The sequence below is a fragment of the Oncorhynchus masou genome, chromosome 6 (genome assembly GCF_036934945.1).
Source record: "Oncorhynchus masou masou isolate Uvic2021 chromosome 6, UVic_Omas_1.1, whole genome shotgun sequence".
Classification (NCBI taxonomy): Eukaryota; Metazoa; Chordata; class Actinopteri; order Salmoniformes; family Salmonidae; genus Oncorhynchus; species Oncorhynchus masou.
Genome location: NC_088217.1, coordinates 33,371,036 through 33,619,500, shown reverse-complemented (window position 1 = coordinate 33,619,500; position 248,465 = coordinate 33,371,036). Strand labels below are relative to the sequence as shown.

At 43.4% G+C, this 248,465-nt stretch overlaps 9 protein-coding genes, 2 long non-coding RNA genes and 1 pseudogene across 21 annotated transcripts; 5 read left to right on the top strand and 7 right to left on the bottom strand.

Annotated features, from left to right (window-relative positions):
- Window positions 1-25,026: 25,026 nt before the first annotated feature.
- On the bottom strand, window positions 25,027-32,106 carry apof (apolipoprotein F). Its single transcript, XM_064968460.1, has 2 exons — window positions 31,993-32,106; window positions 25,027-26,837 (listed from the first exon to the last, which is right to left on the bottom strand). The coding sequence occupies exon 2, from the start codon at window positions 26,788-26,790 to the stop codon at window positions 25,468-25,470; it is 1,323 nt and encodes a 440-aa protein (XP_064824532.1). The 5' UTR covers window positions 26,791-26,837; window positions 31,993-32,106; the 3' UTR covers window positions 25,027-25,467.
- Window positions 32,107-40,547: 8,441 nt separating this feature from the next.
- Window positions 40,548-49,366, top strand: LOC135541941 (uncharacterized). Of its 7 annotated transcripts, none has more exons than XM_064968454.1 (7): window positions 40,548-40,751; window positions 47,687-47,831; window positions 47,989-48,196; window positions 48,312-48,338; window positions 48,427-48,480; window positions 48,672-48,751; window positions 49,015-49,366. In XM_064968454.1, exons 2-7 carry the CDS (start codon window positions 47,724-47,726, stop codon window positions 49,135-49,137), a joined length of 600 nt encoding a protein of 199 aa, XP_064824526.1. In that variant the 5' UTR covers window positions 40,548-40,751; window positions 47,687-47,723; the 3' UTR covers window positions 49,138-49,366. The 7 variants fall into 7 exon arrangements, with proteins under 7 accessions (XP_064824526.1, XP_064824525.1, XP_064824529.1 ...); XM_064968453.1 differs by having other exon boundaries at window positions 48,312-48,347; XM_064968457.1 differs by having other exon boundaries at window positions 40,553-40,751; window positions 47,989-48,088.
- A 264-nt stretch (window positions 49,367-49,630) lies between these two features.
- LOC135541942 (uncharacterized) lies at window positions 49,631-60,215 on the bottom strand. The gene is made up of 2 exons (XR_010456014.1): window positions 59,728-60,215; window positions 49,631-53,364 (listed from the first exon to the last, which is right to left on the bottom strand). It is a non-coding gene; the product is annotated as an uncharacterized LOC135541942 (long non-coding RNA).
- Window positions 60,216-60,985: 770 nt separating this feature from the next.
- On the bottom strand, window positions 60,986-82,384 carry LOC135541940 (protein OS-9-like). Of its 2 annotated transcripts, XM_064968450.1 has the most exons (15): window positions 82,176-82,382; window positions 81,572-81,754; window positions 80,994-81,057; window positions 80,650-80,726; window positions 68,556-68,654; window positions 68,177-68,378; window positions 66,601-66,738; window positions 66,378-66,478; window positions 66,242-66,296; window positions 66,036-66,127; window positions 65,726-65,917; window positions 65,319-65,526; window positions 64,780-64,947; window positions 64,027-64,136; window positions 60,986-63,224 (listed from the first exon to the last, which is right to left on the bottom strand). In XM_064968450.1, exons 1-15 carry the CDS (start codon window positions 82,323-82,325, stop codon window positions 63,084-63,086), a joined length of 1,980 nt encoding a protein of 659 aa, XP_064824522.1. In that variant the 5' UTR covers window positions 82,326-82,382; the 3' UTR covers window positions 60,986-63,083. The 2 variants fall into 2 exon arrangements, with proteins under 2 accessions (XP_064824522.1, XP_064824523.1); XM_064968451.1 differs by lacking the exon at window positions 64,780-64,947 and having other exon boundaries at window positions 82,176-82,384.
- A 4,009-nt stretch (window positions 82,385-86,393) lies between these two features.
- Window positions 86,394-108,224, top strand: LOC135541938 (beta-1,4 N-acetylgalactosaminyltransferase 1-like). Of its 4 annotated transcripts, none has more exons than XM_064968446.1 (12): window positions 86,394-86,652; window positions 97,908-98,000; window positions 98,288-98,510; window positions 98,654-98,830; window positions 99,145-99,251; window positions 101,323-101,360; window positions 101,472-101,652; window positions 101,791-101,883; window positions 101,997-102,184; window positions 102,406-102,546; window positions 105,359-105,596; window positions 106,120-108,224. In XM_064968446.1, exons 3-12 carry the CDS (start codon window positions 98,296-98,298, stop codon window positions 106,335-106,337), a joined length of 1,596 nt encoding a protein of 531 aa, XP_064824518.1. In that variant the 5' UTR covers window positions 86,394-86,652; window positions 97,908-98,000; window positions 98,288-98,295; the 3' UTR covers window positions 106,338-108,224. The 4 variants fall into 4 exon arrangements, with proteins under 4 accessions (XP_064824518.1, XP_064824519.1, XP_064824520.1 ...); XM_064968447.1 differs by having other exon boundaries at window positions 98,241-98,510; XM_064968448.1 differs by lacking the exon at window positions 86,394-86,652 and adding an exon at window positions 91,306-91,356.
- Window positions 102,453-103,289, bottom strand: LOC135541939 (uncharacterized). Its single transcript, XR_010456013.1, has 3 exons — window positions 103,065-103,289; window positions 102,717-102,771; window positions 102,453-102,543 (listed from the first exon to the last, which is right to left on the bottom strand). It is a non-coding gene; the product is annotated as an uncharacterized LOC135541939 (long non-coding RNA).
- Window positions 108,225-119,336: 11,112 nt separating the features above from the next.
- LOC135541568 (transcription factor Sp5-like) lies at window positions 119,337-124,109 on the top strand (annotated as a pseudogene).
- A 3,073-nt stretch (window positions 124,110-127,182) lies between these two features.
- On the bottom strand, window positions 127,183-172,033 carry LOC135541937 (rho guanine nucleotide exchange factor 25-like). The gene is made up of 16 exons (XM_064968445.1): window positions 171,607-172,033; window positions 144,075-144,415; window positions 143,776-143,877; window positions 139,683-139,810; window positions 139,238-139,304; window positions 138,906-139,009; window positions 138,477-138,546; window positions 137,403-137,492; window positions 136,853-136,945; window positions 132,785-132,835; window positions 132,492-132,569; window positions 132,045-132,236; window positions 131,776-131,956; window positions 130,716-130,918; window positions 130,367-130,498; window positions 127,183-128,445 (listed from the first exon to the last, which is right to left on the bottom strand). The coding sequence occupies exons 1-16, from the start codon at window positions 171,698-171,700 to the stop codon at window positions 128,329-128,331; spliced, it is 2,043 nt and encodes a 680-aa protein (XP_064824517.1). The 5' UTR covers window positions 171,701-172,033; the 3' UTR covers window positions 127,183-128,328.
- An 11,026-nt stretch (window positions 172,034-183,059) lies between these two features.
- On the top strand, window positions 183,060-188,098 carry LOC135541566 (photoreceptor ankyrin repeat protein-like). Its single transcript, XM_064967871.1, has 4 exons — window positions 183,060-183,326; window positions 183,557-183,686; window positions 186,209-186,349; window positions 187,272-188,098. The coding sequence occupies exons 1-4, from the start codon at window positions 183,060-183,062 to the stop codon at window positions 188,096-188,098; spliced, it is 1,365 nt and encodes a 454-aa protein (XP_064823943.1).
- Window positions 188,099-192,028: 3,930 nt separating this feature from the next.
- Window positions 192,029-223,337, top strand: LOC135541935 (activin receptor type-1B-like). The gene is made up of 9 exons (XM_064968442.1): window positions 192,029-192,189; window positions 213,606-213,851; window positions 215,301-215,567; window positions 215,787-216,017; window positions 216,168-216,335; window positions 216,771-216,927; window positions 217,082-217,206; window positions 218,176-218,306; window positions 218,683-223,337. Exons 1-9 carry the CDS (start codon window positions 192,102-192,104, stop codon window positions 218,806-218,808), a joined length of 1,539 nt encoding a protein of 512 aa, XP_064824514.1. The 5' UTR covers window positions 192,029-192,101; the 3' UTR covers window positions 218,809-223,337.
- A 665-nt stretch (window positions 223,338-224,002) lies between these two features.
- LOC135541936 (5'-AMP-activated protein kinase subunit gamma-1-like) lies at window positions 224,003-230,226 on the bottom strand. Its single transcript, XM_064968443.1, has 13 exons — window positions 229,939-230,226; window positions 228,584-228,635; window positions 228,200-228,300; window positions 228,016-228,097; window positions 227,836-227,894; window positions 227,579-227,624; window positions 227,427-227,481; window positions 227,170-227,296; window positions 226,732-226,897; window positions 226,584-226,621; window positions 225,971-226,117; window positions 225,668-225,773; window positions 224,003-225,484 (listed from the first exon to the last, which is right to left on the bottom strand). The coding sequence occupies exons 1-12, from the start codon at window positions 229,945-229,947 to the stop codon at window positions 225,669-225,671; spliced, it is 987 nt and encodes a 328-aa protein (XP_064824515.1). The 5' UTR covers window positions 229,948-230,226; the 3' UTR covers window positions 224,003-225,484; window position 225,668.
- A 3,279-nt stretch (window positions 230,227-233,505) lies between these two features.
- LOC135541934 (GTP-binding protein Rheb-like) lies at window positions 233,506-238,698 on the bottom strand. Its single transcript, XM_064968441.1, has 8 exons — window positions 238,308-238,698; window positions 237,741-237,812; window positions 237,458-237,525; window positions 237,153-237,235; window positions 236,952-237,008; window positions 236,790-236,837; window positions 236,465-236,546; window positions 233,506-236,354 (listed from the first exon to the last, which is right to left on the bottom strand). Exons 1-8 carry the CDS (start codon window positions 238,357-238,359, stop codon window positions 236,262-236,264), a joined length of 555 nt encoding a protein of 184 aa, XP_064824513.1. The 5' UTR covers window positions 238,360-238,698; the 3' UTR covers window positions 233,506-236,261.
- Between the last annotated feature and the right edge of the window lie 9,767 nt (window positions 238,699-248,465).

The following is a 248,465-nucleotide window of genomic DNA, read 5'->3' as shown; positions in this document are numbered from 1 at the left end:
GGATAGGGACAGGTTTCTGCTCTGGCTTCTCATGAGTCTCTTTAAACGGGGGCTGTGGGAAGCGAGGCAGAACATGGTGAAGACAGGGAGAGATTGGGGGGTGGAAGGGATAGTGAGGAGGGTGGAAGGAGATTTGAGGGGGAGGATGAAGAGGGAGGAGAGGAAGTGGGGGCAGCATGCTGCTCGGAAGAGGTGGAAGGGGGGTTTAGGGCTGGGTGTTATTTAGATTTGTAAGGGGATAGATTAGGGACGGGGAGATAGGGAAAGGTAGTTTGTAGGGTGACTGGGAGGGAAGATGCTCCCCTGAGGTTTTGTTTGGGGTTGTTGTTTAGTTATATTAAAATACCATTATTGGAGTATGTATGAAAATTATGAGTTGTAAAGAATGAATGGTATTGAAGGTAATAAATTATTTTTTATAAAAAAAATAAAAAATAAGACAGTTTAGGTTTTCACGGTAAGTTTATTGGTTTGTATTGTTCATGTTTATCTTTTATTAAACATGTATTGAAATAACCACGCTGCATTTTGGTCCGCCTCTCCTTCGACGGAAGAAACCAGAGAAACCTTATGTGTTAAGGTTATGTTCACCTCCACTCTCTCTGTGTAGTACTTCCCAAAGCCCTCCACTTTGGGCGTGTCAGGGTAGAGGAAGAGGTTTTTTCTGGGATCTTCTCTGCCTCCAGCATCTGGAAGTTTCTGATCTCATGGAAGGGGATCTGGCCAAGGTCCACTTTGGTGAAGGGCTGCACCGAGTGCACGTCAGGCTCACCTGGAGAGGGAAGAGAGGATGAGAAGGAGAATAGATTAGATAATGAGGTAGTAGAGCAGGGATCATCAACTAGATGCAGCCAGAGGATGATGTTTTCTTGAGTGGATTATCAGGGGGCCAGAACATAATTACAATAAGGGGAGCTTTGCTATTCTCACAAGGTTTTGTATAACCGATATACACTGGGTTTTGTATACTGATATACACTGAACAGGTTCGAAATAACCTGTGGTAATGTGCACTACCGTAAATAAATTAAATTTAATCATGAGAGGCACACCCGCCCGAGATTAAGACGGGATATTAAATAGGTACTGGGGGATAGGACGGTGATCTTGTACAAATACTGGGTGTGGGGAGACAGCAAGGGAATGCGCAAGATAACTGGATTGGTCATTTGAATAGTGGCAGTATTGATCATCGTTCCGATTCAACTAATACTACTGAAATATCCAAGTACGGAGGAGAGGGAACCTAAATCTAAAGAAATGAGATAAAAGCCATATCTATAGACTGGAAAGTTCCATGCGAGAGGGAAGTCTAACAATTAGTGGTGTGAGATAACGATTATTAGCGTTCTTTAAAAGCCCTCTGACACAACCGGAAAATAAGATATTAACTAGGGATTTACAAACCCTGGGCTTATAGTTGTAAGGTAAGACCTAATATCTGATTCAAAAGTCAAAGCTATTGATAAGATTTCCATAAAAGAGACACACACATAGTCAGACAGAAAAGTAACGGTAAATTGCTAAGTCGTAGAAAGACACGCACATATAATTTAAATTTAATAAAGGCATAGATAAGTGATTAAATACCATAGCTAAGTAACGGTAAGGATGTTTAGAAATTCCTCAGAAGTGTCGGAAACTAGCGGGAGATTACCATTATAGGAGAACAAAGAGAATGGAAGGGAGGCGTCCAAAATCTGACTCAGACAAAGAACCTGAATGGAAGCTGATATTACGAATATAGCCAGGAAGGGTTTTAAATTAGGACGATTTTCTGGGAATTCCCGATGTCGAAGTTTTGCGACTACGGACAATTATAATAATATAATTATTGGCGGGGAAACACAATCATGGTCGCCCGCTTCGCGTTCCTAGGAAACTATGCAGTTTTATTTTTTTTACATGTTATTTCTTACATTAGTACCCCAGGTCATCTTAGGTTTCATTACATACAGTCGAGAAGAACGACTGAATATAAGATCAGCGTCAACTCACCATCAGTACGACCAAGAATATAACTTTCGCGAAGCGGATCCTGTGTTCTGCCTTTCACCCAGGACAACGGAATGGATCCCAGCCGGCGACCCAAAAAAACGACTCCGTAAAAGAGGGAAACGAGGCGGTCTTCTGGTCAGACTCCGGAGACGGGCACATCGTGCACCACTCCCTAGCATTCTTCTCACCAATGTCCAGTCTCTTGACAACAAGGTTGATGAAATCCGAGCAAGGGTAGCATTCCAGAGGGACATCAGAGACTGTAACGTTCTTTGCTTCACGGAAACATGGCTCACTGGAGAGACGTTATCGGAGTCGGTGCAGCCAGCGGGTTTCTCCACGCATCGCGCCGACAGAAACAAACATCTTTCTGGTAAGAAGAGGGGCGGGGGCGTATGCCTTATGGCTAACGAGACGTGGTGTGATCACAGAAACATACAGGAACTCAAATCCTTCTGTTCACCTGATTTAGAATTACTCACAATCAAATGTCGACCGCATTATCTACCAAGAGAATTCTCTTCGATTATAATCACAGCCGTATATATTCCCCCCCAAGCAGACACATCGATGGCTCTGAACGAACTTTATTTGACTCTTTGCAAACTGGAATCCATACATCCTGAGGCTGCATTCATTGTAGCTGGGGATTTTAACACGGCTAATCTGAAAACAAGACTCCCTAAATTCTATCAGCATATCGATTGCGCAACCAGGGCTGGCAAAACCTTGGATCATTGTTATTCTAACTTCCGTGACGCATATAAGGCCCTGCCCCACCCTCCTTTCGGAAAAGCTGACCACGACTCCATTTTGCTGATCCCTGCCTACAGACAGAAACTAAAACAAGAAGCTCCCACGCTGAGGTCTGTCCAACGCTGGTCCGACCAAGCTGATTCCACACTCCAAGACTGCTTCCATCACATGGACTGGGATATGTTTCGTATTGCATCAGACAACAACATTGACGAATACGCTGATTCGGTGTGCGAGTTCATTAGAACGTGCGTTGAAGATGTCGTTCCCATAGCAACGATTAAAACATTCCCAAACCAGAAACCGTGGATTGATGGCAGCATTTGCGTGAAACTGAAAGCGCGAACCACTGCTTTTAATCAGGGCAAGGTGACTGGTAACATGACCGAATACAAACAGTGCAGCTATTCCCTCTGCAAGGCTATCAAACAAGCTAAGCATCAGTATAGAGACAAAGTAGAATCTCAATTCAACTGCTCAGACACAAGAGGTATGTGGCAGGGTCTACAGTCAATCACGGACTACAAAAAGAAAACCAGCCCAGTCACGGACCAGGATGTCTTGCTCCCAGGCAGACTAAATAACTTTTTTTGCCCGCTTTGAGGACAACAAAGTGCCACTGACACGGCCTGCAACGAAAACATGCGGACTCTCCTTCACTGCAGCCGAGGTGAGTAAAACATTTAAACGTGTTAACCCTCGCAAGGCTGCAGGCCCAGACGGCATCCCCAGCCGCGCCCTCAGAGCATGCGCAGACCAGCTGGCTGGTGTGTTTAAGGACATATTCAATCAATCCCTATCTCAGTCTGCTGTTCCCACATGCTTCAAGAGAGCCACCATTGTTCCTGTTCCCAAGAAGGCTAAGGAAACTGAGCTAAACGACTACCGCCCCGTAGCACTCACTTCCGTCATCATGAAGTGCTTTGAGAGACTAGTCAAGGACCATATCACCTCCACCCTACCTGACACCCTAGACCCACTCCAATTTGCTTACCGCCCAAATAGGTCCACAGATGATGCAATCTCAACCACACTGCACACTGGCCTAACCCATCTGGACAAGAGGAATACCTATGTGAGAATGCTGTTCATCGACTACAGCTCGGCATTTAACACCATAGTACCCTCCAAACTCGTCATCAAGCTCGAGACCCTGGGACTCGACCCCGCCCTGTGCAACTGGGTACTGGACTTCCTGACGGGCCGCCCCCAGGTGTTGAGGGTAGGCAACAACATCTCCACCCCGCTGATCCTCAACACTGGGGCCCCACAAGGGTGCGTTCTGAGCCCTCTCCTGTACTCCCTGTTCACCCACGACTGCGTGGCCACGCACGCCTCCAACTCAATCATCAAGTTTGCGGACGACACAACAGTGGTAGGCTTGATTACCAACAACGACGAGACGGCCTACAGGGAGGAGTTGAGGGCCCTCGGAGTGTGGTGTCAGGAAAATAACCTCACACTCAACGTCAACAAAACTAAGGAGATGATTGTGGACTTCAGGAAACAGCAGAGGGAACACCCCCCTATCCACATCAATGGAACAGTAGTGGAGAGGGTAGTAAGTTTTAAGTTCCTCGGCATACAATTCACAGACAAACTGAATTGGTCCACTCACACAGACAGCATCGTGAAGAAGGCGCAGCAGCGCCTCTTCAACCTCAGGAGGCTGAAGAAATTCGGCTTGTCACCAAAAGCACTCGCAAACTTCTACAGATAAACAATCGAGAGCATCCTGGCGGGCTGTATCACCACCTGGTACGGCAACTGCTCCGCCCACAACCGTGAGGCTCTCCAGAGGGTAGTGAGGTCTGCACAATGCATCACCGGGGGCAAACTACCTGCCCTCCAGGACACCTACACCACCCGATGTTACAGGAAGGCCATAAAGATCATCAAGGACATCAACCACCCGAGCCACTGCCTGTTCACCCCGCTATCATCCAGAAGGCGAGGTCAGTACAGGTGCATCAAAGCTGGGACCGAGAGACTGAAAAACAGCTTCTATCTCAAGGCCATCAGACTGTTAAACAGCAACCACTAACATTGAGTGGCTGCTGCCAACACACTGACTTAACTCCAGCCACTTTAATAATGGGAATTGATGGGAAATGATGTAAAATATATCACTAGCCACTTTAAACAATTCTACCTCATATAATGTTTACATACCCTACATTATTCATCTCATATGTATACATATATACTGTACTCTATATCATCTACTGCATCCTTATGTAATACATGTATCACTAGCCACTTTAACTATGCCACTTTTTTCACATACTCATCTCATATGTATATACTGTACTCGATACCATCTACTGTATCTTGCCTATGCTGATCTGTACCATCACTCATTCATATATCTTTATGTACATATTCTTTATCCCCTTACACTTGTGTATAAGACAGTAGTTTTGGAATTGTTAGTTAGATTACTTGTTGGTTATTACTGCATTGTCGGAACTAGAAGCACAAGCATTTCGCTACACTCGCATTAACATCTGCTAACCATGTGTATGTGTATGTATGTGTATGTGTATGTGTATGTGTATGTATGTATCAAATTTGATTTGATATGATTTATAGCGGAACACCAAGGTACAGTATTTCAGCTTTGAAACCGATAGACTAAAATTGATTTTAGATTGTAATTCACCTATTTGCATGTTTTGCCCAAAAAATACAGTCGCCAGTGTTAGTATAAAATATGAACTGAAACGTTAAAATCTGTTTAAGATAGAAAAAAGAAAGACGAAAAAAACCAAGATACTCTGCCCTCCGCTCCCACAGCGGGAAAAGGTGGTGAGGTGGGGATGGCTCAGAGGAGAGTGCAATTGCCGCTCCGTGCTGAGCCTCCCCCAGCTTATGATCTGGGAGTGGATGGTGTGAGTCCAGAGGGGCAGAAAGGCACAGAGAGAGAGCAGGAGCTGATTAGGGCAATATTGAGGAAGGTGCAGACGGAAAGAGCATTGGAAGAGACTCAGAGAAGGAGGAAAATAGGTCGGGGAGGGAAAAATATCAGACACCTTCACCGAATCAGAACCGATCGGGACTACTCAGAAAACCCTCTGATTTAGGAGGAAAAAATAGACCAAGGCATAGGAGAGATTCCCAGTATTATAGCAGGGAAGAAGATAGTGTAGAGAGAGAAGAGCAGTTTCCCCTGATAGAGCTACCCAACCCCCAAGCTGGGATAGAGGGCAACGAACCCACTGTTCGTTCGGGTTTATCGACCCTGGACACAGAGGGACGTAGAACAGGCAGTAGAAGGAATTCCACACCCCAAAACAGGCTAAACACAGGGGAGGTAGAAAGAGCAGTTAGAACCATAGTGGGAAATGATTGGTTTGCTGTGCGCGGAGCCTGGTTGCCAACGGGGAATAATGGGGACATTATACAGTGGAGCGCGGGACTTGGGGAGCCATTTAGAGCAAAAATTACAGAACTCTGCGCTAACCTAACTGAACATTACCACCGACACGCCAACTTCTCTAAGGTAACTGAATGTAGACAGGGAGAAAATGAGACAGTCAGTCAGTACCTAGAACGTTTAAAAGATGTATTTAATGCCAACAGTGGTACGCCAGAACCAGCCCCCGGGGGGGATCAAAATAATCCCTATCATCAGCAACTAAAAATAGCCTTATTAACTGGAATGCTCGTTGAAATCAGCGAGGAGATGAAAAAGAACTTAGTGGGTTGGGCAGACTGAAAAAAGGAAAAAAGATGTGGATGATATCCTGTTGTCTAACTCCTCACAGGAGGCCTGTAAAGAGGACACTCTTGCTCTGTTCCTCTTCTTAGCTGACCAAGGTCACAAAGTTAATAAGGGGAAGTTACAGCTCTGGCAGAAACAAGTTCGCTATTTAGGACACACCATAACTCAGGAAGGGAGGACTCTCAATTCAACAAGGAAAACAGCCATTCTCGAAGCACCCAAACTATTGAACAAAAAACAGATGATGAGTTTCTTGGGAATGATTACCTATTGTAGAGCATGGGTCCCACACTTTGCATTGCACACAGGGGATTAGTAAATTGATCTATGGTAAGGCTATGACAGCTAAAGACAAAATAGTATGGACAAAAGTGGCGGAGGAACACTTTGTGGCTATTAAACAGCTATTGATATCTGACACTGTTCTGGCATTCCCTAGGTATGACCGTGAATTCACACAGACTGTGGATTGCAGGGAGGGGTTCATGACATCAGTGTTGACCCAGAGACATGGAGGGAAGAATAAGCCAGTGGCCTATTATTCCTCCCGTCTTGATGCGGTGGCACAAGCAATGCCCCTGTGTTTGCAGTCAGTGGTGGCTGCAGCACGGGCTGTGGAGGACTCTGCCTCTGTAGTACTATACCATGATTTGACATTGAGGGTCCCACATGCCGTCTCAATGTTGTTATTGGAACATAAAATGGCGTACATGTCACCAGCAAGACATTTGTCTTGTATGATTATTCTGTTGAATATGCCAAACCTAACAATTGAGCGTTGTACCACTTTGAACCTCTCCACTCTAATTCCTATAGCCACAGATGGGAGCCCCCATGATTTGAGCCAGGTCTAACTGATCTGCCTTTGCCAGATGCAGAAATAACTATGTTCGTTGATGGGTCTTCTAGGAAGAACCCAGATGGCTCAAATGCTATGGGTTATGCAGTAGTGACTCTCACTAAGGTGCTGGAAGCTGAAGCGTTACCAAAGAATTACTCTGCTCAACAAGCTGAAATTGTGGCCCTTACCAGGGCTTGTATATTAGGAAAGGGTAAATGCATTAGGATACATACAGATAGTGCTAAAGCCTTTAACACTGTTCATGTATTCGCAGCACCGTGGAGAAACAGGGGCATGATAACCACAGCAGGTAAACCCATTACTCACGCGCAACTAATCTTGAATTTACTAGAGGCAATTCTACTACAAAAAAAAAATTGCCATTTGTAAATGCGAGGCACATACTAAGGACATGGACAGCGTCAGTATTGGGAATAGACGGGCAGATGAGGAAGCGAAGAGAGCGGGGGGGAAACCACACTCACACATAGACTCACACTTAAATGAGGAAGTTTATATCAACACCGAAATACTGAGGGAAAGTCCGCTTGGAGCCCCCATTAAGGAAATGACTAAATGGGTCAAAAAGGGAGCCGTAGATAGAGGAGGTATTTGGCACAAAGGGGATCTACCGATTTTACCAAAGTCACTGTTAAAATATGCTGCTATATTGTCACATGGGCAAAGCCATGTATCAACAGGGGGTATGGTAGGGTTATTTAAACAACACTTTGTAGCATATGGAATAACTAACTATTTTAAAAACTTTTGCTCACGGTGCACTAAATGTAATTTGAGAGTCAGGAAAGATGCTAAAAACTAGCAGCTGATACGTTAGGTAGGCATCACAAGATTTGTGGTGTTTGTTTGGATTGAATTAGGCTATGGGAGAGAGAAACTGGATGTCTGAATCGTAAAACATCGTGGTAATGGATTCCGATGGTTGTGATTGTTTGATTTAACTTAGTTAAGCATTTGTTCTGGTGTGTTTAAGTAGGATTCTTCATATCGGGACGGATGGAAGTTATCTAAAATATGTGAGTTGAAGGAGCCAAGGGGAAAATACGTTTACATTTTTTTAAAATATCTGGTATTAAATTACGGATTTCTAACACTGAGAAATGTACGACATTTGCGGCAGAGGGAAAAAGTAATACGTTGGATAATAATGTTATTGGGTTAATTGCATGTTCATTTAAGTAATCATATACATTGACGTTGTTTAAAACTTATGATTAATGATTTGAGTTAAAGGGGAATTATCATTAGGTTTGGCTTATAGTTCACGTTTGAGTTTCTGAATCGATATAGTGTAAATGAATACTAACTAAGTGTTTTGTGTTTTCTCCGGGAAAATGGATATTTCACTGGCTCTATCTGGAATGTTTCTAGGGACTATACTCTTGGGGAGAGTGAGTGAAATTGAGGCCATAAACTACCACATTGGAGGGGGCCTGGAGGAGGTGTTTCGTTTCAGTACAAGGGTATTAAAGGTATTTAAGCGGCACTCACCACATGGGATTTTAATGAGTTCTTATTTTCTGAGTTTTCATTACACACGCAAATTCTTTTGATAAAGGAATGTTCTGGGAACATGGAAATACAAAAATGTTGGAACTAGTTGATTATTGTTTGCAAGTTGTTTCATATAGTGAAAAATACTGCTTTGAAGGTTTTTGTATGACCTATGACCTTCTGATGACTTTCCGTTGTGGCTTGATCACCCGCATTGGAAAGCCATTTGGATAATGAAATTTATGGTCATTTGTGATCCACAAGCCACCTGGGAGACACACCAAACATGTGGAAGAAGGTGCTCTGGTCAGATGAAACCAAAATTGAACTTTTTGGCAACAATGCAAAATGTTATGTTTGGCATAAAAGCAACACAGCTCATCACCCTGAACACACCATACCCACTGTCAAACATGGTGGTGGCAGCATCATGGTTTGGGCCTGCTTTTCTTCAGCAGGGACAGGGAAGATGGTTAAAATTGATGGGAAGATGGATGGAGCCAAATACAGGACCATTCTGGAAGAAAACCTGATGGAGTCTGCAAAAGACCTGAGACTGGGACGGAGATTTGTCTTCCAACAAGACAATGATCCAAAACATAAAGCAAAATCTACAATGGAATGGTTCAAAAATAACCATATCCAGGTGTTAGAATGGCCAAGTCAAAGTCCAGACCTGAATCCAATCGAGAATCTGTGGAAAGAACTGAAAACTGCTGTTCACAAATGCTCTCCATCCAACCTCACTGAGCTCGAGCTGTTTTGCAAGGAGGAATGGGAAACAATTTCAGTCTCTCGATGTGCAAAACTGATAGAGACATACCCCAAGCGACTTACAGCTGTAATCGCAGCAAAAGGTGGCGCTACAAAGTATTAACTTAAGGGGGCTGAATAATTTAGCACGCCCAATTTTTCAGTTTTTGATTTGTTAAAGAAGTTTGAAATATCCAATAAATGTCATTCCACTTCATGATTGTGTCCCACTTGTTGTTGATTCTTCACAAAAAAATACAGTTTTATATCTTTATGTTTGAAGCCCAAAATGTGGCAAAAGGTCGCAAAGTTCAAGGGGGCCGAATACTTTCGCAAGGCACTGTAAATAGCACAGATACTACTTAAACTAGATAAGCCACTAGACAGAGAATTGATACAGGATTGGGATGAATGGATGCCCAAGAGAGAATTGGACATACATGATAATGTCAGAAAATAAGGATAATTTACTAATCCTACCTAAGTCATTATTTAGGGTATATAAGGTTGATACCTGGGCAGAGCCAGGTATCAAAAAGGGGGGTGGGTAAGTTAGTGGCCTATTGGATAAGAAACTAATAATAACAAATAAATAAAAATATTTTTTAGCTATCAGATAAAACATATGAGAAACTGTTTGTTAACCAAGCCTGTATGTCCAGGATTTTATGCATTACAGATGAACTACAGGTGAAGTCACTTAATCCAGTCCCAGAGGCTTGTTGGGGGGACCATACCAAGGACTCCTGGTGACAGCTAGCTGAAAGAGCTACCCGGATTCATATCGCACGGCAGGAGGGTAAAACACTCTGACACTGTCGAACAATAACAGAGTTTGAGAGGAGAACTGGAATTAACAGAATTCTGGGGGCCATCTCTCGAATGAAAAATACCTTACCTGTCCTTTCCTCACTGTTGTTGTTCATAGAAGTGAAGATGTGTCTGGCTCTTGCTAAGTGATGTGTTCTCGGGGAGAGGGTGGGGCTTCACATGGAAGCTGTTCGTCTGAGCTGTCTTATCGTGGGTGACATATTCCTGATACAGCACATCCTACATGAGTATGCGGAGAGTGGTAATTTGACCCATGGTTTAGACGATGAGGATTTTGTTACAAAATAAGCATAAGAGATCCCTAGTTCTGGGTAGACAGGAAGTTAGAGTAGAGGTTGGGAAGGATCTCTCAATGGAGTTTTATGTAGACCAAAATGGAGTCTAACTACATAGCAGTCTAGGACTCTGAGCCATTATGGCATATATCGGTGCAGGTTCCCATATTGATTGTGGACACAGATCATAGCTCATTTGGAGAGAGAGGGCTATATGAATCCACTCACCCAGTATGGAAGGAGGTGGAGTATAGTGAAGGTGAGAGTTTTTGATTGTAATCCGGAGAGAGGGATGCATTGCATAAAGATACGCCTAACCATTTAAAACAATAATGAAGGAGAATCTAGGGTTGTGGTATGATGGATATGACCAGTTCTTGGTCGACACCCTAGTACTGTTCTGGGTAGAGGAGTTTAGGCCGGTATGGTAAAGCTGTTCACGAAAGCGGGAATGCCAGATAATGACAGTTGTATTGATTTGCACTATTTAAATCCCCAGGTTCCTCCCTTCACAGTGACCGGAGGAGATTATTACCGTTTTGCCCGGTACAGTACTCTTGGGAAATGATGTCAGGGCGAGGTTTTACCGACAGATTGGACAGGATTATGCTCCATTGTAATGCCTTTCACACTCATTCAACACCAAGACATGAAGTATAGCCAAATGGGAGAAAAGAGCTATTCCATCCGGGTCTCTTATTGACTAAGTATACTGTACATTGATAACATTGGGGTTCCAAGGGGGGTGCCAGATGAGTCAAAGCAAGAAATCAGATCCTAGCAGGATTAGAGTTAAGCATTTCCGGGGGGTCTACTCTCAATAAGAACGTGGACTGGATTAATTATATTTATGATAATCAACAGCGCTTTAACAAGTATACCAGAGATGCTATTAAAGGTTTTGCAGAACAGACTGAAGCAACCAGCTGGATGGCTTGGCAGAATAGAATTTCATTAGATATGTTAATGGCTGAAAAGACAGAAGTATGCGTGATTATCGGGACCATGTTTGGGCTTACATCCCAAATAACACAGCTCCGGACGAATCAGTGCCCGAAGCCTCAGCTGGTTTGACCACCCTGGCTCACGGTTTGGCAGAAAACTCTGGGGTGGATACTTCCCTGACTAATTGGGTTTGATAGTACATTTGGAAAATGGAAAAATGTTATGATCACTGTGTTATGGGCTACATTCACCTGTGTGACTGTTTTAGTTTTAGGGGGCTAGTTCCCTGTGTATGAGGCCTTATTTCCAGGAGAAATCGATGACAATAGATGGTGTGGTATGGGCCGATTCCAGGTTCTGACCCGTGGAGGACTGAATGCATGTCTACAGAACAAGTGGATGAATCTGGATCTTTTATTTGTGGGGAATTTATATTTGATGAGACCAGTTTTGATGTTTAGGGAGGCTAGGTTGTATCCCATCTCAATATTAGAGTGTTTTTTGTAACAAAAATCCTGATAAGAAGAGTTATGATTCTGATGTAGGCTGAGAAACAGTTATGGCGAATGCAAGTGTTGGGATAAGTTTAGGTGATGTTTTGATGACAAGAAATATCTCTAATAAAAATAGAAATGGGCTTTTCAATATTACAATATAACTACAATGTGTGTTTGAATGTATAATATTTAATCAAAGGGTGGATATGTTAAGGGAATTTTTATCAATGATGACTAATTATGTATACATTTCAATCAGGACTGACTAGTCCAAATGCTATTATGTACTGTACATATATTAATTTTCTCTCTTGCTCCCATTCCCAATTGTATATAATATAGTCAGGAGTTTAGAACAGTGCCTTGGTACAAATGAATGAACTATCTCCAGATGGCAGGGACGGACTATCTCTAGACTGTCTAGAATGCTATCTACACTGATGTATTGACCTTGGCTACAGGCGAGGAGGGAAGGCTCGAGAACTATAGGGCCTCTCTACCGGTGTCATGAGGAGATAGATCATTTAGAAAACGCTGACGTCATTTTCAGTTTATAACCTGTGGAAAAATGTGTATATACCAGTACTCTCTTGAATTAAACGCTGTAACCTGACTTTTAAGACTGGTCTCGATCTATTTCATGCAAAAATGATAAACTTACAACGTATTATGAAATAGAGTGTGAATTTGGTTTTGGCTACAAAACATATAGGAATTTAAAATGCCTCTATCAGAAGCCCAGACAGATATAACATTTGACTAAAACAATGTCAAACCTTGCTGACATTTAAATATGATCACATATCCCTCCCTAATATGCGTGGGAATACTTTGGAACCAAATATCCCAAATGAAAATATTATTTGGAGTTGATTTGCTGTTTTTGCAGTATTTCATGTCACCCCCCCCCCCCCAATGTAAAACAAAAAATATAAATATTTTTAAAGGAACTAAGTCCGGCATGAATGGCAAAAATGTATAGAATTGCAAGAAAATTCTTTAAAACAGCAACATTTTCTTTGCACCCCATGACAAAGTATGAGGGGTGCTGGAAGGGGAACCCCTCTAGAGGATATGCACATCACCAAAAGTATGTGAACATTTCATTTGAAAAATCACTGGCATTCATTTGGAGTTGGTCCCCCTTTGCTGCTATAACAGCCTCCATTATTCTGGGAAGGCTTTCCACTATACATTAGAACATTGCTGCAGGGACTTGACTGACTCGCAGTTGGAGTTCCAATTCATTCCAAAGGTGTTCAATGGGGTTGAGGTCAGGGCTCTGTGCAGGCCAGTCAAGTTCTTCCAAACTGATCTCAACAAACCATTTCTGTACGGACATCACTTTGTGCCCGAGTGCATTGTCATGCTAAAGCAGAAAAGGGCCTTCCCCAAAATGTTGCACAAAGTTAGAAGCACAGAATCGTCTAGAGTGTCATTGTATGCTGTAGGGTTAAGATTTCCCTTCACTGGAGTGAAGGGGGCTAGCCCGAACCATGAAAAACAGCCCCAGACCATTCCTCCTCCACCAAACTTTCTCTTGGCATCCGCAAAACCCAGATTTGTCCGTCGAACTGCCAGATGGTGAAGTGTGATTCATCACTCCAGAGAACGCGTTTCCACTGCTCCAGAGTCCAATGGTGGTGAAATGTACACCAGTCCAGCCAACACAATGGCATTGTGCATGGTGATGTTAGGCTTGTGTGCTGCTGCTCGGCCATGGAAACCCATTCCACGATGCTCCCGACTAACAGTTATCGTGCTGATGTTGCTTCCAGAGGCAGTTAGGAAGTCAGTAGTGAATGTTGCTACTGAGGAAAAAAATAAAGTAATTTTGAGCTTGTATGGGCTACCACTTCGCAGCTGATCCGTTGTTGTTCCTAGACATCTTCACTTCACAATAACAGCATTTACAATTGCCCAGGGCAGCTCTAGCAGAGCAGAAATTTTACGAACTGACTTGTTGGAAAGGTGGCGACCTATGACGCTCCCATGTTGAAATTCACTGAGCTCTTCAGTAAGGCCATTCAACTGCCAATGTTTGTCTATGGATATTGCATGGCTGTGTGCTCGATTTTATACACCTGTCAGCAGCGGGTGTGGCTGAATAGCCGAATCCTCTAATTTGAATGGGTGTCCAAATACTTTTGTATATACAGTAGGGCTGTCCCAGATTTAAAAAGAAAAAAATCTTAGTAGATTGAAAGTCATCTGTTCTTTCGACCAATCAATTGGTTGAAAAAAAATGTAAACGTGTATTTTTCCATATATAGACACACCCCATGTCTTAATGAAATCAACTATATGCATTGAGCTTGTCTGACGCTTTAAGCTTACGGTTTGATGAAATAAGAGAACTGTCTCAAGAGGGCTCCAGAGATCTAGATAACCAGAAGAAAAAAAACTTAACCTGACCCAACTCTTCTCCTCCCGCTCTTCGCAGATTCTGCCATTACTCTCCTGAAGTTGCCGGTAATAGGCAAAGAGTCGGCAACCTTTCTCACGTTGAATGCCAATTTATCTTACCATTTCTACCGATCTGCGTGCCAGTTATGGTTTTCATATGCACATTTTCGTGAAACAGTTTAATTTATAATGACGTCTTCATATCTCAAAATACATGTGGTTAAACAACATTCGATCCAAATCTAAAGGAAAATGATACAAACCTAAAAATGTACTTCTATTGCCATTACCAACTATGTAAAAAATAGCCTACATAAAGCTAACAAATTAAAATGTTGTAGCCTGCAGGTATAAAATAACCTGATAAAAATGAATATCCTTTAAATCACATTGGTTAGACATGGCCTGTCTACAACGAACGTGAAACATTGTATCAACTATCAACTTGGGTCTGGCCCTAAGCTTGTACTAGCACACTTGCAACATTGTATAAAGTATTCTGGGGCCTCAGAGTTTCCAGCACCAGTGAGCTTGGGACAGACACAGCTGTAGGCTATTTGGACAAGAGAAAAGAATCAGCACTTGACTTGGGAAGGAGCTTACCGGAGCTGAGTACCAGAACTTCAAATGTTCTACTGCTTGAGCTTCTGTTCCTCTTGTAAAACATTAGCTCAAAAAGTATTGGGTAGCTCCTGCACCTAAATATAAAAAAGTGTCAGCACCCAAAATGAGTACCAGAACCTATTTCAGTCCAAGTTAAGCACTGATGATAAGTAATCAGGTCGGCCTACTTTATGACGTATCCACTGGCTCAGAGCATTTTTCCCTTTCACACTGAGTGGTTATCAAAAGGGAGAGAGATGGAAATATTTTTCAAATACATTGAGAAACTTGTCATTCTCAATGGATGTAAAAACAGACTTTGTTTGCTTGTGAAGGTAAGGTGAAGAAAACATTACTTTGAGAAGCTCAACAGGTCATTAGTGGTGGTGCGTTAAGCAAATCAGGAATACTATCAGATCCCCAAATGGGCACATTTATACATTATACATTTGCATGCAGGCCAGGTAGCCTATAGGCCTACTTATATGTACAATCAGGCCAGGTATCCTATATGCCTACTTCTATGTACAGTGGGGCAAAAAAGTATTTAGTCAGCCACCAATTGTGCAAGTTCTCCCACTAAAAAGATGAGAGAGACCTGTAATTTTCATCATAGGTACACTTCAACTATGACAGACAAAATGAGAAGAAAAAAATCCAGAAAATCACATTGTAGGATTTTTTATGAATTTATTTGCAAATTATGGTGGAAAATAAGCATTTAGTCACCAACAAATAAGCAAGATTTCTGGCTCTCACAGACGTGTAAATTCTTATTTAAGAGGCTCCTCTGTCCTCTACTCGTTAATGGCACCTGTTTGAACTTTTTGTCAGTATAAAAGACACCTGTCCACAACCTCAAACAGTCACACTCCAAACTCCACTATGGCCAAGACCAAAGAGCTGTCAAAGGACACCAGAAAGACCCCATCATAGCACTGAGATGGCACTTGTGAAGGTGGTAAATTACATTTTAATGGCATCGGACCGAGGCTCTGCATCTGTCCCCGTGCTCCTAGACCTTAGTGCTGCTTTTGATACCATCGATCACCACATTCTTTTGGAGAGATTGGAAACCCAAATTGGTCTACACGGACAAGTTCTGGCATGGTTTTGATCTTATCTGTCGGAAAGATATCAGTTTGTCTCTGTGAATGGTTTGTCCTCTGACAAATAAACTGTAAATTTCGGTGTTCCTCAAGGTTCCGTTTTAGGACCACTATTGTTTTCACTATATATTTTACCTCTTGGGGATGTAATTCGAAAACATAATGTTTACTTTCACTGCTATGCGGATGACACACAGCTGTACATTTCAATGAAACATGGTGAAGCCCCAAAATTGCCCTTGCTAGAAGCATGTGTTTCAGACATAAGGAAGTGGATGGCTGCAAACGTTCTACTTTTAAACTCGGACAAAACAGATATGCTTGTTCTAGGTCCCAAGAAACAAAGATATCTTCTGTTGAATCTTACAATTAATCTTAATGGTTGTACAGTCGTCTCAAATAAAACTGTGAAGGTCCTCGGAGTTACTCTGGACCCTGATCTCTCTTTTGAAGAACATATCAAGACCATTTCAAGGACAGCTTTTTTCCATCTACCTAACATTGCAAATATCAGAAACTTTCTGTCCAAAAATGATGCAGAAAAATTAATCCATGCTTTTGTCACTTCTAGGTTAGACTACTGCAATGCTCTACTTTCCGGCTACCCGGATAAAGCACTAAATAAACTTCAGTTAGTGCTAAATACGGCTGCTAGAATCCTGACTAGAACCAAAAAATGTGATCATATTACTCCAGTGCTAGCCTCCCTACACTGGCTTCCTGTCAAAGCAAGGGCTGATTTCAAGGTTTTACTGCTAACCTACAAAGCATTACATGGGCTTGCTCCTACCTATCTCTCTCATTTGGTCCTGCCGTACATACCTACACGTACGCTACGGTCACAAGACGCAGGCCTCCTAATTGTCCCTAGAATTTCTAAGCAAACAGCTGGAGGCAGGGCTTTCTCCTATAGAGCTCCATTTTTATGGAACGGTCTGCCTACCCATGTCAGAGACGCAAACTCGGTCTCAACCTTTAAGTCTTTACTGAAGACTCATCTCTTCAGTGGGTCATATGATTGAGTGTAGTCTGGCCCAGGAGTGGGAAGGTGAACGGAAAGGCTCTGGAGCAACAAACCGCCCTTGCTGTCTCTGCCTGGCCGGTTCCCCTCTTTCCACTGGGATTCTCTGCCTCTAACCCTATTACAGGCGCTGAGTCACTGGCTTACTGGGGCTCTCTCATGCCGTCCCTGGAGGGGGTGCGTCACCTGAGTGGGTTGATTCACTGATGTGGTCATCCTGTTTGGGTTGGCGCCCCCCCTTGGGTTGTACCATGGCGGAGATCTTTGTGGGCTATACTCAGCCTTGTCTCAGGATGGTAAGTTGGTGGTTGAAGATATCCCTCTAGTGGTGTGGGGGCTGTGCTTTGGCAAAGTGGGTGGGGTTATATCCTTCCTGTTTGGCCCTGTCCGGGGGTGTCCTCAGATGGGGCCACAGTGTCTCCTGACCCCTCCTGTCTCAGCCTCCAGTATTTATGCTGCAGTAGTTTATGTGTCGGGGGGCTAGGGTCAGCTTGTTATATCTGGAGTACTTCTCCTGTCCTATTCGGTGTCCTGTGTGAATCTAAGTGTGCGTTCTCTAATTCTCTCCTTCTCTCTTTCTTTCTCTCTCTCGGAGGACCTGAGCCCTAGGACCATGCCCCAGGACTACCTGACATGATGACTCCTTGCTGTCCCCAGTCCACCTGGCCGTGCTGCTGCTCCAGTTTCAACTTCCACCTGACCGTGCTACTGCTCCAGTTTCAACTGTTCTGCCTTATTATTATTCAACCATGCTGGTCATTTATGAACATTTGAACATCTTGGCCATGTTCTGTTATAATCTCCATCCGGCACAGCCAGAAGAGGACTGGCCACCCCACATAGCCTGGTTGCTCTCTAGGTTTCTTCCTAGGTTTTGGCCTTTCTAGGGAGTTTTGCCTTGCCACCGTGCTTTACACATGCATTGCTTGCTGTTTTGGGTTTTAGGCTGGGTTTCTGTACAGCACTTTGAGATATCAGCTGATGTACGAAGGGCTATATAAATAAATTTGATTTGACCAGAAACAAAATTGTAGACCTGCACCAGGCTGGGAAGACTGAATCTGCAATAGGTAAGCAGCTTAGTTTGAAAAAATAAACTGTGGGAGCAATTATTAGGAAATGGAAGACATACAAGACCACTGATAATCTCCCTCGATCTGGGGCTCCACGCAAGATCTCACCCTGTGGGGTCAAAATGATCACAAGAATGGTGAGCAAAAATCCCTGAACCACACGGGGGGAACCTAGTGAATGACCTGCAGAAAGCTGGGACCAAAGTAACAAAGCCTACCATCAGTAACCCACTACGCCACCAGGGACTCAAATCCTGCAGTGCCAGACGTGTCCCCTGCTTAATTAAGCCAGTACATGTCCAGGCCTGTCTGAAGTTTGCTAGAGAGCATTTGGATGATCCAGAAGAATATTGGGAGAATGTCATGTGGTGAGATGAAACCAAAATATAACTTTTTGGTAAAAACTCAACTCGTCGTGTTTGGAGGACAAAGAATTCTGAGTTGCATCCAAAGAACACCATACCTACTGTGAAGCATGGGGGTGGAAACATCATGCTTTGGGGCTGTTTTTATGCAAAGGGACCAGGACGACTGATCCGTGTAAAGGAAAGAATGAATGGGACCATGTATCGTGAGATTTTGAGTGAAAACCTCCTTCCATCAGCAAGGGCATTGAAGATGAAACGTGGCTGGGTCTTTCAGCATGACAATGATCCCAAACACACCGCCCGGGCAAAGAAGAAGTGGCTTCGTAAGAAGCATTTCAAGGTCCTGGAGTGGCCTAGCCAGTCTCTAGATCTCAACCCCATAGAAAATCTTTGGAGGGAGTTGAAAGTCTGTGTTGCCCAGCCACAGTCCCAAAACATCGCTGCTCTAGAGGAGATCTGCAAGGAGGAATGGGCCAAAATACCAGCAACAGTGTGTGAAAACCTTGTGAAGACTTACAGAAAACGTTTGACACACACACGTATACCAACACAAACACACCTACGTACATATTACAGCGCCCCGGTGCAATAAAATGCAAATGAATTACTTAAAAATCATACAATGTGATTTTCTGGATTTTTGTTTCAGATTCCGTCTCTCACATTTGAAGTGTACCTATGATAAACATTACAGACCTCTACGTGCTTTGTAAGTAGGAAAACCTGCAAAATCGGCAGTGTATCAAATACTTGTTCTCCCCACTGTATCTACCTCAATTAACTTGAAGTATGTCTCCAAGATGGCATAGCAGTCAGACGTCTTTTGTCCTCGTCTTGTCATTTTCCGTATATATATATATATTTACAACTTTCTTCGCTTACCTTTTTATATAATTTTTTTATTTTCCATAAACTCAACTTCAGAATACTCTCCTGCAACCCACCTCACCAATTTCTAAAAAAAATAAAAGTATTATTTACCTCAAATCTGTTATCCTCCATAGAAGCAAACCAGAAGCTAGCCTGAAGCTAACAAGAAGCTAATCAGAAACTAGCCAGAAGCTAGTTAGCTTCTTTACTGGCTAATTGTTAGTATTCAGCTCACCATGGTTTGTGGTCATCAGCTGTCCTTTAGCTCGAAAATCTATCGCCAGTTTTGTACGGCTCGGACTGGAACATACCAGACCTATTTTTCTCTCCATGTCCCCGGATTTCAACCGCAAGCTCTGGACATTTATACCTGGATCTCACAGCTAGCTAGCTGCTATCCGTGTGACTATCGGCTTACGTCGATCCCGGAGCAAACATAAATTATTCCGGAGCTAGCCAGCTGAAGAGTTCCATCTGCCACTCCTGAGCTACAATCACCTATCCAGACCCGTTTTACTGTCAATGCGGAGCCCCACCGGGTCTTCACAACTCGACAACCGACCTTATCTGCCCGAGGGAGTTATCCAGCTGGCTCCTTCGTCGCGATGTTACCTGAACGCCCATCTGTGGTCCGCTAATTGTTAGCTGTCTTATCGGCTGCTATCTGAATAGATCTATCGGACAACTTTTTTTTTCTTGGGCCTCTATAACTATATCTATTTTTATTTTTTTGCAAATTGATTGATCCCCTCTACCACACGGAACCCCACTAATCCTACTGATTGAAACGCACCAAGTGGCTAAAAACAGACCTCAAACCTATGCTAGCTTGCTACCGATGGCCCGGCTAGCTGTCTGAATCGCCGTGACCCCAACCAACCTCACTACTCACTGGACCCTTTTGATCACTTGACTAAGCATGCCTCTCCTTAATGTCAATATGCCTTGTCCATTGCTGTTCTGGTTAGTGTTTATTAGCTTATTTCACTGTAGAGCCTCTAGTCCTGCTCACTATACCTTATCCAACCTATTAGTGCCACCACCCACACATGCGATGACATCTCCTGGTTTCAATGATGTTTCTAGAGACAATATCTCTCTCATTATCACTCAATAACTTGGTTTACCTCCACTGTATTCACATCCTACCATACCTTTGTCTGTCCATTATACCTTGAAGCTATTTCATCGCCCCCAGAAACCTCCTTTTACTCTCTGTTCCAGACGTTCTAGACGGCCAATTCTCATTGCTTTTAGCCGTACCCTTATCCTACTCCTCTTCTTTTCCTCTGGTGATGTAGAGGTGAATCCAGGCCCTGCAGTGCCTAGCTCCACTCCTTTTCCCCAGGTGCTCTCTTTTGATGACTTCTGTAACCGTAATAGCCTTGGTTTCATGTATGTTTTAACATTAGAAGCCTCCTCCCTAAGATTGTTTTATTCACTGCTTTAGCACACTCTGCCAACCCGGATGTTCTAGCTGTGTCAGAATCCAGAAATTTTCATCCCTAACTACAACATTTTTAGACAAGATAGAACTGCCAAAGGGGGCGGTATTGCAATCTACTGCAAAGATAGCCTGCAGAGTTCTGTCCTATTATCCAGGTCTGTACCCAAACAATTTGAACTTCTACTTTTAAAAACCCAACGTCTCTCAACATTGCTGCCTGCTATAGACCAACCTCTGCCCCCAGCTGTGCTCTGGACACCATATGTGAACTGATTGCCCCCCATCTATCTTCAGAGCTCGTGCTGCTAGGCGACCTAAACTGGAACATGCTTAACGCCCCAGCCATCCTACAATCTAAGCTTGATGCCTTCAATCTCACACAAATTATCAATGAACCTACCAGGTACCTCCCCAAAGCTGTAAACACGGGCACCCTCATAGATATCATCCTTACCAACTTGCCCTCTAAATACACCTCTGCTGTCTTCAACCAAGATCTCAGCATCACTGCCTCATTGCCTGCATCCGTAATGGGTCAGCTGTCAAACGACCTCCACTCATCACCGTCAAACGCTCCCTGAAACACTTCAGTGAGCAGGCCTCTCAAATCGACCTGGCCGGGGTATCCTGGAAGGATATTGATCTCAGCCCATCAGGAGAGGATGCCTGGTTATTTTTTTAAATGCCTTCCTAACCATCTTAAATAAGCATGCCCAATTTAAAAAATGTAGAACCAGGAACAGATATAGCCCTTGGTTCTCCCCAGACCTGACTGCCTTTAACTAACACAAAAACATCCTATGGTCGTTCTGCATTAGCATCGAACAGCCCTCGTGATATGCAGCTTTTCAGGGAAGCTAGAAACCATTATACACAGGCAGTTAGAAAAGCCAAGGCGAGCTTTTTCAAGCAGAAATTTGCTTCCTGCAACACTAACTCAAAAAAAGTTCTGAGACACTGTAAAGTCCATGGAGAATAAGAACACCTCCTCCCAGCTGCCCACTGCACTGAAGATAGGAAACACTGTCACCACTGATATATCCACTATAATTGAGAATTTCAATAAGCATTCTTCTACGGCTGGCCATGCTTTCCACCTGGCTATCCCAACCCAGGTCAACAGCACTGCACCCCCCACAGCAACTCGCCCAAGCCTTCCCCATTTCTCCTTCTCCGAAATCCAGTCAGCTGCTGTTCTGAAAGAGCTGCAAAATCTGGACCCCTACAAATCAGCCGGACTAGACAATCTGGACCCTTTCTTTCTAAAATGATTTTCCGAAATTGTTGCCACCCCTATTACTAGCCTGTTCAACCTCTCTTTCGTGTCGTCTAAGATTCCCAAAGAATGGAAAGCAGCTGCGGTCATCCCCCTCTTCAAAGGGGGGACACTCTTGACCCAAACTGCTACAGACCTATATCTATCCTACCCTGCCTTTCTAAGGTCTTCGAAAGCCAAGTCAACAAACAGATTACCGACCATTTCGAATCTCACCATACCCTCTCTGCTTTGCAATCTGGTTTCAGAGCTGGTCATGGGTGCACCTTAGTCACGCTCAAGGTCCTAAACGATATCTTAACCGCCATTGATAAGAAACATTACTGTGCAGCCGTATTCATTGATCTGGCCAAGGCTTTCGACTCTGTCAATCACCACATCCTTATTGGCAGAATCGACAGCTTTGGTTTCTCAAATGATTGCCTCGCCTGGTTCACCAACTACTTCTCTGATAGAGTTCAGTGTGTCAAATCAGAGGGTCTGTTGTCCGGACCTCTGGCCGTTTCTATGGGGGTGCCACAGGGTTCAATTCTTGGACCGACTCTCTTCTCTGTATACACCAATGATGTCGCTCTTGCTGCTGGTGAGTGTCTGATCCACCTCTACGCAGACTACACCATTCTGTATACGTCTGGCCCTTCTTTGGACACTGTGTTAACAACCCTCCAGGCAAGCTTCAATGCCATACAACTCTCCTTCCGTGGCCTCCAATTGCTCTTAAATACAAGTAAAACTAAATGCGTGCTCTTCAACAGATCGTTGCCTGCACCTGCCCGCCTGTCCAACATCACTACTCTGGACGGGTCTGACTTAGAATACATGGACAACTACAAATACCTAGGTGTCTGGTTAGACTGTAAACGCTCCTTCCTGACCCACATCAAACATCTCCAATCCAAAGTTAAATCTAGAATTGGCTTCCTATTTCTCAAGAAAGTATCCTTCACTCATACTGCCAAACATACCCTTGTAAAACTGGCCATCCTACCAATCCTCGACTTCGGCGATGTCATTTACAAAATAGCCTCCAATACCCTACTCAACAAATTGGATGCAGTCTATCACAGTGCCATCCGTTTTGTCATCAAAGCCCCATATACTACCCACCATTGTGACCTGTAATCTCTCGTTGGCTGGCCCTCGCTTCATATTCGTCACCAAACCCACCGGCTCCATGTCATCTACAAGACCCTGCTAGGTAAAGTCCCCCCTTATCCCAGCTCGCTGGTCACCATAGCATCACCCACCTGTAGCACGCGCTCCAGCAGGTATATCTCTCTGGTCACCCCCAAAACCAATTCTTTATTTGGCTGCCTCTCCTTCCAGTTCTCTACTGCCAATGACTGGAACGAACTACAAAAATCTCTGAAACTGGAAACACGTATCTCCCTCACTAGCTTTAAGCACCAGCTGTCAGAGCAGCTCACAGATTACTGCACCTGTACATAGCCCACCTATAATTTAGCCCAAAAAACTACCTCTTTCCCTACTGTATTTATTTAATTGATTTATTTTGCTCCTTTGCACCCCATAATTTTTATTTCTATTTTGCACATTCTTTCAGTGTAAATCTACCATTCCAGTGTTTTACTTGCTATATTGTATTTACTTTGCCACCATGGCCTTTTTTTGCCTTTACCTCCCTTATCTCACCTCATTTGCTCACATCGTATATAGACTTGTTTCTACTGTATTATTGACTGTAAGTTTGTTTTACTCCATGGCTAACTCTGTGTTGTTGTATGTGTCGAACTGCTTTGCTTTATCTTGGCCAGGTCACAATTGTAAATGAGAACTTGTTCTCAACTTGCCTACCTGGTTAAATAAAGGTGAAATAAAATAAAAAATAAAATAAAAACTGGTACCCCTGCTCATCGACTCGGTACTGGTGCCCCATGTTTATAGCCAAGTTAACATTACTCATTGTGTATTTATTCCTCATGTTATCATTTAAAAATATACATATTTTTATTTTCTCTCTGCATTGTTGGGAAACACAAAATGTATAATTTGACCAATATTTGGGAGGAGGTCATCATTTCATGTAGTCTGTAATGGAAGAAACCACATGGAAAAGGAGGTCCAATTTAGGTCCAAAAAACTGATTTTCACCAAGTCTAAACCAAAGTAGATAATTTTGAGATTGTTCTATACATCAGTTGGGGTCTTTATAAACTTCAATATGAGGTCCTAAACTTAGCTTAAAAGTGCATCCTTGTAGCTGTGTGGGCAAATATAATGTAGTCTACATGTTTGCCTTGGGGTAAGTGGAGACAATGGTTAAGCTAATGGCAAGTTGAGCAAGTTTTCTTCTCAGACATAATGCAAGGTATTATTGCTGGGAGATGAGGTAACATTGTGCCAAGATACCTTTTTTTGGACAAGCTATGTTTAAAAAACTTTCATTTTTCCATGTATTCTGATTATTTCCAGGGATACACAACATCCTGAAATATATGTACATATCTTTGTTAGAAAGAATACTATATTTCTCTTGACTGATGCAGAATGTAAAAAATGTCTCAACTTACCCCCTCTCCCCTACCTGTGTTTTGTCCAATCAATTTGCAGTGAAAAAACACATTAAAAGGCTCTGGAAAAGTGCTGTGAATTCCTTTGCAATGACTAAGCTAAAAGTTTATATTCAATCAGTCATGACTCATTCTTACCTGATATAATGATGAAGTTATGGATTTGGTCAAAGAAGACACTCAAAAGTAGTCGTAAAAAAAACAACTAGCTAGAATGATAATTTAATCAATCAATGATTTTTTTTCAAGGGCAGTTGCACACTTTCATGCCAATGAAAAGTTGCTTATAAATCAATGAGTTTACATTTTTACAAATAGCCAGCTTGAATTTTGCTCCATCTGTTTCCAGAGGAGGCAGAACAACAACACATCAACTGATTAGTAGTACCGTTACAATAGTCCCTGCACTTGAAGTATCAGAGGTGGAAATTGAGTCTGACCTGACCAATAATGCTGAAGGAGGAGAGGAGGGGTTTGGGTTGAGAGGATGGGGTGGAGGAGAGGTCAAGGTGGTCTAAGAGGGTTGACTCAGGGGTTCCCTGAGACCACTTCCTGGTCGCCACATCTCTTTATGATGCCATTGGCTGAAGCAAAATCATATCTGACTACCTACCAGGCTACTGGCTGTTTACTGTATGGTAATGACTCCCTCCTCCCAACTGTACTCATTAACTATTAGGTCCTCATGCTGTTTCATGGAGGACAGCAGGTACTTGATCCCAGCCTTCACCCCCGTCTTCATGCCTGCCCCGGCAACGTAGCCCGCTACACCCACTGTTCCCCCAGTGACGGCCATAAGAGCGTCTGTGCCCAGGTCGACGGCGCTGAGGATGGCTCTCTCCTTGGCCATCTCGGAGCAGTTGACAGAGGTGTAGTAGACGGCCGTGCCCAAGTTGTAAAGAGTGCTGACGACAGGGATCCACTCCACCACGTTGTACACCCGCTCCTCCTTCTTGTTGACGCAGTTCCGCTGGGGGCTGCGCCGCGCCCGCCCCGCCCGCCGCCCTGAGGCGACAGGTGACTTCTCCTCCTGCACCTGGCACTGTCGAATCCAGCATTCTGAGTCAGAGTCCTCAGAAGGCACCACACGGCTGCCTGGCTTCAGAACTGCCTGGTACTGCCCTCTGTTACGGGACACACCCGCACACATGGACCCTTGGCTCTCACAGGCCCTTATCGCCTCCTCCAGCCCCCCTGTGGCTCCCTCCATCGCATCCCCTAACAGCAGGGTCCCATTCACCCTGGTCCAGCCCTGACACTGCTCTTGCTTCCCCTTTCCAGAGGACCCCTGTCCCCTATGGCCCTCCCCAGCCCTGGCCAGCTGCTGGATGTTGAACATCACTGCCTGGAGGTGGCGCTCTGCTTGGACCTTCCCCACATGTGAGGCAGGGGGTGTTGTGGCTCTGGGATGGGGTGCTCCACTCGCCATCAGACTCTCCACCTCAATGAGGAGCTCCTCAGTGTCCTCCACCCCCAGCAGGTTGTACAGCCTGAGCACCAGGGTCTGGGCCTCCCGGGGACAGCCTGCCACCACCAGCACAGGCACGAGGGAGAGGCCCAGGAGCTCCCGGGGCAACAGGGCGGAGGAGGGGTCCTGCAGGGTGGAGGCAGACAGCAACTCCTCACAGCTGGTGTTGGCCTGGATGAGGATTCTGCCCTGCAGCTTGGCCTTGAGCGTGGTGACGACACGCTGAGCAGACTGTGCCCTGGCCTCATCCTGCACCACCCACTCTTCAGGGGCCGCACTCTCCGCTGCACCTAATGGAAGACCAAGCTGGGTCTGGGACCCAAGGAGCAACTGCTTCCCCTTTTTGATAGTGTCCCCCTCCCCTAAGACAGAGGTCTTGAAGGCCGGAGTGTTCTTCAGAGCAGGGGGAGTTGGTGTCCTACACAGAGCCTGTTCAATCAGCAGTAGTTGGATCGAAAACAGCCACTTCATTTTAGGATGCATAATTTTGCCTGTGAGAGTTCTATTCCAGTCCAGCAGCACACAGGAATCTGGGGAAGACATTGAGGAACACAGTCAGTCAAAATCAATGTTTTTTTAAATAGCACGTTTGCATAAACTTCAACTCAATATTTGTTATTTGTCGAAACCAATGATTCGCTTTGGCTTATGAAGGGGCAAACACTCCAACTGGCTTTTTGCCAACTCTAGCTCTCTAACACGAGCTCTCCAACTCTAGCACTCCAACTCTAGCTCTCCAACTCCAACTCTAGCTCTCCAACTCTAAATCTCTAACTCTAGCTCTCTAGCTCTCCAACTCTAGCTCTCCAACTCTAGCTCTCTAACTCTAGCTCTCTAACTCTAGCTCTCTAACTCTAGCTCTCTAACTCTAGCTCTCTAACTCTAGCTCTCTAACTCGAGCTCCCCAACTCTAGCTCTCTAACTATAGCTCTCTAACTCTAGCTCTATAACTCTAGCTCTAGCTCTCCAACTCTAGCTCTCCAACTCTAGCTCTCTAACATGAGCTCTCGAACTCTAGCTCTCAAACTCTAGCTCTCTAACTCTAGCTCTATAACTCTAGCTCTATAACTCTAGCTCTAGCTCTCCAACTCTAGCTCTCCAACTCTAGCTCTCTAACATGAGCTCTCGAACTCTAGCTCTCAAACTCTAGCTCTCTAACTCTAGCTCTCTAACTCTAGCTCTCTAACTCTAGCTCTCTAACTCTAACTCTAGAGCTCCAACTCTAGCTCTCCAACTCCAGCTCTCTAACCCTAGCTCTCCAACTCTAGCTCTCTAACTCTAGCTCTCTAACTCGAGCTCTCTAACTCGAGCTCCCCAACTCTAGCTCTCTAACTATAGCTCTCTAACTCTAGCTCTAGAACTCCAACTCTAGCTCTCCAACTCTAGCTCTCTGACTCTAGCTCTAGCTCTCCAACTCTAGCTCTCTAACTCTAGCTCTCTAACTCTAGCTCTCTAACTCTAGCTCTCTAACTCTAGCTCTCTAACTCTAGCTCTCCAACTCTAACTCTCACTCTCCAACTCTAGCGCTCCAACTCTAGCGCTCCAAATCTAGCTCTCGAACTCTAGCTCTCGAACTCGAGCTCTCTAACTCGAGCTCTCTAACTCGAGCTCTCTAACTCGAGCTCTCTAACTCGAGCTCTCTAACTCTAGCTCTCTAACTCGAGCTCTCTAACTCAAGCTCTCTAACTCTAGCTCTCCAACTCTAGCTCTCCAACTCTAGCTCCAACTCTAGCTCTCTAACCCTAGCTCTCCAACTCTAGCTCTCTAACTCTAGCTCTCTAACTCTAGCTCTCTAACTCTAGCTCCCCAACTCTAGCTCCCCAACTCAGGCTCCCCAACTCAGGCTCCCTAACTCTAGCTCTCTAACTCTTGCTCTCTAACTCTTGCTCTCTAACTCTAGCTCTCCAACTCTAACTCTCGCTCTCCAACTCTCGCTCTCCAACTCTAGCTCTCCAAGTCTAGCTCTCGAACTCTAGCTCTCTAACTCTAGCTCTCCAACTCTAGCTCTCCAACTCTAGCTCTCCAACACTAGCTCTCCAACTCTAGCTCTCTAACTCTAGCTCTCTAACTCTAGCTCTCTAACTCGAGCTCCCCAACTCTAGCTCTCCAACACTAGCTCTCCAACTCTAGCTCTCTAACTCTAGCTCTCTAACTCTAGCTCTCTAACTCTAGCTCTCCAACTCTAGCTCTCCAACTCTAGCTCTCTAACTCTAGCTCTCTAACTCTAGCTCTCTAACTCTAGCTCCCCAACTCAGGCTCCCCAACTCTAGCTCTCTAACTCTTGCTCTCTAACTCTAGCTCTCCAACTCTAACTCTCGCTCTCCAACTCTCGCTCTCCAACTCTAGCTCTCCAACTCTAGCTCTCCAACTCTAGCTCTCCAACTCTAGCTCTCTAACTCTAGCTCTCTAACTCGAGCTCCCCAACTCGAGCTCCCCAACTCTAGCTCTCTAACTCTCTAACTCTAGCTCTCTAACTCTAGCTCTCTAACTCTAGCTCTCTAACTCTAGCTCTCTAACTCTAGCTCTCTAACTCTAGCTCTAGCTCTCTAACTCTAGCTCTCTAACTCTAGCTCTCTAACTCTAGCTCTCTAGCTCTCCAACTCTAGCTCTCTAACTCTAGCTCTCTAACTCTAGCTCTCTAACTCTAGCTCTCTAACTCTAGCTCTCTAACTCTAGCTCTAGCTCTCTAACTCTAGCTCTCTAACTCTAGCTCTCTAACTCTAGCTCTCTAGCTCTCCAACTCTAGCTCTCTAACTCTAGCTCTCTAACTCTAGCTCTAGCTCTCTAACTCTAGCTCTCTAGCTCTCCAACTCTAGCTCTCTAACTCTAGCTCTCTAACTCAGGCTCCCAACTCTAGCTCTCCAACTCTAGCTCTCCAACTCTAGCTCTCTAACTCTAGCTCTCTAACTCTAGCTCTCTAACTCTAGCTCTCTAACTCTAGCTCCCCAACTCTAGCTCCCCAACTCAGGCTCCCCAACTCAGGCTCCCCAACTCTAGCTCTCTAACTCTTGCTCTCTAACTCTTGCTCTCTAACTCTAGCTCTCCAACTCTAACTCTCGCTCTCCAACTCTCCAACTCTCTAGCTCTCCAACTCTAGCTCTCCAACTCCAACTCTAGCTCTCTAACTCTAGCTCTCTAACTCTAGCTCTCCAACTCTAGCTCTCCAACTCTAGCTCTCCAACTCTAGCTCTCTAACTCTAGCTCTCTAACTCGAGCTCCCCAACTCTAGCTCTCCAACTCTAACTCTCGCTCTCCAACTCTCGCTCTCCAACTCTCGCTCTCCAACTCTCGCTCTCCAACTCTCTCCAACTCTAGCTCTCCAACTCTAGCTCTCCAACTCTAGCTCTCCAACTCTAGCTCTCCAACTCTAGCTCTCCAACTCTAGCTCTCCAACTCTAGCTCTCTAACTCTAGCTCCCCAACTCTCTAACTCTCCAAGCTCTCCAACTCTAGCTCTCCAACTCTAAGCTCTCCAACTCTAGCTCTCCAACTCTAGCTCTCCAACTCTAGCTCTCTAACTCTCTCTCAACTCTAGGCTCCCAACTCAGGCTCCCCAACTCTAGCTCTAACTCTTGCTCTCTAACTCTTGCTCTCTAACTCTAGCTCTCCAACTCTAACTCTCGCTCTCCAACTCTCGCTCTCCAACTCTAGCTCTCCAACTCTAGCTCTCCAACTCTAGCTCTCCAACTCTAGCTCTCTAACTCTAGCTCTCCAACTCTAACTCTAGCTAGCTCTAACTCTAGCTCCCCAACTCAGGCTCCCCAACTCTAGCTCTCTAACTCTTGCTCTCTAACTCTACGCTCTGCTAGCTCTAACTCTAGCTCTCCAACTCTAGCTCTAACTCTCGCTCTCCAACTCTAGCTCTCCAACTCTCGCTCTCTAACTCTAGCTCCAACTCTAGCTCTCCAACTCTAGCTCTCCAACTCTCTAGCTCTCCAACTCTAGCTCTCTAACTCTAGCTCCAACTCTAGCTCTCCAACTCTAGCTCTCCAAACTCTCGCTCTCTCCAACTCTCACTAGCTCCAACTCAGGCTCCCCAACTCTAGCTCTCAACTCTAACTCTCTCTAACTCTAGCTCTCCAACTCAACTCTCGCTCTCCAACTCTCGCTCTCCAACTCTAGCTCTCCAACTCTAGCTCTCCAACTCTAGCTCTCCAACTCTAGCTCTCCAACTCTAGCTCCCCAACTCTCCAACTCTAGCTCTCCAACTCTAACTCTCGCTCTCCAACTCTCGCTCTCCAACTCTCGCTCTCCAACTCTAGCTCTCCAACTCTAGCTCTCCAACTCTAGCTCTCCAACTCTAGCTCTCCAACTCGAGCTCTCCAACTCTAGCTCTCTAACTCTAGCTCTCTAACTCTAGCTCTCTAACTCTAGCTCTAGCTCTCTAACTCTAGCTCTCCAACTCTAGCTCTCCAACTCTAGCTCTCCAACTCTAGCTCTCCAACTCTAGCTCTCTAACTCTAGCTCTCTAACTCTAGCTCTCTAACTCTAGCTCTAGCTCTCTAACTCTCGCTCTCTAACTCTAGCTCCCCAACTCTAGCTCTCCAACTCTAGCTCTCTAACTCTAGCTCTCCAACTCTAGCTCTCCAACTCTAGCTCTCTAACTCTAGCTCTCTAACTCTAGCTCTCTAACTCTAGCTCTCTAACTCTAGCTCTCCAACTCTAGCTCTCCAACTCTAGCTCTCCAACTCTAGCTCTCCAACTCTAGCTCTCTAACTCTAGCTCTCTAACTCTAGCTCTCCAACTCTAGCTCTCCAACTCTAGCTCTCCAACTCTAGCTCTCCAACTCTAGCTCTCCAACTCTAGCTCTCTAAGCCCTCTTTGCTGCTGCATTATGTCCCTCAAAACAATACGACAATGTGCTTTCCTGAACATCATGCTGTCTATCTCAGGTGTTCTCAAAGTTGGGTCCACGGGGGTAGAGTATTTACATTTTCTAAAATGAATATTACTAACAACAAAATATTAAATACATTTTGTCCAAGGGATCCGTGGAATAAGTTTAGAAGGTTCAATACAGTAGAATACAAGGTCATGTTTTTTTATTACATAAATGCAGTGTAATTTAAGGTTTAAACCTGCTATGTTTTCTCTCTGTCTTATTGCATGGTAAATGTGTAGAATTGCAGGATATTAACTATACAGCTGCAACAACAAAACAATTATCCAATGCCAAGAGGCAGATCTTTTAAATGTTCCATACAAGGGCCTTTTACTTGGTTCGTCTGACCATACAGTGCCGAAGTTGTATATATATATATTTCTCACTCGCGTTGTATTCTGATTATGAGGGGGTCCCTGATGAATTTGCTATCACAAAAGGGGTCCCGGCCATAAAAAGTTTAAGAACCTCTGGTATATCTAAAGCAGATAGTATGCCTCTTCACTTTTATTTGACTTTTGTTTTTCATAAATGTCTCATATTATTTTAGAATATAATAGGTTGTCTGTCTTCATCAGACGGATGTGAGTTTTGATGTGGAGAAGAACAAAGTATTTCATAGTCCAAAGATAATGTTCCAATAATTTATCAAAGTTGGCTTTGAAGTAGAAAAGGGCATTTTTACCACCCTCGATGTTCCCCATTATCTAACTATAATGTAATTTACTCACGCACAACTGACATTAAAAAAAACACATTTAATATTTGAATATGCATCTTAATAAACAGTTGTTCAACACTTACCTCAAACCTCCGTCCAAATCCCTAGTGTGTGATTCTCCGAGTCAGGTTACTTCACTATTTAACACAGCTTTTGCCCAAACTATGACACCCCTCAGCCCTCCCTCTCTCTTACCCACTTTCTCTGCCTCTCTCTTTTTCTGAGTTGGCCTCATTGCTCAACAGTTAGGACAAGGATGGAATATTGATTCACGTGGAGAGGGTCCATGTTTTCTAAAGCCTCTTTGTTTGTTTGCCCCTGCGTTCTTTCTCTCTGTCTCTCTCTCTCTCTGTTTGACCCAGATACTTGGCAGCAATCTTACCTCGTGACCTGGGCGGATTTTTCATTCTGGTCAAGAAGCGGGAGAGATGAAGATCATCCTGTGTGAAGACTTCATCAATCCCACCCATCGTTAGTCCTACAAAATGAAACTAGGCTGACTCAATGAGCCAGACATCACTCCCCTCCTTATTTTAAGTTTTACTGCCAAAAATACTCCACCACAATGGCACCACCCCAGAACATACCCCTCTCAACACACTAGACACTCCAACACTTCATTACGAACAAGAACAAGAACCCTTCGTGTTGAAGTCTAAGGGAAAATACACCTCCTTTTTCTCCAGAGGGCCTATTCACTTAGTCTTCCTCTCTATAGAAAGAGGATAAAACCCCATGACTTTGGCACTGGGAGCTTTCAGCAGAGTATAGTTCTGCCCTGAGGAGGCCATCAGCATACAGTATGTGAACTGTGGGTACTCCCTCTCTCACTCTTGTCTAAGCCCTGTTGTGTCAGCCGTGGTACATCCCATTCCCTCCTCTTATGCTGTTTTATAAGACAACTGAACAATGTATTCCAGACTGAATGAATGACCATCCTGATGTTTCAGTAATCAAAAGATTGGAAAAGTCTTTGGTCAAATGAAACGAGTTCTTTGAAGTACATTTTTGTTTTTTCTGTATATTACATTCTTTATGCAATGATGGGTGTAACAGCAGCATGAACATGTATATAACAGCTTGTTTAGAGATGACAATAAATTAAGTCAGAAAGTAGATGAGTACATTTTTGCTCCTGTTCTCTCTGCTTACAGGATGACCAATCTGCTGCTGTGTGATACGCTCTGGTAGTGATGAAACTACCGGACAGTTCCCTTCACTTCAGATCTGTGTTTTGTTATTTCTTTCTCGCTCTCGTTCTCGCTCTAGTTCTCTCTCTCTCTTTCTCTCTCTCATATGCCAAAGTGCTCTTTTCATTCTTCCCCAGACCCGTGAGAGTACCCACACATCTTTCCCTCTAAGTGAGTGGGGTCTTGTTCACTTTTCAAACGTGGGGCCAAAGGCTAGCCCTGGCCAACAAAAGGCCACAGTGACCCAAAACAAACAGCCACACAGAGGAGGTGGGGAAGTTCGGGTTCACCCAAGCTTCCAAAACGACTTACTATTGGCCAGATGAGTGGATAAGTCTATGTCATTCACTGCTTCGACCCAACATGTTCTCTACAGTTGATAGGCGCTAGAGGGTACTGTTTTACCATAATGGGGTTGTTAAGTTGGAACGGATTTGCTGGGAAGAGCGGGACCTGTTCATGGAGCCAAGCCTCCAACTGGGATCTGGCCCTAGAGCATAGTGGGGTGTCTCGCACATCCTGCTACACTGCAGCTGAGACAATACACACCCCCTCCACTTGTCTTGGGACTCATGAAAGAGGGTCATTTTTATAATTTAATGTTCCATCCTTATTGCAGTTTGCAGGAATCCTCCAAGGGCTAATCAAAGCACCAATGAAAAATCAAGCACAACCGATATGCAATGCTCAGCTGCTCAGTCTTAATGACTTCCCAGGGGTAGTGTTCCGAGAGTATGCTCTGGGTGACTCCCAAATGGCACCCTAGTCCCTATTTATAGTGTACAACTTTTGACTACAGTAGTGGTTAAAAGTAGTGCAAACCACTGTTAAAAGTAGAGGCAACCACTGTGAAATAGTTGATACGATTGGATATCACCCCATGTCAAATAAAATGAAATTGGATGGGCCTCTGGAGGGGTGCAGTGGTCTAAGCCACTGCATCAGTGCTAGCTGTGCCACTAGAGATTCTGGGTACGTGTTCAGGCTCTGTTGCAGCCGGCCAGGACCGGGAGACCCATGGAGCGGCGCACAATTGGCCCAGTGTCGCCTGGGTTAGGGGAGGGTTTGACCGGCAGGGATGTCCTTCTCCCATCGTGCAATAACGACTCCTGTGGTGGGCCGGGCGCAGTGTACTCTGACACGGTTGCTAGGTGCAGTGTTTCCTCCGACACATTGGTGCGGCTGGCTTCCGGGTGAAGTGGGCATTGTGTCAAGAAGCAGTGCGGCTTGGTTGAGTTGTGTTTTGGAGGACGCACTGCTCTCGACCTTCGCCTCTCCCGAGTCTGTACGGGAGTTGCAGCGATGAGACAAGACTGAAACTACCAATTGGATACCATGAAATTGGGGAGAAAAAACGGGGTAAAAAAATTATGAAAAATTACAAAAATGGAATTTGATTTGTTAAATGCTTTGTATACAACAGGTGTAGACTAACAGTACAATGCTGACCTATGGACCCTTCCAAAAAATGTAGAGAGAAAAAAAATGGAAAAAAATAATAACACAATGAATAAATACACAAAGAGTAATGATAACTTGGCTATATACACTAGGCACCAATACCGAGTCAATGTGCAGGGCTAAGAGGTCATTTAGGCAGATAGGTAGGGATAAAGTGACTAGGCAACAGGACAGATAACAAACAGTAGCAGCAGCACGTGATGAGTCATAAGAGTTAGTGCAAAGGGGGTCAATGCAACTAGTCCAGGTAGTTATTTGGTTACCTACACAGAACAAAAATATAAACACAACTTAGAAAGAGTTGGTTCCATGTTTCATGAGCTGAAATAAAATATCCCAGAAATGTTCCTTCACCCCAAATGCTGATTTCTCTCAAATTTGTTTACATCCTTGTTGTTGAGCATTTCTCCTTTGCCAAGATAATCCATCCATCTAACAGGTGTGGCATATCAAAAAGCTGATCAAACAGCAGGATCATTACACAGGTGCATTCTAAGGCCACTCTAAAATGTGCAGTTTTGCCACATAACACAATGCTGCAGATGTCTCAAGTTTTGAGGGAGCCTGCAATTAGCATTCTGACTGCAGGAAAGTCCACCAGAGCTGTTGCCAGAGAATTGAACGATCATTTCTCTACCCTAAGCCACCTCCAACGTCATTTCTGATAATTTGGCATTGGGTCCAACCGGCCTCACAACTGCAGACCACGTGTATGGCGTCACGTGGGCCAGCGGTTTGCTGATGTCGATTCCATGAACAAAGTCCCCCATGTGGTGGTGGGATTATGGTATGGGCAGGCATTAGCTATGGACAATGAACACAATTGCACTTTATCGTTGGCAATTTAAATGCAGAGATCCCGTGGAGAGATCCTGAGGCCCATCCTGAGGCCCATGTTTCAGCATGATAATGCACAGCCCCATGTCGCAAGGATCTGTACACAATTCCTGGAAGCTGAAAATGTCCTAGTTCTTCCATGGCCAGCATACAAACCAGACATGTCCCCCATTGAGCATATTTGGAATGCTCTGGATCGACGTGTACGACAGCGTGTTCCAGTTTCCACCTATATCCAGTAACTTCGCACAGCCATTGAAGAGGAATGGGACAATATTCCACAGGCCACAAACAACAGCCTGATCAACTCTATGCGAAGGAGATTTGCCGTGCTGAATGAGGCAAATGGTGGTCACACCAGATAGTGACTGGTTTTCTGATCTACGCCCCCCAAATTATTTTTTAAGGTATCTGTGACCAAAAGATGCATATCTGTATTCCCACTCATGTGAAATCCATAGATTAGGGCCTAGATTTCCTTTTAGGAACTGAACTGAACTCTTTGTTCAGTATATTTAATTGTCTTATGGCTTGGGGGTAGAAGCTGTTCAGGGTGCCTCGGTAGCACTTGCCGGGCGGTAGCAGAGAGAACAGTCTGGACTCTTTTACCATTTTTAGGGGCTTCCTCTGACACCACCTAGTATAGAGATAAGCTGGGCCGTATGCACTACCCTCTGTAGTGCCTTGCGGTCCGATGCCAAGCAGTTGCCTTACCAAACGGTGATGCAGCCAGTCAAGATGCTCTTAATCGTGCAGCTGTAGATCCTTTTAAGGATCCGAGGGCCCATGCAAAATCTTTTCAGCCTCTTGAGGGGGAAAAGGCATTGTCGTGTGTTGGTGTGTGGACCATGTTAATTCTTTAGGGATTTGGACATCAAGGAACTTGAAGCTTGTGACCCGAGAGTATATGTGATGACAGTAATTATTCCAGACTAGTTTTGTAGTGATGTAAAAATCACTTGAAAAGTCAAAAGAGCTGTAAATCAGATCGTGTGGAGGTGGGGGTGTTTTTCCAATCAGTCTCAGATCATGTGGTGACACAATAACACTGTCAAAGTGATCTTGAACACTGGTTTGAAAACAGTCACAAGTAAAGAAAGCATCAAAATGAAAGATAGAAGAAAGAGTGATGAAGAGAAAGAACGAGGGAAAGGTGATCTGTCTGAAAGCACTTTTTCTCAGAGGTGTTAATGGAGACATGATCTAAAGTGAGATATACAGTATTTATTCTCACAATTTGACACTGATGGAACACACACAGACACAATACATAACATTCTAAAAATGTAATACACACATACAGATAGACAGAATATTGTGAACAAACACACACACATACCGGCACACACACAAAAGACATGCAACCAACAATATGCGCTTTTCAACAGAACAGTGAGATATACTGTGCATCGGTCTAATAACAAGATGCATTACTGCCCTTTCCTATGCAAATACTGGCTCACATCACACACATATGCACACACAAGGGACAGGCAGTGTGAAAGTGAATGATTTCCACTGTGTAGACGGGTTAGATTCCCTTAGGGCAACATTCAACACACAGCGCTGAGAAAACACTCTTATTCCAGATTGGACAGTTGCAGCTGCTTGTTACACTCTTATTATAAAGACATGCTCTGGGACTTTGGCAACTACTAAGTATTTATGTGTACATAATCTATGATAACCTATGAGCAGAATTACTGTGTTACCTCAATTAGCCACGAAAGTGACGTTTTTTCTGGAAGCTGTGCTGCGCCATTTTCCCTACATTTTGCCCCACAAGGACCAGTCCCCTAGCGATTCCCACCAGTATCAGTTACTCTCCAACCCTCATCACCCAATAAATACAAACACTCATAAAGTAATAAACCAAGGCTTGGGAACTGATTGAAGGTGACACAGTGTTTGAGGAATTGTGTCTTTGTAGTGATTTAACATTGATAATTTGAAAAAGAAAAATACATAATTGGTTCAAGAACAGGGAAGTAAAAAATAAAGTGATTTGGGAGCTGTTCAATGAAAGGTGGTTCAATAATACTGCGAGTGGGGTCAGCATGTTCTCTCATCCAATGTGTGCTTGTGGGTGAGTATGCATGTGTGTGCACGTTTGTGCGTATGTGAGTGTTTGTGAGAAACTTAATGATGGCATCCGTTGGGTTTATATTTCTGCAATGGAGAGACGCTAACACACTTGTTCATTTTGATATTATTACAACCCTGTTACTCTGTCATAACGCTTGATTTAAACCCAGGCATAATCTATGTTATGAACAGAGTATGATTACGTTAGTGAGGGAAGACAGCAGGGCGGTTATGGATGACAGTTGTCAGTTGTGGTAGAAAGGAGGTGAGAGTGGACTGGTCATCAATCCTGTTGTTGTGTGGGAGTTTTTCTGCTCCCTGTTACGTCTGTCACCCTGGTGACGATCTGGAAGCAGCATCATGTCCTCAGGAAACACAAAACAAAGGAAACATGATCTTTCTCTCTCTGTCTCAAAGGACAACACAAACACATAAACACACACCAAGTGCCACTGAGAAGTGAACATCTAGTACTAAGCCATATATTGGCATTCTATTCATGGACAATGTAGTCATGAATAGAATTGTAATAGAATTGTCATTGTAATCAGAAGAACATACTGGCTCCTTGGAGCAACTTTTCTCTAACTACAGTTCATATTGTCTCCATGGGTAACCTTGAGCGAACCATGAGTCATCACTCACTACAATACAGGACAGAATACATGAGGTTTGTTTCCCCTCTGTCTCTACCCGAGTAGAAGTCATCCAGGCATTATTTCCAGCTGCCTGTAAAGTAATAAAACTCTTAGCAAAAAATGATGTGCTTATGGTCTGAGTAACTGTTACATAAATAGAAGATTTAATAGACTTGTACTGTGCTGTTTTGTCTGGCTCAGAATTGGAAATAGAAAGGCAACACTGTACTTTATCATGCAGGTAGTCTGTCTACATGGGTTGAAGTTAGCCTGTTTAGGTATTTTCATCCAACATTTCAATGAAACCACTGATAAGTAACATTGAACAAAATGTGTCAATAGGAGCCTCCGTTCCCAATGACTCATCTGCAGTGGTGAAAAGTACATAGATGTCATTTTAGGTGAAAATTCAAATAAATGGTTTGATCCATACTTTAAAGTATTACTTACTTCATTTTTTGGGGTATCTGTAATTTACTTTAGTATTTACATTTTTGACAACTTTTACTTCATTACATTCCTAAATAAAATAATGTACTTTTTACTCTATACAATTTCCCTGACACCCAAAAGTACTCGTTACATTTTGAATGCTTTGCAGGACAGAAAAGGATCCAATTCAGACACGTATCAAGAGAACAACGCTAGTAATCTGTACTGCCTCTGATCTGGAAGACTCACTAAACACAAATGCTTCATTTGTAAATGATGTCTGAGTGTCAGAGTGTGCCCCATATTTTTTTTTTTTTAAATCGTGCAGTCTGGTTTTCTTAATATACGGAATTTATGGTTATTCATACTTTTACTTTTGACTTTGACTTTTGTATATTTTAGCAATTACATTTAATTTTGATACCCCAAATCAGGGGTGCAACTTTCACTGGGGACAGGGGTGACAAATTGCCCCCCCCCCACACACACACACATTGAAATGTGTTACAAAACAAGGCAACAGTGGGCTTTAGGACAGTGCGGATGCCTCCGAGCAGTCGGTTAGGCTGTTTGGAGTTTTTATAATAATAATTATTGTTATGTCCCCCCAAATTATAAAACCAATGTTGCGCCCCTGTTTAAAACCAACTACTTTTAGACTTTTACCCAAGTAGTATTTTGCTGGGTGACCTTCACTTTAACATGAGTCATTTTCTATTAAGGTATCTTTACTTTTACTCAAGTATGACAATTGGGTACTTTTTCCAGCACAAGTAATTACAATTATATTCAATGAAAATTCAATGCCCCAACCCCCTTGTCCAAGATATCTGCCACATGTAGAGACTGATACATCTCCATGAGTCAGCACCAGAAGCACAGACACAGATGGAGATGCAAACACCCACAAGACACCCCCCCCAACACACACACGCACAGATTCATCAAACCTTTTTGTGATATGTGATAAAGTGAATAAAGGTTACAAAAGAATTTCCGCAGTCACAATGCTATAGAAAGCATTTAGAATGGCGAGCTGCTCCAGCATGCTCAATGCAGAGGACAGTTAGATACTCACTGTATAGAGACTAATGGTGCCACACTCAATGGTTCAATCATCCACCCTCAATGGTCTAATTAAAAGTTGTTCCTTCTGTCTCGGGATTGTAGGAGGCTACAGTCATGACTGCCCCCATCTTTCAATCATCTTCTCATTTCCCTGGAAATGTCAGGGCCACCCAACTACTGACAGATTTTCACTTTTTTGGCACAAATCAGACAAAGAAAGTTGAAAAGATTGAACATTTTGTTTGATCAAGCTGAGATAGCATCTTATTAAAAACGGTGACCTCAAACCCACACTACCTCTCCCTATTATCTGAACACAATAAGAAAGTTACATTGTGAAACAGCCATTTTACGCAGAGAGCTTGTAAAGGCCCTAATTTGACCTCATGAATAATGTAAATGATTCATCCACTGACCTTGACATAATTGGAATGAAGTATGGGTACAAAAGACACATTTACTCAGAGGTATGCAATTTATTGAGAGGATAATACAGTATGCATAAAATGTAGTTTAGGTTGACAGCATCTGTCTCTTGCCACATACAGTTGTCTACTGTAAATGCAATGACTTGGAACTGTTAGAATGCCCCTAAACCACTGCATTACCAGTGTGATGGAAACAATTCATTGGGATTGGGAAATGGTATTGCAATTCTCTACTTCTCGAGTTATCTGTTAGTTATTCATACAGTAGCCTACCTTTGTGGTAAAAGGTCATGAGTATTGCAATATCCTTTGGTTATAATCAAATGTTATGCACCTGTTACTATGTATGATGAGAGCAAGAGAGATAAAGAAAGAAAGAGATGAGAGAGAGATAGTGAGGGAGAGAGATGGTGTGAGAGAGGGAGAGAGAGAGAGAGATGGTGAGAAAGAGAGATGGTGAGAGAGAGATGGTTAGAGAGCGAGAGGGAGAGAGAGAGGGAGAGAGATGGGGTAGCTGGTTGAACCCTGATTGGAGCATGTGTGCTCTGCTGTACCTATAATAATCAGGCAGATATTGGGAGAGATCATTTGTGGTGGAATTTCTACAGGACATTTCCTTTTCATTGTAGAACATAGGAGGGCTATACGGAAAAAGAAGCATCAGGTTCTCTCTGTCATCGACATAAGAACAAATATCAATAAGGTAATCATTTTTGTATTGTTAATGCATGCATCCTTGGGGAGAAAACATGTTTTAGTTTTAAAGTAATCCATTTTTTACTGTTTTGTATTATTTATTTTATCATAAAAAAAGTGTAAAATTCTTAGCTAAACTGACTTGTCAAAAGATAGACATTATTCCTTGTAGTCTGATGTCTTTTTAGTTAAAAAAGTCTACAGGTAACTCTCAAAGCTATAGCATATTCAGTGCCTTGCAAAAGCATTTTCAGATGCTTTTCTTCACACGTTATTGTGTTACAAAGTGGGATTAACATTGATTTAATTGTAATTTGTTGTCAACAATCTACACAAAATAACCTTTAATGTGAAAGTGGAAGAACAAAATATATTTTATTTTAAAGATGAATACAAATTAAATAACTGAAATATTGTTGTTGCATAAGTATTCAACTCATCAAGTCAATACATGTTAGAAACATCGTTGGCGTCATTTACAGCTGGGATTCTTCTTGGGCAAGTCTATATCAGCTTTGAACACCTGGATTGTGCAATTTTTGCCCATTATTATTATTTCAAAATTCTTTCTAGAAGCTCTGTCAAGATGCTGGTGATAATGACTAGACAGCCATTTTTTGACAGCCAGTCTTACAAAAGATTTTTAAGCAGATTTAAGTCAAAACGGTAACTCAGGAACATTCACTGTCTTCTTGGCAAGCGCCTCCATTGTAGATTTGACTTTGCGTTGTATGTTATTGTCCTGCTGAAACGTGAATTCCTCTCCCAGTGTCTGGTGTAAAGCAGACTGAAGCAGGTTTTCCTCTAGGATTTTTCCTGTGCTCAGCTCCATCCAGTTCAATTTTATCCTGAAAACCCCACCAGTTTTTTCCAATGTCAAGCATACCCATACCATGATGCAGCCACCACCATGCTAGAAAATACAGAGGCAGTTACTCAGTGATGTGTTGTGTTGGATTTGCTCCAAACATACAGTACCGGTCAAACGTTTGGACACACCTACTCATTCAAGGGTTTTTCTTTATTTTGTACTATTTTCTACAATGTAAAATAATAGTGAAGACATCAAAACTATGAAATAACATGTCGAATCCTGTAGTAACCAAAAAATAGTTAAACAAGTCAAAATATATGTTATATTTGAGATTCTTCAAAATAGCCACCCTTTGCCTTGATGACAGCTTTGCACACTCTTGGCATTCTCTCAACCAGGTTCATGAGGTAGTCACCTGGAATGCATTTCAATTAACAGGTGTGCCTTCTTAAAAGTTAATTTGTGGAATTTATTTCCTTCTTAATGCCTTTGAGGCAAGGTAGGGGTGGTATACAGAAAATATCCCTATTTGTTATCATCGCTTCGAGGCAAGCAATAGTGAAGCATGCATGAGAGCATCAGCTGTTCCAGACGATTGTGTGATCACACTCTCAGTAGCTGATGTGAATAAGATTAACCAGGACGTTTACTTTAAGCATGCGCTGACCAACTGACAGATGTGTCTCCACTAACATTTTCAACCAGTCCCTGACGGAGTCTGTAATACTAACACGTTTCAAGCAGACCACCATAGTCTCTGTGCCCAAGAACACCAAGGTACATTTACATTTACATTTAAGTCATTTAGCAGACGCTCTTGCCTAAATGACTACCGACCCGTAGCACTCACATCTGTAGCAAAGAAGTGCTTTAAAAGGCTGGTCATGGCTCACATCAACACCATCCCCCCAGAAACCCTGGACCAATTCCAATTTGCATATCTCTATTGCACTCCACACTGTTCTTTCCCACCTGGACAAAAGGAACACCTTCGTGAAAATGCTATTCATTGACTACAACTCAGAATTTAACACCATAGTAACCTCAAAACTAAGGACTCTGGGACTAAACACCTCTCTCTGCAACTGAATCCTGGACTTCCTGACGGGCCATCCCCAGGTGGTAAGGGTAGCTAACAACACATCTGCCACGCTGATCCTCAACACAGGGGCCCCTCAGGAGGCGTGCTCAGTCCCTCCAGTACTCCATGTTCACCCATGACTGCATGGCCATGCACGACTCCAACACCATCATTAAGTTTGCCGACGACACAACAATGGTAGGCCTGATCAATGATGAGACTATAGGGAGGAGGTTAGAGACCTGAGGTTAGAGACCTGTCAGACCTGTCAGTGTGGTACCATGATAACAACCTCACCCTCAATGAGATCAAGACAAAGGAGATGATTCGGGACTACAGAAAAATGAGGACCGAGTACGCCCCCATTCTCATCAACGGGGTTGTAGTGGAGGACGTTGAGAGCTTAAAGTTTCTTGATGTACACATCATCAACAAACGAAAATGGTCCAAACACACCAAGACAGTTGTGAAGAGGGCATGACAATACCTATTCCCCCTTAGGAGGAGATTTGGCATGGTCCTCATATCCTCAAAAGGTTCTACAGCTGCACCATCGAGAGCATCCTGACTGGTTGCATCACCGCCTGGTATGGCAACTGCTCGACCTCCGACCGCAAGACAGTACAGAGGGTAGTGCTTACGGCCCAGTACATCACTGGGACAAAATTCCTGCCACCAGGACCTCTATACCAGGTGGTGTCAGAGGAAGGCCCAAATAATTGCTAAGGACTCCAGCCACTCTAGTCATAGACTATTCTCTCTGCTACATCACGGCAAGCGGTCCTGGAGCGCCAAGTCTAGGTCCAAAAGGCTTCTTGCGTCAAGCAATCCCATATCCGGGAGTGTAATCATAGCCTCAAGCTCATTAGCATAACGCAACGTTAACTATTCGTGAAAATCGCAAATTAAATGAAAGAAATATATTCACTCACAAGCTTAGCCTTCTGTTAACCTCTTGAACCTCTGGGGGCAGTATTTCATTTTTGGATGAAAAACAATCCCGTTTTAAACAAGCTATTTTGTCACGAAAAGATGCTCGACTATGCATATAATTGACAGCTTTGGATAGAAAACACTCTGACGTTTCCAAAACTGCAAAGATATTGTCTGTGAGTACCCCAGAACTAATGCTACAGGCGAAACCAAGATTAAATTTCATACAGGAAGTGAGCCAGATTTTGGAGGCGCTGTGTTCCAATGTCTCCTTATATGGCTGTGATTGCGCAAGGAATGAGCCTACACTTTCTGTCGTTTCCCCAAGGTGTTTGCAGCATTGTGACATATTTGTAGGCAAATCATTGGAAAATTGACCATAAGAGTCTACATTTACCAGGTGTCCGCTCGGTGTCCTCCGTCGAAACTATTGCGTAATCTCCAGGTGCATGCACGTTTCCATTTGATTCAGAAGAGAAAGTCAACTGCCCCAAATGATTTCTCATCGAAAGATGTGAAAAACAACTTGAGGATTGATACTAAACAACGTTTGCCATGTTTCTGTCGATGTTATGGAGTTAATTTGGAAAAAAGTTTGCGTTGTAATGACTGAATTTTCGTTTTTTTTTTTCTTAGCCAAACGTGATGAACAAAACGGAACGATTTATCCTACACAAATAATCTTTTTGGAAAAACTGAACATTTGCTATCTAACTGAGAGTCTCCTCATTGAAAACATCCAAATTTCTTCAAAGGTAAATGATTTTATTTGAATGCTTTTCTTGTTTTTGTGAAAATGTTGCCTGCTGAATGCTAGGCTTAATGCTATGCTAGCACAAATGCTTGTGTAGCTATGGTTGAAAAGCATTTTTTGAAAATCTGGCGGATCCTAGCTGGCTGGCGGCTCTGGCGGCTCCTGGCTAGCTGGCGGTTCTGGCGGCTCCTGGCTGGCTGACGGCTCTGGCGGCTCCTGGCTGATTGGCGGATCCATGGCTAACGGCTCTGGCAGATCCTGGCTGGCTGACGGCTCTGGCAGATCCTGGCTGGCAGCTCTGGCGGATCCTGGCTGGCGGTTCTGGCGGCTCCTGGCTGGCTGGCGGCTTTGGCGGATCCTGGCTGGCTGGCGGCTCTGGCGGCTCCTGGCTGGCTGGCGGTTCTGGCGGCTCCTGGCTGGCTGGCGGCTCTGGCGGATCCTGGCTGGCTGACGGCTCTGGCAGGCTCTGGCGGATCCTGGCTGGCGGCTCTGGCAGATCCTGGCTGGCTGGCGGCGTTGGCAGATTCTGGCTGGCTGGCGGCTCTGGCGGCTCCTGGCTGGCTGGCGGCTCCTGGCTGGCTGAGATTTCTGGCGGCTCCTGGCTGGGTGAAGGCTCTGGCGGATCCTGGCTGGCTGACGGCTCTGGCAGATCCTGGCTGGCGGCTCTGGCGGATCCTGGCTGGCGGTTCTGGCGGCTCCTGGCTGGCTGACGGCTCTGGCGGCTCCATGCTCACTGATGGCTCTGGCGGATCCTGGCTGGCAGCTCTGGCGGATCCTGGCTGGCTGGCGGCTCTGGCGGATCCTGGCTGGCTGGCGGTTCTGGCGGCTCCTGGCTGGCGGCTCTGGCGGCTCCTGGCTGGCTGAGGTTTCTGGCGGCTCCTGGCTGGGTGAAGGCTCTGGCGGATCCTGGCTGGCTGACGGCTCTGGCAGATCCTGGCTGGCTGACGGCTCTGGCGGATCCTGGCTGGCTGGCGGCTTTGGCAGATTCTGGCTGGCTGGCGGCTCTGGCGGCTCCTGGCTGGCTGGCGGCTCTGGTGGCTCCTGGCTGGCTGAGATTTCTGGCGGCTCCTGGCTGGGTGAAGGCTCTGGCGGATCCTGGCTGGCTGACGGCTCTGGCGGATCCTGGCTGGCGGCTCTGGCGGATCCTGGCTGGCGGTTCTGGCGGCTCCTGGCTGGCTGACGGCTCTGGCGGCTCCATGCTCACTGATGGCTCTGGCGGATCCTGGCTGGCGGCTCTGGCGGATCCTGGCTGGCTGGCGGCTCTGGCGGATCCTGGCTGGCTGGCGGTTCTGGCGGCTCCTGGCTGGCTGGCGGTTCTGGCGGCTCCTGGCTGGCTAACGGCTCTGGCGGCTCCTGGCTGACTGGCGGCTCCATGTCCACTGATGGCTCTGGCGGATCCATGCCGACTGGCGGCTCCTGGCTGGCTGGTGGTTCTGGCGGCTCCTGGCTGGTTGATGGCTCTGGCGGCTCCTGGCTGACTGGCGGCTCTGGCGGCTCCATGCTCACTGACGGCTCTGGCGGCTCCATGCTAGACTGGCGGCTCTGGACAGGCGGGAGACTCTGGCGGCTCTGGACAGGCGGGAGACTCTAGCGGCTCTGGACAGGCGGGAGACTCTAGCAGCTCTGGACAGGCAGTCCCCCGCACCAGGCTGTCTCTCCGTCCTTTGGCTACAGGTGCTCCCGCCTGTCCAGCGCTGCTAGTGCCTTCCGTCTCTCCAGAGCTGCTAGAGTCTCCCGTCTGTCCAGAGCTGCTAGGGTCTCCCGCTTGTCCAGAGCGGAAGGCGCTAGCAGCGCTGGACCGGCGGGAGCACCTGTGGCAAAAGGACGGAGAGACAGCCTGGTGCGGGGGGCTGCCACCGGAAGGCTGGTGAGAGGTGGCACTGGATGGACCGGACCGTGAAGGCGTACTGGCTATCTTTAGAGCAGGGCTGGCACCATTCGCTCTGGCTGGATCTTCACACTAGCACGGTAGATGTGGGGAGCTGGGATGTAGCGCAAAGGGCTAAGCATGCGTACTGGGGACACCGTGCGACCAGTACAACGCCTGCCACGGTTAGCACGGCTAGGAGCACTGTAGCGCTGAGCTGGCACATTTTACTCATGGGGCGGCAGGGTAGCATAGTGGTTAGAGCGTTGGACAAGTAACCGAAAGGTTACAAGTTCAAATCCCCGAGGTGACAAAGTACAAATCTGTCGTTCTGCCCCTGAACAGGCAGTTAACCCACTGTTCCTAGGCCATCATTGAAAATAAGAATTTGTTCTTAACCTCTAGCGTCGAGCAATCCCGTATCCGGGAGCGTAATCATAGCCTCAAGCTCATTAGCATAATGCAACGTTAACTATTCATGAAAATCGCAAATGAAATGAAATGAATATATTGGCTCACAAGCTTAGCCTTTTGTTAACAACACTGTCATCTCAGATTTTCAAAATATGCTTTTCAACCATAGCTACACAAGCATTTGTGTAAGAGTATTGATAGCTAGCATAGCATTAAGCCTAGCATTCAGCAGGCAACATTTTCACAAAAACAAGAAAAGCATTCAAATAAAATCATTCACCTTTGATGAACTTTGGATGTTTTCAATGAGGAGACTCTCAGTTAGATAGCAAATGTTCAGTTTTTCCAAAAATATTATTTGTGTAGGAAAAATCGCTCCGTTTTCTTCATCACGTTTGCCTTAGAAAACCCCCCGAAAATTCAGTCATTATAACGCCAAACTTTTTTCCATAATATCGACAGAGACATGGCAAACGTTGTTTAGAATCAGTCCTCAAGGTGTTTTTCACATATCTATTCGATGATAAATCATTCGTGGCCGTTGCCTTTCTTCTCTGAACCAAATGAAAAGTGGACGCAGCTGGAGATTGCTCAATAATTTCGACGTAGGACACCAAGCGGACACCTGGTAAATGTAGTCTCTTATGCTCAATCTTCCAATGATATGCCTACAAATACGTCACAATGCTGCAGACAACTTGGGGAAATGACAGAAAGTGTAGGCTCATTCACAGCCATGTAAGGAGACATTGGAACACAGCGCATTCAAAATCTGAGGCATTTCCTGTATGAAATTTCATCTTGGTTTCGCCTGTAGCATTAGTTCTGTGGCACTCACAGATAATATCTTTGCAGTTTTGGAAACGTCAGAGTGTTTTCTTTCCAAAGCTGTCAATTATATGCATAGTTGAGCATCTTTTCTTGACAAAATATCTTGTTTAAAACGGGAACATTTTTTTATCCAAAAATTAAAAGAGCGCCCCCTATATCGAAGAAGTTAACCGACTTGCCTAGTTAAATAAAGGTAAAAAATACCCTGTTTCTCATGGTTGGCATGGCTGTCTTTTCTCCTGACTTAGTTTGCAGAGAACACTATCCCACCTGGACAGCATAGTGATGATGAGACACGGCTGTGCGCAGGCCATATTGACTTTCTTGGTTATCCTCATCTCATGTCCCATGGAGTCAGACTGTGAAGAGGACTCCTACAACTCAATACTGCAGGTAGACACTGTTCTAGTATTTAAATTACATTTCTAAGAATAAGGTTTTGCCGTCTTCTCATATTGGGTCTTGTAGCCGTAGGTCTTTGTATCTCACAAATTAAAAAAACATTTCAAAACTAAGTAAATTTATTGATACAAACTCTCTGCTTTCCCAGGACAGCCCATATTACCTCAGCAGTGATTTAACTCATTTTAAGAGGTACAGGGACATTCACGACGACAGCTTTGTGGGTCTGATGGGCAGGAGGAGTGCAGGTGAGAGTCTGGGACTCCGGGGTCCTAAAGAACCTTTGTTTGCCATCACTGGTAGCCGGTTCTTCAATATGGATGGCCGCGTGCATTATGGATTTATGCAGATACACAGTAGGTTTATCGAAGGCAGCTTGTCTGTGACTAATGCATCTGAAGACAAATTCAGTAAAATGCAGCATTTAGATTGTGGTAACAACATACAGTAATATGCAATCATTATTTTCAGGTGTAAATGAGCTACCATCACAAAGAAGTAAGATCAGTAAGTCAAATCTTATCCAACACCTTGGATACACTATGTAATGATAAAGTTTTTAAAGAACCAGACTTTTTTTCTGTAGGGGACATGGATGATGTCTTTGTGGGCCTCCTGGGTCGCAGGAGCTCTGGGTCAGGTGAGTAACTAGCTATGATATGCTACACAGATCTATTGATGGGTAGAGGGAAAACAAATCCTGGAGACAGTCTGCCCTCCAGTGGCACTTTCTGGAATTCCTAAATGCCAAAGTAGATTATGGCTAAAGAATGCTGGGTAACGTGTTTACTAACTAAGCCTGTTTAACTTGTTGATCTGTGCTGTTGATAGCCATCCCTCAGCCCTGGAGGGAGGAGGTATACCCACAGCCAAGAGGAGGCATTCTCATCAAGAAAGGGAGACTGAGGCAAGTAGGTCTTTACATGAAATGACCAATCAGTACAAAAACAACACTCCAAAGTCATGTGATTGAGACCCATATCGGTTAGAGACCATTATGGTCTAATATGGAGTGAGTTGAATCTTCATATTAAATGATTAAACAATCACTAAAAGAAAGCAACTAAGATTGTACTAGTTATCAGCCCTGTGCTAGTTCTTAGTGGTGCTCTGTCATCTTTCTAGATCTGACCAATGAGTTGAGCTACGTTTTTCTTGTTCCATCTCTGCTCAGATTCGTACCCGGTGTATAGGGTCCCGCGTCGTCCCTTTCATCCTACCAAACACAGCACAGCAGACTGCACTACGCCAGACTGTATACACATCATTCATCCGGAGTTACCTTATTTTCCACTAAGAAACCATTCTTGCTGTGATACCACTATTTTTTACTTTTTGTCACCACTATAAGAGAATGAATGAATATCTGTAACACACATAAAGTATTGCAAATGAATAATGTTATTTTTGTATTGAACATTGTTTCTATGTTATGTTAGACATGGTCGTAGTACATTAGGTATGTTATACCATATGAAGGGCTTTGTTGAACATGATAATATACCAACCAATCTTTGGTAACCATGGAGCTCCTCGGTCTCTGAGATGATTGTTCAGTCAATAAAATCAGTCTAATTCAGCCCATCTGGGTGGGGAGAGATAAGAAATACACAGCTGAGTAAACTCACACCTTTGAGAACATACTGTAAAGTATGGTTTTATCCCCCTATAATAATAATAATAATAATAATAATAAAAAAATGGGTATATAACCATATATGACCCTAAAACTTAACTACCCCTCCCCTCAATCCCATTCAAAACAGAAGAAAGCACAATTGACCCAAAGGTAAAAGTAAAATGTCTTTCTTTAATATGCTGGTTAAAGCACTTTTCATTAAATTGATTACATTTAACTCTAACTCTTCTTAAACATACATATACATAAATAAAACAGAGTCCTGTACACTGTTCCCTTTGACAAGAATGTAAACTACACAGAACCAAAATATAGAACGCAACATTTAAAGTGTTGGTCCCATGTTTCATGAGCTGAAATAAAAGATCCCAGAAATGTTCCATATGCACAAAAAGCTTCCTTCTCTCCAATTTTGTGAACAAATTTGTTTACATCCGTGTTAGTGAGCATTTCTCCTTTGCCAAGATAATCCATCCACCCGACAGGTGTGGCATATCAAGAAGCTGATTAAACAGTATGATCATTACACAGAGCTGCTAAAATGTGCAGTTTTGTCACAACACAATGCCACATATGTCTCACGTTTTGAGGGAGCAGGAAGTTGGCATGCTGACTGCAGGAATGTCCACCAGAGCTGTTGCCAGAGAATTGAATGTTCATTAGTCTACCTTAAGCCACCTCCAACGTCGTTTTTGAGAATTTGGTAGTATGTCAAACTGGCCTCACAACTACAGACCACGTGTAACCATACCAGCCCAAGATCTCCAAATCCAGCATCACCTGAAGGATCGTCAGACCAGCCAACCGGACAGCTGAAGAAACTGAGGAGTATTTCTATCTGTAATAAAACTCTGTGTATGTAGAAGCACCACAATCCCTGACAATCCTCCATATACAGTGCCCTCGGGAAAGTATTCAGACCCCTTAACTTTTTCCACATTTTGTTAAAGCCTTATTCTAAAATTGATTTTTTTTAAAGAAATTATCCACAGCAATCCACACACACAATACCCCATAATGGCAAGGTGAAAAAAGGTTTGACATTTTTGCTAATTTATTATTAAAAAATAGAAATACCTATACAGAAGTACTCATACCCTCCGCTATGAGACTCTAAATTGAGCTCAGGAGCATCCTGTTTCCATTGATCACCCTTAAGATGTTTCTACAACTTGGAGTCCACCTGTGGTAAATTCAATTGATTGGACATGATTTGGAAAGGCACACACCTGTCTATATAGAAGACCCCACAGTTGACAGCGCATGTCAGAGCAAAAGCCAAGCCATGAGGTTGAAGGAATTGTCCGTAGAGGTCAGAAACAGAATTGCGTTGAGGCACAGAGCTGGGGAAAGGTACCAAAACATTTCTGCAGCATTGATGGACCCCAAGAACACAGTGGTCTCCATCATTCTTAAATTAAGAAGTCTGGATCCACCAAGACTCTTTCTAGAGCTGACCGCCCGGCCAAACTGAGCAATCGGAGAAGGGTCTCGGTCACTCTGACAGAGCTCCTCTGTGGAGATGGGAGAACCTTTAGGAAGGACAACCATCTCTGCAGCACTCCACCAATCAGGCCTTTATGGTAGAGTGGCCAGACGGAAGCCACTCCTCAGTAAAAGGCAGATGACAGCCAGCTTGGAGTATGCCAAATGGCACCAAAAGACTCTTAGACCATGAGAAACAAGAGATTCTCTGGTCTGATGAAACCAGAATTGAACTATTTGGCCTCAATGCCAAGCGTCACATCTGGAGGAAACATGGCACCATCCCTAAGTTGAAGCATGGGGGTGCAGCATCAGACTGTGGGGATGTTTTTCAGCTGTGCAGCAACACTCCCCATCCAACCTGACAGAGCTTGAGAAGATCTGCAAAGAAGAAATGGGAGAAACTCCCCAAATACAGGTGTGCCAAGCTTGTAACGTCATCCCCGAGAAGACTCGATGCTGTAATTGCTGCCAAAAGTGCTTCAAAGTACTGAGTAAAGGGTCTGAATACTTACTGTGATTTTTGCTAATTTATTACAAATTTTAAAAAACATATCTAAAAAACAGTTTTTGCTTTGTCATTATGGGATAGTGTGTGCAGATTGATGAGGAAAAAAACTAAATGTGAAAAAAGTTAATGGGTCTGAATACTTTCTGAAGGCACTGTATTCTGAACAAAAATATAAATGCAACAATTTCACTGATTTTATGGCATTACAGTTCTTATAAGGAAATCAGTTCATTTAAATAAATGAATTAGGCCCTAATCTATGGATTTCACATGACAGGGCAGGGGCACAGCCATGGGAGAGCAAGGCCCAGACAATCAGAATGAGTTCTCCCACACAGGGGAAATTATTACAGATAGAAATACAAATTTCTTTCATCAGCTGTCCGGGGGGCTGGTCTCAGACGATTCCGCAGGTGAAGAAGCCAGATGTTGAGGTCCTGGGCGGGTGTGGTTACAAGTGTTCTGTGGTTGTGAAACCGGTTGGACGTACTGCCAAGGTGCACTTGTGTAATTATCATGCTGTTTAATCAACTTTTTGATATGCCACACCTATCAAGTGGATGAATCACCTTAGCAAAGGAAAAATGTTCACTAACAGGGATGTAAACACATTTTAGAGAAATAAGCTTTTTGTGCGTATGGAACATTTATTTAAGCTCATGTAAGATGGGACCAACACTTTACATGTTGCGTTTACATTTTGGTTCAGTATAAATAAAACAAATGAACGAAATATTACCTAATCCAACAGAGATAGCTGAATTGATCATGCACAGGTAGGTTCAAGCGACATGTCCAAAAGGCATCTCTACCTCCCAACATAAGGCCTTCCTATTGGCCGAGATCTGTGGAATGTATAAACAATGAGATATCTCCTCTCTGAAAAGATCATTCTTAGACTTGTCACAGTGCAGTGTCAAAATGTGCAGCTGACGGGGCTTACAATCATGATTTACAAGGCACAAGCTACTGGGTCTGATAGAGAATAGGGAAAGCCAGGTCTGCTAGGATTCCTCTTTCTCCCTCCAAAAGGAGTGGGGGGGGGGGGAATCAGTGAGGCTGAAAGAACTGCTGTTTTTTTCCCACGTCTAATTACAGATACTCTTTTCACCCGTCTCTACAGGTATTAATGCAGATCTAAGACCAGGCTTGGTTTTCAACCCCAAGTAGCTTAGGTTTTGACTAGGGTATGCGAAGCTAATCCAAAAATCAGCCAGTAAATCATCCAATAATTATTTCATGCGTCTTAAGAAAGTGGTTAAGGAACTGAGATAATTAAAACAACATGGATTAAAACTGGTATGAGCTAACATTCATGTTAAATATAAAACAAGGACTAAAAAGGGATGGGGTTGCTGCAGTGACAACCCAACCAACTTACAGCCAAAAGGCCAATCTTGCAATCACAGCAGAAATTCTTTGCAGATCCTTCACAACAGAACACTTATTTGGAGGCACCACAGTTTGCACCGTCTCTTCACTTTTGTGCGGGTGATTTGCACAGATGTGTAAAACATGCACGCTCAAATGGCAAGCATACGCACACACACACACACATGGCTGCTACTGCTAGTCATCCTGAGCAGCAGCAGGTGGGTTCTTCTCCCCTGCAGCAGCAGGAGGCATCACTTCCTGTTTCCTGTCTGTCCTGGACGCACCCGCCGCCCTCGCCAGCGGCACCCTTCGGGATTGCTGGCTGCTCTTTGGAGTACGTGTGTCCCCCCTCTGACCTGTCCCACACCTCCATCTTGTAGCCCAGTGGGGCCGGGGGCTGGTAGCGGTACCTGTAGTCAAAGGCACACAGGTGGTAGGTGTAGTACTCCAGCAGGTACCTGAGGGACGCGTCCACATAGTGGGAAGACAGAGAGGTCCGAGCAGCAATTCACACCCTATGGTACAAAACACCAGGATTAGAGCCAGGACGGGGGAAGGGATGGGTACAGACAGTGAGGGCAGACCAAGGCCTTTGATCTGTTTAGCATTACATAACATATTGGACACGAGACAATGTACTAGTAAAGTTATAGTAGTTCTAATGTAATTTTGTCAGCAAGTCAAAAAGTTGATTACCCACTATTACATTGGAACACAATCAGTCCTTTGTCCTTCCCTCTTTTCTTTCAACCTGTCTCAGTACTGCCTGGGATCAATAAGGGCATCTCCTGATATTCTATACCAAAGACCATGTAGCACAATCCTATAGCAACCACATACTGTAGTCACACTTTCCACACAGTTAGATCCCACTGACAATGAATAGCCTACACATGGTCAAATCAATATATCCAAGGAATAACTGACTGCTTTTTATACCATATCAAAGCATGAGCTGCTTCATATGTGTATAGGATAAAGCCAAGGTGAAAGAAATTGGGCCAAAAGGTTTTACCCTCTCATTGGCCACATTGGCATAGCGGCATCACTTGTAGAACTGGTTTAAATAGGAGAGCAATTATTAACACCTGGTGTTATCTTGGGCATTCAGAAAATGGTCCATGACACCTTGGTCTATTGATCGGTCTGGTAATTATGATTTTTTTTTGCCAGGTACCCCACGATATGGTATTATCACGATACTTGGGTGTCGATACGATATGTATTGCAATTTGATACTCTGATTTTATTGTCAATGATCCAAACATATTGCTCACTTAGTGTTTCAAAAATCTGCCAACTTTCCCAAAAATGTTGCAACCGTATATAGGGGAATCTCAGTTGGCTTTGCTCACCTCCGTCCTCATCTCTACTCTCCTCTTTTTGAAAATCAAACTTGGAAACAAATGCGCTTGTATGAAATGAGACTCTCCTCTACTTGTGCGTCATATAAGCAAATTACATTTACAGGGGTAATTTCCCCACATAAGTGTAAAAAGATAAAAACGAATTAAGTTAATTGTGCAAGACATTTAATAAATAGAAGGATAATTAGCATATGGTTTTTAAATGTGTGCATGCTTTGCTCCTTCAAGAAAACAGCTGATTTAAAAAGGGGGTGTGGATGATTTATTGCACTTGATAATTCAGCGTTCATTACTGATCAGTGTGTACCCAGGTCCTATTATCCATCCGTCTGGACCCAGGTCCTATTATCCATCCGTCTGGACCCAGGTCCTATTATCCATCCGTCTGGACCCAGGTCCTATTATCCATCAGTCTAAACTGGTCCTACTCCAACACTGCAGAGGTACAGACCCCATTGTTCTAAATAACATGGATAACACATGCCTTTTTATAACTTTTATAGCATATAAGAGTATATGGAAATATCGCCTAAGGGCACACTATTGCTTAGAAGATCATTAGGCTACTGTTAATCACAACGCTGCACTCTGTATGAAGAATAAAAGATAAATACACTATTTAATTTCACTCCAGGAAAGAAGACTGCTAATCTAAGAGGATTTATAGGCTTACAAATGTACATTGCTACTGTTAATCTGTACCTGGTATATGGTACCGAGTCATGATAAAGCACATAAATACCCTAAGCCCTCTGAGCAGAACACGGTTTACAATTCACCAGGGAGAAAAGAAACCTGAGCCTCTAAAAATGTATTCTATCAAAGATGTTCACAATGTGGTTCCTAGAAGACTGCACAAACAGAAAATAGGCCTATACAGTAGTAAACTTTATTTATTTATTTATTTTTTCACCCTTATTTAAACAGGTAGGCTAGTTGAGAACAAGTTCTCATTTACAACTGCGACCTGGCCAAGATAAAGCATAGCAGTGTGAACAGACAACAGAGTTACACATGGAGTAAACAATAAACAAGTCAAGAGCACAGAAACAAAAATAGAGTCTATATACATTGCGTGCAAAAGGCATGAGGAGGTAGGCGAATAATTACAATTTAGCAGATTAACACTGGAGTGATAAATGATCAGATGGTCATGTGCATGTAGAGATACTGGTGTGCAAAAGAGCAGAAAAGTAAATAGATAACAGTATGGGGATGAGGTAAATTGGGTGGGCTATTTACCGATGGACTATGTACAGCTGCAGCGATCGGTTAGCTGCTCAGATAGCAGATGTTTAAAGTTGGTGAGGGAGATAAAAGTCTCCAATTTCAACGATTTTTGCAATTCATTCCAGTCACAGGCAGCAGAGAACTGGAAGGAAAGGCAGCCAAATGAGGTGTTGGCTTTAGGGATGATCAGTGAGATACACCTGCTGGAGCACGTGCTACGGGTGGGTGTTGCCATCGTGACCAGTGAACTGAGATAAGGCGGAACATTACCTAGCATGGACTTGTAGATGACCTGGAACCAGTGGGTCTGGTGACGAATATGTAGCGAGAGCCAGCCGACTAGAGCATACAGGTCGTAGTGGTGGGTGGTATAAGGTGCTTTAGTAACAAAACGGATGGCACTGTGATAAACTGCATCCAGTTTGCTGAGTAGAGTCTTGGAAGCTATTTTGTAGATGACGTCACCGAAGTCGAGGATCGGTAGGATAGTCAGTTTTACCAGGGTAAGTTTGGCGGCGTGAGTGAAGGAGGCTTTGTTGCGAAATAGAAAGCCGACTCTAGATTGGAGATGTTTGATATGAGTCTGGAAGGAGAGTTTACAGTCTAGCCAGACACCTAGGTACTTATAGATGTCCACATATTCTAGGTCGGAACCATCCAGGGTGGTGATGCTAGTCGGGCGTGCGGGTGCAGGCAGCGATCGGTTGAAAAGCATGCATTTGGTTTTACTAGCGTTTAAGAGCAGTTGGAGGCCACGGAAGGAGTGTTGTATGGCATTGAAGCTCGTTTGGAGGTTAGATAGCACAGTGTCCAAGGAAGGGCCAGAAGTAAACAGAATGGTGTCGTCTGCGTAGAGGTGGATCAGGGAATCGCCCGCAGCAAGAGCATCATCATTGATATATACAGAGAAAAGAGTCGGCCCGAAAATTGAACCCTGTGGAGACTGCCAGAGGACCGGGCAACGTGCCCTCCGATTTGACACACTGAACTGTCTGCAAAGTAGTTGGTGAACCAGGCAAGGCAATCATTAGAAAAACTGAGGCTACCGAAACTGCCGATAAGAATATGGTGATTGACAGAGTCGAAAGCCTTGGCCAGGTCGATGAAGACGGCTACACAGTACTGTCTTTTATCAATGGCGGTTATGATATCGTTTAGTACCTTGAGCGTGGCTGAGGTGCACCCGTGACCGGCTCAGAAACCAGATTGCACAGCGGAGAAGTTACGGTGGGATTCGAGATGGTCAGTGATCTGTTTGTTGACTTGGCTTTCAAAGACCTTAGATAGACCTATATCCATCCTGCCCTGCCTAACAGTTTGGGTCTAGGGTGTCTCCCCCTTTGAAGAGGGGGATGACCGCTCCAGCTTTCCAATCCTTGTGGATCTCAGACGATATGAAAGAGAGGTTGAACAGGCTGGTAATAGGGGTTGTGACAATGGCGGCGGATAGTTTCAGAAATAGAGGGTCCAGATTGTCCAGCCCAGCTGATTTGTACGGGTCCAGGTTTTGTAGCTCTTTCAGGGGGGGGCTGTTGGCTGAGGTTGGAGTAGCCAGGAGGAAGGCATGGCCAGCCGTTGAGAAATGCTTGTTGAAGTTTTCGATAATCATGGATTTAAAAATCGGTGGTGGCCATGTTACCTAGCCTCAGTGCAGTGGGCAGCTGGGAGGAGGTGCTCTTGTTCTCCATGGACTTTACAATGTACCAGAACTTTTGGGGGTTAGAGCTACAAGCAAATTTCTGCTTGAAAAAGCTGGCCTTTGCTTTCCTGACTGACTGCGTGTATTGGTTCCTGACTTCCCTGAACAGTTGCATATCGCGGGGACTATTCGATGGTATTGCAGTCCACCACAGGATGTTTTTGTGCTGGTCGAGGGCAGCCAAGTCTGGAGCTAACTGGTGCTAGCTTCGTGGCAGTGGCCAATCAGTAGCATTGGTAATCCAGTGCCAAGGTCCAGAGTATACAGCAAGGATCCGGTGGAGTATTGGGCTCTTGCCGTGTATGAGTGGGGTTCGGATGAACAGCTGAGTAGGCCGGGAGGTGGGCCTCAGGGATAGCTCTGGTACTGGATGCCACGGTGAGTGCTAGCTAGCTGCAGGCTGTGAGCTAGCTAGCTGCAGGCTGTGAGCTATCTCGCTAGCTGTGAAGATCAGAAGTAGTGGTCCAGGGATTACGGCAGGAATCCAGCTTTGTTGTGGAGAGACAGTCAGATACTGGTAGACTAGCGAGTATTATCCAGGCTAAAAACAGGGCTGGTATCTGTGCAGAAGGTAAAAGCCGCTAGCAGTGGCTAACAATGACTAAATAGCTTGTAGCTAATTAGCTTCTGGAGGTTCTTGAATGTGTTCTAAAATTGAAAATTATAGCGATTCCGTATCACATTGGGTGAGGCAGGTTACCGGAAGGTATAATCGAATTAAAGATCGAAAATAAATTGAAATATATCTACAAAAAAATATGGAAAATACAAAGGTACACGAGAGGAACAAACAAACACGTCTTCATTGCTACGCCATCTTGGTTGGTGATAATGGTGATCATATATCTCCTTCAACCCAAACCTATCCCCCTTTAGAACACAGGTTGCTTTCGTGGACTGATTTATCAGATAACCAGGAACTACCATCTGCTTCTCCACCTCAAGAAACATTCAAGCATGAAAACGTCTGAAATAAAAACGGGTGTGATGATCACATCCATTATCAAGATAGGGCTGCTTGGTATATAGACTAGGAAGATGAAATCACATGCTTTGCTTAACATATAACAAGTTGCTAAGCACATAAGAAAGTGCATGAGTAATGACTCTTTAAATGGATTTCTATTTGAGATCTCAGGCATAAATGTATGTACCGGCTAGAGGTCAACCGACTATGATTTTTCAACGCCAATACCGATTATTGGAGAACCAAAAAAGGTCGATACCGATTAAATCGGTCGATTTTATTAAAACTGTATCGGCGTCTATTTTTTTCCAATAATAAATATATATAAAAATGACAATTACAACAATACTGAATGAACAATGAACACTTATTCTAACTTAATATAATACATAAATAAAATATATTTAGTCTCAAATAAATAATGAAACATGCTCAATTTGGTTTAAATGCAAAAAGTGTTGGAGAAGAAAGTAAAAGTGCAATATGTGCCATGTAAAAAAAGCTAACATTTAACTTCCTTGCTCAGAACATATGAAAGCTGGTGGGTCAATATTCCCAGTTAAGAAGTTTCAGGTTAGGGCACAGTGGTTAAGGGTGATGTACTGCAGCGCCAGCTGCGCCACCAGAGAGTCTGGGTTCGGGAGGTCCATGGGGCGACGCACAATTGGCCTAGCGTCGTCCGGGTTAGGGAGGGTTTGGCCGGTAGGGAAATCCTTGTCTCATCGCGCAGTGCGCGCTAACCAAGGTTGCTAGGTGCACGGTGTTTCCTCCGACACATTGGTGCGGTTGGCTTCCGGGTTGGATGGCGCTGTGTTAAGAAGGGTTGTGTATCGGAGGACGCATGATTTTCAACCTTCATCTCTCCCGAGCCCGTTTTGCCAGCCTAATATCGGGAGTTGATAGGCTTTAATAAATCATAAACAGCGCTGTGATTCAAGCATTGCTAAGAGCTTCTGGCAAACGCAGTTTGAATGAAATGTTTACGAGCCTGCAGGCAGCAGCCTAACACCGCTCAGTCAGACTGCTCTATCAAATCATAGACTTAATTATAATAAACACAGCAATATGAGCCGTTGGTCATTAATATGGTAAAATCTGGAAACTATAATTTCGAAAACAAAACGTTTATTATTTCAGTGAAATACTGAACCATTCCGTATTTTATCGAATGGGTGGCAACCCTGAGTCTAAATATTGCTGTTACATTGCACAACGTTCTATGTTATGTCATAATTATGTACAATTCTGGAAAATTAGTTCGCAACGAGCCAGGCAGCCCAAACTGTTGAATATACCCCGACTCTGCGAGCAATGTACACAAGAGAAGTGACACAATGTCCCTAGTTAATATTGCCTGCTAACATGAATTTATTTTAATCAAACTTTGAAACACAAAATGTGATGATATCCAAGGAATACTTTTGAATACTTTTGCAAGGCACTGTAGCTAAACATACAGTACATGGCTGAACTAACGTTAACTAAGTGTGGCAGGGTCAGACTGTTGGCTGGAAACAAATTACTTTGTAGGCCCTGCAACAACAACAAAAAACTATCAAAATCTCTGGTTGAGATATCAAAAGGGAACTGGGTAATCAGGCTAGCTCGCACTTACCATTACTTGAATTCCATTGCGGAAAAGTCACTATTTGATCCAGTTGAAGCGTCGGAAAACTGTGGCGCGTGTTGGACTAAGATTAACTATAATTTAGACATTTGCTCACGAGTTAAACACAATTTCGTCAAAACAAATACGAAATTCCACTTGGCGTTAAACTAGTGAGAGAAGTGAAGTATTTTCTTCTCTTTCCTTTGAGTATTCTTCAGCTTGCTGAATAGCTATGTTGTCGCTAGCCGCCTCATCTCACATCAATTTTAGACAGCCAGTTGACGTTAGCATTGATGAGTAATGAGACATCAATTCCAATTGTCAGCCTAAAACAATACCGATTATCCGGTGTCTTTCACTGGTGCGTAAAGTCCGTTCATTTATTACTGTCAATCGGAAATTGAACTACTTTAGCCACAGGTTAAACTTTGATGTTAAAAGCCTCTTCATGGGTGGGTGGGCTGCACAACGAGGTACTGGAAACTTCAACATCAAGGGTGTATTCATTACGGAACCCGTTTAAGAACCAAACAGAAGCAAAGAGAGCAAAACTAGTTTCTATTGGACAAATTCGGGTAGCTCCCTCCCCCTTTCGTTTGCTTCCGTTTAAGAAACGTTTTGCAACAGAATAGGCGGAATAAATACACTCCAGTTTCTGATAATATAAATTATATTATAATGTACAGGCCCACAAAATGTATCGGAATCCATTGATTGGTTAATCCTTTGCGGTTTCTTGCCTTTAGTCCCCGCCCTCTATTTCTATTCGACACGCAACAGGCACAACCATCATTGAGTAGCACCAGAGCATTGTACAGTCATTGACGTAAGGCAAACGTTTTAACCAAGTAGCTACTGTACTAGAAAATATGATCCTTATGATAAAAGCTTCATTACTTCAAAAACATGTTGATGAAAGTGTGAGGGTGTTATGGGGTTGTTAACAGAAAAAGCAGTCGTTTCCTTCATATAGGCCAATCGCCTAAAAAATTGAAACCACAAATTCCTCAAAATATCAATAATCACTGTGGCATTTCTTGCCCATGTTATTTTAATGGTCTTTATTTTAAATCAGTTAGGTATGAGTATGCAGATTTTACAAGGCAGCTCAAAATTACTTTTAGGGAGGGTGTCCATCTAGTGTAGTGTAATAACTTACAATGTATCAACATTGGATCTGTTTGACCTCTTCACCCTATAATATCTCTCAGGGAAGTGTGCTTATAATGGTTTTAACTTCATATAAAAATGATCCCCTCACATGTTCAAGCCAAACCATTTTATATATTTTGATGAGCTGCAATTACATGATCACGACATGCAGGTAATATCAAAATAAACTCTGAACAAATTATATTAATTTGGAGACAGGTCAAAAAAAGCATTAAACATGGCAATTTAGCTAGCAATTGCTAGCTAATTTGTCCAATTTAGCTAGCTTGCTGTTCCTAGCTAATTTGTCCTGGGATATAAACATTGAGTTGTTATTTTACCTGAAATGCACAAGATCCTCTACCTTGACAATTAATTCACTCATAAAACGATCAACCAAACCGTTTCTAGTCATCTCTCCACCTTCCAGGCCTTTTCCTTCTCTTGACTTTATGAGATTGGCAACTTTAATAAATTAGGTGCATTACCGCCACTGACCTCGTTCGTCTTTCAGTCCCTGCTGGGTACCTGCTTCTCACAACCAATGAGGAGATGGGAGAAGCAGGACTTGCAGCGCGATCTGCATCAGAAATAGAACTGACTTCTATTTTAGCCCTTGGCAAAGCAGATGCGTGTTGGCGCAATAATTGAATAACAGATTTCTAAATGTAGGAGGGTGTCCATTTCTCTCACTAGATGAGCTCCAATACTTATTTCAGAGAAATTACATTTGAGTATCCTTTGGTTCTAAATGCCATTAGAGCTAAATATCATCTAACTTCAAATAACGGTTTTGAACATTCAAATTTTATAAATGTCAAGTTTCCAGAAACATCTCATCTTTTAAAATACTACAAAATCCATATGAAGTATGATTGCTTCAACAAGCATGTCAATTCCACAATGACAAAATTAACTTGGTATTGTAATTAAAGAGGAAAAGCTATACTAAATGACACTTGTTCTGATTTAAATAGTTCAAAACTGTGGTTCAACCTCTAAACCACAACAACATTAGTCTGAGTACCAGCCTCTTAAGCTAACATTCCACCCCTTGTCATTGTCAAAGAGAAAGAGTTTAATATGTGCTGGATTTATAGCGGAGTTGCTCATTGGCTGCCAGAATTAACATATTTTCCTTGACAACATGTGGAGCATCAGAAATAGAACGATAATTTATAAACAAAGTTTTTTTTAAAACATTTAGCTGTTCGCAAGTTGAATTAAGACATTTTGTGGATGGAATTGCAGTATTATTTAGTTTGAGAATTTAGACGTGTGCTACTGTAGAAACTTTCACAGATTGCTTTTTTTTTTTGTCCAGATGAAACCAGCAACCGGATACCAACATGTTCTGTGGAGAAAAAAAGTGACAAGAATTCCGATCGAATCAGGATCTGCTTGAGCTCATTAACAATAGAATGTTCATTGAAGATAGCAGAAAGGCCAGCCTCTTTGGCACATGACATGGAGTACAGAGAGTGGAGACACTGGTACCCAGCCTACAACAGCATGTGTCGCAATCTTTTTCAGGATTCTGAACCTGCATTCTTTAAACATTGCAGAACAAAACAAAATAAAAGATAAATTGAACAAAACACTCCTTTTGCAAACATATTGTATTCATCCAGTTGTGAAGCCAAGTGTAAATACCAGGTCAATTCCCCCAGTGCATCACTCATTGAAGTGATTTAATCAGTGTAGAGCAGCAAACAAATACAGAGGAGTAATTATAAGCACTGCTATGTGGATACAGGAGAGGGTATCATAGTTCTGTAGAAATGCAAAGTTCAACATCATATACAGTCCAAGAAAGAGACATTTTCACATGTGCAAATTGTCCAGTCCCATGGTGTTTTTCACCCTCCTCTGATTCCAACTGATAGCAATCAACATTGAAATAATGCTTTTTCAGCCATCACATTGGCCTCTCACTAGAGAGAGAAAAAAAACCTGACACTATTACACTACCACAGCTGAGACAATTGGATTGGTTTGTGCAAGGTACATAAGTGCCTGATACGGACACAACACATTTCTGAGTGTGGAAACAGGTGTGTCTGTGGACACTGGTTTTACCAATGGGGCCCCAGGGGAGGCTGAGACTTGACAGTGAGTTCAGAGCTCTGACAGGGGAGAGGGACACTCCTTGTCTCCTAGCCTCCACAGGTGCTTGGTTCCCACGATGCGAGGAAACGTCTCCCCAGAGCTCATAACTCCACATCGTCCGAGTCCGGTGCAGTACTGGTGGACTGGGCCTCTTCCTGTCCCTCTCCCCATACAAATCTGTAGTTGTTTTCCAACTCCTGCTGTCTCTTTTGCTCCTTGTAAACCTCTTCTGTTCCCCCTGTCTGAGAGAAATACAGGGAAGAGCAAAAATAATAGCTCATATATTACTTAGACTTCTTCCAAAATGTTAAACTGCTTCCCTCTCCATCAATTGCTTATATTGGTTGAGAGCAGTCGTTGAATCAAATAGAGAAAATGTCCTTACAGAGCTTTTTCAACACATATCAAAACCTTTTTCTAGACGGAAGAGGAAACTCTAGTGTTTTTTAACTCCATAATATCGACAGAAACATGGCAAACGTTGTTTAGAATCAATCCTCAAGGTGTTTTTCACATATCTATTCGATGATAAATCATTCGTGGCAGTTGCCTTTCTCCTCTGAACCAAATGAAAAGTGGACGCAGCTGGAGATTGCGCAATAATTTCGACGGAGGACACCAAGCGGACACCTGGTAAATGTAGTCTCTTATGGTCAATCTTCCAATGATATGCCTACAAATACATCACAATGCTGCAGACACCTTGGGGAAACGAAAGAAAGTGTAGGCTCATTCCTGGCGCATTCACAGCCATATAAGGAGACATTGGAACACAGCACATTTAAAATCTGGGGCATTTCCTGTCTGAAATTTCATCTTGGTTTCGCCTGTATCATTAGTTGTGTGGCACTCACAGACAATATCTTTGCAGTTTTGGAAACGTCGGAGTGTTTTCTTTCCAAAGCTGTCAATTATATGCATAGTCGAGCATCTTTTTGTGACAAAATATCTTGTTTAAAACGGGAACGTTTTTCATCCAAAAATGAAATACTGCCCCCAGAGTTTCAAGAGGTTAAAAGGTTGATTTTTTAAAATTGCAATTACCAGTAGGTTGATGAGCAGCTCTCTGAAGGACTTGGTATCTTCTTCAGTCAACCACTGGTCCCCAGCCTCCTCAGCTGTCCTTCGTGTTATAATCTTCACCTCAATTTTACCTTAAAAAAATCATTTTTCAACTTTACAATACTAACAAGCGTTTCACATAGACCAAAGCGCGTGCGCACGCACACACACTAGAATATATATCTCTGCACAAACATGAATGTCAGCCAGCAACCCTATTGAAAAGCTTCTGACACAATACCACACAAAATGAGAATAGATCATAGAAACGAGACATGGAAACCACACAAGAGACAGATGAAAATGGATGAGACAGTGTGACTGTTGCATCTACACCTCTTAAAAATATATTTCATGCTATATACAAATCATTAAAATCCAGGCGGAAAATATTTACACAAGAAGCAACCTAGTATCACAGTCAACTCCAGCCTAAAATCAGATAAGCCTATTTTGAAATGTTAATATGACAAGCACACCCAGAAGCTTCCTCAGATAATATGTTCACACATTAACTTTGCCACACACCAGAGATCTGAAGGGAATTTAAAAACCCATTTCAACAGATACGAGATCATGCAAAGCATAGCTCTGTTTTGCCAGTGACCCCCTTCTATTTTTGGAACCTGACCTAAATAGCCCAAATTAGATGAGAAGAGTGACATGATCATACGCTAAAGATATCAGGAGGAAAAGAGAGACAGGCCGTGTGTTTTTGGGCACTCCCCTTCCTACCTTCGGCCTTCAGTCCCGCCTTCTCTAGCTGTTCTTTAACCACGTCCTTAATGTGCTGCCACTGGGGGTCACCTTCGCCCATCTCCTGAACTTTGACCTCCCCATCAGGACTGCTGCCTGTCTTATACTTAGTAACTCTGATCTTAACAAGGTCGTCAGCCGCTTGGTCTGGGGTGACGAGACAAAAGAGGGACAAACAACAGAGGTCACCTCCCAACAAGTAAAAGTAGGGCAACAGGATGTAGGAGTTAAAGCCAGCAATGTGGGTGGGATCGCTCAAGAGTTTTCAATTCACTACCGGTATTCTATGATTCCCTTTCTCTATATATGGGACTGTAAGTATACTGATATAGCCTACTCCCATTTTACTCTCTCCTGAGCATTGAACAGCGAATCTCCTAAAGGGTACTGAACATGATGGAACAAGAAATTATGACAGTCATCTACATAGAAATGAATATACACGGAATGTAGATGTATGATCTATGAACACAGAGCCAGGCCTAGAGGGTGGAGGTCCAGGCAGAGAGCCCAGTTACCTGGCTGTCGAGGGGCCAGGCTGGGACTGCCCCTGGCTGGGTCGTTGGCCCTCTGGCCTCCCTCTGTCTGGGGCTCTGCCTCTGTGTCCCTGGCCTCTTTGTCCTCCAGGCGGTCCAGCAGCTTGTCCAGAGTAGCCTCCAGGGTCTGGGTTGCCTGAGTGCGGTCAAACTCCCCCTTCAGACCCTCGGTCTCCAGTTCTTGCTGAGCCTAGACCAAAAAAAGAGAAACCCCACGAAGCAACATTATCAATCAAAATATTAACATGTTGACAAAATAATAGTCATTTAGATGTCCATCTACCTCACGTTTGGCCAATAATGTGGTTGAGCACTCAATAACCTGTTCTATTACAGAGACCCATTTACAGCCTGTACATTTGTCTAGCATCTCTAGTGTCTGTTCGCACCTCGTCTATGATGTTGTCAAACTCCTTTTGCATTTCCCCTTTCATTTCCTCAATGTTGGCAGAAGGCACTGAGATGTCAGCTATCTCCTCCTCAAACTCCTGCAGCAAGAGATGCTCTTCTTCCTCCCCCTCCTCATCCCTCTCCTCCTTTTGGAGTTCCTCTCGTTCTTGTTTGGCTTCATTTTCTGCTTTCTAAGAAAGAACTCAGAATTAACCATATTGAAATTAAATGCACAAAAATGTCACTGAATTATGAATACACTGTTATGGGTAAAAGTAAACTGTGCCATGGCCTAAAGGCAGCACTAACCTTTCTGTTGCTCTCTTTGAGATGCTGCACAAATTTCATCAGGTCTGCAGGGTCAGTGATGATCTTGAAGTTAAATTGTTCATCTCCAAAGGCTATGAGGAATAAAAAAAAACTCCAGATGGATATTAACCAAAAGGAAAATACTTGAAAGCATCAGAAGTGATATTGCAGTGAAAAAATAAAGAAATTCCAGTTTAATATATTACCATCCTCTGTGACCTCATTGTCTGTGAGCTGATTATCATAGGCATCCTCTCCAGCCTGTGAAACCAAAACACTGTTGGTGCCATCTTGTGGAAGACTAAGGCATACGTTCAAAGATATGACGATCACTGACTGTACCTGATACTCTGAAGTGGTGTCAGTTGCTGTGGTACTCCCTGGCTTTGTCACTCCCTCCCAGAAATCAGAATCCTCGGGCTCTTCAGAGGTCAGAACTGCATCTGGTCCAAGAGGAATGAATCAAGAGGACAGATTTTTCTCAATATGATGCTTTCATTATAAAATCCTGCAAGCAAGCTGTCCAATAAATTAAGTACTTTGATTAAGCAAACGGGATTTGTACCTTTTGTGTCTGACCCCAGGACATCTGGGTCATCAGTTGGCGTCGCTGAGTCCTCGTCTGTCCCCTCGTCACCAGCCAACATCTCATCAAGAGTCTTCAGCTCCTCTGAGATCTGCTCCACTTTACGTTTCGTATCCGCTGAAAATGAAAGACAGAGCGAGAAGCAGAGTTACATTATTCATTAGGGCTTGTGAAATCAGGAAAGTAGCAATTAAAATATTTAGCCTGGCTCCATATCACAGTACATAGTGGTTCATCCTTTAAAAAGTTGCATCATACTGCAGCACACCTTGTGGGCTGCTGCAGAATTCTATGGCACGTTATGCGATTGTCCGACATTTTTACCATTAATGCTAGTTAGACCACCAGAAGGAATCTTTGAGAAGCATTTGATAGTAATGCCAATATTGAAGACTAAAGAATTGTACAACCTTTTTGTAAGAACATGTATATGGGATTGATTTTAAGAAATGTAGCTTAATTAATTGAATATTATGGAGTTACTATTGGAAGAAAAACTAAACCCTTAGGGTTTCCGTTAATGCCATTTTTTCTGTTCCATCCTGTATAACGTGATGGTCGGGAGAAGGCTTCAGTACTAAGAGCATAAGAGGATTGGAGGATTCTAAATTAATATCTAAGAGGCATTTTTCATTAGGGCAAATCTGATCTGTGAGAATATCTAAATGGGCTCTCATATCATTCAAAACTAATTCATAATAAATCGCTTTGTTTAAAAATTAACGATATTTTGGAGATTATTTTGTTTTCATTTAACCTAGTGAGCGAGAAAAGGCCATTCTTAAAAATGGGGTGAGACATTCTCACTAATTTGGAAATAAAGTTTGTTATTTAGACTGGTTTATTTCTGTTTTTAGAGGGAGAGAAACCAAAAGCCGCCTCATGGGTCTCCCGGTGGCGGCTGGCACAGGTATCAAAGCAGCATCTGTAGTAATGCAGTTTTCACTGCGATGCAGTGTCTTAGACCGTTGCACCACAAAGTTTAACGCTGATCAATTGCCATGCACAAAGTACCAAAATACAGAGGTGTTGGTAAAGGTATATTGTCCTGCTAATAGCCCATAATGGGCTATTATAATACTGTACATGGTGTCTAGGTTAGGATAACCAAAACATTTCTTTATTAAAAGACTATCAGAAAGAATGTTGGTACTTATTTTGATCCAAAGCCATGAATGAGTGAGTCACTCAGCTTTATGTAGGTGCCGGGGATAAATGACTTAGAAATGACTGCCTAAAAGGTCAGCATCCCGGAGTCGCCTCTTCACTGTTGACGTTGAGACTGGTGTTTTGTGGCTACAATTTAATGAAGCTGCCAGTTGTTGACGTGAGGACTCAGTTTCAATTTGGTTTATGTCACCCATTGAATTGTCAGTTAGAGACACAGTAGCGCCTTGGGACCCAAAAGGATAATCAGTGCTCCAACTCCCCATTGCGCTGGTCTAGAGCAATGTAGTGATACAGGGTACCACAGCATAATCGCAAAACATTTAGTTGAGCAACCACTGTATAGGGCAAGCACCCTCCCAAAGGCCCCCAGCCCCTGTTGACTCACAGACTTGGGCCTTGACATAGTCCATGTACTGCTGGGTGCTGAGGGCTGGCTGGCACACAATGCCCTGGGGCTTGGCGGTGTAGGGCGGGCGCAGGAAGGGGTGCTGGCAGGTGCGGGTGGTGTGGACCGTCAGCACGTAGCGGCACGACTGGGGCTCATCCACACGGGCCACGTAGTCCCCCGAGCCCTCCTCACACACAAACTGGACGACACAGACCAGAGCAAATCAGGGGCCAGAAGTCATGGATTGTCAAGGAGCCACACCAGTCATATCTAATGTGTTTGGAGTTTTACAATATTTATTAAATACAATACAAAACACAGGTGGTCCTTACTGATGTTTATTGCAATATTAAGACCCCATCGCATAGGCTCTCACCCTGACTTCAGTCTCCCTGGGGTTCCCGTTCAGGTCACACTTGGAGCCATTGACATAGCTCTGACTGTGGTAGCGCTTCAGTCTGTGTTGCTTGGAGGCCTGGGCACCAGGGAGGAAGAGAAAGATATTATTATCAATGCATACACCATGGATATTCTACTGTATCATCAAATTGCATAGACCATTACATCAAATTTAAACACTTGCCCCCAATGCCCCCCTTTCATGATAGACGTGTTAATATTGCACCATAAATTGTGCCTTCCTGTATTATACTTACAATGTTTATTATATTCTACTGAGCCATTTACTTTATGCTTGTAATCTAAACTTTTATTATTGTTGTTGAATTGTCCAGAAGGAACCTGCCAGTAAGAATTTTGTTGGACAGTGTATCCTGTACATACAACTTGAAACCACGGGAGGGTATCAGGGGAGGGAGTCACTTCTGCTGTAGCAATCAAGTAAACAGCCTCACACGTGGTTCTTTCCCTCATATCATCAACCTGAACAAGGTACATGCTGTGTTCCAAAACCAACAAGCAGGCCGTACCTGCCAAGCACTCATTCTAACCCTAATGCAACTATAGTAAAATGGGTGAAAAACAAAGTAGGATACAAATCTAAACAGCTTGAGATTTTCCTGTACATTCTCTCTCAATTGGCTTATACAACATGCTTTTTGCATGTTTTCCAGCAAGTATACATGAAAAACTGTCCTTTGTATGAGCAGAGTTAAACACATTCTTAATCAAATAAACTTTATTTGTTAAAATGCGCCGAATACAACATGTGTAGACCTTACCGTGAAATGCTTATTACAAGCCCTTAACCAAAAGTGCAGTTGAAGATAAGAGTTACGAAAAAAAAAAATAACTAAAAGTAACACAAAATAACGAGGCTATATACAGTGAGTACCGGTATTGAATCAGTGTGGGGGTAGAGGTAATTTGTTCATGTAGGTAGGTTGAAGTGACTATGTATAGATAATAAACAGCGAGTAGCAACAGTGTAAAAAAATTACCATACCAGGCAGTGATGCAACTGGGCAGGATGCTCTCGATGGTGCAGCTGTAGAACTTTGAGGATCTGGGAACCCCTGCTAAATCTTTTCAGTCTACTGAGGGGGAACAGGTGTTGTGCAATCTTCATGACTGTCTTGGTGTGTTTGGACCATGATAGTTCATTGGGGATTTGGACACCAAGGAACTTGAAACTCTCGACCCGCTCCACTATAGCCCCATTGATGTAAATGGGGACCTGTTCGGCCCGCCTTTTCCCATAGTCCACGATCAGCTCATTTGTCTTGCTCACATTGAGGGAGAGGTTGTTGTCCTGGTACCACACTGCCAGGTCTCGGACCTACTCGCTATAGGGGTCTCCTCGTTGTCGGTGATCTTGGGTTGAGCCGTGGCGGAGATCTTTGTGGGCTATACTCTGCCTTGTCTCAGGATGGTAAGTTGAAGATATCCCTCTAGTGGTGTGGGGGTGCTTCAGCCTCCAGAATTTATGCTGCAGTAGTTTGTGTCTGGGGGCTAGGGTCAGTTTGTTATATCTGGAGTACTTCTCCTGTCCTATCCGGTGTTCTGTGTGAATTTAAGTATGCTCTCTCTAATTCTCTCTCTCTCTCTCGGAGGACCTGAGCCCTAGGACCATGCCTCAGGACTACCTGACATGATGACTCCTTGCTGTCCCCAGTCCACCTGGCCGTGCTGCTGCTCCAGTTTCAACTGTTCTGCCTGTGATTATTATTATTTGACCATGCTGGTCATTTATGAACATTTGAACATCTTGGCCATGTTCTGTTATAATCTCCACCCGGCACAGCCAGAAGAGGACTGGCCACCCCACGTAGCTTGGTTCCTCTCTAGGTTTCTTCCTAGGTTTTGGCCTTTCTAGGGAGTTTTTCCTAGCCAGCGTGCTTCTACACCTGCATTGCTTGCTGTTTGGGGTTTTAGGCTGAGTTTCTGTACAGCACTTTGAGATATCAGCTGATGTACAAAGGGCTATATAAATAAATTAAATTTGATTTGATTTGATCAGGCCTACCACTTGTGTCATCAGAAAACTTGATGGTGTTGGAGTTGTGTTTAGCCTCGCAGTTGCGGGTGAAAAGAGTACAGGAGGGGACTAAGCACACACCCTTGAGGCGCCCCAGTTTTGAGGATCTGCATAGCAGACGTGTTGTTGCCTACCCTTCCCACCTGGGGGCGGCCCTTCAGGAAGTCCAGGATCCAATTGCAGAGGGAGGTGTTAAGTCCCAGGGTCCTTAGCTTAGTGGGTACTATGGTGTTGAACACTCAACTGTAGTCAATGAACAGCATTCTCACATAGGTGTTCCCTTTTGTCCAGGTGGGAAAGGGCAGTGTGGTGTGCGATTGAGATTGTGTCATCTGTGGATCTGTTGGAGCGGTATGCGAATTGGAGTGGGTCTAGGATATCCAGGATGGATGCTGTTGTGAGCCATGACCAGCTTTTCAAAGCACTCCATGCCTACCGACGTGACAGGTTAAAGGAAATATTCATAGCCTGTTGTACATTAAAAAGTATTAGTAAATTCATAGTATGTGAGGATCTTAAAACATCTAAGGTTAAAAAGATGCATTCAGTATTAGTTGATAGAGATTGATAACATTCATACAATTGTGTTAAAGTTCAAATCTGTCAAAGTGTACGAATTGTGAGAGTAATGTGTAAACGTTATATTGATTACTTTATTTTGTAGTGCCTAACAGTGTTAACCTGTGATCTACGAAATGCTCTTAATCTATGAGCCGGAGATCGATTGCTCTGGTCTCCATCCATATTCCTGGGGAAAATCGCGGTCTTTTCTCATTACACTAAACGTTGAATTGAGAATACAACACCGTATCACTCTTGTGATTATTTCTCCCCTGTTTTCAGGGGCGTAACATTTTTGGAGGCTCCGCTGAGATTGCTGCTCAGATGTCCAGTTTCCACACCCTGGTCGCTGAATTCCGAGCCAGCTAAATCTCCACATAACTCAGGCAGGCTGCAGTGAGGAAAGTGTTGCTGTTCGATGGAAGCTGGAAGTTAGTGGTTAAGTACGTGTCAACTGAGGCCATTGATCGACCATCAGAGACAGTAAAGACCATCTAATTCAGAGTCAACTCCTGCACAGTAAAAGTTCCTCCTGTTCTGTCAACATGACAAGCGCCTTGGAAGAACTACAGGAAGAGGTAGTAGGAGAATTGCACACCCTGACTAAAGGCAAATTACTAGAGATATGTGATTTCCTTGAAATATCAGGCGAACAGAGAAGAGATGTTAAAGATAAATCCCGCATATCATTAATGACTCGCATTATGATGTTCCTTGGAAGAGAGGAAGTCGCAGAGTTAGAAGATGGCGGCATGTCAGAATTGTTGCTACTTAAAGACAAAATGACAGAGATGATCAGTGGCAGAGATAACAAAACAGGGCAAATTGACCATGATATCGAACCAGCCGGAACACATCACAGAATAGAGGAACTGAGAACTGTAACCCCACAACAAGGGGTGGGAACTGAGCAGATTACTGCAGCCAAAGCCAGTGATTCTCTGCGTCAGCCCCAACACCATGCCAATCTTCAGGGGAGCGTGCCGCTTTCACCCAATGCACAGCCCAGCTCATACTGGCGCAAAGAGTTTAAAATTTCTGGTCAGATAGGTGAACCGGGCCAGAAAGAAAAACTGATTTTTTCCAGCCTTGCCCATCAGATTGAAAATGGACTTAACAGAGGCTATCCTGAGGTAGAAATAGTAGACGCAGTAGTCAGGGCTATTTCTCCAGGCTCACAGCTACGCAGCTACTTGGAAGGTAAACCCCAGCTAACTCTTCCCACACTTAGATGTATCCTGCGTTCCCACTTCCAAGAGAAGAGTGCAACAGAGCTTTACAAACAGCTAGCTTCAGAAGCACAGCATAGCAAGGAGACCCCTCAAAGCTTCCTGATGCGCGTTTTAGATTTGAGGCAAAAAGTACTGTTTGCATCCCAGGAGTCAGAATCAGGGCTTAAGTATGACCCTGCTCTAGTCCAGAGCATGTGTTTTCACACAGTCCTTACGGGTCACCAGAGTGACAGAATCAGGATAGACATGCAGCCTCTCTTACTAGAGAGCGAAACATCAGATGAGGTTTTACTAGAGAAGCTGAACATTGCTTGCGCTAATGAAATAGAAAGACGAAACAAAAAGCGGTTTAATGCCCCACAGCCTGCTACAACTGTAAGTGTAGTCCAGTTAGAAGAGGCGCCATCTGCAAAGTGTCCTGTGAAGGAAGCCAAAGCTAAGATACCCGCAGAACTGTTAAGAGTTAGCTGAACTTAAGACAGGCATAGCTTCTCTAAAAGGTCTCAGTGCAGAGATTGCTCAGATTAAGGAGACATTACAGCAGCCTGTTTCAGTCACCGCCTTGTGCCTATGCCCCACCCCCAGTTAGGAGGCCAGATAGGGACCCCCAGCCACCTGTTTCCCAGCAGCAGTATTACAGCAACTACAGTCGGTCCCAAGCACTTGACCTTGCGCAGCATCAATATGCACCTAACCGGTATACCAACCACTCTGCTCAAGCTCCAAGGAGGTGTTTTGTCTGCCAGCAGGCCAGAACAGATGCACGCTGCACACACTGCCTCCGATGTGGGAGTGGAGAACATTTTCAAGCTGGGTGTAAAATCCGGGGAGCCAGACCATCAAGGGAGGCCCCTTTAAACGGAAACGGGTTACTGCTGAGGGACGAGTGTTAACCGTAGCTACCAAAAAGTCCCAGAAATGTGCAAATTGTGCCAAAGAAGATTCATTTGAGAACCTGAAACAATGTTCATCATGTAAAGAGACACTGTACTGTTCCAAAGTATGTCAACACCAACATTGGACTAAACATAAGGAAAAATGCACTCACCTGAAAATTGACTCTACCAGTGAAAGGTTTTCCTGCACAGAGGAAAATGCCCACTCCTTACCATCCCTAGCTCAAGGTTACCACCCCCGTAAGGTCACCTCGCTAGTCGGCAGACAGTGCCTTATTGAGTGTTACCTGAATCGCCACCACCTCCAAGCTCTATGGGATACAGGCTCTCAGGTATCGGTCATTGATGAACGATGGAAAGAGGAATCTCTCCCGAACGCAAGGCTGAGAGATGTTTCAGAAATCCTGGACTCACCTGATGATCTAAGGTTGACTGCAGCAAATGGGACTGAAATGCCGTACCTGGGATGGATTGAAACAACTTTTCGGCTAGCCTCTGAAACTGACCAAACAAAGGAACTGATCATCCCGGTGCTGGTAATGAAAGGCTGTCACCTATCCCATTCCATCATAGGTTTCAATGTTATCGAGCACATACTGACAATGACCGAAAAGACTAAACGATACAGTACAGTAAAAACAGCTTTCCCAAGCCTCAAAAGAAACAAGGTGAGAGCTTTTATACAGGCTGTTAGCGCAGAACAGACAGATGAATACGCAGTGAAAACCAAGAAAGAGAAGGTTGCTGTACCAAAACACAGTAGCATTCAGATTGAGTGCCGTGTAGCTTCCCAGCCTTTCAAAGATGACATGACAATGCTTTTCCAGCCAGACCTGAACCCGCAGTGGCCAGACGACCTTGAGTTCTTTGACACACTAGTCAAAGTCAGGAAAGGTGTTTTTCCAGTTATCCTGCTTGATGTCTCTAACCCCACTGACCACGACATTGCCCTGCTAGGACGCACAATAATCGGTACAGTACAAACCATTATGACTGTGTTACCTGCCCAAGTCTTTGAAAAAAACTTTCACCTCAGCCACAGTGAATCACACCAGCGTTCAAACCCCATGTACTGCTACTGAAGAGTGGGATCCACCAGTAGGTTTAACTCACCTAACCGAAGAGCAGAGAGAGGTTGTTAGGCAAATGCTTAGAGAAGAGTGTCACTCCTTCTCCAGATCAGACAATGACATTGGCTGCATTGAACGGTTGAAAATGACTATTTCTCTAAAGGACTCTGAACCAATAAAGCGCACATACATGTCAGTGCCCAGGCCACTGTATCAGGAGATGAAGGGTTACATTTATGACCTCATAGTCCAGGGCTGGGTTAGGAAGTCAAACTCTTCATATTCTTCACCTGTCGTGTGCGTTCGTAAGAAGGACGGGACCCTCCGGTTGTGTATAGATTACAGAGATCTGAACAGAAAGACACATCCCGACCGCCAGCCAATCCCTCGGGTCCAAGACAGCATTCCTTATCTGGACGACACGCTAGTTTTCAGTAAAACATTCAACAGCCATGTGAATGATGTGCGAAAAGTTTTGCAGCGTCTCAGAGTGTATGGCATTAAACTCAAGCCAAGTAAGTGTGATCTCTTTAAACCCCAGGTCTGTTATTTGGGCAGAATAGTGTCTGCAGAGGGCAGCCGAGTTGACCCAGCCGATTTTGAAGCAGTAAGAGCATTGAAAGAAATCAGACCAGAGACTGTGGGCCAGCTCAGAAAAATGCTTGGTTTACTCACTTACTACAGACAGTACATCAAAGACTTTTCTAGGAGTGCCAGCTGCCTGTATGACCTCCTGAAAGCAGATTCAGAGAAATTACCTGACCACCACAGAAAACAAAAACAAAGAACGTAAGTCATGTGGTGCCCTCAAACAAGCCAATCCTGTGGACTGACCAGCATCAACAGGCACTTGAACAGCTGATTGAGTGTTTGCTTCACCCACCAGTTTTAGGTTTCCCTGATTTCACTCAGCCATTTGTTGTACACACTGATGAGTCACACCAAGGCTTGGGAGCAGTTCTTTATCAAAAGCAAGAGGGGAAGCTTAGGGTCATTGCTTATGGCTCTCGAACCTTAACAGCAGCTGAGAAGAACTATCACTACCACTCGAGCAAGCTAGAATTTCTAGCTCTAAAATGGGCAATCACTGATAAGTTCCATGACTATTTGTACTATGCTCCGACCTTCACTGTATACAGCGATAACAACCCGCTCTGCTACATTCTGTCTACTGCAAAACTGAACGCAACCACTTCCAGGTGGGTTGCAGACCTGGCCGATTTCCCCTTTACAATAAAGTACAGGCCAGGCACCGAGAACGGTGATGCAGATGCTTTGTCAAGGATGCCACTGGATGTAGAGTCACTGATGAGAGAATGTTCTGAGGAGCTTCCACCAGACACCATCGCCGCCACGATACAAGCAGTTGAGGTACAGAAAGAGGCTGGTGTACTTTGGTCATTTTCAGCTGCATCTATGTCAGTATCAGCTGAAGGTGAGACAACCACTGCAACAACCAGCTCCATCCCAAAAGATGGGATAAGAGAAGCACAAGAATCTGATCCGGTCATCAGTCCTGTGCTCAATTTCAAACTGTCGGGTTCCAAACCGCCAGTTAAAGAGCAAAAGAAATTCAGTCCAAAGACAAAATGCCTATTCAGAGAATGGGACAAATTGACAATAGACAGTGATGGCATTCTGTACAGAATCACTACAGCCCGCAAGCAGTTAGTTCTACCAGAGCAGTACAAAGGTAAAGTGATGGAAGAGTTGCACAATAACATGGGACACCAAGGTACTGACCGCACTGTATCACTAGTAAGTGACCGCTTCTTCTGGCCATATATGCAATCTGACATCGAGCACTATGTGACTAAAATTTGTAGCTGTGTCAAGCAGAAAAAGCCAGCCCATGCAACAAGAGCTCCTCTGACAAACATTGTGACAACACAGCCATTTGAACTGGTATGTATTGACTTCCTTCATCTCGACAGATGCAAAGGGGGATATGAGTACATCCTCGTGATTGTTGATCATTTTACACGTTTCACTCAAGCCTACGCCACCACATCAAAGTCAGGTAAAACTGCTGCAAATCTCATCTTCAATGACTTTGCCCTGAAGTTTGGGTTCCCGTCCCGCATCCACCATGACCAAGGGGGAGAATTTGAAAATCAGTTGTTCCATCAGTTAAAGAAACTCAGTGGCATGGCTGGGTCCAGGACAACACCCTATCACCCGATGGGAAACGGTCAAGCGGAACGCATGAACAGAACATTGTTGCAAATGTTAAAGACACTAACTGAGACACAAAAGGCTAATTGGAAGGAGTCTCTGAACAAACTGGTTTATGCCTATAACTGCACCCGTTGCGAAGTGACTGGCTATTCACCATTTTATCTTCTGTTTGGGAGATCACCCAGGCTTCCAGTTGATATGCTCTTTGGATTGTGCACAGAGGCAGGTTCCAGTACCCAGCGAGACTACGTGGAGAACTGGAAACGAGGGATGGAAGAAGCATACGCCATTGCAAATGAAAATGCTCAGAAAGCAACTGAAAGAAGTAAGAAGTACTATGACACTAAAGTTAGGAGTTCAGTGCTACAGCCTGGCGAGCGAGTTCTGATTAAAAACCTGACACCAAGAGGAGGACCAGGAAAACTCCGTAACTATTGGGAAGATACAATTCACACAGTGGTGAGACAAATGGGTTCAGACCTGCCGATTTATGAATTGAGACCAGAAAAGGGTAGGGGACGCTCCAGGGTCCTGCACAGAAACCTGCTCATGTCCTGTGACCACTTACCTTTTGAGACACAACCAAAAATGACCAAAGTGGACAAAAGTCAGAAAACGAGGAGACACCAGCCTGCATCACAGCCTCTAGATTCTGATGAAGACAGTGGGGATGAATATGACCTTCATCATGAGCCGCTACAGGTTCCCACATCTCCTACAGTACCTGAGGAGAGGAATGCTGAACCAGCGAGAGAGTAGGAACACAGACCCCCAACAGTGAAACAGACAGTTGCAGTGCCAGTCCCTGATACGCTAACAGCACAGCCTCTTGTTGAAAAGCGGCTGGAGGAGACAACAACAGTTAAAGACCTGCCTGCTGAGGGGATTAACTTGCCTGCTGAAAATTTGCCTGATGATCGTCCACCAAGTGCCTTTCCTTCATATACTGATGCTGCTGAACCAGCCTACCAGCTGCCACAAAGAGAGACACCCTCCAAGACGTATCACCTATGATCAGCTTGGTATCCCTTCCTGCTACAGTATCCAGCCACAGTTGTTCCCTGTCTACTCTGCACCAGGACTGGTTCCATGGCTGCCATCACTACAGCAATGTTACTTTCAGCCACCTTACATGTATGGGTTTCAGCAAACATGAGGCTACAGAGTTGACATGTTTGACCATGGACTACTGTCTGATTTCACAGACTGTCAAAAGAGACCATTTGCAGACTATGCATATAGATCATTAAAATTGATGGACTGTTGATCAATAGTATGAGGAAATACTGCTTATGTTATATAGCTGGTCAACAGATATGGACTGTGAATATAACTTGTTAGTTATATTTGAACTGTGACCCTTGACCTCTGCTCAAGTACTACCTTACAGAAGAGGATTTTCTAGGTCCAGTGCATACGGACTGTTGAAGAAGACAATGTTGGTAATGTTGGGACAACATTTATTTTGTCAGGGAGAGTGTAACAGGTTAAAGGAAATATTCATAGCCTGTTGTACATTAAAAAGTATTAGTAAATTCATAGTATGTGAGGATCTTAAAACATCTAAGGTTAAAAAGATGCATTCAGTATTAGTTGATAGAGATTGATAACATTCATATAATTGTGTTAAAGTTCAAATCTGTCAAAGTGTACGAATTGTGAGAGTAATGTGTAAACGTTATATTGATTACTTTATTTTGTAGTGCCTAACAGTGTTAACCTGTGATCTACGAAATGCTCTTAATCTATGAGCCGGAGATCGATTGCTCTGGTCTCCACCCATATTCCTGGGGAAAATCGCGGTCTTTTCTCATTACACTAAACGTTGAATTGAGAATACAACACCGTATCACTCTCGTGATTATTTCTCCCCTGTTTTCAGGTACTTTATTGATGATAAAAATAGTCATTTAAATGTTATAACTCGCTAACATGTCAAGAGTGTTTAAGGTGTGTCTTAGTAACGTCTTGAGGAAGTTAGAAAAGAGTAATATTAGCCCTGCTCGGTTGAAGTGAAGAATAGCATCGTACTGAGAGTAGCTGTCATCTTATGTCGATTGTGAATGAACATGTGCGTTGTTAATAAGATATTTTGCTGTGTTATTTGTATAATGGGTTTTCTGTTGTTTTGTAATGTGTTAGTTTTGTGAAATGTTTACACTAAACGTTGAATTGAGAATACAACACCGTATCACTCTCGTGATTATTTCTCCCCTGTTTTCAGGGGCGTAACAAGTGCTACGGGGCGGTAATCATTTAGGCTGGTTACCTTCACTTCCTTGGGCACAGGAACTATGGTGGTCTGCTTGAAACATGTAGATATTACAGACTCAGTCAGGAAGAGGTTGAAAATGTCCGTTTAGACACTTTCCAGTTGGTCCGCGCATGCTTTGAGTACACGTCCTGGTAATCCTGTTCCCGCTGCATTGTTAATGTTGACCTGTTTAAAGGTCTCACATCGGTGACCAAGAGCGTTATCACACAGTTGTCCAGAACAGCTGGTGCTCTCGTGCATGCTTCAGTATTGCTTGCCTCGAAGCAAGCATAAAAGGCATTTAGCTCATCTGGTCGGCTCGCGACACTGGGCAGCTCACGTCTGGGTTTCCCTTTGTAGTCCATAATAGTTTTCAAGCCCTGCCACATCCGACAAGCGTCAGAACTGATGTAGTAGGATTCAATCTTAATCCTGTATTGATGCTTTGCTTTTTTAATGGTTCATCTGTGGGCATTGCGGGATTTCTTATAAGGGTCCAGATTAGTGTAACGCTCCTTGAAAGCGGCAGCTCTAGCCTTTAGCTCAATGTGGATGTTGCCTGTAATCCATGGCTTCTGGTTGGGTTATCTACGTACAGTCACTGTGGGGACAACGTTGTTGATGCACTTATTGATGAAGCCGATGACTGATGTGGTACACTCCTCAACGCCATTTGATGAATCACGGAACATATTCCAGTCTGTGCCAGCAAAACAGTCTGCGTCATCTGACCACTTCCGTATTGAGCAAGTCACTAGTACTTCCTTCTTTAGTTTTTGCTTGTAAGCAGGAATCAGGAGCATAGAATTATGGTCAGATTTGCCAAATGGAGGGCGGGGGAAGAGCTTTATATGCATCACTGTGTGTGGAGTAAAGGTGGTCTAGAGTCCTCTTTCCCTCTGGTTGCACATGTGAAATGTTGGTAGAAATGAGGTAAAACGGATGTAAGTTCGCCTGCATTAAAGTCCCCAGCCACTAGGGGCGCCACTTCTGGATGAGCATTTGTCTTGTTTGCTTATGGCCTCATACAGCTGGTTGAGTGCGGTCTTAGTGTCAACATCGTGGTGGTAAATAGAAAGCTAAGAATAATATAGATGAGAACTCTAGGTAGATAGTGTAGTCTACAGCTTATCATAAGGTACTCTACCTCAGGCGAGCAATACCTAGAGACTTCTTTAATATTAGACATCGCGCACCAGCTGTTATTGACAAATAGACACACACCCCCGCCCCTCGTCTTACCAGACGTAGCTTCTCTGTCCTGCTGGTGTATGGAAAATAACGGCAGCTCTATATTATCCGTGTAGTCATTCAGCCATGACTCGGTGAAACATAAGATATTACAGCTAATGTCCCATTGGTTGTATAATCGTGATCGTAGGTCATCTATTTTATTTTCCAATGACTGCCATCTGTTCTATTGGCCAACGTGCAATGGGAGTTTACTCACTGGCCTACGAATTATGAGAAGGAAACCCGGCCTCCACCCTTTTTTTTCACGCTAATGACGGGGATTTGAGCCCGTTCCCGAGAAAGCAGTATATCCTTCGCGTCGGACTCGTTAAAGAAAAAAATATTCTTCCAGTTCGAGGTGAGTAATTGCTGTTCTGATGTCGAGAAGTTATTTTCGGTCATAAGAGACAGTAGCAGCTACATTATGTACAAAATAAGTTTAAAAAGTGAAATGCAAAAAAAAAAATTACAAATAGCAAAGTTGGTTAGGAGGATGTAAAACGTCAGTCATCCCCTCCAGCGCCACAAAGTAACACCACAAAGTATGACAAAATGCTTTAAGGGTAGAGAGGAGAGGGGCTGCATGCAACAGAGGATTAAACCAGTTACCTTGGCTGTTTCATTGTTCCAGTCAAACTCTGAATCATAGTACCCCAGGAAGAGAACATCCCCTTTGATGTCTGTGTCTGTGGAGAAATAAAAAGACTATCATTAGAGGCAAGGCCTAAATCTAAATAGACAAAGCACCATCAGGGAAACCATGTGATGCAGTAGCACTTGACAGACAGGTCAACACTACGCAGGTCAACACCAGAGAAGTAAATAACAACGTGTAACAAGAGGATCCAAAATAAACATGGTGAAAGTGTAAACAGTGAGTACAAACAAGATGATCCAGCTGTTGCTACTTGTGTTAACTTTTGGCAAACACCGTGGTTGAAAATAAGTCTTACCCTCAAGGTGGTACTGTCTAATGTGTTGTCCATAGCAGAACTCATATGTCCACCAGTCTTTTGTCTGCAGTTATAGAGAATGACAACATTTCAGTTGCTATGACATTTCATATTCATGTTGGACAGTGACCTTACAATACCATAAGAATAGCAAATAGCCTAGGCTGCCTTATATGGAGAAGTTGATTTCTTATGTGCATATGTAGTCTGTCCAACTCAAGGTCCGATAGATTACAAGTTCAATAATCCAAGTGACTTCATCCATATACAGTAAGAGAGGTAGCTTATTGTAAAAAAATTGGATGGTTAGGTTATGCAAACTGACCAAATCAGATAAGCACGATAGGTATTTAACTGTCAATACAAGTTGCACAACTCATTGCAAGCATCCAACCTGGGCCAACTAAACTTATTCTCTTCCATTTAATTAAAAGCGTCACTTTACACCAGAACTATTGCAGACAGTTATAAAGTGGCCAGGGGAGAAAACTGTTTAGACATTGATGCAATATGAAGCACTGTTGTCTCTAGGCAGTGGTATAGTATTCCTCCCCTTAGTCTTCTTGTGTGTGTCTGACCTTCACTAGGCAGGGGGCAGTGTGCATGGGCTTGAGCAGGTCTGGGATGCTTGGTCCGGTGTAGCCTTGGGAGTCAGGCTCAGAGGCTCGGTCCTGGTGAAACCTCACTGCCTGGGCTGGAAGGCGACATTCATACATCTGCTTGTATTTGCTGGACACCAGCATGACTTCTTCTGTCTTAGCCTGTATTGTAGAAAACATGAGATAACGCTAGATAAAACAGACTCTATTACATAGCTAGTTAACGAGATAGCTAGCTAGGCAAGTATGATATCTGACATCTGCTGTCAACTTGAAACTGCGTTTTCTAAACGATAGCTACATATTAGTAGGTAGCAACAGTTAGCACAATGTATCGGTCTGTGCATAACGGTAACGTCCGCATTGTTGACTGGGGCGCTAGCTAGCAGCACTATAACGTTACTTCATCTAATTAGATAGCTAGTGCATTATCATTTCATTCAAATATCACGACTAAGGTTAGCAAGCCATTAGCCATCTGACTCCACTAGCAATCTACAGTAACGTTAGCTAACTGGGCAGAATCTCTGAGACCATGCATGCTAGCTAACGTAAACTATAAATTCTTAATTTCACGTCTCACCTGCCCCATAATGACAGGATCGGGAAGAATCTGGATCCCATATTTCACCTCGTTTAATTCCTCTAGATTCAAGAAAGCCAAGACGGATAGCTGACATGTCAAAAAGAAAACGTACAATCCCCTCAACCACCTAACCACGGAAGCAGCCATGATAGCTAGTTTCTGATTCTCTTTCTTCTATGGTATAAAAGCTAGCTAGCTACATCTGTCAAGTCTTGTTGCTGTTTATTTCTGCTATGGAACGTCATGGATTGGACGACAAGGACATCAAATACCACATAATACGGTATTATACATGTCAATCAAAGCCACTACGTTGTCCTATTGGATAATTGTCAAACATATCCAGAATCCCTCGTTTTGGACACGACTGTTTCCTCGATTGGTCGAATAAGTATGTATAGGCGTGGCTCATACATCATTGGGTCAGTTCGTTTTACATGGCCCGGTTCCCCGGGTAGTTTAGATTTCATTTAACCCTTGTTAACCCTTGTGTGGTGTTTGGGTCTGTGGGACCAATTTTCAATGTTTACTCAAATAAAAACTATACAATTAATAATTTTTTCAACCTGAGATTCATTGGCCTTGGCTCATTTTCTGTGAAGAACATGTAAAATAACACATTTTCATTGAGTGCACACTGTGTACACTCCTACACATTTATAAAGCACATATTTGGTAATCAGGTCCACTGGACCCGAGGGTAATAAAAGTGTGGAAAAGTGTATGTGTAGGTCAAAACAAGTAAAAATGAAACAAAAAGGTTTGCTGTGTGCCTTCACTGTGTCACCCTCCTCCCTGGGCCTGCTGTTTCAAAATAACACCAAGAACCTGTCTGTCTGTCTCCCTGCCTATCTGCATGACTTCAGCTTTTCTCACACTCTTTACCCTTTGTAGTGTGTGAAACTACACAATGTATTGCGGGAACCTGCACAATGTTATTACAATACATTATTTCGATACATTATTTTGATACATTGTAAAAATATACCCCAGCCAGGTGCAAAGACAGACAAGCTAGCGGCAATCAGGTCAGTGTGGGACAAGTTGGTGGACTGCCTTCCACTGTTTCACAACCCTGGACCCAAAGTTATTGTTGATAAGCAGCTTATGCCATTTAGGGGCTGCTGCCCCTTTAGGCAGTACATACCGTCTAAACCCGCAAAATATGGAATCAAGTTCTGGGCTGACTGTGATGCTGCTTTATCATATGTGTGGAACTTGCAAGTGTATACGGAGAAGCCAGATTGAGGAGCCCCTGAGAAGAACCAAGGGATGCGGGTTGTCCTGGACGTGACACAGGGTCTCTGTGGCCACATCAAATGCAATAACTTTTTCACTTCGCACAAGCTGGGACTGGAGCTCCTCAAGAGGAACCCGACGATGGTAGGAATAGTACGAAAAAACATGCCAGAGCTCCCTCCTCAGCTGTTGAATACATGGAACAGGCCTATCAATTCCTCTAAGTTTGTGTTCACAGCTGACACGTCCCTAGTGTCCAACGTGCCAAAGAAAGGCAAAAATGAAGCTGCATAGGGATGGGAGAATCTATGGCCAGGAATCTCAAAAAACAGAGATCATAGTGGATTGCAATGCCACAAAAGGAGGGGTGAACAATTTAGACAAGCTGGTGTCTAGCTACAGCTGCAAAATAAGAACCCTATGCTGGTACCCCATCCGCCCAACCCACAGAACCAACAACTCCAATACAGGAAGTAAGTGTGAGTGAGGTTGTTGCATGTGTGTGTGTCTGACTCTCCTACCTTTGTCACGTTCTGACTTTAGTTCTTTTGTTATGTCTTTGTTTTATGTTGGTCAGGGCGAGAGTGGGGGGGGGGGAGGGGTTGTCTTTGTTCGTTTTTCTATGTTGTGTTTTGCATTTGGCCTGGTATGGTTCTCAATCAGAGAAAGGTGTCGTTACTTGTTTTCTGTCTTTGTGTATGTCACCAGACAGGACTGTTTCATTTTGTGTCATTCACTTTGTTATTTTTGTTTTAGTGTGTTTAATAAATTCATCATGAACACGTACCACGCTGCGCATTGGTCCTCCAATCCTTGCTACTCCTCCTCAGAAGAGGAGGAAGATGAGCGTTACAGAATCACCCACCAACCAAGGACCAAGCAGCGTGGTAATGGGTAGCGGCAGAAATCTCAAGACTCCTGGACATGGGAGGAGATTTTGAATGGAGAAGGACCCTGGGCACAGGCTGGGGAATATCGCCGCCCCAAGGCAGAGCTGGAGGCAGCGAAAGCTGAGCAGCGGTGGTATATATATTTTGACTTGTTTAATTAACACTTTTTTGGTTACTACATCATTCCATATGTGTTATTTCATAGTTTTGATGTCTTCACTATTATTCTACAATGTAGAAAATTGTTTTAAAAAATAAAGAAAAACCCTTTAATGAGTAGGTGTGTCCAAAAGTTTGACTGGTACTGTAGGTGAGTGAGTGAGATGTTTGTAAAATTCCTTTCTAGATTGCAGCCGGTAGCAACAAGAAAAAGCGTTGCGATGTGTGTGAACCCAAGAACAGGAAGACACAGTACACATGCATCAACTGCAAGAAATACATGTGCAACACACACACAGTAAAACTCTGTTCCTCATGTGGTGTGTAGAACGGCCTTCATTTGTGTTCAACAGGGCTCATTTATCATTTCCATTAAATACTGTATGTAAAATGTGTCCTTCTAATTTGTTCAGTTCAAAGCAATAAACATCAGTAGCGATGAAAACCTTGTTTTATTTATATTTGTTCAAGATAAATATGATTTATTCCACCCATGTCTTGATTATAATATATTTTTGTTTACAAAAATCCCTTTTACAAAAAAACATTCTTGTGCTTTTATTGATAAATGTGATCTAGCAGAGGTAAATGGAAAATGTTAACCATGTATGCTGTCTATATTGCTTGTAATTGAAGTCAACATCTAAGTATTAACAATTTTTTACATGCATTGTTATGGCCGTATTGTTTTATAAATCCAATAATATTGTGGGTCCTTCAGACCCTAGAACATTGGATGAATAACAAAAAGATGAACACCTGCTCCCAAGTGGTGCAGCGGTCTAAGGAACTGCATCTCAGTGCTTAAGACATCACTACAGACACCCTGGTTAGATTCCAGGCTGTTTCACAATCGGCCATGATTCGGAGTCCCATAGGGAAGTGCACAATTGGCCCAGTGTTGTCTGGGTTTGGCTGGTGTAGGCCATCATTGCAAATAATAATTTGTCCTTAACTGACTTGCCTAGTTAAATAAAATGTAATAAAAAACAAGTGTTAAGGACCATTGGAACGGTCTAAATGAATAACCTCGGGGAACCAGGGGATGTTAAACGAATTCGCCCAGTGATACCCACCCATTTTATGGCATGCTATAAAAAGTTTCCGTACGGTTTGTATTTGTGTTCTAGTGTTTAGTCAAAATGCAATGCAACTGAAGCGCACACTCCCGTAATGGATTTTAAAGCATTGAATTGCAAGCAAATAATTGGCTGGAGCGAGGTACCAACATTCAAAATCCATGCTAGAAAGTGTGCAAATAAACAATTTGGGAAAGGGTGCGGAATTGGGCTGCTCAGCCTCCCTTTCTCTCTCTCTCTCTGTCTCTTTCTCTCTCTCAATTCGTCTTGTTGCTGCCAGTTGTACAATTTATTGTCAAAGTACACAAAAAACATTATTCATTTCTCTGTTTGTCTGTCTCTCTCTCGTTTTTTTCTTTCTCGCTGCATGAACACACCTTCGTGGCATGAGAGACCACTGGAATTATTCTACCGCTGCCATAAATGTAGCAATAACTGTAGTGGAGCTGGGCAGAGACCCTGCAGTCACAGCTTGAGTGCACTGCACCATCACTTGTGCAATAAAGGTCCAGATTTCTTGGCAGATGATGTAGGTTAGTGCGACACACCTCGATCAGACCGACAGTGCCATTGCGTCAATGCTGTGTAAGAAACTCTGCAGTCAAACTTTTTTACTGAATATGTATGCAACAAAAGTTCAACATTCACTTTTTCCTACTATGCATACAATTTGATGCATATTGTTGCAAAATTGAAAATGAATGTACTTCTGATCCAAAACGCAATGATGCTGGTCTGATCGAGACTAGTCTATTGCTTTGCAGTACATTTTATAATGATATTCTTCCGTTGGATATGCCTTTGCATGAACCTTCATGCAATTAAATTCGATGAATGCATTCTGCTGCGATTCCAACGACTGGCCGCTCGTGGCATCGCTCTTGCGTCTGTTTTATGAGTCTTGGCGGAACAGCCTGGCGTGGGCGCACAGCACTGTGCTGCATGCAGGGGGATGAAGCATATCATCTATCGGAATTAAAACAGTGCTACTGGCGGATTCACATAAATGGAATGTAACCAGATTTTTAACAACATTATTTTACGCATGCATTATAAGTATATTGGTGGCAATTTCAAAAGGACAATCTGATTGGTGGAGACGTTAAGGTACGATTTATTTTGAGGTTATAATATTCATGAAAGGCCTATGATTTTCTTATGATGGATTATTATTGAGAATTTTATCAGTTGCATTCCCATTTAACTTGAAACAGTCATGCAAATAGATAATTGTTTCAAAGCATTTATGCACATTATATGCGAATTAGAGGCTTTGATTCAGATTAGGATATATCCTAATTATATCTTGTTAAATATCATTAGAGGCGTCGAGTGTACACACTTTTACGAGTGTATTGCTGCCATATGTAATTTGTATTGAGAAAATATACATTATAATAAACAATTATACCTGTATCATTTGTCTACGTGCACCAACCGCACCCGGTCAATTCAGAGGCCTCTGAGAAAGGCTGAATCATAAATCTAAATTCTGTCCAGCGACGTGCTTTGACCTGAAATTGGTCCAGATTTGATTAGATCTGAATGACAACATAGTGCGTTTTTCCTAGTTTGTGCAATGGATTGCATCAAAGGAAGAATAACGGAGCGCAAGGATGAGATGCTCACAGATAAGCCTGTCGATGACTGCAGTAAATACATTCAAAATTGTTACGGGTCCTGGAAAGGCAAAATAATCATTACACACATTAGTCGGGAGGGACACAGACAGCGCTACTAGACATGGCGCTGGCAAGGATACACGCTACAGCCAACTCACATTTTTTCATCCAAGTCTTTGATTCTGTATATTCCATCGACTATTATAGCCGACCTGTTCTTGCGTTTGCATGTAAACGTTTTTTTTTTTTTAGACAGCAGTGGCTTCTTCCGTGGTGTCCTCCCATGAACACCATTCTTGTTTGGTGTTTTACGTATCGTAGACTCGTCAACAGAGATGTTAGCATGTTCCAGAGATTTATGTGAATCCTTAGCTGACACTCTAGGACTCTTCTTAATGAGCATTCTGCACTGTGCTCTTGCAGTCATCTTTGCAGTACACTGTGAATGCTTAAATTATGTATTCAATATAGACAAGAAAAAATACAATCATTTGTGTGTTATTAGTGTAAGCAACCTGTGTTTGTCTATTGTTGTGACTTAGATGAAGATCAGATCAAATTTTATGACCAATTTATGCAGATATCTAGGTAATTCCAAAGGGTTCACATACTTTTTCTTGCCACTGTATGTACATGAAGGAAGGGTGAAGTGACTAGGCATCAGGATAGATAATAATAAGAGTAGAATAAAGTACAGACTAGCAGCAACAAATGATGAGTGTAAAAGTGTCAGAAATAGATGTGACCGATGTGAAATGGCTAGCTAGTTAGCGGTTTCAATCGGGTGAGGTAACTCGCTCTGAGACTTGAAGTAGTTGTTCCCCTTGCTCTGCTTCGTGGGTGACTGTTGTCTGTATGCAGAGGGTCCCTGGTTTGAGCCCGGCGAGTGGACGGATAAAAGCTATACTGTTAAATAGAGGTGCTGGATGTCTGGGAGCTCGGTCCCAGTGCTGGATGTCTGGGAGCTCGGCACCACCCTCTGTAGCACTTTGCGGTCAAGGGTGGTGCATTTGCCATACCAAGCGGTGATGCAGCCAGTCAATATGTTCTCGATGGTGCAGCTGTAGAACTTTAGAGGATCCGAGGGCCAATGCCAAATCTTTTTGAGGGGGAGGAGGTTCTGCCGTGCCCTCTTCAAGACTGTGCTGGTGTGTGTGGACCATGTTCAGTCCTTAGTGATGTGGATGGGAGCACAGAGCTTCCTTCAGGTGCTTGAACCCCGCTTCGGTCTCGTCCCGTCCATTTCACTGTTTTCGGGAGGCAGGCCCTGGTTAGAACGGTAAGGGGGGATGCTATAGCCGCAAAGTTAGGGATAAACCGGCTGTAGTATCCTGCCAATCCCCGGAAGGACTGGGGCGTGTAATGGGCCAGTCACGTACCGCATGGACCTTCCTCTCTTGGGGCTTGACGTTCCCCCGTCCGAACAAATACCCCAGGTACTCCACCTTCCGAGCATTAGCTTGCATTTCTTGCAGTTTGCTGTCAACCCAGCTTGCATGAGTGAGTCCAGCACTCCCAGTTTTGGCACCAACACCATGCGCTGTGGGACTCTTCAATGACTCCCATCCTCAGCATAGCCTTCACTTCCTGCTTCACGGCCTTCATTCGGGCCTCAGGGATCAAGTTTGGCCTCTTTTGTACCGTATCCCTGGTGCCGGGTGCGAACATGGTGTTCAATGATGGTCGTGTGGCCCGGCTTTTCGGCGAAAACCTGCTGTATTCCGAGCAAATGGCGCCAACAGAGATGGTTGCCTCACTTCAAGTCCTTAGGAAACTATGCAGTATTTTTTTTAATGTATTATTTATTACATAGTTACCCCAGGAAAACTGAAGTCTTATTACATACAGCCGGAAAGAACTATTGGATATAAGAGCAATGTCAACTTACCAACATTAGGACCAGGAACATGACTTTCCCGAAGCGGATCCCCTGTTTGGACCACCACCCAGGACAATGGATCTAATCCCAGAAGCCGACCCAAAACAACGGCGTCGCAGAAGGGACAGACGGAGAGGCCTCCTGGTCAGGATTCATAGACGTGCACATTGCCCACCACCCCTGAGTATACTACTCGCCAATGTCCAGTCTCTTAACAACAAGGTAGATGAAATTAGAGCAAGGGTTGCCTTCCAGAGAGACAACAGAGATTGTAACATTCTCTGTTTCACGAAAACATGGCTCTCTCGGGATATGTTGTCAGAATCGGTTCAGCCACCGGGCTTCTCCATGCATCGCGCCAACAGAGATAAACACCTCTCTGGGAAGAGGAAGGGCGAGTGTATGCTTCATGATTAACGACTCATGGTGTAATCATAACAACATACAGGAACTCAAGTCCTTCTACTCACCTGTCCTAGAATTACTTACAATCAAATGCCGGCCATATTACCTCCCAAGAGAATTCTCGTCAGCTATTTTTATGGATGTGTGCATTCCTCTCAAGCAGACACAACGACGGCCCTCAAGGAACTTCGCTGGACTCTATGTAAACTGGAAACCATATATCCTGAGGCAACATTTATTGTAGTTGGGGATTTTAACAAAGCAAATTTAAGAACAAGGCTACCTAAATTCTATCAGCATATTGATTGCAGTACTCTCAGAGGTAATACACTCGATCACTGCTACTCTAACTTCCGCGATGCATACAAAGCCCTCTCCCACCCTCCCTTCAGCAAATCCGACCATGACGCCATCTTGCTTGACTGTCTTATAGGCAGAAACTCAAACAGGATGAACCAGTGACTAGAACCATGCAATGCTGGTCTGACAAATTGGAATCCACGCTTCAAAATTGTTTTGATCACGCGGATTGGGATATGTTCCAGTCAGCCTCAGAGAACAACATTGATCTATACGCTGACTCTGTGAGTGAGTTTATAAGGAAGTGCATTAGAGATGTTGTACCCACTGTGAATATTAAAACCTGCCCTAACCAGAAACCGTGGATGGATGGCGACATTCGCGCAAAATTGACAGTGCGAACCACTGCATTTAACCATGGAAAGAGGTCTGGGAATATGGCTGAATATAAACAGTATAGTTATTCGCTCCGCAAGGAAATCAAAGAAGCGAAATGTCGGTACAGGGACAAAGTGGAGTTGCAATTCAACTGCTCAGACACGAGACTATGTGGCAGGCTCTACAGGAAATCACAGACTGCAAAAAGAAAACCAGCCATGTCACGGACACCGACGTCACGCTTCCAGCCAAACTAAACACCTTTGCCCGCTTTGAGGATGATACAGTGCCACCGTTGCGGCCCACTAACAAGTACTGCACACCGACCCTCTCCTTCTCCATGGCCGACTAGAGTAAAAAAAAAAAATCATAAATAATGTGTTAACCCTTGCAAGGCTGCTGGCCCAGAGCATGCGCAGACCAGCTGGCTGGTGTGTTTACGGACATATATTTTTTTATTTTTTATTTAAACTTCATTTAACCAGGAAGGCTAGTTGAGAAAAAGTTCTCATTTACAACTGCGACCTGGCCAAGATAAAGCATAGCAGTGTGAACAGACAGCAACACAGAGTTACATATTCAATCGCTCCCTATACCAGTCTATTGTCCCCACATGCTTCAAGATGGCCACCATTGTTCCTGTACCCAAGAAGGCAAAGATAACTGAACCAAATGACTATCACCCCGTAGCACTCAGTTCTGTCATCATGAAGTGCTTTGACAAACTAGTCAAGGATCACCTCCGCCTTACCTGCCACCCTAGACCCACTTCAGTTTGCATACTGCCCCAACAGGTCCACAGATGATGCAATCGCCATCACACTGCACACTATCCCATCTGGACAAGAGGAATACCTATGTAAGAATGCTGTTCATTGACTACAGCTCAGCATTCAACACCATAGAACCCTCCAAGCTCATCATGAAGCTTGAGGCCCAGGGTCTCAACGCCGCCCTGTGCAATTGGGTCCTGGACTTCCTGATGGGCTGCCCCCAGGTGGTGAAGGTAGGAAACAACATCTCCACTTCACTGATCCTCAACACTGGGGCCCCACAAGGGTGCGTGCTCAGCCCCCTCCTGTACTCCTTGTTCACCCATGACTGCATGGCCATGCACGCCTCCAACTCAATCATCAAGTTTGCAGACGACACTACATTAGTGGGCTTGATTAACAACAATGACAGGACAGCCTACATGGAGGAGATGAGGACACTTATGTACATAAGGTATTTATGATTTATATTGTTAATAAATGAGCAAACATTTCTAAAAACCTATTTTCGCTTTGTCGTTATGGGGTATTTTGTGTAGATTAATCAGGAAAAAATGTAATTTAATAAATATTTAGAATAACGCTGTAATGTAATAAAATGTGGGAAAAGTCAAGGGGTCCGAATACTTTCTGAATGCACTGTATCTGTAAGTTTGTTTGATGCTGGCTATCTAATATAGATTGATATATGTTTGAAAAATGTTAGAGAAATAATTAGTACCCAACCCAAGTGACATGCATGAATGTTTAGGGCACTAATACCTTTGTATTTTACCCCAATTTCAATATTGTCTCATCGCTGTAACTCCCCAATGGGCTTGGGAGGCGGAGGTCAAGTTATGCGTCCCCCCGAAACATGATCCGCCAAAACACACTTCTTAACACCCGCCCGCGTAACCCGGTAGCCAACCGCACCAATGTGTCAGAGGAAACACCGTTCAACTGACGACCGTTCAACTGATGCCTGCCGGTGCCCGACGCTGGGCCAATTGTATGCCGCCCTATGGGACTCCGGATCACAGCTGGTTGTGATACAGCCCGGGATCAAACCCGGATCTGTAGTGACGCCATTAGCACTGCGATGCAGCGCCTTAGACCGCTGTGCCACTCCAGAGGCCACTAAAACCTTTAATAGTCTTAATTAAAATGTCCATCCCTTTTGAAAACGGGAGTTGCTTGGACACAAGCATTAGGTTCTACACAGTGGGAACTCTTGCAGGTCGCACCCTCTCCCTACCCCATATACACATTCTCCCTACCCAATATACACTCTCTCCCTACCCCATATACACACTCTCCCTACCCCATATACACACTCTTCCTACCCCCTACACATACTCTCCCTACCCCCTATACACACTCTCCTTACCCCCTATACACACTCTTCCTACCCCCTACACATACTCTCCCTACCCCATATACACACTCTCCTTACCCCCTATACACACTCTTCCTGTCCCCTACACATACTCTCCCTACCCCCTATACACACTCTCCTTACCCCCTATACACACTCTTCCTGTCCCCTACACATACTCTCCCTACCCCATATACACACTCTCCTGACCCCCTATACACACTCTTCCTAACCCCTTACACATACTCTCCCTACCCCATATACACACTCTCCTGACCCCTAGACATACTCTCCCTACCCCATATACACACTCTCCTGACCCCCTATACACACTCACTCTACCCCATATGCACACTCTCCTGACCCCCTATACACACTCTCCCTACCCCATATACACACTCTCCTGACCCCCTATACACACTCACCCTATCCCCTACATACACTCCAACCAAATGAATCAGTACAGCTATAGTCTGAAGGGAAATCAGTGTCCTTGTCACACCCTTTTTATTCTCTATTTTGGTTTGACTAGGGTGGGCGTTCTATGTTCTTTTTTTCTTTTTTTTTGTATTTCTGTGTTTTTGGCCAGGTATGGTTCTCAATCAGGGACAGCTGTCTGTCATTGTCTCTGATTGAGAACCATACTAAGGCAGCCTGTTTTCCCACTATGGGTTGTGGGAAGTTGTTTTCTTTGTCTGTTTCACCATGCAGAACTGTTTCGATTTTCATTGTTTCACTTTGGTTATTTTGTATTCAGTGTTCAGTTATATTTTATTAAAATGGACACTTACCACACTGCGTTTTGGTCCGATCTTTCATACTCCTCATCAGATGAAGAAGATCGCTACAGTCCTCTATGATAATGATCACATAAATAAATGACCAGTAGGTGGCTGGTTACTGTATATGACATCATTGGTCTCCATGTCAAAACATTGTTGTGGCTTTCATAAAGTAAAAATCTTGAACTAATATCTGACAAATGTAATTGTCAATGAAATGCACCTGACTTATTTATCTGCAACGAAAGTGCACAAATAGGTTTGAACTGTTTTTAATTTTGATAGACTATATCTATTTTGGGGGATTTTACTATGCTTAATGCAAGGGGTCAGGCTACTTACCTTACAGTCCTTACGTATATAATAAGTAAGACGGTACCACAAAGTAGGAATATTTGCATGTCCTTTGTTTGAATGTGAACGGTGCAACGTTGTACTATTGTTTATGGGCTTAAGGTCAGGGCTTTGTGATGGCCACTCCAATACCTTGGCTTTGTTGACCTTAAGCCATTTTGCCACAACTTTTGAACTATGCTTGGGGTCATTGTCCATTTGGAAGACCCATTTGCGACCAAGCTTTAATTTCCTGACTGATGTATTGAGATGTTGCTTCAATATATCCACATAATTATTCTACGTCATGATGCCATCTATTTTGGGAAGTGCACCAGTCCCTCCTGCAGCAAAGCACCCCCACAACATGATGCTGCCACCCCCGTGCTTCACGGTTGGGATGGTGTTCTTCGACTTGCAAGCCTCCACCTTTTTCCTCCAAACATAACAATGGTCATTATGGCCAAACAGTTCTATTTTTGTTTCATCAGACCAGAGGACATTTCACCCAAAAGTACAATATTTGTCCCCATGTGCAGTTGCAAAGCGTACTCTGGCTTTTTTTTATGGCGGTTTTGGAGCAGTGGCTTCTTCCTTGCTGAGTGGCTTTTCAGGTTATGTCGATAGACTGTGGATATAGATACTTGTGTACCTGTTTCCTCCAGCATCTTCACAAGGTCCTTTGCCCTTGTTCTGGGATTGATTTGGACTTTTCACACCAAAGTACGTTCATCTCTAGGAGACAGAACGCGTCTTCTTACTGAGCGATATGACAGCTGTGGGGTCCCATAGTGTTTATACTATTGTTTGTACAGATGAATGTGGTACCTTCAGGTGTTTGGAAATTGCTCCCAAGGATGAACCAGATTTTTTTTCTGTTGTCTTGTCTGATTTCTTTTGATTTTCCCATGATGTCAAGCAAAGAGGCACTAAGTTTGAAGGTTGGCCTTGAAATACATCCACGGGTACACCTTCAATGGACTCAAATGATGTCAGTTAGCCTATCAGAAGTTTCTAAAGCCATGACATAATTTTCTGGAATTTTCCAAGCTGTTTAAAGGCACAGTCAACTTAGTGTATGTAAACTTCTGACCCACTGGAATTGTGATACAGTGAATTATAAGTGAAATAGTCTGTCTGTAAATAATTGTTGGAAAAAATGACTTGTGTCATGGACAAAGTAGATGTCGTGTCCGACTTGCCAAAACTATAGTATGTTAACAAGAAATTTGTGGAGTGGTTGAAAAACGGGTTTTAATGACTCCAACCTAACTGTATGTAAACTTCCGACTTCAACTGTACCTGCATTTACACAGGCAGCCGAATTCTGATATTTTTTCACTAATTGGTGTTTTAATCAATCACATCAGATCTTTTCACGTCAGATCTTTTTCAGAACTGATCTGATTGGTCAAAATATAAATTAGTGAAAAGATCATCAAAATTGATCCGCCTCTGTAAAAGCAGCCACTTGTAGGTGGTATAAATCGGATGTCAAAAGATCAAATCCATGTGTTTTTTTTCTTTCTGTTTATACATTAGGTAAAATATCAGACAGGTATCAGATATGCAAATAAGGCTGTGTTTAAACAGGCAGTCCAATTCTGATCTTTTGCCCAATGATTGGCAAAATAATTTTATCTGATTGGTCGAAAGACCAATTAGTGGCAAAAAGCTCAGAATTGGGCTGCCTGTGTAAGTAAACACAGCCAAATTTGCAAAAGATCTGAATTCGGCTCCCTGTGTAAACATAGCCTCCAATGGGGCAAAAAAGTATTTAGTCAGCCACCAATTGTGCAAGTTCTCCCACTTAAAAATATGAGAGAGGCTTGTCATTTTCATCATAGGTACACTTCAACTGTAACAGACACAATGATAATTTTGTTTCCAGAAAATCACATTGTACGATTTTTAATGAATTTATTTGCAAATTATGGTGGAAAATAAGTATTTGGTCAATAACAAACGTTTATCTCAATACTTTGTTACATACCCTTTGTTGGCAATGACAGAGGTCAAACGTTTTCTGTAAGTCTTCACAAGGTTTTCACACACTGATGCTGGTATTTTGGCCCATTCCTCCATGCAGATCTCCTCTAGAGCAGTGATGTTTTGGGGCTGTTGCTGGGCAACACGGCCTTTCAACTCCCTCCAAAGATTTTCTATGGGGTTGAGATCTGGAGACTGGCTAGGCCACTCCAGGACCTTGAAATGCTTCTTACGAATCCACTCCTTCGTTGCCCAGGCGGTCTGTTTGGGATCATTGTCATGCTGAAAGACCCAGCCACGTTTCATCTTCAATGCCCTTGCTGATGGAAGGAGGTTTTCACTCAAAATCTCACGATACATGGCCCCATTCATTCTTTCCTTTACACAGATCAGTCGTCCTGGTCCCTTTGCAGGAAAACAGCCCCAAAGCATGATGTTTCCACCCCCATGCTTCACATTAGGTATGGTGTTCTTTGGATGCAACTCAGCATTCTTTGTCCTCCAAACACGACGAGTTGAGTTTTTACCAAAAAGTTATATTTTGGTTTCATTTGACCACATGACATTCTCCCAATATTCTTCTGGATCATCCAAATGTTCTCTAGCAAACTTCAGATGGGCCTGCACATGTACTGGCTTAAGCAGGGGGACACGTCTGGCACTGCAGGATTTGAGTTTTATGTACACTCACCTCTACCCACACACTCACACATATTACACTGACACTCCCAACACACATATGCTCACAAACACAAAACACACACACCCACACATAGACCCACTTCGACATTTAAAATACGCTGCTACTCTGTTTATTATATACCATGATTGCCTAGTCACTTTTACCCCTACCAACATGTACATACTTTATTACCTCAACTACCTCATACCCCTGTACATTGACTCGGTACTGGTACTCCTTGTATATAGCCTCATTATTGTTTTTGTGTTACAAGAGAGAGAGAGAGAGAGAGAGAGAGAGAGAGAAAGAAAGAAAGAAAGAAAGAACAAACCATTAACACATGCACTTCTGTGTCTCCACCAAATGTTCTCTGTTGTCTGGCTGTATGTCTATGGACACACTGTACCAGTCAAATATTTGGACACGCCTACTCATTCAAGGGTTTTTGACTATTTTCTACATTGTATAGTAATAGGGCAGACATCAAAACTATGAAATAACACATATGGAATCGTGTAGTCACCAAAAAAGTGTTAAACAAATCAAAATAGTTTTTAGATTTTAGATTCTTCAAAGTTGCCACCCTTTGCCTTGTTGACAGCTTTGCACACTCTTGGCATTCTCTAAACCAGCTTCATGAGGTAGTCACCTGGAATGCATTTCAATGAACAGGTGTGCCTTGTTAAAAGTTAACTTCTTAATGCGTTTGAGCCATTCAGTTGGGTTGTGACAAGGTAGGGGTGGTATACAGAACATAGCCCTATTTGGTAAAAGACCAAGTCCATATTATGGCAAGAACAGCTGAAATAAGCAAATAAAAATGACAGTCCATCATTACTTTAAGACATGAACAGCAGTCAATGCAGAAAATTTCAAGAACTTTGTTTCTGGTGTCCTTTGACAGCTCTTTGGTCTTGGCCATAGTGGAGTTTGGAGTGTGACTGTTTGAGGTTGTGGACAGGTGTCTTTTATACTGATAACAAGTTCAAACAGGTGCCATTAATACAGGTAACGAGTGGAGGACAGAGAGCCTCTTAAAGAAGAAGTTACATGTCTGTGATAGACAGAAATCTTGCTTGTTTGTAGGTGACCAAATACTTTGCAAATAATTTCATAAAAAATCCTACAATGTGATTTTCTGGATTCTTTTTCTCATTTTGTCCGTCATAGTTGAAGTGTACCTATGATGAAAATTACAGGCCTCTCTCATCTTTGTAAGTGAACTTGCACAATTGGTGGCTGACTAAATACTTTGTTGCCCCACTGTATATTTCATAATCAGTTGGTGAACTATTGTGGGTGTGTCTCTGCAGCTGTAAACTATGAATTCTGCTTCAGTGATAGTCATTGAGACCCCTGAATTCACTGCAATTGTGTCAGAAGTGGAATGTCGCTACAGTAGATGCATATTCCAAAGGAAGGGGATAGATTACTGAACTTGCTACAACCTTGAGTGATCTCTCGTGTGTGCTTTAAAACTGAGTCAATAGAATTGTTTGAATATCTTAACAATGGCAATTATCATGAAACAAATCACCAACCAGACAAGTTTGTTATCTCCCTTGGCTCTCATTGTTGTACTTAAATAGAGCCTTCTTTCCCGCTAGACTCTGCTCAGCATTTATCTGCTGTTAACACAACCATCATCACTACCATTCATTTAACAACTCCATCATAAAAGGCCATTATATCTGCTAAAAATCCTTACCTTTGCTGTACCTGCATGTCGCAGTTTCCTCCCCTCTAGATCTATTATTTTTTACAAACATTCATATTTTTCACTTGCCCGTTAATACCTTGCTCTTGGAAATTACTTCAGGTATCCTACTGAATAAACATAACTTATGTGTTATTATTTACAGATGGGGAAAGTCCTTAGCTGTTCATTATGGGATTTTGGGGGATCCAATGGCCGACAGGAGATGCCTTCTCTCTGAGTGGATACAGGCAGTAGGGTATGATTCCAGCTGTCTTTTACTGTAATGGATGCCAGACATGTTTTTTTCTGTTGCATAACAAATTCAAGTTGTTTAGAAAGTGTTAAATCAGATTTCATGTGATACTGTAAGCTGCCATTTACTGTAGCTGAAGATAACCGAATCATGGAAGCGTTCAATTCATCCAGAAATTGGCCTAATCTTGTCACCTCAGATATGGTCACATAATGTTGGACTTTTTCTTCGCCACCCAAGCAGGTGGTGACCGCAGCACCTCTCCTGTTTGTCCTTGTGTGCTGTGACAGTTTTTAGGATGCGTTCCTTAAGGAAGACAGTGTTGTTGGCCATCGTGGCATCTGTGGTGTTGGTGATGGCCCTCCTCCATTCTTGGCCCACCCGGGCCTACACCACCGTGGATGTCTGGCAGAGACCAGGGCCTGCAGTAGAGAGGCACCTGGAGGAGAGGTTCCCAGAACCAGACCACAGATCTGCCAACATCCCCTATCGCGTGAAGGAGAGTGTTGCAGGGTCAGTATTTGATATAAGAGCTTTTGAAATTATTCATTTTTTTCTCTCTTTGATATTCTGATTCAATAAGCTGATGATGTGGTGGAAATCATGTTTTGTCATTTGATTGATGAAGTCCTATCATCCCTTTCGTCTGTCTCCAGTCTGTTGGCACGTAACGGGTGTGTGTGTGAAGGTGAGAGTGGGGGCATGAACCTGCCCTTTGCCCAGCTGCTGTTCCCCCGGGTGTCGGCCCACCCCCTGCACACTGCATTTGAGGTTTCTGAGCTGGAAGAGATGAAGCAACGAAGGGCCAAGGAGTACCAGGGCTTCCAGATGAGGTGAGAGCAAAGGACTGTACACCAGCACAAAACTGAAAAGGAAGGACTTCCCATATATCATCATAGGTAGTCCGTACCCTAGGGGAAGTTGCTGTGTTTGTCATTTCACGTGACTAAATACCAAGCTTTGAAATTCTTAGGTTTAGGTTAAACTTGCTGTAGGTCTTTTGAAGAAACGAGATGATGTCATTGGGTTAGGCTCAACATTACCCAGTTTTTTAAACATATAGGCCAAATAGGGTTCACAAGGCTTTAGTCGAGCTGTAATAGCTTTGAGTGCTGATTATTAAACTGGTGTGTATCTGCCCCTCCAGGTCTCAGTCTCCTGCAGATATGCTCATCGTGGCCGAGGCCCACAATCCTCTGCAGTACCCAACACAGGGGGTGGAAGTACGACCACTCAAAACCATCCTCATCCCAGGTCTGACCCATAACAGAGATTCGTTTAATTCTACCTTGACATACATTGCATTCGGAAAGTATTCAGACCCCTTGACCTTTTCCACATTTTGTTACGTTACAGCCTTATTCTAAATTGGATTAAATAAATACAAATCTAATCAATCTACACACAATACCTCATAATGACAAAGCAAAAACAGGTTTTTAGAAAAAAAAAAAAACAGAATGCTCTGTCGGGTTGGATGGGGAGCTTCGCTGCACAGCTATTTTCAGGTCTCTCCAGAGATGTTTGATTGTGTTCAAGTCCAGGTTCTGGCTGGGCTACTCAAGGACATTCAGAGACTTGTCCCGAAGCCACACCTGCGTTGTCTTGGCTCTGTGCTTATGGTCGTTGTTCTGTTGGAAAGTGAATCGTCACTCCAGTCTGAGATCCTGAGCACTCTGGAGCAGGTTTTCATCAAGGATCTCTCTGTGCTTTGCTCTGTTCATCTTTCCCTCAATCCTGACTAGTCTCCCAGTCCCTGCTGCTGAAAATCATCCCCACAGCATGATGCTGCCACCACCAGGATGGTGACAGGTTTCCTCCAGATTTAACACTTGGAATTAAAGCCAAAGAATTCAATCTTAGTTTCATCAGACCAGAGAATCTTGTTTCTCATGGTCTGAGAGTCTTTAGGTTTCTTTTGGCAAACTCCATGTGGGCTGTCATGTGCGTTATACTGAGGAGTGGCTTCCGTTTGGCCACTACCATAAGACCTGATTGGTGGAGTGCTGCAGAGATGGTTGTCCTTCTGGAAGGTTCTCCCATCTCTGGGGCTCTGTCAGAGTGACCATCGGGTTCTTGGTCACGTCCCGATGCTCAGTTTGGCCGGGCGGCCAACTCTAGGAAGAGTCTTGGTGGTTCCAAACCTATTCCATTTAAGAATGAGGGAGCCCACTGTGTTCTTGGGGACCTTCAATGCTGCAGAAATGTTTTGGTACCCTTCCCCAGATCTGTGCCTCGACACAATCCTGTCTAGGAGCTCTACGAATATTTCCTTCGACCTCATGGCTTGGTCTTTGCTCTGATATGAACGGTCAACTGTGGGACCTTATATAGTCAGGTGTGTGTCTTTCCAAATCATGTCCAATTGTTTGGAGTCCACCTGTGGTGAATTCAGTTAAGTTGTAGAAAGATCTCAAGGATGATCAATGGAAACAGGATGCACCTGAGCTCAATTTCAAGTCTCATAGCAAAGGGTCTGAATACATGGTATGGATCTGAATACATGTCAAAGGGTCTGAATACATGTCTACAAACCTGTTTTCACTTTGTCGTTATGGGATATTGTGTGTAGATTGATAATCCATTTTAGAATAAAGCTGTAACGTAACAAAATGTGGAAAAAGAGAAGGGGTCTGAATACTTGGACTGTAGGTTCCTTGATATTTAAAACCTAATTTGTAATGGAAACCTGGCGATAACAGGCAAAATCTACTGCTCACCCAGAGCTGATTAGTGAAGGTGCTGGAGCCAAAAGGCAAAACTGGAGAAACAGGAACAAGTCTCTGCACACTTCTAGTCAGATGCACATTTCTTTAATTGTGGCTGAGCTTTCAGTCAGCCGACCTTCATCAGGAAACCTGGCAAAATAGGACAAGCATACAAAGACAAGTGTAATTATATCAAGTTACCAATTCAGGGAGACTGTCCTATTACAACAATGTTAAAAAGAAGAAAAACCCCAGCACACCGGTAATCTTGATGCTGATCTTATTCACCAACGTGCTGGTTTCAATCTATCTTCATCAGGGTATTTGGAGGTAAAACTCATTGTCTTTTAACGTGACAGACAATAGGTGTTCTAACAATCTAACACTAGTATTACTACGGTGTTAGTACTATTATTGCAACCACTGACATCTACTTTCTATACCATTACCACTATTACTACCATGATAACCTACTGCACTGTATGGCTGTTTTAGAGCAGAGAATAGTGTTTTGTTGCACAACAGAGAAATAGTGTTTACTCCAGCTGAATTTGGATTGGATAAACATCCAACACCTTCATCAAATATGCCAGTAAATTGATGTCATATGTTTTCAGGTCTTGCAGTACAAGACCATCCCAGAGAGCTGTACACAGTAAGTAGACCAATAACATTTGGTTTGAGTTATTATTTCCAATACTATTCCATTTGTCTGGTCCTTGTCTTCTTTGTTCTCTGTCTCCCTCTTAATTTTTTTCTTTCTCAGGTCAACTTCACCTCCACCCTGGGAACGTTAAACGTGGCAGCAGAGGTTGGGGGGGTAAAGGTCAAAGGTGACGGGGAGATGCACATGACCCTGACCAGCAGCCTGCTGTCCAATTTGAACCGGCAGCTACAGTTTGTCACATATACCAACACACTGTTCCACCCTAGTACAGCAGACACAGGTGAGGCCAGACACACCTGTCCTTCTGCTGTGTACTACTTATTTCTGTGTTGTGTCCATTATCAAAGTCCTATGCCAAATAACATCTGTAAAATATTTGTGGTAATGAGGTTGGAAATACTCTTGCTGTGTCTTTCAGTGCAGTTTGAGACAGAGGGTCACCAAGCCATGTTTACTATCAAGGTCCGTCATGGTGTAACTCCAAAACTCTACAACACGGGACCCAAAGGGGGTATGTCGACAAATACAACGGCTGACTGTATCTGTCACAACCGCACAACACTTACTGAGATCAATGTAATGTCAAATACCCTAATTTTTTGTCTCTCTCTGTTCCCCTTCTAGAATACAACATCAGTGCCCTTGTTACCATAGCAACCAAAACCTTCCTGCGCTATGACAAGCTCCAAGATCTCATCGACAGTGTGCGAAAATACTATTCCACTGTCACCATAGTAATAGCTGATGACAGTGAAAACCCAAAGATGGTCTCTGGCCCCTACATCGAACATTACATCATGCCATTTGGAAAGGTTTATTTTTAAACACTACTGCCTCTATTTGCAAGTAAGGGATGGGATACAGTGTACGTGTACCTGTCAGGTCAAAAATGTGTCTAACACTATCATTGTTTGCTTAAATGATCCTTGACAGATGACCTTAAGTGAAAAAGTACTGTCTGTGATTTTCTTAGTTGTCCTTTTGCTTCTGCTTCCTCTTTCCCACATCCTGTTCTCTGTGTCACAACAACTAGGGCTGGTTTGCAGGGCGGAACCTAGCCGTTTCCCAGGTGACCACCAAGTATGTGCTGTGGGTGGACGATGACTTCATCTTCACGGCCAACACCAAGCTGGAGAAACTGGTGGACGTCCTGGAGAGGACTACCCTGGACCTGGTGAGGGGGCACAGGCATTGCCATACTGTATTGAAGACCTGGGTTCAAATATCACATGAAATCGTTCAAATACTTTGATAGTTAGTTCCAATAATTCAACAATGGTCCACTTTCTATGCAACAGTCAAATCCAGTTCAGAAGCTTTTCTCTGGACACATTGGTTACTCACTGGGATTTACTCTGCAAAGCCAAAAAGAGCACATACACGATTCACCACATTCCATCTTGGGTAGCATGAGGAAACATAATCAACATTTCAGTCATTTTGCCCAACAGACACAACTTATTATGAGTTATTAAATAAAAGTTTTAAAATAATTTTGAATTACAGCACATCATGAAAAGACTACTGAAATAAATTATGTTAGCTGTCTTCTGAAGATGACAAATGAGGAGGAGGCATTCCTTGATAGCCACATCCAGTGTATCATCTCACAAAGGCGATAACATTGCCTTTAAAAGCTGCATTGTCTACAAGTGTGATAAAATTGAATCCCAGGCCTTGTTTACTACTTACAGAAGAAAACAATCTCTCAACAGACTCTTCCGTTCTCTCATCCTCTCTTCTTCACTGAACCGTACAGGCATATTCTTGCTCTGTAATACACGAACACCACAGCAATATTAGTCATGCGCGTGTGCACAAACTCAAACAAACACGCACACATGCAGGCATGGATGCATGTACGCACAAACACACATACATGCACACAATCCTAGCACAAAAGCCACAAAAGCTGACACCCACACATAAGGCTTGTAATGAATGATCTGTGTGTTTCTGTTTGAGGGTGAAGGGTGTTTTGGCTGGAGCCTGAATCCCGCTCAGAGACTTACTGTGTGCTCTGGGAATAGAATAGACCTCTTGTGTACCATAGACTGGGACTCCTACTCTTGAGAGGGGAGTCTATGGGTTACACATGTCAGCAGCTGGTCTGCTGGACACTTTGAATCCCTTCTTTCTTCAGACCCCAAAAGCACAGACAGACAAACATGGAACGGAGATACTTCTCTGTTTTCTGGTTCTTATTTTAGTTTTGTCTGTTTATTGTGTCCTTTGGAAAGATGACGTGATCAAGGATCCAACTGTTTCCATCGGCTACCCTCTGATTTCGTATATCAAATCACTACAGCATGCACTCATTATCAACTTCAGTCAGACAATTGGAAGTACCCCTAATGTTTGTTTTGTACACAGTATACAGTGCATTCGGAAAGTATTCAGACCCCTAAACTTTCCACATTGTGTTACGTTACAGCCTTTTTCTAAAATTTATTAAATAACAAATTGCAAATTAAAAAATAATAATAAACAGAAATCCCCTATTTACATAAGTTTTCAGACCTTTTGCTATGAGACTCGAAATTGAGCTCAGGTGCATCCTGTTTCCATTGTTCATCCTTGAGATGTTTCTACAACTTGATTGGAGTCCACATGTGGTAAAATTCAATTAATTGGACATGATTTGGAAAGGCACACACCTGTCTATATAAGGTCCCAATGTTGACCGTTCATGTCAGAAAAAAAATCAAGCAATGAGGTTGAAGGAATTGTCCGTAGAGCTCCGAGACAGGATTGTGTCGAGGCACAGATCTGGGGAAAGGTACCAAAAAATGTCTGCAGCATTGAAGGTCACAGTGGCCTCCTTCATTCTTAAATGGAAGAAGTTTGGAACCACCAAGACTCTTCCTAGAGCTGGCCACCAGGCCAAACTGAGCAATCGGGGGAAGAAAGGCCTTGGTCAGGGAGGTGGCCAAGAACCCAATGGTCACTGACAGATCTCCAGAGTTCCTCTGTGGAGATGGGAGAACCTTCCAGAAGGACAACCATCTCTGCAGCACTCCACCAATCAAGCCTTTATGGTAGAGTGGCTAGACAGAAACCACTCCTCAGTAAAAGGCACATGACAGCCCGCTTGGAATTCTCCAAAAGGACTCTGACAATGAGAAACAAGATTCTCTGCTTCTTCTGATGAAACCAAGATTGAACTCTTTGACCTGAATGCCAAGCGTCACGTCTGGAAGAAACCTGGCACCATCCCTATGGTCAAGTATGGTGGTGCCAGAATCATGCTGTGGGGATGTTTTTCAGGGGCAGGGACTGGGAGACTAATCAGGATGGAAGGAAAGATGTACGGAGCAAAGTATAGAGAGATCTTTGATGTAAACCTGCTCCAGAGTGCTCAGGACCTCACACAGGGGTGAAGGTTCACCTTCCAACAGGACAACGACCCTAAACACACAGCAGGAGTGGCTTCGGGACAAGTCTCTGAGATGTCCTTGAGTGGTCCAGCCAGAGCCTGGACTTGAACCTGATCGAATATCTCTGGAGAGACATGAAAATAGCTGTGCAGCGACAAACCCATCCAACCTGACAGAGCTTGAGAATAAGAGGATCTGCAGAGTAAAATGGGAGAAACTCCCCAAATACAGGTATGCCAAGCTTGTAGAGTCGTACCCAAGAAGACAAGGCTTTAATCACTGCCAAAGATGCTTCAACAAAGTACTGAGTAGAGGGTCTGAATACTTAAGTATTTTTTTATTTGTAATAAATTAGCAAAATAGTCGAAAAACCTGTTTTTGCTTTGTCATTATGTGTTATTGTATATAGATTGATGAGGGGAAAAAACTATTTAAACAATTTTAGAATAAGGCTGTAATGTAACAAAATGTGGAAAAAGTCAAGGGATCTGAATACTTTCCAAATGCACTGTATGTTCTTTGTGTGTATGTGTGTCAGAATCAGTTAATGCATTCTTTATATGCACATTTGTATCTGTGTTTGATGCACTGTGTGTGTGTGTGATTTAGGTGGGTGGTGCAGTGCGGGAGGCCACTGGCTATACTGCCACCTACAGGCAGACCATGTCCATTGAGCCAGGGGAGGAGGAGGGTGACTGCTTGCATATGCGGAGGGGCTTCCACCACATCATCCAGGGCTTTCCAAACTGCGTAGTCACAGACGGGGTCATCAACTTCTTCCTGGCCCGCACAGACAAAGTCCAGCAAGTGGGCTTTGACCCCCGTCTGGCCAGAGTGGCCCACCTGGGTGAGTACAGACCCAAACCCCAGCACCACACAGAGTGTGACTGTCCATAACATCAGCTGTACCAGTAGTCAAATGTAGTAGGTGCTACGCGGAGCCTGCACCTACACCTTATGAGTCCAAAGAGGAGTAGGATAGAAAGTAGGATAAGAGTACCCTAACCCTAGCTTTGTGTCCACATCCCAATTCAATCCTAACCCTAAACCCTAATCTAGACATCACTTGTGTTCAACCCTGATCCAAAACCCTCCAAATAGGGCTCCTCCATGTCCGAATTCACAATTTAACCCCTGAGCTGCACCATCTACATTTGGAAGAAAGTGATATAGGTAACAGATCTTCAAAACCAGTCTGAATAGTCATTCATTAATTATATATCAAAAAGCTCAAGAAGGGAATGAAATAGCTTCTTCTCAAATGTTTGTTAGTTGCTTTTGTACATATAAATTGTGTGATACTTTAAGTTCCCTTAGCATAAAAACTAACCTATTTTCTTTTGCTCTTGACCCCTTGGTTCTTGTCACAGAGTTTTTCATCGATGGCCTCGGCTCGCTTCACGTGGGATCATGTGATGATGTCATCGTCAACCACGCCACCAAGATCAAGCTTCCCTGGGTCAGCCAATCAGAGAGTGACAAGACGTATGCCAAGTTCCGCTACCCACCAGCCTCTTCGGATGCCACACACACCAAAAACGGCCTCCTCTATTTCAAGAACCGCTTCCAGTGTTTGACTCACAATTAAATTACCTGTTTTGTTAACCTGTCGTTTCTCCTCTCGTTCAAGATTCATGCTCTTTCTGAGTTGCCAAAGAAGCTCTCGCCCGATGTGTCCAATCGGATAAATTTTTAAACAATCACATTACTCACATCCCCTTGAATATCGACCTTGCTTGTTTCACTCTAGAGGGATTGCCATTCAAACAGAGCAAAGCTGTCATTTCTCTTAACTTAATCATCATTTCTCTTCAGTTGTGTACTCTTGATTGTAAACTCAAGGTTGAGATCATATTAAGGGATATATGTGCGTTTTGTGCCTCAAATCTTATCTGACGAGTTGCCACCGAGTCCTTTTGTTGAGGAAAGAGAACAAAGACATGCTGAATTAGCCTTATGCCCTCACAGGACTAAATGAACGAGTTTAAATACCATAGTTTCCATACTGTTATGAAGAGATCAGAGGTATGTGTACTCTGTCCTTCCCTTTGCACTATACAGTTTGAGCTGGACTGAGCTCTATGGGTCAGACAAATGAGGATTGTGGGGACCAAGGGGGACTGAGGATGGGGATTGACAGTCATTCAGTAGAGAGGACACTTCTCAGCATGTGACAACCCCTTCAGAGACACAACGCATGGGTGCTCCCTTTCCAACCCCAGACAATGAACGCATACAAGACTCTAAATGTGTGGCTAATTCTCCCTGGGTATCTGTGCCAATGGTTTCCCAGGTGGTTTGGCGTTGAATGATATATTTTGTTTGAAACCTCTGTGTCGCCCTTGACTGGCCCATGCTTGAGGAGAATGATGCTCATCCATCTGGTCTGGGATCTAACCCAGGAATAATATCCCTGTTTCACCTGGTCTAGTGCATTCTGTCTATCTAGGTTTGATTCCACTCTGTTTTATTCTCCAAGCATCATAATAAGGAATGCTTCTATCCATGCAGGCATTTGAATGGGAGGGGAGATTAATTGCATTTTCATATGCTACCTCGAACAGAAGGGTTAGTTTGACCAAAGTGCATGTCTCTCTATTTCTTTATCAATTCTACATGGAAATAAACACACACTAATAGAATAATGGCAATAATGGCACAGTTTGAGTTTAGAGAGTTGAAACGCTGTAAGAATGAGTAGAACACCAAAGGAAATGGTTGGAGAGACACAATGTTAGGATAACACATCATAGAGAGATGATATGAATGATAAAGTAAGGGTCACAGTCACACCGAAGTACCAAGGCAGCAAAACATTTTATACTTACAGTTCCTCTGCCATGCAACATGACAGCAGGATCACATAATGTTATTGTGTGTCATGACCACTAGATGGCAGCCTTGCATCAGAATAGTGTTTTCTAAAATCAAACAACAAATATTTTTTTTCAATTTGTTATCAAATACCCCAAGGTGCCAGTGATACATTAGATACCTTTTTATTTTATCCTTTTTGAATAGAGGAATATTTTAAAACAGATACAATTTTGGGTGATGCCAGATTTAGATTTGTCTTTCCTGAAAGGGGATATTTAACACTAAGTGAGATCTCAGTTCAATTGAACCTTGATTGCAGTAGCTCTTCCATGGGAATCTATGACTAATACCAGCTAGACTCCCCAAGCAGATGCTTCCCGTTTTCAAAATGAGAAGTGTTCTGCATGTGAGTAGGGACAGTAGTTTGTCAACAAAGACACTGCTTAATGATAGGTTTGATTGAATTCCATTCTCTGAAGGGATTAGTTGAAGGGATTTGGACCATGATTTCCATTGTTCAACTGATGTTGATGTCACCTTAGAACCACGGGTCTGAGTCTTTCCAACCTGACGACTATCATCACAACAACCTTCTGCATTATCAGACTGTTTTTGTTAAAACATGATTATAAAGTCTCTGATAAAAAAATACAGCTGATGTATGGTACTGTGATTTTTTAGGCAACATTTAAGAGGGTGTTCTGGTGCAGTTCCCATTTATGGGTCACTGCATGAGTCCAGGTGGGTTGCAGGATGCAATTTTTTGGCAACACGCACCAGGCCTACAGTGCGCCTCGCCAGTCCAGAGTGTCCGGCAACAGTACCCAATCCAGAGCGTCCGGCAACAGTACCCAGTCCAGAGTGTCCGGCAACAGTACCCAGTCCAGAGGGTCCGGCAACCTCCTACGACGGGCCGCAGACCGGAACCTCCTACGTCGGGTCGCAGTCCGGAACCTACCACGACAGGTCGCAGTCCGGAGGCTACCACGTAGGGGTCGCAGTCCGGAGGCTACCACGACGGGTCGCAGTCCAGAGGCTACCACGACGGGTCGCAGTCCGGAGGCTACCACGACGGGTCGCAGTCCGGAGGCTACCACGACGGGTCGCAGTCCAGAGGCTACCACGACGGGTCGCAATCCGGAAGCTACCACGACGGGTCGCAGTCCAGAGGCTACCACGACGGGTCGCAGTCCAGAGGCTACCACGACGGGTCGCAGTCCAGAGGCTACCACGACGGGTCGCAATCCGGACGCTACCACGACGGGTCGCAGTCCAGAGGCTACCACGACGGGTCGCAGTCCAGAGGCTACCACGACGGGTCGCAGTCCGGAGGCTACCACGACGGGTCGCAGTCCGGAGGCTACCACGAGTCGCAGTCCAGAGGCTACCACGACGGGTCGCAGTCCGGGAGGCTACCACGACGGGTCGCAATCCGGAAGCTACCACGACGGGTCGCAGTCCAGAGGCTACCACGACGGGTCGCAGTCCGGAGGCTACCACGACGGGTCGCAATCCGGAAGCTACCACGACGGGTCGCAGTCCAGAGGCTACCACGACGGGTCGCAGTCCAGAGGCTACCACGACGGGTCGCAGTCCAGAGGCTACCACGACGGGTCGCATCCGGAAGTCGCAGTCCAGAGGCTACCACGACGGGTCGCAGTCCAGAGGCTACCACGACGGGTCGCAGTCCAGAGGCTACCACGACGGGTCGCAATCTGGAAGCTACCACGACGGGTCGCAGTCCAGAGGCTACCACGACGGGGCGCAGTCCAGAGGCTACCACGACGGGTCGCAGTCCGGAGGCTACCACGACGGGTCGCAGTCCGGAGGCTACCACGATGTGTCGCAGTCCAGAGGCTACCACGACGGGTCGCAGTCCGGAGGCTCCGGGTCGCAGTCCGGAAGCTACCACGACGGGTCGCAGTCCAGAGGCTACCACGACGGGTCGCGGTCCGGAGGCTACCACGACGGGTTGCAGTCCTAAGGCTACCACGACGGGGCAGTCCGGAGGCTACCACGACGGGGCGCAGTCTGGAGGCTACCACCGGGTCGCAGTCCGGAGGCTACCACGACGGGTCGCAGTCCGGAGGCTACCACGACGGGTCGCAGTCCGGAGGCTACCACGACGGGTCGCAGTCCGGAGGCTACCACGACGGGTCGCAGTCCAGATGCTACCACGACGGGTCGCAATCCGGAAGCTACCACGACGGGTCGCAGTCCAGAGGCTACCACGACGGGTCGCAGTCCAGAGGCTACCACGACGGGTCGCAGTCCAGAGGCTACCACGACGGGTCGCAAGCTACCACGGAGGCAGTCCAGAGGCTACCACGACGGGCGCAGTCCAGAGGCTACCACGACGGGTCGCAGTCCGGAGGCTACCACGACGGGTCGCAGTCCGGAGGCGATGTGTCGCAGTCCAGAGGCTACCACGACGGGTCGCAGTCCGGAGGCTACCACGACGGGTCGCAGTCCGGAAGCTACCACGACGGGTCGCAGTCCAGAGGCTACCACGACGGGTCGCGGTCCGGAGGCTACCACGACGGGTTGCAGTCCAGAGGCTACCACGACGGGTCGCAGTCCGGAGGCTACCACGACGGGGCGCAGTCCGGAGGCTACCACGACGGGTCGCAGTCCGGAGGCTACCACGACGGGTCGCAGTCCGGAGGCTACCACGACGGGTCGCAGTCCGGAGGCTACCATGACGGGTCGCAGTCCGGAGGCTACCACGACGGGTCGCAGTCCGGAGGCTACCATGACGGGTCGCAGTCCAGAGGCTACCACGACGGGTCGCAGTCCGGAGGCTACTACGACAGGTCGCAGTCCAGAGGCTACCACGACGGGTCGCAGTCCAGAGGCTACCACGACGGGTCGCAGTCCGGAGGCTACTACGACGGGTCGCAGTCCGGAGGCTACCACGACGGGTCGCAGTCCGGATCCGCCAGAGTCCGGACTGGAGGGAGACTCTGGCGGATCCGGACTGGAGGGAGACTCTGGCGGATCCGGACTGGAGCAAGACTCTGGCGGATCCACATCAGAGAGGTTTGGCATATAGTGAAGCTCATAAAATCTCAGATTTGATTTCATCATAGCGTTTCTTTGACATTTTATTCGGTTTGATTAAGTCCAAAACAAATCTGATTCCTCTACAAAATCAGCATGACACATGGAGCCACACTCTCTGTAGTTCTGTTAAATATTCCAATAGAATTCAGAGTAATGCTTTCCGCCCATAATATAAAACCGACCAGGCCTCTCCATGATGCAACTGTTAACAGGCTAGAATGGCTATATAGAGTAGCCTGATTGTCTCATATCTGCATCCTTGAGTTTGCTTGAAGATTGCAGAATTGAACATGTTAGTGATCTTACAGAAGGACAGTGGTGTAAAGTACTTAAGTAAACATACTTTAAAGTACTACTTAAGTAGTGTTTTAGGGAATCTGTACTATACTTTACTATTTATATATTTGACTACTTTTAATTTTACTTCACTACATTCCTAAAGAAAATAATGTAATTTTTACTTCATACATTTTCCCTGACACCCAAAAGTACTTCTTCCATTTTGAATGCTTAGCAGGACAGGAATATTGTCCAATTCACACACTTATCAAGAGAACATCCCTGGTCATCCCTACTGGCTCTGATCTGGAGGACTTACTTTGGACTTACTTTGCAAAACGTTAGCTAGCTAACAGTACACTTTTACTTGCCATTAGGTTTATGGAGTTTTACTACGCAATAAAAAAAAATGTTTAAAGCCGCACTCTCAGCATGTCCAGCCCACACATTATCTCAGCCAATCATGGCTAGCGGGAAGGTTGCTGGCTTTTTGTGTGGCAAAACCAACTAGGCTTGTAATTTAACAATTTTACTCATACTTACAGATGGCATACAAGGAACATGAAAGTTCATATGTTCGAAAATGCACATCTGCCAAAAAACGCATTTTGATACAAATATTTATTTTTTAACATTCAAACAGCTCTCCTGTGAAGTCATGACTTGCAACATATGCCTACTTTCCCGAATCGGGTCACAAATGATGTCTGAGTGTTGGAGTGTGCCCCTGGTTATCAATATATTAAAAACAAGAACATTGGTTTGTCTGGATTGCTTAATATAAGGAATTTGAAATAATTTATATATAATTTTAGTTTTGATACTTAAGAATATTTTAGCAATTCCATGTACTATTGATACTTCAGTATATTTAAAACCAAATACATTTAGACTTTTACTAAAGTAGAATTTTACTGGGTGACTTTCACTTTTACTTGAGTCATTTTCTATCAAGGTATCTTTACTTTTACTCAAGTATGACAATTGGACAACTTATCCACCACTGCAGAAGAATACAGAAAGGAAGCTTGAAGAAAGCATTCAGGGTTTTGAAAAGACCTAACCTCTCCATTCTCCTCTATTCAATAGAACTCCTACAATGGTGCCGTCTCAAAGATTCTTGGTGTCGTCTCAAAGATTCTCAAAGAGTCCAATTGTGTCACTGCTGAAAATCAGCCCAGACCCACGTGTCATTGTATCAACTGATTTCCCATGGTTCTGTGAATAGTCTAGAGGTCGACCGATTCTGATTTTTGGAGGACCAAAAGGCCGATACCAATTAATCGGCCGATTTTTAATATGTATTTGTAATAATGACAATTACAACAATACAGAATGAACACTTATTTTAACTTAATATAATACATCAATAAAAATCTATTTAGCCTCAAATAAATAATGAAACATGTTCAATTTGGTTTAAATAATGCAAAAACAAAGTTCAATATGTGCCATGTAAAAAAGCTAACGTTTAAGTTCCTTGCTCAGAATATGAGAACATATGAAAGTTGGTGGTTCCTTTTAACACGAGACTTCAATATTCCAAGGTAAGAGTTTTTAGGTTGTAGTTAATATAGTATTTATAGGACTATTTCTCTCTATACCATTTGTATTTCATATACCTTTGACTATTGGATGTTCTTATAGGCACTTTCGTATTGCCAGTGTGGCAGTATAGCTTCCGTCCCTCTCCTCGCTCCTACCTGGGCTCGAACCAGGAACACATCGATAACAGCCACCCTCGAAGCCACCCTCGAAGCAGCGTTACCCATGCGGAGCAAGGGGAACAACTACTCCAAGTCTCAGAGCGAGTGATGTTTGAAACGCTATTAGCGCGAACCCCGCTAACTAGCTAGCCATTTCACATTGGTTACACCAGCCTAATCTTTAGAGTCATAAAGTCATCTAGTCATAAAGTCATCAAATAAATTCCATCCAAGATGGCATAGCAGTTCATACGTCTTTTGTCCTCGTCTTGTCGTGTCCCGTATATATATATATATTTACAACTTTTTTCATACATTTTTTTATTTTTTTTCCATAAACTCATCTTCAAAACACTCTCCTGCAACCCGCCTCACCAATTTATATTTCTAAAAAAGTATTATTTACCTAAAATCTGTAATCCTCCAAGAAGCTAGCCAGAAACTCCAAGAAGCTAGCCAGAAACTAACCAGAAGCTAGCCAGGAGCTAGCCAGGAGCTAGCCAGAAGCTAATCCAGAAGCTAATCAGAAGCAAGTTAAAGCTTTCGTTGATTCCGGTGCAAACATCAATTATTCCGGAGCTAGCCAGCTGAAGAGTTCCATCAATCACTCCTGGGCTGCAGTCACCTATCCGGACCCGTTTTACTGCCTATGCGGAGCCCCACCAGACCTTCACAACTGGACTGCCGACGTTATCTACCTGAAGGAGTTATCCGGCTGGCTCCTCCGTCGCGACGTTACCTGAACGCCCATCTGCGGCCTGCTAACCATTAGCTGTCTTATCGGCTGCTATCTGAATAGACAATCGGACAATTTATTTATTTATTTTTATTATTATTTATTATTATTATTTATTTATTTTTCTTCTTGTGCCTCTAACTATATCTATTGTTTTTATTTTTGTTGTTGTGTGAGTGATTAATCCCCTCTACCACACGGAACCCCACTAATCTACTGACGGAACGCAAGAGGTGGCTAATAACAGACGTCCATCCTATGCTAGCTTGCTACCGATGGCCTGGCGAGCTCTCTAAATCGCCGTAACCCCCAACCAACCTCTCCACTCTCCTGACCCTTTTGATCACTCGACTAAGCATGCCTCTCCTTAATGTCAATATGCCTTGTCCATTGCTGTTCTGGTTAGTGTTTATTGGCTTATTTCACTGTAGAGCCTCTAGTCCTGCTCACCATACTTTATCCAACCTATTAGTTCCACCACCCACACATGCAATAACATCTCCTGGTTTCAATGATATTTCTAGAGACAATATCTCTCTGTTCATCACTCAATACCTAGGTTTACCTCCACTGTATTCACATCCTACCATACCTTTGTCTGAACATTATACCTTGATGCTATTTTATTGCCCCCAGAAACCTCCTTTACTCTCTGTTCCAGACGTTCTAGACGACCAATTCTTATTGCTTTTAGCCGCACCCTTATTCTACTCCTCCTCTGTTCCTCTGGCGATGTAGAGGTGAATCCAGGCCCTACAGTGCCTAGCTCCACTCCTATTCCCCAGGCGCTCTCTTTTGATGACTTCTGTAACCGTAATAGCCTTGGTTTCATGCATGTTAACATTAGAAGCCTCCTCCCTAAGTTTGTTCTATTCACTGCTTTAGCACACTCTGCCAACCCGGATGTTCTAGCTGTGTCTGAATCCTGGCTTAGGACGACTACCAAAAATTCTGAAATTTTAATTCCAAACTACAACATTTTCAGACAAGATAGAATTGAAAAAGGGGGCGTTGTTGCAATCTACTGCAAAGATAGCCTGCAGAGTTCTGTCCTACTATCCAGGTCTGTACCCAAACAATTTGAACTTCTACTTTTAAAAATCCACCTCTCTAAAAATAAGTCTCTCACTGTTGCAGCCTGCTATAGACCACCCTCTGCCCCCAGCTGTGCTCTAGACACCATATGTGAACTGATTGCCCCCCATCTATCTTCAGAGCTTGTGCTGCTAGGCGACCTAAACTGGAACATGCTTAACACCCCAGCCATCCTACAATCTAAACTTGATGCCCTCAATCTCACACAAATTATCAATGAACCTACCAGGTACCTCCCCAAAGCCTTAAACACGGGCACCCTCATAGATATCATCCTAACCAACTTGCCCTCGAAATACACCTCTGCTGTCTTCAACCAAGATCTCAGCGATCACTGCCTCAGTGCCTGCATCCGTAATGGGTCAGCGGTCAAACGACCTCCACTCTTCACTGTAAAACGCTCCCTGAAACACTTCAGCGAGCAGGCCTTTCTAATCGACCTGGCTGGGGTATCCTGGAAGGATATTGATCTCATCCCGTCAGTAGAGGATGCCTGGATATTTTTTTTAAATGCCTTCCTAACCATCTTAAATAAACATGCCCCATTCAAGAAATTTAGAACCAGGAACAGATATAGCCCTTGGTTCTCCCGAGACCTGACTGCCCTTAACCCCATAAAAACATCCTATGGCATTCTGCATTAGCATCGAACAGCCCCCGTGATATGCAGCTGTTCAGGGAAGCTAGAAACCATTATACACAGGCAGTTAGAAAAGCCAAGGCTAGTTTTTTCAAGCAGAAATTTGCTTCCTGCAACACTAACTCAAAAAAGTTCTGGGACACTGTAAAGTCCATGGAGAATAAGAACACCTCCTCCCAGCTGCCCACTGCACTGAAGATAGGAAACACTGTCACCACTGATAAACCCACCATAATTGAGAATTTCAATAAGCATTTTTCTACGGCTGGCCATGCTTTCCACCTGGCTACTCCTACCCCGGTCAACAGCACTGCACCCCCCACAGCAACTCGCCCAAGCCTTCCCCATTTCTCCTTCTCCCAAATCCGTTCAGCTGATGTTCTTAAAGAGCTGCAAAATCTGGACCCCTACAAATCAGCCGGGCTAGACAATCTGGACCCTTTCTTTCTAAAATTATCTGCCAAAATTGTTGCCTCCCCTATTTCGAACCTGTTCAACCTCTCTTTCGTGTCGTCTGAGATTCCCAAAGATTGGAAAGCAGCTGTGGTCATCCCCCTCTTCAAAGGGGGGACACTCTTGACCCAAACTGCTACAGACCTATATCTATCCTACCATGCCTTTCTAAGGTCTTCGAAAGCCAAGTCAACAAACCGACCATTTCGAATCTCACCATACCTTCTCTGCTATGCAATCTGGTTTCAGAGCTGGTCATGGGTGCATCTCAGCCACGCTCAAGGTCCTAAACGATATCTTAACCGCCATCGATAAGAAACATTACTGTGCAGCCGTGTTCATTGATCTGGCCAAGGCTTTCGAATCTGTCAATCACCACATCCTCATCGGCAGACTCGACAGCCTTGGTTTCTCAAATGATTGCCTGGTTCACCAACTACTTCTCTGATAGAGTTCAGTGTGCCAAATCGGAGGGTCTGCTGTCCGGACCTCTGGCAGTCTCTATGGGGGTGCCACAGGGTTCAATTCTTGGACCGACTCTCTTCTCTGTATACATCAATGAGGTCGCTCTTGCTGCTGGTGAGTCTCTGATCCACCTCTACGCAGACGACACTATTCTGCATTATTCTGGCCCTTCTTTGGACACTGTGTTAACAACCCTCCAGGCAAGCTTCAATGCCATACAACTCTCCTTCCGTGGCCTCCAATTGCTCTTAAATACAAGTAAAACTAAATGCATGCTCTTCAACCAATCGCTACCCGCACCTGCCCGCCTGTCTAACATCACTACTCTGGACGGCTCTGACTTAGAATACGTGGACAACTACAAATACTTAGGTGTCTGGTTAGACTGTAAACTCTCCTTCCAGACCCATATCAAATATCTCCAATCCAAAGTTAAATCTAGATTTGGCTTCCTATTTCGCAACAAAGCATCCTTCACTCATGCTGCCAAACATACCCTTGTAAAACTGACCATCCTACCAATCCTCGACTTTGGCAATGTCATTTACAAAATAGCCTCCAATACCATACTCTACAAATTGGATGCAGTCTATCACAGTGCAATCCGTTTTGTCACCAAAGCCCCATGTACTACCCACCATTGCGACCTGTACGCTCTCGTTGGCTGGCCCTTGCTTCATACTCGTCGCCAAACCCACTGGCTCCATGTCATCTACAAGACCCTGCTAGGTAAAGTCCCCCATTATCTCAGCTCGCGGTCACCATACCATCACCCACCTGTAGCACACGCTCCAGCAGGTATATCTCTCTAGTCACCCCCAAAACCAATTCTTTCTTTGGCCGCCTCTCCTTCCAGTTCTCTGCTGCCACTGACTGGAACGAACTACAAAAATCTCTGAAACTGGAAACAATTATCTCCCTCACTAGCTTTAAGCACCAACTGTCAGAGCAGCTCACAGATTACTGTACCTGTACATAGCCCACCTATATTTAGCCCAAACAACTATCTCTTTCCCTACTGTATTTAATTTATTTATTTATTTTGCTCCTTTGCACCCCATTATTTTTATTTCTACTTTGCACATTCTTCCATTGCAAATCTACCATTCCAGTGTTTTACTTGCTATATTGTATTTACTTTGCCACCATGGCCTTTTTTGCCTTTACCTCCCTTATCTCACCTCATTTGCTCACATCGTATATAGACTTGTTTATACTGTATTATTGACTGTATGTTAGTTTTACTCCATGTGGAACTGTGTCGTTGTATGTGTCAAACTGCTTTGCTTTATCCTGGCCAGGTTGCAATTGTAAATGAGAACGTGTTCTCAACTTGCCTACCTGGTTAAATAAAGGTGAAATAAAAAAATAAAAAATAAAATAAACAGCCCAATGCTTGAAGCATTGCGAAGAGCTGCTGGTAAAACACACAAAAGTGCTGTTTGAATGAATGCTTACGAGCCTGCTGCTGCCTAACATCGCTCAGTCAGACTGCTCTATCAAATATCAAATCATAGACTTAATTATAACATAATAACACACAGAAATACGAGCCTTTGGCCATTAATATGGTTGAATCCAGAAACTATCATTTCGAAAACAAAAAGTTTTATTTCAATGAAATACGGAACCGTTCGGTATTTTATCTAAGTCTAAATATTCCTGTTACATTGCACAACCTTCAATGTTATGTCATAATTACGTAAAATTCTGGCAAATTAGTTCGCAATGAGCCAGGCTGCACAAACGGTTGCATATATCCTGACTCTGCATGAAAGGAACGCAAGAGAAGTCAACACAATTTCACCTGGTTAATATTGTCTCCTAACCTGGATTTATTTGAGCTAAATATGCAGGTTTAAAAATATATACTTCTGTGTATTGATTTTATGGTTAGGTACAGTCTTCCAACGATTGTGCTTTTAATTGCAAATGCAATCCCCCTGCATTGCATCGATTATATGCAACGCAGGACACGCTAGATAAACTAGTAATATCATCAACCATGTGTAGTTAACTAGTGATTATGATTGATTGTTTGATTGTTTTTTATAAGATAAGTTTAATGCTCGCAAGCAACTTACCTTGGCTTCTTAATGCATTCGCGTAACAGGCAGGCTCCTCGTGGAGTGCAATGAGAGGCAGGTGGTTAGCAAGTTGGACTAGTTAACTGTAAGTTTGCAGATTGAATCCCGGAGCTGACAAGGTAAAAATCTGTAGTTCGGCCCCTGAACGAGGCAGTTAACCCACTGTTCCTAGGCCGTCATTGAACATAAGAATGTGTTCTTAACTGACTTGCCTAGTTAAATAAAAGGTGTAAAAAAAAAAATTGGCTGATTTTTTTAATCAGCCAAATCGGTGTCAAAAATACAGATTTCCCATTGTTATGAAAACTTGAAATCGGCCCTAATTAATCGGTCGGCCTCTAGTATAGTCTACTACAGTTTAGTGAGAGGGTGGTTGGAAGGGTGGGTCAGGTTTAGGCTCAAGATGTGGGGTCATGGTGATGGTGGCCCGTTCAGGGCATCACCAGGGGTTTGAAATCAGCTTTATTACACAGACACCAGTAAAAGCAGAACAACAGAAGCCCTGGTGAGTGACTGTCTTTAAAGATGGTGCAGATGGGCACATTACGGACGGATCTGGTTTAGAATGGACCTTCAGTCTGGGCAGTTATGACATAATGAGGTTCTGAATATTCTGAATACTATAATTAGCAAGACACCCCCAATAAAAGAGTGGTTCTGCAGGTGGCAACCACAGACCTCTTCTCAGTTCTTATGCTTCCTGGCTGATGTTTTGGTCACTTTTGAATGCTGGTGGTGCTTTCACTCTTGTGGTAGCATGAGACGGAGTCTACAACCCACACAAGTGGCTCAGGTAGTGCAGCTCATCCAGGATGGCACATCAATGCGAGCTGTGGCAAGAAGGTTTGCTGTGTCTGCCAGCGTAGTGTCCAGAGCATGGAGGCGCTACCAGGAGACAGGCCAGTACATGAGGAGACGTGGAGGAGGCCGTAGGAGGGCAACAACCCAGCAGCAGGACCGCTACCTCCGCCTTTGTGCAAGGAGGAACAGGAGGAGCACTGCCAGAGCCCTTTCAAAATGACCTCCAGCAGGCCACAAATGTGCATGTGTCTGCTCAAACGGTCAGAAACAGACTCCATGAGGGTGGTATGAGGGCCCGACGTCCACAGGTGGGGGTTACAGCCCAACACCGTGCAGGACGTTTGGCATTTGCCAGAGAACACCAAGATTGGCAAATTCGCCACTGGCGCCCTGTGCTCTTTACAGATGAAAGCAGGTTCACACTGAGCACGTGACAGAGTCTGACATGACAGAGTCTGGAGACGCCGTGGAGAACGTTCTGCCGCCTGCAATATCCTCCAGTATGACCGGTTTGGCGGTGGGTCAGTCATGGTGTGGGGTGGCATTTCCTTGGGGGGCCGCACAGCCCTCCATGTGCTCGCCAGAGATAGCCTGACTGCCATTAGGTACCGAGATGAGATCCTCAGACCCCTTGTGAGACCATATGCTGGTGCGGTTGGCCCTGGGTTCCTCCTAATGCAAGACAATGCTCGACCTCATGTGACTGGAGTGTGTCAGCAGTTCCTGCAAGAGGAAGGCATTGATGCTATGGACTGGCCCGCCCATTCCCCAGACCTGAATCCAATTGAGCACATCTGGGACATCATGTCTCGCTCCATCCACCAACGCCATGTTGCACCACAGACTGTCCAGGAGTTGGCGGATGCTTTAGTCCAGGTCTGGGAGGAGATCCCTCAGGAGACCATCCGCCACCTCATCAGGAGCATGCCCAGGCGTTGTAGGGAGGTCATACAGGCACGTAGAGGCCACACACACTACTGAGCCTCATTTTGACTTGTTTTAAGGACATTACATCAAAGTTGGATCAGCCTGTAGTGTGGTTTTCCACTTTAATTTTGAGTGTCACTCCAAATCCAGACCTCCGTGGGTTGATAAATTTGATTTCCATTGATCATTTTTGTGTGATTTTGTTGTCAGCAGATTCAACTATGTAAAGAAAAAAGTATTTAATAAGAATATTTCATTCATTCAGATCTAGGGTGTGTTATTTTAGTGTTCCTTTTATTTTTAGTGTTCCCTTTAGGACTAAGATCGAATCCTCCTACACTGGCTCTGACAATCGTTGGATGTGGCAGGACATGTGTAAAGATCGTCTGTTGAAGAAGCTGTGGACCAAAGGACAGCGTGGTAAGTGTTCATTCTGTAAAGATCGTCTGTTGAAGAAGCTGTGGACCAAAGGACAGCGTGGTAAGTGTTCATTCTGTAAAGATCGTCTGTTGAAGAAGCTGTGGACCAAAGGGCAGCGTGGTAAGTGTTCATACTTTTATTTCAACTGAACACTAAATAGCAAAAATCACAAAGAGAATGAAAGAAAATCGAAACAGTCCTGTCAGGTGCAGAAACACAAAACAGGAAATAACTACCCACAAAAACCCTGTGGGAAAAGCTACCTAAGTATGGTTCCCAATCAGAGACAACGATAGACAGCTGTCCCTGATTGAGAACCATACCCGGCCAAAACAAAGAAATACAAAAAAAATGAAAAAGGAACTTAGAATGCCTACCCAAATCACACCCTGACCATACCAAAATAGAGACATAAAAAGCTCTAAGGTCAGGGCTTGACAACATGCAAACTAGCATGGATTACAAAGGGAAACCCAGTGATGCAAGCCGACCAGGCTAGCCAAATGCCTTTTATGCTCGCTTCGAGGCAAGCCACATTGAACCATACATGATAGCACCAGCTGTTTCGGATGACTGCGTGATCACGCTTTCTGTAGCCGACGTGAATAAGACCTTTAAACAGGTTAACATTCACAAGGCAGACGCATTACCAGGACACATACTCAGAGCATGCGCTGACCAGCTGCCAAGTGTCTTCAGTGAAATGTTCAACCTCTCCTTGCCCCAGTCTGTAATACCTACATGTTTCAAGCAGACCACCATAGTCCCTGTGCCCAAGAACGCCAAGGTAACCTGTCTAAATGACTATCGCCCTGTAGCACTCACATCTATAGCCATGAAATGCTTTGAAAGGCTGATCATGGCTCACATCAACACCATCATCCTAGAAACCCTGGACCCACTCCAATTCACATACCATCCCAACAGATCCACAGATGATGCAATCTCTATTGCACTCCACACTCCCCTTTCCCACCTGGACAAGAGTGAGAATGCTGTTAATTGACTACAGCTCTACAGTTCAACTACAATTCAACACCGTAGTGCCATCCAAGCTCATCACTAAGCTAAGGACTCTGGGACTGGACACCTCGCTCTGCAACTGGGTCATAGACTTCCTGACTCCAGGTGCTAAGGGTAGGCAACAGCACATTCGCCACGGTGACCCTCAACACGGCACGGAGGCCCTCAGATCCTTAAAAAGTTATACAACTGCACCATTGAGAGAATCTTTTTTTTTTTTGTTTTGAATTTTACCCCCTTTTTCATGGTATCCAATTGTTAGTAGCTACTATCTTGTCTCATGCTACAACTCCCATACGGGCTCAGAAGAGACGAAGGTCGAAAGTTATGTGTCCTCCGAAACTCAACCCAACCAAGCTGCACTGCTTTTTAACACAGCGTGCATCCAACCCGGAAGCCAGCCGCACCAATATGTCAGAGGAAACATCATGCACCTGGCGACCTTGGTTGGCACGCACTGTGCCCGGCCCGCCACGGGAGTCGCTGGTGCGCGATGAGACAAGGATATCCCTACCGGCCAAGCCCTCCTAACCCTAACCCTAGGCCAATTGTGCATCGCCCCACAGACCTCCCGATCGCTGCTGGTTGCGACAGAGCCTGGGCGCAAGCCCAGTCTCTGGTGGCACAGCTAGCGCTGCAGTGCAGTACCCTTAACCACTGTGCCACCTGGGAGGCCCCCATTGCATTGAATCTTGACTGGCTACATCAGCGCTTGGTATGGCAACTGCTTGGCATCCTATCGCAGGGTGCTACAGAGGGTAGTGCGTACGGCATGCAAAACACGCCAACACTGGCACCCGGGCGAGATTAATCTAACCCTCTCATTGACAAACACACACAGACGGTTCTTACTTTATCTGTACTGTGAAATCTCTCCCAAACAAGATGCTGCCACGAATGTGTCGATTGGTTCTCCGCACACTTCAAAGGATATCCAGTCATAGCATTCGAGGCAATCAGTGAAGACAAGGATGCAGAAGGGATACCACCGGAGCAGGTATTTTGGAATTAATAATTCCTACAATCCATTTTTTTCCACTTTTATTTCTTCACAACAATATAAAACACTTTATGAGGTTTATTTGTTTTTTCTTCAGAAAATTAGACTGACTTTGGATGAGAATTGAGACACAGCAAATCCCGTTTTCTAGATTTTGTTTCGGTGCTGCACTTGTGCTGAGACCAGTTTAAAAACTACGTTGGCCGCAGAAGCGTGCACAAATCATGGCCGCATTTCCGGGGACCGACCACTTTCTAAACCATTTCTTACAGACGAGGAAAATGTTTTAGTGTAATTTGGTAAATATGGGAGAGTCCTTTCAGTGTCAGCCTTCTTCAGAGTACATTTTGAAATTGTCAAGTGCAATTATTGATACATTTTCCCCCAATATATTTATAGGAATTCATCTGGATTCATTTGTTAGCAGCAGTATTTTACCTTAAAATATTTACTCTATTGTAGTTAATAAAATACATTGACTACATCAATAAAATTATAACATATATTTTAGAAATAGAGATGTAGAGGTTCACAGTTAAAGGTCACCACTGTTCTATAGTTTCTCTATATTATCACATTAGAAAGAAGTCTAAGTTCTGTGTTATCACTATAATATCTTGATTTTATATGTGGTTTTTGCTCAGGAATATCTAATTCAATAGTGTACAGCATGTCTAACATCCATTCTTTCTATACCCCATAGGACCGCACACCCAGCTCCTCTCCTGAGAACGGACCCCATCCCCTCTCCTCCTTCCTGGCCAGACCCTGTGGCCAAGCCCGGCTGGGGGCAGTGGACTGGGGCAGGAACGGCCACACTCATCCTATGAAGGGACCATGAGTTCCATGACTGGGATGCTCCAGCTATTGGGCAGTGAAGTGGCCCAGAGCTCCAGTCTAAGGGTCCAACAGGTGGCAACTCTGACAGTGCCAAAACTTAATTTTCCTGGACACGTCCAGAGTGGACTGGACCTTCACCCCCATCCCCACCAGCACCACCACCTCCATGAGCTGCCTCTCACCCTTCCTGCTGAGCCCTCCTCCACCCCGGCTGCCTACACCTTTGAGCTCCCCCCAAGTGAAGATGCTCGCTCCTCAGGTCCAGGTTAGCTCTCATACTCCATACTTCCACCCCAGCACAATGGTATGGGGGAGAACTTCCTCCAAGGTTCCACAGAAAGACACCCCCACCACCCTGGTCGGCATACAGAGGAAGGTCAGCAGTGGTGGATATTACCCCAGACCACCAGCAGCCCCCATGTTCATCAGCAACCTCATGGCCAAACCCACCATCACCACTCTCACCCCGTTGCCCTGGGCAGACAGCTGGCGTTGGGGAACCAGCCTCAGATTGCAGCCCTCCTCCAAGGTTCCTCCAAGTGCCTGCTGGGCTCCACACGCTGCTGCAGGCACTGCAAGTGCCCCAACTGACAGGCCTCCTCTGGGTGCACAGGGGCTCCAGCTAACCCTGAGGAACCAGGCCAGAGGAGGCTCCACATCTGCCACTTGCCCGAGTGTGGCAAGGTGTACAAGAAGACTTCCCACCTGAAGGCCCACCTGCGATGGCATGCCAGGGAGCGACCTTTCGTCTGCAGCTGGCTCTTCTGCTGGAAGAACTGCACACGCTCAGACGAGCTGCAGAGGCACCTGCGCACACATACTGGGGAAAAGCGCTTCGGCTGCCAGACGTGTGGGAAGAGGTTCATGCGGAGCGACCACCTGGCAAAACACGAGAAGGGGCCACGACAACCAGGGCCCCCAACAGGAGGCTCCACAGCCACAGGGTGGCACCAAAGGGCCAGCCAGGAACATCAAGAAGGAGTAGAGAAAATACAAAAAGCCAAGTGACTCGCGGTCAGTATGGTGTGTTTTATTGAGAACCCCAGCTCCTGTCTCTGTGTGTGTGGAGTTCAGGCCATGAGACCTGCAGAAAGACAGAAGGGCCAGTGTGGAGACAGAGTCGAGGGCAGACCAATGGCCTTTCTCTGGAGAAAGAGACTTCTTACACAAACTTTTACACCATCAAACCATTGTCATGACAACATGTTTGTCATGGTCATTGTAGCCAGCATTGTCCACTCCGCCAGCAGGAGGCCTGTGATCTTCATAGGATGTTCTGTTCAGCATGACTGCCTGTGTGGAGATTGGCAATAAAAGCAGAAGAGTTGTGGTGGTTGAATATTCCTTTCTCATGGACCTCTAATGGAGATAACCGGTCTCAGAGAGTGACCAAAGACATCAGGGAGGAAGTCAGAATACAAATAATTTTGGAAATAATGCTGTAATGCTGTTTACAATGGCTATTTTCATTCAATCTGCCAGTAGAGAATATATGAATGCGGTGTTATGGTTTTCAATAACACCACACTAGAATGTATTGTAATCCTTAGAGGAAGGACCACATTCTCTTTTGGATAAGTACAAAGTAGCTGTTTATTTGGCTTATTTCTTAAGTGTGTATTTTTGGGACATTTATATTGATATCATACATTGTATTGTAAATTAATTATACATATTAGTCGATTTAGCATGATGCACAGGATAACTGACATTAATTGTAATTTGGTTGTCAGAAAGCCATAATAATAGTGATTCAATTAACACTGATCTACATTACATGAGTATAAAATCAGAAAGAATCAAAACTATGTTTGAGTAAAATAAACTCTTTGAGCTTGGTTTCATTCAAATAAAACAATAAAAGACTGAACACTTTCAGTAATATCACGGATTCCCCCGGTACTGCAGGTCATTCCGTGCACCAGCTTCTGAGGTCTACGTCACTGGACACTCGGTGTCAATGAACTGTTTCATTACGCACACCTGGTTCCCATTACCCCTGATTAGCAATTGTATATATGTGCCCTCTGTTCACCATTGTTTTGTTTGGTTGTTGTTCCCAGGTCCGTTGGTCTTGTGAGTACCTGTACTTTGTTTCGGCTTTTGCCCTGCGTGTTTTGTGTTCTCGTTATTACGGGTCTCGTCCTGTGCATTGTTGTTACGGGACTCGTCCTGTGCATTGTTGTTACGGGTCTCGTCCTGTGCATTGTTGTTACGGGTCTCGTCCTGTGCATTGTTGTTACGGGACTCGTCCTGTGCATTGTTGTTACGGGACTCGTCCTGTGCATTGTTGTTACGGGACTCGTCCTGTGCATTGTTGTTATGGGACTCGTCCTGTGCATTGTTGTTATGGGACTCGTCCTGTGCATTGTTGTTATGGGACTCGTCCTGTGCATTGTTGTTATGGGACTCGTCCTGTGCATTGTTATGGGACTCGTCCTGTGCATTGTTGTTATGGGACTCGTCCTGTGCATTGTTATGGGACTCGTCCTGTGCATTGTTGTTATGGGACTCGTCCTGTGCATTGTTGTTATGGGACTCGTCCTGTGCATTATTACGGGACTCGTCCTGTGCATTATTACGGGACTCGTCCTGTGCATTCTTACGGGACTCATCCTGTGCATTCTTACGGGACTCGTCCTGTGCATTATTACGGGACTCGTCCTGTGCATTCTTACGGTGACATTGCATTCTTACGGGACTCGTCCTGTGCATTCTTACGGGACTCGTCCTGTGCATTCTTACGGGATTGCTTACGGGACTCATCCTGTGCATTCTTACGGGACTCGTCCTGTGCATTATTACGGGACTCGTCCTGTGCATTCTTACGGGACTCGTCCTGTGCATTCTTACGGGACTCGTCCTGTGCATTATTACGGGACTCGTCCCTGTCCGGGACTGTCCTGTGCATTATTACGGGACTCGTCCTGTGCATTCTTACGGGACTCGTCCTGTGCATTCTTACGGGACTCGTCCTGTGCATTCTTACGGGTCTCGTCCTGTGCATTCTTACGGGACTCGTCCTGTGCATTCTTACGGGACTCGTCCTGTGCATTCTTACGGGTCTCGTCCTGTGCATTCTTACGGGTCTCGTCCTGTGCATTCTTACGGGACTCGTCCTGTGCATTCTTACGGGTCTCGTCCTGTGCATTCTTACGGGTCTCGTCCTGTGCATTCTTACGGGTCTCGTCCTGTGCATTCTTACGGGTCTTGTCCTGTGCATTCTTACGGGTCTCGTCCTGTGCATTCTTACGGGTCTCGTCTCGTGTATTCTTAAGGGTCTCGTCCTGTGCATTCTTACGGGTCTCGTCCTGTGCATTCTTACGGGTCTCGTCCTGTGCATTCTTACGGGTCTCGTCCTGTGCATTCTTACGGGTCTCGTCCTGTGCATTCTTACGGGTCTCGTCTCGTGTATTCTTAAGGGTCTCGTCCTGTGCATTCTTACGGGACTCGTCCTGTGCATTCTTACGGGTCTCGTCTCGTGTATTCTTACGGGTCTCGTGTATTTATTAGAGGTTGTACCTCGCTCTTTTGTTTGGGTTACATCCCTGTGTTTTTGTATGTTTGTTTTGGGATTCATCCCTGTGCCTTTTCATGGCATGTTGTATTTTTGGGTTGAGTATTGAAGCCCCCTTTTACATATTCCTGCGCCTGTCTCCAATCACTTCTACAACGTGACAAGTAATGATAACTCAAGTTATCAAAACTAAACAAATCACCAATGGATGTGAAACGCTATTGTTTAGTTTTATACAGAATACATTGAATTACTCTTGCTTAGTGGTGCTATTGTTTAGTTTTATACAGAATACATTGAATTACTCTTGCTTAGTGGTGCTATTGTTTAGTTTTATACAGAATACTTTAAATTACTCTTGCTTAGTGGTGCTATTGTTCACTTTTGTATTGTTCCTGTGTGGTGGAAGTATTCATCTCAAAGGCAACAGCTAATGTTGACGACAAGAAGGAAATGGTCATTCTGGGCATTTCCAGGATATTCAAGCCATCTCACTATCAGTTCCTTTTCGGCAGTCTTATAACATGACCAAGAACAGAAGTATGATGTGGGGAGAAACAGCAGCAGTTTTTCATAAACGTTGTTTATTGATATGATCTCACAGCAGATTATTTACATTCATGATGACACTGACAGATGAGCACGCCCTCTATCGGTGTCCCCTTTTCCTCTCCTTCAGAGTTTGGAGTGGGCTTTGTGTGAGTTTACGTGTGTTTTCTTCAGATAACGTTGGAACAATGGCAGGGTTAAAGTGGCCCCTTAAATGAAGGGAAAAGTATGCAAACCGAGCAACACAGTAATAATGGATGGAGTAGACAGTCATGACTGCTCAAGCCCTGGACAAATTCAGTCCCACAATCAAGCTCAAATAGTTCTCCGGCCCACAATGTCAACACTCTTGACCCAAAGGCTGCTTTATGAAATGGTGGTGAGGATGAATTCAGAATAGGAGGGTAGCTATTTAGGAAGAGGGACAGAGAATATATATGGCATTACCTCCCCACTGCTGTTTTACTTTCCTTGTTGTGCAAAGTGATCAAATCTGTCACACGTAGCAGTAGTATAATGTTAATATGGTCCCCGTGTTTAAGAAAAAGCAACATGAAAGGGCTGGCGCCTTAAGTGGTAGTTCCCAAATGTCTATTTCTATACAAAAACAAATGGTGTTAAGCGTGTCACCATATGAGTGGTACTGTACTGTAGAAACGGTTTGCAGTGTGAATAGCAACCGTTGCAACGCAGATGCATTCCACCAGAGACAGAGACAGACCATGGCTACTTTTCCTTTTCTCTCACCAGAGGGCTGCATTTCTGCTTCACTTCTCACATCACAATAGTAAGTACAGGTTTCAAAATAGTAGAAAATGTAATATGACAGAAATACCAACAAAAAAAATCATAATTAGAAGCTAGAGATACCATAGTAATCCTAATATAATGTTATTAGGGTAATCACAAGAGTTGTGATAGTGAAACTGTCTGAACTAACCCCTCCCTAGGCCCCCTGCCTATCCTGAGTGGAGCCAGGTTAACCAGGGCTCTATCAGCCTGCCTCTCATTCGCTATAGACTGAAGGTTACACTAGCTACAGATCTAGGATCAGCTTCCTCATCCCCCAAACCTGGGGGAAATTCTAAGCTGACCTAAGATCAGCGTCTAGGGGCAACTTCACCCTACACCCCTTCATTCAGGCTGTGAAGTCAAAGGTTATCAGCACTCATGCTCATGCAGAGAGAGTTCAGTTAGCTGATCCAGGTTGCCTGAGCGATGCGATGCGTAAGTCCCTCCCTCCCCCGGCATGGCTCCATGGTAACAGACAGTACCACCCTGAGAAGACCAGAGTAGACAGAGGCAGCATGTTCAGTTACATACACATAGTGGAGTCATACCTGGGGCAAGAGGCCTAATATTTCAACTTTTGTATAAAAGCCTTTATTACATATTCCGTTTGGACATCTGTGCAGTCTGAGTCATATTCCGAATGGAAGTCTGTATCTGCTCCTGAGTGGTGCAGGGGTCTAAGGCACTGTGTCTCAGTGCAAGCGCTGTCACTGCAGTCCCTGGTTCGTATCCAGGCTGTATCACGTCTGGCTGTGATTGGGAGTCCCATAGGGCGGTGCACAATTGCCCAGCGGCGTCCGGGTTTGGCTGGGGTAGGCCGTCATTGTAAATAAGAATTTGTTCTTAAACTGACTAGCCTAGTTAAATAAAGGTTAAAAAATATCTTACAAGAAGCCTGTGTATAGGAGGAAGTTGGTAATTGCCTCCCTTACTGTCGCTGAGGGGTTATTGGAATATACTTTAAAGTTACATTATTTCTAGTGGATTCGGAGTTCCTTTGTTTCCTGGACCACCTGCATATCTCCACAGTGAACTGAGCTCTTAATCTCAGAGAGATGGAGAGACAAACACACAGACAAATTGAAACCCTACCTAGCCTTGCAAAGAGGAAAGACAAAGATGATGCTATGTTGAATGGTTATAAAGCAAGATCCTATCCTTACATCGAGACAGGAAGAGAGAGTGACCCAACAGTTTAAACACACTCAGCCTTCACACAATGCTATCAGTCCTCTCACCTTCTCTATATCTATTGTAGCATACATCTCTTTCCAAACACAAAGAACAGTTTCAAATAGCCCTCAACCCACTGACAGGACTACACTTTTTTCCAAGGGCCCCAAAAGTTCCCTATCCCCCTGTCTGCATCTACCAGAGAGCGAGGAGGAACTAAATGAAGTGTGGAAACAGGCATGACAAGCCTCTGATAAGAGCCCTGAAATCAAACCCATTTCCTCCTTTTAATGGGGAGAGTCTGGCTAAATAAGATAAACCACCAGTCAGGGCACTGGGCTAGTTATCCCTGGGAACTGACTGGAGAACGGGACAAAGGAATGTTTTTAACCCCTGAGCCTATCCAAAACTGACTAGGGATCAGATTGTCTGCTGAAGATGACATCCTCAGAGTATTCAGACTTGGAATCAGCGGGACTCGACAGCAATCTATATGGTTTCTATAGTATTTCTAGGATCTGACCACAGATCAATATGACAGCCAGCCAGGGTGCCGTTAGTAGTGTAACCCCAGCTGGGAACAACAACAGGATATCTCCATTCAGACAGAGGATAGGACTGGCCCAGTCATTTCCCTCTAGCACTGGCAAACACGACAACCCGGGCCAATGGCCAGGGGAATAATATGATAAAACAGTAAAGAACCTGGGAAAGTGCTGAGTTATTCCCCTCATCCTAACCGTAGAAGAGCTATTTATAAACTAAACTATTCACTGATCTGTAGTGATGAGAGAGTTTATGGGAGGTTAATTAATGACAGATATCCGGCACAAAAGTCAGTTCAGAACAAATTCTTATTTACAATGACGGCAACACTGGGCCAATTGTGCGCTGCTCTATGGGACTCCCAATAACAGCCAGTTGTGATACAACCTGGAATCGAAACAGGGTTTTTAGTGACACCACTAGCACTGTGATGCAGTGCCTTAGACCACTCCACCACTCAGGAGCCCAAATGGCAGTGAGTCCTAAGTTAACTCAGACTTTCCCGTACTGTAAATCATGCTTTGACTATATTTCTGTAGAAATGTGTGGTTGCTCTCAAAATAGGATTTGGTCAATGTGGATAGCAGTTGTGAATTGTCAGAACCTGCAAGATACTATATCACTGCTATACTGCGAGTGTTGGAGTCAGTGGGTTCTTATTGTATTTCACTGCAGTGTGGTTGAATACCTGTAAGCTGTGCTGGGTAGGGGGGCACAGGCCGTTGGACACCCCCTGGAAGTGCCTGGCCTCTTGGGACATGGTGAGCTTCAGAGGGAGGTGAGAGGGACGGGGTGTTGCAGGGCTAAGGTACAGTGGGGACTAAAAGAGGAAAAAGGAGGGGTGAATAAGAGGAAGACAGACAGAGAGAGAAATAGAGAGCGATAAATAATTAGGTAATTAGATTAAATGTATTCTTACCAGTAGCTACTAAAACTATTGTATCTTCACATTCTGTGGTCAGCATCCCAAATGGCACCCTATTCAATAGGGCTCCAGTTCCCTACTATGTAGGGAATGGGGTTTTATTAGTGCCTACCTGTGTGTCTGCAGTGGGTCCCTGGCTGGGCAGGTGCAGGGAGGGCAGAGAGGTGTTGTAGGAGTGCAGGTAAGGTAGCCGGTGGCGGTCAATGGAGGCCGAGGAGTGGGGTCGCAGGCCAGAGGTTGTTGCCACGGGTGCCCTCATGGCTCGTCCCAGGCTGTTCGACTCCCTTCGCTGGTACTCTATAGGAGACTGGAGAGCTATGGACCACAGAAGATGAGGAAGGACAGGAGGTAAGTTGTAGGGAGAAAAAGTGAGACCCAATCATGCAGTTGATGCTTAACCAATGGTACTATTTATTTGTTTATTGAGCATCTATAAATGTATCCATATGGCAGAATCAATCAATTTACAGTGTTGCTCCCCTATTGTAAATACTTAATTAACACAGCTTAAAAATATCCTGAAATGTTTCATCATATTTTCAAACATACACTGAGTTTACAAAACAGTAGGAACACCTTCCTAATATTGAGCTGCACCCCTTTTGCCCTCAGAACAGCCTCAATTCATTGGGGCATGGACTCTACAAGGTGCCGAAAGGGTTCCACAGGGATGCTGGCCTGTATTGACTCCAATGCTTCCCACAGTTGTGTCAAGTTTGCTTGATGTCCTTTGGGTGGTTGACCATTATTGATACACACGGGAAACTGTTGAGTGTGAAAAACCAAGCAGCGTTGCAGTTCTTGACACACTCAAACCAGTACGCCTGCCACCTACTACCACACCCCGTTCAAAGGCACTTCAATCGTTTTTCTTGCCCATTCACTCTGAATGGTACACATACACAATCCATGTCTCACTTGTCTCCAGGCTTAAAAATCCTTTAACCCGTCTCTTCACCTTCATCTATACTGATTGAAGTGGATTTAACAAGTGACATCAATAAGGGATCATAGCTTTTACCTGGATTCACCTGGTCAGTCTGTCAAGGAAATGTTTTGTATACTTGTGTGTGTAAACATCAGAGTAAAAAGTAGTACACTAAATAGGGAATAGGATGTCATTTGGAACACATGATGTATGTGGCCCTGGGTCCAGCTGTCAGCAGCAGTACCGTTGAGGAAGTTCCTCTGTGTCTCCAGGATCTGGACCACGTCGTTGACCCAGGCCCTTCGCGTCTCAGGGGACGATGCCTGGAGGACGAAGCGTGTCACGCTCCCATCAGGCCCGCGGGACGTCAGGACCAGACGACATGGGTCCTCCTCACAGTGGTCCTCCACACCCAGACAACTGAGCTGCAGTAGAGAGGTGAGGCACAAGGGTCACATACACACACACACACGCACAGAAACACAAACACACACAGTACTCCGCCATTCTCACCTTGATGCTGTTTTTAAAGGTGTACCCTGGCAGAGAGAAGCCCTTTTTCCTGTCGATTGGCTCACTGATAATGACCAGCTGTTCAAACAGGAAGACACGCCTCTCCTTGGCGCGGGTCAGGAAGCTGCTGTCCTGCTCACAGACTGTAAAGGTGTCCTGCTGGAGCAGCTTCCCCTGGGCTGTGATCTTCCCCTGAGAGAGAGACCCCCATAAGATAGAAAGAAAAACACTCATTTGAGTCATTTAGCGGACACTTATCCAGAGCAACTTAAAGTAGTGAGTGAATACATTTACATACTTTTTGTACTCATCATGTATAATGTTTTTGTTTGACAAGTGATATAATCAAAATGGTTTCCACCTGTTTTCAGTAATCTCATACATGCTTGCCAACTGTGCTAGAAAACACAACATCACATGGAGAACAGCGTTTGGTGTCTATCTCACCTCAAAGCCCTGCAGCCTGCCCACATTCATCATATCATTACAGCGCTTGGGCACGAAACACGTCACCTCCACCGCTCTCTGTGGGTGAGAGAAGAGGGGTGGAGATGGAGAGAAAGATGTTGTGGGATAGACAATTATTGTTTGCAACTTAAAACAGTATTTTTTTTTCTCGTTCTCCAACAGAGCTGTGTACATGAGAGAACTCTGTGTGCAGTTCACAGTAATATCACAAGAAATTATTGGAAATGTTTTGACCATGACTGTTTGTACCATGGTTTTGGGAGAACTCTCACCTCCAGCTCTGAGGTATCCCTTCCTGCTTTGGTGTAGTACTTCAGGAAGTCCTGAGGGATCCAATCAGAGAATAGTTACTGAATGTTTCAGAGTGATTTCTGAACAAAATGGGACTGTACTGTATCTTGTGTTTCATCATAAAAGAGCGACTGTCACGCCCGGTCTTAGTATTTTGTGTTTTCTTTATCTATTTGGTCAGGCCAGGGTGTGACATGGGTTTTTGTATGTGGTGTGTTTTGTCTTGGGGTTTTTTCACAGGTATTGGGATTGTAGCTTAGTGGGGTTTTCTAGGTTAGTCTATGGCTGTCTGAAGTGGTTCTCAATCAGAGGCAGGTGTTTATCGTTGTCTCTGATTGGGAACCATATTTAGGCAGCCATATTCTTTGAGTGTTTCGTGGGTGATTGTCCTTGTTCCTGTTCTGTGTTACTTTGCACCAGTATAGGCTGTTTTCGGTTTTCACATTACGTTTGTTGTTTTTGTATTTGATTCGTGTTTACTTTGTTTCATTAAACATGAATCACAATAGCCACGCTGCATTTTGGTCCGACTCTCCTTCGCATATAGAAAACTGTTACAGAATCACCCACCACAACAGGACCAAGCGGCATGGTGACAGGCAGCGGCAGCAGGAGTTACGAAGTCTGGAGTATACGACTTGGGAGGAAATAGACAGGTGGGCGGTCGACCCAGGGAGAGTGCCGGAGCCCACCTGGGATTCGCTGGAACAGTGCGAAGAGGGTTACAGGAGAATGGAGTTGGAGAAACAAGCACGGCGGCGTGGAAGGAAGCCCGAGAGTCAGCCCCAAAAATGTATTGGGGGGAGGGACAGGGAGAGTGTGGCAGAGTCAGGAGTCAGACCTGAGCCAACTCCCCCTGTTTATCGTGAGGAGCCAAGGAGGAGACCAGAACCAGAGCCGGTGTTGGAGGTGAGCGAAGCAGAGACTGTGAAGGAGTTAACCTGTTAAATCTATGGGGGCGCTATTTCATTTTTGGATAAAAAGACGTGCCCGTTTTAAGCGCAATATTTTGTCACAAAAAGATGCTCGACTATGCATATAATTGATAGCTTTGGAATTAAAACACTCTGAGGTTTCCAGAACTGCAAAGATATTGTCTGTGAGTGCCCCAGAACAGAAGCTACAGGCAAAACCAAGATGAAACTGCAACCAGGAAATGAGCAGGATTTTTGAGGCTCTGTTTTTCATTGTCTCCTTATATGGCTGTGAATGCGACAGGAATGAGCCTGCCCTATCTATCGTTTCCCCAAGGTGTCTGCAGCATTGTGACGTATTTGTAGGCATATCATTGGAAGATTGACCATAAGAGACTACATTTGCCAGGTGTCCGCCCGGTGTCCTCCGTCGAAATTGGTGCGTCATCTTCAACTGCACGTCTTTTTCCAAGCGATTCACCGGAGAAAGGAGGCTACCATGAACATATATCAATGAAGAGATATGTGAGAAACACATTGAGGATTGATTCTAAACAGCATTTGCCGTGTTTCAGTCGATATTATGGAGTTAATTTGGAAAACAGTTCGCCGTTTTGATGACTGAATTTTCGGGTTTTTTTGGTACCCAAACGTGATGTACAAAGAATCTTTCAGGAAAAACTGAACATTTGCTATGTAACTGAGTCTCCTCATTGAAAACATCCTAAGTTCTTCAAAGGTAAATGATTTTATTTTAATCCTTTTCTGGTTTTTGTGCAAATGTTGCCCGCTAAATGCTATGCTAAATGCTACGCTAGCTATCACAAATGCTTGTTTTGCTATGGTTCAAAAGCATATTTTGAAAATCTGAGATGACAGTGTTGTTAAGAAAAGGCTAAGCTTGAGAGCTAGCACATTCATTTCATTTCATTTGCGATTTTCATAAATAGTTAACGTTACGTTATGCTAATGAGCTTGAGGCTATAACTGGATACAGGTTTTTTTCATAGCCAAACGTGAACAAAACGGAGCGATTTGTCCTACACAAATAATATTTTTTTGAAAAACTGAACATTTGCTATCTGAGAGTCTCCTCATTGAAAACATCTGAAGTTCTTCAAAGGTAAATGATTTTATTTGAATGATTTTCTGGTTTTTGTGAAAATGTTGCTGGCTGAATTCTAGGCTTATAGCTATGCTAGTTATCAACACTCTTACACAAATGCTTGTTTAGCTATGGTTGAAAAGCATATTTTGAAAATCTGAGATGACAGTGTTGTTAACAAAAGTCTAAGCTTGAGAGCAAATATATTTATTTCATTTCATTTGCGATTTTCATGAATAGTTAACGTTGCGTTATGCTAATGAGCTTGAGGCTATAAATAGAATCCCGGATCCGGGATTGCTCGACTCAAGAAGTTAATGGGGAAATTGGAGGAGAGAGTTATGAGGGAGTTGCTGTGTTGGTGCTTTAGGCATGGAATTCGCCCGACGGAGCGTGTCGGGGATTTGCAGAGCTGCCAGTCTGCAAGAAGCCGCCAGAGCTGCCAGTCTGCAAGAAGCCGCCAGTCTGCAAGAAGCTGCCAGAGCTGCCAGTCTGCAAGAAGCCGCCAGTCTGCATGGAGCAGCCAGAGCTGCCAGTCTGCATGGAGCAGCCAGAGCTGCCAGTCTGCAAGAAGCCGCCAGTCTGCAAGAAGCCGCCAGAGCTGCCAGTCTGCAAGAAGCCGCCAGTCTGCATGGAGCAGCCAGAGCTGCCAGTCTGCATGGAGCAGCCAGAGCTGCCAGTCTGCAAGAAGCAGCCAGAGCTGCCAGTCAGCATGGATCTGCCAGAGCTGTCAGTCAGCATGGAGCAGCCAGAGCCGCCAGTCAGCATGGAGCAGCCAGAACCGCCAGTCAGCCAGGATCCGCCAGGATCTTCCAGATCCGCCAGGATCCGCCAGTCAGCCAGGATCTTCCAGAACCGCCAGTCAGCCGGGATCCGCCATCAGCCAGAGTCTTCCAGATCCGCCAGTCAGCCAGGATCTGCCAGAACCACCAGCCAGCCAAGATCTGCCAGAGCCAACTACCTGCCTGAGCTTCCTCTCAGTGCCGAGCTACCCCTCAGTGCCGAGCTACCCCTCAGTGCCGAGCTACCCCTCAGTCCAGTGGGGTCCTTGGTGAGGACTGCTAGGCCAAGGTCGGCGGCGAGGGTCGCCTATCTAAGGACGCGAGGAAGATGGAATAAGACTTTGTTAGAGTGGGGTCCACGTCCCGCGCCGGAGCAGCCACCGTGGACAGTCGCCCACCCGGACCCTCCCCTATGGGTTTTGGTGTGCGGTCGGGAGTCCGCACCTTGGGGGGGGGGGGGTTCTGTCACGCCCCGGTCTTAGTATTTTGTGTTTTCTTTATCTATTTGGTCAGGCCAGGGTGTGCCATGGGTTTTTGTATGTGGTGTGTTTTGTCTTGGGGTTTTTTCACAGGTATTGGGATTGTAGCTTAGTGGGGTTTTCTAGGTTAGTCTATGGCTGTCTGAAGTGGTTCTCAATCAGAGGCAGGTGTTTATCGTTGTCTCTGATTGGGAACCATATTTAGGCAGCCATATTCTTTGAGTGTTTCGTGGGTGATTATCCTTGTTCCTGTTCTGTGTTACTTTGCACCAGTATAGGCTGTTTTCGGTTTTCACATTACGTTTGTTGTTTTTGTATTTGATTCGTGTTTACTTTGTTTCATTAAACATGAATCACAATAGCCACGCTGCATTTTGGTCCGACTCTCCTTCGCATATAGAAAACCGTTACAGCGACATATTATCCACTGTGAGATTAGTGAGCTGATAAGAGGACTTGGGACTCTTGGGACAAAAGCTTTCAACATTCATCTCTAAATCACAGTAAAAGCTCCCACAATGCTGGGGGGCAGGCTGCTTATTCTCCAGTCACTCACAATTTTTCTTTCTTCCTGCCTTTCTCTCCATCTCTTCCAGTGACAAGTCATTCAATACAGCTCCATTTCACGATGACTCAAATCAGCTAGGGCTAGATGACATCATGCTAATTATACCAGTTATTTTCCATATTCCAGAGGGATTTCAAATACACGTATACGCACACAGGCAGACGCGCTTAAACAAGTACACATGCAGATGCAAACACACACCTTGAGCAGTAGTTGATATTTCATGATCCTCTGTACTGGTTTGATGAGCAGGTCATTGAGTTGTAGTCTGTGGCCCAGCTGCTGCCTCAGCTCCTACAGAACCAGACAGGTTAGCTCCTCATAGGACACAGGCATAACTAAGGGCATCTTTGGGTCAGCCAGACAGAACCCACTGAACAAAAAATGATTGAATCAACGTTGTTTGAATGCCATTTTGACAAATGTATGTGATGTTGAATCAACATGGAAAACTGATTGGATTTTCAGAAAACATATTTTTTGTTGATTTCACATTGAATTCAAGTTGACAACTCAACCAAATGTAAATCAAAACTAGAAGTTGAAATGATGTCTGTGCCCAGTTGGAAGACATACAGAACAAAGGGCAGGTTTTGGTCAGTCAGACATAGAGACATAGAATTAGCACTTAAGATACAAACAACCCAAACCAGAGTTAGAGAAATAAGAGGAATTAGGCTAGAATGATGCCTGAGTGGGATTCAACTGCTCTTAAACTATCCTTGTCGTTGTACTGTGAAGAGTCACTCACCTCGAAGTAGGTCTCGATATACTCTGAGACAATGTGCTCTGACTTGGGCTTGTTCTGACAGTACACTACGTACATGTGGAGACGCCGCTCCTAGAGGTCCAAAAACAAACACAGAGATGATGAGAGCTTTACCAGAGGGTGGCGCCTGTGGTCCCTGTGTGTGAGAGAGCTAGTGTGTGTGTGTGTGTGTGTGTAGGCTAAATGTCTCCGCCATTGTGGATGCTCTAACCCTCTTATTCCTCTAAGTTTGACTCAGTTCTCCTTCCCCTCCAGGCCCTTTTGAAATGTGTTTAATAGGAGCAGGAACTTTGCCTTATTAAATGGTTCCGGCAGCTTGGGAAGAATCCTTTAATTCACTCTTGCTTAATTAAACATGCTGGACTAATGAAGGAACAGAGAGGGAGCAAAAGAGAGACAGGGAAGTGGGAGAGCGAAAGAGAGAGTATGTGCATGTGTCTATAGAAGATAATGTGTGTATGTGTGCATGGACGATCTCCTGCCATGGTTTTGCTTTTCTCACTCGGCCTAAATTTTTTTCTGTGAGAGCCCGACCTTCACACACAAACCCAGCTGTTTGTGTGTGTGCACACATTTGTGTGTGTGCACTAAGTACAAACACAGCTGTTTATTTGCTTTGAATGTCATTTATCTGTCATTATGGCTCATTTGTTTCTGCAGTTTCACAAACAGCCTGGCGTTTGAACACTGGCTCTTTGTAACTAGACCTGTTAGCTGACCGTAGCACAGTACAAAGCCCTGTAGGACAATTATGCCTGCACTTATTATTATTCTACTGGCTTTCACCTCTCGTCTCCTCCAGGCAGCCTGAACGATCAAGACACATCTGGATGGCAGTGAGCCAGAGACAGGGACAGTAAACAGTCAGTACTCTGAAGACACCAAGACTTCTTACCAGACACACAGAGGGACACCCTGGAACTTCATTCCAAATACAAGAAAACAGAATCAAAGACCATGTAAGGAGCTAGGTTGTCATGGTGTGTCCGCAAACAAAGAGTTACACTTATGCAAACACAAACACTCATTTGCACACACACACACACACAGACTCACATGCTTGATGAAGAGTTGGGCCAGTCTGTCGGGCTCTGACACACACTTCTCCAGCTCCCCCAGGAGATAGCTGTGACACACAGAGCAGAGGGGAGGGTTGAACACCAATATACACTCATCTACACACACACAGGCAGAGGGGAAGAGACACACAGATACACACACACACACACACACACAACTATACACATGGAAACAGATACACACAGAAAGATCGAGAGAAACAGATCCGACAGGTTTTCCCGAGACCACACACACACCCAGGAAATATCTGACAGCCATGTGGATTCAGTGTGAGAGCATCAGACTTATATGATACGTGCTGATGAACATGCTCCAGTCTCAGTGAGCTCTCACACATACGCTCTTCACATAAACAGCGCTCAGTATTCACATTCACACACATTTAGCCAAGAGCGTGAGACCTACTCTTTATGCCAGTCATAGATCTGGTGGATGTTCCCGAACACAATCTTGTCTTTGCCCTTCATGTCCTCTGGAATCCCTTGAGTGGCCATGCTGGCCATGTAGCCCTGGGCAAAGTAGAAGACACACACATCCTACCTCAGGACAGGAAATACTGCTACTTCACAGGAGGGCATCTGGCTATAGTCATCATTGTCTAATATGGTAGAGACAATAGCATAACATCTATGGCATAACAGAAAAAATAGTATTTTTTCAGACTAGGTACTTTATATCAAAAATAACTGATAGGGGGGTCAGCATAAAAAATGTCACATGATCGATTTGTCACACACCTCTACTATGAGGCCCAGGTCGTCCACATACAACTTCTCTGTCTCTATCAGCTCTGTCAGCACATATCTGAGAGCGAGAGAGAGAGAGATGAGTTGGCTGTAGTAATAAAGGGCAGCCATTAAACAGTGTCTTCTCTCATCACAGTGAGGGATGGGGTTCTCCCAGAGTGGAGCCAGCACTTCCACCACACCGTTAGCTCTCATCAGGACACAGCATACAGAATTACATCCCAACTGGAACCATATTCCCTGTATAGTACACTACTTTTGACCAGGGCCCTTAGGGAACGGACTGCCATTTGGGACAATGGGACTTAATGACTGCAGCACCAGGAGCACGTAGATGCTGCATTATACTGTGGTGGAAAACTGACAGTCCATTCATGGGATCGGGACCATAAGACTGGACACATTGTGGGTTCACGCGGAGGTCACAACCACCTACATGCTCTTCTCTAAGGCACTCCTCCTGTCCTCCTCACTGTCCATGGTGGCTGACCATTGGCTGGTCGAGTCATCAATCAGGGAGGAGCCATCTTCTTCTTCTGGGAGAATAGTGGAATAATGATGGCTCTGAAAGAAGAGGGTGGAGAGATGAGTTCATACATGTATTCACTCCAGGTCTGTTGACTGTAAGCATATGTCTGCTATACAAAGAGAGCATAGAGTCCAGGCCCGACAGACAGTTCATGAATTGGACCTATGGCTGGTAGCTCCTAATCCAGGAAGCAGACGTCCATGGGAAGGAGAGGGAGGAAGTAGGGAGACTCCTCAGGACAAGGCCAGCACCCTGTAGGCTGTTCCAAGAGGGAGACTACTCAGGACAACTCCAGCACCCTGTAGGCTGTTCCAAGAGGGAGACTACTCAGGACAACTCCAGCATCCTGTAGGCTGTTCCAGGAGGGAGACTGCTCACAACTTATCCCCTCTGAAAAAAAACTGCCTGCCGTGACACTTAGTCCACACCCTCTGTACTCTGATAGCAATAAGCACTTTTCCATCTCTTTTCCTTTCTCTCTTTCTTGCCTAGGTGATAGCAGGCTGAAATGGCAAGAGAGTAATATTTCAAAGAATAAATAAGTCTTCACCTCAAATACAGGTTAATCTCTTAATAGGAATAACAATGTAATCTTCTCTTTCTAAGACTTCAGCCAGCCTTGTATTTATCTGTACCATCGCTCAACCCACCGCTCAAATGGGTGCTGATAGCCACAGCACGTCTGCCTCATTCTTCCTCGTATCCTGTTACCACCGCCAGGCAGCCCACAGACAGTATGTCTATTCACCAGTACCTAAGCTATGTTAAAGGGATGGCAGAGCTCCTGATGGACCTAGTGAGGTAGCCTATTCATGGCAGTTCAGCTCAGGGTCATCTCTTCTGACCGTGGAGGGGAGGTAAAAGGCAACGGCAGAGCTTTGATAAGAGTCCTAAAGACTTACACATTTATTGACCCTCATGGAGAGCGTCAGTGGTTAGAATGTGTCATGGGGTGTAAAGGCTGGAGTTTCAGTAAGAGTTAGGAGGGGGAGGGAGTGAGAACATTTCCAGCTTGGCCATTCCCTCTAGCACTTCCTCAAGGCCCCCCCCCCATTTCCTCTTCTTCCTTCCCGTAAATTCTCCAGTCTCTCTAAGCCTGACCGAGCCTCACCCAAAGACCCTGTTCTGACCTCCAGTCCCCCTCTACCTCCCTATTCCCTCCCCTTGACAGCCTCCTCTGGTTTCTCTTCTTTCCCCCATTACCCACGTCTCCCTCAACCCCTCTCTACCCCTACCTCTGCTCCCTAACCATGTTATATCCAGCATCCCTGTAGCTCTTTCTCTAACACCCACTTCTTAGTCTTCCCCGGACCTCTACTCTACTAACCCCCCTCTACCCAGCCCTCCACCCCCAGCCCTGACCCTGTTTTCAGCTCCCCAGTGAGTCTGTGGACGCAGTAGGCTGTCCGGGGCTGATCTGCTGCCTCGCTGCTTGATCACTTCCAGATGCAGCCTGGAAAATCCCACAGGATTGATCCCACTGAGCAAGGGCTTTCTTAAAGGTTCTTTAGATTTAAAGTGGTGAGAGTTTTTCCTGATTGTTTGAGGGCGAGAGCGTGTGTGTGTGTTTTTGTGTGCATGTGCGTATAATAACTGATAAGGCAAAGTTGTTCTTTGAAGGTAATGTTTGGGTGAATTGGAGTTACTGCCAGACACTGTACACTGAATATACTGTACAGCATTCCCAGTGACTATGTATTTGCAGGGGGAAACTGTTATGTTTTATAAACATTAGCTATACTAATTTAGCATACTCCTCTGGTTTGTTTGATGACTCTAGCATTGCTTATGTGCTCTGTTTGAATGTTAATGTCCTAATTACCAGGGTTTTTGCATTAACCAATAAGCGGTTGCCCAGCAACAGCGGTATCTCAGGTTACATGAGGAGAGACTTGATATTTTCTGACCTAACATCTATTTATGGTTAACTCTCCTCCGCTTTCTCTGTTGTTCAGGATTCTCTCTCTCTCTCTCTCTCTCTCTCTCTCTCTCTCTCTCTCTCTCTCTCTCTCTCTCTCTCTTTCGCCACCTCCCCCCACTCTCTCCTTATTGAATATTGATACGGGTTTTAAAGGGAGTTGTTTCAGGCTCAGTGCCAGTGTTTGACTAACAGGGAAATGAATGCTCTGACAGCTGTAATATCTCTTTGTTCTCTAAATCTCCACAGAATCAGCCTTTGTGTACAGAGCTCTAACAATCAAATCAAATTGTATTTGTCACGTGCCGAAAACAACAAGTGTAGACCTTCCCGTGAAATGCTTATTTACAAGCCTTTACATACCAAGAATGGAGTTTCATGAAGAGATAAGAAAATATTTAATAAATAAACTAAAATCAAAAAATATATTTTTTAAAGGAATGCAATAAAATTGCAATAACAGTGCCTTCGGAAAGAATTCAGACCCATTGACCTTTTCCACATTTTGTTACGTCACAGCCTTATTCTAAAATATGTATATTTTTAAGAATCATCAGCAATCTACACACAATACCCCATAATGACAAAGCAAAAACAGGTTGTTACAAATGTATAAAAAAACAGAAAACACATACCTTATTTACATAAGTATTCAGACCGATTGCTATGAGACTCTAAATTGAGCTCAGGTGCATCCTGTTTCCATTGATCATCCTTGAGATGTTTCTACAACTTGATTGGAGTCCAGCTGTGGTAAATTCAATTGATTGGACATGATTTGGAAAGAAACACACCTGTTCCCACAGTTGACAGTGCATGTCAGAGCAAAAACCAAGCCACGAGGTTGAAGGAATTGTCCGTAGAGCTCCGAGACAGGATTGCGTCGTGGCACAGAGCTGGGGAATTGTACCAAAACATTTCTGCAGCATTGAAGGTCCCCAAGAGCACAGTGGCCTCCATCATTCTTAAATGGAAGAAGTTTGGAACCACCAAGACTCTTCCGAGAGCTGGCCTCCGAGCCATATTGAGCAATTGGGGGAGAAGGGCCTTGGTCAGGGAGGTGATCAAGAACCCGATGGTCACTCTGACAGAGCTCCAGAGTTCCTCTGTGGAGATGGGAGAACCTTCCAGAAGGACAACTATCTCTGCAGCACTCCACCAATCAGGCCTTTATGGTTTAGTGGCCAGATGGAAGCCACTCTTCAGTAGTAAAAGACACATGACAGCCAGCTTGGAGTTTGCCAAAAGGCACCTAAAGACTCTCAGACCATGAGAAACAAGATTATCTGGTCTGATTAAACAAAGATTGAACTCTTTGGCCTGAATGCCAGGCATCACATCTGGAGGAAACCTGGCACCATCCCTATGGTGAAGCATGGTGGTGGCAGCATCATGCTGTGGGGATGTTTTTCAACGACAGGATTGAGGGCTCCAGAGTGCTCAGGACCTCAGACTGGGGTGAAAGTTCACCTTCCAACAGGACAGCGACCCTAAGCTCACAGCCAAGACGACACAGGAGTGGCTTTGGGACAAATCTCTGAATGTCCTTGAGTGGCCCAGTCAGAGCCTGGACTTAAACCCAATCGAACATCTCTGGAGAAACCTGAAAATAGCTGTGCAGTGACGCTCCCATCCAACCTGACAGAGCTTGAGAGGATCTGCAGAGAAGAATAGGAGAAACTCCCCAAATACAGTTGTGCCAAGCTTGTAGCGTCATACCCAAGAAGACTCATGGCCGTAATCACTGCCAAAGGTGCTTCAACAATGTGCTGAGTAAAGGGTCTGAATACTTATGTAAATGTGATATTTCAGTTTTTTATTTTTAATAAATTAGCAAACATTTCTAGAAACCTGTTTCTGCTTTGTCATTATGCAGTTTTGTTTGTAGATTGATAAGAAGAAGAAAAAAAGAGGGTAAGGCTGTAACGTACAGTAACAAAATATGGAAAAAGTCAAGGTGTCTGAATACTTTCCGAAGGCACCGTGTACAGGGGTTACCGGTACCGAATCAATGTGGGGGGTACAAAAGGCTGCTGTGTCCTCTGTCTGCTCTGTTTGTGTGTGTATGTGTGTAATCCTTACCAGACTGTGTGTATCCCTGTCCTGTAGTAGGTCAGATAGGTAGCTGTGACAGAGAGGGTGTGTTGGAGAGTACATCGCTGGACTCACCAGGCCGTCATTCCCCTGCACAACACACAACATACACAATATAACACACATACACGCATGCACACATACACACACACATACACACGTAATCTATTCACGTTACTTGGGCATTCATATTGGAGTCAGGGGTTTGTCCTGAAGTGATGTTATCACAATCTTTTATAAAAACCTCTGTGTGGATTCCAAGGCTATAGTAGAGTGTAATGCCTCACCAAGTCCACATCAGTGCAGGGGAGGATTGTGTAGTTCTCCCCCTGCTCCAGAGGCCTTCCAAGGGCTTGGCCGTTAGGGAGGAGGGGAGAGGGATGCTTCCCATCCAGCCTGTGAACCTGCCTGTCATCCTTGCATCCCCCTCCTCCTTTCACTCCTCCTCCTCCCCCCACGCTCAGCTTGCGGATGGGGTTGGTGAGCCACTTCTTCAGGGCACTGACGGAGTGCCGTGACTCCCCAGGGGAGGAGGGCGAGCAGGGGCTGGAGATGCCAGAGGCCTGGTTGGCCACAGAGCCTACGGATGGAGTGATGCTGCCCTCACTGCCGGCCACAGAGTACGACTCTACAGGGGAGACAGAGAGAGAGGTTTTAGTTATTCAGTTATTGAGGTAATTTAGTCCAACTTGATTTAAGCACAGGTTTTTCTATTGGTTACTTCCTTAGAATACCTTGAATTTATAGACTAATGTATTAACAGTACTCAATTTCCCAGTACCAGCTTTAATACCACAGCAACCAGGCCATTTACTGCATTCTAACCCACACAGAGCTCTCATGTGGATATTGCCTTACCACCTCACAAAAATGTGCTTAAATGATCTATTTTAAGCAGATAGTATTTATATCATTGTAGCATAGGGAGTCACATGTCGGGCCGAAATAAACCACGTTTAATCAACAAATCCACAGGTGGAAACTCACTTTACAGTACAAAGAAAGAAACAGAAAGAACAAGATACTTTGGCTCGGACACTGTTTATCTACTGTGTGTGTGTGTGGGGGGGGGGGGCATTCTTAACTAAGCTATGGAGAGAGATGTTGATTAGACGTCCTAAAATAGTCCACACGCGACAGATGACACAGCCATCGAGTCAGCCTGCCGATGTGATATCATCACTGAGAGAGAGGCAGGAAGAGGAGGAACAAGAGTGTGGAGTGGGTCTGCAGGGAGAAAGGGGTAAACATATTGGAGGAGGTTTATGTTAACACATACTGTATATGTCCTCAAAGAGAGTGTGGATATGAGTTTTAAACTCATGCCGTGCTGGGTTGAGCCCGGCCCACCCTGTCTTCTCTCTCAGGGGGTAAGGAGTTGGTGTTTACAGAATGGTATACACTGGCTGACCCCACTGTATATTTGGATTCCAGTGAGACATTGCAATGACAGTGAAAATGAGGAAAGGAAGAGGTACAAAGGGGAAAAGGAGTGAGAAAGAGTGAGAGGAATTGAGAGGCAGGAGGTGGAGGGACGAACACACAGTAAAATAGTTTGAGAGGAGAGAGAGGAAGACAAGAATGAAGAGTTTTCTTGGGAGACGAATGAGGCCTTGAGAAAACACATCGTCAGCAAGAGCAAGCTGACTCAGACACTCTGTCTGTAAGTCTGTCTTGTAGTGATGGAAAAGCAGCTGATGTAAATCATGACAGCCAAAGCCAGCCCCTATCACCCATTCTATCCTAACCATTGTTTCCTGTACTCCTAAATTAGCATTAGTGGGCTAATACAATTGCTGTCACTCACTCACACCACAGAATGAATTCCATTAACGAAGCCTTTAGACTATGGAAAAGAGTATGATCTCAAACACACTGCTCTGATTAGGAAGCCCCAACATTAACGTTTGATTTTGTTCTGCTGATCTTAGCAGTGGTTTAAGCTCTTTGTGGCTCTTTGCTGCCACTTTGGCCACCTCCCAGACTCCTAACTATGTACCGCCAGCATATTGATTTAAGCTGTAATCATAGAAATGGGGTATCAGTGGCCCAGAGATAAGCTGAGACAGATCTTCTGTAGAAGTCTGACATAGCCATTTTTAGGAGACACCACATTGGCGGTTACACTGTTAATAACATGGTCATTTCTCTGGTACTGGTCACTTTTAATTTATACCCAGCTAGCACATTTGGTTTCTTGGAAGTTGTGGAAATGAATGTTTTGGTTTCACATTGGTTGTGGGAATGAAGCCATACGTTTCCTGACCGTTAAAACTGAATGTTTTTTTAAAGTGGAGATTTCATCTTTTCAGGGAACTTTTATTTTTAGGTTGCAGGGAGGTTCTGATAACGTTTTACTCTGGTTCCTTGAAAGTTTTCCTGTGAAGTTGTATTAACGCTCTGAGAATGGAAACTGTAGGTTATTTTGAGTTTCTTTTAAACTTCCTTAACTTTTACTAAATATTTCAATACGACTTTTAATAACACTGCTATCTTATTTTCGGTTAACTTTTTTTTACTCCAATCACAGATAGGACACATGGAAATTAATTTCCTTGGGCTTTAATCATGCAAACACATTTATTTTTTATTGTGACACGACATCAGTGAGATTCAAACCTACAATCTTCTGTTTTCTATCCATGAAATTAGTCCACTGCATCATCATGATGGAGCTAGAATACAATGTTTTTTTACACATACATTCATTTTGGTATATTCAAACAGAGTGACCTCCATCATTCTTAAATAAAAGAAGTTTGGAACCACCAAGACTCTTCCTAGAGCTGGCTGCCCGGCCAAACTGAGCATTCGGAAAAGGGACTTGGTCAAGGAGGAGACCAAGAACCCGATGGTCACTCTGACAGAGCTCCAGAGTTCCTCTGTGAAGATGGGAGAACCTTCCAGAAGTACAACCATCTCTGCAGGACTCCAACAATCAGGCCTTTATGGTAGAATGGCCAAACAGATGCCACTCTTCAGTAAAATGCGCATGACAGCCTGCTTAGAGTTTGCCAAAAGGCACCTAAAGGACTCTCAGAACATGAGAAACAAGATTCTCTGGTCTGATGAAACCAATATTGAACTCTTTGGCCTTAATTTCAAGTGTCATGTCTGGAGGAAACCTGGCACCATCCCTACGTTGAAGGATGGTGGTGGCAACATCATGTTGTGGGGACATTTTTTCAGCGACTGGGAGACTAGTGAGAATCGAGGGAAAGATGACGGAGCAAAGTACAGAGAAATCCTTGATGAAAAGCTGCACAGACTGGGGCGAAGGTCCACCTTCGCACAGGAAAACAACCCTTTTTTAAATGTATTTTTTATTTCACCTTTATTTAACCAGGTAGGCTAGTTGAGAACAAGTTCTCATTTGCAACTGCGACCTGGCCAAGATAAAGCATAGCAGTGTGAACAGACAACACAGAGTTACACATTGAGTAAACCGTAAACAAGTCAATAACACAGTAGAAAAAAAGGGTCTATATACATTGTGTGCAAAAGGCATGAGGAGGTAGGCAAATAATTACAATTTTGCAGATTAACACTGGAGTGATAAATGATCAGATGGTCATATACAGGTCGAGATATTGATGTGCAAAAGAGCAGAAAAGTAAATAAATAAAAACAGTATGGAGATGAGGTAGGTATAATTGGGTGGGCTATTTACCGATAAGGCTATGTACAGCTGCAGCGATCGGTTAGCTGCTCAGATAGCAGATGTTTGAAGTTGGTGAGGGAGATAAAAGTCTCCAACTTCAGCGATTTCTGCAATTTGTTCCAGTCACAGGCAGCAGAGAACTGGAACGAAAGGCGGCCAAATGAGGTGTTGGCTTTAGGGATGATCAGTGAGATACACTTGCTGGAGCGCGTGCTACGGGTGGGTGTTGCCACCGTGACCAGTGAACTGAGATAAGGCGGAGCTTTACCTAGCATGGACTTGTAGATGACCTGGAACCAGTGGGTCTGGCGACGAATATGGAGCGAGGGCCAGCCTACTAGAGCATACAAGTCGCAGTGGTGGGTGGTATAAGGTGCTTTAGTGACAAAACGGATGGCACTGTGATAAACTGCATCCAGTTTGCTGAGTAGAGTGTTGGAAGCTATTTTGTAGATGACGTCGCCGAAGTCGAGGATCGGTAGGATAGTCAGTTTTACTAGGGTAAGTTTGGCGGCATGAGTGAAGGAGGCTTTGTTGCGGAATAGAAAGCCGATTCTGGATTTGATTTTCGATTGGAGATGTTTGATATGAGTCTGGAAGGAGACCCTAAGCACACAGTCAAGACAACGCAGGATTGGCTTCGGGACAAGTCTCTGAATGTCCTTGAGTGACTCAGCCAGACCCTAGACTTGAACCAAATCAAACAGCTCTGGACAGACCTCAAAACAGCTGTGCAACAACGCTCCCCATCCAACCTGACCAAAGATTGGTTCACGTCCATAGATCTGAAGGATGTGCTTTTTCATTTAGTCATCTTCAGAATTGGTGGGTCCCCTGAGGGACAGTTGAGCTAATGTTGGCTAATGTGAATAGCACAAGGTTGCAAGTAACAAGAAATTCCCTGGATATATCTGATATTGGCAGAAAGCTTAAATTCTTGTTAATCCAACTGCTGCACTGTCCAATTTACAGTAGCTATTACAGTGAAAGAATACCATGTTATTGTCTGAGGAGAGTGCACAGTCTTGCAACATTTTGAACAGAAATACAATGGTTCATTTCGATCAGTCTAAAACTTTGCACACACACTTCTGTCATCTAGTGGCCAAAATCTAAATTGCACCTGGGCTGGCATAATACATGATGGCCTTTCTCTTGCATTTTAAAGATGATGGCACAAAAAAGGTTGTTTTTTTCCTTGTATTATCTTTTACTAGATCTAATGTTTTATATTCTCCTACATTCCTTTAACATTTCCACAAACTTCAAAGTGATTCCTTTCAAATGGTACCATGAATATGCATATCCTTGCTTCAGATCCTGAGCTACAGGCAGTTAGATTTGGGTATGTCATTGTAGGCGCATATTTAAAAAAAGGGGCGGATCCTTAAGAGGATCATTTATACAGCCTCCCCACAGATGAGGTTTCATTTTGAGGGTGTGGCCTACAAGTTTCTGGTCCTGCCTTTTGGGTTGTCCCTAATCCTTGCACCTTTTCTACAGTTATGTTACGTTTGATGCTGGAGCTCCGAGATACGTGTCAAAATCGCTAAGCAGTGTACTTTGAAGCAGTGTGCCGATGACTGTATCATTTTATCGGAAGCACGTGATCAATGACGTCCAAAGCTTAATTTCCTTGAACAACCATCTGATTGGTTTGGTATCAGTGGGACAGCATCTATAACCATGTGGCTGCTCTAAATACTTTTGACCAGCAGGTGCCACTAGTGTACACTGTGCTGATCAAAGCCTGGAGTAATTAACCTATTTCAACGCAATTGTCTGAAAAAACCCAATGCTTCAGGAAGCTTAGTTTCCCTGTCATTACTTTTCTATGGTGGTGGAAGCGGATTTCGCACCAGTGGGGCTTATTTGGACGATTGGCTGTAATTGAGGGAACAGGTGGAGCTCCACACTGCCACGCTGGTTTTCCGTATTCAGCCTCTGGGGTTCATAATGAATCACAAGAAAAGCTGTTTGACTCTAGCTCAGCATCTGGGACTTGTTCTGAACTTGGTTCTGAAGCATGCATTTTTGTCGCAACAAAGAGGGTTACATTCCAGCTATGTCTGGCACAGTTTCAGTTGGGGAACTCGGTGCATTTTCGCTTGTGGCTGATGCATCTCGCCACTGACATCGGTTGCTCATGGTATCCCTGTCGTGCCTAAGGGCTTTGGCTCCTTGTAAGGTCTGATAACAGGACAGTGGTGGTGCACATAAACAGTCAGTAGGGATGGGGTTTCTCTCTTTGCTGAACCTGGCCCATTATCTGCTCTTATGGGTGATGCATCTTCCTGGATCTCTCTACGTGGGTGCGGATCTACTTTCCCGGGGGGGGGGGGGGTCATATCTCTACGGAGTGGAGACTGGTGGTTGTCTAGATATGGGACCAGTTAGCCAGGGCTGACATAGATCTTCACTCATTGTGACAAAACGTGCATTGTTGTCTGTTCTTCTCAATGGCGGAACTGGGCACTCTGTTGGGAAAGGATGCTTTGGCATGTCAGTGGCCTCGGACCCAGCTCTATGCGTTTCCTCCAGTGGACTTGATTCAGGCCACCGTAGATAGTGTCCGTCAGGAGGGTCTGTTGTTGAATCTGGTGGCTCAGACCAGTGTCTAAGCCTATGTCACCAACCTGGGACCTGGCTTTGGTCCTGGATGTTCTGTGTAAGCCTTCGTTTGAACCACTGGAGTCTGTGGTGCTGAACATCCTTTCCTACAATAATGCCCTGCTCATGGCCTTGGCATCGGCCAAGCGCGTTGGAGATCTCCACACACTATCAGTACAGCATTCCTGTTTGGAGTTTGTTATGTCCTAATGCAGCTTTTGCTCCCAAGGTTATGCCTATTTCTTACAGGTCCCTGGCTTTTGAGACAGAGCACCTCCTCCGTTTGCTTCCTGTGAGCAATGGAGGTTGAATGGCTAAAGAAATAAGAGCATGGAATGAAGAGATAGCCTAGCCCTAGGCCAATGTAGCAGTAGGCCTATAACTTCCTTGACAACTAAGTAAAAATACATAAAGCCAACAAATAAAAATAGACGCTGAAAATGCAGGTTCTTTCAATCACATTCACCTGTCTGCCTCCCTTTGTATCTGTCTTGACTTGAGCTATCGCTAGTGAAGTGCAACACTGTATTAAATCAATCAACTGAGTGAGCGTCCAGCCCAATGTCTGTAGCCTATACATGAGAGTCTGGCCCGAAGCTGTCCCATTGCGAACTTGTAACATTGTAGCAGCTAGCCTATTCCAGTGAGCTCGGGACATACACATCTGTTTTTGCCCAAAGGGAAATGTGTTCATGTATTTTATGACGTTTCCACTGGATATATGGGATCCTCAGAGCATGGCATTTTGCTCTTTTATACTAAGGCCTGGTGATTATCAAGGGGGAGAGTGTTGGAAATATTTTTCAAATAGCCTAGCCTACTGTGAGGAATGATTTTATTCACAATGGATTTTATTTGAAAAAACTGACTTCGTTGACTTACATGCTGACCAGACCGGATACGTCACGTGTGTGAGCGTCGCAAAATAAATTTAGAAATCCATGTTATTCAATTATTGCACCTGCACTGCTCTCGCCCGCCAACTAGCGTCTGCAATGCCAAGGGCTGAAATAGAAATCCTTTCTCTTACTGACGCAGATCACGTTGCAAGTTCTGCCTCTCCCATCTCCTCATTGGTAATACCCACGTGGTGTATTGAAAGACTAAATGTTTTGCCGGTTGTTGTGGTAATACTATGAAAGTGTAGATGCCAATCACCATATAAGGTCCAAGATAAAAAAAAGCCTGTAAGGAGGAGAGATGACTAGAAACGATTTGGTTGGCCGTTTTATGTGTGGATTAATTGTTGGAGTAGATGACCTTGTGCATTTCAGGTAAAATAACAACTCAATGTTTATATCCCAGGACAAATTAGCTAGCAACAGCAAGCTAGCTAACTAGGACAAATTAGCTAGCAAGTACAAGCTAAATTGCCATACATGTTTAATGCTTTTCGACCTCTCCCCAAAATAATGTAATTGGTTCAGAGTTTGTTTTGATATTTTAACCTGCGTGTCGTGATCGAGTTTGGTGTAGGGGGACAAAATACATTTATGCACAATGGAGCATGCGCAGCAGGTTTGGGTTCCGTGTTACTGTGTGAGATGAAGAAAAAATGACTGAGAATCTCAGCTTATTAGTGGTGGTGAGTTAAGTCAATAAGAAATCAGACAACGCCAAATGGGTTCTTTCATACATTTGCTCGCAGCAGGCTAGTTAGCCTACTTCTGTGCATGCTCAGGTGCGCACGCTGAATCAACATTTAAGAGGACAGAGAAAACAGACACATCCTCATTGCTCACATGAAGCGCTCCAAACAAAATACAATGACAAAATTCGGGGAAAAACATTGTAAATGACAGTATGAAATAAACCAAAATGTGTTACTCACAAGTGTAGCAGGTATTGGGACAAATACACTTATATGTGTATTAAAGAAGTAAAAAGTTAAATATTTGGTCCCATATTCTTAGCAGGCAATGACTACATCACGCTTGTGACTCTACAAATTGTTGGATGCATTTGCTGTTTGTTTTGGTTGTGTTTCAAATTATAATGTGCCCAATAGAAATTCATGGTAAATAATGTATTGAGTCAGTTGTAGTCCCCAGCCCAAAAATGCTAACCTCCCCTTTTATTGTAATGGTGAGAGGTTAGCATGTCTTGGGGGTATGATATTTGTGTGTGTGTGTGTAACTTTCTTACTCATCATTATTCACGATTCATTAAGGATAATCCGTAATCATGGTAGCATCCACAAATTTCCCAAGCATGATGTAGTCATTGCGTGTTATGAATATGGGACCCAATACTTTACATTTTTCTACTTTAATGCACATAAGTGAATTTGATGCAATAATATACTTGCAGGAGTGCAGAGCCAAAACAACCAAACGTGTCACTGTCCCAATACTTTGGAGCTCACTGTATCTTTAGGAAGCCCTTTAATTCAAATAGATGAAACAAAAATAGAACTGTTTGGCCAAAATGACCATCGTTATGTTTGGAGGAAAAAAGGGGAGGTTTGCAAGCTGAAGAACACCGTCCCAACCGTGAAGCACGGGGGTGGCAGCATCATGTTGTGGGGGTGCTTTGCTGCAGGAGGGACTAGTGCACTTCACAAAATAGATGGCAGGAAAAGTAGGTGGATATATTGAAGCAACATCTCAAGACATCAGTCAGGAAGTTAAAGCTTGGTTGCTAATGGGACTTCCAAATGAACAATGCCCCAAATTGTATGTAAACTTCCGACTTCAACTGTACACACACACAGATAGACACACACACAGAAAGATGGGATCCACTTTTGTGACCTACTTAAGGTAGGGCCCTGCTCTCAGACAACCATGGTAAAGGGGTCTTCCCAGTCTAAAGAGAAAGAGGACAGGACTACTATTACCCCTATAGAGCCCTGTGTTACTCAGCATACAGTTACACATGGTTATGTTCACTTATAGCCAGGCAAAACCCTTATCTACAGTACACCTACTTACTCGACAGCATAACACTACACATGGATCCTCACAAATGGAGAGATGTAGTCCTAAAGTTTACCTACTACAGACAGTAGCCATGGAAATATGTGACAAATTTACCTTTTTCACAGGGCTGTTTAGATCAGCCATACTTACTGGTTAGAGATGAATTGGCTCCAAAGTCAAACCAAATCTCTTTGGAAATATGTGGGGTGTGATAACAGGGTCAGAAACCAATGACTTATAACCCGTGGGCGGGGGGGGCTTAGGGTCATGAAATATTGTGTGGCTGAAGGGCGGTTGGGTGACGGGTCGCTTGAATAAAGAGAAACAATACATAAAAGAACATGAATGTATAATTATTGTGCAATTCATGTCTATAGGCTACGTTGAGTTTTTTTTCCATTATTTTTGTCTGGCATTAGTGGATAGCCTAAGCATAAGCTTTAGGGCCTAACTGTAGCGCGCCAAATACACACAAATTGCAGGTGCATCATGCAATCTAAGGGGCACAAAGTATGTCAGGATGGCTGTGGGGTCGTCAATTGTTTTTTTCCTGCAATCTAGAGCCATAATCGCTATGCTTAATTCTATATAAAAAATATATTTTTAATTTTCTGCATGTCTAAGTATACCTCTTGAGCTGTCTGTATCCTCCTGACCTGTGTTTTTTGCTTGAATCTAGGTAAAGGTTGAACGCAACGTGAGTCAGTACATTTAGTAATTGCTTGCTTTTCTTAAGTCTACTAACCTTGCCAGTAGGCATGCCAGCTAATAAAGTTAGGCAAGCTAGCTACTCAAACTTGATTGATAGCCTTAAATGTCTTCTTGGTAGCTAGTTATGAAGTTTAGAGATTGGGAAACTATCTGGGCTGGTTAAAGCCAAATTGCTCTGTGGCTAGTAGTATTACAGAGAAGAAAAAAAATCTTAAACAAAAGATCATATATACATTTACAAAAAGGACAAATCTGAGGTTGCACATGATTGTATGTAGTTTCTTGCAAAAGCCCTCTGTGACTTTAAATAATAATTGTAGAAATGAAATGCCTTTTATTGTGTGACGGAGTTGACATAAATTCAGTTATTGTAATTGCATTATATGAGAAAAAATATATAATTAGGAGGTTGGTTTGATAGCTAATGCTTTGGTCTATCAAAATATATGTTTCAAATGTTGTTAATATTAACACAATATTTGATATTGTCCCATCTTTTAAGAATCTTTGAGCTGTAAAACCGCAACATTGTCTCTCAGCTTCATGGCAAAACGTGTAAAATAGTATGAGATTAGCTATAAAACTGCACATTTTTCATGGGCAGGACACAATTTTCTATACAGTGAATTTCAATCATAGATGAAGACAGTAGGTAACTTAAGACAGAAACAATAGGAGGGAGGTTGGTCTGGGAGGATGGGTAGGCTGTCAACACGAATGTGGTGAACCGGAAGGTTGTATGTTCGAATCATGGAAAATGTTAGCATTTTCGCTAATTAGCAACTTTGCCACTACTTACTACTTGTTAGCTACTGTGCAACTACTTAGCATGTTACCTAACCCTTCCCCATAATCCTAACCTTAACCCTTTAACCTAACTCCTAACCTTAAACTTAACCCTTTAACTACTTAGCTAGCATGTTACCTAACCATAACCTTAACCCCTAAACCTTACCCTAACCTTAAACCCTAACCTTAATCTTAACCCCTAGCCTAGTTAACGTTAGCCACCTAGCTATCCTAACTAATGTTAGCCACCTAGCTAATGTTAGCAACAACAAATTGGAATTTGTGTAATGTACACAAACAAATGCGTTATAAAGAAAGAAAGTTGTGTAATACACACAAAATACATTGTGATGAAAATAGTGTAATACAAAATAGTGTAATGGCAAAATGGGTGGGGTTATATCCTTCCTGTTTGGCCTGTTATGAATTTCGATTAAATTTGATTAATTTGTGTCTATTTAAAAAAAACTGTGCCTTTAGATGAGGTCATCCCCACTGCAGTAAACTGTGGACTGTTGGGCTATGATGGCTCCTATGGCTAGCTGCTCTGAACTTCCTGTCGGAAAGCTGCCAAGGCAAATACCCCTCAGTGCACACTGCTCTCATCAGCAAACTATGAATCTGTTATAGAATAATTTAACCCTTTCCTATCCTCTCCCATCCGATTAGTATTAACTCTGCTCATAGGCCAAAAAGGGTACAGAAACTGTCACTGTACATCCCTAGAAAGCGAGGGATTATACTGTGTTTTATACACCGAACATAATCATTCTGGTTTCACATGAGCCTGTGTAATTTAATCTGATAATGATCCTTAATCTGGTACACCCAAATAAAACAGGACTGTTTGTTTTTGTGACCTGGTTCAATCCACATTGTTTCCATGTCATTTCAATCTCAAAATTCTATGTGATGACGTTGAATCATCATGGAAAACTGATTGGATTTGAAAAGAGTAATCAGTTTAAGGGAATTTAATATTTTTTCACCCAAATTTTAGCCTAACCTTTTTGTTGATTTCACCATGAATTCATGTTAGTTGACAACTCAACCAAATGTAAATCAAAACTAGACGATGAAATGACGGCTGTGCCCAGTGGGTTCTCTAAATGTCAGCAATCATAGATACACTGTAGGGCCAGGAGTTTTGCCTGGTCAGGACCACTTGTTCAAGAAAAGGAAATACTCCATGCCCTTATCATTAACAGTTAGTGTGCATTAGGAAAGTCTGAATTAGGAAAATCTGTGTGCATTAGGAAAGTCTGAATTAGGAAAATCTGTATGCATTAGGAAAGTCTGTGTGCATTAGGAAAGTCTGAATTAGGAAAATCTGTGTGCATTAGGAAAGTCTGAAAGCCACACTTCACCACCAGCATTTCCTTTTTAGTTACTTTGTATCAGGTTTATTTTTACACTTACCGGCAGTGATGACCTCATATACACACACACACACACACACACACACACACACACACACACACACACACACACACACACACAGACTGGGTAATTAGTCAGAGTTTATGTGCTGCAGTAGTTTAGGAGTCAGAGATGCTAAATTCTTTTTGAGAGCTCTGAGTGGGTTGAGTCACTGATGTGATGTTCCTGTCTGGGTTGGCGTCCCCCCTTGGGTTGTGCCGTGGCGGAGATCTTTGTGGGCTATACTCGGCCTTGTCTCAGGATGGTAAGTTGGTGGTTGAAGATATCCCTCTAGTGGTGTGGAGGCTGTGCTTTGGCAAAGTGGGTGGGGTTATATCCTTCCTGTTTGGCCCTGTCCGGGGGTATCATCGGATGGGGCCACAGTGTCTCCTGACCCCTCCTGTCTCAGCCTCCAGTATTTATGCTGCAGTAGTTTGTGTCAGGGGGCTAGGGTCAGTTTGTTATATCTGGAGTACTTCTCCTGTTTTATCCGGTGTCCTGTGTGAATTTAAGTATGCTCTCTCTAATTCTCTCTTTCTCTCTCTCGGAGGACCTGAGCCCTCGGACCATGCCTCACGACTACCTGGCATGATGACTCCTTGCTGTCCCCGGTCCGCCTGGCCGTGCTGCTGCTCCAGTTTCAACTGTTCTGCCTGCGGCTATGGAACCCTGACCTGTTCACCGGACATGCTACCTGTCCCAGACCTGCTGTTTTCAACTCTCTAGAGATAGCAGGAGTGGTAGAGATAGTCTTAATGATCAGCTATGAAAAGCCAACTGACATTTACTCCTGAGGTGCTGACTTGCTGCACCCTCAACAACTACTGTGATTATTATTATTTGACCATGCTGGTCATTTGTGAACATTTGAACATCTTGGCCATGTTATGTTATAATCTCCACCTGGCACAGCCAGAAGAGGACTGGCCACCCCACATAGCCTGGTTCCTCTCTAGGTTTCTTCCTAGGTTTTGTCCTTTCTAGGGAGTTTAGAAGCCACCGTGGCTTCTAGGTGTAGAAGGTGTAGAAGCCAACGTGCTTCTACACCTGCATTGCTTGCTGTTTAGTGTTTTAGGCTGGGTTTCTGTACAGCACTTTGAGATACCAGCTGATGTACGAAGGGCTATATAAATACATTTGATTTGATTTGAGTGTGTTTCCGATTACATTTTCCCAAACATTTTCATAACATATTCAGTCTTTCTCACTTTTGTGTTTGTATACAGTTCACTGAATTTTGAGCCTAATGAAAAGTGGGAAGAGAGGATGAGGAAGAGAGGAGAGAAAGAAAATAAAAGTTTGTGTGTGAGTGACAAATTTAGTGAGCAAGTTCGAGGAAAAGACAGTGGCCTTGATAAGTACAGTATAAAAATATCACCAGCCTCCGAATTCAGTTGAATTTGCATGAATTGCTTTCAATTTGCGAGCTATTAAAACTATTAATACAGATTTTTCCATCATGAAAGGAGGGGTCTTGATTCTGCCTTAAGCTGATGACAAAGAGAGAATACAGCTAGCACATAACGTTCTGAAAACTGTGTTTCTTAGAGATTGGTGAGAGCTTGATTGTCCTATGGTTATTTTGCATACAACCTTCCCACAACTTTCTGGGAATGTTGCAGGATGTTGCTTGGCTTTGGAACATTCTCAGCACATTTAAGGAACATGACAAAACAAGGCTATTTTCTTGGCATTTCATTACTTTAACAGAACATTTCCTAAAAGTTCAAACATGGTTACATTTAATTATATTTTTGGTCATGTTCTAGGAATGTTCTCCAACTGGTTTGACATTGGGAATGTTGTCAAACAGTCCAGAGAATGTTAAGAAACAATGTTCTTCTGTGGGAATTTCAGTACTTCTGCATAACATTTTCTGCAGGTTTTCTCATTGTTCTATTTAAAGTGATGTTCTCAGAACATTAAGACAACATTCCATAAAAGCACACAAGAAAACATTAGTAACGTTCAAGATCTTGAGTGCTTGTTTTCTTTAAAATTGGGTCCGTTTGAATAGACTAAAATGAACAGCTTTGTATGAGTTTAAAAAAAAACATGGCACAGTACCTACATCCTGGTAGCGCAGAACAGAATATAGAGAACAGAAGATCATAGGTTTGAATCTCACTGACGACCATGCCATAATAAAAAATTAATGTGTTTGCATGATTAATGACAAAGCAAATTAATTTCCATGTGTCCTATCTGTCCTTGGTGTTCAAAACAGTTAACCCAAACTAAGTTAGCAGTGTAATTGAAAGTCTTGAAACATTCAGTGAAAGTTAAAAAAAAAAACATTACAATCTTGTTCAAAACGTTCACTAGATTTATAAAATGTTCTCAGAATGTTTTTTAATCATGTTCAAATAACTTATCTCCATTCTCAGAACAGTAATAAAACCGTTCAGGGAACCATAGAGAACCATAGTAAAACATTCTCAGAACCTCCCTTGCAACCTAAAGATGTACATTACCAGAAGAGGCAAAATTGTCCCTTCCATTCTCAGAAAGTAAAAAGAACATACAGTTTTAATGGTCAGGAAATGTATGGCTTTGTTCCCAGAACCTATGGGAAACCTAAAATGTACATTCCCACAACTTCCAAGGACCAGATGCACTAGCTGGGAATGCACTAACATCACCAGGCATTCCTGCCTATTTATCCCCCAAAAATGATGGTGTCTCTGACCCTGACATCACTGATAGACAACAGCTGCTGAAAAATGTTCACATCAAGATATAGAAAGTCACATTACATCTTCTTAGATAAACTGGGAGAAGAGGGGAGATAAAGAGAGAGAGGATGAGAGTAAGAGAGACAGAGAGAAAGTGAGAGACAGAGAGAGAAAGTGAGGGATTGAGATGTAAGGAAGAGCGAATATGGTTCTGTTTTGACTCTCTGTCTCAGGTTAATAAACAAGGGAGACGGAGGAGGAACAGAACAGGTTGGGTCACTGGGGTGTTGGGGAGAGGTAATGTTTAACACAGAGTGAGAAGAGAGAGGGGAGGTAGAGGGTAGAGAGATAAGATAAGATGGCGCCAGAGAACAAGGCTGACGTTATAGGTATTCCTAACCAATTGTGTTTTTTGTTTGTTTCTTTGCGTTGTTTGTAACTTATTTTTTTACTTATTTTGTACATAATATTGCTTCTACTGTCTCTTATGTCCGAAAATAACTTCTGGGCATTCGAACTGCAATTATTCACCACGGACTAGCAGAATCATTTTTTTCTTTAATGAGTCCGACGAGCCCCCGGGAACAGGCCCAGATCCCTTCATTTGCGTGAATAGAAGGCGGAGAAAAAGGAGCCAGAGGGCAGGCTACCTTCTGAGAATTTGTAAGCGATCCAATGAATCCCACTTCCTTCCATTCTGCTAGCAAACGTGCAATCTTTATGAAAATAAAATCAATGACCTATGCGGAAGATTAAACTACCAACGGGACATTCAAAACAGTAATATCTTATGCTTCACGGAGCCGTGGCTGAACGACAACATTATCAACATACAGCTGGCTGGTTGTACGCTGCATCGGCAGGACAGAACAGCAGCATCTGGTAAGACAAGGGGCGGCGCATTATGTATATTTGTAAATAACAGCTGGTGCATGATATCTAAGGAAGTCTTGAGGTTTTGCTCACCTCAGGTAGAGTATCTCATGATAAGCTGTAGACCGCACTATCTACCTAGAGAATTTTCATCTGTATTTTTCATAACTGTCTACATACCACCACAGACTGATGCTGGCACTAAGGCCGCACTGAATGAGCTGTATTTCGCCATAAGCAAACAGGAAAACGTTTACCCAGAGGCGGCGCTCCTAGTAGCCGGAGACTTTAATGCAGGGAAACTTAAATCCATCTTACCCAATTTCTATCAGCATGTTAAACGTGCAACCAGAGGGAAAAAAACTCTAGACCACCTTTACTCCACACACAGAGATGCGTACAAAGCTCTCCCTCGCCTTCCTTTTGGCAACTCTGACCATAATTCTATCCTCCTGATTCCTGCATACAAACAAAAATTAAACTTGATCAATACAAAAGTGGTCAGATGAAGCAGATGCTAAGCTACAGGACTGTTTTGCTAGCATAGACTGGAATATGATCTGGGATTCCTCCGATGGCATTGAGGAGTACACCACATCAGGCAATGGTTTCATCAATAAGTGCATCAATGTTGAAATTCCCACAGTGACCGTATGTACATACCCCAACCAGAAGTCATGGATTACAGGCAACATCCGCATTGAGCTAAAGGCTAGAGCTGTCGCTTTCAAGGAGCGGGACACGGAAGCTTATAAGAAATCCTGCTATGCCCTCCGACGAACCATCAAACAGGCAAAGTGTCAAAACAGGACTAAGATCGAATCATACTACACCGGCTCTGGCAAGTGACTTCACTGACATTTTCAACCTCTCCCTGTCCGAGTCTGTAATACCAACATGTTTTAAGCAGACCACCATAGTCCCTGTGCCCAAGAACACTAAGGTAACCTGCCTAAATGACTACTGACCCGTAGCACTCATGTCTGTAGCCATGAAGTGCTTTGAAAGGCTGGTCAGAAAACCATACTCCAATCAATAAGCTAAGGACCCTGGGACTAAACACCTCCCTCTGCAACTGGATCCTGGACTTCTTGACGGGCCGCCCCCAGGTGTTAAGGGTAGGTAAGAACACATCCTCAACACAGGGGCCCCTCAGGGGTGCGTGCTCAGTCCCCTCCTGTACTCCCTGTTCACTCATGACTGCACAACCAGGAAAGACTCCAACACCATCATTAAGTTTACCGATGACACAACAGTGGTAGGCCTGATCACCGACAAAGACGAGACAGCCTATAGGGAGGTCAGAGACCTGGCCGTGTGCTGCCAGGACAACAACCTCTCCCTCAACGTGAGCAAGACTAAGGAGATGATTGTGTATTACAGGAAAAAGAGGACCGGGCACGCCCCCATTCTCATCGACGGCGCTGTAGCGGAGCAGCTTGAGAGCTTCATGTTCCTTGGTGTCCACATTACCAACAAACTAACATGGTCCAACACACCAAGACAGTCATGAAGAGGGCATGACGAAACCAATTCCCCTTCAGGAAACTAAAAAGATTTGGCATGGGTCCTCAGATCCTCAAAAGGTTCTACAGCTGCACCATCGAGAGCATCCTGACTGGTTGCATCACTGCCTGGTATGGCAACTGCTCGGCCTCCGACCGCAAGGCACTAGAGAGGGTAGTGCGTACGGCCCAATACATCACTGGGGCCAAGCTTCCCATCATCCAGGACCTCTATACCAGGCAGTGTTAGAGGAAGGCCCTAAAAATGTTCAAATACTCCAGCCACCCTAGCCATAGACTGTTCTCTGTTACCGCACGACAAGCGTTACTGGAGCGCCAAGACTAGGTCCAAGAGGCTTCTAAACAGCTTCTATCCCAGATTCTTCCTTCACTGTAAGATTCTTCCTTCACACCTGTTGTATTCCTGTTGTATTCAGTGCATGTGACTAATACAATTTGATTAGATTTGATTTTGATAATGAGAGGGAGAGAGAGAGAGGGATAGGGAGTTGAGGGGACAAACACGCACCGGGGGTTGTGAAGGGAATCAAGGTCTAGAAACAACAGAAACACACAGAGAAAGAGAAAAGTAGGAGGTGGAAAGAAAGGAAAAGTAGAAGGCCAAACTGGCTCTAACCACTTTTCTCCCCTCATGTATCCTAAGAGTGGAGGATGGAAAGCCAGATGAGAGAGTGATAAGACAGAGGAGAGAGAGAGGAAAGACAAAGGAAAGGTAACTGAGCTAAACTAAGGTAACTGAGCTAAACGACTACCGCCCTGTAGCACTCACTTCCGTCATCATGAAGTGCTTTATATATCCCATTTAGCAGACGCTTTTGTCCAAAGCGACTTACAAGTCGGCTGGGGCCACTATTTTTGCATATGGGTGGCCCCAGTGGGAAACGAACCCACGACGCTTGGCGTTGCAAGCACCATGCTCTACCGACTGAGCCACACAGGACCCTGCTTTGAGAGACTAGTCAAGGACCATATCACCTCCACCCTACCTGACACCCTTGACCCAATCCAATCTGCTTACCGCCCAAATAGATCCACAGACGATGCAATCTCAACCACACTGCACACTGCCCTAACCCATCTGGACAAGAGGAATACCTATGTGAGAATTCTGTTCATCGACTACAGCTCTGCATTTAACACCATAGTACCCTCCAAGCTCGTCATCAAGCTCGAGACCCTGGGTCTCGACCCTGCCCTGTGCAACTGGGTACTGGACTTCCTGACGGGCCGCCCCCAGGTGGTGAGGGTAGGCAACAACATCTCCACCCCGCTGATCCTCAACACTGGGGCCCCACAAGGGTGCGTTCTGAGCCCTCTCCTGTACTCCCTGTTCACCCACGACTGCGTGGCCACACACGCCTCCAACTCAATCATCAAGTTTGTGGACGACACAACAGTGGTAGGCTTGATTACCAACAACGACGAGACGGCCTACAGGGAGGAGGTGAGGGCCCTTGGAGTGTGGTGTCAGGAAAATAACCTCACACTCAACATCAACAAAACTAAGGAGATGATTGTGGACTTCAGGAAACAGCAGAGGGAACACCCCCCTATCCACATCGATGGAACAGTAGTGGAGAGGGTAGTAAGTTTTAAATTCCTCGGCATACACATCACAGACAAACTGAATTGGTCCACCCACACAGACAGCATCATGAAGAAGAACCTCAGGAGGCTGAAGAAATTTGGCTTGTCACCAAAAGTACTCACAAACTTCTACAGATGCACAATCGAGAGCATCCTGGCGGGCTGTATCACCGCCTGGTACGGCAACTGCTCCGCCCACAACCGTAAGGCTCTCCAGAGGGTAGTGAGGTCTGCACAACGCATCATCGGGGGCAAACTACCTGCCCTCCAGGACACCTACACCACCCGATGTTACAGGAAGGCCATAAAGATCATCAAGGACAACAACCACCCGAGCCACTGCCTGTTCACCCCGCTATCATTGACAAGGCGAGGTCAGTACAGGTGCATCAAAGCTGGGACCGAGAGACTGAAAAACAGCTTCTATCTCAAGGCCATCAGACTGTTAAACAGCCACCACTAACATTGAGTGGCTGCTGCCAACACACTGACTCAACTCCAGCCACTTTAATAATGGGAATTGATTGGAAATGATGTAAAATATATCACTAGCCACTTTAAACAATGCTACCTAATATAATGTTTACATACCCTACATTATTCATCTCATATGTATACGTATATACTGTACTCTATATCATCTACCGCATCTTTATGTAATACATGTATCATTAGCCACTTTAACTATGCCACTCTGTTTGCATACTCATCTCATGTGTATATACTGTACTCGAGACCATCTACTGTATCTTGCCTATGCTGCTCTGTACCATCACTCATTCATATATCTTTATGTACATATTCTTTATCCCCTTACACTTGTGTGTATAAGACAGTAGTTTTGGAATTGTTAGTTCGATTACTTGTGGATTAGTTAGATTACTTGTTGGTTATTACTGCATTGTCGTAGCTAGAAGCACAAGCATTTTGCTACACTCGCATTAACATCTGCTAACCATGTGTATGTGACAAATAAAATTTGATTTGATTTGATTTGATTTGAAAGAGAGAGAGGAAAGATAGAGGAGAGCGAGAGAGTAAAGACAGAGGAGAGAGCGAGGAAAGACAGAGAGAGAGAGAGAGGAATGACAGAGGAGGAGAGAGAGAGGAAAGATGGAGGAGATAGAGAGAAAGTGGAAAGAGAGGAGAGAGAGAGGAAAGACAGAGGAGAGAGAGATGAAAGACAGAGAGAGAGAGAGAGAGAGAGAGAGAGAGAGAGAGAGAGAGAGAGAGAGAGAGAGAGAGGGTGGGTGGGAAGACAGAGGAGAGAGAGAGGAAAGACGGATGAGAGAGAGTGGAAAGAGAGGAGAGAGAGAGGAAAGAGAGGAGAGAGAGAGAGGAAAGACAGAGGAGAGAGAGAGGGGAAAGACAGAGGAGAGAGAGAGAGAGGAAAGACAGAGGAGAGAGAGAGGAAAGAGAGAGGAGAGATAAAGAGAGGAAAGACAGAGGAGAGAGAGAGAGGAACGACAGAGGAGAGAGAGAGGAAAGACAGAGGAGAGAGAGGGGAAAGACAGAGGAGAGAGAGAGGAAAGACAGAGGAGAAAGAGAGGAAAGAGAGAGGAGAGATAGAGAGAGGAAAGACAGAGGAGAGAGAGAGAGGAAAGACAGAGGAGAGAGAGGAAAGACAGAGGAGAGAGATAGGAAAGACAGGTGGAGAGAGAGAGGAAAGACAGAGGAGAGAGAGAGAAAATACAGAGGTTAGAGAGAGGAGAGACAGAGGAGAGAGAGAGAGGAAAGACAGATGAGAGAGAGAGGAAAGACAGAGGAGAGAGAGAGGAAATACAAAGGAGAGAGAGAGGAAAGAAAGAGGAGAGAGAGAGGAAAGACAGGGGAAAGAGAGTGGAAAGACAGAGGGAGAGAGAGAGAGAGAGAGAGAGAGAGAGGAAAGACAGAGGAGAAAGAGAGGAAAGACAGAGGAGGGAGAGAGGAAAGACAGAGGAGAGAGAGAGGAAAGACAGAGGAGAGAGAGGAAAGACAGAGCAGAGAGAGAGAGGAAAGACAGAGGAGAGAGAGAGGAAAGACAGAGGAGAGAGAGGGGGAAGACAGAGCAGAGAGAGTCGAAAGACAGAGGAGAGAGAGTGGAAAGGGGGACAGAAAGCTCCATGAGGAGACAGTCAGACACTTACACCCGGCAGTGACAATAAAGAGCACACACACATACACATACATTCTAAATCAGAGACTTAACAGTGGACAGCGAGACAGGGGATTCAATTCAATTTCAATTTAATGGGCTTTATTGGCATGGGAACATTTTTACATTACCGAAGCAAGTGAAATAAACAACACAAAAGTAACAACAGTAAACATTACACTCACAAAAGTTCCAAAATAATACATTTCAAATGTCATATTATGTCTATATACAGTGTTGTAATGATCTCTTTCTCTCTCTCAGTATAACAGAGCATCAAACCACCATGGTGATGGTGACCTCACTCAGTTTCTTTTAAAACACCAATTATCACTGTCACATTAACAGGAACACTTTGTCACTGTCTGACAGGCTACATGACAATTACTGTAGAGAAAGATAGATCTTCCAAGAGGAATTATGGTTGAAAATACACTGAGATCATCATCATGGCTTAGTCTATGCTGTGTGCATGTGCACGTGTGTGTGTGTGTGTGTGTGTGTGTGTGTGTGTGTGTGTGTGTGTGTGTGTGTGTGTGTGTGTGCGTGCGTGCGTGCGTGCGTGCGTGCGTGCGTGCGTGCGTGCGTGTGTGCGTGTATATGGTGCAGTGGCCAGGACCAAAGAGACACTGGGTGTAAGAGATATGCTGTCACTTGCTTTGAAAGACAACAAGGTATAATGAGTGAGAGAAAGGCAGCATAGTAAGAGTGCCATCCTAACATAATGCTTTCTTAGTTTACCCATTTCACACATCTACTTTGTCTCTGCAGCATGGATAGAACTGCACTTTAATCACTGCCTGAGCAACTGGAACAACAAAGGATTTAAGAGGGGGGAGAGAGAAACAGGGACAGACAGAGGGAGAGAGTGGTAATCTGTCCCGGCACAGTACTGACTCCCCTGCGCGCACACACCACTCTGTGCAAACCAAACACTGTCACAGAAAAAGAGGAAAGGCAGACAGACACTTGGACATATACTTACAACCACACTGGGAGATGTGACACACACAGACACACACACACACACACAGACACACACACACACACACACACACACACACACACACACACACACACACACACACACACACACACACACACACACACACACACACACGCACACACACACACACACACACACACACACACACACACACACACACACACACACACACACACACACACACACACACACACACACACACACAGACACACAACCAGTGGGCATTAAGCTCTCTGGTTGATCAGTATTATCTTGTTGATGTGGATGGTCCCAGTCAGAAGTCAGATTATAACAGCATGATATTCTGGAGTCTCCATCTTCTCCTGGTATATCAGCTCTACTGCACTACGGCGCAGAGCATTGTTGCTATGGTACATCACTGCACTTTGATGAATAAAACTAGGTCCATGTCCCAAAAGCAACCCTATTCCTATGGGCCCTGGTCAAATATAGTGCACTATATAGTTTGGCTGTTTGGCTGTTGATAAGGTACGTAGGTCTTATCTACGCTGACATGCTAAAAGGTTAACATGCTCAACAAATAGGTTATTCGGTTGACAATCTGCGTGAATGTTCGTATGTGTGTTTGTGTGTGTGTTGGCTCGCATTTGAGGATGTGTGCAGGATGGATAGAGGATGTAATCCTCAGTCAGCCAGGCAGCAGATCTGTCATTCAAACAGGCCTCAAGCCTCAGTATCTTTATATTTAGCCTTTGGTAAATTAGGAAATGAATCAAAACAGGGTCGGCAGAAAGAGAGAGGAGATTATCTCTACACTGTACAAACACACTTCAACATGTACACACACTTAAACAAACCCACACACACATACACACAGTCGTGATTACAAGAGTACAAATATTTTGGCAGGGAGGGAGCTCTCTGACATCCCTAACTCATGGAGAGGAGAGCTCTCCTGTACAGCTTCTGTGCCAGGGCAGGCTCACAGCACTGCTAAATTGTGCCAAAGACAGAGCTTTGAGGAATTGAGAGGACCTCTAGTCAAAAAGAGGAGAGAGTACAGTCCTCCCGGGTGGTGCAGTGGTCTAAGGCCACCAGAAACTCTGGGTTTGAGCCCAGGCTCTGTTGCATCCGGCCGTGACCGGGAGGGGTTTGGCCGGTAGGGATATCCTTGTCACTAGCGACTCCTGTGGTGGGCCAGGTACAGTGCCTGTCATTTCTCTCTGTCTTTCCTCTCTGTCTTTCCACTCTCTCATCTGGCTTTCTATCCTCCACTCTTAGGACACATGAGGGGAGAAAAGTGGTTAGAGCCAGTTAGGCCTTCTATTTTTCCTTTCTTTCCACCTCCTACTTTTCTCTTTCTCTGTGTGTTTCTGTTGTTTCTAGACCTTGATTCCCTTCACAACCCCCCGGTGCGTGTTTGTCCCCTCAACTCCCTATCTCTCTCTCTCGCTCTCTCGCTCTCCCTCTCATTATCAAAATCTACTCTAATCAAATTGTATTAGTCTTGTATTAGTCATATGCGCCGAATACAACAGGTGTAGATCTTACAGTGAAGGAAGAAGCTGGGGTAGAAGCTGTTTAGAAGCCTCTTGGACCAAGCCTTGGCGCTCCGGTAACGCTTGTTGTGCGGAAGCAGAGAACAGTCTATTGCTAGGGTGGCTGGAGTATTTGACCATTTTTAGGTTGCTAGGTGTACGGTGTTTCCTCTGACACATTGATGCGGCTGGCTTCCGGGTTGGATGACCTCTGTGTTAAGAAGCAATGCGGCTTGGTTGGGTTATGTTTCAGAGGACGCATGGCTCTCGACCTTCGTCTCTCCCGAGCCCGTACAGGGGTTGTAGCGATGAGACAGGACAGTAACTACCAACAATTGGATACCACGAAATCGGGGAGAAAAAGGGGGTGAACAAAAGAGGGGAGAGTATCACAATTGTCAAATACCACAACGTTTAGACAATGGTCTACATATACAGTAGTAATGTCTACAGCATACTAATAGACCACAGTGGTCAGCAATCAATTATCTTATCTGCACCTATCAACCAACTCTCTGACATATTTATTTTACCTTTATTTAACTAGGCAAGTCAGTTAGGCCAAATTCTTATTTTTCAATGGCAGCCTAGTGGGTTAACTGCCTGTTCAGGGGCAGAACAACAGATTTGTGCTTTGTCAGCTCTGGGTTTGAACTTGCAACCTTCCGGTTACTAATCCAACGCTCTAACCACTAGGCTACGCCCCATATATGCCACAGAGCTGGACAGTTACCATACAGCACCTGTAGCCCCACAGAGTACAGCAGCACTTTTCTATCCAGCAGTCATCAGCTCTGTGCTTCTGTGAACAGACGATATTGAACATAACATTTCTTCACCACAGTGCTCCATAAATCCCCTTTCAGTTGTCGGAAACAGTTTTTTTTTTGGGGGGGGGGGTAGCTGTTCAGAGTTTGTGTGTGTATTGGGGGGGTCAGGGAGTTGCTTAAGCCTAGCTTTTTGGGGGAAAGGAATGTTCGGCAGAGTGACTCAGTGACTCCAGCGTTTCCATGATCCAATGATCCGAAAGCAGCACATTCCGAGACACTGCAGATTTCCAGATGTGAGCGTATCGCTGACTCTCTTGGGATATATGTAAACCCTGCATCACTGAGCAAAGGGTCACAGTGTCTATGTAAACCCTGCATCACTGAGCAAAGGGTCACAGTGTCTATGTAAACCCTGCATCACTGAGCAAAGAGTCACAGTGTCTATGAAAACCCTACATTACTGAGCAAAGAGTCACAGTGTCTATGAAAACCCTACATTACTGAGCAAAGAGTAATAGTGTCTATTGCACCCCTACATCACTGAGCAAAGAGTCAGTGTCTATTTAAACCCTACATCACTGAGTCACAGTGTCTATGTCAAGCCTACTTCACTGAGCATAGAGTCACAGTGTCTATGTACATTTTTCAACCTTAGTTTAAACCCAATAGTACTGTATACAGTGCCTTCAGAAAGTATTCAGACTCCTTGACTTTTTTCACATTTCATTACGTTACAGCCTTATTCTAAAATAGATTTTTTTTTAATACAAAATCTTGAGCAATCTACACACAATACCCAAAAATGACAAAGCGAAAACAGCTTTCTATAAATGTTTTCAAATGTATTAAATGTAATAAACAGAAATTATTCAGACCCTTGCTATGAGACTCAAAATTGATCTCAGGTGCATCCTGTTTCTGTTGATTATCCTTGAGATGTTTCTACAACTTGATTGGAGTCACCTGTGATAAATTCAATTGATTGGACATCATTTGGAAAGGCACACACCTGTCTATATAAGGTCTCACAGTTGACAGTGCATGTCAGAGCAAAACCCAAGCCATGAGGTCGAAGGAATTGTTTGTAGAGCGCCGAGACACGATTGTGTCGAGGCACAGATCTGGGGAAGGGTACCAAAACATTTCTGCAGAATTGAAGATCCCCCAAGAACATAGTGGCCTCCATCATTCTTAAATGGAAGAAGTTTGGAAACACCAAAACTCTTCCTAGAGTTGGCCTCCCAGCCAAACTGAGCAATCGGGTAGAAGGGCCTTGGTCAGGGAGGTGACCAAGAACTCGGTTGTCACTCTGACAGAGCTCCAGAGTTCCTCTGTAGAGATGGGAGAAACTTCCAGAAGGACAACAATCTCTGCAGCACTCCACCAATCAGGCCTTTATGACAGGCAGAAGCCACTCCTCAGTAAAAGGCACATGACAGCCAGCTTGTTGTTTTCCAAAAGACACCTAAAGACTCTCAGACCATGAGAAACAATATTGTCTGGTCTGAACTCTTTGGCCTGAATGCCAAGCATAACTTCTGAATGCCAAGTGTCACATCTGGAGGAAACCTGGCACCATGGCAGCATCATGCTGTGGGAGGTTTTTCAGTGGCAGGGACTGGGAGAGTAGTCAGGATCGAGGCAAAGATTAATGGAGAAAAGTACAGCGAGGTCCTTGATGAAAACGTGCTCCAGAGCGCTCAGGACCTCAGACTAGGGTGAAGGTTCACCTTCCAACAGCACAATGACCCTAATCACACAGCCAATACAATGCAGGAGTGGCTTCAGGACAAGTCTGTGAATGTCCTTGAGTGGCCCAGCCAGAGCCTGGACTTGAATCCAATCGATCATCTCTGGAGAGATATGAAAATATCTGTGCAGTGACGCACCCATCTAACCTGACAGAACTAGAGAATCTGCAGAGAAGAATGGGAGAAACCCCCCAAATACAGGAGTGCTAAGCTTATAGCGTCATACCCAAGAAGACTCAAGGCTGTAATCGCTGCCGGAGGTGCTTCAACAAAGTACTGCGTAAAGGGTCTGAATACTTTTGCAAATGTGATATTTCACATTTTTCATTTGTAATAAATTAGGAAAAAATTCTACAAATCTGTTTGGGGTATTGTGTGTAGATTGATGAGATGTTTGAATAAGGCTGTAACGTAAATGTGGAAAAAGTCAAGGGGTCTGAAGAGTTTCGAAGGCGCTGTATAGTTACTGTTTTTGTTTGAACTCTTTATTACTGAGAATACAATAATTATGTCACTGTTCTAACTTTATATAACTGATAGTCTCTCTAACTAGATGTGTAGCGTGATACATTTTCACATTCTGCACAGCTTCCCGTGTCCGCATGAGACTAGCAATGTGTCTGCTGCAAACCCCAGAGCAGTGAACACAACCAGGGCCCAAAGACATTTCATTTAATTTCCTCTGGAGGAGTTGGAGTCTCAGCAAAACATCACCATCAATTATCGTCAGCTGTCTCTCCCGCGAGAGAGAACAAGAGAGAAGAGTGGAAAGGAATGAGGAGGTAAGAGGGAGAAGGACAGACAGACTGACAAAAAAAAAGAAAATGAAAGAGTGAGAGAAAGATAGAGACACTGACGTACCACACACCTCCTAGAGGTCGCCCCCATAGAATTAGGACTTAGAATACGAGAATTGGGTGAACCTTCTTATGATGGAATAAAGGTCAGCCATTTTGGGGAGCTGGTCAACCACCGTTGCCATTTCTGTGGTAAGATATTGTGTAAAATAACGAATTTGAAGAATTTATCTGCACAGTATGTTTGTTAGCTAGCTAGCCAGACAGTTTTAGAGGAAGGATTCCATAAATGTTTCAAATGAATTGCCAATATGTCAACATTCCATTCAAACAACGCAGTGAATCCACAGCCATACACTGGCTGAAATCAGTAGATGCTAGGACAAGTTGTAAATACAACAAGTACTGATATTCTATCATATAACAGCACTCTCAGCTTTTCAAGAAAACAAAAATGTAGACATTTATGGTCAGTTTACATATATTTTAGAAGCTATTTATACGGAACATTTGTATAAAATGCATATAAACTGTATTTATGATTATATGACAATATTTTTGGTTGACAAAAATATTCTATTACACAATTTCTGATATATCACACACCTTTGTTTTATTTTCCTGCATGTCAAATCAGGATTATGCCTCTAGTGCCATTCATTCCAATAGAGTACCATAGTATGAGTCATAATACCCTCATAAAAAGGATCCATTCTCTCAGCCTATAGCTGTAGCAGTGTCTCAGTCTCAATATCTGATCTCAGAACAGCACATTTGGACAGTGAAGAAGAGTATAGGCTATACTTAATGGTGCCCATTTGCTAGCATTATCTGACCTATAAACAGATTGAATATCAACCAACAATCGATGGAGCACTGCTGATTCTTTCTCATCATCTGATCTCAAACCATCTCGGACAAACATGTGTAAGTTTACAGAAGCAAAAAACACAGACTTCACAACTGCACAGACCATCTGACCTACAGTATAACTGAGAAAGCAAACTAAACTCCCATCTCATCTGAGACCAGTAAAGTGAAGAGAGGTAGCTGGGTAAAAATGACGGACATAAGGCAGAGATGTACCAACCTCGAACTCGGGCGTAGCAGCAGCCACACTTAGCCAGTACTTTTCGGAACAGGTGCTGACACCCGCACCCCCGCTGATGGTGACCCCCCTTCATGCTGATCCACTGCCGTTAGTCCCAAAGCGACCAGGGGTGGGCATGGCACAGGACACACACACTCACACACACTCACGCTATAACACACACAGGAGGTATTTCTGTGGTAATCCCCAGAAGATTAAAAAAAAATTCAGGAAAGAAAAAGAAAGAAAGCTTGCTCTACTCTCAGTTAAATCCCAAAGCAGGAGGAGGATGTCCAAAGAAAAAATAGTCCAGTCTTTTAGGATCCCATGTGGAAGAGTGAAAGAGAGAGGGAGAGATGTGGAGAAACAATATGCTTTCCACAATTCACTGAGCTCACTCTGTGGTCACATAGTGGGCTAGCATTCTGTGTGTGTGGAACAGAGAGAGAGATAGAAATAGAGAGATAGAGGGAGGCAGGGGGGGTGGAGTCTACAGCTCTGCTCGCTGGCTATTCCAGCATGTAGTTCCCTCCTCTTCGTATTTTTTTTCTACCTTTTTTCTCCTTCCTATTTTCCCTCACCACACCAGCCTGAGCTTTCATTCTCATTTACTCATGGTGCTTTTCCAATGACACTTACCCCCACACCAGTCTGTCACCAATGTTTATGTTAATGTCAGCTCTAGTGTAGTTGTGTTTCCATCAGGAGTGTGACACTAAGACTTGGGGCGAGCAGAATCAACACATTCTGCATCATTCAAGACAGTTGCTTTTCAAGAAGGTGTTAGGGCAGGTTTGCCGGAGCCATGCCCCAGTGAGACATGGCTGCAGGTCTGTGTAGATGGAAACACCATGGTAAATTGAGGCTGAAAAGTACCCAGGGCCTGGGCTTGGCCCCTTGTCAGGGCAGGTTTGCCGGAGCCATGCCCCAGTGAGACATGGCTGCAGGTCTGAGTAGATGGAAACACCATGGTAAATCCTCAAGTGAAATGCACCACCGGTGTCTGCATCTCACGCCGGACATTATCCTGGCAACCCTGCCTCTCTTTTTCTTCCTATGGATTGTTTTGTGGGAAAGTGTATGTAGGAAAGTGTATGTTTATAATATTCACTGTTAATTGACCTTATGGTATACCTGTTTGCTGTATACTTTCTGTTCTCCTTTATTCCTGGAAGTGTCATTAAGGTCTCCATGTAAGTGCATATATCTTTGCCTAAATGTTTGATTGGAGAATAAGGAATGAAACTGGTCAATACAGAACTGGGTGTATATCAAATGTTTACTCCAGGACAATATCTTTGAGGCTCATTTGTTTATGTAAACACGTGCATATCAACAGCGTTCAGCAACACACATTCAAAATGCACGCGCACACACACCTGTAAATCTTACAGAAACCACTTCATGTCACAAATGTGTTTTTCAACACTTTCCCTGGTTGCCACTAGTCTTGCTCAACACAAAATGTCACCTGTCTAAAAATATTGAGATACATGGATCTAATATTTTGTCATTTCTAAATGTTGTCGTTTACCACTAATGAAGCCTAAAGATAAATAATCAACTTGGTTAAAGAGAAAAAATATATTTAGTTTTTAATACTTGTACTAATCGTCTAAGGTGTCACAATCGTCTAAGGTGGAAACAGTGGACATGCATTTTGAATGTGTGTTGCTGAACGCTGTTGATATGCACGTGGGGGAGCATACATACTTCACCAACAAAACAATAAACAAAACCGTGACGACAACGTAGTGCTCAGAGGCAACTGTACATGGCAACTACCCACCAATACATGTGGGGAAAAAGGCTACCTAAGTATGGTTCTCAATCAGAGACAACGATAGACAGCTGCCTGTATTTACAGAGAACTTATATCATATATTTGATATAATAATGTATTTTACTAATCATAACACCTTCTCTACTTCCAGTCTATCCCTCCCTCTGTCTCTTGTTAATCAAGAGGACAGCTACCTTCTAAAAGGGATTTGGAGATGTAAGTGGACACAGTGTGTAGTCTCTATTGTACACTTCTCCACTCTCCACTATTGACTATAGATTCTCCAGATGTTCGTGGCGGTACAGACAGATACCAATCACAATGGACTCCATTGCGTGTTTAGACCGAGGCTTATAATGTCAGTATAGAAATCTCTCTCTCTCAATTCAATTCAATTGGCTTTATTGGCATGGGAAACATATGTTCACATTGCCGAAGCAAGTGAAATAGATCATAAACAAAAGTTAAATAAACAGTCAGAAATTAACAGTAAACATTACACTCACAATAGTTTCAAAAGAATGGTGGCATTTCAATGTTATATTATGGTGAATTAAATGAACATAACTATGGGTTGTATTTACAATGGTGTTAGTCTCTTTCTCTCTCTCTCATTCTCTCTCTCTCTCTAGAGTAAGCAGCGATGTGCAGGTAAAATATCCCACACACAGTAAATAACAAAGCATGCCTGAGGCCTGGAATCTTGTTTTCTCTAATCTCAGATAAAATGATTATGACCAGATGATCTCAGCAGCACAGATGCGTGTGGCCATGGTAGCGTTTACTCCATGGAGAGTTACGTGTAAAATAATTTACATTAACCTAGAAATGGAGAACGACTGCAGCAGGCTTACTGGAGCAGAAATTATAGGAAGGTTGTGAAGAAGCAGCATATGTGTCTCTCATTCTCTCACCCTCTCTGTCTCATCATCCATCTCGCTCCATCCATCCTCTATCTCACGCCCTCTCTCTATCCACTCTCTCGATCATGGGTAGACCAGCACAACCCAGCAATCTGAATCTACCCAGGAGATTAAGGCTATAAAAATATCTAAATGCGCTTGGTCCCTTGGCCATCTACTTAAGCCTCTTTAAAACCCCTGCTTAAATGACGAACCCAGTGAGCTGAAAAGCGTTGATCTTTCTCCAATGTGTGTGTGTGTTGCGTACGTGTGTATGTTGAAGGGTTGGATCACTGTGTTGCTGGTAGTATGGAATTGTTGACAGTGAGGGAAGAGTAGACATAACTATGCTTCTAGAATCAAAACACCTTCAGATCAGCCTTTCCTTCCCAATCCAAACTGTGTAAACATCTGCACCCTGACCCAACCCCAGCCCCGGTACCACTTCTTCCTTTCTGCACTCTCCTGAAACCATTTCCAACTCCTGCTCAAGGAAATGTGGCTTGATTTCTCTCCCTACCAAATCTAATTTGTCCTCCTCCTTCCTTCCCCTCCCTACCCTCTGCCCTGGTTGGGGCTAAGGAGCCGTCAGATGTTTGTCCCAAATTGCACCCTGTTTCCTATATAGCGTGCTACTTTTGACCAAGGCCTATAGGGCTCTGGTTAAAAGTTGTGCACTATGTAGGGAATAGGGTATCATTTGGGATATAGTTAGACAGTTCCTCTGGTGGAGATGGGGAGGAGAGGGGGGGGACTTGGGACAGACTGCAGAACTCTGGCCTGGAGCCCTCCAGCTGCAGACAGGCCTTGCTGTGTTTACCTGCCCTGTCTGCAGCGAGGAGGGATACAGCCCAAGGCACAGAGACTGGGTCTGATACTGTCACCTAGTGGTGAAGCAAAGCACTGCATCATATTATCAATTTGGATCCTTGAAATACTTTTGTGTGACCCCCTAGAGTTGATGGTTGTTTTGATTCTGATTGACAGGTCAAACAGACCCTTAATAGAATGCTGCTATATTTGACAGCACACTTCCCCTTACCATCCACCCCCCCACCCCTACCACCCCCCACCACCCCTAGTTCCTTATCTTTTTTCTTTTTTTCCCCCTCTCTGCTCTCCACTTCTGCTAACCAAGCAGCAGCCGGTCCTCCTTTGTCTTGGAAATCTTCAACATGAGATAGATTTAGGACAGAGTAAAACCTTTCAGAATGAATTAAACCAAACACACTGGATAATTCACGCAATGAAATTACAAAATTAATAAATGTTAAATTTAATTTGACGAAATGAAATTAGACTGGACCCATTGCATCTGGTCATTGGTAATAATTCTGGAAAGATTACATTTAACTGAGGGAATGTTAAAGCCACCAGCCACCCTCTCTCACTATCTCAGCCCCAGAATAGTTGTCTCTTATATCTTCCAGGGGTGCAACTTTCACTGGTGATAGGGACATATATATCCCCCCCACATTCTGAAATTGCATTTTTGCCCACCCCCCCAGTTTTATCATTGGAATGTGATATACAAAAAGAGGAAACGGTGTGCTTTAGGACCATGCGGATGCTGTTTGGAGTGTTTATCCGACTGGATAAAAAAATCTATAATAATAATTATGTCCCCCCCACTTCTAAAACCAAAGTTACGCCCATGATATCATCTGTGGGAAATACACTATCTGGATCTTATGTAAAGTATATGGAGCCATACAGTCCTCCAAAGAGACATGTAGCACTCTCTATTTCTACTTTTACCAGTAGTCCTACAAATACAGTGCATTCAGAAAGTATTCAGACCCCTCTTGACATTTGCCACATTTTGTAACGTTACAGCCTTATTCTAAAATTGATCAATTGTTTTTTTCCCTCCTCAATCTACACATAATACCCCATAACGACAAAGCAAAAACAATGTTTTCGATTTTTTTTTGCAAATGCATTACAAATAAAAAACTGAAATGTCACATTTACATAAGAATATATATTTATATTTTTTATTTGACCTTTATTTAACTCGGCAAGTCAGTTAAGAACAAATTCTTATTTACAATGACGGCCTACCAGAGGGCTAAAGGCCTCCTGTGGGGACTGGGGCTGGGATTAAACATTTAAAATAAATTAAAAAATATAGGACAAAACACACATCATGACAAGAGAGACACCATAACGCTACATAAAGAGACCTAAGACAACAACATAGCATGGCAGCAACACATGAAAATACAGCATGGTAGCAACTCAACATGAAAACAACATGGTAGCAACACAACATGGCAGCAGCACAACATAGTAGCAGCACAAAACATAGTACAAACATTATTGGGCACAGACACCCTATACTTTGTTGAAGCACTTTTGGCAGCGATTACAGCCTCGTGTCTTCTTGGGTATGACGCTACAAGCTTGGCACACCTGTATTTGGGGAGTTTCTGCCATTCTTCTCTGCAGATCCTCTCAAGCTCTATCAGGTTGGATGGGGAGCGTCGCTGTACAGCTATTTTCAGGTCTCTCCAGAGATGTTTGATCAGGTTCAAGTTCGGGCTCTGGCTGGGCCACTCAAGGACATTCAGAGACTTGTCCCGAAGCCACTCCTGTGTTGTCTTGGCTGTGTGCTTAGGGTCGCTGTCCTGTTGGAAGGTGAACCTTGGCACCAGTCTGAGGTCCTGAGCGCTCTAGAGCAGGTTTTCATCAAGGATCTTTCTGTACTTTTCTCTGCTCTTTGGTCTTGGCCATAGTGGAGTTTGGAGTGTGACTGTTTGAGGTTGTGGACAGGTGTCTTTTATACTGACAACAAGTTCAAACAGGTGCCATTAATACAGGTAACGAGTGGAGGATAGAGGAGCCTCTTAACGAAGAAGTTACAGGTCTGTGAGAGCCAGAAATCTTGCTTGTTTGTAGGTGACCAAATACTTATTTTCCACCATAATTTGCAAATAAATTCATTAAAGATCCTACAATATGATTTTCTGGATTTTTTTCCCTCATTTTGTCTGTCATAATTGAAATGTACCTATGATAAAAATTACAGGTCTCTCTCATCTTTTTAAGTGGGAGAACTTGCACAATTGGTGGCTGACTAAATACTTTTTTGACCCACTGTAAACGCTTCACAGCGTTCAAGTAACAGACACATCTCAACATCAACGAGAATCAACGGAGGCGAGAATCAGTTCTTTATGGTCGAATTGCTGCAAAGAAACCAGAGACTAAAGCAGGAAGCTCCAGTGCTCAGGTCTGTTCAACGCTGGCCCGACAAATCTGATTCCACGCTTCAAGATTGCTTCGATCACGTGGATTGGCATATGTGGATTGGGATATGTTCCGCATTGCGTCAAACAACAACATTGACGAATACGCTGATTCGGTGAGCGAGTTTATTAACAAGTGCATCGGTGATGTCTATTAAAGCATTCCCAAACCAGAAACCTTGGATTGGTGGAAGCTTTCGCACGAAACTGAAAGCGCGAACCATTGCTTTTAACCAGGGCAAGGTGACCGGAAACATGACCGAATACAAACAGTGTAGCTATTCCCTCCGCAAGGCAATCAAACAAGCTATTAGAGAGACTGAAAAACAGCTTCTATCTCAAGGCCATCAGACTGTTAAACAGCCATCACTAACATTGAGTGGCTGCTGACTCAACTCCAGCCACTTTAATAATGGAAATTGATGTAAAAAAAAGTATCACTAGCCACTTTTAACAATGCCACTTAATATAATGTTTACATACTCTACATTGCTCATCTCATATGTATTTTCTGTACTCGATACCATCTACTGCATCTTGCCTATGCCGTTCAATGACCCAACACACCTCCAAGCTCTGTAAAGGCTATTTGACCAAGAATGAGAGTAATGGAGTGCTGCATGAGATGACCTGGCCTCCACAATCACCCGACCTCAACCCAATTCAGATAGTTTGGGATGAGTTGGACCGCAGAGGGAAGGAAAAGCAGCCAACAAAGTGCTCAGCATATGTGGAAACTCCTTTAATAGACTGTTGGAAAATCATTCCAGGTTAAGCTGGTTGAGAGAATGCCAAGAGTGTTCAAAGCTGTCATCAAGGCAAAGGGTGGCTACTTTGAAAAATATAAAGTATATTTTGATTTGTTTAACACTTTTTTGGTTACTACATGATTCAATATGGGTTGTTTCAAAGTTTGGATTTCTTCAGTATTATTCTATAATGTAGAAAATAGTAAAAATAAACAAAAATTGTTGAATGAGGTTTTGCTTATACTGTGTGTGTGTGTGTGTGTGTGTGTGTGTGTGTGTGTGTGTGTGTGTGTGTGTGTGTGTGTGTGTGTGTGCGTGCGTGCGTGCGTGCGTGCGTGCGTGCGTGCGTGCGTGCGTGCGTGTGTGTGTGTGTGTGTGTGTGTGTGTGTGTGTGTGTGTGAGTTTGCTTTGTAATGCTTGTTTCTGTGAGAGCCACACATTATGTTTCCAAGAATCCTAGTATCATCACTAACAGAGGCATTGTTTGTCCTCTGTATAAAACACAAAGTTATAACACTCTCAAAACACCCACTCACCATTTGCCCCAGTGGCCTGTACCTCTGAGACAACACAAAAACAGTTTTCAGACAGTTGCAGCATTGCACTGTTGTCCTCCTCCAGATACCATTTGTACATGTGATGTAGGCTTCATGTGTATGTGTTTGATACACTGAAAGTAAGTTAGAATGGGAATATTTGATTCAGTGTGTGTGAGCGTATGTAGGGGAGAGCGGGGTAAGCTGAGCCATTTTTTACATTCAGCATCACTCCGTCAAGGGAAATATAGTTTTCTTTTTAGCAAAGATACCTATATATATTTTGGGATGTTGTGCATCCCTGGAAATAATCAGAATTCATGAAACTTTACAGTTTAGAAAAAACACTGTAGCTTGCCCCAAAAAAAGTGGTCTCTTGGCATAACTTATCCCAGGTATGGGGTAAGTTGAGCCACGGGACAAGGTAAGTTAAGCCGTCTACAAATTTCTGTATTGAATGAAATTACCACAACATTTTAAAATCCACATCTCTCTTTTTTTCCCAAAGATGATTCAACACACACACAATTTATTTTTGTATTTGAATCATTTTAAGCATCTTTTAACACAGGCTTAACACCTAACAAAGACGTTGTACTTTTTTAAACACTTACAACATAGGCCAGGCCCTGTTGATACCTCATATCCTAATGATAATGCCTTGCATTAGCCTGGGAAGAAAACACTTGAGTTTGCTTAACTTGCCATTGGCTCAAATATTTGCTCAATTTACCCCATGGTCATTGGCTCAACTTACCCCAAGGAAAATATTTTTACTATACTAACCCACAGCTACAAGGATGCACCTTCATCATGTTAGGTGTAGGAGCTCATATTGAAGCTTATGGAGACTCTAACTGATGTATAGAACAATCTTAAAATTATCTAGTTTGGTTTAGATACAAACATCATGTAACCTCTAACACAATAAATTCATTTGACTTGGTAAAAATCTATTTGGACGTAAGTTGCTTACCACTTTTGCTCAACTTCCCTACTCTCCCCAACAGTATGTTTTTATATATGTTTATGTCTGAGTTACTGAGTGAATGAAAAATAGAAAATTATTAGGAATAACCAGCAGGGAATATGTCTATTTAAACCCTTTTTCAAAGCCATAACCATTGGAGATTCATTATTGATCAACTGCCAAGAACCCAATGTTAGCCAGACCCATGACTTTGGTTAAAACATAGATTTGGTTTTAGACATAGCCCCAGTTCCTTTCCCTGAAAGATATTGTAGCTTCTTTCCAGTCCCATATCAGGAGATAGGACGAATGAGTGTGTCCATGAAAAAACATATGAGGTAAAACCCAAGAACTGAATCTGAAAAAAAAACAGCTAAATCTCTCTTTCTAGTTCTGTACTGTAAAAGGACAAGAGTTCTGTTTTGTTTTTAGCTCAGCAGTAGCGCCACTCTGTGGTAAATCTAAGCTGTTCCACTAGTCTGCGAAATCAAACCAACAGATCTGAAGATCTTAGTGGGAATTAAATGACCATGAGAAAAGTGATAGATTTGATAGATTTGAAGTCCTGGAAAACATTTAGACTCCGCTGGCATAAGCTGCTTTCATTAAAGCACCAGATCAATGCTCTCTGTCTGGCTCTGGTATGTTGAACAACAAACAACACTATTTAAAAGATGAGAAGAAGTTGGCTGTTTTTAGTGTATTATCGAATCATAATCTAAATAGAAAGAGCAAGATTGAGAGAAAGAGGTGGTGGGAGTGTCACCTCTCGTTCTGTATCCATGTCATGTGTCGTTATACGAGTACTTATACCACTTAATTCCAGCCTTATCCCAGTCTAGGCCACCCCATTGGTGGGGCTTGACAAGCAGCAGTGTGTTTGGTAACAAAGCTGTGTCCCACAGTAAACTCTGATCAGGCAGGACTATGTGTATTTGGATGGAATGAGAAGCTTGAGGGAGTCACCCTGCCAGACAGGTGGAATATCAGAGAAAATAAAGAACAGACAAAATAAGATTATGACAGAGGCATCATGGGAAAGGTCTGTTGGGCAGACTTTGCTGAGTCATCTCTTTGCCTCCTTCTTCCTTGTTTCCCCTACAGTTCTGTCTTCAACACCACTGGACTGTTTACTCTGTTCTGACTGAAACTCTCACGTAGACCTTTGTAATGGGTCATAAACACATCTGTGTTGTTTTTAAGCCACAAATCACATAATTTGTAAAAATATGAGACCGGTCTTCACAAACCATGAATGACACATTAGAACAGTGTTCAAACTGGGGAGCCACAAGTGAGGTAAGTATGACTGTAAGAGAAATACCTCTCATTGGTCAGGAGGACAACTCAAGGGGGAAGTTTGTTGGCTTGAGGGGGACTTTGGCACAACAGTCATACCTGTCTGCTTCAAAATGATGTCCAATAAGGGAATGGATTAACTGAATGAAATGGGGGGAAAACCTTGCATGACACTCGTGATTACACAACATAATTTCCTAACACTGTGTTACAGTGGCTCAGAGAGGACAATATAAGAGCGAAAGGGACAGTCGGTTTGTTTCAGACTTAAGGTGGCATAGGTCTCAACGTATTTGTGGTTTGTAGAGAGAGATGGAAATGGCCATTCAATAATCCCCTCTTGAAATCCTCAGTAATTGTGATGAGGTGAGAGAGCATGCTGGCTGACTTGAGACACCTGGTGTCTAGGTTAAGACTCCTCCTCTGACTCCTCCTCTGATCCTCATGTCGTCCGACAGACTATGGGATGGAGAAGGGAAATGCACCAACGTAAATGGGCCTGTGTGGGAAACCTGCATTCACCTGTCACTCACTGGAAGGACACAGGAGAAGAGGTGGATTAGGAAGTGACTTCTGTATCTTTACACGGTTGTTGGGTGGTGTACCATATCTACAGAGAATACTTTTCTTGGCAGTTTGAACAATATCTTCTCAAGAGGCAGAGTGAGTAGAAACCAGTTAGATTTTTGAGGTAAGTGCATTCTTCAGGGATGGGTTTTAAAAGATGTTCTGCCAGAGACGTTCTACTAGAGACAGTTGTGAAGATTTAATTATAGATTGTGTTCTTTATAATGATCTTCTAGAAATGTGCATGCTCAGGTGAACGATAATTGAACAGAGCACAACAGTTGTTGACTGTTTTCTGCCGTTAAGAGGCAATGGTTCAGGACGCTGTGCTCTGTCCAGAGTCTGTGCTCTGGACATCAAAGACGATGTAGAACAAATTCTCAAGCTGATATTATAGATGGTTCCATGTTTTGCAAATAGAGTGCCTTTAATCTTGCATAAGAGGCTTTGTAACCCCAGGGACTCTGTTGATGTGTTTTACATCAGCATCTCTGAAACACCTGTCTCCCTGGGTGACACTCTATCCTCAGTGGTCCTCTGTCTATCTATTGGTTTCTCAACCCTCCATTTGTTCTTTAACAGTGTGGCACCCTGATGTGGGTTCGCTGGGGTCATTGAAACACTTGTGAGAAATTGGCACAACTGTACAATTAGTGTGAGGATACATGTATCTGTGATGCATCTGTGATGCGTTATGCATCAGTAATACGTATATCCTACATCTCAACATCTCTGAGGCTTATCCTCGTAAGCGAAAAACAACCAGAGACGTTTCAATGGCCAAGATGCGAGGATGGCCTGGTACAGGTGTGGCTGGATTTAAAGCCCAAACACGAGCCACTAAAGTCCCACGTGTGACTCTTTTTATTCTTAGTGTGAATTTAGCATTGTGTTCAGAAGGGCTTTCAGATGCTAATCCAGTTATTCAACACTGAAGGCACGTTGAGTTCGCTCAGCCACAACCGTTCTGTTGCCATACACAGAGATTAAATGGGCAATCTAGGACAACAACAAACCGGTCATCCCCCCACTTATTTGGTAAACAGCTGAGGGATAGGGCTGGAGAAGTGTAACCACTCTCAAAGAGATAAACCATCATTATCCCTGAGAATTATGTTGCGTTTCCTCCAGTCAATCTGTCAATCATATCAGAGAAATGTGTTGTTGATCTATAGATCATTCTAATGGCCCATTGAATGGCTCTGTGGTTTTGCCTCAACTTCAATGTTAACACAATCAACAGACTGGTCTGACCCCTGGTTTATTTCCCTAGAGGTCTCAAGGTGTGTGCCCATGCCAGACTGCGTTTTAGTCTCTGACATTTGACCCCTATTGTTCTGTTTCTCAAAGCTCCAGTTGTGATGTAGGCTGAGGGTCCAGTTCCATCTCTTCCAAGATGGCTGCTGTGAAGAACTCTGTGCCTGAGGACAAAGGCCCTGACAAGGACGCCTCAGAGGTGTCTTTGTCAGGGAGTGTGTTAGACTCTGGGAGTGTCCTCTCAGATGACTCAGTGCTTCCAGACTACGAGCAGGAAGGTGATTCACAGGGTACTTCCAACACGCTGTATGATGTGTGCACTCGGAATGACCCCCTGGCACTCCGAAAGGTTCTGGAGAGAGGGGTTACAAAAGAGGAGGTCATGGCGGTAGACCACAATGGCTGGGTATGGGTCTCTCTTGCTATTTCACATTTGGGATAGCTTTTGGGGGTGTATGATCCAGCGAGTCCTGAGGGTTACTAGTTCAAATACCAGGAGCATCATGTCCCCTGTATGAAGACACAGAATGCTTCAATCAAGTCATGTAAAATTGTTGTTGGACTTAATTGCAGCCTTCACTCTGACGCAGTCAGATTTTTTCTTCATCAGTCTAATCCACATTTTTTACCCAACAGACTGGACTGATGGTGGCGTGCTATAAGGGTTTTTTGGACATTGTGCAATCTCTTTACCACTGCCCCTACCTGGACATAAATCACCAGGACAACGATGGCAACACAGCACTGATGATCGCTGCACAAGCAGGTGATTCACTCTCACCAGACCTATTACTAAATACTACACAGTGAAACGTCATTAGCACATCTCTAGGTTGCATCCCAAATGGAACCTATTACCTTTATAGAGTACAACCAAAGATTTTTATAACTAATCCAGGGTATACCAGAGCCTGTCGTTTCCAATGGGAGAAAATGAATCATAGTGGGCAGAACAAGCAAGGTGGTGGGCAGAGCCAAGCACAAGATAGTGAGATCCTATTGGCGCGTTCTAGTATTTATTTGAATATTTCCCTTGGGGAACGTATACCCTGTGAAGTATGCGTGTGCAATAACTAATTTTGCCCTTGCACTCCTTTTAAACAACTACATTTTAAAAAACTTTGACAAAGGGTAAAGTCTACAAAACACAGTCCACTCTGTTTGTTTATTTTATTTATTTTTATTTCACCATTATTTAACCAGGTAAGCTAGTTGAGAACAAAGTTCTCATTTACAATTGCGACCTGGCCAAGATAAAGCAAAGCAGTTCGACACATACAACAACACAGAGTTACACATGGAGCAAAACAAACATACAGTCAATAATACAGTAGAAACAAGTCTATATACAATGTGAGCAAATGAGGTGAGATAAGGGAGGTAAAGGCAAAAAAAGGCCATGGTGGCAAAGTAAATACAATATAGCAGGTAAAACACTGGAATGGTAGATTTGCAGTGGAAGAATGTGCAAAGTAGAAATAAAAATAATGGGGTGCAAAGCAGCAAAATAAATAAATGCAGTAGGGGAAGAGGTAGTTGTTTGGGCTAAATTATAGATGGGCTATGTACAGCTGCAGTAATCTGTGAGCTGCTCTGACAGCTTGTGCTTAAAGCTAGTGAGGGAGATAAGTGTTTCCAGTTTCAGAGATTTTTGTAGTTTGTTCCAGTCATTGGCAGCAGAGAACTGGAAGGAGAGGCGGCCAAAGAAAGAATTGGTTTTGGGCGTGACCAGAGAGATATACCTTCTGGAGTGCGTACTACAGGTGGGTGCTGCTATGGTGACCAGCGAGCTGAGATAAGGGGGGACTTTACCTAGCAGGGTCTTGTAGATGACCTGGAGCCAGTGGGTTTGGCGACGAGAGTGAAGCGAGGGCCACACAACGTGGGTGTACAGGTCGCAGTTGTGGGTAGTATATGGAGCTTTGGTGACAAAATGGATGGCACTGTGATAGACTGCATCCAATTTAGTGAGTAGGGTATTGGAGGCTATTTTGGAAATGACATCGCCGAAGTCGAGGAGTGGATGGTCAGTTTTACAAGGGTATGTTTGGCAGCATGAGTGAAGGATGCTTTGTTGCAAAATAGGAAGCCAATTCAAGATTTAACTTTGGATTGGTGATGTTTGATGTGAGTCTGGAAGGAGAGTTTACAGTCTAATCAGACACCTAGGTATTTGTAGTTTTCCACATATTCTAAGTCAGAACCGTCCAGAGTAGTGATGCTGGAAGGGTGGGCAGGTGCAGGCAGCGATCGGTTGAAAAGCATGCATTTAGTTTTACTTGTATTTATGAGCAGTTGGAGGCCACGGAAGGAGAGTTGTAATGGCATTGAAGCTCGTTTGGAGGGTTGTTAACACAGTGTCCAAAGAAGGGCCAGAAGTATACAGAATGGTGTCGTCTGCGTAGAGGTGGATCAGAGACACACCAGCAGCAAGAGCGACATCATTGATATATACAGAGAAGAGAGTCGGCCCAATAATTGAATCCTGTGGCACCCCCATAGAGATTTAGAAGAAAAAGAAACGCACACCTATTAAGACGAGGTGCTGGCTAGCAGAGTAGAAACTTGAAAATAAAAGAGAGCCGCACACTCTTGGAGCTCAGATGCAAAAATTTAATACCAACGTTTCGACAGCCAAGCTGTCTTCATCAGGGTATAACATCCGGGTTGGCAGAGTGTGCTAAAGCAGTGAATAAAACAAACTTAGGGAGGAGGCTTCTAATGTTAACATGCATGAAACCAAGGCTATTACATTTACAAAAGTCATCAAAAGAGAGCGCCTGGGGAATAGGAGTGGAGCTAGGCACTGCAGGTTCTGGATTCACCTCTACATCACCAGAGGAACAGAGGAGGAGTTGGCAAAGGGTACAGCTGAAAGCTATGAGAATTGGTCGTCTAGGACGTCTGGAATAGAGAGTAAAAGGAGAAGGTTTCTGGGGGCGGTACAGATTACAGATTATAGTTTTAGAAAATTGTATAGAGATCAAATGTTTAATCGATGAGAAAATTAGCAGAATGTTGGCCAAAACCCATATCACTCCATCTTCTCCCACTGCCGGCCACTGGGCTTCCTCTCCTCACCTTATTTGGTAGTGAGTGGAAACGCCCTCCAGAATTTTCACATTCAAACATCCAATGAAATATCTGTCTCATTGTTCTGTGGTACTTACTACTTCAAAAGTAGTGCACTATATAGGAAATAATGGTGACATTTGTGACAGGCCTTTAGTATTTTCGATGGCGCCTCATGATACCCTGAACCCATTCTCACCCTGTATCCTTCTCCAGGTCACACCATTACAGTGACCTACATCCTAAACTACTACCCCGGGGCAGACACAGAGATCCGGGATTGCCGTGGCTTCACCGCACTCATTAAAGCTGCCATGCAGGGCCGAGATGATGTGGTGTCCTCCCTCGTCATGGCCGGTGAGTGAGAGGCCTCCTCCACTTCAACGCTACCATACACACCATACTGTAGTCATGAGAAAACATCTTATAAATGTTTAGATAACCAGAGAAATTGATGTTACAAGTATAAAAACATAATTCTGACCCCAATTTACCTGCGTATACTGGGTATAAGCCTTAATTGTATGTTTGTGCAGTTCACAGTTCACAGTTCACATGTATTATCAGACACACAACAGTGTGTCCGCTGACATTAAATTAATTAAATTACTTTAGAGATTCCAAAAGGTATACTTCTAAACAGAAGTAAGGCCCAGAGAGGGAGAGAGGAGGAAGAGATAGTTATACACACAGAATTCTGGGATTAGCCTATGCTTTCTCCCAGGCAGCAATGTTGCTGACTCAGGCAATTGGCAATTATAAAATCTCTGTTCTAATTGGGGTTGAGCATGAACCCACAAATTGAAGGGCTAAGGGTATAGGAAGTGTGTAGTAATGTGGTTGGGATGGATGTACCTGTGGTGTGTCTGCCAATGTTTAGGGGACACACTCTGACACACTCTGGTATAATCTTTGTCTTGGCTGCCGGGAGATTAGCGAAGTTTCTTTACTCCAGATATGTTGTCCTCTTTTCACAAGATCGGTAGTATCCACTGGAGTCACAGTCACTCATTTGTCAATATGCTAAAAGAGTTAAGGAAAACATGCTCAGCTAACTGAAGCCTTTCCCCCATCACATTAAAGATAATTAATTCTTCCCTCTATCCATCATAAACCAAGAAGCATCTATGTTTTCTTATTCATGTAGCACATGATTATCATTATGGTGCTATAATATAGATCTATATGCAATGGAATGTGAATGAAAGTGTTTCAATGGAGAAATATTATGACCTGAAAGCTATTTTATTTTTTCCCTTCACTGCTATTTCTCTTCCAGGTGCAGACCTAAATGCAATAGACACCAGGAAGCAGAAGTGTGCGCGGGACTGGGCACTAAAGACGGGCCGCTACGAGACCTTGAGCCGCCTCCGCCGCCTCAACCTGCGGCCTAGAGCCGAGCAGTTTATTGAGAGCTACGTCCCCGAGTGGCCAGAACTGAAAGTGCTGGTGGCCAAAGCCACAGCCAACAAGAGCACCGGCCAGATGATCACCCAGCGCATCAAGTCCACCTTCAGCTTCAATTTTCTCCAAGACCCCCAGGACAATGGGGTCTTGGACCATATGGTGCGTATCACCACCAGCATCCACAGCCCTTTGGTGGCCACCAGCTGCCGGCCGCTATGCCCCACCAGCCCCCCCGAGGTGGGAAAGAGGCGCTTGGCCGTGCCTGAGCTGAGGAAGAAGCACTCAGAGAAGAAGCTGGAGGAGAGCTCTGTGTGCCACAGCAACGGCTCCGTCTCCGTCTCCTCCATCATTCCACACATCCACTTGGCCGAGACCATTGCCACGTCCTGCTGTGTGGACACAGAGCGCAGGGGCAGTATTATCTCTACAGCCTCCACCGGGGTGCGCACCTTCATGCCCAGGTACATGGCCCACAGGAATAGTGTGTTCCCTTCCGGCTGCATCCCCAAGATCCAGATAGTGAAGTCTGGAGAGCCCACACCTAGGAAGGAAAAAAAGAAGAAGAGGCACAAGGGTCACCTGGAGCTGCCCGTATGGAAGTACAAAGCAGAGAAGCAAGAGAAGAAGGAGAAGAAGGCAGAGAAAGAAAAAGAGAAGGCCAAGAAGGAAAAGGAAAGGAAAAAGAAGAGAGAGAAGTAGTGAGATGTCTAAAGCTGCCAATTTATTTCAATGACACACATTTCCAATAACTTCCAATATATTTTTCCTGGAGTTATACTCCAAACATTTGAATTATGAAGTACTGCTCAAATTACTCAAAGCTCTGGACTCGGTTTTATGGCCAATGCAGTAAAATCGATTCTTTAAAGGCCATCATATTCATACTGCTTTGTAAATATTTTTCTTTTTAATTTTTTTACAGGACCAGTAAAGGCCCAGTGCACTACATTTGTGAAATTATTATAACTAAATGTATTCAAGTGTTTACCAGCATAGGGGCGGCAGTGTAGCCTAGTGGTTAGAGCGTTGGACTAGTAACAAGGTACAAATCTGTTGTTCTGCCCCTGAACAGGCAGCTAACCCATTGTTCCTAGGGCGTCATTGTAAATAATAATTTGTTCTTAACTGACTTGCCTGGTTAAATAAAGGTATCCTTGTTTTTTATTTTTACCTTTATTTAACTAGGCAAGTCAGTTAAGAACATATTCTTATTTTCAATGCCGGCCTAGGAACAGTGGGTTAACTGCCTTGTTCATCCTTGAGATGTTTCTTCAACTTGATTTGAGTCCACTTGTGGTAAATTCAATTGTCTGAAAAGGCACACACCTGTCTTTAGAAGGTTCCACCAATTGCTTTGGCATTATGGGGTACTGTATGTAGATCGATGAGGATTTTTAAAAATACGTAACAAAATGTGGAAAAAGTTAAGGGGTCTGAATACTTTCCGAATGCATCTTTCACAATGGTTTATTTACACATTAAAGTCACCAACACACACATATATATATATATACACATATATATACATATATATATACACACACACACACATACTGATAACAAGTTCAAACAGGTGCTATTAATACAGGTAACGAATGGAGGACAGAGCAGCCTCTTGAAGAAGGTCTGTGAGAGCCATAAATCTTGCTTGTTTGTAGGTGACCAAATACTTATTTTCCACCATAATTTGTAAATAAATTCATTAAAAATCCTACAATGTGATTTTCTGTGATTTCGTTTCTCATTTTGTCTGTCATAGTTAAAGTGTACCTATGATGAAAATTACAGGCCTCTCTCATCTTTTTAAGTGGGAGAACTTGCACAATTGGAGGCTGACTAAATACTTTTTTGCTCCACTGTATGTATGTATGTATGTATGTATGTATGTATGTATGTATGTATGTATGTATGTATGTATGTATGTATGTATGTATGTATGTATGTATGTATGTATGTATGTGTGTATGTATGTGTGTATATATGTATATGTGTGTGTTGGTGACTTTATTTTGTCAATAAACCATTGCGAAAGATGTCTGTTTATGATGTCATTTGATTCTGTGCTGTTTACTGTGGTCCTTAAATGGTGGGCTGAGGCTATTTTAAGATTTTGGAGTCAGGACTGAGTTGTGTAAATCAAGTCTTCAACGCTCTTAGTTGATGTGGAAATTGACCCACTATGCTGTTTACTTTCTCAATCTACGTCATATCGCTGAGTCTAATTTTAAAATAGTAACACTCTGACATGAAGTCAAAGGTATAATGGGCCATGCCATCCTAGGTACATTTTTTTTAAACATTTGAATGATGTATGAGCCAGATACAAGCATGCAATAGTGCAAAGTTGGCACCTGCTATTTTCAGGTGTAAAAAGAACATGACAGACTTCACTTGGGCTACACTTTACCTCAAATCTGCCACCAGAAGGCGACTTTGTTTCTCTTTTTTCATTCCTCACGGCTTTACTCAAGACTGTCGAGGCAGTCTGACTGGAAATATTACAATCAAGGTAAAATGATCAAAGTACAATAAGTGAATGCAACTACAAGACGGCATCGATTTAAAGATCAGAGTGTAATACGCAAAACTAATGAGCTCTAGCTAAGCTAATCAAAATGGAAATGTATTTGACATGATTTATTGGTCACACTTACAAAAATTATACAACAAAAGAATACTAATGCAAAAAAAAGACATTGGTTCTTTGGATTATACTTCACCTTAATCCACATTTTGACCCCCCCAAAATAATGCATTTGTGTCCCACACTCCTATCCATCAGATAATGTGTCTTACAGTATGTCAGTGTATGGTTGAAGGCAGTGTTTCCTCTCTACACTTCTCTCTGTGTAAGCTATGTGTAGACCTGTCGGGGTATGGTTGTAAATATCTGTATGTGGGGGAGTCAGTGAACTTCAGAGAGATAATACCCCTTCAAAGCCTCCGCCTGTCTGGTCAGTCTGGCAACCTAGGGCGTGGTGGGGGTTGACTGGGGGCCAAGGGCAGAGTATTTTTTAGATTTAGGGGGATTAGGCATGGCCATAATGTACAGACCAATCCCCCTATAAAGGTAGAGGACACTAGATTATGGTCCGGAGCTAATTCAAAGGAGTTGGAATACAAATGGAATTAGGCTATAGTTCGTATAATATGCATGACTTTAATTTATGTAACCAAAGATATTACAAAGTTTATTTCGGGTAAATGTCTGCTCTTTTAGTTATTTGAATGCTGGACAAATGGAGAGTTACAGAGGAAAAAAGAGCTTCTATTTATTTATTTTTACGAGAGAGAGAGAGAGAGATCATGAGTGCTTCACTGGATTCGGTATCTAGATGGTAATCATGAGTAATTAAATCAACTCGTGTTGTATGCACACATCTCGTATTATCGGTTCGAGGAGAAATGTTGGGAGTATACATGTACTGTAGCAAGACAGAGTTGCATTGCTTTGAACACTACACTCCCACTGGTACACACTGTTTGAATCAATGTTGTTTTAATGTAATTTCAATTAAATTACGTTGAATCAACATGGAATAGATGTTGAATTAACATCTGTGCCCTGTGGGCTGTTCCTTATGACTGCATTAAATAATACTGGATACTTACTATGATGTGCAAAACAATTCTTGAATGTGTTCAGCCCAATGTGTGTGTGTTTGTGTGTGTGTGTGTGTGTGTGTGTGTGTGTGTGTGTGTGTGTGTGTGTGTGTGTGTGTGTGAGTGAGTGAGTGAGTGAGTGAGTGAGTGAGTGAGTGAGTGAGTGAGTGAGTGAGTGAGTGAGTGAGTGAGTGAGAGAGAGAGGGAGATACAATAAACTGGATCAAACTAGCTCCCTCTATATGTGACATACATGAGCAGGACCACACCCTCTTCTACTGTGGACAAATAAATCAATCCAAGGTGGAGCTGAGCGGAAAGACAGTATTAGGTAACTCTGATGCCTCTACAATGTAACACAATACAATGACAATGGAGGGATTACTGTACTGTGTCCAGCCTAAAGGCACATTTCGGTGTCTAGGAGGGAGGGACACGGCTCTCTCAAAAAGATGGAGTTGATTTCTGTGTCCTCCTTTTTAGATGTATGGTGTCAATTTCAATGCATGCACACAGTTTATGTTTCAGAAGTTCAGTAGCATGGTCTGGTAAAGTGGGGCAGTGGTATGGGTATTCTTATTGGGGCAGCTTTACTGGGGTGGTTTACTAGTGGTTAGAGCACTGGTCCAGTAACTGAAAGGTTGCCTGATTTAATCCCTGAGCTGACAAGGTAAAAATTCTACCCCTGAACAAGGCAGTTTTGTAAATAATAATTTGTTCTTAGCTGACTTGCCAAGTTACATTTTAAAAATATTACAGAGATCATGTTCTATGTGGGTGGTACATACGATGTTAAAGGCCTATTCAATATTTAAACCACCTGGGTATAAAATCACATTATCATATTACATTATTTGAATTTAAAGTTTATATTTTAAGCCTTGACCAGACGTTACATTGTGCTTTCTAATCTTATCTAGTTTATTTTATCGCCCTACTTCAAAATAACAGCTAGTTAGCCATTCCTCTCCTTTAAATTCTCCACACCCCTTTAAGGCGTCTGTCTGCTGGCTGGCTGGAGCTGTGTGTCCAATGATGTATATTTAAATCGTTGGTTGTGTCTCGCACTGCTGTCAATACCACACCACCCAATATATTAATGCAATGCAATGGGAATATAACGATCATGGCTAAGAAACAAGTATTGTTAACTCTTCTCGTCCTGGGCTTATTCAGAAGTTATGATGGTGAGTATAATGTTTTTTTTTACGCCTGTGTGTATTTATTTACTTGGTTTGTGCGACTGGGGCTGACATCGCTTGGCACAACAACATGGCGCGCGTAACGTTATTTGGTATCAAGCAAGCCGAGTTCGCAAATTGGACCTGATTTTTATTTTTATTTATTTTTTACTGGTAGTTCATTGTTTTAAATAGAGCAGAAATAAATTAATAGAAGCAGCTACATACCCTTCTTCACTGCGTTGTTTAAAGATACATCATAACTAGCAATCTACTTGAGAATATCACAACGCCAGCTAGGTCTCTGGCCAGCTAGTAGCTAATTGTCAGCTACGATCACGTTAGTAAGTTTTAACATCTCAGAGAGCACATTTTTTGGATTTGGTAATAACAGTCAAGGTTAACTATCTACCAAGGATCTTCCACCATTCCTTGACACCCAACAGAATAATCAAATAGCAGCAGGTTGAGTCATCCGATCAAAGTTAAATGAAGGCATTTGCTGTATTCTCAAAAGCTAATATGGAAATATTGGTTTTATTTATAATAAACGACCACATAATATTACATATCATATTATCAGCTTCAGGCTCAGATTCATACAGGTATGATATCCTTATTCCTAAATGTGAGTTTGTTTTTTCATCATTTTCAGTGAGAACATATTTGCTTATCTGCTTTTTAACAGTTTCTGATAGTGTGTAGACTATGCTCTGCACACACGATAACGAGTGGTATTTAAAGTGAAGCTCTCTAAGCTTTTGCTGAAACGACAACACAATGAGGGACTGAGGCTGACCTATTTAGCTTTCAAGAGCTGCTGTACATTGCAAAATGAGCCATTGTGTGGTGTTCTACCCATCAGCCTGAATACACTATGGCTTACACTGTAGCTATCATGATTGGATACAATATTTAATTTATAAATGAGAAGTTTAGGGACGTAGTCAGGGCAGTGTGTGTGTCAGAGATGGAGAGCGATGTTATGTGAATCTGACAGTCGAACCTTAGAGGTTGTCAGGGCCAGCAGCAGAACGTGAGAGAGTGGGTTCATGCACCTCGTTCAGTTGAAGTCTGGGTGCTTTTGTGTCAGAAATGAGGGCAGGGATGAAGTTAGGCAGAAAGAGGCGACCTCCATCTTGTAGGCTACCCAGGGGCAGGTCCACTGCTGCTACACCCCCACCCTCTGCATGAACATGCAGCCCCAGTGAACATGAACCTCATCTGATGGAGCAGATCAATGGAGGACTGATACAACTGTAATGCAGCAAGAAGCTGCCTTTTTCACTCACTCAAAGAACTGTTCAACAATGAGTAAACAGAACACCCCCCCCCCCAGCCTCAGTTCCTCCTCTCCCTGGCCTTTAGTGCTTTTCAAGGTCTATAAACAGTCTGTCCCTCCTGATAAACCCCCTAATTGTGCACTCATGTTTGAATAACATGGATGATATGGTTTGGCTCTACTGTGGTTGGGTGCTTGTCTTCAGCGTTGTCTTATCAAACACAGATTGCATGTATACAGTCCTTTTACATTTAATCTGGGCACAGCAAGGGGCTCTGTTGTATCCATGTTTTTATTTTTATTTTTTTTAAGCCCAAAAAGTTGGATAATGGTGATTTTCCAGCTTGTTATCTAATCTGCCAGACTGAATGGTGTTAAAAGCCTGAGTAAAAAAATCACAGTTTTTCTTTGCAACTGACTCATTGTGAAAGTTTGAGCCTGTTTCAACCTTTTAAGTCCTGTTTCTGTAGGCCTATTTGATTGCTGTTCTCCAGTGTTGTGACTTTAGGCAACTTTGAATGGGGTGGGGGCCACAAAAAATCTTAACTCATGAGGGGCCGCAGCTGCTCGCGGTCTGCCGTACCCACATCCGCCTTCTATCTGTTGAGTTTAGGAAGATTTGCGTTGACGAAAAAGGTGTGTGTTGAGTTTGAACTTAACTCATTATGACATTATACTGAAAAAAACTTGAACAATAAATAGTTTGCATAACTGTGACTGAAAATCTGGTAATTAACATGATTATGACAAAGTGACCTGAATGGCACAACACTACATTTGGTAGTTTTAATTATGACAGACAATTGAAATACCACAACATCGTAACCCAGTGACATCATAAACATCACAGCGTGCCTGTTAGGCTACATCACATAAGAATGCACAAGACAATGTTCAGTTTGCCTCTTTTCTCCTTCTCTCTACCCTTCTTCTTTCCCACTCCCCCACAGCCCTGTCACCAAACAATACCTGTACTGTGCTTGACTTCAGTAACACACCAAACACCTGCTTTTAACATCACTATGGCCCAAGGGTTGTTCCACCTCAAAAAGCACAAAAAATAGGATTTCGAAACCCACCATCTTAGATTGCTCAGAAATACTTTCTCTAGTTAGAAGCAGACAATATTAGTATTCCTGCAGCATTATTTTATTGAAATATAATTTAATCTCTGAGAAATTAAGCAAATTGCTTGCTCCCTCATTGGCCATTTTTAAAAAGTATGATTCATATAATATTCAATAAATACAGAACAAAACCTCTGATTTGGACCCCCCAAATATATAAAAATATATTAGTGACAGATTCATCCAAATAATTTTAAAAAATCGGAAAGATATGTTTCTATCAACTTGACTTGTTGTGGATTTAAAGGCTGTGTGTGATGACGTAGAGCACAAGTTCCCACAATAATAAAAAAATTAAAGTTTAATTGGTTTCCATTGCATTTTCAACTCTACACATGGTTTTGTCACAACCTGGTTAGTAAGTAAGACATGAAGATTCCAAAGAAATAGTAAAAAGCCACTCGCGAACCCCCGCACATCCCATTTCAATCCCAAACCAACAACGAGTATACAGTATCAAATAAAGTTTAAAAATAGAATCAATCACAAGGTAACACAAGAAATGTACATAACTATAACGAGGCTATATACAGGGGGTATCGGTGCCTAGTCAATGTGCAGGGGTACAGGTTAATTGAGGTAAAATGACTATGCATAGATAATAAACAGCGAGTAGCAGCAGTGTAAAAAAAAGGGGGAGATTCAATGTAAATAATCCGGTGGCCATTTGATTAGTTGTTCAGCAGTCTTATGACTTGGGAGTAGAAGCCTTTTGGTCCTAGACTTGGTGCTCTGGTACTGCTTGCCGTGCAGTCCATGACTTTGGTGACTGGAGTCGTTGATAATTATTGAGTAATTCCTCTGACACCACCTAGTATATGGTCCTGGATGTCAGGAAGCTTGGCCCCAGTGATGTACTGGCCGTACGCACTATCCTCTTTTTGAGGATCTGAGGACCCATGCTTAATCTTTTCAGTCTCCTGGGGGTGAAAATGTGTTGTCGTGCCCTCTTTACGATTTTCTTGGTGTGTTTGGACCATGATATTTTGTTGATGTGGACACCAAGGAACCCGCTCCACTACAGCTCTGTCGATGTTAATGGGGCCTGTTCGGCCCTCCTTTTCCTATAGTCCACAATCTGCTCCTTTGTCTTGTCACGTTGAGATAGAGGTTGTTGTCCTGTCACCACACTGCCAGGTCTCGGAATACCTCCCTATAGACTGTCTCATCGTTGTTGGTGATCAGGCCTACCACTGTTCTGTTGTCAGCAAACTTAATGATGGTGTTGGAATCGTGCTTGGCCACTAATCATGCACCCCTGAGGGGCCTCAGTGTTCAGGATCAGCATGGCAGATGTGTTGTTGCCTAGGCCTACCACCATGCCAAATCTTTTCAGTCTCCTGAGGGGGAAAAGGTTTTGTTGTGCCCTCTTCACGACTGTCTTGGTATGTTTGGACCATGGTAGTTTGCTGATGTGGACACCAAAGAACTTAACTCTCGACCCACTCCAATACAGCCATGTTAATGGGGGCCTGTTCAGCCTGTGTTTTCCTGTAGTCCACGAACATCTCCTTTCTCTGACTCACATTGAGGGAGAGGTTGTTGTCCTGGCACCACACACACCTCCCTATAGGCCGTTTCGTCGGTGATCAGGCCTACCACTGTTGTGTCGTCAGAACTTAATGAGGGTGTTGGAGTCGTGCTTGCCCACACAGTCGTGGGTGAACAGGGACTACAGGAGAGGACTAAGTATACACCCCTGAGGGACCTCAGTGTTAGGGATCAGCGTGGCAGACGTGTTGTTGCCTACTCTTACCACCTGGGGGCGGCCCATCAGGAAGTCCAGGATCCAGTTGCAGAGGGAGGTGTTTTGTCCCAGAGTCCTTAGCTTAGTGATGAGCTTCGTGGGCACTATGGTGTTGAACGCTGAGCTGTAGTCAATGAACAGCATTCTCACATAGGTGTTTCTTTTGTCCAGGTGAGAAAGGGCAGTGTGGAGTGTGATTGAGATTGCGTCATCTGTTGGGGCGGTATGCGAATTGGAGTGGGTCTAGGGTGTCCGGGAGGATGCTGTTGATATGAGCCATGACCAGCCTTTCAAAGCACTTCATGGCTACCGACGTGAGTGCCACAGGGCATAATAATTTAGGCAGGTTACCTTCACTTCCTTGGGCACAGGGACTATTGTGGTCTGTTTGAAACATGTAGGTATACAGACTAGGTCAGCGAGAGATTGAAAATGTCAAGTGAAGACACTTGCCAGTAGGTTTGCGCATGCTTTGAGTACACATCCTGGTAATCAGTCTGGCCCAGCGGCTTTGTGAATGTTGACCTGTTTAAAGCTTTTGTTCACATTGGCTACCGAGAGCATTATCACTCAGTCATCCAGAACAGCTGGTGCTCTCATGCGTGTTTCAGTGTTGCTTGCCTCGAAGCGAGCATAAAAGGCATTTAGCTTGTCTGGTAGGCTCGTGTCAATGGGCAGCTCGCGTCTGAATTTCCCTTTTGTAATCCGTAGTAGTTTTCAGGCCCTGCCACATCCGGCTCTGACGCTCGTCTGTGTAGTAGGATTCAGTCTTAATCCTGTATTGACGCTTTGCTTGTTTGATGGTTCGCCTGAGGGCATAGGGGGATTTCTTATAAGCATCTGGATAAGTGTTCCGCTCCTTGACAGCAGCAGCTCCAGACTTTAGCTCGATGTGGATTTTGCTTGTAATCCATGGCTTCTGGTCGGGATATGTACGTACAGTCACTGTGGAGAAGACGTCGTTGATGCATTTACTGATGAAGCCGATGACTGAGGTGGTATACTCCATTCTAAAGACTGACATCTAGTGGAAGCCTTAGGAAGTGCAATATGACCCCATTTACACTGTATATTGGAATGACAAAGAATTGAAAAACGACAAACCTCAGATGTCCCACTTCCTGGTTGGATTTTTCTCAGGTTTTTACCTGCCATATGAGTTCTGTTATACTCACAGACATCATTCAAACAGTTTTAGAAACTTCAGTGTGTTTCCTATCCAATACTACTAATAATATGCATATATTTGCATCTGGGACAGAGTAGCAGGCAGTTTACTCTGGGCACCTTATTCATCCACGCTACTCAATTCATCCACGCTACCCTGTCACCAAGAATTTAAAGGAAAACGTTTCTTCCAGTCCACGGTGAGTAATCGCTGTTCTCATGGCCAGAAGTTATTTTGGGTCATAAGAGTCGATAGCAGCAACATTATGTACATAATAAGTTACACAAAAAACTAACATAATTGCACAATTGGTTGAGAGAAAGTAAAAAAATTCAGCCATGTTCTTTGGCGCCATCAACCGTTCTCTGTCGTGGAGGATGTTGGCTTTCGTCGACTGTTTGAGCACCGGTACACACTACCAAGTCGGTGCTATTTTTCACGTTTCCCTACCAGAGTTACACAGTATTGTTGAATCACATCCATGAGCTTCTTGCTATAGGTGTCGCTGCTATTAGCTTCACGACTGACATTTGGGCCAGCGACGTCAGCCCCATGAGCATGCTGAGTGTGACAGCACAGTGGTTCGACAAAGATTTTGTACTGAGGAAAGCTGTATTGCATGCTCAAGAATGTGCTGGTTCTCATACCACTGCTGCCATTTTCAATTGCATTTGAGAACATGTTTTGAACTTGGAAACATGAACACACTCCTTATTCGAACTGCGTCTGCAGAAGACGTGATACCCTCTGCCATGGCATTGAAACGTGTGCTCAACAAAACTGCTGACACAGACCGTGGGGTTAACTTACAAAAGTACTCGAGGCTGTGAACTAGCGATTTGGTGGCATTCTCTCTAACCCTCTACTGTGTCGCCACCATGCTCAATGCTAGGTACAAGGGCCGCTACTTCGATGCAGACAAGAAAGAGGGTTTACGTGAAATGTTACATACGCAGCTGGACAAGATAGAAACGGACACAATGACAGTGCGCACCAAGGAACAGGGGCCACGGACAGACAGCTGAAACTTCACTGCTTGACATGTATGATGAAATCCTTGTTGAGATTGAAAAGACTGAACAAATGAACAATGAAACAGCAAGTAAGTGAAAGAAATGGGTTTTGGTGTTTTACTGGTAATAGGGACATAACTTTTTTTGTGTGTGTAACCTTTATTCAACCAGGAAAGTCAGTTAAGAAAAAATTCTTATTTACAATGACGGCCTACTCCGGCCAAACACGGACGATGCTGGGCCAATTGTGCACCGCCCTATGGGACTCTCAATCACTGCCGGAAGTGATACAACCTGGATTCAAACCAGGGACTGTCGTGACGCCTCTTGCACTGAGATGCAGTGCCTTAGACCGCTGTGTGTGTGTGAGAACTATCGTATTGACCAAAAATGTCATATCGGTGCATCCCTAGTTTAAAGGTCTTGCTCACATCGGCTATGGAGAGCGTGATCACATAGTCGTCTGGAACAGCTGGTGTTCTCATGCAGTGTTTCTTGCCTCAAAGCGAGCATAAAAGGCATTTAGCTTGTCTGGTAGGCTCCCGTCACTGGGCAGCTCATGGCTGGGTTTCCCTTTGTAGTCCATAAGTTTTCAATCCTGCCACATCCGATGAGTGTCAAGAGCCGGTGTAGTAGGATTTAATCTTAGTCCTGTATTGATGCTTTGTCTGTTTGATGGTTCGTCTGAGGGCATAGCGGGATTTCTTATAAGCGTCCGGATTAGTGTCCCGCTCCTTGAAAGCGGCAGCTCTAGCCTTTAGATTCGGTGCGGATGTTCGCTGTAATCCATGGCTTCTGGTTGGGAAATGGGAGGACGTCGTTGATGCACTTATTGATGAAGCCGGTGACATAGGTGGTATACTCCTCAATGCCATTGGATGAATCCAGGAACATATTCAAGTCTGTGCTAGCAAAACAGTCCTGTAGTATAGAATCCGCGTCATCTGACCACTTCTGTATTGAGCGAGTCAATGGTACTTCATGCTTTAGTTTTTGCTTGTAAGCAGGAATCAGGAGAATAAAATTATGGTCAGATTTACCAAATGGAGGGTGAGGGAGAGCTTTGTATGCATTTCTGTGTGTGGCGTAAAGGTGGTCTAGAGGTTTTTTCCTCTGGTTGCACATGTGACATGCTGGTAGAAAGTAGGTAAAACGGATTTAAGTTTGCCTGCATTAAAATCCCTGGCCAAATGCTTCTGGATGAGCATTTTCTTGTTTGCTTATGGCCTTATACAGCTCATTGAGTGCGGCCTTAGTGCCCGCATCGGTTTGTGGTGGTAAATAGATGGCTATGAATAATATAGATAGTGTGGTCTACAGCTCTGAGCAATACTGAGAAGAGCAATACCTCGAGATTTCTTTAATAGTAAACATCGCACACCAGCAGGTATAGAGACGCCCCTCGTCTTACCAGACGTAGCTGCTCTGTCCTGCCGGAAAAAACAGAGGAACCAGCCAGCTCTATATAATCCGTGTCGTCGTTCAGCCAAGTCTCGGTGAAACATAAGATATTACAGTTTTTAATGTCCCGTTGGTAGGATATTCTTAATCGTAGATCATCCAGTTTGTTTTCCAATGATTGCACGTTGGCCAATAATACTGAGTGTAGTGGTGGTTTACTCACTCCCAACAAATTCTCGCTAGGCACCCAGACCTCCGCCCCCGTATATATTTTCTTAATTCGAATGACTGGGATGAGGGCCTGGTCTCCGGGAAGCAGTATATCCTTCGCGTTGGACTCATTTTAAAGAAAAATCTTATTCCAGTTTGAGGTGAGTAATCGCTGTTCTGATGTCCAGCTTTTCGGTCATAAGAGAAGGTAGCAGCAACATTGTGTACAAAATGAGTTACAACTTCTTTTTTAACTAACAAAATAGCAAAGTTGGTTTGGAGCCAGTAAAATGGCAGCCATCCCCTCCGGTGCTAGTTTTCTATGTTGAACAATTAGAATGGTGAGTGGTGTCTCAGAGTATCGTTTTTTCATCCTATGTTATGCATTCTCAGTGAATTGTGTGTGGGTTTTTTTGGGGGGGGGGGTTCCTCATCAGATTAGTGATTGAAGTTGTTAGATTTATGTCCCATTCTACATCTTGATATTACCAGGTTCTGACTGTAAATTGGTTCACCCAAATTACAAAATCAAATATTGGTTTCCTTACCCTGTAAGAAATCTATGGATAAGGTATGACAGCAACCCATGCTTTGGTTTTGTTTACCTGACCAGTGTTTCAAATGCTAACTTATTTTTGGCACAAATACAATGCACCTCTATGGTACCTACAGTTGAATTCGAAAGTTTACATATACTTAGGTTGGAGTCATTAAAGGCTAATTGACATAATTTGATTCAATTGGAGGTGTACCTGTGGATGTATTTCAAGGCCTACCTTCACTCAGTGCCTCTTTGCTTGACATCATGGGAAAATCAAAACAAATCAGCCAAAAAAATTATAGACCTCAACAAGTCTGGTTCTTCTTTGGGAACAATTTCCAAACGCCATAATAACCATTGTTATGTTTGGAAGAAAAAGGGGGAGGCTTGCAAGCCAAAGAACACCATCCCAACTGTGAAGCACAGGGGTGGCAGCATCATGTTGTGAGGGTGCTTTGCAGCAGGAGGGATTGGTGCACTTCACAAAAAAGATGATATCATGTATTCAGGAAAATAATGTGGATATATTGAAATAACATCTCAAGACATCAGTCAGGAAGTTAAAGCTTGGTTGCAAATGGGTATTCCAAATGGACAATAACCCCAAGCATACTTCCAAAGTTGTGGCAAAATGGCTTAAGGACAACAAAGTCAAGGTATTGGAGTGGCCATCACCAAGCCATGACCTCAATCCCATAGAAAATGTGTGGGTAGAACTGAAAGTGTGTGCAAGCAAGGAGGCCAACAAACCTGACTGGGTTGCAGCAGCTCTGTCAGGAGGAATGGGCCAAAATTCACCCAACTTATTGTGGGAAGCTTGTGGAAGGCTACCCAAAATGTTTGAACCAAGTTCAACAATTTAAAGGCAATATTTAAATACTATTTGAGTGTATGTAAACATCTGACCGATTGGGGGTGTGATGAAATAAATAAATAAAAGCTGAAATAAATAATTCTCTCTCCTATTATTTTGACATTTCAAATTCTTAAAATATTGTGGTGATCCTAAGAAAGGGAATTTTTACTAGGATTAAATGTCAAGAATTGTGAAAACTGAGTTGAAATGTATTTGGCTAAGGCGTATGTAAACTTCCGGCTTCAACTGTATATTAGCATTTTCACGCTTCATGTTCAAATCATTCTGAAGTATTAAAACCTTTTGTGAAACTCAATTATGTTACTCAAGATGATTTGGATCACCCCCCCCCCCCCCCACATAGATGTGAATAGTCCCTATACTCTCACAGCCTAGTAGCTGCAACTGACAGACCCAAACAGGCATATGTATGTTAATATCTATACCATTATATCTATAATATCTATACCACACCGAATAAAAGTCCCCAAATGACTTTGCCTAACCACTCAAGCCTAGGGGAAACTCTAAACCACAGCTGTACCTTGTATCAAGGTTGAGGGGTGAGAAGGTTCCTTCACTTCAGGGCTCTTTTGAAAATATGAAAAATCCCTGGCCTTTACAACTCGGCATGTACATCCTTGTTGATAAAGAGCATCAGAGTAAACAAGCTTAAAGACAAACGGGGAATTGTTTGTGAAACGGTATGATTGAGATGTTTAAAGAAGAGGTTACAGGGAGAGTGACCAGCTCTCGTTCCCTGGGTTTGTGATACGTGGAAATGGAGAAGTATTTTAGACTGAGGATGAGCTGGACTGTGTAGTAAGATTAAGCGCAGTTCATGGGATCTACAAAACAGGCATGTAATTACATTGAGGGGCTAATGCTGAAAGCATTTTACAAATGCATATCTTTTACCAAATGAGTCATTTAGTAAGTTAAGAGGTCTGTTTTCCCCTATTATCTCATTTCTATCAATTGCATTATCTACTCTTCTGTAGTTGCTCATTGATTTTCAATGGGTTTTTTTTCTCCGTCTCAAATTGACACGCTGCATCCTGTCTCCAAGGACTCCTGTGTCAAGGCTCTGAGTATCTGAGGCCAGTCTCCCATGGGCACTATAACCAGGGGGGAAAATCAAATCAAGTACTCACAAGTTTGGGCTGCCTGCCTATTATGTATCTGGTTTTACTATCTGTTTAAAATAAATGGGGACTCTTTTGAACAGACCTCGCTCTGGCCTTGATTGATCAAAGTATGTTGACATGGAAACATATTTTGTTCCAGCATAACCTACATGTTCTTCTCACCGATCAAATTATCATGTTTTCTGATGCTGGAGTTTCTCAGGCTTGCAGTTTTCCCTCTTGCTTCCCAATCATTCTTCAAACAAACACTGACCGAACATGGCAAATGGCCATTCCATCACATGACTGTTAACATGCCTCCCCACGGACGAAGTACCATGCGAGGAACACACTGCCTGCTTATCTGAGATCACTGAACCTATGTTTAGAAAGCCAACTAGAATCAGAAGACTGAGAACACAGACACAATAACAGGAGCATGTGCACAATCGTGCGTGCACACACACACACACACTTCCTCTGTATCGATTTGAGTGGGATAGTCGGGGAGGATAGGGTGAGGAGAGTGTTTTCTGCGTGGTGGCGTCTGGGTGTCTTCATCAGGTGCTGCGCCTGGCCTGGTGCTCTTTCCTCCCTCCTCGTCTAGAGTATCAGCACTTAACTACACTACCTACAGCAAGTCATAATCCCCTTTCATTTCTCACTACTTTAGCTATTCATGTTTTTGAAGCCTTACATTTTCAGGGTTCTGGTTACACTTTCAATTAGGCTTCTATCAACATTAAGCTTATTCAGCTTTTTGGGGTCTCAACTTATTGTTGCAAGTTTAGAATAGTAGAATACACAAGGTGCATTTTTTTTTAAATGGGGTCGTGCATCAGCAGTTTTTCTCAATTAGCCCATGTCAAAAATGTTGGGAGTTAGTTTAGCAGCCTGCTAACTCCCAAACTATCTAAACTTGTTATAATTGTCGAATTCCTGGCCGGGAGGGGGGGGGCAAACGTTTCTCTCCACCCTATGGCAAAATGTGTAGAATTGCAGGAAATTAGCTGTAAAACAGCTTATTATCCTCTCCACCCCATGGCAAAATGTGTAAAATTGCAGTAAACTTTCTTTTAAACTGCAACAGTTTATCTACAGCCATTGCAAAATGTGTAGAATTACACAAAATTAACTCTTAAAACATGGGGGGAGTCACAAAAGTTTCTCACTGTGCAACTGCAGTCCCTCTATGCACAAGGACTAACTTTTTAACTATTTTGTTGTGTGACAAAACTGCACATAGTGGCCTTTTGTCTCCAGCACAAAGTGCACCTGTGTAATGGTCATGCTGTTTAATCAGCTTATTGATATGCCACACCTGTCAGGTGGATACTCACTAACAGGTTTGTAAACAAAATTTGAGAGAGATAATAAGATATTTTATTTCAGTTCATAAGCCAAAATCTGAAAAGCGGTTCCTTCATTCATTTATTCCATAGGGTATTTTTAGATTAATTTAAAATAAGGTCTGTGTTTCGTGTAGGCTTTCACCACCTTGCCAATCTTATAACTGTCGATATCCATAGGACAAGGTAACTCTGATTAATATTGGCTAAATATAAGCGAAGATTAAAAAAAAATTGTAGAGTGGGTTTATGAAAATATTTTGACAAACATTACCTTATCCTAGTGAGCTTTACACGGGTATCAAAACACCGAGGCGGTTTAAACACGAAACACAGACCTTATCTGAAGTAGATCAAGACATTCTCTATGGAAGACATGAACGGTAAAATAACGAAGGAAGCCCTTTCAAGTTCAGCCGCAAGTTATTACAGGAATTATAACGCGTTGACCATTTCTCTCTAAACCATATACCTTTGACTATTACGAGCCTGCTGCTGCCTACCACCCTTCAGACTGCTCTATCAAATCATAGACTTAACTATAATAAACACACAGAAATACGAGGCTTAGGTCAAACTATCACCTCGAAAACAAAACGTTTATTCCGTTCCGTATTTTATCTAACGGGTGGCATCCATGAGTCTAAATATTCTTGTTACGTTGCACAACCTTCAATGTTATGTCATAATTCTGGCAAATTCGTTCGCAAAGAGGCAGGCGGCCCAAACTGTTGCATATACCCTGACTGCGTGCAATGAACGCAAGAAAAGTGACAATTTCACCTGGTTAATATTGCCTGCTAACCTGGATTTCTTTTAGCTAAATATGCAGGTTTAAAAAATATATACTTGTGTATTGATTTTAAGAAAGGCATTGATGTTTATGGTTGAGTACACATTGGAGCAACGACAGTCGATTGATTGTTTTTTTTATAGATGTAATGCTCGCGAGCAACTTAATTAACTTGGCTTTCGCGTAACAGGCAGGATCCTCGTGAGGCAGGTGGTTAGAGCGTTGGACTCGTTAACTGTAAGGTTGCAAGATTGGATCCCCCGAGCTGACAAGGTAAAAATCTGTCGTTCTGCCTCAATCCTAGGCCGTCATTGAAAATAAGAATGTGTTCTTAACTGATTTGCCTAGTTAGATAAAGGTGTAAAAAATAAAATAATAATAATCTGCAAAATCGGCGCCCAAAAAATATAGATTTCCGATTGTTATGAAATCTTGAAATCGGCCCTAATTAATTGGCCATTCCGATTAATCAGTTGACCTCTAGTCTGAATACTTGAGATTTAGAGGGGGGGACAATTTTAATATATTTTCGAATAGGGCTGTAACACAACAAAGTCGAGTGGTCTGAATACTTTCCAAAATATGCCTTTTAATTTTGAGAAATTATAGGATCTTCGCTTTCATTTGACATCCAATTTGACATGCTCCTATGAACTTCACTTGTTCATACTCATGGATCCTTTCACACCGTGTTAGCCTCGGTGCCCCAATACATTTCAATTATTCAAAATGTTACTTAGGCAGTCACCGTCTAGACGTGAGTTTAATGACAGCCACAACCCCGTCCTCTGTACAAACTACTATTACAACCCCATCCCCTTCTTCCCATAAACCCACCAAAGCCTACCCCCCAAATAACAGTAATTGCTGCTGGGGATTAAAAAAACCATTGAATGCTACTGTGCCACCCCTCAAACGCCTCCCCCTTCTCTGCCCTTAATTCCCCCTACCATCTCCTCAAGGTTGGGGCTAATCCCAAACCTCCACAACTGACAGCAATCTCCTTGAAATGTAGGAGCTCCCCCTTTTAAGTACTGCCCCACCCCCACTACTACATCCTGGGTTCACTCCCCTACCCCCAATGATCTCAATTCCATGTAATTGCCAGACAAAGGACCAGTATGATGTCACAAGATGAAGGATTATGAAATTGTATGGGCAAAGTCCATTTTTGACTAAAGTAACACTGTCAGTAGAGCACCACTAACTACTATTTAAAAGCAAGCTGTCAGCATTAAACAAATAGACCTTTTGTCTTTTGAACTTCACTTCCCCCATGTGTTTACCATTTTTATAGAGCCTGTGGGTTCAGAGTATCATATGACCAAGGTGTCTTTGAACTTTCTGTTGATGTCTGCAAGTGCAAGAATTTGTAAAATTGCTTGTCATTCAAAATAGAGCCCGACCATAACTAATGGAATTACAGTTAATGAAAATGTATGCTTAATCCAGTATAAACTCATTTATATAATTTATTACTCGAGACTAAATCTACAGCACAACGGCAGAGTCATGTCTTAAATATAAAATTAACAATGACCCTGTAATCGTTGCCTTCTGGGAATGTTATAAAGTCCAAAAGTCATGGGCGGAGTTAGAAAGTTGTCTGGTGCTTTATCTAAAAGTTTCTTTATTGTATAAATGTTGAACATGCGTGGGCAACGGAGAGAAACAATATGGTGCCGTTTGAGACCATGTGGCTGAGAATGATGCTGATGTGAGGTGGTCGGTCTGGGCAGGGGTGATGTTGTGGATGTATGTTTGTATGCATCTGTTTTTTTTTTTATTGTACAAAATATAATCTTATCAAATCAAATGGAGCCCAACCGATTTATTATCTGCTGATATTATCCTTTTAGGATATACTTTATCAGTGTTTAGGTTAATCCACTGAAAAGGACCGATATAAAATGTGAAGAAAACGCTCAAAAAAGCTGTTCTTTATAGAATTAGACATTTTTTATTGTTCAATTTCATTATTATGTCTTGAAGAGGGAGCTGGCACTCTTTACATGGCTATACACCTATCTTGCCGTGGCGCGCTACAGCAAGACTGGACACCCAATGTAACTACACCAGTCAGAGAGGAGAGTGAACTAAGTAAATATAAGCTTGCCAGCTCAATAAAGTGCTAAAAATGTGTACTGACCGTATACTGTTGCGTGAAGTGTCATAGTAGGGTGAAAAGCAATTGCCATGCTAAGAAACCTCAACCTGCAAAATCTGGTTTGTTTATATGTGCTCATTGCGAAAAATGTTTTCATACACTGAAAAAGCACAGAAGGTTACAAAGTAGCGCTTCATTGCTGCATTTTGATGTGTGGGTTGAAATTTCTCAGGCCAGAGACTGATCCAAATTCACGTTTTGGCATCCCCATATCCATGACGAGTGCTAGCCAGCTAGCTAGTTGTGTAGAGGTACTTGATGCCGTTCACTCAGGCAATGCTTGAAGGCGAGAGGCTGTGTTGTGCCAGCAGCAAATTTTGTGATTTAGATTTTTTTTTTTTTTTCAAGTGACAACTACCATAAATCAGTGGCTGCAACCCTGCAATTGATGAAAACATAGCTAAGTACATGTATGTTGATGTCCAGCTGGCTAGCATGAGGCAGCTCATTCTTCAGAGCCTAGGTAAATGTTTTGCTGGAATCTCCTAACCTTTTTAGGGCACAAATGCAAATCTTGCCTAATCAATTAGATATATTATATCTAGCAATCTATCTGTATTTAGTATTTTGCCTACTGTATTTAATTATCCACTTCCATAAATCATGTTTCATTAATACTGTGTACATGTATTATTTATCCAATTTTGGAATACACTGAATGACAATAAGCAAATCGCAATGCCCTCATTTTGTAAAAACTACAAGTTAATAATAATGCAAAATAGTTGTACTTTTTTTACCCCTTTTCTCCCCAATTTCATGATTTCCAATTGGTAGTTACGGTCTTGTCCCATTGCTGCAGCTCCCGTACGGTCTCTGGAGATTCAAAGGTCTAGAGTCATGCATCCTTCGAAACACGACACCGCCAAGAACACAAGCAATTTGTGGGCTCACCTGAAACTGAGACACAACGATGCCTACGAAGAGGCACAGGGACAAATGCACAGAGAATAACTTCTTCCCCAGCAACACTGCAGCTCACAGAAAATAGGGGGGGGCCTTCAGATCCTAGGGGAAAAAACATGACAAAAAGGTGAAGGAGATGATAGCCATAGACGTCCAATCATTCAACGTGGTTGAAGGTGTTTGATTTCGGGGGCTGCTGACTGAAGCAGAACCCAGATGCACTCTAAAGTCAAAAATATTTTATCATACAGAAAAGCTGATTCAAGTACATAGCAAGGTAGTGGAGAAGATTAAAACAAGTTCTGTCCATTTGAAAATGATGGCAACAGTATGGCATTCACTACAGATTGCTGGTTGGAGTCCACAGAAGCTCTGAGTTTAACTGTTCACTGAAACAGAGTCCAGGTAGTCCTTAATGTCAAAGCCATGACCAGATCCCACACAGGAGAATACATCGGCAACCTCTTCCTTTAGATGTTACAGGTGTGGGCTATTGACGGTGAGCCTGTGCTACTGGGGCTACACGACAGTGGTGCAAACATGGTAAAGGGATGCGGCTAGTGGAGATGCCAGACCTCAGTTGAAGTGCACACACACTGCAACTTGTTGTGCATGATGTCCTGGAGTCAGAGGGTTGTAGGTTGTCACCTACTTCGGACACGCCACCCCAGCCAAGCAGAGACTCGAAGGCATTTAAGAGGAGTATGGTCTACCAGACCACACAATTCTGCAGGTGTGATCTACTGGAAGGAACTCCCCTTTGCACATGCTCCAACGCATGCAGGAGCAAAAGAACCATAGCAGCCTACTCTTAGGACTACAGTCATTTTGCATTCTGCAGCGATACGCCATCCCATCTTGTTTGCGCTTAGTGAGACTGTAATTTGTTTTTCAACAGGACACTGACCCAACACACCTCCAGGCTGTGTAAGGGCTATTTGATCAAGAAGGCGTGTGATGGAGTGCTGCAACAGATGACCTGGCCTCCACAATCACCTGACCTCAATCCTATTGAGATGGTTTGGGATGAGTTGTACTACAGAGTGAAGGAAAAGCAGCCAACAAGTTCTCAGCATATGTGGAAAGTCCTTCAAGACTATTGGAAAGCATTCCAGGTGAAGCTGGTTGACAGAATGCTAAGAGTGTGCAAAGCTGTCATCATATTAAAGATGGTGTTGCAGTGGGGATATCTTTTTGATTGTCTCCTCCCGTCCCTTGTGTATATATTGTTTTTCTTCACCTAAACTGGGACATGCTTAACACCCAGGCCGTCCTACAATCTAAGCGAGATGCCCTCAATCTAACACAATCATGAAGGAACCTACCAGGTACAACCCTAAATCTGTAACCATGGGCACCCTCTTACATATCATCCTGACCAATCTGCCCTATAAATACACCTCTGCTGTCTTCAATCAGGATCTCAGTGATCATTGCCTGCGTGTGTCCTGGGTCCGCAGTCAAACGACCACCCCTCATCACTGTCAAACGCTCCCTAAAACACTTCAGCGAGCAGGCCTTTCTAATTGACCTGGCCCGGGTATCCTGGAAGGATATTGACCTCATCCCGTCAGTAGAGGATGCCTGGTTTCTCTTCAATAGCGCTTTCCTCCATCTTAAGTAAGCATGCCCCAATCAAAAAAATGTACAACTAAGAACAGATCTAGCCCTTTTTTCACCCCAGACTTGACTGCCCTTGACCAGCACAAAAACATTCTCCTTCACCCAAATCAAGACAGCTGATGTTCTGGAAAAAACTGCCAAATCTGGATCCCTACAAATCAGCTGGGCTAGACATTGTGGACCCTCTCTTCCTAAAATTATCTGCCGCAATTGTTGCAACCTGTATTACTAGCCTATTCAACCTCTTTTGTATCGTCTGAGATTCCCAAAGATTGGAAATCTTCCGTGGTCATCCTCCTCTTCAAAGGGGGAGACACTATAGACCCGAACTGTTATAAACCTATATCCATCCTGCCCTGCCTTTCTAAAATCTTCGAAAGCCAAGTTAATAAACAGATCACCGACCATTTCGAATCCCACCGTACCTTCTGCACTATGCAATCTGGTTTCCGAGCAGGTCATGGGTACACCTCAACCACGCTCAAGGTCCTAAACGATATCATCACCGCCATTGATAAAAGAGCAGCCGCCTTCATCGACCTGGCCAAGGCTTTCGACTCTGTCAATCACCACATTCTTATTGGCAGACTCAATAGCCTTGGCTTCTCAAATGACTGCCTCGCCTGGTTCACTAACTACTTCTCAGATAGAGTTCAGTGTGTCAAATTGGAGGGCATGTTGTCCGGACCTCTGGCAGTCTCTATGGGTGTGCCACAGGCTTCTATTCTCGGGCCGACTCTCTTCTCTGTATATATATCAATGATGTCGCTCATGCTGCAGGTGATTCTCAGATCCACCTCTACACAGACGACACCATTCTGTATACTTCTGGCCCTTTGGACACTGTGCTAACAAACCTCCAAACGAGCTTCAACGCCATACAGCACTCCTTCCGTGGCCTCCCAACTGCTTTTAAATGCTAATAAAACTAAGTGCATGCTGCTCGTACCCTCCCGCCCAACTGGCATCACTACTCTGGATGGTTCTGACCTAGAATATGTGGACAACTACAAATTCCTAGGTTTCTGGTTAGACTGTAACCTCTCCTTCGACTCACTTTAAGCAATCCAAAATTAAATCTAGAATTGGCTTCCTATTTCGCAACAAAGCCTCCTTCACTCATGCCTTAACATACCCTCGTAAAACTGAGTATCCTACCGATCCTTGACTTCGGCGATGTCATTTACAAAATAGCATCCAGTTTGCTGAGTCAAGTATCACAGTGCCATCCGTTTTATCGGGTGTATATATATTTTGATTTGTTTAACGCTTTGGTTACAACATGGTTCCATGTGTTGTTTCATAGTTTTGATGTCTTCACTATTATTCTACAATATAGTAAAAATTTAAGAAAAACGCTTGAATGAGTGTCAACTTGACTGGTACTGTACGCATACATACATACACATACATACACATACATACACATACATACACATACATACACATACATACACATACATAAACGCATGCATACATACACGCATGCATGCATACACGCATGCATGCATACACGCATGCATGCATACACGCATGCATGCATACACGCATGCATGCATACACGCATGCATGCATACACGCATGCATACATACATACATACATACATACATACAGTACCTGTAAAGTTGACACATCTCTTGACTTTTTCCACATTTTGTTGTTACACCCTGAATTTAAATTGGATTGAGATTTTGTGACTGATCTACACACTATCCCATAATGTCAAAGGGGAATTTTGTTTTTTGATTTTTTTACAAAACTGAAATGGCTTGAGTCAAGTATTCAACCCCTTTGTCATGGCAAGCCTAAATAAGTTTGGGAGTAAAAATGTAAGTCTGTGGCCAATAATGGTTGTTCAACAACAAAGACCAGGGAGGTTGCCCAATGCCTCACAAAGGGCACCTATTGATAGAGGGGTAAATAAAATAAAAAGCTGGCACTGAATATCCCTTTGAGCATGGTGAAATTATTCAAAAACATGCATCCTGTTTGCAATTAGGCACTAAAGTAATACTGCAAAAAAAAATGTGGCAAAGGAATTCACTTTTTATCCTGAATACAACGCATTATGTTTGGGGAATACACAACACATCACTAAGTACCACTCTTCATACAATATTTTCAAGCGTGGTGGCTGCATCATGTTATGGGTATGCTCGTCATCGACAAGGACTGGGGAGTTATTTAGGATTAAAATAAATGTAGCCTGATAGAGCTAAGCACAGGCAAAGTCCTAGAGAAAAACCTGATTCTGTCTGCTTTCCAACAGGAGACAAATTCACCTTTCAGCAGAACAAAAGCCTAAATCACAAGGCCAAATATACACTAGTTGCTTACCAAGACTACATTTAATGTTCCTAAGGGTCCTAATTACAGATTTCACTAAAATCGGCATGAAAATCTATGGCAAGACTTGAAAATTGCTGTCAAGCAATGATCAACAACCAACTTGACAGATCTTGGAAGAATTAACAAAAATAATAATGTGCAAATCATGTACTATCCAGGTATGCAAACCTCTTAGACTTATCCAAAAACACATATGGACTCCGTGGGTTGAATACTTATCTAATCAAGATACACTGAGTGTACAAAACATTATGAACACCTGCCTTATCCATAACCTAAACTGACCAAGTGAAAGCTATGACCCCATATTGATGTCACTTGTTAAATCCACTTTAAATCAGTATAGATGAAGGGGAAGAGACAGGTTAAATAACGATTTTTTTAAAGCCTTGAAACAATTGAGACATGGATTGTGTATGTGTGTCATTGAGGGTTAAAGGGCAAGACAAAGGATTTGAGTGCCTTTGAATGGGGTATGGTAGTAGCTTTGAGTGTGTCAAGAACTGCACTGCTGTTGGGTTTTTCATGTGTGTATCAAGAATGGTCCACCACCCAAATGACATCCAGCCAACTTGACAACTGTGGGAAGCATTGGAGTCACCATGGCTTGACGAATTGAGGCTGTTCTGAGGGCAAAAGTGGGTGCAGCTCAATATTAGGTGCGTGTGTGTATATACTTTTTTTTTACGCTGTTAGAGGACCCGAAAAGGAGAAAAAAATAGAACTCTTACACTCTTACACTCTTACACTCTTACACTCTTACACTCTTACACTCTTACACTCTTACACTCTTACACTCTTACACTCTTACACTCTTACACTCTTACACTCTTACACTCTTACACTCTTACACTCTTACACTCTTACACTCTTACACTCTTACACTCTTACACTCTTACACTCTTACACTCTTACACTCTTACACACTGTTCAACTGATGACCGAAGTCCGCCTGCAGGAACCCAGTCTGCCGCAAGAGTGCGATGAGCCAGGTAAAGCCCCCTGCCGGCCAAGCTGTCCCCTAACCCAAACGACGCTGGGCCAACTGTGCACTGCCCTATGGGACACCCGGTCACGGCCAGTTGTGACAGAGACTGGGATCGAACACGGGTCTGTAGTAACGCCTCAAGCACTGAAATGCAGTGCCTTAGACCACTACGCCACTCGGGAGGCCCCTCCATCCAATAATATAAATGGCAGAGACATTTAAAATGGCCACAATTGTTTCGTGGCCCGCCACCGAACGCGTCTTTTGAAGATGTCATGCAGTTTGATTTACAGTTGATAAGTTCATATAGTGTTTTTTGGATGAACCACCTCTGTAGGGTAGGGGTGTTACGCTGTCGTGGTGTTTTTTGGATGAACCACCTCTGTAGGGTAGGGGTGTTACGCTGTCGTGGTGTTTTTTGGATGAACCACCTCTGTAGGGTAGGGGTGTTACGCTGTCGTGGTGTTTTTTGGATGAACCACCTCTGTAGGGTAGGGGTGTTACGCTGTCGTGGTGTTTTTTTGGATGAACCACCTCTGTAGGGTAGGGGTGTTTTTTCATTTGGAGGAAAAATGTAATAAACACACAGTTAATCTGTTTGTCTATAGTCCTATGCTTGGTGGCACTGCTGCTGTCTTTGAGAGCCCTCTGCTGGATATGAACTTCATTCTCATACAGTGGAGAAGTGAAAAACGTCACTTATGTGTCAATGCCAGACACAACTTCATAAGCAATTACAAAATATTGAAATACTCCCTGTCTCTCTGTTTGCAGCTTTGTGGTGTAACTGCACCACGGCCCAGTGTCAGAAGACTGGCTCCCAGTGTGAGACGGATGGGGCCTGCATGGCCTCCACGTCCTTCATCGACGGCCAAGAGCAACACATTCGTATTTGCATCACCCGGGACAAGCTGGTACCCCCGGGCCAGCCCTTCTACTGCCTGAGTGCTGAGGGCCTCCTCAACACACACTGCTGCTACACTAACTACTGCAACAGCCTCAACCTCAAAGTTCCCTCTGGTGAGCTTCACACATTCCACAGGCTATCTGCTGCCATAGAAGACATGGGTCTCAAACAGTTCAGAGTTGCGTTTGGGTTGTTATGTTTACTCATAAATATATACTGAACAAAAATATAAATGCAACATGTAAAGTGTTGGTCCCATGTTTCATGAGCTGAAATGAAATAAAAGATCCCAAAAAATGTTCCATATGCACAAACAGCTTATTTCTCTAAAATGTGCACAAATTGGTTTACATCCCCGTTAGTGAGCATTTCTCCTTTGCCAATCTAATTCATCCACCTGACAGGTGTGGCATATCAATAAGCTGACTAAACAGCATGATCATTACACAGGTGCAACTTGTGCTGGGGTCAATAACATTTCCCCAGTACAATGTGCAGTTTTGTTACACAACACAATGCCACAGATGTCCCAAGTTTTGAGGGAGTGGGCAATTGGCATGCTGACTACAGGAATGTTCACCAGAGCTGTTGCCAGAGAATAAGCTGCCTACAATGTAGTTTTAGAGAATTTGGCAGTACATCCAACCGGCCTCACAACCGCAGACCACGTGTAACCACACCAGCCCAGGACCTCCTCATCAGGCTTCTTCACCTGCGGGATGGTCTGAGATCACCCAGACAGTTTGTAAAACTGTGAGTTTGCACAACCAAATAATTTCTACATAGACTGTCAGAAACCGTCTCAGGGAAGCTCATCTGCGTGGTCAACACAGTCTTGTATGGCGTCGTGTGGGAGAGCACTTTGCCGACGTCAACATTGTAAACAGAGTGCCCCATGGTGGAGGAGGGGTTATGGTATGGGCAGGCACAAGATGCGGACAACTAACACAATTGCATTTTATTGATGAAAATTTGAATGCACAGAGATGCCGTGACGAGATCATGAGGGGCATTGTCCTGCCATTCATCCGCCGCCATCACATGTTTCAGCATGATAATGCACAGCCATCACCCATGTCACAAGGATCTGCACACAATTCCTGGCCTGCATAATCACCAGACATGTCATCCATTGTTTGGGATGCTCTGGATCGATGTGTACGACATCGTGTTCCAGCAACTTTGCACTGCCATTGAAGCGGAGTGTGACAACATTTCACAGGCCACAATCAACAGCCTGAACAGCCTGATAAACTCTATACGAAGGAGATGTATTGCGCCGCGTGAGGTAAATGGTGGTCACAACAAATACTGATTGGTTTTCTGATCCACACTGCTCGCTTTTTTTTTTTATGCATCTGTTGGTCACAGATACTTATCTGTATTTCCAGTCATGTGAAATGAATAGATTAGGGCCTAGTTAATTTATTTAAAATGATTTCCTTATATGAACTGTAACTCAGTAAAATCTTTGAAATTGTAATGTGTTGCGTTTTTAATATTTTTGTTTGTGAATGTGAATTATGTATTTATTCTCATTGTCTCTCTTCCCTCTTTCCCAGTGACTTTGCGGCCGGGCCTGGGGGGCGGCTTTGGCCCTGATGGTACATGGGGTCCAGTGGAGCTGGTGGCAGTGGTCGCAGGGCCCGTCTGCCTGCTGTGTGTGCTGCTAATCATGGCTGTGTTCCTGTTCCAGTACCACCAGAGGGCCTACAGCCACAGGCAGAGGTTGGAGGTGGAGGACCCCTCCTGTGACCACCTCTACATGGCCAAGGACAAGACCCTGCAGGACCTCATCTATGACATGTCCACCTCTGGATCAGGATCTGGTCAGTGCAGCACAGCTGGGGCTCTCTCGGGGTCTGATCTATCTCAATAAATGTGACTGTAGCTTTAATGATGTCTTCCATAGATAAAGAAGATCCATAGGGGGAAATGTGGTTGACATTAGGCAATGTGATTCATTGTATGACTGAATATTCCTCTTTTTTTGCCTTGTCTCTGTGTCCCGTATGTCTCGGTCCTCTCCGTCCTCTGTCTCTGTGCAGGCCTCCCTCTGTTTGTCCAGCGGACGGTAGCCAGGACGATCGTGCTGCAGGAGATCATAGGGAAGGGGCGTTTCGGAGAGGTATGGCGGGGCCGCTGGAGAGGAGGAGACGTGGCGGTGAAGATCTTCTCATCCAGAGAGGAGCGCTCCTGGTTCCGGGAGGCTGAGATCTACCAGACCGTCATGCTGCGCCACGAGAACATCCTGGGATTCATCGCCGCGGACAACAAAGGTAAACATTGGCCGTCATCGTGTGACATCACATAAAAAATATTCCCCCTCGAAGAGCACTTCTTGTAGCTATCTGGTGTTCAGGTCAGTTTTTCGTATTGTGTGGTGTCTAACAATTGGTCTCTAAACTTAGTCTCTCTGTCTCTCATAGATAATGGCACATGGACCCAGCTGTGGCTGGTGTCAGACTACCACGAGTACGGCTCTCTGTTTGACTACCTGAACCGCTACTCTGTGACCATCGAGGGCATGATCAAACTGGCACTGTCGGCTGCCAGCGGCCTGGCACACCTGCACATGGAGATCCTGGGCACGCAGGGTGAGTGTGTTGTACTTGTGCCCATGTGCAAACTGGATTGCATGTTGCTGTATGTGTCAATTCTTCTGGGCTCTTTGATTTGTTCCCTACTCTACCTTTTCCTGGCCTGTGCAAACAGTGAATGTAGGCCATGCTTACTAGCTGATAGGAAACTCCAGGGTTATTGATCTGCCTAGTTTGATTTGCATAGCAGCCCCTCTAAAGTAAAGCATCTATTGATAGTTCAGTTATTAACATCATTCAACATATTTTTATAACGTTGTTGACTGTCATTGGAAGCCAGTGGTATACTGCAGATAACCATGATCAATGTTTGATTTAAATGAATTGGAAATCATAAAACACCTGTTTCACACGAACATGTTACATAAGTTCCATTGATTGCCAGGAATGCAGTGATTGTCAGGTAGTCTAACTCTCTCTGCCTTCCTCTAGGTAAGCCTGGTATTGCCCACCGGGACCTCAAGTCTAAGAACATCCTGGTGAAGAAGAACAGTACATGTGCCATCGCTGACCTTGGGCTGGCAGTGCGCCACGAGTCCACCACCGACACCATAGACATCGCTCCCAACCAGAGAGTGGGCACCAAGAGGTACAAACACACACATGCCATCAACCTTAAGAAGTACTTGATTTCCCAACTTCACCTACTGACACCCCCCCCTCTCTCCCACATACCACAACACATACCACCACCTATCAGGGATATAGACCAGCTTACAAAGACCTATTTTTCTCTGTGTCAGGTACATGGCCCCTGAGGTTCTGGATGAGAGCATCAACATGAGGCATTTTGATTCGTTTAAGTGTGCAGACATCTACGCTCTGGGCCTGGTGTACTGGGAGATCACACGCCGCTGCAACGCTGGAGGTCAGACAGGCTCCCCCTCAGCACACTCTGGCTGGGTTCCAACTGGCACCCTATTGGCTATATCAGGGATCATCAACTAGATTCAGCCTCTGGATGTTTTTTTTCTTGAGGGGATGACCAGGGGGCCAGAACATAATTGCAAATCATTTGTAGACTACAAATTGACCTAAGAACCCCAAAGAGATATATAATATTTGATTAAAACAATCTTTGCAAACCTTCCTTATATTTGTATACAATCACATACACTGAATGTACAAAACATGACAGACTGACCAGGTGAATCCACGTGAAAGCTATGATCCCTTATTGATTTAACTTGTTAAATCCACATCAATCAGTGTAGATGAAGGGGAGGAGATGGGTAAAATAGTGATATTTTTTTAAACTTAAGACAATGTGTGCCATTCAGAGGGTGAATGTGCAAGACAAAAGATTTGAGTGCCTTTGAACGGGATATGGTAGTAGTTGACAGGCGCACCGGTTTGTGTCAAGAACTGCAACACTGAGTTTTTCATGCTCATCAATTTCCTGTGTGTATCAAGAATGGTCCACCACACCAAGGACATCCAGACAACTTGACACAAGTGTGGGGTCAACATGGGCGGCTGTTCTTAATGTTTTGTACACTCGGTGTATATCTCTATTATGCATAGGAATGCTTTGGAACCGATTTCCAATGTTAAAATAACTTGAAGCTGATTTGCTGGTGTTTTCAGTCTTTTATGTCTAACAATAAAAAATACAAAAACCTGGGACCAAATAAAATCGCCTGTGCGCCGAATTCAGTACACCAGTTGGGAACCCTGCCCTATTTATTGCCCATATGACCCGCTATAGTAGTGCACGATATAGGGAAAAGGGTGTCATTTGTGACGCATACAGTATCTCTATCTTAATGTAGTTAAAAGTTTATTTCATCATCAATTAGAAACTGGGCCTTACCTGACATTTGACCTCTGCCCTTAGGTATCCATGAGGAGTACCAGCTGCCCTACTATGATCTGGTGCCCTCTGACCCCTCCATAGAGGAGATGAGGAAGGTGGTTTGTGACCAGAAATTACGGCCCAACGTGCCCAACTGGTGGCAGAGCTACGAGGTAGGGACAGACACATGTAGATAGATATGCATGCTCTTTTAAGGTCAATCAAACAGTCCTATTATGATAGCACAGCAGTTGCTCACTAATATGAAAGGGTCACTGGTTTCTTATAAGTATTACATTGTATACTTGTGTATTTTAAATTATGTTATTTTGCCGGGCTTGTTCTCTGGGGATGCATTGGTGGTTTTGATAAGCTTGTTTAGCCCTGTGAATATCTGCACCATATTTGCATGTATGACTTTATCTAATTTTCTTCATGTTCGCTCAATCCTACATTATCCCTGAGCTTTAAGGTAACACTACATTATCACAGAGCTTTAGATAACAGTCTACTTTCTCTCCTTCTTTGCCTCCCTCCCCCTCCCCCCAGGCCCTGCGTGTAATGGGGAAGATCATGAGGGAGTGTTGGTACGCCAACGGAGCCGCCCGCCTCACCGCCCTGCGCATCAAGAAGACCCTGTCCCAGCTGAGTGTCCAGGAGGACATCAAAGTCTGAGAGGGTTCTGTCCCAAAGACCTGAGGAGAGCGCTAGGGACTCTGTCCCGCACTAAAGTATACTGAGAGAGAAAGAGCGGGGGACAGTGTATTTTCCAATGAACGCACAAGTTAACAAAAGAATGAAATGACAAAAGCAAAATGTAAAAAGAACACATAAAAACTTTCCTGCCAGTATTTTTAAAGCCACCACTGTTTGAGTTGTGACCAGCCCTACCTCACCCATTCAGCCAAAACTACTGACAACCCCTTCCCTGTCCCCAACCTACCCCACCCTTCTGTCCCTGCAGCCCCCCTTCCCCGTTCTGTTCCTACTAAAATGGCTGCCAACAATTACTGCTACTACTACTACTACTACTGCCCCTGACAATGCCCATGTTAATCTCAATGGCAGGATATATACTGTATACAACTGTGTATTTATTAACAGAATGTGTCATTTAATTCTAAACCCTTTTTTTTCTTAGTAACTTTCCCCAAGACTTATCGAAGGACACTAATGGTTTTACCCTATACATTAATTTATTTTTGTTCTGTTTATCTTTATACTGTATTCATGCCATGTTGACTCGATGTTGGGAGAGGTCTGACTGCTTTCAGTGTTTTCTTTGTCAGGGAGTATATAAGGGGAAGGTACAGTCTTTCTATGAATTCTGTGTAGGGGTCATTCCACCAATTCAGTGCCTTTTGAGATATCTAACTTGGTGGGGAAAAAACATTTGATTTCACCTCATTTTTACATTCTGTCATAAAGAGCACATGTTCAACTTAATAAAAAAACATGTTTTCCCATCTTGAGGTTAAATCAAATTTAAAAGACTATAGTATGTGCCTAATTAAGTAAAGTATATAGGTTGATTAACAGTGTTGGCTGATTAAAGAAGAAATCGTCATGAATCCTCTTGACAGGAAATGGAAGCTTATTGTGTGCAACAGGGAGGGGAAATTGAATGCAAGCTTCACAACAACAAATATTTTAAAAGATTCTAGCCTGTCTATCTATGAGTAACATGGTTGATGTGTTATACTTGACCCACTCAGTTTTCCACCACAAAACACCAGAAAATGGCCAGATAGAGTAGAACCTGCTCACTTACTTTTGCACTATGATTTGACTATTAGATGTTCAGAGTTCCACCATATTAAAACGAGAGTTCAGTTCACGTAACAGGATATTTTTTTTCTTCCTTAAAATGAATAATCACATTTTAAAATATATAATCTTCAGAAATGACTATCGGAGCAAAAAATTAAATAAGGCTTTGCAATTATGGGGGAAACTTGGAGCAATGTTGATGTTAAAAACCTCTACAGGATCTGTGTCCCTATACTGGGACGGTTGAGATAATGTGCGCTAATGTGATTAGCATGACATTGTAAGTAACAGTAAACTTTCCAGGACATAGACATGTCTTATATAGGCAGAAAGTTTAAATTCTTGTTAATCTAACTGCACTGTCCAATTTACAGTAGCTATTAGAGTAAAAAAAATACTATGCTATTGTTTGAGGAGAGTGCATAACAAACTTTTATCACAGCAACTGTTTTGATACATTCACCTCTGAAGGTAAATAATGTACTTACATTCAGTAATCTTGCTATGATTCGTCACCCTGAGGGTCCCAGAGATAAAATGTAGGAACTGGGTTCTACAGTTTGAACCCTTATTGTCTCTGCTCCACACTCACCCCGCCCGGCCATCTAGATGTGTGAAAGTTAGTGTATAACCTAATGATCCATCATGTATGACATTCCTGGGAGTGTGTCAACTTAAATGTTATATTACCATATTTTTGTATGTTCTCTGTAGTTATCTACTTGAAAATGTATCAATTGACCATTTCGGCCCATTTGGGCAAACTTGATACAAAATATTGTCAAGTATTGCTATGCTTCAATGGGTCAATCTCAAACTTTGCACACACACTGCTAAATTGCACCTAAACTGCAATATTATATTATGGCCTTTCTCTTGCATTTCAAAGATGGTGTGAGAAAAAATAGAAATTGCTTGTTTTTCTGTTCGTATTATCTTTTACCATCTCTAAAGTGTTATTCTCCTACACTAATTTCACATTTCCACAAACTTCAAAGTGTTTCCTTTCAAATGGTATCAAGTATATGCACATCATTGCTTCAGGTCCTGAGCTATAGGCAGTTTGATTTGGGTATGTCATTTTAGGTGACAATTGGAAGGAAAAAGGGTACAATCCTTAAGAGGTTTTAAGTGGGTAAAAATCTTCCTGGAAGTCAGAGGGTGCATGGAGGGACAATTCAAAATGCTGGCACTTTAACAGAAAATCTGATTGATTGAATTCTCCCTGTAGTCTATATTAAAGGGTACTTCATATGTCTTTTAAAATTCAATATTGGTGCATAATTTTTATTTAAAATATCAAAGGGAAGCAAAAGGCACTCATTTGTGGAAATGATCAAGTTGTAGACGGATCTCTCTGTTGTACATATAAACTAAGAAATTGTTTTTTTAAATCAATGAGGACCAAGTCTTCCTCATTTATCGGGTCATGTTATCTATCATTTATGGTAGCAGTGGACTGTGAGTCACAGAGATCAGCTTCCATAGTTTCTTTAAATCTAAGTTTCCCATTACTACATCCATTGTTGTAATGGAACTCCTATTGCCCACTTAGAGGCAGGAATGGTCCATACAAACACCTGGCTCTATGGTATTTGATGACGATGGACTGTATTGTAGCCATTTTGTAAACACTCGCATCAATTGCTGTTATGATGATTTATTTAATTTTTTCTCACAATACCTCCATGTATGTTTCCCCTCATGTTATATTCTCCCTGACCGAGTATTATCACTGTACATACAATAACTTTTTTAAGTGTGACTATATATGACCCTTTTTTTATTTGAGTTTCCATTGATATTTTAATAATGTTTTGGAATGTTTACCAACAGTTACACTGGTTACTGGTCTTGGATGGGAGACAATTGGAGAGGCTTATATGTGCTGTCAATCAACCACTGATAAACCAATGGAATATCTACAAAGCAACACTACTGTATACTGAGTCATTGAAAGCACATACTGAGTCCCTCCTATTTGATGTCTCCCATTACTATAGAACAGTATTTGATTTTTTTTGTCTATTCCACTCCATATTCATAAATTATACCCCACCTACATTACCTCTTTGATATGCAAATTGTAAATAGTTTGTATGATGGATGATGATTTATCTGTCAAATCTTGTTTTCACCATGTATTCTGTTTTCAGGAAAATAATATGTACTGTTAAATTTGTCGCTTTATTTTATTTTTTGTTGAGCACAAACTCAAAAGGTACTGCTGACGTGAAGTCTCCTTTCTTGTGTTCCTAATCCTCCCAGTTTATTGCTAGTTCCTAGAAAAGGCTCTGCAGGGCCAATGTGTGCACTACTCACTCCACAGCACCTCAACCAAACTGTTCTCAACACCCATCACTGTTTTACTGCAGATCACACCAGTGACTACAGAGGGTGTTTATAATATATTAATTTAGCATTTTAATCACAGTTATTCAGATTTGGTGATTGGTAAATACCTCTCACAGATTTCTTCACATTTTCATAAAGCTAAGTAACAGTGAAGAGTCCCCAGACCCTCTGTAAAGAGTGCTTATTCAGCGTGGCTGTAGCACAAAAAGATTGTCGTTACACTTTTTTGTGGTAAAATACTACTGATACTAATCAATGCTGTTCGACAGGAAATATACATGGCCTGGATGCATTTATTTGATTTAATGTGTTAGTTTATGACCATGTCACACTCGCCTGTACTGTATATTATTTGTTTATAGTTCTTGGGTGATGGCCAAGAGGACTTGGCGTGTGTACATGTGCATATTTTTCCTGAAAATGTAGTTGCTTATGTTTTTGGCTGTGAGTGGTAGACTGGGCCTGGGTGTTGTCTGCGTACTGTTAGGTGAGTTCAGATTTTCTGTCCTTGGTTGGGAAGTGATCCTATGTAAACATCATAGGCCATGGATGAGATGTTTCTCTGGCCTTGTGTCTCTACATCACATTCTGTTAAGGGGAATTATGACAAGATGAAATGTTGTATGCTGTTGTATTGCGCTATGGAGTGTTTAAGCAATAAGGCACGAGGAGGTGTGGTATATGGCCAATATACCACGGCTAAGTGCTCTTCTTATGCACGATGCAACGCAGAGTTCCTGGATACAGCCCTTAGCCCTGATATATTGGCAATATACCACAAACCTCCGAGGTGCCTTATTGCTATTATAAACTGGTTACCAACATAGAGCAGTAAAAATAAATATTTTGTCATACGGTCTGATATACCACGGCTGCCGGCCAATCTGCATTCAGTGCTCGAACCACCCAGTTAATGAAGTGACGAATGATGAGAACGCCCAGGTCTCTGTCCAGACATCTGGACAAAGAAATCAAAATAAGCTTTTAAAACCAAGTGAAAACCTTTTCAGGACTAGTATCCAATCATGTATATCAGTAATATTATATAGCCTATAGTAATAAATACAACTGTTTTCCTACATGGTTTGTCTTTATTTGCTCACACCAGTATGTACATCAATACAAAAACAGTTTATAATACTGCATTTGTGTATGCATCTTCCAATGTTTTTCAGATACAAACTTAATGTCTTCCGACCCCTCATTCAAATCAAAAGGAAAGTTCTAGTTGAATGTCTCTATTCCCTGTAATAATGCTTCGTCCACAGTTTCTGATTTGTGTGGTCAGCAGTCTCATTACCCAGACTTAGGGCTAGATTGTATCAGATCTGCACAAGCCTACACCCGCATAGCAGTAGTTTGAGGTCGGCGGTGCAACTGCTTTAGAGCAGTCAAATCCACAAGCGACTCCCGGCATTATACCTAAAGCAGACATTTCTATATAGACTACACTTTCTCGTTTGGTAATTAACATGAGTGAGAAGGGTGTGGCTTTTTGACAATGATCACACAAGCAGCTGCTCACCGACTTGAACATTTGAATGCGCCAACGGTGTTACACCGCCAACACATCTATCGCCGGTTAATTCTTGATCTGATTAAATCTAGGCCATAGTGTTACCTCACTTCCTGCTCGTCCCACAACCTCCGACTGACCTACACCCACTCAGTTACACATCAATCCTACTGCTTCACCAAGACAAAACACATTCAAAAGTGCATATATGTCAAAACCAACCCCATGTAAGAGAAATCATATTTATTGTTCATGCATTAAATTAGAACTTCACATGAGTAGTAGAAAAAAGACGGCATTTACATACTTGTACGCATCTTATTCATGAAAAGTAAAATGTACTGACTCAATGGCCCAAGGAAGTCCTTTTCATAGGTCGAGATTGGTTTGCCCTCGGAATGTAAAAAGGAGAAAGAAAATGGTGGCAGTAATGAAAGACTAAAATTGAATCCTATAACAAGGATGAAATAAAATGATAACATCTAATGCTTCACTGATATACCCCCAATAAAATCATGATGGATAGCTCAGAAGCACTTAACATCCAATAAGGAGGACTAGAAAAGGCTCACAAGCAAAAGTGAACGAATCCATCATGATTAATCCACACACTCACACTACATGTTGTTGAAAACTGTCTAAAGAAATATTGTTGGGATTGTGAAATTAGTCAAACTTAAAAAAGGCTAAATCATTTCTCATGTAGCTCTAGAATGAATTTCTAGAATGACTTTGAAGAACAAGGCTAGGCAAGCCCTAACAGCAACCTTATGTTATGGTTCTCCAGTCTTCAGAGTCAAACTGAATGCATGTCAAGACAAACAAGAACACACTGACTAACCCCCCCCCCCCCCCCAAAGAAATTATGAGCACTTTAGAAACGGAAATAACCAAAATAAAACATTGTTATATTTACATAAATATTAATTGGTTGTGCATCAATATATAAATGAGTAAAACTCAAAAATGACATCTTCTACAGCAGTTCCATCTCCGACAATCCACACCTACTGTAACCAAGGCAGCGGAGTTGCCGTTGTAGATGTGTATATCTTCAAGTTCCACTGTGACATTCTGTAACCTGCGATCCATGATTGGCTGGCTAGTTGTGCTTTAGAGATACCAGACCTATAAGGATGATGGGTAAAGGAATGCTGCTCAGTTTAGGGCCAGGGTAGGAAGTTACTGACTCCTCTCTCCAGTGTATCTACAGACCAAATGGGAGAGAATAGGCAGGGAATGGATTTGTCTGAGAAGTGGCAAATTGATCCCCTTCATATAACTACACATCATTCCTGTACTGTATAGGTCCACCACCTGCATTTCCAGAGGAGAGACACGAGGTTGTGTTGGGCTGCCCAGAACGGACATACAGCTCCACTCCATTGGCTACTTCTGGTCCTGCTTCTTGTTTGGGTCTTTTTGGTTGCTTGGGTTTTGGCTTGATTTACAGTGTTCCTGTATGTCCCTTGTTACTGCACATGTCTATATTGCTGGATTGAGAAAGTCAATGGGACTTCACATTTGTACGCAGAGAGAAAGAGATGTCCTCCTGTGCTGTAGCCGTACATTTGTACATGAGGGGATGTAGAAGACCCATCTTTCCCTCTCTCGCATCACTCCTCTTTCTCTTCTTCCAGGATCCTCATTTTCTCTGTCCTTCCTCATCTTCTGGAGGAATATTTCCTTTATCACTCCCTCAAGCAGTTCCTGAAATACAAAACACCAGATGAATCTTTAGTTCAACTTGACAATTATTTAAATCCTTTAAAAATCACAAAACAATTTACAGGTAAGACATTGCCTCTCAGGAACTGAGTTGAAGCTAAATTACATTCACATTGTTTTCATTTGATTTATCAAGGTCAGTGAATAGAGAAGGTTTGTGTTTACGTTAGTCTGCTTCTTCATTAGTGAGAACCAGTGCCTGGAGGATGTCTGAAAGAGAGACGATGCCTTTCACCACCTCCTGCTCATCAACCACCACCAGCCTGTGCACCTGAGAGAGAAGATGGAGACAGAAAAACAAAACCATAAGTTACAAACTAAAAGCCAAGGCTAGATCTCAGCACCTGTGTGTATTACATTATGATTGTATGTACTACTTCTATTGACCTTGATAAACGCCCAGGAAACGGTTTAAATTGTCGACCCAAACAATAATAGTGTATACACAGGTGTCTCCAGCTCGCTCACCTCTGCCTCCACCAGTCTGTTGATGATGGACTCCAGTGTGTCGTGTGTGTTGCAGGTGAGCACTCCCTCAAAATACTGAGAGCGGTGCTGTAAAGCTTTGGTCACAGTCACATCCAGGTTGTTGTACATCTTCTCTGCTGCTAGGTTCTGTGTGGGGGACATTATTACTTCTCAATGCTGCTTATGTTCGGTACTGTATTTGGATAGCAGAGATGAAAACACACACACAGACACATACTGTCATCTAGGGGTTAGTGGAGTCCAGTGCAGAGTGAGCCCACTTTCTCTTGTTTCCCCAGGCTAAAGGCTAATGAACCCCAGCCAGTCTGCTGGTCGATAACAGCCCACAGGCTCTATATACTGCCTGCCCACTGGGTAAGAGACCCATTGATCTAGAACAGGAGAGACTTACTTTGGTCTGCACTGCAATTTTGATTTGATTTGAATGCTTTGCCTTTATAAAATACTCTTACAGCACAAGGATACATACAATTTTGGTTACGGTCTTTCTGTTTCGTCTCATTGTCGGTCTCTCACAAACAATATTTTCTGATAACCAGTGACTATACCGTTTAAATACCGCCCATTGGTAGCACAGCTGTCCAGTACTTACAATGACATCAAATTTGGAGTAAATGTCCACCACTCGTCCTGTGTGTGAGAGAGAAACATGGGTACATGAGAACTACCTACCATTTACAACAGGAGAGTGTCTGGGTCAGACATGTTTAACCAACTGTCCCCTCGCCTCCCTCACTTACCGTTGTCATCGACGACAGGCAAGGCAGACACTCTCTGGTCCACAAAGATTCCCAGTGCTGTGTAGAGGGGTGTGTCAGAACGCACCACTGCAATCTTATGGAATGTTCCGATGCCAAGCTCTTCTAGAGTCTGGCCTAAGAAGGCAGGTTTTGCCATCTCCGATATCTGGGAAGAAAATAACACACAATGTTCCAATAATGCAAGTTGCTTGAAAAATACATAGAAATTAAACACGGTATATTACCTCAAAAGCATGAATAAACAAGTTTGGTGTAGACTTCATTAACAGGCCTACAGTTGTAACAGTGCTCTTGTCCTACCTTATCTACTGCCGAGAATGAGACATTGAGATGTCAAGGAACAGCAGATGATAAAATGTGGTAAAAGAGATGAACGGGGAAGAGTGTAAGAAAGAGAGGATCACAAGAAAGACTCACAAAGAGCTTGAGGAACTTCAGGATTCTCTTGTGCGTGAGGATGTATAGGGTGTTCCCTGTCAGAGGGTCGACCACAGGCAGTCTGTGGATCTTATTCTTCAGCAGAGACGATACAGCATCATACAGACTGAAACAGGAAGCGGAAATTGATACACAATTGTGTCAGTATCAAACAGTGCCAGTAAATCATGCTTGAACCAACTGTCCAGTGACAACCCTCAACATCTCGCCATGTAAATGTATGGCAGTAGACCTACCTTGCATTAGGGGATATGCTGACGAGGGGCTTGAAGGAGTCTTGAAGGTAGACTTCTATGGTGAATGAGAACAGAATAGGCACTAGTTAGCCTTCTGGAGCACCAGTGAATTATCAGTCACTTATTATTACACAGTTAATGAATGCTCTTACCTCTCCATGTCTCTATCTTGTGCTCCTCCAGCTCATATATCTGCACCTGAAACATTAGAACAGGAGAAAGTGCTGACTAACATAACAAGGGGGGTGAGAAGCATGAAGGTTAACTGTTCAATAGACAGAAGGATGTGTGCTGCAAATCAGGTGTCGTGCCTTTTCACCCTCTACCACCACTATGATTCAAAATGTGAAATTGAGATAGGGTATGCTATAAACAAGCAGAAACAGTGGACGTCGAGGGCAGGCCTTACCAAAGGAGACTTGTAGTAGCGATGGAGGATGTTGATAAAGTCTGTGATGGTCAGCATACCTGCAGTGAGAGATCAGCAGGAGAACAGGGTCACCAGAATCCAACGGGACTCTACTCATTGTGCATTTCGAAATCTGCCAAAAGCCCAGCAAGCAAAATGTGTTTTTTACTCTATTCTTACCTACAAAACACTGCTTCTTACTGTCCCAGAGTGGTGCTGCTCTCACCCCATTGGACACCAGAGCGAAAAACGCCTTCTTTACCTATGGAGATCTGAACACAGTTATACACACACAAACACAACGCAGCATCTTTGGTCCAGATTTAATTGACAGGAAGGAGTTAAAAGAAGGACGTGGTCTTGCCTGCAGTGAAGTATCGAACACCACCAACTTGGAGCTGGTAGGGACCAAGTCATAGCACCGATGAGACTTCATAAACCGGGTGTAGACATTATAATCTGGGTCTGAGGAGAATGAGGAGGAAAGGGAAAGGGTTCAACTTACTGTCCATTCCTTATATGCATTTACAATTGTAATATTTTTGGATTTAAAAAGACCTGCCTCAATAGACTCGAGAATTTATCACAATGTCACACTATCAAGATTCCTTCTAACACAAGCAAAATAATGTTTTTTTTTAAACATTTTTTTTAAAGGCACATTAACAATTTCTCACCATTCATAGCTATTTATCCTTTCATTGCTGTTTATTACACTATGCATTAACAGTAAAAGGAGGCTATTTACCTCCTAGAAGTGGCTCCTTTTTACAATCCACATCATCAACAGCAAGTGGAATCTGAAAGAGAGTATAGGTTCATTGGCTCATTTCCCCCAGGCAAGGCAGAATTCCAAGGAAAATAAATAGTTTATGTTCTCTTCAAGAATCCAAGGCCTTTTATATTCATTACCACCAATGTGTTAGTCATGGCTAATCATCGCATAGTTATATCAGGAATATAAAGTAGCCAACATACTGCTGTTTGAAAGTGGTTCAGTGTTTGATCACTCCTCCTAAGCAGCAACAAACACTTTGCAGGGCACAGGTGCACTGCACCAACACAAATAGCATTATTTAGCCACTACTAAGAAATGGGAGTCATTGTCTGACTGTCCTTGTCACATTTAGATATAAGAACCTTTGGACAGAAAAGGTAGCCAACAAGCTTAACTGGATCATAGCTCAGATATTAGACAGTTCATGCAGTCAATGTAACGTTAAAGGAAAAATCTGCACAAAAAAACAACTAGTATTTAGGTCATTTTTCAATTAGTCCACTGTTGACACAGTCCCAGTTTTGTTTGACAGCAGTCAACTTTTCAAGATATTGGACATTCAAGAAGCAATGTGCCACATCATCATAAGATGCATTTTCGATCAAGTGTCACTTTGCTTCCTGAAAGTCTAATATCTTGAAAACTTGACTGCTGGCATTCAAAACATTGTGGGACTGTAATCAACAGTGGACTAATTAAAACTATATAGTTCGAGTGGATTTTCACGAGAGGTAATGTTATCTCACCTAGTTCGCCATGTAGAAGACAAAGCATCTTAACATCTCTGAAATGATAACTAGGGCTTGACAATGTCAACAGCTAAATGATGGTCTCCAATTTGGTAAGCTAGCCTAGTGGTTAGAGTTGTACTAGGAACCGGAAGGTTGCAAGTTCAAACCCCCGAGCTGACAAGGTACAAATCTGTCGTTCTTGCCCCTGAACAGGCAGTTAACCCACTGTTCCTAGGCCGTCATTGAAAATAAGAATTTGTTCTTAACTGACTTGCCTGGTTAAATAAAGTTTTAAAAAAATGTAAGAGGTCATGATGTAAACTAGTACTGCAACGTTAACTAGCTAGGGTTACTGGCTGGAATGTGAACACAACATATGCAACAAACTGACGATGTTAGCTAACTAGTTACACAGGCAACCAGTAGTTATGACACACAACCACAGAGAACCTAGTTGATCTTGCTAGCTAGCTACTCATGTATCATCTTGAACGTAACTAGCAAACATCAAGTACTGTGATTGGATAGCTAGGGTAGGCTAACGTTACTAGATAGCTAGTTTAGCCTTGCTGGCGGTGTAGCTGAGCTACTTACACACTCCATATTCCATGCACTGGCTCGCCCTTGCTTGATCCTGTAAGGTAGCGACGTAACCACTGTTTCGCACGACGGACTTATTTCCGAGGTATCTACGTTATTTGTTAAACTGGAGCTAAACGACGAGAGACAAGCATTGAAACTTCCCGGAAGCGCGAGAGATTTGGGGTGGCACCGTAGCCTAGTGGTTAGAGCGTTGGACTGACAAGGTCCAAATCTGTCGTTCTGCCCATGAACAGTTAACGCACTGTTCCTAGGCCGTCATTGAAAATAAGAATATGTTCTTAACTGACTTGCCGAGTTAAATCAAATTAAAATAAAGATTGCCCTCTCAACTTGACTTCCGAATACACATGACCGCGAAGAAAGTTTGAGTCGGGGTGCTTGAGAGATCCCAGCCTCAAAGTCAAAATTGGCTATTAATGAGCTTTTGGGTCTTCATATACGGTTAGCAGTGTGGTTAAGGTTAGGTTTAAAATCTGACTTTAAGAAGATACATTGTAGAAATGGGCGAGGTTTATTAATTTGTATGTGTGCCGACCGGGTGCTGTGGTATCAAACCTCTTGTCTAAAAACATTGTAATATCTATGGTCTCGTTTGGGGTAGGCAATTTGTTGAGAGTTGGTAGAAATACACAATAGGTGCAATTTCTTAATTTGTTTGCGCACCAGCAGTTTTTCTCTTTTTACGTCTGTCACTGATAATAACCACATTTCTATCCATGGAAACAGTACTTTCGGTACAATTTTTTAAATGCCAAGAGATCATTTGTTCGTTGGACATGGTGGGATCTTTTTGTGTAAATGTGGAGTGGCAATGACGTGGTATGTAGTCCTCCCACTATGACTAGAGAAATCATGCAGTTAATAGAGCCCCACAGTGGAGGTGTCATAATAGCCATAGAAACTAGCGGTCAAAAATGGAAATGGTTCCAATCATTTTTTCACAATTCATTTTTCCCATAGGGAGTTTTAGAAACACTTAAAATAACGGCTGTGTTTTGTGTAGGCTTACCCTGGCGTGACTTTTTGATAACCATGTAAATGTCTCTCAGACAACATGACTTTTATCAATAATTCACCTCTATTTAATCTCAGATTCGAAAACGCTAATTAGTATCAAAGTAGACATCATTCAAGACTACTAATCCTTGCAAGCTCCTGCACATCATCTCTAGCTGACACCTTTGCTAACAGGTATTGTGTCAATTTAAAACTTGCACAACACAGTTCACAGAATTGTCCATTTAAAGAAAGGTAGCCAATTTATTCATTTATTTCTACATTTAGCTAACATTAGATAGTTAATCCAGAGAGTTTTACCTTTATTCAGCAGTCTCATCCAAATCATCATGGCATTTGTAGTTCTTTATGATAGCCTAATTAGCATTTAATTTTGGGGGAATATATTGATTTTAAAAATCACCTCCTGGAGAGATTTGCACAGTTATCAAATCAACAGGCTAGGATAAGCCTACACAAAACACAGCCTTTATTTTAAGTATTTCTAAAATCCCCTATGAAAAATGAATGGGTAAGAAAATGAGTGGAACCATTTCTTTGTTTGACTGCTAGGTTTTAGGGGTATTATGACTCATACTGTTGTACTCTATTAGGCTACAGTTTAAATAAGTCATGATGAACTTCACAGGGTGGTGAAAGTGCCTAGTGATCTTGATGCTCCTTTCCAATAAATAATTGAGGGTCTTATTCTGGTGACATGATGATCGATGCTTGACTGCCATTTGACAAATAAAAATATTCTCTATAAAAATTCTTATCCATAACAATATCATCTCTGGGAGCTGTTGGCGAAAGCTTGTTCCAAGTCCAATGTAGTTACATTTACTATTTAACTTAACAGTTTATGTGACAAAACAATCAGTAGAGTTGAAAATGCGATGGAAAAACATTTTTATTTGGTACATGGAAATTTTATTGAAAAAGTACATTTTGTGTGCGCTACGTCATCACACACTGATTTTTATCTGCAACCAATCGTTTGTTGGAAACACCACTGGTGGGGAAATGCGCATATTTTCTTAATGCAGATTTGAGAATATTCACATGAAAATCTGTCGCCAATTGGATGGAAGCCTAGCTACTCACTCAATTAGCCATGTCAGCAAATATTTTTTTGATTAGATAAGTTAGTCTAGCCAGCTATCTAAGTCTAGCCAGCTATCTAAACTTGTACTAATCATTGCCGAATACTGACCAGGCACGCGAGGCACCTGCCCAGGGGCCATGACCTCCAGGGAGCCCCATTGATTTTGTTAGTCACTCTAATTCAGATACCAAATTAAAATGGCATAAGTCATGGCAAAATGCTGGGAATTCATTTTAAAACTCAGTGGCATGTATTCATGGATGCCACTGCCACTGTGTCTTCTTATTGTCTTGGTATTATGCTTATATACACTATATATGCAAAAGTATGTGGAAATCCCTTCAAATTAGTGGATTCAGCTATTTCAGCCACACCCATTGCTGACAGGTGTATAAAATCGAGCTCACAGCCATGCAATCTCCATAGACAAACATTGACAGTAGAATGTCTTTGCTGGCCTCCTGAGTGGTGCAGCGGCCTAAGGCACTGCATCGCAATGCTTGAGGTGTCACTACAGACCAATCCCAGGCTGTTTCACAGCTGGCCGCGACCGGGAGACCCATGAGGCGTCGTCCGGGCTCGGAGAGGTTTTGGCCGGCCGGGATTTCCTTGTCCCATCGCGCTCTAGTGACTCCTTGTGGCGGCCTGGGCTGACTTCGGTCACCAGCTGGGCGGTGTTTCCTCTGACACATTGGTGGGGTTGGCTTCCGGGTTCAGCGAGCAATGTGTCAAGAAGCAGTGCTGCTTGACAGGGTCATGTTCCGGAGGATGCATGGCTCTCGACCTTCACCTCTCCCGAGTCCATAGGGGAGACAAGACTGGATATCATGAAATTGGGGAGAAAAGGGGTAAAAAAAAAATAATAATAATCAAGAATGGAAACGCGCTTTCTGGAGTGATGAATCACGCTTCATGTCTGACAGTCCGACAGGACGAATCTGGGTATGGCGGATGCCAGAAGAATGCTACCTGCCAGAATGCGTAGTACCAACTGTAAAGATTGGTGGAGGAGAAGTAATGTTCTGGGGCTGTTTTTCATGGTTTGGGCTAGACCCCTTAGTTCCAGTGAAGGAAAATCTTACCGCTACAGCATACAATGATATTCCAGACGATTCTGTGTCCAACTTTGTGGCAACAGTTTGGGGAAGGCCCGTTCCTGTTTCAGCATGACAATGCCCCCGTGCACAAAGTGAGGTCCATACAGAATTGGTCTGTCGAGATCGGTGTGGAAGGCCTGCACAGAGCCCTGACCTCAACTCCATCAAACACCTTTGGGATGAATTGGAACGCCGACTGCAAGCCAGTCCTACTTGCCCAACATCAGTGCCGACCTCACTAATGCTCTTGTGGGTGAATGGAAGAAAGTCCCCACGGCAATGTTTGTTCCAACATCTAGTGGAAAGCCTTCCCAGAAGAGTGGAGGCTGTTATGGCAGCAAAGGGGGACCAACTCCATTTTTTTAAATTATATATTTTTAACCTTTATTTAATTAAGCAAGTCAGTTAAGAACAAATTATTATTTACAATGACGGCCTACCCTGACCAAACCCTATAGATAGAATTGCAGGAAGCTGTTAGCTGTTAAATTGCATATTTTTCTTATCTCATTAGAACTTATTTTATTTTTTATTTAACCTTTACAATGACGGCCTACCCCGGGCCAATTGTGCGCTGCCCTATGGAACTCCCAATCACGGCCGGTTGTGATATAGCCTGGAATCGAACTAGGTTCTGTAGTGACGCCTTAGGCCGCTGCGCCACTCGGGAGCCCAACAACTAACAGGTTAGTGCAAAAAACGCAATTATCACAACACAGAAGGGACTTCACCGGACCGATGTAACATGGCATTATTTTCCTGGCTTGGCTTCCCCACTGATTTGACCCACACACCGCTAGTGTTAAAACTGCAAAAGTGTCTCTCCACCCCATGGCAAAATTGATAGAATTGCAGGAAATGTGCTGTTAAACTGCACATTTTTTTCTCTGCCCTATAACAAAATGTTTAGAATAGCAGGAAATGTACTTTAAAACCTACATTTTTCTCTCCGCTGTCAAGACAGGGCCAGTAAAATGCTTTTCCCCCAAGGTGGGGGGAACCCCAACCAAATCTCACTAAGGACCCCCAAAAGGTTAGGGCCAGCCCTGGCTACTGGTAATGCAATTAAGAGTTACCTTAACTGCACAAATGGATTGATTCCATAAATCAGTTGACTGCATGTGTGGGCATGGATGTGGGTACGCAGACCCACAAGCCACTGCGGCCCTTCATGATCCATTCATATTTTTTTGTGAAAAGTCAGTAAAGACCATCAATGATGGCTTAGTACAGGGACAATTTAAAAATACATCTGCATAATTGTAAGCATCATAATTCGGTTTAATCAAATAAATAATTTCTAATTTATTAACAGATTTGTCTCCAAGTGGTGTGGTGTTATAGTGGCTGCATGTCTCTGTTTCAGAGATGGAATTCAAATTCTTAGCTGCAGACAGTTGTTGAGCAGCCATGACACAACTAATCCATTTAAAAAAAATAGACTTTTAAAGGAGTAAAATATTTATATATACAAAACAGTTTACAGCAATATTTCTGGGGGGGGGGGGGGTAAAGGGGGGGATTGAAGGGTAAGGCACAAGACACAGCATCTCCAGCTTCTCTCAGGCTGAGTTTACACAGGCAGCCCAATTCTGATATTTTGACCAATCACATCAGATCTTTTTCAGCACAAATCTGATTGGTCAGAGGACCAAGTAGTGAAAAAATGCTTAGAATTGGGCTGCCTGTGTAAACTCAGCCTTAGACTGCATCATCAATCACCTATCAATCAATCTACTACTTATTCAAAGAGAAGCACTCTATAAAAAAATTCTAAACAACAAATAATCGACACCAGGGTTGGAACGTCTGGATAAATGTAAGTAATGTCAGTAAAAACCATTGGGCATCAAATTGATCTTTTGTGGACACGAAAATCAGGTTATGGTGAGTATTGTGTCCACTGGGAGTCCCCGACTCAACATAAATTCATAAGTGATCATGTGTCATAAGGCGTCTTTGCTTGGCTTGATGGAGCCCTACATCACTTCTGGAATCAAAACCCCAAAATGAAAACTAAACCAGCAGATCCTGTGATCCCCATGAACTGGTTAACAGTCCACAGTGGTAAGGAATTATCAGTGAATGCTCTTAACTGCAACTCCATCTTCTTAATTATAGTATAATTATATGCAGACATTTCATTCAATATGCTGCTGAATGAACACACTTGTATTATCTCAGAATAAAACTAACAACACTATCAAACCTGTGTCTACGATCCTGGTTCTCTGGGATCAAAAGGCCACAACTTTTTTTATACAACAGATCTATTCCATTCTTTTCTAAACATCATTCAAGGGTGCCTCATCCACTGGATAATTACAGCTTAATTATTACAGTCAGATAGTAGATCATAGCGGAAAGGAGCAAGGACCAATCTGCCAACCAGAAGAACATAAAACTGTATCCTAGAAAATACAAATTGGCATGTTTCCTAAAAGAAAGTATTTACAGTTCAAGAGTGAAGTGTAACCTGAAGTTGACTTGCTGAAAGTTGTATAGTGAAAAAATGTTAGCCAAGACCAATGCTAGAGGAAATGTATTTCTGCAATACACATCTTGTGTGAAAGAGAACTCATTCCAAGATACTGTAACCAATACATTAATCAGTTGTGAATTATAGTGACTTTCCAAACAATGACCTGAGAAAAAAAAGTCAGGCATGTTTTTAGGCATCAAGGTCAGCCGTTATTATGTACAAGGTGAAGCTAGCCAGTGAGAGTTGGGGACACTAGCCAGTCATCACTCCATCTGTTGATACATGGCTAGCTATTTGATTGCAATTATCAGGGAGCTGTTTTTTGTTGTGAAGTTTAGGCTTGTTGCTCTTACATTACATTTGGTATTTTCATGAGGTTTGGTTTATGCCAACCAAACTTGATAGACTTCAGTAAAACTGACAGTGAAACCCTTGTGTGACACCTGTCAGAGTTATTTTTAGTTAGCCTCGAGTGTGATTGGGTGCCTTTGTGTAAAACACTGTTGAATTATAAAGTGGCCACATTGCGACTGCGGCTCCTTGGTGCTAGGGAAGTCATGATTGGCAGGCTGGTGAGGTTGTGTCTCCTGGCTTCATCCAATGAGCTTACTGCTGTCCTGGTGAGACCCTCTTACATCACGGCACACTTTTTATCCTCGGAGGGAACGTTCCCATCTGCCCTCTCCATCTCCAGAATGATCCGCTTGAATACCTCTACAGCGGTCTGCAATGCATAGAGTTGAAAGTAGAAAAACAAATTAATAAATAAGTTCATGCTTTCGAAGAGACATTTATATGAGTAGCTCTGTCTGCAGAGAAGATATCTTTGTCTACCTCGTTTTCCTTGGCAGAAGACTCCATGAATGCTGCTCCCCATGAGTGGGCCAGCTTCTTCCCTTCCTCTGGTTTGATCACCCTGAGGGGAGGAGGGACACATTGAGCATGATGTAATGAAATCACACCTTTTTATAGGTAAGATAGCATTAATGTACCTATATGACCACAAGGTCCAAGACCTTAGATGGAAAACCAAGGTGAAACCATATGCCAGTTTTTAAAATGGGATGGTAGTGGCATGGTTCTATACATAATGTACCAGCCATGCATGTGAGTGGGAGCACCAATGTGCTCCTCCTTCATTCAGCTCAAGTAGGTTTACCTTTCCATGTGGAGATCTTTTTTATTTCCAACAAGAACAGTTGGCACCCTAAAAGAACACACCTACATTTTAAAAAGTTTACTTGGAAAACCAATTTTTTTACAATCCAAACAGATCATCAAAAGCAGCATCACTAACCTTTTATAACTTTGGTTAACTTACTGTATTTTCCCAACCATATCTAGCAGCTTGTCATGAAGAACCTGAACAACTTCAAAACTGCAAAAAGTGAAAGACAAAAAGAGACAGGTTACCAGTGTGTATTGATGGACAGACAACTATCTATACACACAGTAGTGTCACAAGATCAGAGGGCCAGGACAAAAAATGAACTGCAAATTAAATGTACCCGTGACTACTCACCTTTTCATGGAGGTTACTGCGTAGACCAAGACATAACCATGGATGTCCATTGAATGAGACTGAGGGAAAATAGAGTACTCGTCCTGTCGAGATAAGGCGAGAAATCGGTTAAAGAGAGAAAACACAAGGACGGACAAGTGCTTCTGAAAATAATATTGTCTGTTGTTTTCCTTCATATCCCAACCATTTTACATGTTGCATCGGCACAAATGGTCACTAATCACCAGAACATTTATTTTGTGTTATTTCAGAGAGCAGAGAAACAGAGGTAAAGAAAGAAGATGAGTAATGTAAAGCATACATACCTGACCAGCAGTATCGACCAACTGAAGATTGAAATCTTGACCGTTGACAGACACCATTTTGTTGAAGGCTGGAAAGAGTTGAAGAGGAAGTTGTCAAGTCCAGGCTATGCCACATAAGGTGAGCACATGGTAATTGCTGGATATAGCATGATCATAAAAAGTAGCATATGTTCTGCTTTTCACCCATGCATATTATTTGACCCTCAATGACACCTTAATAGTGGCTGCAATAACTTAGAATAACAAAACTGATCCAACGAAAAAACGAAATAAAAAGACTTACTGTTTTCAATGGTAGGGTCATATGAATCTACAAACTGTCCTTCCACGAACTGTATTGTGAGAGAAGACTTTCCTGTAGAGGTAGAGAAAAATGGCATTGTTGAGGCCGATGAGCAGCAATTTCAAAAATCATAGGAAAACAAAATGACCATTTGTTACCCGACTCTGAGCAACAGTTATACATTGTGAGTGGCTGTGGTAGTTATGACTGCAGCGGTTTCACAATGAAAATATCTAGCTAGCTCGGTCTATGAGCTAACGTTAGTAACGTTTGTTGGCCGCGTTAACACATCGTGGAACTTGGCTTAAGTTGTTAGCGCACAACTTTGGCATGGTGACTAGAGTAAGCAGAAGGTTATCAACTACAACGTTTATACATTAACACACTACACAATTACAGAGCTATGACATTATCTTATGTGCTTGATTCTGTTTTGGTACTAGAAGCTTGCTAGCCTTTGTTTTTTATCATAACTACGCTATTGCTAGCTAACCATCTACCAGCAACGTTAACTATGAAAACAAAAACAAAGGATGGCTAAGTAACTTAGCTTCTTAATTCACTCACCAACAGATCTGTACCCAATCACAGCAATCTTCCTGTATTTTGGTTGAGGCATTGTTTTAAAATAGTAACGTAATATAGAATGTTGTTTTTGTATCTATGGTCGTTTAATAAACAAACAAAAACTTTATCACCGCATTCGTGTCACGTGACAACAACAAACTTTTCAAAGCCGCTGGGCTTCGAGTTGCAACTTCAGAACTGAACTGAAGCTGATAGAACACGTATTTCGACTGATACTTGCACTTTATCGGTTATCGATATAGTTATGTGTAGCGATAATTAGTTTGAAATATTAGTTTTCGAACTTAAAACAGGAAACCAAAACGGATTATTCACAAGAGTTGCGCTTCCCGAGTAACACTGTCGGAAACTGATAAAGCACACCGTCGTAAAACTACATACGTCAGAGCTTGTTCTTCGATGAGGTTTAACGGCGGTTGGCATCCAGTAAATGTTGCATTATCGCCACCTACTAGACTGGAGTACAACTCCCTAATACTTAGAATAAATAAACAAATACCCTACCATCTAAGAAAACACTCACAAAAAAAGGTATAAATAACACTACCCTACTCCACTATTTACATCTATTTAGTCCTACCTCAGGCCAACAACTTGAAAGGAAGGGACTCCACCACTTAAGACACCCTGTAACTCTTCTGATGTAAAGTCTCATACACCCAAATTCGCACAACCTCAATTTTCTGCAACATACATTCCATCCCTGCACTACAGTTGATAACCATTGCTATAAATGCAAAAAAATCCAATCTTATTACTGAAACATATCACTTGTTGGCATTTCCCTCTTTACTGGTACAGATCTACTACTCACACCACTCCTCCCAGGATCCATCCCCCTTGACTCATCTTCAAATCAAATCAAACTTTATTTATCACATACGCTGGGGGGGGGGGGTCAATGTAAATAGTCCGGTGGCCATTTGATTAATTGTTCAGCAGTCTTATAGCTTGGGGGTAGAAGCTATATGTCCGGTGGCCATTTGATTAATTGTTCAGCAGTCTATAGGTCCTCCTGGATGGCAGGAAGCTTGGCCCCAGTCCGTACGGCCCCAGTCCGTGGGCTTTCCTCTGACTATGTAAATAGTCCGGTGGCCATTTGATTAATTGTTCAGCAGTCTTATAGCTTGGGGGTAGAAGCTGTTAAGTACAGCTCCGGTACAGCTTGCCGTGCGGTAGCAGAGAAAACAGTCTATGACTTGGGTGGCTGGAGTCTCTGACCATTTATGGGCTTTCCTCTGACACCGCCTATTATATAGGTCCTCCTGTATGGCAGGAAGCTTGGCCCCAGTCCGTACGCACTACCCTCTGTAGCACTACCCTCCTTTTTGAGGATCTGGGGACCTATGCCAAATCTTTTCAGTCTCCTGAGGGGGGAAAGGTTTTGTCGTGCCCTCTTCACGACTGTCTTGATGTGTCCTCTACTTTCTTCACTGCCTCAGCATATGACAACTTCTGCCCTGAAACCACAAATGAATCAGTCAAAAGGCAAGGGTCCACTTTTACCAAAAACTTCACTCCTATTGTCTTTATCCTGACCCTCGGTGCAAGCCTCAGGCTTTGAGAACTTCACCACATCTACCACCTCAGATACTTCGCCTTCATTCACTTCCACTTCTCCTCCTATTTCAGCTCACTCTGCTTACACTTTCTACCATTCTTCTTTAACAAACCATCTCCCTTGTTCTGCCATTTTTAACGACTCAAACTCACCCTCTTCCTCCCTCTCTCTTCAAAATAATCTGTCTCTCTTTTTTTCCTCCATATTCCAAATTTACGTCTCCTTATGATAATACTGCACTTCTCCTGACATTCTTCTTGTTCTTGCCTTCGCAAGGGAAGCCATTTAACTGGCTGTCACAATCTCCGTACAATCAGCACAAACCCCTCGGGATGTTGCGCTCAACAGTGCATCCCATTTATAAAGCAGCTGCTTCTTCTTGAAGTTCTTTATAAAAAGCTACCGCAACGCTTTTCCATTTCAAACAAGCGCGCTCTTCCAACCACCATCTCGCTTCATGCGCTTGATACCCTCACGTCAGAGCTTGACATGAGGGTGCCCTATTTTGTACAGCAGAGGTCACTCTCACCCTGATTTAGTTATATGCAAACGCGTGTGAGAGAAATACACATTCAAATAGCAAAACACGTTCAGTTTTTATTATTAAATGCTCAATGACCGTACAATATTAACATATACATCCTTTTCCAGAAACAAATATTTTTTTTATAAATAATAATATGTGCCATTTAGCAGACGCTTTTTTTTCAAAAATGATTTACATTCACGCGTGCATACATTCTAAGAATGGATGGTCCCCAATACTTGACTTGGACTGAAATAGGCGCCGGTACTCATTTTGATACACTAGTCCACAGAGAATTTATAACTCATTGGGTTATAAATGGCATAATATGATTATTACTATTAAGAATTTAGCACACGAATGCAATATTTATCCTGAATTACTTGGTGAACAAAATGTCTTATGTTTGTTGTTACATTGTAGACAGGTGTATATAACAGTGGATGCTGGTACAGTAGTAAAGGAACGGCAAAGTGCTTTTGAGAAATATGAAACACATACACAAATTATAATAGCAAGTTCCCTGGAATAGCCTGCACCCACACATATTCTTCTTTATACATTTTATGAGATATAAACAATTGCATTTGCAGCTGGCTGGTGATGACAACAGTGCAGTGAGAGCGCTCCACTCAACAGGCAAGCTCTTTCAGTTTCACCGCAGTCAACGTGTAGCCTACAGCTTGCACTTACTATGGTCTCTCTGACTCGGTCGTGGGAAAGCTGGTCACTTACCGACACGTCTTCTGGAGCTTCCATGCTCCGACAACCATATCGCGGATTGACCGCCCTTTATGTGGCTCAAATGTATATTTTTCTGGTTCTTGTTGCTGCTTCGTCAGACCAGCGCAGCAGCTCAGCTTGTCCTTGTTCCTAAGCTGACTGATGCTATGCAAGTGATTCGTCTCGCTGCTGCTCGGATCTTGTGGGAACAGTGCCGCTGTACAAAGCCGCATGGGGATGCGGTTGACGCGGTGTGATGTCAACAAAAATTGCTGGTACAAAAGACATTTCATTTTTGGTTTCTTCGATTAAGATTATTCAAGCAACATTCATGTGATCAGCAACTTGATCATGTTCCTAATATCTTACCAGATAATTTCACATTTGATGTAATGCTCCCGAGGGGCGCAGCGGTCTAAGGCACTGCATCTCAAGACAAGCGGCGTCACTAAAGTCCCTAGTTCGATTCCAGGCTGTATCACATCCGGCCGTGATTGGGAGTCCCATAGGGCAGTGCACAAGTTGGCCGGGGTAGGCCGTCATTGTAAATAAGAATGTGTTCTTAACACACTTGCCGAGTCAAAGAAAGAAAGAGCGCATTTTTCACTGGCTGTCCAATGGGGCTTATTCATTACTCCAATTCTGTTGCAAAACGTTTCGAAAACGGGATGGAACGAGGGAACTACCTGAATTCGTCCAATAGAAACTCTCGGTGTGCTTCCTTTTGGTTCTTAAACGGTAAACGGTTTCGGTAATGAATACCCCCTGGTTGCAAAAACGATTAATGATAGGCTTTTTAAACTTCTTTAATTCAACGAGTTAATGAGTTAAAATACACATATAGCATACAACCTCAATCCGTAAACAGCAAATAAATGAGAGCTCAGCAGTGTGGTTCACATCAATGTGCTATGTAGCCTAGATATGAATAATACATTATATCAGTATCACCCGTAGGCTACACCACTGCTGTTGTCCTTCCCTCCAATCGTTTATTCAAGTTGGATAACCTTTGGATCCTAGAAGTAATCATCGAGATTTTCAAGAGTATCTGTAATCTGATGACAATATATTTTATGGTAATGTCACTGATGACAGTTAGTTTTTTTGTAATCCGTTACATGTAACCGTTACATGTAACTGATTACATGTAGGCTAAACTGTTACTCCACAGCCCTGAATGCAGAACATGTTAATAAAAAGGCTGCAAGCCAAGGCTCACATGTTAATGGACAATGTCATGCAACCAATCCACAGCACTCTAATGCAGCACAGAAGCTGGCCAGAAGCTCCACAGAAAGGTTTAGATGGTCATTCTTACCCACCCCCATGAGACTTTTTAACGACTGCAATGATTAATTGAAGTATGATGCTTCTTAACAGGGCCCAACAATTACAAAAAATCTAGGCCTAACTGTAATCTTTTATGTTACAAGCAGAAATATTGTAATCCAATAAGATACTTTTGAAAAACCAAATGATTACTTCCAAGATAATTGTTTAATTCAGATGACACTCGAATCAGTTTGTTCCACCTGAGCAAGTCTGACCACAAATCAGAGACCACTATGACCAACACTATGACAAACCAAATGTGTTTGCAGGAAAAAACCAGGAATAAGCTTTTGTAGGCTACAGTCCAAACTACAGTGCTTCTTCCAATGGTGCAACTGCTGTCAGCATTCAAAGACTATCCAACTTGAAAAACTTTTAGCAGTAAGACTTGACAGCAGTGGTGTAGCCTATACCGGCAATACCCGGTGGGCACATACACTACCGGACAAAAGGTTTAGAGCACCTACTCATTCAAGGGTTTTTCTTTATTTTTACTATTTTCTACATTGTAGAATAATAGTGTGGACATCAACACTATGAAATAGCACATATGGAATCATATAGTAACCAAATAAGTGTTCATCAAATCAAAATAGATTGTATATTTGAGATTCTTCAAAGTAGCCACCCTTTGCCTTGATGACAGCTTTGTACACTCTTGGAATTCTCTCAACCAGCTTTCACCTGGAATGATTTTCCAACTGTCTTGAAGGAGTTTCCACATATGTTGAGCACTTGTTGGCTGCTTTTCCTTCACTCTGCTGTCCAACTCATCCCAAACCATCTCAATTTGGCTGAGGTCGGATGAATGTGGAGGCCAGGTCATCTGATGCAGCACTCCGTCACTCTCCTTCTTGGTCAAATAGCCCTTACACAGCCTGGAGGTATGTTGGGTCGTTGTCCTGTTGAAAACCAGACGGGATTGCGTATTGCTGCAGAATGCTGTGGTAGCCATGCTGGTTAAGTGTGCCTTGAATTCTAAACAGTGTCATCAGCAAAGCACCTCCACACCATAGCACCTCCTCCTCCATGCTTTACGGTGGGAAATACACATGCAGAGATCATCCGTTCACCCACACCGCGTCTCATAAAGACACGGACGTTGGAACCAAAAATCTCAAATTTTGACTCGAGACCAAAGGATAAATTTCAACCGGTCTAAAAGCCATTGCTCGTGTTTCTTGACCCAAGCAAGTCTCCTCTTATTATTGGTGTCCTTTAGTAGTGGTATCTTTGCAGCAATTCGACCACGAAAGCCTGATTCACACAGTCTCCTCTGAACAGTTGATTTTGAGATGTGTCTGTTACTTGAACTCTGTGAAGCATTTATTTGGGCTGCCATTTCTGAGGCTGGAAACTCAAATTAACTTATCCTCTGCAGCAGAGGTAACTCTGGGTCTTCCATTCCTGTGGCGGTCCGCATGAGAGCCAGTTTCATCATACCGCTTGATGGTTTTTGCGACTGCACTTGAAAAAACTTGAGCGTAGTGGCCTTGAAGAGTCATGTGATGGGTTAGATCTGCAGTGAAGTGAATCAGCACATTACAACTTCAGCAATTTGAGAAAAAAAGAACTAGAAAAGGACATTCTTGAAGAAACTTTGTGGACTCAGCTGGCTAAAAGTTTTTCCATGGTACTAGTTTAATAATTCTTTAGCAGTTACAACTTATACAGTTGAAGTCAGAAGTTTACATACACCTTAGCCAAATACATTTAAATCTCAGTTTTTCACAATTCCTGACATTTAATCCTGGTAAAACATTCATTTTCTTAGGTCAGTTAGAATCACCACTCTATTTTAAGAATGTGAAATGTCAGAATAATAGTAGAGAGAATGACGTATTTCAGCTTTTATTTCTTTCATCACATTCTCAGTGGGTCAGAAGTTTACATACACTCAGTTAGTATATGCTAGCATTGCCTTTAAAATTGTTTAACTTGGGTCAAATGTTTTGTGTAGCCTTCCACAAGCTTCCCACAATAAGTTGGGTGAATTTTGGCCCGTTCCTCCTGACAGAACTGGTGTAACTGAGTCAGGTTTGTAGGCCTCCTTGCTCGTACACGCTTTTTTAGTTCTGCCTACACATTTTCTATGGGATTGAGGTCAGGGCTTTGTGATGGCCACTCCAATACCTTGACTTAGTTGTCCTTAAGCCATTTTGCCACAACTTTGGAAGTATGCTTGGGGTCATTGTCCATTTGGAAGACCCAATTGCGACCAACCTTTAACTTCCTGACTGATGTCTTGAGATGTTGCTTCAATATATGCACATAATTGTCCTCCCTCATGATGCCATCTATTTTGTGAAATGCACCAGTCCTTCCTGCAGCAAAGCACCCCCACAACATGATTGTAACGGCTGTCGTGGGTTGAAGAAGGTGAGGACCAAGGTGCAGGGTGGTACGTGTTCATCTTTATTTATGAATTGAACAATGAAAAAATGACAAAAGAGAATGAACGAAACAGTTCTGTCTGGTACAGAGTAGAAAAAGAGAAAACAACTACCCACAAACACAGGTGGGAACAAGCTACCTAAGTATGGTTCTCAATCAGAGACAACGATTGACAGCTGCCTCTGATTGGGAACTATACCAGGCCAAACATATAGAAATACAACACACAGAACAAAACATAGAATGCCCACCCCAACTCACGCCCTGACCAAACCAAAATAGAGACATACAGTGCCTTGCGAAAGTATTCGGCCCCCTTGAACTTTGCGACCTTTTGCCACATTTCAGGCTTCAAACATAAAGATATAAAACTGTATTTTTTTGTGAAGAATCAACAACAAGTGGGACACAATCATGAAGTGGAACGACATTTATTGGATATTTCAAACTTTTTTAACAAATCAAAAACTGAAAAATTGGGCGTGCAAAATTATTCAGCCCCCTTAAGTTAATACTTTGTAGCGCCACCTTTTGCTGCGATTACAGCTGTAAGTCGCTTGGGGTATGTCTCAGTTTTGCACATTGAGAGACTGAATTTTTTTCCCATTCCTCCTTGCAAAACAGCTCGAGCTCAGTGAGGTTGGATGGAGAGCATTTGTGAACAGCAGTTTTCAGTTCTTTCCACAGATTCTCGATTGGATTCAGGTCTGGACTTTGACTTGGCCATTCTAACACCTGGATATGTTAATTTTTGAACCATTCCATTGTAGATTTTAATTTATGTTTTGGATCATTGTCTTGTTGGAAGACAAATCTCCGTCCCAGTCTCAGGTCTTTTGCAGACTCCATCAGGTTTTCTTCCAGAATGGTCCTGTATTTGGCTCCATCCATCTTCCCATCAATTTTAACCATCTTCCCTGTCCCTGCTGAAGAAAAGCAGGCCCAAACCATGATGCTGCCACCACCATGTTTGACAGTGGGGATGGTGTGGTCAGGGTGATGAGCTGTGTTGCTTTTACGCCAAACATAACGTTTTGCATTGTTGCCAAAAAGTTCAATTTTGGTTTCATCTGACCAGAGCACCGTCTTCCACATGTTTGGTGTGTCTCCCAGACGGCTTGTGGCAAACTTTAAACACACTTTTTATGGATATCTTTAAGAAATGGCTTTCTTCTTGCCACTCTTCCATAAAGGCCAGATTTGTGCAATATACGACTGATTGTTGTCTTATGGACAGAGTCTCCCACCTCAGCTGTAGATCTCTGCAGTTCATCCAGAGTGATCATGGGCCTCTTGGCTGCATCTCTGATCAGTCTTCTCCTTGTATGAGCTGAAAGTTTAGAGGGACGGCCAGGTCTTGGTAGATTTGCAGTGGTCTGATACTCCTTCCATTTCAATATTATCGCTTGCACAGTGCTCCTTGGGATGTTTAAAGCTTGGGAAATCTTTTTGTATCCAAATCCGGCTTTAAACTTCTTCACAACAGTATCTCGCTTTTAACGGACCTCTGAGACTATCACAGTGCAGGTGCATTTATACGGAGACTTGATTACACACAGGTGGATTGTATTTATCATCATTAGTCATTTAGGTCAACATTGGATCATTCAGAGATCCTCACTGAACTTCTGGAGAGAGTTTGCTGCACTGAAAGTAAAGGGGCTGAATAATTTTTCACGCCCAATTTTTCAGTTTTGGATTAGTTAAAAAAGTTTGAAATATCCAATAAATGTCGTTCCACTTCATGATTGTGTCCCACATGTTGTTGATTCTTCACAAAAAAATACAGTTTTAAATCTTTATGTTTGAAGCCTGAAATGTGGCAAAAGGTCGCAAAGTTCAAGGGGGCCGAATACTTTCGCAAGGCACTGTAAAAAGGAACTAATGTCAGGACGTGACAATGATACTGCCACCCCCGTGCATCACGGTTGGGATGATGTTCTTCGGCTTGCAAGCCTCCCCCTTTTTCCTCCAAACATAACGATGGGCATTATGGCCAAACAGTTCTATTTTTGTTTCATCAGACCAGAGGACATTTCTCCAAAAAGTGTGATCTTTGTCCCCATATGCAGTTGCAAACCGTAGTCTGGCTTTTTTGTGGTGGTTTTAGTGCAGTGGCTTTTCCTTGCTGAGCAGCCTTTCAGGTTATGTCGATATAGGACTTGTTTTACTATGGATATAGATACTTTTGTACCTGTTTCCTCCAGCATCTTCACAAGGTCCTTTACTGTGGTTCTGTGATTGATTTGCATTTTTCGCACCAAAGTACATTCATCTCTAGGAGACAGAACGCGTCTCCTTCCTTAGTGGTATGACGGAGATGTTTATACTTGCATACTATTGTTTGTTGTTTGTACAGATGAACGTGGTACATTCAGGCATTTTGAAATTGCTCTTGGCTGATTTCTTTTGATTTTCCCATGATGTCAAGCAAAGAGGAACTGAGTTTGAAGGTAGGCCTTGAAATACATCCACAGGTACACCTCCAATGGACTCAAATTATGTAAATTAACCTATCAAAAGCTTCTAAAGACATTACCTAATTTTCAGGAATTTTCCAAGCTTTTTAAAGGCACAGTCTACTTAGTGTATGCAAACTTCTCACCCACTGGAATTGTGATACAGTCTGCAAACAATTGTTGGAAAATTAGATGTAGATGTCCTAACCGACTTGCCAAAACTATAGTTTGTTAACCAGAAATTTGTGGAGTGGTTGAAAAACGAGTTTTAATGACTCCAACCTAAGTGTATGTAAACTTCCGACTTTAACTATAGCTGTCTTCAAAAAGAGTAACTTGCTCATATACATACTTTGCGTCCTTCTCCACCCTGGCGGTCAAGTTTAGTTTAAATCTAATACATGCTGTAATTTTCAAACAACTTTTTATTAACACACCGCTCCATAATCCTGAGGACTTTGTCCTGGACAGATGTTCTCCCAATTGAAGACAGCTTGGCACTCTTAAATAAAGAAAGCTAAATGTAAGTATGTGTAGAGGCAATAAAGGCCAATTAAATATTCTCTTGTTCAAAAGTTATATGTCTGTCATATGATTCCTGCAACAAATAGTGTTAGAAATAGGTGTAATTGGCAAATATTTTCCTCCTCTCTGCAACTGCGCACATGTTTGAGTGAGCGACAGGGAGAATGAGAGAAATGGGAGAAACTTTACATGAGTCACCAAGGGAGTCTGTTGAATCAGGACACAAGGGTTGTATAACTGGATAAAAAGGCAAGTTAAAATGAAAAAAATGTGCGTTACAAATGTGAATTATTAGAAGCAGTGGTATTTCAATTGGATCTACTTACACTACACTCTTAGAAAAAAGGGTTATTCTGCTGTCCCTTTAGGAGAACCCTTTTGGATTCCATGTAGAATTCTCTGTGGAAAGGGCCAAGCACTGCTGTAGAAGCCCTGCATCAGGTCATTGACATGTTTCAGGAACGTTAAAGACTGAGACAATTCATGATTAACAATTACCCAAGGTCTTCACTAAGTTAGACTTAGCCTAGCAAGTACATTGACTATGTTTCCCTGAGCAATCTGGCAGTCAGGCAGACAGACGGAGAGAGATAGAGAACAATATAGACAGCAAA

What these genes read in the sequence shown, in the direction of transcription:
- apof (XM_064968460.1), bottom strand. Translation starts at nt 26,790, where the DNA reads ATGCATCCTAAAATGAAGTGGCTGTTTTCGATCCAACTACTGCTGATT.
- LOC135541941 (XM_064968453.1), top strand. Translation starts at nt 47,724, where the DNA reads ATGATGAGACACGGCTGTGCGCAGGCCATATTGACTTTCTTGGTTATC. An exon ending in ATCACAAAGAAGTAAGATCA is followed by an intron (nt 48,348 to 48,426) that starts GTAAGTCAAATC and finishes TTTTTTCTGTAG; the next exon opens with GGGACATGGATGATGTCTTT. An exon ending in AGAAAGGGAGACTGAGGCAA is followed by an intron (nt 48,752 to 49,014) that starts GTAGGTCTTTAC and finishes ATCTCTGCTCAG; the next exon opens with ATTCGTACCCGGTGTATAGG.
- LOC135541940 (XM_064968450.1), bottom strand. Translation starts at nt 82,325, where the DNA reads ATGGCTGCTTCCGTGGTTAGGTGGTTGAGGGGATTGTACGTTTTCTTT. An exon ending in TCAAAGAGAGCAACAGAAAG is followed by an intron (nt 65,918 to 66,035) that starts GTTAGTGCTGCC and finishes GTTCTTTCTTAG; the next exon opens with AAAGCAGAAAATGAAGCCAA. An exon ending in CCTGGCCCCTCGACAGCCAG is followed by an intron (nt 64,948 to 65,318) that starts GTAACTGGGCTC and finishes TCGTCACCCCAG; the next exon opens with ACCAAGCGGCTGACGACCTT.
- LOC135541938 (XM_064968446.1), top strand. Translation starts at nt 98,296, where the DNA reads ATGCGTTCCTTAAGGAAGACAGTGTTGTTGGCCATCGTGGCATCTGTG. An exon ending in TACCAGGGCTTCCAGATGAG is followed by an intron (nt 98,831 to 99,144) that starts GTGAGAGCAAAG and finishes CTGCCCCTCCAG; the next exon opens with GTCTCAGTCTCCTGCAGATA. An exon ending in ATCCCAGAGAGCTGTACACA is followed by an intron (nt 101,361 to 101,471) that starts GTAAGTAGACCA and finishes TTTCTTTCTCAG; the next exon opens with GTCAACTTCACCTCCACCCT.
- LOC135541937 (XM_064968445.1), bottom strand. Translation starts at nt 171,700, where the DNA reads ATGAAGGGGGGTCACCATCAGCGGGGGTGCGGGTGTCAGCACCTGTTC. An exon ending in CCCAACTCTTCATCAAGCAT is followed by an intron (nt 137,493 to 138,476) that starts GTGAGTCTGTGT and finishes TTGGACCTCTAG; the next exon opens with GAGCGGCGTCTCCACATGTA. An exon ending in ATATCGAGACCTACTTCGAG is followed by an intron (nt 136,946 to 137,402) that starts GTGAGTGACTCT and finishes CTGGTTCTGTAG; the next exon opens with GAGCTGAGGCAGCAGCTGGG.
- LOC135541566 (XM_064967871.1), top strand. Translation starts at nt 183,060, where the DNA reads ATGGCTGCTGTGAAGAACTCTGTGCCTGAGGACAAAGGCCCTGACAAG. An exon ending in CGGTAGACCACAATGGCTGG is followed by an intron (nt 183,327 to 183,556) that starts GTATGGGTCTCT and finishes TTTACCCAACAG; the next exon opens with ACTGGACTGATGGTGGCGTG. An exon ending in GATGATCGCTGCACAAGCAG is followed by an intron (nt 183,687 to 186,208) that starts GTGATTCACTCT and finishes ATCCTTCTCCAG; the next exon opens with GTCACACCATTACAGTGACC.
- LOC135541935 (XM_064968442.1), top strand. Translation starts at nt 192,102, where the DNA reads ATGCAATGCAATGGGAATATAACGATCATGGCTAAGAAACAAGTATTG. An exon ending in CTTATTCAGAAGTTATGATG is followed by an intron (nt 192,190 to 213,605) that starts GTGAGTATAATG and finishes CTCTGTTTGCAG; the next exon opens with CTTTGTGGTGTAACTGCACC. An exon ending in CACCTCTGGATCAGGATCTG is followed by an intron (nt 215,568 to 215,786) that starts GTCAGTGCAGCA and finishes GTCTCTGTGCAG; the next exon opens with GCCTCCCTCTGTTTGTCCAG.
- LOC135541936 (XM_064968443.1), bottom strand. An exon ending in AAAGGAGCCACTTCTAGGAG is followed by an intron (nt 228,301 to 228,583) that starts GTAAATAGCCTC and finishes CATTCTCCTCAG; the next exon opens with ACCCAGATTATAATGTCTAC. An exon ending in ACTCCAAATTTGATGTCATT is followed by an intron (nt 226,118 to 226,583) that starts GTAAGTACTGGA and finishes TCCCCCACACAG; the next exon opens with AACCTAGCAGCAGAGAAGAT.
- LOC135541934 (XM_064968441.1), bottom strand. Translation starts at nt 238,359, where the DNA reads ATGCCTCAACCAAAATACAGGAAGATTGCTGTGATTGGGTACAGATCT. An exon ending in AAAGATCTCCACATGGAAAG is followed by an intron (nt 236,547 to 236,789) that starts GTAAACCTACTT and finishes TCCTCCCCTCAG; the next exon opens with GGTGATCAAACCAGAGGAAG. An exon ending in CTTCTGCCAAGGAAAACGAG is followed by an intron (nt 236,355 to 236,464) that starts GTAGACAAAGAT and finishes TATGCATTGCAG; the next exon opens with ACCGCTGTAGAGGTATTCAA.